This window comes from Camelina sativa, chromosome 12 (genome assembly GCF_030686135.1).
Source record: "Camelina sativa cultivar CO46 ecotype springtype chromosome 12, ASM3068613v1".
Classification (NCBI taxonomy): domain Eukaryota; kingdom Viridiplantae; phylum Streptophyta; class Magnoliopsida; order Brassicales; family Brassicaceae; genus Camelina; species Camelina sativa.
The window spans coordinates 11605816-11846832 of NC_141891.1; the positions used below are offsets into that span (position 1 = coordinate 11605816).

Genomic DNA, 241017 nt, shown 5'->3' on the forward strand with positions numbered 1-241017 from the left:
GATTGATCTCATATATTAGTACTCTTATCTTGTAATAGTAGAGTAGTTGATTTTTTTGTATTAGATTTGGTTTGGATTAATCTTTGTAAGACTTATATAGGTTTTTATGGATTTTATATGAAATAAAAATATATTTAAATATATTTTTTGACCAAATTTTATATATATATATATAATAATACATATAAATCATATTAATGCAATATTATTTAGCTACAGATGATAAAACGATGGTACAAATATTTCGCTAATATTAATTATAACATGGCAAATAAATAACGCTACTTATAATATTAATATAGCAATATTATGACGTTATTATAGGCAGAGAATTAATAGCACAGAGAAAAAATGCTATTGTATGTGGCCCCTTTAAGATGGCACCAGCAAAGATAGCGTTTACGAAATCGCCATCGAAACGATATAATAGCGTTTTTCGTGTGCTAATAATACGCATATTTCTTGTAGTGAATTCATCGGATTCATTTATTTAGGTTTTGTTTTTTCTTATGTTTTCAGCTGAAGAAATAATTTATCTAAGTTCTGATTCAATTGACCCTCAAGATAAACGTGCAATTAAAAATAAGGTTTACTCACCAGATTTTCTTAATACCATTAAGGTTTCGGGTATACCTTATCATAGGCTTCGTTTGAAAATAGGTTGTCCAATTATGTTAATGAGAAATATTGATCCGCATGGTGGTTTAATGAATGGTACAAGACTGCAGATCACCCAAATGGCGGACCATGTTTTGCAAGCTCGGATTTTAACTGGTACGCGAGTTGGTAAGATAGTTCTCATACCTAGGATGTTGATATCACCATCAGATGCTAGGTTGCCTTTCAAAATGCGTCGAAGACAGTTCCCAGTATCAGTTGCTTTTGCAATGACTATCAATAAGAGTCAAGGGCAATCTCTTGAAAATGTTGGTATACTTGCCTAGACCCGTTTTCTCACATGATCAGTTATATGTAGCAATATCAAGGGTTAAATCAAAGTCTGGATTGAAGATGCTGATAACAGATAGTGAGGGAAAACCTCAAACAAAGACAACCAATGTTGTTTTTAAAGAAGTTTTCCAAAATCTTCATTAGAAAATGGAATGGTAAGTAATCCCTAATTTTTTGGTATATTATAATTTCGTTTGACTAATATATATGCTACTAACTCTATATTTATTCTAATTTGGTCTACAGGTTAAATACAATAAGTGGTTGAATGGGTTAAGGAAGGAATATGATACTTTCATGACTATATGAGTCATTTCTACTGTTACTATTCTTTTTTTTTTCTTATTGTTTACTTTGGATATTAAACATTCATAAACACAAATTATTATTATTGCTTAGAACACAAACCAACAAAACTATAGTCCAATATTGTTGTGTGTGTAATCTCTTACGAACCTACTATACGATATTGTCGAATATATATCCTCTTATATAGCTACTATTCAATATTGATGTGTGTCTGATTTTGTAAGCAGCTATATTATGTAAAGAATGAGATTATATAAAGAGACTGAATTAGTGTATAACCACAAATATTTATTTTTAAATACTATATAAACTTCGAAAATAAGTTAAAATATCTAACTCAGACAAGAAAAAGGAAAATTAAAAAAACAAATTAGTAAAAAAAATATAATCTCGTGCTGTAGCACGAGTTATCCCCTAGTTACTAATATATAACTACTATATATTAATATTGTTGATATATTTGGGTATTCGTTTAGATTCAAATTCAAGTTCAGATTTTTGGATTTAAAGATTTAGAAGCATTTGGAGATTTTAAATTTCGGATACGGGTTCAGGTCGGGTTTTTTGGATCAGTTTTATATTAGATTTTTGGATCTGGGTATTTTACGCAGACCTTCTGGAGATTATTGAGACCACCAGCCTTTTGTCAAAAAAAAAAAAAGAATGAGACCAGCAGCCTATGGAAAAGTCAGTAAACGTTTTACTATCAGGTAATTTTTTGAACTTAAATAAAACAAACTTGAAATGGTTTTGAAATAATTTTTTTAAAATGGAATTCGGGTATCTTAACCAGTTTTCACTTTGATATTTTGGACATCATACTATTAGAATTAGACTTTAGTTAAAGTTGGTTAACTAATAAATCTTCTTAGATTATGACCGCATCTTAAGGATAGATTCGTATATCCTATAGTAGCTCAGATACTACTAGATTGTAGATAACAGTTCATTTGTTTCTATATATGTACTCGTTTCATTGAATAATAGACACACAATTTCATCGACTCTGCTATCTTTTCATGGTATCAGAGCCTAAAATTTTTCTTTAAACAAATCTCGTTTTTTTAGGCATTTAAGAGATGTCAACGATCCCAACCCCAAACCCGACCCATGCTTCAGCAACGAACACGACTGTAGAGATGAGAAGAACCATCTCACCTTGCCACTTGACCTCGGCAGATAACCCTGGTGCGGTGATCTCTCACCCACTTCTGAAAGGTATCAACTACGATGAATGGGCTTGCGGGATGAAGACGGTATTGACTTCACGCAAGAAGTTTGGCAATCGTTCTGCTGCTGGTTTGGCAATCGTTCCGTCCAAGAAACCAAACTTCTTGCGTGAAGTCAATACCGTCTTCAATTGCCTCTGCAATCGCTTTGGTCATGTTGCAGAGAATTGCTATGCCGTGATAGGTTATCCAGAATGGTGGGAAGATAGACCACAAAATCGAACAATTCAAGGGAGGGGACGTGGTGATTCTAGCTCAAGCGGAGGTTCGACTAGTGGCAAAGGTCGTGGTTCGATGACTTATGCTAATCGAGTGTATGTCCCTAATGTGGACGAGGAAGGTCATGAGCAAGCTAATCACGTGATCACAGATCACGATCGTGATGGAGTGAGTGGAATTACCGACCAATAGTGGCGCTCCATCAAGATCATCCTCAATGCCGGCAAAGAAAACACCACAGAGAAAGTAACGGGTACGTTTTCTTTACCATCTTGGATAATGGATACATCGGTTTCACACCATCTTACAGGAAAGTTTGAACTGATGTCTGATGTGCGTTATATGGCACCGGTTTTAGTGATTATGGCAGATGGCAGAGAGAGGGTCTCTCGTAATGAAGGGACAATACAACTTGGTCCTAACCTTGTTCTGAAATCAGTATACTTTGTGGAAGATTTCAAGTCTGACTTGATCTCTATGGGCCAGTTGATGGATGAAAACAGTTGTGTTGTTCATATGGCTGACACTTTTCTTGAGGTTCAGGGCCGCAATTTGAGGACGGTGATTGGAGCTGGTAAGAGGAACATTTCACTTCTGCAGTATTATGGAGACCGCAGCCGCAGACACAATAAAGGAGGATCAGTCATTTGAGATGTGGCACAAGAGGATGGGTCATCCATCAGCTGCGGTTGTAGGCTTGCTTCCATTTTTTCTTGTTCAGTTTCTGTTGCTCATCTAAATAATGCGTGTGATGTTTGTCTCCGCGCCAAGCAGACTAGAGATTGTTTTCCAATCAGTATGAATAAAACATCTTTTATTTTTAAATTGATTCATGTTGATCTTTGGGGTCCTTATCGGACACCATCTCATTTTGGGGCAAGATACTTCTTGACAATAGTGGATGACTATTCGCGAGGAGTTTGGATACATTTGTTGAAGGATAAAACAGAGGCTCCAAACTGTTTGAAATTTTTTTTTGCTCTGACTGAAAGGCAGTTTAATACACGCATCAAAACAATTCGAAGCAATAACGGTTCAAAATTTATGACGTTAACGGGTTTCTTTCAAGCGAATGGGATACATCATGAAACTTCCTGTGTGGGAACACCACAGCAAAAGTGAAGATTCGAACGAAAGCAGAGACATATACTCAATGTAGCAAGACCATTATGGTTCCAAGCTAATTTTGCCCATCGATTTTTGGGGCGACTATGTTCTCACAGCAGGGTACTTAATCAATCGCACACCATCCGCTGTGTTGGGTAACATCACTTCTTTCGAGCGCTTGTTTAAGAAACCACCAACTTATGGTCATTTGCGGGTCTTTGCCAGTCTCTGCTATGCACAATCAATCCACTGGTGGAGATAAGTTTGAATCTAGAAGTCGTAGATGCGTGTTCATGGGATATCCCCATGGTAAGAAAGGTTGGCAGGTTTTTGACTTTGAAAAATCGGAATTTTTGGTGTCTCGGGATGTTGTGTTTTCCGAATTGAAGTTCCCATACGATCGCGAAGCTGCTTGTCCTTTCGTTGATGAAGAAGACAATGGTGAAGTGTTGTGGGCTCTGATTTCCGAATGTATTATTGATGACCACGTGGTTTCGTCACTTAGGCCCAATATACAAACGTGTACACTCGACTCAGGATCCACTAGCCAACCAGTTGGGCCTGTTCACAATACTTCGGCCCACACAGAAGATGAAGTCAATCCTGAGTCTGAAGAGTTTCCGTCAACGTCTTCTCTTCAGATTGCATCAGTGGAGTTTTATCCGGCTCCGGCTGATGAACAACTGGGCAAAGGTCACCGACGGAAAACACCTTCCGTCCGTTTAAAAGTCTTCGTAGTCAAAACAGTCACACCAACGACGGAAGAGGAGGTAAACAATGTTATTGTTTATCCGCTCTCAAACTATGATTCCGACCATCGTTTTTCAGAAAAACACACGGCTTTTGTGGCGGCTGTCATCTCAGAAATTGAACCTCGCTCCTTCAAACAAGCAATGTAGGATGAACGGTGGCGCAATGCCATGGGTACTGAATATGGTTCTTTGAAGGAAAATGAGACTTGGAAAAATGAGAATTTACCTCCGGGAAAGAAGGCAATCGGATGTCAGTGGGTCTTTATAGTAAAGTTTAGATCCGATGGTTCCATTGAAAGGTACAAAGCGAGATTGGTTGCTTTGGGTAAAAAACACATAGAGGGAGAAGACTATGGAGAAACGTTTTCACCGGTTGCTAGAATGGGTACGGTCAGATTGTTTTTAGATACAGCTTCCAAGAACAATTGGCGAGTTCATCAGATGGATGTCCACAACGCCTTCCTCCATGGTGATTTGAAAGAGGAGGTGTATATGCGTAGAGCTGTCAAAATGGGCGGGCTGTCCATGGGCAGACCACGTCCAATTCATTATGGACCGGGCATGGACAAGCCCATAATTGAAACGGACTTATGTGGGCTTGGACAACAAAGCCCACGGACAAAATGGGCGTGGACAACCTGGACATTGGGCGGCCCATTGGACAAACAATTCTAGGTCAAAATTGATTTGGGGGAAATCGTAAAACACATTTCATTTCTCATTTTCTTCTAACTTTGTCGGCGATTTTCTCTGGCGATTTCTCCGGCGATACCATCGTCTTCCCTTCAATCTCCGTCGAATTCAGGTACGAAACTAAGAACTTTGTAGTCTTTGAGAGACCCATCTGCTTCTCTTCTTCTCTTTCGATTTTGAGATCTAGGTTTAGCCGTTTAGGTTTAGATTTAGGTTTCTTCCTTCCTTCTCTTCTTCTCTTTCGATTTTGCGAGATACCCATTTTAGATTTAGGTTTCTTCCTTCCTTCTCTTCTTTTCTTTCGATTTTGCGAGATACCCATTTGAGATTTAGGTTTCTTAAGTGAAATATGTTCGACTTTTTTCTAATTCATGTGTGTGCTCTGTTGTTTTCTGCAGAAGAAGAGAAGTGTGTGCAAGTTAAGCTCATTGGTGGAGAAGGGTGTGCAAGTTAAGCTCATTGGTGGTAGACAAGGTAAGCTCATTGATCCATTCGAAGAAGGCAAAGAAGGACAAGGAGAAGGAGTTTGAAATATGTGTGTCATTGTGTTTGCTTTATTGCTTTTGGATATTGATCATTGTGTTTGGATGTTTATCATTGTGTTTTGGATGTTTATCATTGTGTTTTGGATGTTTATCATTGTGTTTGGATGTTTATCATTGTGTTTGGATGTTTATCATTGCTTTTGGATCCATTTTTTATGTTTTATGTTTATGTTCTAAGCTAATTATTCAATTTTTTTCTCATTTTACAAAATCTGTTATATTTTTGTCCAATGGATACCCATGGAAAGCCCATAAAAAAATGGGCATAAGTGGGCATGGTCGTTAATGGACCGGACGTTAATGGACACGGACACCTATTTGTCCAAAATAAAAGTGGACAATATTGGACGGGTCAAAATGGATGTGGACGTCCATTTTGACAGTTCTAACTGCGTCAATGCACACCTTGTTTCCATTGTTACCACAAAATCCAGTGAAAGTTTGGTTAATGATGCACAGCTGCGCCTTCTGAATTTCCACGTCTATTAATCAGTTTATGCCAAAAAAAAAAAGGGGCTCAATTTTGTTAAAAGTTATACAAACGAAGTAAGGATGGAGTTCTAAATGAACCTATTTTAGAATTCTCTCTTACTTCTTTTCATCACAACACTGTTTTTGTCGATTAGTTACAATCAGTGTTATTGAACAATAAATAAATAAAAGGATGTTGGTGTATTATACCTTGGGCATGACTTAAAACAATGAATATGAAACATAATAAAATATAGGTACCACACTTCATGATTCAAGAAAAAATGATAAAAGATTATCTCTTCTACTTGCAAAAACTTGCTGTTTGTCTTACTTTTAGAAGTTAGAACAACTGTGTACGTTTTCTTTCTCAGTTATCGTAATAAATAAATTCACCTCATGCTAAAAATAGACTGTTTAAGAAGATTAATAGAAATAAATTATGGTTCAGCCAAGTCAACGATATTAATGGAATCTTACTTCAATGAAGTTTTCTTGTTATCAATAATTTGTTGTTTCCTATTTTGTTAATTATGGTTATGTTAAAATCTTAGTTGAACTAGCAATTTTTAAAAGAAGAAGAGAACTTTATTGAAGTACGATTCCATTAATTTCGTTGACTTGGCTCAGCCATAATTTAATTCTATGAATCTTCTAACATAGTCTATCTTTAGCATGTGGTGAACATATTTATTTGAATGCAACAAAAGATATGGCTTTACAAATAACATTTTAACGAATTAGTCAACAAAAATAAAATCAGAATAATAATTAGTCACAAAAAAGGATATGCAAAAAACAAAAAATGTTCTAAATAATCCTCAAATGTATCTCTAAAAAAATTCTTAATATCACATGACCCAAAAAAAAAAGTCTTAATATCTTGGAGAATGAAGTCTTGGAGAATGTGATATTAAGAATTTTTTAGAGATACATTTGAGGATTATTTATAAGATTTTTTTTTGTAATATTAATTTTGTAACAAATTTTCTTGGAGAATGTGAGACATCATATGTGAGAGTCTTAAGCTTATAAGTATTAGTATTTGTAATATAATTTCTATATATTTTTTTAAAAACTAAAGAAATGAACCAATTATATGCCGATACATGTAGATCAAGTTTCTTAAGAGCGTCTACAATGTCTCGGTAGAGACACTCAATTCATTATCTCTCCAGTCTCCAATACTTTATTAATTTTACTATTTTTAATTATAAGACACCCATAAAAAACTGTCCAATACTCCAATGTATGTAGGTGGTTTGAAGTGTCTTCCTTGAGACACTATTATTGAGTTTGTTCTTCTTTTTAAGACACACATTATAAAATATTAACATTTTATAAATGAACTTATGTTTAAGAAACCTACAAAAATTATGCAATGGAGATGGTCTATGATATATAGTCACCCATAATTATTTTTTACTACTCTCTCCATTTTACAAAGAGTATTATTGACATTTCAAACAAATTAAAAAATATATAATTATACATATACGCCACCCTGATTAATAAGTAGTTAATGGTTAACTAGTTTTGGGTTAAGGGTAGTGTACAAACATATTAGAAATATAGAATGATATTTTTTAAAAAGCAATAATAAAACTCTAAAATGACATTCTTTGTGAAACAGAGAAAATATATTTTATTTATTTAATTCTACAATTTTTTTTCAAACACTTTTGACTCTACTATCTTTTTCCTAAACAGATTTTCACTATACTTCGTTTCAAACAATTTCTATTTTAGTATAATATTTATTCTTCTTACTCAAATAGTAATTGCCAAATTTATCTATAAACTTACCAAAATTAAACATTGCCAAAAGATTTAATTTATAATAAATATTTTTAAACTGGAATCTGAGCAATATAAACATATATTAATTTTTTTGAAGACAAAATATTTCTTTCATTTATTACAGATATAAGCTTCAATTGGTAACCACAATTTAAGAAAATAATAGGGAGGAATGTGATATTATTATTTATTCCACAAAGTTTTTACCATTTGAAAATAATATTTTTTCCTCTACATTCTACATACTTCAGAAAATAAAGAACAATAGAACAAATATGTTTTTCACTAAAATGAGGAACAAATGGAACAAAAAAAAGAACAAATATTAAAATTCTTTTTTAAAAAAAAAAATATATGTTTATTAATAATATTTCAATTTTTTACTATAATAATATTCATATTTTCAAAATGTATTGACAGAAAAATCATTTTTGATATGAATTTACAAATTTTATTTTAAAATTAAATGTAAAATTCATTATATATACATTAAAAATAGTATTAGTATTTTCTCCTATTCTAAAAATCGGTCAACGCGGCTGATTCTTCGCTAGAAAGACGTTCGACAGTGCCCGGCCGTCAGGATTTTGTTCTAACCGGAAGTTGGAAAAAAAATTTTTGCTTTTTAAACTTAAGAAATCAACTGCATTTGATAAAAGAAAAAAAAAAAGAAAAGTGAACAAAAAAAAAAAAATTTCGGTCACCAGCTAAGGTTGCAGAAAAAGAAGGAAGAAGATGATAGTAAAATGACCTTTATACCCTCTATTAAAACTTAAGATAAAAACCTAACCGAATATGTATAGCTTGGGCTCGAACTCGTGACCTTAAGAGTCATATCAACAGTCAGAACCACTGGACCAACTCTGATTTACGTAATTTATTTCTAAATAACTTATATATAACATAAAATTGAGAAAACCTCTAAAACTAGTTCTGATTTTCTCATTAGTCGCTAGGCCCATCCCGACCGTCTGACTAGCGCCTAGCGATTTCTAAAACAGGGATATTATCACTGAAATTTGATTTATTTAATATTAAATATATTTTAAAAGATATTTTATTTTATTTTATTTTATTATTTTTTTTTTGCTAAATCTGTAAATATCATATAAATGAAGTTTAGAGGCTAATACAAAAGAGGAGCTTCTACCGCAAAAGTAGCCAAGGCAAAAAAAATAAAACAAGGCTACAATAAAGTTACAGGTAAGATAGGGGTGAATTAGCGGATCCAACTGGCCATCAAAGTTTGCCACCGTCGCCTGGAGGCTCTTGATGTGAAGATGTTCCTTAGTTCTCCATCAACAAGCTTGAAAATGAGCTGCGGAGCGAGTCTGGTAGAGTTGTGCAAAAAATTGTTTCGTTGTCTCCATAAGTTGTATACGACTACATGAGCTGAAAGATTCCTTAGGAGGGAGGGGGCACCCAGAGAGGATCGTCTAGTCCACGATAGAAGTTCTGCCCAAGAACAAAACAGCCTCTGACGCGGACATAATCTGTTAAAGACCAGATTCCATACCTGAGCAGAATAATCACAAAACAAGAGCAAATGATCCCGGGATTCGGTAGCAAAGGAGCACAGGCAACATGTATCCACCTGAATCCGACCCCACGACCTTAATCTTTCACGGGTAGGGAGACGGTTCAGGTGGCTTAACCACATGTTGAAAGCAAAATTTGGCACAGCTCCTTTGAACCAGAAGGAAGTTGACCAAACTTTCACGGTATTTCGGGGTCTTAACACCTCCCACGTCATTTGTGTTGAGAATCCATGACAAGTAACATTATTATTATTGACAAGTAACATCAATAATAATCATCCTCTTCCAACCCGTTTGGGACTGGGATGGTGCAGAGATGATCGTAAATGATCCGAGACGGGGTTGAGCGAGTTAGTGGGGGTCGCCAACCAACTGCGTCCGTAGCGTCTGCAACTTTTGCGGTGAGTGGGAAACGCAGGTGTCGAGAGCCATAGTCACCAAGGCACTTTATTAAAGGGCCTAAGGTAGATTTTGATTGTTTGGTTACCATTTACTAATTTTTGTTCATTCTCTGCAGATTTTTTTTTCATTCCTTAAAATCTGTTTATTTTGTTCCGTATTGTTCTTTTTAATAATTTTATTTTTTTTCTTCTTATAATTACCAGTATAATCCATAAATCTTATTTTACATTTCCATTTGCAAGAATAGATAGGTAACAAATGCAAGCAGATGAAAAAGCAACAGTTCTATAGGAACAAGAAGTTGAGTAGGTTGTTCATGTTGGTGGATACAAATCAAAATAAATTGCTTTCACAATTCCACGTCAAGTGATTGGCCTTTCTTGAGACATTGAAATAGCTGACATTGTCTATCAAAATTGCTACCTCAAATGCAAGTGATATATCATAGTTTTTAATCATGATATAAGTGTGTTTTTTTGAGTCTTTTAATTTGCTTTTTAAGTTGTTTTTGAGTCTTTGTAGAATTAGGTACCTACTGGCAATGAATGTAGCATAATGGAGCACAATAGGGAAAAATAGGAGGATTTGGAGCATATTCGAGCATTGAAACTAAGCTGTGAAGTTTATATACGAGTTTAGAGAGATGCATCGACCGATGCAGGTGTTTTCGTCGATCGATGCATGATTCACAACAAGACAAGTCTGAGTCTCCCAAGTTCTGAAGTTTTGCAAAGCTACCCCAAAGTTTTCCCTAATTGTAATATTAAGTCCCTGACGTGTTGAAGAGATATAAAAAGGACTTTAGGGTCTTAGAAACCCTTAAGCTTTATTTTTTGCAAACTTTTGAGAGAGAGATCCAGAGATCTTTTGGAGAGACAAGTCCGAACTCAACCCTGTTTCTCTATTATATTTCTTCATGCAATTTATTTAGATTTTGATTTGTGTCTTTTCAATGATGTCTGAGTAATTATCTTGTTTGGTTTGCGTATTTTTATTAAGGTTTTTATGGTTTATTAGAGCTGTTATTTTCTTGGGATTCATTTTATTCTGTGTTCTTCATCTTTGGTTGTTCTTCATATTAATTCTTGATTGATCACTAGAATTAATAACCTAGGAAAATAAATTGATATGAGAATATAATTGATTTTCCTGATAAAAACTTTTAAAAAACAAAATTGCTTTTTACAAAGAAATTTGATTCTGCAATTTTGTGAACAAACTAAGCTGGTTTTTTACTTGAATTTTACAAAGAGATTTGGATTTTCTGGTTTTAAACTTAGATAATATTTGCAGTGAGAACTGATTTACCTTACAATCGAGTTTAGAGTTCAAGAATGGTTTTTAATTGATTGAATCTCGTTTGATTGACTGATTTGATATTCCATAATTTTCTGAGATCATTCCCGAGGTCTAGCTAATATTCCATCTGAGTTTCTAAAACATTAATTCTGTTTTCGCACTGCTAATTAAATTGAAAGATTATTAAGTCTATTGTGTGGATTTAGAGTCTCTGTGGATTTGACCCCTAAAGTATTACAACTGCCAGACTGTTAGTACCATTAGGGTAATACAATTTGAGCATATCAAATTTTGTCGTCGTTGTCGGAGACTCTTTTGATTCACCATTAGATTAACATCTTGAATTTTGTCTAAAATTTTCTTTTTATTTGTTACTAACATGCTTTTTGTTTATCTTCTCTTGTGTGTTTCAGGTCTATGCCTCCTAAGCCTAGCACCAGAAACAATAAGACCAGTCCACCATTGAATCTTACAAACTAAGAGTTGGGAAAGCTTGAGCATGAGAACATAAAAGCAGCTAAATCAGCAAAGATGGTTAAGACTATTATCCTAAGAGTTGATGATGGTGGAGTTTTGAGGGATCAACAGGGCCACTTCCGCAATGAGCAAGACCAAAAGATTGATGCAGAAGGCAAAGTGATTGAGGAAGAAATCGTCGCTGTCGACGACACTGCAGGTTGCATTGATCAACGCCAACCTGGCATCGATCGATGCAACCCCAATGATGGTAAGGATGGAACTGCGATGAATGGAAACAATCTGCGGAACTTTTAGGGACGACAGAACCGGGAGTTAATCAGGACTACTGCAAACTTCAAGAGAGCTAATTTGGTTTATGAGAACCACTTTGCCATTGTTCCTCCTTCATTCCATAGGAATGACTATGAACTGAAGCCTACGTACTTCACCTTAGTTGGACAGAGAACTTTCTCAAACCTGCCACATGAGAAGCCTCTGGATCACATTGAGCACTTCGACGATATTGTCACTAGTATCAAGTCCAATGGAGTTACTGAAGACTACATATACTACAAGCTTTTCCCATATTCTCTTGTAGGAGAAGCATCTCAATGGTTGAAGCAGTTGAACCCTGATATTTGACAACTTGGCAAGAAATCAAGGTGGCTTTCCTCAACTATTTCTATGATGATGAAATGTATGATGAGCTGAGAGTCAAGCTATCCGCGTTTAAGCAAAGACCAAATGAAGCTTTCAAGGCAGCTTGGGTTAGATTCAAGGTTTATGAGAGAGACTGTCCGCATTGTGGCTTCTCTATGGTGCAATTGTTGAGTATTTTATTCAGAGGACTAGACTGAGAGTATCAACTAGCTTTGGATACTGCTAGTCATGGGAATTTCAAGACAAGGTTTCCAGATGAGGCTAAGAATTTGATTGAGAATCTCACTTTGTAACATCCACGAACCAAAATCCCAGTTTAAGGGATGCATCGGTTGACGTAAGGTTGGTTTTGTGCGGTTTGACTTAAGTTAAACGTGTGTTTAGCTGCGTTTTGGTTAAGGGAAAACCCTTAAGTCGAGTGGAATGTCGTGTTTAGTGGTTTTTGTCTTCTTTCGAGAGTAAAGAAAGAGAGAAAAGAAGTTTTGTGCTGTTCTTGAGTTTTTGGTGAAATTGTTGGAGTTTGGTGGCTGTTCTTGGTGAGATCTGGAGCTAGGATCGTTGTAGGAGCTTCCTAGGAGCGTTGTTTTGCTTGTTTGAGGTTCAGAATCTTCTTGGCAAAGATGAGTGCATGACCATTGCTTATCTAAGCTTGAGATTTTTCTGATTTGCTTGTTTATGTGTTGTTTAGCTTGTTAGAACGTTGTTTAAGGCTTTGTGAGGCTTTCTTATGGCTTGGGATCAAGTTTGGTGGTTGTAGGAACAAAGATCCAGCGAGAAGTCTTGGAGAAAAAACGATGCTCGGCATGTGTATCGGTCGATGTACTTTGTGCGTCGGTCGATGCAACGCAAAGACGGTGCGACTCAACCTAGGAGCATCAGTCGATGCCATGTGGAGGCGTCGGTCGATGCAATTAGGGATTTCGTGAAATGTCGAGCATGCGTTGGTCAATACAATGTTAGTGTCGGTTGGTGCAGACTAGTCCTGTATCGGTCGATGCAAGCTTATGTTGGTCGATGCAACCCCTATTGGTATCAGTCGATGCATGGATGGTGTCGGTCGATGCAGTTCCTAGTTTGTATGTTGATTTTTGATTGATGGTTAGAGTATATCAATTGCTTGTGTGTATAGCCCAGTAGATGGGAGGATTGTCTCACTGAGAGTTTATAAAATATTCATGCATCTCAATTTTTGTTTGTGGTGCAGATGAAGGAAAATTGTGATCGTGGAATCAAGGCGATGAAAAGGAGGGTGTTCTAGTGTGACAACCCGTCCCACGGACCCCACTAGCCCACCGCTAGCCACCCCAACGGACCCCAAGCTGGCCCTACAGGGCATCGATCCTAACCCCTCACCGTGGCAAATGGAACTATTCATCCAAATCCACAGTAGGTTATTGGTGCGCCAGGCGTTCCTCGAACCCTAGTCCTCACCCTTTAACAACCTTCCCACAGGACAAGCTGTCACTAATTGATCTGCAGGTCGGAAAGCAAGGGCGGAAAGCCTGCGTAGGGAACCAAGAGGAAGTGGGAGGCTACGCAAAGGCCGAGTGGTGTCGGTGTTTTGGATGTGGTAGTATGGACCACAAGGTAGCTAGCTGTCCCCAGATGAGTGATTCGACGGCAGCGGTTCATGTATACTATCATTGCAGGGAGCCTGGGCACATCAAGCCCAAGTGTCCTAAGTTGCAGCAGATGGCAGTAGCAGTGGTGCAGCATGTGGTGCAACCGGGAATGCATCAGGTGGCATGGATTGAGCAGGCGCCACGGGTGTACACGACTGTGTAGACTGGTAGAACCAGTGCTGGGGCGATCACATGTATAATTTTTGGTACCCAAATATTGTGAATTTAAGTAGGTTCAGATTTTATGTATTGCATGTGTTAAAGTGTTAGGTTCTCAAGACATGAGGTTTGAGTAGGGATCTTGTTGGTGGGCGGGTTAAGTCCCACGTCATGTTTGATTCTGGAGCTACTCATAGCTTCATTACTCTAGAGTGCGCAGAGGTGGCTGATATCAGAGAAGATCCCGGAGACCCAGCGGAAGTTGTCAGGGTTGCAGGAGGCAAGTTTATGAGAGTCATTAGACGGGCGAGAGGAGTTGATATTCAGATCGCAGGAGTGTCGTGGCCAGCAGATTTGCTGATCAATCCAATGGAGTTGTATGATGTTATCTTGGGGATGGACTGGTTGCATCGGCATATGGTTCATCTGGATTTCCATCAGGGTAGAGTGGAATTTGAGCGTCCACGAGAGAAGTTGGTTTTTGAGGGAGTTAGACCGAGTTCGGGAAGTCTCGTGATCTCGGCCATGCAGGCTGGGAAGATGATCGAGAAAGGCCGTGAGGCTTATTTGGTTATTATTTCGATGTCGGAGTCAGTGGGGTAGTCTACGGTTAGCGGTATTCAGGTTGTGGAGGAGTTTGAGGACGTGTTCCAGTCGTTGCAGGGGTTACCACCATCTCGATCTGATCCTTTCACGATTGAAGTGGAACCAGGGACGACGCCGTTATCCAAGGCTCTTACAAGATGGCTCCAACAGAGATGGCAGAGCTGAAGAAGCAGTTGGAGGATCTCTTGAACAAGGGATTCATCCGTCCTAGTGTATCACCTTGGTGAGCGCCGATATTATTCGTTAAGAAAAAGGATGAAAGTTTCCGCTTGTGTATTTATTACCGAGGTTTGAACCGGGTCACTGTGAAGACCCTCTTCCGAGGATTGTTGAGTTGTTAGATCAGTTGAGAGGTGCTGCTTGGTTCTCCAAGATAGATCTGGCATCGAGTTATCATTAGATTCCGATAGATGAGGCAGATGTGAGGAAGACTGCATTCAAAACGAGGTATGGTCATTATGAGTTTGTGGTGATGCCATTTGGATTGACTAACGCGCCAGCAGCGTTTATGAGGTTGATGAAGAGCGTGTTTCAGGAGTTTCTAGACGTGCCTGTCATCATTTTCATCGATGACATCCTGGTATATTCTACGAGTCCTGAGGAGCATGCAGTGCATTTGAGGGCAGTTCTGGGAAGTTGCAGGAGCATAAGTTATGCTAAGTTGAGCAGGTGTAGTTTCTAGCAGCGAGAGATGGGATTTTTGGGTCATATTGTTTATGCAAAGGGACTTTCTATAGATCCAGAGAAGATTGAGGCTATTAGAGATTGACCTAGACCGTAAAATGCAACATAGATCAGGAGTTTCCTTTGGTTGGCAGGGTATTATAGGAGATCTGTGCAGAGTTTTGCGAGCAGAGCACGTCCGACTACTAAGTTGACAGGGAAGGATGTTCCTTTTGTTTGGTCACAGGAGTGCGAGGAGGGTTTTGCAAGCCTGAAGGTGATGCTGACTACTACGCTAGTATTGACATTGCCGGAGGAGGGAGAACCCTATGTGGTTTATACAGATACATCCAGAGTTGTTTTGGGGTGTGTGTTGATGCAGCATGGGAAGGTGTTTGTCTACGCTACGCTGCAGTTGCGGAGGCATGAGGGCAACTATCCTACTCATGATTTGGAGATGGCTGATGTAGTTTTTGCCCTGAAGATTTGGAGATCTTATCTATATGGTGCAAAAATGCATATGTTTTTAGATCATAAGAGCCCGAAGTATATATTCACTTAGCCTAAGCTGAATTTGAGGCAGAGGCGGTGGATGGAGCTTGTGACAAATTATGATTTGGAGATAGCCTATCACCTTGGTAAGGCTAACTTGGTTGCAGATGATCTGAGTTGGAAGAGGGCAGCTTCGGCTCTGGAGCAGGACATGGAGTCTCTTTTTGGAGAGATTAGTGCGTTGAAGTTGTGTGCTGTTTCTTTGGAGCCGTTGGGGTTAGAGGCGGCTGATTGAGTAGATCTGCTGAGTAGAGTGCGGTTAGCTCAGGAGAAGGATTTGGAGTTGGTGAATGCCTATAAGGATGTTGATTCAGAGTATCAGGTCTCAGCTAATGGTACTATATTGGTGCGCGGGTGGATTTGTGTGCCTAAGGATGAGGAGTTGAGGCAGGAGATCCTGAGAGAGGCTCATGCGAGCATGTTCTCTATTCATCCAGGAGCGACTAAGATGTACCATGATTTCAAGAGGTACTATCACTGGGTCGAGATGAAGAAGGATGTAGCTAGTTGGGTCGCAAGGTGCGATGTGTTTCAGCTAGTGAAGGCTGGGCATCAGGTTCCAGGCGGGTTGCTAAAGAGCCTTCCTATTCCAGAGTGGAAGTGGGATACGATCACGATGGACTTCGTGGTAGGATTGCCAGTGTCTCGGACCTTTGATGCTATTTGGGTCATTGTGGATCGGTTGACTAAGTCAGCATATTTTCTGGCCATTAAGAAGACTGATGGAGCAGCAGTCTTAGCTAAGAAGTATGTGAAGGAGATAATCATATTGCATGGGGTGCCATCGTGTATTGTGTCTGATAGAAATTCCAAGTTCACTTTGGTGTTAAGGAGGGCATTTCAGGCAGAGATGGACACTAAGGTGCATATAAGTACAATTTATCATCCCCAGACAGATAGAGTCTGCCTGAAATGCCCTCCATGGCCATTGAGTAGATCACGTGAACCTGTTAGAGTTTGCTTACAACAACAGTTATCAGGCGAGTATTAAGATGGCTCCTTATGAGGCTTTGTATGGGAGGCTATGTCGTACACCATTATGCTGGACTCAGGTGGAGGAAAGGAGCATGTTTGGTGCTAGTTTTGTTCTGGAGACTTCAGAGAAGATTCAGGTTCTCAAGCTGGACATGAAGGAAGCTCAGGATAGGCAGAGGAGTTATGCCGATAAGAGGAGTAGAGATCTTGAATTTCAGGTGGGAGACAGACTGTACCTCAAGATGGCCATGTTGCGGGGTCCGAACAGGTCATTGACAGAGACTAAGTTGAGTCCGAGGTATATGGATCCGTTCAGAGTGATTGAGCGGGTGGGGCTGGTAGCATATAGGTTGGAGTTGCATGTGGTTATGCGTGCGTTCCATAAGGTATTTCATGTGTCGATGTTGCGGAAGTGTCTCCGCGAGGATGATCAGTTGTTGGCTAAGATTCCTGAGGATCTTCAGCCTAACATGACTTTGGAGGCGAGACCAGTGAGGGTTCTCGAGAGAAGGATCAATGAACTTCAGAAGAAGAAGATTCCTTTGATGAGAGTCCTTTGGGACTGTGATGGTGTTGACAAGCAGACTTGGAAGCCAGAGGCGAGGATGAAGGCAAGGTTTAAAAAGTGGTTTGAGAAATAGGCCACAACTTTAGCTTGTCTAGCCTGGTCCCAGCTGTAGTCCGTGTCTGGAGCGGGAATGGAATATTCCAACCTATCTCTCTTGTTACTTGTTTGCTTAGGGGTGGTTGGTTGTGCAACTAAGTAACAATATGAGGTGGTGTTCGGAGTATGAAATTTCCCTGAGGTAGTAGTTAAAGAGGGAAAGTTTCCTGAAATAGAAGTTTCTAAAAGTGGAAAGTTTCCATAAGTGGAAATTTCTAAAAATGGAAAGTTTTATGGGAGTTAGAGTTTCTCCATTTTTAGTGGTTGTGAGCATGGGAGGGGCTTGTGTGGCCTATGTGGCGGATGTTTGAGTCATTGTGTGCCCATGTGTGGCGGTCTTTTGAGACATTGTGTGGCATTCGTGGCAGGCTGTTTAGCCAATTATGCGGCCTTCGTGGCAGGCTGTTTAGCCAATGTTGCCTGTTTAGGCGGTCCTTCGGGATGTGGGTCTTCGTGGTGGTCCTTCGGGACGTGTGGCCTGTTTAGGCGATCCTTTAAGATGTATGGTCTTCGTGACGGTCCTACGGGATGTATGGTCTTCGTGATGGTCCTTCGGACGAGTGGTCTTCGTGACGGTTCTTCGGGACAAGTGGTCTTTGTGACGGTCCTGTTTAAGACATTTGTTTGGTCTTTATGACGGTCCTGTTTAGGACATTTGGTTGGCCTTGGTGGCAATCCTGTTTAGGAAATTTGTTTGGCCTTGGTGGCGGTCCTGTTTAGGACATTTGTTGACCTTGGTGGCGGCCCTTGTGGTAGGTTGATGATCATTGTGTGGTCATGAGGTGTCCCAGTGAGGGGATATGTGGTTGGTAGGACATTGTGTTGTCTTACGTGAGCCACGGGAAGGAAACCTGGTTAGGGATAGGCTCAGACGTGTTCAGAATTGTTTGCTCACGACTCTTGGGGGACTTTGGTTCTCCTAGTACCGCCGTATTCTGAGACTTTGTGGCTTGAGAGTATGGTTGGTATATCGACTTGGGATGACGATCCGGTGGCGTGCTGTAGGGTGGCAACCCGAGAGACGAATATTGGACTTCCTTATATATTATGGCATGCGGGCTTGGGCCCGATGAGGAGCCGATAATATGGCATGCAGGTTTCCCTAGAGGTGACCTTTCGTAGATCGGTCGGAGGAGTGCGGGCCACGGAGACGGTTGCACAGGAGTCCGTGGCTGATGGTTGTTCGAGATTCGAGGATGAATCTAAGTTGGTGGGGGAGAATTGTAACCGAAATCCCAGTTTAAGGGATGCATCGGTCGATGCACTAGGTGCATCGATCGATGCAAGCTTGGTTTTATGTGGTTCGACTTAAGTTAAACGCGTATTTAGCTGCATTTTGGTTCAGGGAAAACCCTTAAGTCGAGTGGATTGTCGTGTTTAGTGGTTTTTGTCCCCTCTTGAGAGAAAAGAAAGAGAGAAAAGAAGGTTTGTGCTGTTCTTGAGTTCTTGGTGAAATTGTTGGAGTTTGGTGGTTGTTCTTGGTGAGATCTGAAGCTAAGATCGTTGTAGGAGCTTCCTAGGAGCGTTGTTTTGCTTGTTTGAGGTTTAGATTCTTCTTGGCAAAGGTGAGTGCATGACCATGGCTTATCTAAGCTTGAGCTTTCTCTGATTTGCTTGTTTATTTGTTGTTTGGCTTGTTAAAACGTTGTTAAAGGCTTTGTGAGGCTTTCTTGTGGCTTGGGATCGTGTTTGGTGGTTATAGGAACGAAGATCCGGCAAGAAGTCTCGGGAAAAAATGATGCTCGGCATGTGTATCGGTCGATGCACTTTGTTCATTGGTCGATGCAATGCGAGGACGGCGCGACTTGACCTAGGAGCATCGGTCGATGCCATGTGGAGGCATCGGTCGATGCAATTAGGGATTTCGTGAAATGTCGAGCATGCATCGGTCGATGCAATGTTAGTTTCGATCGATGCAGACTAGTCTTGTATCAGTCGATGCAAGCTTATGTCGGCCGGCGCAACCCCTGTTGGCATCGGTCGATGCATGGATGGTGTCGGTCAACGCAGTTCCTGGTTTGTCTGTTTATTGTTGATTGATGGTTAGAGTATTTCAATTGCTTGTGTGTATTGCCTAGTAGATGGGAGGATTGCCTCACTGAGTGTTTATCAATTTGTGTTTGTGGTGTAGGTAAAGGCAAAATGTGATCGTAGAATCAAATCGATGAAGAGGAGGGTGTTCTAGTGACTTGATTGGTTGTTGTATGGCCTTGCTAGATTGCTAGAGTTGGATCATTAGAATGTGGTTTAGGTTGCTGGTTCTGTTTTTTTTAGTGCTATTGCTCGAAGTGTGCTATTGCTCGAAGTGTGCTATTGCAGATTTAGTCATTAGAATGCTATTTTTTTAATGTGGTTTAGGTCTTAGTGTGGTGATTAGTGCTATTGCTTGAAGTGTGCTATTGCAGATTCTGAAAGAAAGGGGTGAATGCTATTTTTTGTATACAGTGCACAATTTTCTTTTTGGTAAGAAGTCTGTCCATTTTGCTACCGAAGTTGAGACATTTGAGCCTGAGCCTGAGCCAGAGAATGTGGAAGAGGATGCCAACTTTGTGTATGGAAATCAGCAAGGCAAACATGCCTTACAGTGGGAACAGCCAGCGTAACAACTACCAAGGGAACTCTACAGGCTACACTCCCAAGCCAGAGTATCAGAAACAGCAGAACAATGATTATACCAGGACCTATGGGAATTCATCCTATCAGTCTCCTCCTCCAAAGACAGCTGAGAGTCGAATAGAGGCCATGCTTGAGCAGATTCTTCAGGGACAGGAAAAGTTGACAGTGGACATTAATGGGAAGATCGATAGTGTCTACACTGAGCTTACTGGAAAGTTTGATGCATAGAATGTTCATGTTAAGAAGCTGGAGAGTCAAGTTACACAGATAAAACCCTAAGCATTCCTGCAATGCTGTGACATTGAGGAATGGTAAGCAGTTATCGACTGAAGCTGTGAAGATGCTTAGAGCTAAAGAGTTGCAAGAATTGATCGATGAAGATGATGAATCTGAAACAAGGGAGTGAAACTCCCATGATTTATTAATAAGATGGAACTTAAATACAAACATGTCGTGGGATTGCATGACCACAAGTATCTTACCACACAAGCTCAGCAACACAAGACGGACTAGACTCATATAAATGAAAACCTAGCTAGTTGTAAAGAGAATGCATTGTTTGTTAATCCATTGACAAGACGAATAGCCTCTTTATGCACATGCACAATTCGGACCTCCCTATCCCTTGATATAAAGTCATGACCCACCATACTAGGAAGGAAAACGGATGAGCCTTGCTTATCCTTGTTCATAAAAAACCCACCACTATTTCAAAATTCACCTCCAATTCTAACTGTGCTATCCTCCTCTCTCAAGCGATACACAACCCATATTAGACTCCCCACAATTCTGCCATAGTAGCCGAGCAAATGCTAATATGTAAAGAAGAACCTGCTTGCCACCCTCCTATCTCATCACGCAAAACACCCCCTGTAGCTACCATCCCCTGATTCCCTCTCGACGCAAAATCCGTATTCATCTTCCACCACCCCCTCTGCGGGCAGGACCAACTTATTAACTGTTCCTCTCTAACTGTTGCCTTTGTTAACTTTTGTTGGGCCCTATGCGCTAACTCTACCTTTGTAGCAAACTCCTTAAGAAATTTTACTTTATCCCAAGCATTTACCCCGCACCGGAAACACATTACCACACCTCCATTTCCAATCCAACCAAACTAGAGACAAAATTCCCAAATTGATGGAGGAATCTTATTAGGATTCAAAACTGTGTAAATCCCACTTCATAATTTCTTCATTCGAACATAAATAACATCAATCATACGCAAGAGAGAGTCATTGAGAATTGTGTTGTGGGCTTCGTTCTCGTGGCTTTGGCTTGTTAGGTTTGGAGGTGACAAAGCGGTGACTTTCAATTAAATCGTTGAGCTTTTGTTTTAGAATCATCGCCACCACTCTTCCCTGGTTTGTTTGGCCCGACAAAGCTATGGTGTTTAACCTTTTTATGCTTTCAAATCGTGACGTTAGAAAGAAAAAGCTGGGATCGAGATTAGGGTTTCTGACGACAATTTTTTTAATGCTCCAGCTTGGTAATATTTTAGCTGAGCTGTATTAATTTCTATAATTTGATTGGTTAGCTATTTTAAATGATGTGCCAACTCCAAGTTTTTCAAAATGTTTAGGTGTCATCTGATTGCTAATTACTAGATACACTTAATTGTGAGATAGCATATGAGGGGTCGAATCCACAAAGACCAATTATGACACCCCGGTTTACGGAGAGATTTAGAAAATTTGATTTGATCATCTATGTCACCAAAGTGCACTTATCTTTCCAGGAAGTGATTGTCGAAACTGTGTGACTAAAGAGAAAACACAGGGAAATATCTTGTGGTGATTTGTAGGGATGGTAACAAATCTTTAAAGCCTCCCGGATGTAGCAAAGATGTTACTTTGTTGCTTTGTTGTATCAAATTAGTACTAATTAATATGGTTTGTTTATTTACCACATTAATTTGTTTAACCTTCTGTGGTGAAAAAGAAACACATAGCAGAGATGTTATCTACCACACTGACAATTCTCTAAAATTCCATTAGTGTGCTGCAATTAAACAAACCTCAACTTACCCAACAACTAAGATCTTAATAGAAACAAATGATGTACTGATTAAGATTAGAAACACATTTAAGATGTCATCAAACCTTGATTCTTGATACTGTTAATTAGAAAAAAGAATACAAAGCAAAAAAATCTGATGAAAGAGAGTATACAAAAAAATGATTATTCAAATGAAGGTTAAACTTGTCTCTTATGACGCTTGTCCTCTATGTATGCGTAGTGCACAAACTCGTATAGTTTTCCCGTGATGTTTGAATAATTTCTTTAGACGTTGTTGTGTTAAATCTTTTCAAAATCTCTTTCATGTACAATGCCTTGACCTGCATTCATTCTACACAGCACAAGTTGAAATGAGTGAGAACAATAGATCAAAGTGAAGATTATAAAATATGAATCATTGAAAGGATCACAGAAAACACATATTAAATAACAAAAAGCTGAAAACTCACTCTTGGTTTCTTGTCAATCTTATTATGAGTCTTCCACTCTAAACACTCGACCAATTGTAAAACTTTCATTAGTTTATCCTTGAAAACCCAAAAAGGCTTATATAAGAAAACAAAGGTTCATTGAACCGTTTTTTAAACTCCTTTAGTTATAAGCTTAAACACAAACAGATTTTCAGGAGGATGTACTTCAAATGGATAATATTATATGTAAGTCATGTTTATGAGAATGAAGCGGTGGTGTCTTACCTTTTATGAGTTCATGATCAGTAACTTGAAGAGCTTGTTCTTCATGTTTCTTATGTTTATTCTCTTCTTTATTTCACCTGCTTTCACACCCAAAATAGCTTCAGCTTCCCACCAATTATATTATCATATACCATATATACACAACACAGTTTGTCTCTATATTAACTTAAACTTATATGGATTTATTAGGAATAACAAACCTTGAATTATTTTAACAAACACGGATTAGTATCTTGTCCCGTGTCTCTATATTAACTTAAACTTACTCTGTTGTATCTAAATCCGTTCAAAGTTAGTTTGTTAAACGGCTTTTCTTTTAATAGTAGAGATATTTTAGGAATATGATGTTAAATGTAAAAATTGTATAAATATAAACCAAAAATAATTTAAGAAATCAGAAATTAATTTAGTAGAGATATTTTAAGAATCATTGATTTTATAATTATATTAATTTATTATTCAGGTTTCAATTTTGCGATTTTATAGCTATATTTTAGTAAATTTTATTTAATTATTTTGATAGAACTAATTAGTTTCTATAAAAATATTTCAAATTTTTATATCCCTACTATTAAAAGAAAAATGTTGCCTGAAAAAAACCTTAGTTTTGTAAGAATTTATAATACAATGCCATTGCAATTATGACCAAATAATCGATTTTTTAAAAGGGTAAAATGGTCGTTTAATTGTCAGCCAGTCGGATAAACGCGCGGATCCATTTTCGGGTCGGATCTTATTAACTTTTCTGTTATAATCTCAGCCATCAAGTGTTTTTTTGAGCAAAAATCCTAGCCGTTCATTTACATACATTTTACTAAACCTAAAAAAAGCTTTCTCTTTCGGCCTCTGCTTTGGAGTCTGGATCTTCGTCTCTCTTAATTCGTTTTGATTTTAGGAGATGTAACAGCTATTTAATAGGAGTCGGATCATTCCCAAACCCTAGAAAAGGCCAAATTACCAGCCACTTCTTTGTGTTCCTCTCTCTCAAACCTCTTTCAATTTTTATTAGTCTATTTTCAAAACTCTCGATGCATTGAACGCCTACAGATATAGAAATCTAAAGAACAGTTTTGAAGAAGTTGGCTAGAATGGATTTATCGGCAACAACAAGGTAATTCGATTTCCACCTAAAACCAAATTGTTCTCAGTCTGCTCTATGTATTACTTTGATTTTTGATATTTGGGGGTTTTCAACTTTTTTTTTTTTCATGGTTTTTCAAGAATAGAAATGAATTCTTCGTCTTTGTGTGTCGCTGGAATCAACAATTGAATCAGAATTCCAATAACTTAAGTGACTTTCTTTTTGTCTCTATAGGATCAGAGAGGTGATGATTGTAAAGAAAGAGAGGCGAAGATGGTATGAGTAGAAAAGAGATCTAAGATGATTCGGTGATCAATTTGAAGAAGAAGAAGCACCAGATCGACTCTGAACATGAGTCCAACCCTTAGCCTAATTACGCTTTTGTAAATCTCTCTCTCTCTCTTCTAGGTCAGTCCTTTGACTACTCATCATTCATTTTCTACGACGATTTTGGAATATCAATTAAAAGTCGAAATGTATAGAGGGAAATGATCATCTACCAGCATAAGTTCAATTCATATTGTTTATATATACAGCTTTATTCTACCACAATAGCCCATGGAACTGTGGTAAATGATTAAACCACAGTAGCATATTGTCGACGATTTCTGTTTTTTCATAAATGATTAAACCAACTCTCATGAAGCTAAAAATGACGTAACTTTTTTATAATGGAATAATAGACATTAGCTCATTCATATTGTTCATCCATCGATTAAGCACACTCTTATGGTGTTACCTCTTTGCCAAAATCCCTTTTTATTTGCAGTGATTAGTGATTTGTGGATTGATGTATCTTTTGGACTTATGAACTAACCACAAATGACTATATTACAATATAAAAAAAAAAAAAAAAAAAAGAGGAGAGATTCACTTTTGTTCTTTCAATCAATCTGAAACTGTTGGCTTTGCTGCGCAGGTGAAGCAACGGGGTCTGGAGAGTGAACTAGACCTATCGTATTCACCGGGGCAGAATATTTTGATGTGAGTGACGTGTTGGAACAAAAAGCCATCTTCTCACAACTCTCTGTTTTATATGTTATACTAAAAGCAGAGCTTCTTATGTTTTTGTGGGCGACTATATCTACGTATGGTTTCCAATTTTTCAGAATAGGTTTAATATAATAACAAAAACAATTTGCAAGAGTTCACAGGCTCCAATGATAGTGACACGTTTGAAGCAAAGAACAAGATGAATGAGCAAGGTTAGTCAAATTTCAGAAAATTATCTGCACAAGTATATATGAAATGTTTTATGTGTTCAGTTTTTTTAAGAGTTTCAATTGTTTTTGTTGTTTCGGTTCTTAAACCATTTTTATTATGTTGTATAGTTTTTTTTTAGGTTTTTTGTTGTCTAAGCTGTAGGGTTTTGATTAATTAATTTGCAGATTTTTATTGTCTAAGTTGTAGGTTTGGTTTGTCTAAGCTATAAACTACAGATTTTAGTGAATTAATTTGCATAATTTGATTGTCTAAGTTACAGGTTTTTGTCTAAATTATGGGCTCAAGTATATGAACACATATGACTACTCTAGATGCTAAATTATGTTAATCTCTATTGAGAGTCAATGGATATGTTTGCTATCGGCCAAATATAAACAATTTCATGGGAGAGTGAAAGGTTGATTTTGTATTTTTAACGATTTATAGTGTTTTTAGGGTGTTGAGTTTATAGAATGTATGGTTTCTTAGATATCCTGCCAGGGTAAGAACTGACTCCTTTAACATAAAGCTGTAATTTATATCTCAGGTTAAGATTTTCATCCTCCATTAACACCATTTTGTCTCAGGCCATCTTAATTTACTCTCAAGCCCTTGAAAAATTTGTTCCGCATATTCAACAGGTATGAGAACTGGGTTTCCCTTTTGTCTTCTTAATCTTGGCTCTCTCATATATACTTAAAAAAAAAAAATTGCTGGGATATTAACAGAACAATTGTTTTATCTCAGGTTAGTATGGAGAGACTTTGTTCAAAAAAAAAAGGGTTAGTATGGAGAGTAGTGGAAAGGGAGTCTCAAGTGATGGTCTGCCTCTCCCGTATGAGAGTAGTGATGAGGTTGATTTTTGTCATGCTGTAGTAGAATGCTTGGCCTTTATTATGAATCTATGCGTGGGCGCATCGGTGTTGATTACTTTGGTCGATAGGTGTTTATTAAGATTCTTCCTGTTGGCATCCATATGGGCAGGCTGGAATCACTTTTGAATCTTCCGTTGGCTGCAACGAAGATGAAAGCTAGCCACAATTTACAATTAACATCTGCCAAGTGCCAACGTTTAAGCCGTCAAACTCTTATGAGTTTAATACCAGTAGAAAACATGACATTGAGTTCAAGCTTACAGGTATAGAGTAATTCAAAAAGGTGAAAAGCATTATGAGACTGCTTTGGATTTTATATTACAGGAAATTGTATCTAATGAGAAGGAAGATAAGAGGAATGAATAAGTTTTCGCAGGACTTCACTTTGTAAAATAATCAAAGGTTTTGCATTTATAATTGGTTTTGTAATTTAAAAGAGAATGTCTTTTAATTATGGAAATGATTTTTTTAATTTGAAATTGTATTATTCTTTTTGTGGGTGTTTTAACTAGGTTTTAAAACTATATCCAAACTATTATTCAGGATAGCTAAAGTAGCTCCTTATGACACAATTGTAGATTGATTTAGTCTGAATCGGTTTAAATTTTTAGATTTCAACAACTCCTTACTATTGTGTGTTTTTAAAAAAATTTAACAACATTTGTTAAAAAAAATTAGCACGGGTCATTATAAACATTTTGAAGTATGAAGTGAATAATAAAAGTGTACCATTTGGCCAAAAAATTCCTAACAATATTTTATGTTTGCAAACTCATTATGTATTCGGATTTAGTTTTAATTGATTATTTTAAAGCTATATTGTAGTATTTATATTTATATATTTATAAATATAAATAATTTTAGCTCATGACGTCAAAAACAATTTTAGCTTCTGATTTTATAAAAGAAAAACTCAGAACATTATATCATATTTATACTATTTTCTGAATATATATTTACATTCATAATAGTTACATGTATTAATTTGGCCTGGGTAAATTCAAAACTCATTTATCTTTTCAAAATAAACAAACAATATTAATTTGTACTACAACTTCATAACAAAACAAAACTTCTAATTTATGTTACAAAATCATTCTAAATCACTTTAAGTGTAGAAAATAGATATTTACAGGTAATTGATCCAAAAATGGGTTAGGTAATGGGACGGGTATTAAATAAATGAATATTCGATTCTCTACCTTTACCCACAAGTAATATAATTATAATACTCTTTATTTGATCCTAAAATCACAAATACCTTATTAGAGTCTATCCTTATACAACAAAAAATTATAACAATCAATTTAAGAACTTTAAGGATATCAATGGTGACAGCGGTCAACGCAGACAAATCAGTCAACAGTTTAGTCAGCCCTGAAAATAACAACATATAGTTCCCAAAATATATGCAACATATAGTTTCCAAAATATAAAATTACAAACTTCAAAACTATTGGAAAGTTATTCTTTATTTATAATACAATGGTAATATAATAAACATTTAAAAATGGATATTTACGGATCAAGTAATGAATCTAACTAGATTTTAACCCGCGGTACACCGCGGACATATAATTTATATTTATGTTTATCTATTTGTTAAATATTGGATGTTTTGTAATTAGAGAAATAACTAAATTTTCCGATTGTTATGCGGATAAATGTTAATATTATTTTTTTAACCCGCAATACACCTCATGACCATTTGTTTGTTATATTTACTTTGTTTTGTTTAGAGTTTGAGATTCTATTTTGATTTTTAGTTATTATAACAAAAAATAAGGGATCTAAATACATAATAAGTTATTTATATGTTGTGATTAAGTCACATTTTTTCTAATGATTTAATTATTTTACACAATCTTAGTTAAATTTACTTGATTTTATGTCAAATATTATAATATTAGTAGTGTTGATAAATAATTAAATGAGGATTTAACCCGTGTTAACACAAATTTAATAATATTTTATTAATTCCAACATGTCCTCTTTATAACTCATCTACTATATAACCACATTATATATTATTTTAAATTTTTTAAATTTTACATAATCATAATAACTAAAAATTTTATTAAGTTTATATATGTTAATTATAATATTTAAATAAATGACAATCGAGGTTATTCTTACGTTAAGAATCAAAGCTCACAGGTTTTGAAAAACAAAATGGGAATCAAATTGTTGTTTTTTTTGTTTGCGAAGGATTCAGATATAGAATATTTTCAAAATACAACAGAATGGGGTATATATATGATAATTTATATTTCCATATTGATTGCTGTTATTTATTTAGTTGGAATGAAATGTAAAATATTTAGGAAACAAAATCTGTAGTAATGTTAGTTTTGAAAATCTTTTAGGGGTTAATGTTGTAAATAAATTTTTAAATAAACAAAACTAAAAGGGCATAACATAAAATGTACTTAAAAAATGTTAATATAGATAAAGGATCAGATAATATGATAAATATTAGAAAATAAATACTTTATATTTGACCTTTACCTACAGGTAATAGAATTATAATTTTTTTTACTCGATCCTAAGATTGAGGGTACTTTTTTTTTTGAGAGATGGGATGAATACGGGTAACGAGTATTAGTGGATATCTTTATACAACTAAAACTTATAACCCTAAATCAATTTATGAACTTGATGAATAAACTTAAACATTATTATAAACTATTATTTTCATAATTTTTTATCCTAATTTTGTTAATATCAAGGATTTAATAGTTACTTGGTTTACAATTTTTGTTGAGCTTGGTTTTATTCCAACTCTTATAAGTTATTAAATAATTGTTTCCAGAATATTTGGATCCTACTTTTTGATAATGCAGCTATTCTCAATGTTAATTTATCTGTTACTCAATGTTATCGATTGTCAAATAAATTATCTGTTACTCAATGTCACCATTCCCTATATAAACAACACAATTATCAATTGTTAAATAAACTATAAACTATACACCAAAATATTTGAGTATTTTTAAAAATATTTTGAGATATTTTTGAGAATCATAATTTTTACTAACAAAATGTAAATTAAATATTCAAATTGGAGAATTCAAATTTTTAAAGCCTCTCGGACGTAGCAAATCGGCCATCAGATATGCATGGGCCCACTGGCCAGAAATAGATGTTGGTCCACTAAGCGAAGTGGAACCATGGACCGGGAGTGGACATGGGTGAGTCCACTAAGTAAGGTGATGATTGGAGCGTTACAACAAGACTGAAAAATTCTGATGGATATGAGACGAGAGGAGATGGAACGGGACATGATAAAACAGGACAGAGACGTATTTTCCGTTCTAATGTAGATACTTCTAGGTTATATACGTGTAATAATCCAAAGTAAAACAAAACTTAAATTCTATATTTAAAATAAAATAATTATATAAAAATATTATGCCCGTGCTATAGCACGGGTTACTACCTAGTAACAATTAAAACGAAATTTATGGCATATGCTCCTCCAACAATTAACCCGGACTTATGTATAACAATTAGTTTTAATTAAAAAAAATCAAATTTAACAAAATATTTAATGTCAATGGCATGCTTGTAAATAAAAGTTCTAACTATAAGATTTATTTGCTAACTGTATCAGAAGATGTATATATAGATAAAAACCCTGAAACATTAAAGTGGTACTGAGGAGTGTTAAAAATATACCGTATGTAATAATATCTAAATTTATATTATAAATGAATCATTGAATTTAATTAATTATTTAAAAAAATCACAACGAAATTTAAACGAAAAAAAATACTTTAATGTAGTTTCGTTATTGTAATTAATAAAAAGCAAATCAAGTTTTATTATTTAAAATAAAATCTAACGGTGATAAATCATAACCACATCGATTTGCAGACCATATATCTTTGTTATACTATTGGATCATGAAGACATAATCTTTTCACACTCCAACGTTTAACCAATCAACTCGTAAGTCGTAACACTATTTATTATAATTAGTAACAAACAGTGATTTCAAAATTTTACGAGTAACCAACCAAAGCTAAAAGAAAATTGATGTAATTTATCTTGAACAGGATTTCATATCTTAAGCGTATCAACTTCCTTTTGGTTTTGATCGGTTACTTGCAAAATCTAAAATGGCTGCTTATTATTAACGTTCAAAAAAGTATAACGATAACATTACATGAGGAAACTATAATTTATGAATCTCAAAATTTAAAAGCAACTCGCTCACTAAGATTGCTTTTAGTGGAAGGTGTTTCATCCCATACTATGAAAAAATTAAAAAAACTAGGAAATCGGAGAAGTTAACTCCATGTCAAAAAAAAAAAAAAAAACCAACATTCCATCAGAATGAGTTTTTTTTGTTTGTTTTTTAATTTATTTTTAACCAGCTAGCTATAACGGAACCTTCCACCAATAATAATTTGGTTATATATATATACATATTAAAACATAAAGGGTGAGTAAAACGTGAAAACTATTAATGAACACACAAAAGCTGTGACGATAATAAACACATAGATGTCGTGAAGAAAATTAATACACATATAAGGTGTGTGCTATTTCTTTACGTGCGAAAGAGAGACAACTAGATAATTAATACCTTGATATGCATGTTAAATACTAACACATAGTTTACATGCATGTATGTACAATATTTTTTTTATTTTCCTCTTTTTTTTATTGATAATGCCCGATTCATACCCAATCTTTATTATGTTGGGTAACGTAGTTTAGCAAAGTCAAATTCTGGTGAAGAAAATAAAACCAAATATAACTAACTAAGAGAGTTTCCCGCACTTTTACGCGGGCAAAAACTTTTTTAAAACAATTATTATCTATTTTTTATAGTCAAATATATCAATAATTTAATTCTTTTATACGCTTCTATGGGCAGATATACTTTTAAATAATAATTCAACTAATTTAAGAAACCAAAAAGTAAATTAATTATAAGACTAAAAAGGATTCCAACAAAAATGTAAATGGAAAAGAATTAACCAAAAGAGAAGCTATAATTTAATGTTCAATAATAAGGAATTGCAGTAATTTTTCTAATATAAATATAAAGTAACATAGTTAGGGGAGTTATCAGTGAGCATACGCGACCAAATGTTTAACCCTAACAAACCTAACTTCTACTGTTGTGATTGAGCGCTTCTATATTGATAGCTTAGTATCCAAGTCAAACCTTCATAATTACCTATAAATATTTAACATTTCGAAAAATAGAATTTTCTCGAAAAAAAATATTTACAAAAAATTGTGGTATTTATTTTCCATGTTTTAATAATTTAAATGGGATACGATTATTTTATTCATAATTTTTCTAATTTTCGTTTAAAAAAAGAAATAATTCGTTTTCTTAAAAAAAATTATTTTTAAAAGTGAAAGAAAAAATATTCTTTAAAATTACTCGTTTTTATTTTCAATATATATACAATTTTAATTGTTTTATTTGTTCATCCACCTAATTATAATTGTCAGGACCTTTTGTCTTATTTAGAGTATTTGTTCTTTCTTTTGGTGACAGAGTATCCAACCGGAAAAACATGGTTTTTTCTGGATATTTGCAACAACTCTATGAAATTTTGTCGGGATCACAAAAGATTGTGTCATATCTTCAAAATTAAATGAATTTTTGTAGTATATCCTCTCGAGATTTTCAGTTCAAACCGTCATAATTATCTATAGAAATTTAACATTTTAGAAAATAGAAGTTTTCTTGAAACAAATATTTACAATAGATTCTAGTATTTATTTTCTATTTAAAAAAAAGAATAGGATATGAATATTTGATTTCCTTTAAAAAAAAGTGAAACAAATAGTCTGTAGAAATTTAATATTTTTAAAAACAGGGATATTATCAAAGAAATATTTGCAATATATTCTAGTATTTATCTTCTACTAATTTTAAAATTTAAATGAGATATAAAATTTAGATTTCTGATTTTTCTTTTTTTATTAAACAAAATGAGAAATTTGCAATGTATTATATATTATTTATCCATCTAAAGCAATTTCAAATAAACAATAATTATAAATTGTTAAAAAAAAAACTCTTCCTAATCTTCCTTAATCTCTTTCTTTCTTGAAAAACCTCTGAGATATGAAGTCCTGAATTTAATTCATATTCCTTTCTTCTTCTTTCAAACAATTTAATAGATAAAAATATCAGTCACAATTTTCTATTATTTTTTAAACAATAAGCAGAATTATAATTGAAATTCCATCTTCTTTCTATTTATTCAAGAGGGTAAATAATTTATTAGGCACAAAGATTATATTATTATTATTCAAAAAACATAATTATAATTTAAATCTATTTGTAAATAGAAAGAAATCCAATTTTTTAGAAAATTACCATAAATTTTCCATAAATAGAATCCAATATAATTTTTCTGCAACTATAACATTAGAAATAAAAAACATTAGCATCAATATTACTTTTAAAAATTAAGGATTCGAGTTAACAAAGTTTAATACCTGAATTTCATTATATTCAGTTTTATAGATCTACAATTATGATAATCCATGAATTTACCTAAAAAAAATATTATGAGTTTATTTCAAATTACCAAAGAATAAAATAAAATACAGAGAACAACAAAACATACATGTATTAAAAGATGGAGAAATTGTTTGATCTTGATTTCCAAACAACCACTACAAAAAGAGGGAATGAAAAATTAGAATCCGAGGAATCATATAAAAGACCAAGATTATAATTCAAAATAAATTGGGCACACATATTATATTATAAAAAACAGAATTATAATTTATTAGGCACACATATTATATTATTTAAAAAAAAACAGAATTACAATTTAAATCTGTTTGTAAATAGAAAGAAATCCAAGTTTTTAGAAAATCTCCATAAAATTTCCATGAATATAATCCACCATATTTTTTTCTGCAACTATCTATACTAGTATTTTTGCAGCAGTTTTTGCTCAAAAATACTAATAAGGAAAGTTTTTGCAATTAATGCTATTAATGCAATTAATTCTGTCCCTCTAGCAATTTTATATGGACCTCTTAGTATTTTATGGGCCTCTTGATAATTTATAATTTAAGGGCCTCCATTAATTTAGGTTGTAGACAAAACGATGTCCAAAATTTCATAGGACCCACGAAAATATACTCTTTTGTTAATAATCTAGACAAAATTTCTGGAAAATTACATTGAAATAACTATGACAATAATGATATTCTCAATTGCCAAAATGTGTCTGAATACAAATGAGTAGACCCTTGATTTATCAGACATTCAAACTTTAAAAACTTTTATTTGGTTTATTCCGGTTCTTTATTTTAAAGATTTTTAAAATGTTAAATATGAAAAATATTTAAAACTTTTAAAAAGTTAAATATGATAAATATTATACCGTAGATACACAATAAATATTAAAAGTTAAGATGATATAGTGTGAGTTAAAATATATCCGGACGGGGTTATATAGCGGGACAGGTTTTATCGATATTTATATAAATAAAAAAATATCAGTAATTCGGTGTTACACGGGTAAAACATCATTTTATTATTTTGTTAACACTGTCAGTATCAGAGAAAAGACATATGTAATTATAGTTAAATAAATTTTATATAAAAAATAATTTCTATTGCGGTATTATATGGTTTATTTAACAATTATTATATAATTATAACATATTTAACTAACAAATACAATTTATAATTTTAATATTTTGATTATAAATAATTTTGCCACGCGGTGTACCGCGGGTCCTAATCTAGTAACATTAGATAAAAAAACATTAGCATCAATTTTATTTTTAAAAATTAAGGATTCGGGTTAACAAAGATTGAAACAACCTGACCCGTTTTTTTAATAATAATAAACCAACAACAAATCAACATGCACAGCGGAAGACAAACCAAGCCAACACTAATTTAATATAAATACAATATCAATCATAACTAATATAAACCAGTAACCTAGCATGCTACTAAACCAAGTTCCATCATTAACAAACATAACCAAGACCAACAACACATAACCAAGACCCTAGATCTGTAACATCCGTGTTCCAAAATTATATTTTGGGTTGTGTTGCATAAATCAAAGGAATAGATTTTAATTAATTTTGGTTTAATTATTAGTTTAATTAGATTAAACCAAAAGCTCTAGACATTTTTAAAAAAGTGTCGCCTCTTTTGTTTTGAAGGAGTGTCGACGTTGGGAGTCTCAGAGAAAGAGAGAGAGAGCTTTGGTCGATTTGGTATAAAGGAGAAGGAGAAAGAGATCAACAAAGCTTTGTCTTAGAGAGAAAGAGAAGGAACAGAATCGTTAGAGTTTGGGTGGAAACAGTTTCAATATATCAAATCGTTGTCAAATTTAACGAAATTTGGTAGAGTTAGTATCAAGCCTTTCATAGTCATTCTTCTTTTTACAGAAGTGGATTTAGATTTAAACTCGATGAGTTATTGGCAGTATCGTGAAACACGTTTTCTCATACGCAAGTTTGGACCATCGAGGATTGTAACTAAGATCGTGGTCGCTTCTGATTTCCGATCGGCACGAGATTTTGTGGGAAGCTTTGTGACATCTAGGGCTAGCCTTTCACTGGAGAGATTTGATAGTGAATGGTTGGTTTTTATTTTAGGGTTTCGTTTTAAAGACTGTTTTTCTGATGTTTTTGTCCAGTTTTGCTATAAAGTCGTTTTTGGTTGTGTGGATTGTTGTAGGATGTTTTTGGAATGTTTCAGATGCGAGGAGAGTCTCTCGTAGTTATATTTGTTGTTAGAATCAGCTTGTTAAGGTGAGTGCGTGATCATGAGCTTATCTGAGCGATTGGGTTGTATGACTTGTTTTGTGTGATGATATGTAGGTGTGGTGAATGTGTTATTGGGGGACATGTTCAATGACTGGTTTGTTATGTTTTATTTTTGGTTGTACTCTTGATTTGCTTGTGTGTATAGCTCATAGACGGGAGGATCGCCTCACTGGGTATTTCTGGTAATACTCACGCATCTCATTGTGTTTGTGGTGCAGGTAATGAATGTGTAGCGATGAGAAGGAGAATGATCTAGGGTCTCGGTTATGTGTTGTTGGTCTTGGTTATGTTTATTAATGTTGGAACCTAGTTTAGTAGCATGCTAGTATGGTTACTGGTTTATATTGGTTATGACTGATATTGTATTTATATTAAATTGGAGTTGGTTTGGTTTGTCTTCCGCTGTGCATGTTGATTTGTTGTTGGTTTATTATTTGGGTTATAATTATATATTATGGGGTATTTCATTATATTATTATTATTAAAAAAATGGGTCGGGTTGTTTCAAGATCATCCTCCTCCTCATCGCCATGATTCCACGCTACACATTAGCACCACAAACACAATGAGATGCGTGAGTATTACCAGAAATACCCAGTGAGACGATCCTCCCATTTACAAGCTATACACACAAGAAAATCAAGAGTACAACCACAAATAAAACATAACAAACCAGTCATTGAACAGGTCACGCAATAACACATTCACCACACCTACATATCATCACACAAAACAAGTCATACAACCCAATCGCTCAGATAAGCTCATGGTCACGCACTCACCTTAACAAGCTGATTCTAACAACAACTACAACCAGTTAAGACTCTCCTAACGTCTGCAACAGTCCAGCAACGCCCTACAACAAGCCATATAAACAAAAACATCAGAAAAGAACAATCTCACAAGTGAAACCATGAAATCAAAACGAACCGTTAACTATAAAATCCCTCTTGTGAAAATCTAACTATCAACGTCACGAAGCTTCCAACCAAATCTCGTACCGATCAGAAACCTGACAAGACCACGATCTCAGTTAAAATCCTGGATTGTCCGAACTCGCGTCTGAGAAAACGTGTCGCACGAAATTGCCAATAACTCATCGAGTCTAAATCCAAATCTACTTCTGTAAAAAGTAGAATGACGATGAAAGGCTTAGGAATAACTCTACCAAATTTCGTTAGCTTTGAGTATGATTTGATATGTCGAAACCGTTTGCTCCCAAACCCTAACGATTCTGCTCCTTTGCCTAACACACCAAAATCGAACCTCCTCTTCCTCACACCTCTTCTTCACAAACAAGCTCTCTTATTTCTCTCGACAAGAACGACCACAACCCCAAAAGAGAGTAGAGAAGCGTGAGTTATAGAGAAAACTAGGATTCTTTGGTTTAATTAAATTAAACCAGAATTTATCTAAACTGGTACTAAACTAATACTAAACCAATACTAAACCGATTTCACCAAATTTCTGATATAAACTCCAATATTTCATTAATTTCTGGGACACGGACATTATAATTTCCCCCTCTAACAATATTTTTGTCCTCGAATCTCGCAACACCATCCATCCGCCAAGGACCTCTGTGCAACCGTCACCACGGCCCGCACATCCTCCGACCAGACTGAAAACCGTCAACCAAGGCTTACCGTGCAACTGCTGCCACAACCCGCACACCCATGTGACCTAATGTCCATAACACCCTGACCCCCACTGGTCAGCCCATCATGACTCCACCGGTCAGTCCATCCTGACCCCACCGGTCCACACAATCCTGACTCCACCGGTCAACAAAGTTCTGACCCCCCTGGTCAACACTAAACCCGGGATTGAACCACCATCAACCCCGACATCTACATTCGGTCACTATGCTTATTCACACGTCGTAGACATTATTTGCTCCCAACTCATCCACTCTCAGGTCAAAACCTTTGAGCCATACCAATCTCACTCTAAGACAAACGTCCTCGAGCCATATCGTCTTACTCTTGGGTCGTCACCCTCAAGATATCGGTACCAGGGGAACCACCATCCTCTCCAGAGAACCACCGTCTCCCAGGAGAACCACCATCTCCTCTGCCGCTCTCAGGGCCCACCACCCCTCAAGCTATCGGTATACAGGGGAACCACCATCCCCTCAGGAGAACCACCATCTCATTATAAGTTGTTCAGAACCCACCTTCTCTAGACCAAACAAGTCTTGACCTTTCTAAGCACCTCCCGACGAGAATTACCTCTCGTGGTTCGCGTAAAACATCGCAATGTCTTAACGAGCACCATATACTCCTTCCCGAATACCATCATGACCACCACCAGGTCGTACCGGAAACATCCCCCACATCTCAAAATAGTTTCCATACACTTTCCAAATATAACAAAGTTCTAAATCCCATAAATTTTCCATTTTTAGAAACTCTCTATAGAAACTTTCCATTTTTAGAAACCCCGAGTTATTTCCTTTTTTCCACATGACACACGAGTCATAATCTATACTAAATAAAAGTATGAGCTATAAGCTTCAAGACTGTCCACATAGGATTTAAAACTACCAATAGGGATTAGCCATCTCACTAATTAACATTTTTTAAAAACACAAAACTTTCTATATTATTAAGACTTTTTAAAAAAAAAAAAGTTTAATCGATGGAAATAAAATCTATATAATAAAATATTTGTAAATTAGAGTTTTTGTTTCCAAAATAAATAAATGATATAAAATTAATCAAAATATAAATATTTATATTTAGTAAAAAATGTTAAATTGATAAACAAAAATATTTAAAATAAGATTATTTATAATAAAGTTAAAAGATAATAAGTAAAATATATGGAAATAAAATCTATATAATAAAATCTATATAATAAAATATTTGTAAATTTAAGTTTGAAAAAGTTTAGTCTATGGAAATAAAATAAATAGAAGAAAATATTTGATAACTAAAATCTATGGAAATAAAATCTATATAATAAAATATTTGTAAATTTAAGTTTGAAAAAGTTTAATCTATGGAAATAAAATAAATATAAGAAAATATTTGTAAATTTAGGAACAAACATATAAATGTTAAATCGTTCATATATGCTAAATCATTCAAATAAAATTTTCAAAATTTACAAAAACTCCTTCTAGCTTAAAACAAAAAGGGAAGAATTCTACTTAGCAGCAAAAAAATAAAATAGGAAACCTTACAAATTCTAAATTAGGTGTATTTGTGTAAATAGGCATGCATCTAAAACAGAGAATGAAACAACCTCAATATAATTGAAAACAATAGCTCTACCAAAACTTCTTCAATCGTCAAGCACATCGTCCTCTTTTTTTCTTTTCTTTTTGACGAACAAACCCCATATATTAAGTTATCGGAAGATGGCTTTCTTTGGGAGAGAGCCACGACGGAACCGACGAGCTTACATGGGAAAAACAGAAACCTCGTGCTCTTGCACATTTTGCAAGTTTATCGGCACGGATATTTTCCTCTCGGGAATAAATCTAATACTAAAACTAGCAAATCTATCCCTGAAATGAATAAAGTCCTTCAATTCTAATGAAAAGGTTGGCCAATCTTCGATATTAGACGTCATCAATAGGAGGTCTGAGCAATCCATAGCAAAAAGAGCTTTATCCAATTCTAAGGCCAATAAGCATCTCATAGCCCAAACAAGTGTGTCCAACTCTGCATGTAAAGGTGATAGGCTATGTTGCGATCCTTTTAGCCCCATGTGTATGATTCTATCACCAATAGGCATGTCGTCCTCTTCAAGCTCATTGAATTACAAAATATGGCACCTGCAACTTCTCCTCTTTCAGCTTCATTACTTCCTTGACTTATGGGGTTCGAACTGCTGCTCATAGACCAGAAGGTACAACTATTTGTTTGATTATTGATATATTGCGAAGTGGACAGTCCGCTAACATTATGAACGCTGTTGGAAATCAATCGGTGAAGACATGCCTTACAAACAACGCAAGATTTTCAACTTTCAAAGGCTACACCTAGAAAAGCCTGATCTTCAAAAGTATACTTTGATTGAGATAGAGAAGATAATGCACCAGTATGAATGATAAGATTATCCATGGCAAAATCATTTTTTGACCAGCGTGGCAAAATACTTTGATTTTGTGTTGGTGGTTGAACGTGAAGCAAGATTCCGACGTTAATACGAAAGAAGCATAGATGGATGAACAACTAACTTAACCAAAAGACATAACCAATACTATCAAACTCTCCGACAGACGGTAATCAGACTAATTCCCAATTCATTTGATCAAAAGGGAAGAAGAAGAAGAAGGAAAAGAAGCTTACAGTGCTGTCAAACGAATTCCCAATTCCCAATTCATCTGATCATTTATCTAATCCTCGGCCTTTTTGGTAGCGTCGGCAGCCAACTTCCCTAATTTCCCTAGCGTGTCCTTAATCGAATCCATCGTGTTTGCCACCAAACCAATATCAATCACAGGATTAGGATGCAAAAATCGGATATAGAATAAGAAGAAAAAAATAGAGACAGGAGAAACGTAAGGATTTAATTCAGTCTTGAGAATCGTCGTAGGTGAGCCGTGAAGAGACGATGTTAATAACTCTCTGTATTTGACTTATGCAACACCACCCATCTGGTTTGTTAATAATTTTTAATATCCATTTATAATTTCTTATCTAGACATCACCCAAGAAAAAAAAAAGGAAGACAATACACACATGTACTTATATTGGTAGTTTAGTAGTTTTTTTTTGGTATAAAGTATGTATAGTAGTTATTTCTAATGTTTTGTCAAAATATTTTTATAACTGCTTTACTAATAGGCTAATAACAAAATCTAACATTTTTAAATTTGATATTTCTAATCGCAAGCAAGAGAAAATGACACATCATATTTTTATAATGTTTTTCTACAATTCTACTATTCTAAAATTACATAAATAATGTTAATAAATTTTTATTTAAAAATATGTTAAATTGAATTTAAAAAAATTATAGTAATTTGTTTTATTATTAGATATCAAGTATAGCTATTAAACAAAATAAGCTTAAAAATATTTAAAAAAAATTATATAAATATACCCGCGCGTAGCGCGGATTCAAAACCTAGTTCTATAAAAGAAATTCATCTTAACTTCTCAGAAATCCATTTGCAACATCGACTTTCACACATCACCCATAATGCTATTTCCTGATCCACCTCTTTCCAACACTTTCAATAGCCCACTGCACTTTCCGCACAGAACTAAAACACACACAACTAACAGCACAGAAAACAACTTACCGTAGAATCTCGTTGAAGGCTCGAAGAGGATGATACTAGGACTCCATACCACAAACAAATTGACTAACTACTCATAATCAATTCCATCACATATCATTATGCATCCAGCAACAGGAAAATAATTCCACCAATTAATTCTCTAGACCGCTCTAACACCAATCCACTTAACTGCCCTAGAACCATAAGGGCTCTGATACCAAACTGAAACAACCCGATCGTTTTTTTTTATAATAATAATATAATTAAATACCCTATAATATTTAATTACAACCCAATCAATAAACCAACAACAAATCAATATGCACAGCGGAAGACAAACCAAACCAACTCTAATTTAAAATAAATACAATATCAATCATAACCAATATAAACCAGTAACCTAGCATGCTACTAAACCAAGTTCCATCATTAATAAACATAACCAAGACCAACAACACATAACCAAGACCCTTAATCATCCTCTTCCTCATCGCTTTGATTCTACGCTACACATTACCTGCACCACAAACACAATGAGATGCGTGAGTATTACCACAAATACCCAGTGAGACGATCCTCCCATCTACGAGCTATACACACAAGCAAATCAAGAGTACAACTACAAATAAAACATAACAAACCAGTCATTGAACATGTCACTGTGAGAACTGAGAACGAGCTTCTCCTTCCGAAGTGATTTAAATTGTGGAGGAGCTTATCGCCGTAAAACAGTTCCGAACTGAATTGAGAGAATTTGAGAATTAGAACTTGTATTGCTATTGCTGGAAAAAATATTTGATCCCTTACAACTGACACCCCCCTTACATATTTATACCGACCAATTTATTACTAAATTAATGCACCATTAATAGGACGCGATTTGCGCGGTCTAATTAATCATCTTGAATGCGGGAATCTTTGACCGGGACCGAGCTGCGAACTGGCCAGCACGAAGCATCTCCGCGCTCTCTTCCTTTCTCCGGGCTTGATGGGCCGATCACTAATTCGCTCTTGGCCCAGTAGACGAACCCGGCCTAGGCCCACTCACCTATTGTCCGAGATGGCAGATCGTGGGTACAACAGTTGCCCCCCAAGTCTCCCGAGCTGAACAGTTCGGGGGACTTTTAACCTTCAAGCGATCAATTTCGGGAAACTGAATATTTCCCATATCTCCACGATTTGATCGTGGTAATGATGGGATTTGCCTTCCCGAACAAGACTCGGGGCCCACTAGGTGGCGTGTTAACTATAAGAGAGAGAGAAAACGGTGCGAGACCTTTCACTTCCCCAGGTAATCATTGCTCCCTGGTTCCGTGTATAAAGGTAAACTCGGCTTCTTTCTCTTTTACTTTTAATCCCCAATTGTGCTTGTATTTTCTGCTCTCCAATTTTCTTTCTTTTCCTCTGTAAACTTCTTCACTCTTGCCGGAAAACCCTTCACTCTTCCTGTATTTCCTTGCTATCTTTACCGGAAAAGCATGTCTCCACCGAAATCCTCATCGGGAAAAACCGCAAAACCCTTGATTCCGGGCGTTTTCGGCCCCCACCAACCGTCGAATCTTTCTGCGGAGAACATAGCCGAGATTAGAGGATCCACCGGGATTCCGTCGGAGGTGGAAATCAGATTCCCGGAGGCGCATGAGTCTCCGGAGAACCCCCCTCCAGGGTACTGCTGCGCGTTCGAGATTTTCTTCTCTGCGTGCGGTCTGTCATTCCCCCTTCCCGAACTCATCGTGAAGATGATGTTCGAACTGGGCTTCGCTCTTCCTCAGATGTGCCCTAACTTTGTTCGGACTGTCTTGTGCCTGCAAACTCTAGGGGAGGAGTTCAACTACCAGCTGTCATTGGCCGACTTCCTCCAGGTGTACACGGTGAAGACTGGTCGTACCAAGGGCATGCTTTACGTAAGCCCGCTTTCCGGGCTAAAGGTCTTTGACGATCTGCACGAGAAGGATGAAAAGTGGCGGAAGTCCTACTTCTTTTTCCCGGTTAACGAGCTCACTTTCGGCCACCGCGTGAGTTCGCACGTATCGAAGTGGACTTCGGAAATCGGTAGAACGAAGTTCCTTGCTAGGTCCAGGTTAGGTGTTGCTTGTTGTCAAATCTCACCTTTTTGCTGTTTCTTTTTCAGATCACTTTGAGCGCGGATTGCTTTGCCCCACATTCGCGGAGTTCTTCTCGAGGTTCTGCAGCCAGGGACAGATTGCTTGGGACTCTTTCTCTTGCGAAAGAATCAGAGAGTCCACGGCGAGGCTCGGAAGGCGTTCTCTCGTCTGTTCCACTCCCTTAAGCGTTTCGGAGATGAATTACAGAGAAGAAAGGGCGTGCCGAGCTGCCGAAAAAGAGGCAAAGAAACAGATGGCGATGGCCCTCGCCGAAGGCAAAGCTCGCATTTCTAACAGGAATTCTGCCGTTCCCGAGGTGAGCGGGACTTCCGTGCCTCCAGCTGGCTCTCCCGAGCTTGGCACAGAATCAACAAGGGCTCCTGCTGGCCCATTGATTCCTTCTGTGATTGTCATTGCTGATTCTAGCGATGAGCCACGGGAGATCGCTGCTTCCCCCCCAGCACTGAAGAAAACCTCTGCTGAGGCCTCCTGTCAGCAAACTGACTCATCAAAGAAGAGGAAGGAGCCTGAGACCGCCTCCTCTTCTCGCGAAAAGGGGCGAGCCCGCACCGGCCCATCAGGGGATGAGCGAAGTAGATCCAGCTCGAAAGACAGGGGTCCCTCCTCGGAGAGGAGATCTAAGGAGGCCCCACCGCCAAAAGACTCTGGAGATTCCTCTGGAAGAAACCCTCTGAGGGAACGTCATTCCGCCCGAGGTAAAATTTTTTTTTTTTTTTTTTTTGACTGTTCGACAGTTGATGATTGAAATGATTTTGCTCGAAAATCTTTCAGTCCCCCCTGCATCCCCAGCCGATCTAATGAGGAGCTACATTCGACCCGGAGTTCGAATTCCAGGATTTGCTGACATGACCGAGGTCAACCGTGCGAATTTCTTTTGCTTCGCGGATAAAATCGGCGAGGTAAGTATATATATATATATTTTTTTTTTTACTAAGCTGCCATTTTCAGCTAATGATCGAGTTTAACTCCTCGGTGGCTTCCTATGAGGAGCAACTGTTCGCTTTCCCGTCATCTTCCGAAGTGCATCTCCTTCAAGAAAGGATTGCCGACCTAGAAGCTCAGGTAAAGGAATATGCCCGTCTGGAAGCCGAAAATGCTGACACCATAGCGAAAGCTGAGCGGATCCGAGCTCGGATGAAGAAGGCTGAGGTAGAGGTGCTCGACCTCGGGGTTGCTAATGAAGACCTCCGCGACAAGCTGAAGAAGGCGGGGGACCTTTACTTTGAGGCGGCGGAAGATGCCAAGGCAGCAAAAAACAGACTGCACGAGATCGAGCTCTGCAATCAGTTACTCGAAGCTGGCAACAGCTGCGAGATTGAAAGGGTACGGAGGGAAGAAAGGCAGGCGATGAGGCGAACTCTCCGCCCCTTGGTTGAGGAGGTAAAGGTCACTTTCGAGGAAAGGGAGAAACTAGCCCCGCTCCAGATCCGAGCTGCCGAGATCAGGGCTAACCGAATGCTGGTCGAGGAGATCTCCAGGGGCGAGATCCAAGATATGGAGGCCGAGCTCGGGCTCCTGAAAACTGACGAGGAGGAAGCCGACGAAAAGGTTTAAAAGGTAACTCCCCGTAATCTCGACCTCGCTGTATTCTCAGACCTCTTGGCGGATACGCCCGATCTCTTGTGTAACGAGAATCCGCTAAGCGTCACGATCGATGAGTCTGGTACTAACCTCGGGCAGATCTCGAATCAGGGGGTGGACGACTATCTAGCGAACACCAGGTCGGAAGGGGAGCTCGCAGAAATGGGCCTGGCCTTATCCGAAGCGGCATCAGATCCTCCTCTCCCTAATCCTTAGTTTTTACTTTGGGGTTGTTTTGGCACGAGTTGCCCCCCGTTTGTAATTTTTATTTTCAGACTTCTCTGGAGTGTTTTGGTCGTGGTGACCACTCCATAAAAAATTTTTATTATGCCATGCGAACTAAATTTCCACAACCTTTGGTTTTGAAAAGATGACGAGCAGAAATGAACTCGAAGTGAGAACTTCGGTTAAATAGTTCGAAAATGGCACCCAACCCTAATAAGTAGAGCTAGGTACAAAGTGAATACTTCGGTTTAAAAAGAAATTTGCGAAACCAAGCTTTGATTTTAAAGCGGAATACGAAGTGAGAACTTCGGTTTAGAGTTTTCGCAACATTAAGCTTTTAAAGTAAAGCTGAGAGTACGAAGTGAATACTTCGGTTTAAAAAGAAATTTGCGAAACTAAGCTTTGATTTTAAAGCAGAATACGAAGTGAGAACTTCGGTTTAGAGTTTTCGCAACAGTAAGCTTTTAAAGTAAAGCTGAGTACGAAGTGAGTACTTCGGTTTAGGTTTTGCGAGGTTAACCTCGGCTTTGATGGATACGAAGTCAGACTTCGGTTGTTTGTTTTTTTTTTTGCGTACCATTATTAACAAAAAAGTTTAAGAAAACTTTAAGTTTTATTAATATGGATAGCTGGACCCGAACTGGGCCGCCTACGTACCCTTATCGGGATCAAGCTGAATCGTAGTTCGATACAAATAAATTAGCTGTAAAAAAGTTTAAGGTGTAGAGAATTCCAAGACCTCGGGACTGGTTTTCCCTCTGGATCCTCGAGCTGATAAACTCCATTTCGGACTTCGCGAGTAATTCTGTATGGTCCTTCCCAATTAATTCCCAGTTTTCCTGCATTGAGCTCCTCGGTATTTTCATAGACTTTCCGGAGGACAAGGTCGCCCACTGCCAAGGGCCTGCCTCGGACTTTGGAGTTATAGTATCGACCTACCGCGTTCTGGTAATTCTGGATCCAAGCTAACGCCTGGTCCCGACGCTCGTTGATTGTATCGAGAGTATCCTGTAGGAACTCCTCATTTTCCTCAGCTCGGAGTGGGTTCAGTGAGGTACGGACTCCGGGGACCTCTATGTCAACTGGGACTACGGCATCAACTCCGTAGACCAGGGAGAAAGGTGTTTCACTAGTGGCCCGGCGAGGTGTTGTTCGGATTGCCCAAAGAACACCCTGCAGCTCGTCTGGCCAGCGCCCTTTGCGAGAGTCGAGCCGTTTTTTCAAATTAGCAAGAATAACCTTATTCATCGCCTCGGCCTGCCCATTACCTTGCGGGTAACGCGGAGTTGACTTATTGAGTCGAATCTTCCACTTCGCGCAGAACTCTTCGAACTTCGAGGAGATGAACTGCGGACCATTGTCCGTGATGATTTCGTGAGGGACCCCGTAGCGATAGATTATATTTTTTAGCACGAACTGTTCCACTTCGTCGCTTGTTACTTTCGCGTAGGCTGCTGCTTCCACCCACTTGGAGAAATAGTCAGTAAGAGCGAGCACGTACTGAACTCCTCCTGGTCCCCGATGTAAAGGACCGATGATATCCATCGACCACCTCATAAATGGGTAAGGCGCGGACACTGAAGACAGGAGCTCGGTAGGTTGATGAATTGACGGGGCGTGCTTCTGACACTTCTCACAAGTCTGAGAATATTTTTCGCAGTCCGTGACCATGGTAGGCCAGAAGTAACCTTGCCGTTTGATTTTGAAAGCCAGAGTCCGCCCTCCGGAGTGATTTCCATTGGGACCATCGTGGACAGCTCGCATCAGCATCGTGGGCTCTCTACCAGCTACACAAGTTAAATAAGGACCAGCTACACTTCGGCGTAGAAGTATTTCGTTGTGAACGCAGTACCGCGCACTAACGATCTTGGGCTTCCTAGCTGCCCATTTGTCAGCTGGGAGTTCCCCTTTTTCCAGGTAAGCCCAGATCAGGCTCCGCCAGTCATCTGTCCCCCAGCTGTTAGAATTCGTGCCGCTAGGAGCAGCATGTGGGATAATAGCTCGATTGTCGACCGGTGAGCTTGATTGGTCCAGAGTTGAATTCGCGTCTACCTCAGCTTGAGGTGGATGAACTTCCATCGGAGTGGGCATAACGGGAGCCGGATCTTCTGATGGTAAGGAGTCCGCAGCCGCCTTACGAGCTGCTTCCTCAGCTGCCAACTGTTTTTTAATCGCCTTAGTGACGACGTTTGAACTCTCTAGACGGATACTTGGGAACTGGATGACTTCGATGGGGATAATCCTTGTCATCGCGGGATCGGAGGTTGATGCCAGAGATGCTAAAGCGTCCGCGGTGGAGTTCTCACTTCGTGGGATCTTAGTGATTTCGAACTCCTCGAACTTAGTGACTAACTCCCGGGCTGCGGACAAATGGGCTTCCATACGACCATCCTTTGTCTCGTACTCCCCCAAAAACTGGTTGGTGACCAGCTGCGAATCGCAAAAGGCTCGAAGTCTTCGGACACCAATCCCCACTGCGAGGCGTAAGCCAGCTAGGAAGGATTCGTATTCGGCTTCATTGTTGGACGCGCTGAAAGCCAAGTGAAATGACTGCTCGATCACTTCACCTGTAGGAGAAGTAAGGCGGACCCCAATTCCTGCTCCCGTCTTGGAAGAAGCACCATCAACGTACAATGTCCACGGGGCTTCGCAATCGCCGCTAACCAAAGAGGCTAGTGGGAGTTCGATCAAGAAATCAGCCAACACCTGCGCCTTAGCACAGGTTCGAGTCCGGAACTCGATGTCATATTCACTCAACTCGACAGCCCATTTGGTTAGCCGCCCAGATTGGCTCGGGCTATGTAACACCGTTCGAAGTGGCTGAGTCGTGAGGATTACGATCGTATGGGACTGGAAATAAGGCCGCAGCTTTCTTGCCGAAGTGACCACTGCTAAGGCCAATTTCTCCATCATATGGTACCTGGACTCTGCTCCAGTGAAAGACTTGCTGATATAAAAAAATTGGTCTCTGCTCCCCCCTTTCCTCACGAACTAAGACTCCGCTGACTGCACTGTCCGATACGGCTACGTAAAGGAAGAGCGGCTCGCCGAACTCGGGCTTAGCAAAGACCGGCGGTTCAGACAGGTAGGCTTTGAGGTGAGCGAAGGCCTCCTCGCACTTCGCATCCCACAAGAAGTTTTTTCCCCCTTTCCGTAATAGCTGGTAGAAAGGGAGGCATTTGTCCGTAGATCGAGAAATGAAGCGGTTGAGAGCTGCGATCCGTCCGTTAAGGCGTTGCACTTCGCGCAAGGTTCTAGGAGAACTCATAGATAGGAAAGCATTAATCTGCCTTGGGTTTGCTTCAATTCCTCTTTCTGTGACGATGTACCCCAGAAATTCCCCTGATGGGACTGCAAAGGTGCACTTCGTGGGGTTAAGCTTCATCCCGAACTGATCAAGGTTATCGAAGCAAACTTTCATATCAGCGAGGTGCGAGCCAGCTTCCATTGATTTTACAAGCATGTCGTCAATATAGACTTCCATGGTCTTCTCGAGCTGATGCTCGAACATTCTATTCACCAATCTCTGGTAAGTTGCTCCCGCGTTCTTTAACCCAAAAGGCATCACTTTGTAGCAGAAAATCCTGCGGTCCGTAATGAATGCAGTCTTCTCCTGGTCATCCGGGTTCATTAGGATTTGGTTGTAGCCAGAGAAAGCATCTATAAAAGACATCAGCTCATGACCCGAAGTGGACTCAACTAAGCGGTCAATATGCGGAAGTGGAAAGCTGTCTTTGGGGCACGCCTTATTCAGGTCGGTAAAGTCGACACAGACTCGCGACTTTCCATTCTTCTTTTTGACTACCACCGTGTTTGCGAGCCACTCAGGCTATTTCACTTCGCGTATCTCTCCCGCCTTCAGCAAACGTTCGACCTCTTTGTTAACGATTTCAGCTCGCTCAGGGCCCAACTTCCTTTGCTTCTGCTTCACAGGTCGGAACGTAGGGTCCGCATTCTGCTCGTGGGAAATAACTTCCGGACTGATGCCGGGCATCTCGTCTACGGACCACGCGAAGGTGGCCATTCTTTCTTTTAGGAAGGTTACCAGACTGGCCCGGAGCTCGCTATCCAATCTAACTCCGATCTTGATTTCCTGGTCCGGAAACTTATCATTGATGAAAATGGACTCAATGAGGTCACCTTTTAGCTGTTTCCGAACTGGATTCTTGGAGACCTCGAGCTGTGGTTGCTATTGGATCAGGAGCTTGTGACTTGCAAGGTAACAGCTCCTTGCCGTCCTTTGACTTCCTAGGACCTCCCGGACTCCTTGCGGGGTCGGAAATTTGACGCACTGATGGTACGTCGAGGCCACTGCCTTCATCTGATAAAGCCAGGGAGTTCCCAAAATAACATTATAGGCCGCAGGCCGGTTGAAAACCGTGAACTCCACCATTTTAACCACTCCTTGAGTGGACACCGGCAATGTGATTGTGCCCAAAGACATTGACGTTTCGCTAGTGAACGAGACCAAAGGTGAGGGCGGTCCGACGATGTGCTCTTTCCCGATACCCATTCTGGTGAGCGTCTCAAGGAATATCAAGTCTACCGAACTCCCAGTGTCAATTAGGATTCGGCAGACTTCGTGATTCGCCACGTCAAGCGAGATGACGAGCGCGTCATCGTGCGGAGTGTCCAACCCCTCAGTTTCTTTCTCGGAGAAAGAAATTTCAGGTAGATCACTTGCTACTACCTTAGCTCGCTTCGGCTGGGGACCAGTGAGCTTCCGCTGATGGTCTTTGATCGCAGTGGTGGAGTTCCGAAAAAGACGCGATCCTCCCATTATCACGTCGATTCTTTTTTTAGGAGCTTCATTTCCATCAGACTGCTTCGGTTTCTTTGAAGGTGGAGCATCCTCATCCACTTCGGGAACCGTTTTTTGCTCCAATTCCTCGATCGTGACGTTTGGCATTTCTCCCGCCACATATTTTTCTGCGAGGAGGTGCATCAGCTTCTTACAGTCACGAGTAGAATGACTGTTGGTTTTGTGGAGCTCGCAGTACGTGTCCTCATCCCAGACCCACATGTTACTTGGGAGTACACCACTCTTGGAGCGCGGTGAAAATGGAGGTTTGGATGGTGAATTCTTTGGAGAATTCTTTTTGGGAGATTGAGTGACTGCGAACGTGCTCGGCCTGGATTTCGGAGTCGTAGGCGGAGTCTTTTTGGCGGGCGCTTCGAACCGTGGTTTTCCTATCGACAGAGGGTTTTGTTTTTGTGCGGCAGCGATTTTTCTTCCTCCGCGATAATCCAGTTCGAAGCCCGGTGTAATGCGTCCTGAATGGTTGGGAACCGATTCACGGACAGCTCTTCACGGAAGCGAGATTCGTGCCAGAGGCCGTTCTTAAGCGCGGCCAGGGGAGAGATTCTCCTTGAACTTTGTTATGTAAGACCGGAGAGATTCTCCAGCCTTTTGGCTTAAGTTCCAAAGCTGAGCGTCCGTCACCGCAGTTTCGATTAGCCTAAAATACTGCTTGACGAACGAAGTCGACAGCTCGGTAAAGTTTGTTATGGAGCCAGCTGCTAAAGATGCGAACCAAAGCAGTACCGGTCCATTAAATGTTTCTGCGAAAAGCTTGCAGTACCCAGCGTCTGCTTCGTGGGGCTCGAGGTCCACCCGGCTAGCTGTCAGCAGGAAAGTCTTGAGATGATTGGTCGGATCTCCTTTTCCCTCGTAGCTCGAGAACTTAATTTTGCCAGTATCCTTGATGCGGACCCGGGCTATTTGATCGGAAAAAGGAGTTCACCTCGACTCCTCGATCACTCGAAATATGTCTGGAGCAGAAGTGGTTGCACTTTGCATTACAGACCGCATGTCCCGGATCTCACTCTGCATGCGGAAGATCTCGGGATTGGTAGCATACCCCGAAGTGGAAATGTTTCCTTCGACGGGGAGAGGAAGGCGGACCGGGACCTCGGAAGGTCGAACGACGCCGGGCTGCAGCGGAGTGTGGCCACTACCAACCAACGGCGGCGCTGCTTGCATGTTGGTCTGAGGTGGAAAAGAATCTCCCGGAGTGGCATCCGTTGCTGCCACCTGCGAGGTAGAAGGTGGAGTCACACCGGAGAAATCCAAAGCGCGTCGACGTGGGTTTTGGTCAGTGGACAGGAGATCGACCCGATCGGCGTACGCGCGGTGGGAGGCTGAGAGGTCTGCTACGGACGTCGTAACTTCCTCCAGACGAGTGGAGATTTGACCCTCCAAGTTGTCGAATCGTTCAGTGAGAGCGGCGGAGGCGGCTTGCTGACGGTCGAATTTTTTGGACAAGTCCTGCAGGAGCTTCTGGATCACCTCTAAGGATGCCTCATTGGGAGAGCTGGTTGCCATAGCGGTGGTTGTGTGAAACGTACTTGCGTGTGAAGTCGGAACTGACGAGAGTCAGGCGATAAATGCCCTCCTTCTAGCGCCAAATGTGATAACTGAGAACGAGCTTCTCCTTCCGAAGTGATTTAAATTGTGGAGGAGCTTATCGCCGTAAAACAGTTCCGAACTGAATTGAGAGAATTTGAGAATTAGAACTTGTATTGCTATTGCTGGAAAAAATATTCGATCCCTTACAACTGACACCCCCCTTACATATTTATACCGACCAATTTATTACTAAATTAATGCACCATTAATAGGACGCGATTTGCGCGGTCTAATTAATCATCTTGAATGCGGGAATCTTTGACCGGGACCGAGCTGCGAACTGGCCAGCACGAAGCATCTCCGCGCTCTCTTCCTTTCTCCGGGCTTGATGGGCCGATCACTAATTCGCTCTTGGCCCAGTAGACGAACCCGGCCTAGGCCCACTCACCTATTGTCCGAGATGGCAGATCGTGGGTACAACAGTCACCCACTAACACATTCACCACACCTACATATCATCATACAAAACAAGTCATACAACCCTCTGATTTTTTATAAATATTTTAAAATCAGTGAATGAATAACAACTTATTTTTATTTGAATTTTCAAATCAATGAAAATCATAAACTAATTAATAACTCCCTCGTAGTTTAGAAGATGATAACAAAGTGGGTTTAGTCGCTGATGGAGTGATAAGACGGAAAATAGTTGAACTAATTTTAAAAAATAATATCTCTCCGTACAAGCTTGCGGGAAACTGGCTTGTACATACTAAAACTAAAACTAACAACACCCCGTTAGATCTCTGTATCGAAGTCCGAAGAGATACAAAAGTTGAACGTTTTTAAAGATTACAACGGATGTAAAAACAACCAAAATAAGAGTAAAGTAGAGATGGCGAAGTAAGCGGATCTTTAGAGGAAAGGATAGACGTCGACACGTCAGCCCTGCATAGAGCGGTTAATAGATGCTTTGACAAAGGTAGCAGAAGATGAACCCATTTTGAAAATCCTGGCATTCCTCTCCTTCCAAATCATGTAGGCCAGAACTTGGAGAAGTAACTTTGGATTATAAATAAGTGATGAAGCTTTAGGAGGGGTCGTAATCTGAGCAATCCAGGTGGATATAGAGATCAGGTCAAGAGGAGGATTAGGCCATAGTCTTGAAGACAAACCAACTCAATGATCTGCTAAACTCACTAGCAAATCCCTCATATATCAAAAGAGAAGCATTCTCGAATAAAAGCTTACGTGTCGTCGCCAGAGTTCTGTGCCCAATTTATTATTTGCCTTTAATATTCTATAATATTACATAAAATCATTGCTATTCAATTTATTTATAATTTTATATACATAATGTTTTGTTCCTATAAATTCTAAAATTGGCAAATATTATTTAAATATAAATAAATATTATCCCCTACATGTTTTTGAAATTATTTTCAAAACCTATATATTATAATATAGTAAAAACTTATAACATGAGATGTAAAAAATATATATTTATCTCATATTTTCAAAAATATAAATAATATTATTTTTTATTGTTTAAAATTTTTTGACAAAAAAATTTGAAATTAATTTTGAATAACAGATATTAAAAAATCTTTAAAAAACAATTTGATGGCATCTTAAATTTATTTTAAATTATAAAATATTTAAACTTAAGCAAATCCTAATTTTCAGTTTTTCATATAGAATATTTCTGATATATAAGCCTAACGTATATTAAAGATTCCTTAATTTCAAAATTAACATATTAAAATATATATATATATATATATATAATATTATACCTCTTATGGAGTATGGCTATCGGGACGGGTTTGACCCGCTTAAGAATTTAGGTCATTCATTTTGAGAAGTTTTAATCTTTTTGATGGTTTTTATCTGTTTCATAATTTACAAGTTTTATACAATTATGATTAATCACCAATTCGGTAAATGTTAGATTCGGGCATGTTGTTTTGTGAATCTTAATTTTATACTGAAACCTTTATTATGTCAAAAATCACAAACTGAATGATACCAAACTAATATAAATTTGAACTGTAAATGATTTAACAAATTATTCTATCTATAAATGTAACTCTATGTGTGCATAATATTACAAACCTTATAGTAAAATCAGTCACGCATGTACGTGTAGATCCATACCTAGTAAGAGATACTCGTGGGATTCTTCACCTGAAGAGCAGAGAACAACCATTCCTAAACTGCAAAATGTGTCCCTAGTAGGGAGTCGATCAAGGAATATTTTCTTTTAAATTTTAAACTTTATTACTGCAAAAAAAAAATCTGATACCGAATCTTATTTAATATATTTAAGATTAATTAAAATGGATGTAAGATTAAAATTTAAGATAAGTATGAGACACTAAATCCAAAATATAATTTTCTTTTAATATAGTTTAAGATAAGTATTTCTAACAAGTTCTCTTTAATTATTTGGTTAATTTTGAGGTAAAACATATATAATTTATTTATATGACTAAAAACAACTAGGATATATTTTTTTGAAAATTAATTAAGTAATCAAAATAATTATATATATATATATATATATATGCGGTATTAGCTTTAAATATAAATATACCCAAAAATCATTTAGTACACTACTATTTTTCATGATTATATAGTGTTTGAAATCCTGGAAACTGATATTACCTTGAACATCGTTTAAAGGAGAATTAAACATGAGAACACAAAAAAATATAGACAAACTAAGTGTGTTTATGTGTTTATGTGTTTACGTGTTATGATGCAACTTGTGTTTATGTCATTACGCATGTTTACACATGAAAGTGTACATATACACAATGACATAAATACAATTTGTATCATAACACGTAAACACATAAACACATCACATTCTGTTATGTTTAATTGTTTATGTGTTGAGAAAGTTGTGTTTATGTCGTAATATATATACACACATGAGAATTGTGTAGTTTCAAAGAAAACAAAACACATGAGAATTGTGTGTTATTTGTTAACGCCCTAAATACCGACAAAATTAAGCATTGATTGCATGTGTGCAGTGCCAGATCGAGACGTAAGGAGGTAGTTAATTACTTTGAGCCACTAAAATATATTAATTTTTATTTTAGATAATAGATTGAAAGGGCACAGATGATCGTTTGGTTGCTGTGAAACAGTACTTCACTTCTTTCGATTAGCAAACGGTTTAAGGCTAAATATCTTATCGTTATTATGGTTTTTTTCTTTGGAAAATTCTTGAGTTGGCCTCTACTATTGGTGTTACAGTACTGGTGAACTCTATTTATTTCATGTTTTTCTAACCAATCATAATTTGTTACCTAATAAAAATTTAATCAGAAAGTTAACATAAGTCACTAAAATAAATGTATCATTGATGTATTATAATTATAAACGAAGTTACATTTGGCTTGGGTATATAAGAAAATGACTAGAGTTTAAATTTTACAATCAAACGAGATTGATGTTCTATTCAGTTTATGAAGAATAGTTCGGATTTTGATGTTACGACTAAATGAGTTTATATGTCGATTTGAGTAAATAAAAAACGGTATAGGTTTAGATTTTACAACTAAACGAGCTTATATGTTGGTTTGTATTTATAAAGAAGAATTATGATTTAAATTTTAAAATAAAAATAATTATATATTGGTTTAGGTTTAACTAAATTAGTATTTTCTTTTAATTTTTTTTGTTAAATGTAATATTACATGACACATTATTATGAACCAAAACTTGTTCTTCTCTTTTCCAAAACACGTTTTCATTACTTGGCTAGTGGCAAGACACAGGTTGAGCAAGAGAGACAGGCTCATTAGATGGGGAGAGGCGGTTCCCTCGGTGTGCCTTTTATGTGGGCTGCATGATGAGACCAAACAACATTTATTCTTTGACTGTAGGTTCATGGCGGAGGTGTGGAAATATTTTTACTCAAAGTCAAGGGCAAGGGTTATATATCCCTCCCTCCGCTATTGTTTCAGGATGGACTGAGGTGGATGAGGAACCCGTCTAGAGACATCAATGTGGCAATCATACTAATACTCGCTTATCAAGCCTCGATTTATATACTCTGAAAAGAAAGGAACTCACGACTGCATACTACAACTTTGAGGATCCCGAGTGTCGTCATTGATGGAGCCTTTCTCAAGAAGTCAGAGAGCGGGAAGCGTTTTGAGTCCCCAAGGAGACTCCCTTCTCATGACTTGGTTTGGTACTTTTCACAACTAATGCGCTCTGGGGTGTAAGGTGTTGGTTTGGTTTGTTGGCCGGACCGAATATATTTGCTGCCTAAAGCAAAACTGCCCATTAACAAACCGAAATAGAATTAAATTTGGCTAAAGTCTGCTTGAGGACTCGAACCCGACACCCATGATGCTTTTAACATAGACTTAGCCACTGTATCAAAGGAATTTTTTGTTACATGATGCCCTTAAATTGTTCATATATTTTTGATGCCTAAAGCATCTGCTTGTTGGGCTTTAGCCCCGGCCCTGTTGTGTAGGTGTGCGTGCGTTTAGAACTACTGCGTTGTAGCTGCCTAGCTGGTAATATGAAGTAAGGTTTTTTGTTCTTTTGCAAGCAGGAGAAAGTTTGTTTCTTACTATTGGGCCTGTGACCGGATTGGGCTTATGTCTTGTAATATTTTCTTTTAACTGGAAATTTGTTTCATAGTGTTACCAAAAAAAATGTAACTTTTTCACATGGCATTTTAGCTGAAGCTTACATATATAATCAAATCATTAAGATGGTTTAACTGATATGCTTGGCGAAAGTCTGTCCAAACCTACTATTAAGAGACGTGAAACATGTGATGCGCCTAAATTCTTCTAATCTTCAGTGAAAAATAACTTAAAAAGTTTCTAGAAACAGTTGATAGATATCCTCTATACCCAAAATACCCTTGTCCGGACATCCACGAAACTAAAGGGGTATTATCATCATTCTCGAAACAATAGCCATTTCTGCAAAAAAGCTTCACCGTCCACGGAGCCCATCTCTCTCTGAGTTTTAATTTTCAAAGACGGAGAAAAAGCAAGCGTCTTTCCTTTTTTAGGGTTCTCTGCTCTGTTCCTGCAAGAATCTTAAATAAACCCTTCTCTCACTCTCTCTCTCTCTTCCTCTCTCTCAGTCTCAAATCTTATCTCTTTTCTCATTCCAAACCTCGAAAGAGCTAAAACTGTTAGATGGCCTTTGAGTTACCAAACGACTTCAGGTGCCCGATCTCCCTCGAGATTATGTCCGACCCAGTTATCCTCCAATCGGGTCATACCTTCGATCGGGTCTCAATCCAACGCTGGATTGACTCAGGCAACCGAACTTGTCCAATCACCAAGCTCCCGTTATCAGAAACCCCTTCTCTAATTCCTAATCACGCACTTCGTAGCTTAATCTCAAACTTTGCTCATGTGAGTCCTCGGACTCAACAAGAACACTCTCACCAGTCTCAATCCCAAGCTTTAATCTCAACCCTCGTCTCTCGATCGTCTTCTAATGCATCAAAGCTCGAGTCTTTGAGCCGCCTTGTTCGTCTCACGAAGCGAGACTCGTTAATCCGAAGAAAAGTTACTGAATCAGGCGCGGTCCGTGCGGTTCTGGATTGTGTTGACTCTGGTAACCATGTTTTACAGGAAAAGTCTCTGTCTTTGCTTTTGAATCTTAGTTTAGAAGATGATAACAAAGTTGGTTTAGTCGCTGATGGAGTGATAAGAAGGATCGTTGCTGTGTTACGTGAAGGTTCACTTGATTGTAAAGCCATTGCTGCTACTCTGTTAACGAGTTTAGCTGTTGTTGAAGTGAACAAAGCTACTATTGGATCGTACCCTGATGCAATCTCTGCTCTTGTTTCTCTTCTCCGGTTAGGGAATGATAGGGAGAGAAAGGAATCTGCCACGGCTCTTTACGCTCTTTGCTCGTTTACTGATAATAGAAAACGTGTTGTGGATTGTGGGTCGGTGCCTATTTTGGTTGAAGCGGCTGATTCAGGGCTGGAGAGAGCAGTGGAAGTGTTGGGGCTTTTGGTTAAGTGTAGAGAAGGAAGAGAAGAGATGAGTAGAGTGAGTGGGTTTGTTGAGGTTTTGGTTAACGTTTTGAGGAATGGGGGTTTGAAAGGGATTCAGTATTCTCTGTTTATACTCAATTGCTTGTGTTGTTGTAGTCGAGAAATCGTTGATAAGGTTATGAGAGAAGGAGTTGTAGAGATATGCTTTGGTTTGGAGGATAATGAGAGTGAGAAAATCAGAAGGAATGCTACTAACTTAGTCCATACTTTACTTGGGAATCCAATGACTTCATGACCTTTGGGAGTGTGATTTGGTGTCGAAAATGGAAGTTGAAAGGATCGGTTTTTGTTATTCCACGGCGGTTTTGGGGGTTATAGTTGTCTGGTTTTGGTTATCTGGTTTGGATATGGAGGTAAGTTTGGGGTTCTCTGTGTTGGATTTTCCCACTTGTAGTTCATGTACAAAAAGAAAGGAAGAACAAAACAAAGGTTCAAAGTTTTCAACAAAGCAATATGCAAAGGCTTTTGTTGTTTTTTTGTTTGTCTGTACATTAAAGAAATAAAAGGATCATACATAGTAGTTTTTACTTCATGTGCTTCAAAATGTTCATCATCAATAGTTTTGTAATCTTTTTCGATGTTTTGATCATCGAGCATTTCATTTTCAAGAAGTTTAATCTATTCTCTGTTGAATCTGAACCCTTTGTTGCAAGTATTCTTACATGTAATGATGCGACGATGTACAGAATGCCATTAAACAGTCAAGTTCAGGTACACGTAATTTCTCATCCGCAATCATCTTAAATCGTCAAGCCTAACATTTTTCCCCATGATTTTACGTGAAAAGCATTAGTAGTAGCACTTTGGTTGGTTATAAATTCACTCTATGTACACATAGATACTTTTTGCTAGTTGAATCACTGTGTCGGTAGATGCATAAACAGTAAGAATCATTGTTTCTTCAAGTCGATTCAGAACAGTAAGAATTTGATTGATATCTAGTTGGTTTAAAGGCTTTAAGCATTCATGGATCCAAGAAAATAAATTCCCGGATCTTTTTTTGCTTTATTCGCCTAAGAACTGTGATGATTCCATAAGACAAACCTGTCTTTTTAACTACAATAGTCACTGGGACAAACCAGTCAGTGTACTATATGATTCCATGTCTACTCCATTTAGGTTTTGTTTTCTTATAATTCAATTGTGGCGTGCTAGTAGCAAAAGCATATGGTCTCTGTTTAATTCGCCACAATGATTTTAATTTTCCTTCAATAAAAGATGGGTTATGTTTTTCTTTTTCTGACTCGTGCTTTTTTTTTTAGAAAACAGTGCTGAGATACTGCTTTTTGTTTTCTTATTCAATCATATGCCTTGATTTGAGGACACACAAACAAAAACAAAACAGAGTAGTGTCGTTTGAGACCATGAAAAGGAGCTGCTTTTATTAAAGTAATTGTTTTTCTAATAAAGATCTACTTAGGTGTCGACTGGTTCTCTCGTGGTAGCGGTTGCTAGCGATTGGTGTCAATCACACAAACCGCTTCCAATCGCTCACAGCCGCTCCCAATCGCTCCCAACCACTGAATTCCAAAAGCTGCTTCCCGCAAGCGTTTGCAGTTGCGGGCGTTTGTGTTTGGATTTTTTTTTTTTGAAAAAACTTGAAACAAATCAATGATAATGAAATATTTTTTATATATATCTTTTACCTAACTATTTTATTCATTAAGGATGGGAGAAAATGAACTACGGATACGATTGAGAATATTAAAAAATAAACATTTGGAAGAAAATAAGATTTCAATTAACAATAACCCAGAAAACTTAATGTAAATTAATGGCACATTGCACATAAGTTCAAAAAAATCTAAATAAATATAACATTTCATCAGAAATTTAAGAAAATAAGATTATTTGTGAAAATTATAAAAACAAATCACGAGTGACTCTTCTCAACTCTCGCTTGATCATTACTACTGATGCAAATACTGCCTCACAGAACTTATTGAGTGTGTGAGATTTAAGAAAGAAGATCTACGATCTAAAACATATGTTTAGTCATTTATCAAATTACTTGATTAAAGTTTTGGTAAAAAGTCAAATGCATAAAGTAATAAGTATTTCACTATGAAATTTATTTGTTTTTTAAATAATTATTTTAGTATTTTTAATGAATTTTAATTATAAATCAAGTTTAGTAAAGTTTTTGATATTTTAAAACATTTATATAATAATATATCACACTTATTTATGTTCCAACCGCTATTGCACCCGCTGCTCAACCAGTCGTAAACCTCCCGCAAACGCACCAATTTTAGACCGCTAAACCAGTTGTTCAAAACGCTTAATAACACTTGAAACCGCAATCGCCCGATTCCGCAATCTCCCGTAACCGCAACCGCAACCGCAGCGTTTGAACCAGTCAAGCCCTTAATTGAGATTTTAATTACCTAATTTATAGTGACAAAAAACATCATCTAATTTGTCTCTCTAATCCTTTTTGGATTTAAAAATCGTCTAATTTGTCTTTCCCTAATCTTTTTTTTTTCTTGAAACTCCATAAAATTCTATCTAATTTGTCTCTAATCCTTTTTGGATTAAAAAATCATCTAATTTGTCTTTCCCTAATCTTTTTTTTCTTGAAACTCCATAAAATTCTACACCATTTTTAGGATTCTGACTGTATTATTACAGAGTGTGAAAAAGAATATATGTGGAATCACGAAAATGTGAGAAAAAAAAATCGCAATTTAAAATCACGAAATTTTGTTTGTCTTTAATATGACAGAATAAGTGAACATAATGGCCATTCTTACCAAACAAAAATAGTGACCATAGTACCATAAAATTGTATGATTTGGTAAAAGCAGCAAAAAAACACAAAATTATATAATCTTTCCACGGGATAGCTCTAAATTTGTAGGAAGTAACGAAACGAGACATCACGTTTTTATGAACAACTCAACATCGGACTTTACAGTTCTTAATTTTAGAACAAAGCTTATCTATGTGTTCATGTGTAATGTTATATTTTTGTTTCGTTATAACAGTCTAATTCCAGAAACTAGATGTGTCCAAATGCTGTGGAGGGTTGGAGAAAGTACTTGAGATCGGCATCAGACAAAGACCACGGCTTCGAAGATCTTGTCTTGGACTACAACCTTGATCATGAGTACTATTGCTTGATTTGCCTGACCACTAGAATTTGAAAGAATCTTATTATGATCGTAAGCAAAAGAACAAAAATCAAACTACTAATTTGATTTTGGATTATAGAGTTGTTTAACCGTAAACTAATTTAAGTACCTGCTTCTGTTCACCAGATCCTCTAGAGTTCAGGTGTGGATCACTCGAGACCTTTTCCTATATTAAAAAAATATATATAATTTATATAACAGTTAATTAAACTCAAAAAAAAACAAAAAAAAAACTCAACAATTAGTAATATTTTATATATGTGAGATTCTCATGCTTACAATGATTTGTTCTTGTAGAAACTTGATGTACTCTATAGCATCTTGGAGGACAGAAGCAGTGTCTGTCTGCATAAACGTAACCATCAGAAAATAATAATTAGTAGAAAAAAAAACGGAAGTAAATAAGTTTCCTAATTAAGTATGGCTAATTAGTTGAGATATTATTAAGATAACAGATCATAAAGAAGACAAACCTTGCCAAAGGGTGAAGCTAACTGCTGAAGCGCGGTGATTCGATCTCCAAGTTTCTCTTTACGAACCTTATCAATCAAAATAGTTTAATGAAATTAGAAATAGTTTTGTGCATGGCCATGGATATAGGGTTTTTTTCACTTTTAAGGTACTTTGAGTTATAATTTCTGAAGAGTGAAATAAGATATTTTGTTATACTAACTTTGAAGCTCGGAAAATGAGATGGTGTCTCAAGTCTTGGCCTTTTTAATGGCTGTGATGACTCAATATCTTCGTGTTCTTCAGTTTTCTCACTTGCTCTCTAAAATTAATTGGTCACAACAACATCAAAATCTACCGAAAGGAACCTCGTATAAAATTATACAATAAAAGAAAATAGATTGATTAACGTACCTTGCAAGTAACCAGACTCTTGCAGGATTGCATGTTGTCGTCCTTTGGTTTGTCTTTGGTCTCGTGATCGAAAACTGATACCATTCTTGATTCGTCCAAGAAAACGTCATCAAAGAAGTGAAAGCTTTCGAATAGTTCTGGCTTCGGGCAGTTAGGAACCAATAATTGTTCATTAGAATCAAACAATCCTTCTAGAAAACTATTTATCGGATTGAATCTTTCTTCTTCATGACTGGAAACGATAATAAGAAAAAGAAGGTCAGGAATCAAGATCATGATTTACGTACGTCACATAAGATATACATGGACTTACATATTATATTGACTCGAAACGTAGGTTTGTGAGGTGGAATCGGTAATTGCGTTGCCTAAAAATGTGGAAGTATCAAGATAGTTCTCGTTGTAGGTTTTGGCATCGAGGGTATCAATGTTTTGCCATTCATATCGGCCGCTATCGACGAAAATCTCTGCGGAACGAGGTAGAGAACAGCCGGGGAAGATGCTGTTGGAGGAGCTCCACCATGCTCCGGTACAAAATCTCGCGGTGTCAAATTCTTCTGTCATGTCTTCTTAGCTACGTAAGCTGTTTGGTTTAGGTTTGTGTATTCTTTTAATTTCTTCCGAATTATTTGGGAGTTTGCATTAGACAATGATGTTGATGATGGTTTGTATTTATATGTGGCGATGAGCTTTAAGTCAACGACTTAAAAGATGTCGCGAGAGTTTCTATTTTTATCGGTAGTTCCTTAACTAACTATTAATTATTTGATCATATGATGGGATAAAGATAATGTATGTTATCAGAGTAGTCGATAGGAAGTTAGGTCATAAGCAAATTACGTTAAAAGATGTCATTTTTTTACTAACGGTACGTAAATTGTAATTTGAGTTTTGATTTAATCACTCATCATAATACTACGTCTGTAACCCTATTTTCTCAAACATTATATATAAACCGAATTTACATTCAACTGTTATCCTTCTTATTATCTTTATTATATGGTATAGTACTAACTATTCCTTCTGTCTCTCAAAGATTAATGTTTAAAGGTTTTCACGTAAATTAAGAAATAATGATTATTAACTTTAGATATTATTGTTTAACTAAAAATATTCTATATTTATAAACCAATAATTTTCAAATTTTCTTAAATAATTATTCTTAAAGTTTACAAAAGTTTAATATTAATTAACTTAAATTTTACAAAAATTTAATATTAATTAACTAAAAGTGGTAAAACATCAATTTTTGTGGATCAAAAGAAAATCACTAGAACATTAATTTTTAAGGGACAGAGAAAGTACTAAATTTTAATAGCTACTGAGTTGGAGATATTTGAAACTATATATGTTTTAATATGTTGAAGTATATGTCTAGCTAAGGTAAAATAGTAGGTTATCAAATTTTGATTTGAAGAGAAAATGTTTATATTTATTAGTGACTCATCGTATGGATATAGTATTTATTTCAAACATTATAGAGAAAATGCATACGAGATAACTACTGTTTTGGTGTTTTATTGATTTAATTTATAAATATTTAAAGGGTCCTTTCATTTATTAGTACATCATGAATGTTAACAAAATTGACGTCACTTTTACTTTTTGCATATCAAATCAATATCGATATAATTTTTTGTCGTCCACTTAATATTCATTTTTTGTGATGCTCGATGAATACGTACAAGAAAAAGGAAGTCAACGTTACCAAATCCATCGCAAAAGGGTTGGTTGGCTCTGGCCTCGTTTATTCCCTATACGACCAGTCGACCACTCATACGGATATCTATTATACACACGTACGTACGTGCGCATACCTGTCGACTTTTTCTACTTTTTTTGCATAAATAAGATAACTTCAAACAAATATATACCACACAAAAAATAAATACTAGAATTAATTATCTGAATTTGATCAACATCTTTACATAAATACAACTATTTACATATTAATAGTTAGGACGTAACCATATACTGTATGTACATGTACCACATCTTTTGGATGGCTAGTTGCTAATTCAAACAATAAGAATGTAGTTTTAATCAAAATAAATTGTTGATATTCGAATACGATCGCTAACAAACAATTATGTGTACATATATGGATTAAGTCATACCGTCTACTCCGATCCACTTGGATTATTTTAGGGTTTGATCTCCTATATATTAATTCTAGAAAGATATCCAAAATACGCTCATGTCATATAGTTTGACTCAACAAATCATTTTAATATTTTTAGTCAATACATAAATATATTAATAATTGTAGACCTCTAGTATTGGTGACTTAGGTTACACACCAACTTCAATAGAAAGAATTGAACCAACTAAAATTATTATTGAACCAACCTTTACTGGATTTTGTCTTCATATGTCAATCAAATTGAACTTCGTTTTTTACACGATTTGAGTTCAACAGAATTTTAAGACCAACATTCTTAAGATCTCGAGATTGTTGATAGTAATTAATGATCTTAACAAAATAATGTGATGATTTACCTGTGTTATATTACCGAGTTAATAATTTTTTAATTTATTTAAATATTCACCCAAATCCGTCCATTATATCATTCTATCATGTGATATTTTAAAAATTTTAAAACAGAAGTGGAAACTTCTATGGATGTTTCTAAAAAACTTATTTTGAAAACTCATTAGAAACTTATGATTATATTTTTAAAGTTCGCAATTCCATCTTTAAAGTTTAATGTCCCAAGTAAATTAAAACATGAAACTATGTATTGTTTACTTATATAAAAAACTCGAACTAATTTTACAATTTTGAAATTTTGAATACTAAACGTCTTAGTTTTCTAGTTTTTTTTTTTTAAACCATGCTTAGAAAAATGATAAAGGCATGAAACACACTAACACTAACTCCAAGCATTCGACCAAACATTAACCATTTTGGAGTTATTGGATTACCAATTTGATTAGTTTAGATAGCCCGTTAATTAGGATTTATAAATGAGATATGAACAAAGTCCCACCTAGGTTTTAGCAAACTTATTAGGCAGCGGGTTAAATCCTAGATATGTTATCCAAAAATATATTTAGTTTAATATTTTTTTATATTTACTTTTGTCAACATGATCTTGATATAGTAAAAACCAATTAAGGGAATAAATATTAGCAAGTAGTCGTCAATATGTATTAATATTTATTGCTGAAAGCTAATTACAAGACTACTTAAAAGTAATTAATTTCACATGTTATTCAAATATATATTTAGTTTAGTCCATTTTATATTTACTTTTGTCAACATGATTTTGATATGGTAAAAATCAATTAAGGATATAAATATTAGCATGTAGTCGTCAAGATGTTTTAATATTTATTGCTGAAAACTAATTACACGACTACTTAAAAGTAAATAATTTCATGTATAATCTTCATATATACACATATGATATATGTATGTGTGTGTGTGTTTGGTATAACATTTTTTTTTTGTTAAAGTATACAGTTTTTTTTGTCTCATGCAAGTATATACTGTTTAATTCATGATGATTTTCATATTCCTTAACAGTTAACGTTATATGTACACAATATCCAAATAAAATCAATAAATGAAAACTAAATAGACACTTTCCTACAAAATATTTTTTTCCAAATTTCTTTGAATGGCTACTAAATGCTAATAACTGCAACCGAGCAGGAAGACTAATCAACACTTTAGAAAAGTAAAAGTAAACAAAAAGCAAAAATATATTGTGAAGAAATCTCATGCATGTTGACCAACAAAAAAAAGGAACATCATATACCATGTTTTTGGGTTTATGCAAAATTGTATGCATCTTCCCTATATACTAAATTTAACCCACAGTATACCGCATGCATATAAGTTTTATTATTATTTATATTTTGTATTGTATTTATTTATTAAATATTGAATATTTTCCAAATAGAGGAATAACTAAATTTTCCGATCGTTTGTGCGGCTAAATATTTATATTAATTTTTTAACCCGCAATATATACTTCATAACCATTTGTTTTTTATATTTAGATTATTTTGTTTAGTGTTGAGATTCTATTTTGATTTTTAAGTATTATAACAAAAAAATAAGAGATCTAAATACATAGTAAGTCATTTATACGCTATGATTAAGTCACATTTTTTCTAATGATTTAATTATTTTATACAATATTAGTTAAATCAACTTAATTTGTATATGTCAAATATTCTAATATTAATAGTGTGAACACATAATAAAATGAGAATTTTACCCGTATTAATACAAATTTAATAATATTTTATTAATTCCAACATATCGTCTTTATAACTCATCTACTTCGTATATCTACATTCATTTTTAGTACTAAACAGATTTTTTAATAACTTAGCTTCCAAATTTCTAATTTCCAACCTTACACAAATGAAATGATGAAACGTCGTCAACGTAAGAATTGGCCCATTGAAGAGCTGATTCATTTTAAGCCCATTTATGATAAAATAACGTGCCGGGTCGGACCCTAAAGAAAGATTTAATGATTTTTTCTTTAACCTCAACAAATGGCGGAATTTACTTTTGTTTCCACATCTTTTGTAAAGACGCTCCAAAGCCCCCAAATTTTGCTACTTAATGTCCAATATCCATCTACTGAGTCTGAGTTTGCTAAGTTATGATTCAGCCTCCAATCAAATTTCAGACTCTTTAAGCTGAACTAGATTTAGATCCATAAACCCTAAATCACATTCACATTCTTGTAGATCACTACAAATTTCTTAGAAACTAAACCAATCTCTGTTTTCTCACATTAATAATATCACATGATATGGAAGGCAAGAAGAATCTCATTGGCTTGTAACATAAACTCTGTTTCATCTGAATCAAATCACATAGTCTTAAACTGGAACAACAACAATGTAATAAGATCAATGAAAATCTTATTTGATCTAGAAATTTTCCAAGATGTAAAAAAACTTATGGATTGCTTCTCATAACTTCCAACAGAAAATCTTTGGTCTCTTCAACATCACAGAGCTCCTCGTGTATCTGAACTGAGGAAGAAATAAGAATTGCTCCACTTGATGTTGTTAGACTAATGTCGATGATCTCGAATCCGAGAAACCTCATAACCTCCATGTATTTAGTAAAGATCCCTGCTTTCTTCTCTGTTATGATCTTTAACCAAAACCTCCTCTCCCCAATCTTACACAGCTGCACATTCTCCTGTCCAAAAGAAACCAATTAGAGAACAGAACCGATCAAGAAATTGTATTGAGGAAACTAATTTAAAACCTCGATTCCAAGCTTCTTCATCTCTTCTTTTAGATGAATTGTTTCAAGTTCAGGTTTAATCATCGTCTGATCAGTTTGCTCTTCATCATCAATCTCAGGAGGAGCTTCTTCCATTTCAAAAAGCTTCTCTGAAAGACTCTGAACATTCTTCTGAAGCTCTCCTATGTAAGTAATCGCATCTTCAACAATACTCGCTTTAGTCATCTGAAAACAACAACAAAACACAAAAATCATCATAACCAAAAAACACACAAACACACAAAATCTGAGATATCGGAATTACGTACGTTGGTGACAATAGGGACATGAGATCTTAGAGCCATAAGCCGAACGTGTAGCTTCTGTCTTCTACGTCTCTCTGCTTCAAGATTTGGAGATTTGAAGCTCTCATCTTCTCCCTTATTCTCTTCCGTTACTTGTCTCCTACGGTTCATCCTGACTGGTTCTTGAAATATGCTTCCTCCACCCATTTTTATATTTTCTTCGTCTTCTCCTCTGATAAATATTTTTCAGACAAAAGTGTTTCTTTTTGTTTTTTTCTTCCTTATGTGATGGTGGTAAAAGACATGAGTTATATAGTTGTTTCTCATGTAGAGAGAAGTCTGTTGGTGGAGAGAGAAGAGAAAGAGAGAGAGAGAGAGAGAGAGAATCTCAGTCTCAGTTTGTTATATTATTGATGTGATTTCAGTTAGAGTCAAACATATATAATGAAATTACAAATTTATATTATATGTTTTTGTTTTCATTATACAGAAAAAGAGAGAGAAAAAAAAAAACAATTTATGACGAATTGAGGAATCTTCTTATTCAAGGGCTCAAAACACGAGTCCTCACAGACAAAGGAATGGTAACATTTCGAGTCCCATCAGTCCAAGTGAAACTACCAAAGAAATAACCAGTGTTACTCTTATGACTTGACGAAACCCTAACTTTAAACCCAAGTTTCTTCGTGTTCGAATCGAAAACTAGAGCCTCCGGTTCAACAACAATCTTTACACCTTCAGGAGGCTCCACCACGGCTCTATAAACCGAATCAACAGGTCCAACGTTAGTCACCGTTCTCGTGATGGTCACTTCTTCTTTAAGGTCTGGAATCGTGATAGCCGGGTAGTTAAAATCGAGTATAGACGGTAACGGAGACGAGCATCTCGTGGGTTTTCCGACGAGTATAGTGATTGCTGTCTCGTTGTAACCAGAGGCGCAGAAAAAGTGAATGTAATCGTCGACATTCATGTCATAGACAAGTCCCGGATCTTTGGCTCTTTCCATGTTCACGAGTCCTGCACCGTAGTCAAATGGATCAGCCAGTTTCCGTGGTTGTCCCTCCGCAAAGATTGGATCCCCGGATGGATCGGTCTTCCATGCTATAATAACAACATAACAGCTAATGTCAGATTAGATTAGCGAATGAATGGTGGTTGAGGAGAAATTAAAGACGTTTTTGATGATTTCAAGAACCTGAAGTCATAATAGCGGATTTAAGCGCGGCAGGTGACCAGTCAGGGTGTAAAGCTTTTAGTAGTACGACGAGCCCCGAAACAACGGGAGTGGCAAAGGATGTCCCTACGCCTAGGATATATCCTCCGTAAAAATCGGGGAAGGATTCAGAGGTAGCTCCTAAAATCGTCACACCCGGGGCTGCTATATCAGGCTGCATCATTTATTAATTTTCCAAAAAGAATTAACAGAAATCCTTGGATACGAAAGACAAGAAATTTCAAAACATTTGTTTAGAGAAAGAACCTTGAGAATGGCTGGAGAGATTGGATTAGGCCCTCTAGATGAGAATCCGCAAACTTGAGTCGCAATAGGACGTCCCACAAGCGTTTTACCTTTACTAATTTTTATTGTGGGAGAACTGAAGAGACCCCAAGCCATACGAGAAAATGATCAGTTTAACAGACTACTACTATGTGACTTGCAAGGATCAATCACTAAAAATACAAAACAAAGGATAATATGTACCTTGCCGAGCGGATGTATCGTAGAATCTTAGCTCCGACTTCATGGTCTACGTAGATGTATGGTTCTTTATACACAGCAGCACTTTGTTGATCAGTACTGCGTGCCACGATCATCCCCGAGGCTTTGTTGTTAGTTCCAGCCACCAATGCGCTTGTCATTTCCCAATCTTCTTTCACAAAAGTTAGGAAAACTTTTCCCGGTATGGGAGAGGTGTCGTTTTGATAGTCTTCGAGGTAAACTAAACCAGCAGATAATTCCTTACCTGTATGTTGAGCTTGACCCTGAAACAGTTTTACAGGAAAAGAGTTAAGTTTCCAAGACTGTTGGAACCCGGTGAAAAGACCTGAAAAAAAAAAAAACACATTTTACGTACTATCATGGTGATGTTATTTCCAAAAGTCATGTCTACATAAAAGGTACGGTCAATGTTAGTTGCAGCGACTGTGATCAACCACGGAGCTACATTAGACACAGTGGAAGCAGCGGGGCCTGTATTAGCAGCGCCAGCTACAACCGGAATGCCCTTCATCACTGCATGGAAGGATCCAAGCGCCATATCGTCCTCTTGGTATGGGCCAGAAGGAAGGATTCCGCCGATTGAAATCGACAATACATCAACGCCATCGTTTATGGCCTCATCGACTGCCTTGACCATATGCACAATGGACGAACCAAAAGATTCTCTATCCCAAACAACTTTGTACATAGCTATACGAGCCTTTGGAGCACCGCCTCTCATGACTCCAGGTGCAAGACCACCATATGAGACATTAGGCACGAATGAAGATGCTGCAATTGAAGCGACGGTAGTCCCATGTCCACTAAGACCTCTAGGGGACATATAATATTCTTCCTCGCTGATTCGTTCCCCAGGAAACATCTCATCCCAGCCATCAGTGAAGTACTTTGCTCCTACTAACTTTTTGTTGCAATGCTTTGCTGGGTCAAACTCCTCTCCAGCTACACACTTGCCCTTCCAATGTTTCGGTATCGGTCCAAGCCCTTCATCGTTAAAAGCCGGAGACTCTGGCCATATTCCAGAGTCAAGAAAACCAATGACAAGATCACTTCCCATGTTGGTCTCATGGAGAATTCCTTTGGGGAAAGTTGGCGAAAGGCCCAAATAATCATAAACTCTAGTGGTCTGCAACTGAACCATTCGATTTGGTGAGACACTGAAAACATCAGGACGGTCTGGATATGACATGAAACAAAACCAGAAAATGTGTCAGAAGCTTGTTTAAACAAATTCATCACTAGTTTCATATACTCTCAAAAACAAAACCTGAAAGTTGTTTAGCTTGTGAGTCTGTAAGCCTGGCTGAAAACCCGGAAAATCCATGGTGATAGTTGTAGATGATGGACTTTCGAGCAGCTTCCGGGCTTCATCATCATCAGTACACAAAATCATTAGCTCGAAAATTCATGAGACATCATCATCAGGAAAGCGAAATCAAGAACTCTGTTTCTATATAATATATACCTTTCGAAAACCGACTCCAACATCCTCTGGTGTGATTCAGAGACCAACTCAGGATCATCGTGTTGCCTCGCACCTAAATGAACTATATATATCTACCTCAATCCGAAACAAACAAACAAACAAACGTTTCATCCATCAATCACAATTTGACCAAATATAAGGACGACGAAACAAAAAGAAGAAACCTAGAGGACCATTTTACACATACCTTTCTCTTCTCATTGCTGCTTTCTTGAGAAAACACGCAAAACCCACAATTGAGAATGAACAAGAATACAACAAAGAGACAAGCTTTGGACCTTCCCTTCACAATTCCCATGTTTCTTGTGGGGAAGAATCGCTTCTTCTTTCTTTGTTGGTTTAATCCTCAAAGTCTACATTTTTCATTCTTCTTTAATAGTCTTCTTCGAAAACTTACAGAACAGCAAAACAGACATGAATAGCTAGCAGCAGGTAGTTTTTGCTCACAAAACCCAAAATGTCCAATTTTGACATAAGACAGTTTTATCAGTTTTTAGATGTAATAGTTCCCTGTTAATTTGGGGCTGTTTTTCTATTTATGGGATTAGATTATAATGATGACATACAATAGATTGGAAAAATCATTTTTTATTTTCTTAATAGATGATGTAGAAATCAAATTCGAATGAATAGGGTACTAGCAATTACACAATTAGGGTTTACAACTACGAACAATGAACACGATCGCAAATCCTATTCTATCATAGCAATTACACAATTAGGGTTTACAATTATCGCAAATCCTATTATATCATAGCAATTACACAATTAGGGCTTACTAAATATGAAGTATGAACAATGAACAATGAACAATGAACAATAATATTTCAAACTAGGTTAGGTTCGCAATTACTTCAATCAAAAAAAAAAAGGAGAGGATAGAGAGGATAGAGAGAAAAGCTTAGGTTAGTGATGATCAACGAGGAAGACAATTAGCATTTGCAGTATCGATCTCTTTCGTCTCTATTAGCTTCTTCATCAACTCGCAGTAAATTTCTTCAATTAGAAAACAATCTCACTCACATCTCTCCTTCTTTTTTTTCCCCTAATCACAGTGTAAGAAGAATAAAGGGAATTTTATTAAAAATTATCATTTATGCCATGAACAGTGACATACTTCATTAAAAATGTCACTTTTTCTAAAACTTTTTCCCGGGTGCCACAGAACTTTCGTTAATTGACAAATTTGTCCCTAAAAATACTGAACAATAAAAAATAATTAATATTATTTTTGTTGTTTTTCTTTTGGAATTTTCATTCTCTCACATTCGATCATTCATCTTCTTCCATCTCTTTCTCTCTATCTCTTTCTCTCTCTTCTTTCCTCTCTAGAAACCTCCATATCCCTTCTTCTATCTCTAATTAATTTTGGTGGTCTTATCTAATGGAGAAAAAACAGAACCAACATCTGCCGTGGATGCCTCTGTCCTGAATTGTACTTCCAATTCTCATTATTAGGGTTTTGTTCAATTATTCAATTTTGTCCTTCAACAGTCTTAAAAATCTATTATACATGCAACAGAAGACAAAAGACCTGGGATCGAAATGCAAACAAGGACTCTCTTCTCGGAACCCACCATGTAAGTTTTTGATGGACCAGATCTACTACGTACCAACTCGTCTACCGTTATTTTGTCCATCACTTGAATAACTGAACCTTTAAAAAACCGAGTCTGATGTTCCTCCCCATTGCAGGCCTCATGAAGACTCATCTAGTAATCTGCCCTACGCGGAGGAAATGAATCAACAACGAAGGTAGTTATGTCCATCATTCTCCTTTTGCATTCAATTTACATGTCTACCCAAACATGTTGTCTATCAATTCTGCATTCAATGATGGACCAGATATGTCCACCCAAATATTTGTCTCTCACCGTTTTTTGGGTTCATAACTAAGACCATACAACATTCTCCCCATTGCAGTTCGGGCGAGGTCGCAGTGGCTTCTAATGTTCAGCCATCTTCTTATTGCAATTCCCCTAACAAAGCAGCCCCTTCTGGTATCGGTGGTCCATTGATGGACAACACTCCGACTTCAGTGTATATGTCTACCCATCCTTGTCTATCAAACCGTATTTAGATACATTGTCTTTGATACCATACAACTTTCTGCCCATTCAAGGTCGGCCGAGGACGCAGCCGATGTTGATGTTCAGCGATCGATCGACAACATAGAAATGTCAAGGTATATGTCTATATAATAGTGGACTTTCTTCTATTCATTGTGGACAAGAAACTAAAATTTATTCTCCACTAATCTTCTTTCTTCTATTCACTATTTGAGCTTGGTGTTATTTTGTCTACTGTTTTCGCCCTTATTGCTTTCCTCCTCGCAATCGGCATGTCCATCAACAACTTCAGAGGGTGATGTAATCTGCTGGACTTTCCACCCAAGTGTAGTAGACTTTTCATGTTGTCTATCTACTTTTGGTTTACTTTTGTCATGTTCTCTATCTTCTTTTGACTAGGCACCTATATGCACTCTCAACCTTTTGTCCACCTACCTTTTGTTGTGTCTATCAATCTATTTTATGTCTACCTTCATTGTTTTTTTTCTATCCTTCAGTTGTCTCAAGTGATCTTTTCTTTCAAGACCCAATGTACTATGTAGACTTGAAAGACATGTTGCACTATGTAGACTTGATGGACATGTTGCCAACTTTGTTTACCAATATGTTAGATACTTCATTTTTACACAACAAAAGGTCTAAAGCCAACCAATGGCTTACATATTAACTGAAGGACCTTATTAACAATTTGAATCCCCTTTTGTTGTGTCCATCAATCTTTCTAGATGTCTACCTTCAGTGTTATTTGTCTAAAACCTATCTGTGATGTCTTCTTTTTTTCTGTTTCAAGCCTATCTACCTTCAGTGTTAATTGGGCATATCTGCAGTCATTTCCGATTCTCTACAAACTTTACTGATGGACAATTTGCACCCTTTAGACTTGATGGACATATTGCAAGTTTTGTCTACCAATATGTTAGAGACTCCATTTTACACAATGGTAGTTCAAAAGCAAACCATTGGCAGACATATTAACTGAACCACCTTAATAATAACTGTTTTTATAGTTGTTACAAAAGACAACTGGAGGTAATTGGGTTCCTCATATCTTACATATCCAAAAAAAACACAAAAAACTAGTCATGTTTAATATCTACCATCTATGTAGACAGTAAGTCCAAAAAAAATACAAAAGGACTAGTCCCATCGTCCTTAATGTCGACCAACCCTTCAAAATTTTATTTCTTTTTAAATTCTCCAGCGTGCAAATTTCTTAAACAATAGGCTAAGGCTATTTTAGTCTTCTCCCACCTCCCCCTCATGTGCCAAAATGGCATTTCTCATAAGAAAAAACAAAAATGGCATTATTGAGAATTTTTTTGGGAGATATGGTATTTCTGGCCAAAATCCCTTTTTAAAACAAAAGTTGTGTAAAATGCCACTTTCAAAAATGCCATTTTTCAATTCTATGCCATATATGAAAAAGACAAAAATATCCTTAAAATAAAGAGAGTAAAAAAGGGTGTAGACTATTTTGTGCAATACCCAAAACATTATCAATGAACGTTTATGAAATATGTTGTTCATGATTCTGCAGACAAGTAAATGTGGTGGACAAAACTTTGATTGTTGTATCTGGTCCATCAGATCTTCATTAGCATTTAATTTGGACACTTGCAAATTTCATTGCATTAATTGTGTTACAACATAGTTTCCATGTTTCTGCAGATGTTCGGGAACATGTGCGTCCTGGTGGGTGAATAGACACAAACAACAAGAATACATGTCTATCGACTAGGATAAAGATAGAATACAAGAAATGGTAGACAAAAACTTATGAGTAACAATTTCCACCAAAAAGGACAGATGAGGAGGTAGACAAAAACAACAGAAAGACATATCCATCGGCATTAGATAGTCTATCGCCAATAGATTGTGTATGGACAAGTTTCATTAAATTGGCTATGGTCATATTGTAATAGAGAGATGACAATAAGGTAGACCAAAAACAATGCATTAGTTGTACAACCATATTAAAGGTAGACATAAACAAAAGGAATACATGTCCATCGACTAGGATAGTGGTAGAAGAAAGGGTAGACAAAAACAGCAGAAATACAATATCCACCGCATAGGACAGACATATGCTTGGCGGTGGACAAAAAATAACAGAAACACATGTCCATCATGTGTGATTTGCCTATCAGTATCCAAATTTCATAATGCAAAACCCAAGTGCAAGGAGAAGACGTAGGAGGCTAATAAAGGTGTATAATACGCCTACTATGTGACTTACGAATGCTCCATCAGAGAGTGAACATCTATCTTGTCTTTCATCTGATCCACCATGGCCACATCATTGTCAGTGAGTACCCCAGTAACATTACTACAGTAACGAGAAATGAATATATTAGTTAATCGATAGACAAACGGGTTTTGAATAACAATTTTCACAATAAAAAATGGATGACCAAACAGATATAAATATGTAAATGGATACATGGTTGTGATGGACATGAATCATGCCTATTTAGTCTAGTCCACCCAAAACAAAGACATAAATAGGCATAAATGGGGGTAGACATACCTTGGCTGCTGTAACTGGTCCACCTGATGTATTACAGCTCCTGCGCTTTCATATCAGTAGACCTGCATAACATGTCAACAGTGGACACCTACTGTATCCATTGAATGTTGAAACTGAGGAAACTACAGTTTGACAGACCTTGACTGTTGAAACTGGTCCTGCGGAGGGAGAACATACCCAGTTCTTGTGTGGTCATCAGACCTGCATTGGAGACAGAATAATGGGAAAAATAAACATTTCCTGCATTGAATTTGGTCTACTAAGACATAATAATGAGCGACATAAATAAATTCGGTGGACAAGTACATAAGGTTAATATTGTGGTCCATCTGCTGAGATAACCTAAACAGTGGACAAGTATATATGTTAGACATAGAAAGGTAAATATAATCGGTTTTATTTGAAGAAAATTAATGGTAGAAAAGAACCTCTCTTGGTGGATGTCGTCCACCTCCCCAACTAACCTGCACAGTAGGTAACTTGTAAGTTACCAAAGGCGGAGTGACCAAAAAAGTAACGGTAGACCAAAACCTTTCCTGAAGGATGTCTATCAGAGAATAAGTGTTCTATCGTCATATAAAAAATATTGTGTGGACAAAAATTTCAGATTTTGTAACTGGTCTATCGAGAAAAAGTTATCTATCAGATAACATTTGGTCTATCCTCATATAAAAAAACGATGGACAAAGATCTTGGATCTATTAACTGGTCTATCAGATCGGTTTTCCTGTTCCGTTTAACAACTATTTTCGTTAGAAACAGACAAAAAATCTTAACACGAAGACGATTTAAGCAGTTTTGAAGCTAGTTCGAAACAAATAAAACTGATTCACCTAGGATAGGTGGTAGCGGCCTTTGGCTTTCCCTCACTTAGAATCTCCACATCTGACTCTACACAGAAACGAGAAAGACGAAAGGATAGGATTTTCAGATTTCTTCAAAAAACATGAAAGAACGAGAAGAAGAAACAAAGAAGTTGGACTGTTCAGGCGGATGTGCGGCAAAGAAGAAGAAACAAAGAAGAAGATGATAAGACAAGAAAGAGAAGAAGAAACGAAGATTTTTGAGGAGAAAAGAAAGTAACAATTTGTGGTTTATGATGCAATTAAATGGTTTTACAATTATATTTTAATTAAAACTCTTTAATTTAGAAGATAGATTGATGAAGGGCATAAGGATCTTTATATAACTGTGTGTGGCAGGCGGGAGAAAAAGATTTTAAAAATGGCATTTCTTAGAAAGTTTGTCACTGTACATGGCAGAATCAACAACTTTCTCAAGAATAAACCCCAAGACAGTATATTAAATCCTAGAGCTTTTTTTTCCTTTTCTTTTTTGCAAACATATACTAGAGCTAATATTATTATATCATCGATTTGCCGTGTTAAAAGAATATATATATATTAGAGCTAATTTAGTAAATTTGAGAAAATGACAGCCGAACAATTGTTATTACTTTTTTCATCACAAAATTTACGACTAATTAAGCCATTTTAATGCTATTTTGGATTATGTTTTACATTTCACGTTGAAAAAATAAGTAAATTTTATTTTGATATATGTTGTAAATGTCGTTCACAACAATCACCATTTGAAAATTTTCACGGCATGGGAGTGAAAAAATACAATGATAAGTTAAAAGTCTTTTAAACCGATTGTGATATATTCTTTCCTCACCAATTACAATGGACTCGGTGAAAACATTTTAACTTTTATGAAAACAATTTACAGGAAAAAATCAGGGATGAAACGTGTCCTCAGAGAGATTGGGATTGTGACATTGTGAACTCCATCACTCCAAGTCAAACTCCCAAAGTAAAACGCAGTGTTAACTCTGTGCGAACCCGGAGACACACTCACTTTAAACGCGATCTTGTTGCTTCCTTTGTTAAACACCAACTTCTCCGGCGAAACCTTTACGCTGAATCCGAATGGAGCCTCCATCACAGGCGTATAAACCGAATCCACAGGTCCAACGTTGGTCACGGTTCTGGTCACTGTGATTTCTCCCTTGACGTCTGGGATTGTAATGGACGGTACGTTGACGTCAAGAATCGATGAACCTGAGCTTGGGCATTTTTTAGTGACGTTTCCGGCTAGAGCAGAAACCTTCTTGTCTGTGTAAAGAGCCTGGGAACACAAGTAATGTATGTAATCATTGATGTCCATGTCGTATACAAGACCGGGATCTGTGGCTTTCTCCGGATTCACAAGACCTCCTCCGTAATCGAATGCATCGGCTGCCTTGTAGTTACCTCCATCTACAGCCACACGCTCGCCATATGGATCGGTTTTTATGGCTAAAAGAACCACATAAGGTATAAGAGTTTTTGTTTAAAATGCAGAGTTCTTAATGAGAAAAGAGTTTTGAAGAGATATTAATTACTATACCTGTTGTGACAAGAGCTGATTTTATTGCAGCAGGAGACCAATTAGGATGCGAAGTCTTGAGGAGTGCTACGATTCCTGCAATCACCGGAGTTGCCATCGATGTTCCTGAGTAAGCGAATTCACTGGTGTCTTCATCTGTTGGTATTCTAGGTGTTAGTAAGCTCACACCAGGGGCTGCTATATCCGGCTGCATTACACAGAAATATTAACTTGATTAACAAAACCTAGATTTAGTGATCCACAGAATATGAGATGAAGTAAACAGAACCTTAAGAATGGCAGGTGAAAATGCACTAGGCCCTCTCGCTGATGACTTTGCAACTTTACTTGCTACACTTTCGCCAACTATTGTCTTGTATGGGCTTATCTTAATTTTCAGTGATCTGCAAGAAAAGCAACAATTTTGATTCTCATATGTAAGAAGATGAGATATTAATTTGACTGAGCAATGTTTGTGAAGATAGATAACCTCGTAGTATGGATGTCGAAAAATAACTCGGATCCAACTTCCAAATCCACGTAGATACAGGGAAAGTTTACGGGACATTCAAGTCTATCATCACTCGGATTTCTCATATCAATTAGAGCGATACCACCGTTTTTTTGAATAACGTCCGGCGCCAGCGGACCAGTGGCAACCTCCGAGAAGTGCAATAGAATTTTACCCTTTGTAACTTGGTCAAGATTAGTACTATGATCATCAGTACTAATCACTTCAGTGAAGCCAATTTCTGGTCCTGTGTACAGACTCTGACCCTGAAAGACAGGCAATGAAAAGGCAACTTTACTTTCAATCACAAGCGTTGCATTGTTAGAGATTGAGAAGTTTAAAATGTACCAGAATCGTTTTATTGTTCTCGAGTGTGATCAATGTGGGGAAAGACCGGTCGAGGGTAGTCGCAGCCACAGTTAAAATCCATGGAGAAACGTTAATAACCGATGAAACGCGGGATCCTTCGTTACCAGCTGGAGAAACGACAGGAATACCTCTATTCACTGCGTGTAGTGCTGGAATTGCGATGTCAATTTCAGCGTCAAGAGATTTCAGGGCTGAGTCACCAAGAGAAACTGACAAAACATCAACACCATCGTGAATGGCATCGTCAAAAGCTTTCCAAACATCAGCAACTGAACACATCCCTCCTTCCACACCCCAACATGCTTTATACATTGCTATATGCGCCTTTGGAGCGCCGCCTCTCATGATTGACCCAGATGAGATACCAGGAAAAGTCACGTTAGAAATGAAAGAACCAGCTACCGTTGAGGATACTTGAGTTCCGTGCCCAATACGATCTCGAGGAGACAGATATTCTGTAGTACTATTGATTCTTGTTTCGAGATCTGCATCAAGACCATTACTATAGTATCTAGCTCCAATAAGCTTTCTGTTGCAATCTGCAGGACTGAACTGGTCTGCAGATACGCATTTTCCTCTCCAGTGTTTTGGTATTGGGCCATATCCATAATCGTCAAAGGCACCTGATTCCGACCATATCCCTGCTCATATAATGTCAGCATTTGTTAACGCTCTGCTTAGAAAAGTTGAGATCGAAACAAATTGCTAGAGAGATTGATATAATACCAGAGTCGATAACGCCAATAATAGCACCACTGCCCATGTTGGTCTCATGTAGAAGACTTCTAGAAGAAGTTGGAGTTGAAAATTGGCCTAAGTAATCCCATGTCCGTGTCGTTTGCATCACAAGTTTTCGGTTTTCCAGAAGAAGAATGACTTCCGGATGATCTAGTAGAAATACAGAGAATGATTTAGTAAAAAAGCATTCTGAGTTTTGGAATATTAAGAACTCATGAACAAGCGAGAAATATGTAATAATAAAGAACAATACTTTTCAAATTTTCTGCCTCCGCTGGTTTGAGCTTGGCTGCAAAGCCAGAAAATCCATGGTGGTAACTGTAGACCATTGACTTATTGGCTGCTTGTTCGCTGTAACACAAGATTCAAACCAAAAGATTAGTTCTGTTATAACCACCTCAGAAGCTGAGTTATACACCCAAAAATCTTCAATGCAACCACTCTTTTACCTTCCAAGAACCGATTTCAGTATTTCAAAATGTGACTGTTTCACCAACTTAGCATCATTATGTTTCCTTTCCCCCAAGTAAATTATATAAACCTATTATTATAAGAAAGACAATGTATACATGAGAAATTACAACAACAAAAAAAAGTTCCTCATGTATCTAAAACAATTTGACTACATACGGGGAACTCGGGGACAAATGGTGGCACAGGTTTATTTGCAATATAATCATCGCCCTCTAGAGGAGCAGCCTCTGGAGAGAAGGCGAAAATTGATGCCTGAGGAGGATCAGCCTCGTGGGGTGTTGTTCCAGAGCTAAGCTTTCCATTTGTTATAAACACAAACCCAAATGCTATAGCAGCAAAACACAATCTAAAAGAACTATCCATTTTCAAAGTTCTCTTCATTTTCCAACGAGAGTTTTTATTCTCCCGGATTTCCCTTGTGTTTTTATAGATAGATCCCCATTGTTTTAAACTAAACTGTTAAACAAAATTTGGCTCCATAAATTAACAGAATAACCAATTAACACACATACTGATTGTATCCTGCAGTAAATAAACGTTGTAACTACTAACAAGCACAATGAAAATGGGTGTTATTGGCATATGACAGTTAGGCACAAGCTAAATTTAGAGTATAATTATGATAACTACGGGTACAATAGATTCAGAAAATATACATTGAAATGTAATTATGATATATGCGTTGGAGTCGCAGACAGGAAGAGAGAGAACATCAGAACACAATTTTCTATTTTGGTGAAATGAAAAATTAAATGTTGATAGATAAGAATGGCACCTAGTTAAATTAGGCAACTGGTTATGGTTGGTGGAACTTTTATGATTCTATATATCAAAGATATTACAGAGAAGTTTTAACGAAAATAGTAAAACGCATGGTTAAAAATTGATGTTTTGGATTCACAGCTTAAAGGATACTGAACTGCTTATTTTATTGCTCAAGACAAACAAGAACAAAAAACCCTTGTGCATTACTTTACTCGGTAGTATACATTATAAGAGACTTAACCTAGGAGATCGACCAAGACATTATAAAATCAGTGATCACATTATTCTCATAAACATTTGCTTTCTTACAGCATTAAAGAAGCACAAAACATCAGACACATACGACATAATTCATAAGAATTCACACAGCTTTAGACGTAATGAAAGAGCTACTGCTTTAAAACAAGAAGTAGGAGGAACCGAGAACAGATTGGTGATCTTTACCCAGATGACGACCACGGAGACACTCGAGATCCATAATCTGAGAATGATCCACGTAGAGATTCACCTGAAAAACAAAGACGAAGAGACAGGAATCTTGTGAGGGTAACCACTCAAACAGAAGGTAAAATTTAAAAAATTAATAGAGAGGAGTATCAGCAAATACATTTGGACCATAACGTTTGATGAACCATTCAGCCAACTTCGCATCAGATGCTTCAAACATAGTCTTCTCTATACCTAAACGCCCTATGACTTTAGCAATTATGTCTGCTCGAAGAGAATCTGCGTATTTGCAGACATCATCTGCATCAATCATAATCGTGTCTGCCCCGGCTTCTAAACACCTTTCAGCCTTTCTGATCAAGAGATCTATATCCTCAACAAACTCTGTGAAAACAAAATACTTCTCTCAGTAAGCATGCAAATCTAAAACTCTCAGTCTCTCACTGCTCATCCAACGAGTTTCTTACCAGTTGATCGAGGTTCTGGAACAACATAAGAGCCAAATGCTCTACTCCTACCAGGGATATCAGACTTGTTGAATTTCACAGCAAACATTGGTTTAGCTCTGAGACCACCACTCTTAATCAGACGTACATATCGTAGAAGAGTTTCTTCAGGAACCTCGAGCAAATTTGCATTCAGCTCTATAGTGTCAAACCCCAACTGCTTACACTCCTACTCCAAAAAAAAAAAAACACAATTAACCTCACAAAAACCTAATTCTTCTCTAATCCCAAACATGTCATCTTCCACAAACATCTTTACCTCCACATAGTCTTTGAAAGCTGAAGGACCACCACTCCGAAGCATATGTTCAGCCCAATCACCAGTACTAACATACACACCGTGTTCATGAGCCGTTTCAATAGCTTGTTTGATGAATGATTTTGGAATTAAACTGTTGGATCCTCCCGAGAACTTTAATCCATCAACAAATTGTCCCATCGATTCAAATATTTCCTAAATCAACACGATTATAACCAACCGTAAGAGCCTAATCAAGCTAAATCGTAAAATCATGACCGGAATAATTAAAACGGTAAGGTACCTGAAGAAGGTTCTGGCTGAGAACGGAGTAACGAGGACCTCGAATCTCCGTTACACCGTAACGGCGAGGCTTCTCCGGACGATCTTCGTTCTCTTCGAAACTCTTCCATCTGTAGTACGCCGCCATTTTCTCTGTTCACTTCTTCTTCTTCTTCCTGAGAATTCGAACTCTCGAAGTATCCAACATTAGTCAGAATTTTTTTTATAAAAAGACACTAAAAATAAGCAAGTCGAAGTATGGAGCTGCTTCTAGAGAGATTTGCCACGTCAGCACCACCTCTCCACGTCACTCTTCTTAACCTTGCCACGTCATTAACGAAACAAAGAATGGAAAACGCAAATTTTGGGAAAATTGAAACTTTTGTTATATTACAGCGTTTCAAACCGCGAACGTTTCTCATCTTGCTTGGCTGCTCTGTCCAAGAATACGAATATTAGAAAGGTTATATAACATGCACGGGGAAGAATAAAGTATACTACTATACAAATTAAGCAATTAGCTAAAAATAGAAAAAGTGCCCGTTGATATTTATCTTTAATTCCACTGATATACAGTGTGATTTTGCTAATGTATAATATTAAGTTTGATTATTGCATTATTTGTCCTTCAAAATGTTGTAAAAGTTAAATGTCTCTGATGAAAAAAAGAGAGCTTTGCATGAAGGATCACAGCTAACTTATATCTTTAACTTTATTCCTATTCCATCCAACGAAGAGAGTCTCTCTCTTAAAGCTTACAATTCCAATTGCCTATAAAAAGATACAAGAACAAGTTATTACTTAAACAAATAGTCATTGCTGCTTTCTTTGTTTGCTGGTAAGAACTTGTTTCATTGACAATGGCAAGGAATGTAGGGTTCTTCATCTGTATCTTGATCCTAGCCATGGATGTTTCAGCTGGAATTCTCGGCATTGAAGCCGAAATAGCTCAGAACAAGGTACATTACACACACATCAACAAGTCTGATCAGAGTTGCGGATTTCACTAACTTGTTTGGTTTTGAGGTGCAGGTGAAGCATTTGAAGATGTGGATTTTCGAGTGTAGAGACCCGAGTTACACAGCCTTCAAGTATGGTTTAGCTGCGTGCATCCTTTTGGCGTTAGCCCATGTAACTGCTAATTTGCTCGGTGGGTGTCTATGTGTTGTCTCAAGACAGGACCTTGAAAAGTCCTCTGCCAATAAACAGCTCGCCGTGGCTTCTCTGATATTCTCCTGGTAAGTCAAAAACACCACATAAACAGGAAAATGTGTAAACTCTTGTGACGAAGTGGACTTGCAGAGAGAGTTGTTTGACGATCCTTTTTTTTTTTGTGTTTTCTCAGGATTATATTAGCGATTGCGTTCTCGATGTTGATCGTAGGGACAATGGCAAACTCAAGATCAAGAAAGAATTGTGGGATATCGCACCATCGGGTTCTGTCCATAGGAGGGGTCCTCTGTTTCATTCATGGTCTCTTCGCCGTTGCTTATTACATCTCTGCAACTGCTTCAACACGAGAACAGACAAGCGCCATCCATGCTTGAAAATTTTTCTTTCTATAAATTTAACACAATGTTTTAATTTGACTTAAAGATATATATACCTGGTTTTTTATACTTTGTCTTTCTCAATGAATCTTCAACCCGGGTTTAGTTTTCTTGTTGACTCTGAGTGCAATGGAAGATAAGGCTGTGGTATGTATCCTTCTAGCTTCAGCTCTTCGAGAAGCAAATTTAGCAACGAATAGATATGTGAAGACTTGGGATGAGTTACATCGCCAGAAACAAACAAATGAGTTACTTTGTTGATTTCGATCCAACTATAACCTGGAATTTTCTGAACTCCTTTCTCTTTCATTAAGCTCCGTACTTTAGTCACTCCACCCCATTCCTCAGCATTAGCATGTGCATTCGAAATCAAAACATAGTAACCAGAATTCCGAGGATCCAAATCCATTAACCTGCTTGAAGCAACTTTAGCAAGGTCGACGTTCTTGTGAAGCCTACAGGCTCCAAGTAACGTTCCCCAAACTCCTGCATCTGGAGGAAACGGCATGCTCTTAACAGTTTCATAAGCTTCATTAAGTCGACCTGCTCGTCCAAACAGATCCACAACGCACGCGTAATGCTCTTGCTGTGGTTGGATTCCGTGATCCTCAGTCATGGATCTGAAGAAGTGGACTCCTTCATCAACATCTCCAACGTGACAACATGAAGATATTATCTCAAGAAACGTGATTTCATCAGGACGAATTCCGCTTTTCTCAACCATGTCACGGAATAAACAGAGGGAATCTTGTAGCTTCCCGTGGTTCCCATATGCAGCAATGATGCTATTCCACGACACAATGTTCCTTTCTTTCATCCTCTCAAAAACATTCATCGCAGATTTTAGATTTCCACTCTTAGCATACATGTCTATCAATGTACTTTCGCTATATACATCAGAAGCAATTGAATGCTTTATCATGAAACCATGAATAGCTTTCCCATAACATTCAGAAGGTAAGTTTGCACAAGCAGAAAGAGCAGCTGAAATACTAACACAATCAAACCTGATTCCCGAAACTCCCATTTGACGGAAAATATCAATAGCCGCACTCGGATCATCGCTCTGTGAACAACGTGTGATCATGGAATTCCACGAAACGATATCTTTCTTAGAGAGTCTCCCAAATATATCATAAGCAACATCCATTCTTCCACACTTAGCATACATGTCGATAACAGCGGATTCAATATTGCACCTGTTACTGAAACCTTTCTTGATAATGAAACCATGGAGTTCCTTCCCGATTTTCAATGCAGCCAAACCACAAATTACCGGTAAAATAGACACCAAAGTTATCTCATTTGGACTCATTTTTACCTTAACCAGCCACCTAAACACCTCTAAAGCATCAATATACAAACCATTATGCAAATACCCAGAGATCATTGCTGTGATCACTACAACATCAACTGAGTTGCACTGACTGAAAATCTTGTGTGCCATAGAAACACCTCTACACTTAAAATAAGCATCAATAAGAGCACTTGTTAAGAAGATATCCAGCGGTATGCTATGTCTCATAATATAGCAATGAATTTGCCTACAATGCTCAAGGTTTTCAAACCTTGAAACTGATGGAAGCAAACTAGAAAATGTGATAGCATCAGGTAAGACACCTGAAGATATCATCTCACAGAAAAAAGTTAAGCTTTCTTCCATTAGTCCACTCTGAACATATCCAGATATCATGCAATTCCAAGTCACCGTATCAGCACGAGACATCATCCGAAACAACTTAGATGCATCATCAAAACGACCACATTTGGAATACAAAGATAAAAGCGAGTTTTTGATAGAACCTTCAAAATCCAATCCAGAAACAACCGCCAGACCATGAAGCTGAAGTCCGAGATCAATCAATGACTTAGAGGCACACACCGATAAAACACAATCAAACGTGACAGCATTAGGACTAATCTGATCCATCCTCATAGCACTAAACCCTTTTATAACACTATCCGAAGCTCCACACTTTGCATACCCATTAAGCATCACATTCCATATAACACAATCTTTCAGACGAACTCTACCAAACAACTCACCCGCCACATCGATCTTTCCATACTCAAGATAAGCTTTAATCAAAGAACTCGCCACAAACTCATTACAATCCATCCCAAGAGAAGAAACAGTACCGCTAAGAAACTCAATCCCTTTAAAATTCTTCAAAGCAACACAAGCCTTAACGAGGCAAGGAAACGTAGATACATCAGGACTAACTCCACAACACAACATCTTGAAGTAAAACGACAAAGCCTGATTCAATAAACCATTTCGAACAAAACTGCTGATAATTGAATTCCATGGTCTGATACTACTACGTCTTAAATCAAGTCTGTAAAACATTTTACCACAATCTGCAAAGCTACCACACATTGCGTACATCCCTAAGACCCTCTCATTGATATAGCTATCACCGGAGACTCTGTTTACGATTAGAAAGGCGTGAACTTGCTTACCTTGCCGAAGCAGAGTTGGGTTAGAGCAAGCTTGCAAGAGTAATGTAAGCCGACGAGGGAGAGACTCTCCGACGACGAAGCGCTTAGCGACTGTGGAGATACTCATAGCCTCTTTATAAAAAGATAGAGGCAAAGAGAAATAAGAAGAAAAAAAAATAAAGACTAGTTGGCTTCGTCATCGAGGACTCACTGAATCAGCGAGTTGCCGACGACGACGATGATCGGTGAAAGTAGCCGGAGAAAGGGCGCCGGGAATTAGGGCAGACGTAGAACAACACGTGCAAATAAAACTTTAATATGGGCCTCGAGTCATCATTGAGGCCCAATTCAAGTTAAATCGCTGCCACATCGAACCGGTTGTTTCCGGTTAGCATAATTTCTTTTCGATTTTGTAATTGATTTTTACCAAATTACTGGTAAATGTTGAATCCAATTAAAGCTTGATTCGGTTTTGGACCTTGTGTACAATGTACACCATATGTGGAGTGAAGATCTCCAACGTACTTAATGAGAATCGATATGTAGAAGCATTTAAATAAACACAATCAAACGTGACAGCATTAGGACTAATCTGATCTATCCTCATTGCACTAAACCCTTTTACAACACCATATGTAGAAGCATTTAAATAAACCAATGAGCTTCCATGAATTGATTTCTTTTAGGTAATGATATGGTTTGGTAAATCACCATGCAAGCAAAGTTAATGCATATTCAAGAAATTACCATTCATTCTGGTAAAAACGTGAAACATAAATTCAGATTCACGAATTTGATTTGAGTCTAAAGTAACTCAGGAACAAAAATCATGAGATGATAATTTACAAGAAAAAAAAATACAGAAATTAAAATGCTTAATTAACCAAGCTTGGCAAGAACTTCGTTCAAAGCAGAGACAGTCTCAGCATAGTACTTCTCAGCCTGCGAGGGACTCTTTTTCTTCGCCGCATAATCCAGCTGCACAAGAGAATCAATCATAAACAAACTTTTGATCAGACAAATAAGAAACATTTACAGAATCATTGATAATTGAAGTTAGATGGAGGAAACTTACATTGTCAATGGTATCGAAGAGCTTCTGAGTGAGTTCCTTAAGGGGCTTCTTCTCATCCTTGGGTTTGGAAGAGATGATTGTGTTAAGATCATAACGAAGATAAGAAGCCTTGGAACGGAGATCGTTCTGAACATATGGCCAAGCTTTCTTTTCGATCAATGACTTCACATTTATGATATCCTGAGCTGATTCTTTGGCTCTAGCTGCAGCTTCTGTTGGTGGCAATGGCTGTAAATAAAATCTGTTTTTCAATGCCAATGAAAAGTCTCTTGCTTGGTCTGAGTTATCTGTCCCAGCTACTCAACAAAAACAATACACAATGTTGTCACCGTAGAAACTAAAACAATCTTAATTAAGTGTTATCTACTGTCTGTGACTCTATGTCATATGCTTATATTCCAATTAATCTAAGCTATAAGTACCAAACCAATCTCAAATCCAGATTAAACATTCTTCTTCTTCTTTATTCCCACTCAGAACAAATGCTTGATTAATATTATGAACTCTTATCAATTCTTATATAAAAAAATGATTAAGCAGCCACATTGTAACCTTACAACAATGTATCTAGATAGCTTAACCTAAATTACGTTTCCTAATCTCATAATAAAAATGTTAATGGTAATCTTTTTGAAAGATTAAATAGTTAAACTTACGAAGACCACCGGAAAGAGGTGGAGGAGGACCAACTTTGATAGGATTAGCATCAGCAAGGACAGCCTGAACAAACGATCCACCAGCTAAACCAGCAGCCACGAGCCCAATCACAGACCTTCGAGAAGTCTCCTCACTCTGCTGAGCTCTCACCACAAGTCTAGACCTTTGAGCTACCGACACTCTTCCGGGGACGTTCAGACGGCTTCCTTCAAGAACCGCCGGAGATGCGCCACGTAATCCACCCATCGAAGCCATTTTTTTAATTATCTTTTTTTTCTCAAAGACGAAAACTGAAGCGATGATGATTGGTTTATGCTTATATGGTTGGTTAGCTTCAGTCTCGGACACACAAGCGCCTTATCTGCACTTTAGATAACTTGGATATGGTTTTAACCACTCATGTAAAGCCACGTGTTCCTTTTGGTTCTTTTGTCCGGCCTAAATTCACGTGGCAAGAATGACATGTAAATATATTGGGCCGACTTTTTTACTTTATAGGCCCAAAGTTAGCCCATATTTTTAATATATTTTTTTTCCTTTTTATGGACAAAAACAACGAAAGGAAAGAAATGAGAAGTAATTCCAAAAGTCCGCCACGTCTAATTTGAAATTAGTTCGAATTTCAAAAATACAGTACAGGCTCCTTCAGTCTCTCTAACACATACACAAAATCCCCAAATTAGGAAAAGGTAAGAACCCTAGGTTCTCTTCTTCGATTGAGAAGTTCGCGGTGAGAATTAATCGGAGACGGCTTCTAGAGGATACTGCGTCAGTAACTCGAATTTTGGAAGAAGACTCCGATTTGGAATTTTGTACGCGATTGAAAGAGAGAAAGGAGACGAGATCTGTAAGAAACTTTGATTCTAGAAGATGGCTTCTCGTAACCAGAATCGTCCTCCTCGTAGTCCTAACTCTGTAAGCCTCTTTTCCTCCGTTCGTTGCTACTTAGTTTCGCTGTCACTTTTATGTGTTCTGGGTTGGTAAAAAAAAAAAAACAAAACCCTAGAAATTGGGTTGGTTGGTTGGTTGAATTACTAATTTCGCGTTTAGGTCTTATTCTCATCGGCTTTGACATTTCTTATTCTTATCGAGAAATTTAGAGTAATTCTGGGTTCTGGGATTCTATTTTTTCTTGTAGCTGGATATGGTCTCGTTACAAAATTGATGAAAAAATCTGTGGCTTTACTTGATCTGTATATGAATTATGTTTGATGATTTGATTCAATTTCAGAAAAAGGAGGGTTTCGGTAACATTCCATTTGACAAGAGAAGGAAAGTGGAAACGCAAGGGACTGGGAGAAGACAAGCGTTCTCTGCTGTGAACAAACAAGATATCACGACGACCAGTGATGTGGGCAGTATAGAAGAGTGTGGGAAAGTAGATTTTACTAAAGATGAAGTATTGGCATTGCTTAGTGAGAGAGCAAAAGCTGGGAAGTTTGATACAAAGGTTTGTTAACTGAGTTAAAAACTTGCTCTATGCTCTTAAACATTGTGGATGTTTTCTTCTGTGGTTTTACTTAGAAGTTCTTTTTTTTCCTCTGTCCCTACAGGCTAAGATTGAGCAGATGACGGATATTATCAAGAGACTGAAGGTTTGTGTTAGATGGTTCCAACAAGTTGATGAAACCCATGTCCAAGAGAAGGATAATTTGAAGGTTTCTCTAGAATCTGCGGAACAAAAATACAACCACAAAGGTAATTTTCTTTCTTGTGATTCCTTTACATGAAACAAGTTGTTCACGGATTTGGTTATAGTCCCTGACTTTAAAACTTTTATAGAGTTGGAGGCTAAGACAAAAGAGGAAGAGCTACAAGCCATTATATCGAATTTGGAAGAGAATGTAGTGTCACTACATGATAAGCTTGCAAAGGAGGAGTTTAGTAAACAGGCAAGGCATCTTTTTCCTCCCTGCGAATGCTATCTCTTAATACAAATCTTTAACTGAGTTTGATTTCTTACTTTTTGGACACTAGGATGCCATTGAATGTCATAGAAGAGAGAAAGAATCTAGAGTTGCAGCTGAGAAAGTGCAGGCTTCTCTCGGAGAAGAACTTGATAAAGTTAAAGAAGAGAAATTGACTGCTAATCAGAAGGTATATATCATGTTTCTGTTATCTTCTTTAGGTGTTTCGTTTCTATATTCCCGTGTTAGTTCTACAGGATCTGTTAGGTACTAAGGAAAATTAACTGTTTTATATTTATAGGTGGCATCGCTTGAGGATATGTACAAAAGGCTGCAAGAGTATAACACAAGTTTGCAACAATATAACAGCAAACTCCAGACTGATCTTGAAACAGTTCGAGCTGCACTCACACGTGCTGAAAAAGAGAAGTCAAGCATCGTGGAGAATCTTAGTACACTAAGGGGTCACAGCAAGTCTCTGCAGGATCAATTGGCTTCAAGCAGAGTAAGTTTCTTTTCTCTACCATTGGTCTTATAGTCTCGTGCCTACTTCATTGGTCTCATTTCTCCTTAATTTGTTCCTCCTCCTTTTTTGCATTCAAGATTTTGCAAGATGACGCTATAAAACAGAAGGATTCATTGCTTTCGGAAGTTACTAATCTTCGGAATGAGCTCCAACAAGTAAGGGATGATCGTGATCGCCAAGTTGAACAGTCACGGAAGCTAACTGAGGAGATCGGGAAGTACCAGGAGCATGTTGGGAAATCATCGCAAGAGCTAGGCAGCTTGATAGCAAAATCAGGATCGTTAGAGGTTGGTACTTTTTTTGAAGTATTGGATGTCAGTTCAATGTTGCATTTTCTGAATTCCTGCCTCATATTTGGTTAGCTGACATCGCAAGTTTTACACTGCAGGAAACATGTTCGTTGCAAAAGAAGCGAATATGTATGTTAGAGCAGCAATTAGCAATCGCCGATGAAAAGCAAAAGGTACTGGGATGATCAAGTTTATTTTGGAAGTTAAAGAAGTGCATTACCAATTTACCATCAGATGCTATTGATTTCAAATAGCTTCTTTGATAGATATTTGTAACTGTGAATACAGATTGCAGATGCATCAGTATCTCTTACTAGGACAGAGTTTGAGGAGCAGAAGCATCGACTCTGTGAATTACAAGACCGCCTTGCGGACATGGAGCATCAGCTCTGTGAGGGAGAGTTATTGCGGAAAAAGCTTCATAACACTATTCTTGTAAGAAAATATTGTTTTTTGGTAGGATTATATATGTGGCTGTCTTGATATGAGCTAAGAGAAGTTCTAAATTCAGGAACTAAAAGGAAATATACGGGTCTTCTGCCGAGTGCGTCCCTTGTTACCAGATGATGGAGGACGACATGAAGCAACTGTGATAGCCTATCCTACTTCAACAGAAGCTCAAGGAAGAAGTGTTGATCTGGTCCAGAGTGGTATGACTATTGCCTGACTTGAACTAGTTTTAGCTATGGATGACTAATCCCGCATAAAATCCCTTTTTTCTGACTCGTGTTCACACATGTCATCAGGAAACAAACATCCTTTCACATTTGACAAAGTTTTTAATCACGACGCATCCCAGGAGGAAGTATTCTTTGAAATATCTCAACTTGTACAGAGTGCATTGGATGGCTATAAGGTATGTACTCTTCATTAGTTTATGCATTACGGATATTCCTGCTATGAAAATAATTTTCCTAAAGGAACTCGCTTGAAGTAATGTTGGAATATGTTGTATGTGTATCGCAGAGTGCCTTTGTAGATGTAACTCGTTTTTTCAGTGTCAAGTTTAAAGACAGATTCTATTACTGATGCATCTATCTTAAATACTTTGTGGATACAGGTTTGTATCTTTGCGTATGGTCAGACAGGTTCTGGAAAGACCTACACCATGATGGGCAGGCCTGAGAGGCCAGAACAGAAAGGACTGATCCCTCGATCACTTGAACAGATATTCCAAGCCAGTCAAGCACTCGGTGCACAAGGCTGGAAGTTCAAAATGCAGGTTTACATTTCATCCCATATTGCTGATTGATTTTCTTTGCATCACCTTTTCCCTAACTTAATTTTGGATTACAAACTTTTCTTTAAAATATAGGTATCGATGTTGGAGATATATAATGAGACCATCAGAGATTTGCTCTCTTCCAATCGAACAACTTCTATGGAGTTGGTGCGAGCAGACAGTGGCACCTCAGGAAAGCAATATACAATCACCCATGATGTAAATGGACACACCCATGTCAGCGACTTGACCATATTTGATGTATCCAGCATTGGCAAGATATCCTCACTCTTACAGCAGGCTGCTCAGAGCAGGTATTGCCTTTGAACTTTATAATGATTTCTACCCTGTTTTGCTAGCCATGGATTATGAGAATATAGTGACATTCTTATTCTTGTATGCATACATGGTAATTGAAACTGGATTTGAATGCATAACATAACAAAAAAAATAACTCTCTCTCAATTAACCCAACATGTAAAATCTCTTTTTGCAGGTCAGTAGGTAAGACTCAAATGAATGAGCAATCATCTAGAAGTCACTTTGTGTTTACTATGCGGATTTCAGGTGTTAATGAGGTAATAATGTCTTTGCCATCTGGAGTTGGTTCTTGCATTATAGACTTTCGTTCCTACTTTGAAATCCTTTATTTATCAACACATCTCTCCTTTTTCAGAGCACTGAACAGCAGGTACAAGGTGTTCTCAACCTTATCGATCTTGCTGGAAGCGAGAGGCTGTCAAAGAGTGGGGCAACTGGAGATCGATTAAAGGAGACGCAGGTTTGTTGCTACTTCAAACATAAGACTTTCCAAGGTTATTAGCTTCAACATATCCTTACTGATCTTTGTTCTGCACTACCACAGGCTATAAACAAAAGTTTATCAGCTTTGAGTGATGTTATCTTCGCACTGGCTAAGAAAGAAGATCATGTACCTTTCAGAAACTCGAAGCTTACTTATCTGCTACAGGTTTGTTCTCGTTGTTTATTATTTTGTGTCTGCAGGAATGTTTACAATGCTGTTGTAGATTAAGTAACAATGGTATATCTTTGAACAGCCTTGCTTAGGTGGAGATTCAAAGACCTTGATGTTCGTAAACATTTCCCCTGACCCGTCTTCTGCTGGAGAGTCTCTTTGTTCTCTTCGGTTTGCTGCAAGGGTGAACGCATGTGAAATTGGTATACCTAGGAGACAAACTTCACAGAAGCTCCTTGACTCTCGCTTAAGCTATGGCTAAAAATGTTCAGAAAATTCTGCCAAATAGTAATTCACAGCTCTTCTCTTGTGGGTTTTTGACACATCTATCTCTTGTAACCTCTCAAACGCATTACTAACATTTAGTTCGGGATCTTTATGATTGTGGAGCAGCTTGCTGTCTTAGCAACGTGGCTTTCTCCATGTTGTATGAGAAACATGATCATCTGCTATTGATTGTTTAATGTAATGCTTTCAGAAATCTGAGTTACTCTTGTTCATTTTCTTACAAAACATTAGACTTATCACATAACATTAGCAGCTACTTAACTGCGACACATAAACTGTTGTTTCCAGTGAAGGTCTTAGCTATAGTTACATCCCCAAAGTTATTAACTTTTACAAAAAACATTTAAACATTACAATGCCATTTTGCTCCAAATTTACCTCTTACATATAAGTGTCAATTCAGAGCCTCTGTAGTGAAAACAAGAAAAAGAAGACGAAAAAAGAAACTGGTGATCTTGTTTAGATATCTGTTGTTTGTTGATGATCCACATGTCTTAACATGGCAGCTTGAAACCCATGTCCTTGCCTGCCACATAATCAGTCCAAACATCAAGAGCTCCAAAACTTGTCATAAGGACTGTGCTCAGAGACATCACTGTCCCAACCGAGAACACTATAATGGAAGCTCTTCCAAACTGAGCTACAGCTTTCTGAACCAAAACAAGTCCCAGAAGTGAAGCAAAGAAGCAAATCAAGGAAAACACGTAAGCTGTGTCTGTGTTTTGCATTCCTAACAATAAGTATTGAACTGCAGACATTGTTGCTGAGAAGAACACCATGAAAGAAGTAGTTGCTGCTGTTATCTGAATCATTCATCAAATACTCGATTAAAACACTTAAGAAGAATCAGAAAGATGGTGAGACAATATGTTTTTTTTCAATTTATGTACCTGTGGTGGTGTCCCAGCTTGAAGAAGAAGAGGGCTTATAAGCATTCCACCTCCAATACCGAATATACCTCCCAATAAACCAGCTAAAAATGACATTACCGGGAACATTAACCGCGTGGACTGGTCCAGTCTTGTATCTTCTTGATTTTTCTGCTCATGTAAGATGTTAATATTTAGTACCTGATATGTTGTTGTTTGAATTCAATGTTGTTTGTAGCTTAGTGTTGTATTTACCTGATTACTTGGGGAACATTCTGGGCGACTTTCTGTTCTCGAGAGAGCCAGCTTTGTGAAAATCAAAGCAAGAGGTATCTGAAGTGAAAGCAGAATCCAATACTCCACACCACAAGGCTTTATCGTTATGATTCCCTGCACACAAAACATATACAGAATCAGTCTATTCTTTTCGCTATAGCAAAACCAATATATAAAGCCTATTAGATATCATTACCTTGCCATCTTTATTCCCACGGAGAAGATAAATAACAAAGAAAGACGCCCAAACAATAACCAAGACACCAAGTTTTGTCCATGGAAGCTTTGATTTGTTTTTATTAACCTGAGCTTCAAGTAAAGGTGCTTTAAGGTTCTTTGTATCCTCCTCTATTTCACCTCGTCCTTTCTCGGGCCTCTCATGTCCTTTTCCTCTCGCAATCTCAGACTCAATTTTCCAGAACTTGACTCCATTTCTACAAGTCTTCAAGCTAGACCAAGCCAGAAACACCGCGAAAAGAATAGTGATGAGCCACTCAGGAAGAACTCTGTTGCAGATAACACCAATACTCACTCCTAGAAGCATACAAGGCTCAAGAAGTAAAGCTAAGTCATAATCAAGCAAGGCTTTTCCACCAAAGAGATTGCTGATTACGTTAGCAATGGAACCACCGGTTACCATAAAAGCAGAGAAGCTTGAAGCTGTTTTCAAGTCTAGCCCTGCAACTATAGTCATGATTGGAATGAATAAACCTCCACCGCCGATTCCACCCGCGCTAGAGATTAAGGAAGCAAAGAAACATAACACTCCAGCCACAATGATCGCTGAAGATAGCTTGAGTTCTGCAGCACTTGATTCTTTTAAAGATGTTCTCCATTGTTGGACCTTGTATAGCAGCTTTTGATGATATATTGTTGGTGGACTCTCTTGATTGATCTCTTCTTGTTGATTCGCATTGATTGCCAAAACACAGAGAAGAAGAAGAAAAAGGACAAAAAGGGCCGTCTTCATTGTTTTGGTCTGAAAGCGTGGAACTTTTTCTTTTTGTTTGCTTGTGATCTAATTAAACTTTGTTGAGTTCTTTATATTGAAGGTTTCAAAGAGTGGTATGCACATTACATTTGCAAGTTGCTTTCGGATGAGTAGGCTGCAAGTAATCTCATTGACCTACGTACTAGACAATGATATTTTAAGATAGATTCATTGATTTACCTGCGATTTGTGGCACAATACAGACGAAGAACAGTTCTAAGAAGGTGAAGAAACAGTTATTGTCTGACACTGTGGAATGTGTCGTCTTAGATAAGGAGAAAAAAACAGTTATTAAATGGTTTTGGATTTGACATTGTGAATGATTGTGTAATGTGTTTGATCCTTGACAAGTTTCTCTTTGCAATTGTTTATGTATTAAAAGACAGCTTTCAATCTGTTTTAAAGAAGGGGACAAATAAGGGAGCGTCTCCTCTGAACTTCATGGAACATGAAAGATCCAGGTTAATTAGTCAAATATTAATTTAGAATAAAATAAAATAAAAGATATCTGTTCCATAGCTAAATTTTAGAGCAAACTAAGTCAATGACAAGAGAATCTTTCTAGAGGCGAACATGAGTTTAAAGAAATGACATTATGAGCAAAAGATTGAGATTACAACTAAGTGACATAATGGACGAAAACAAGAAGAGGGTGGTTGCGGTGTTCAAAACCAATAGATGAAGAAGACTATGAAGATCAGTATGTTTTGTTTTGGAGCAGGGGTGACGTAAATAATATACATTAATTAATCAAATATATACTCGTTCTTCGATCTTAACTTCTCTTTTCGCTTATGCTCAGCAAAACGTCACTGTTCACACCATTTGCTACTACGGAGGAGGCAACTTCACATCCAACACTTCATATTCCCGTAATCTCAATCGTCTGATCTCCTCTCTACCTGATCTAACTCTAAACATCAATGGCTTCTACAACATCTCCGCCAATAAAGAAGTCAACGCCATAGCTTTATGGCTTTATGCAGAGGAGATGACCAAATTTGGATTGCATCAGTTGCATCACAACCGCAGCAAAACAGCTTCTAAGCAACTGTCCAATCATCATTGAAGCCTATATATGGCTCGAAAATTGCATGTTTCGTTACACGAGTCGAACCAGTTTAGGTCAAATGGAGCCAAGTCCTTTTGATCACACATCAAGTAGCGTGACGGACAAGGAAGGTTTCAGCAAGGATTTGGGTGAGCTATTGGATTCATTAGAAGCTAAAATCGAGGCTGAGTATGAGACCCAAGAGATTAATTTTGCAGCAGGAGTGAAAGGGTCGATCTACGCTTTGGCTCAGTGTACACCAGATTTGTCTGAATCAGATTGTAGAATCTGTCTTGCTCAGATCTTTGCTGGAGTTCCCACTTGCTGTGATGGCAAGACAGGTGGATAGTGGATGAATCCAAGTTGATATTTCAGGTTTGAAGACTATCCGTTTTTCGATCTCTCGGTTATTTCAGAACAGAATCAACCTCTATCTCCACATAACAATAACACCATAAGAAGTGATCAAGGTATTACAAGTTATGCCAATGTCACAAATGGATGAGAAATTCAGATTTTACCTTTTTATCCTCTGTTGTTGCTTGCAGTAAACGGTAAAAAAGGGTCTAAAGCTCTCTTCTTTGCGGTGGTTACCATTGTGACAATTGTCTTAGTTCTTATCTTTCTCTCAATCTACTTAATGAGGAGGAAGAGGAACAAGAAGAGTACCCAAAAGGAAAAAGCTGAAAGTAAGTTTTGAAGCTGATTTAGTGATTATTAATGATTCAATGATGCTAAAACCCTGTTCTCGTCTCCTTCCTTAACAAGCATGCAAATTTCAAGCTGCAGATGAATTTGAGAGTGCAGACGCATAACATTTTGATTTCGAGACCATAAGAGTAGCAACAGATGACTTCTCCTTAGCGAATAAGATCGGTGAAGGTGGTTTCGGGGTTGTCTACAAGGTAACCTCATCTAATAATATACTCCAAATTAACTTTACTAATTCAATCAAGGGTCGTCTTCGAGATGGGAAAGGGATAGCCGTGAAAAGGTTATCGATACAATCAGGACAAGGCAATGCAGAGTTTAAAACAGAAGTACTCTTAATGACTAAGCTGCAACACAAGAACCTTGTTAAACTCTTTGGTTTCTCCATCAAAAAATCTGAAAGACTACTTGTCTATGAGTTTATCCCAAATACAAGTCTTGATCGGTTCTTGTTCGGTAAATATATAGTCTCTCATTACATCTTTTCTCCTTTCGAAAACTAGCGTTTCTCTGTTTCAGTTTTCTTTCCCCTATGCTAGTGAATGTAGATCCTATCAAGCAGAAGCAACTAGACTGGGAGAAACGGTACAGTATCATCATAGGAATCTCCCGAGGATTTCTTTACCTACACGAGTTTCCAATCATCTACCGTGATCTCAAATCCTCCAATGTGCTTTTTGATGAACAAATGCAACCAAAGATATCAGATTTTGGAATGGCAAGACAATTCGATTTCGATATAACTCAAGCAATAACAAGAAGAGTTGCTGGAACTTAGTAAGTCTTAGCTAACAACAACAAAAGAAACGGAACCACAAAGAATCAAATCTCAATCTCTCTCATCTTTAGTGGATATATGGCTCCAGAGTATGCTATGCATGGAAGATTCTCAGTGAAAACAGATGTGTACAGCTTTGGAGTTCTTGTTCTTGAGATCATTACTGGTAAAAGGAACAGTGTATTAGGGCTTGATGAAGGCAGTCACATAATGTTTCTGATCCAATTCAATATCAAAACCCTAAATTGACATTTGTTTATATAGAAATATTCTGTCAAAGTTTTGAACTTTTTTCAGTTGGGGAAAATTAAAGTTTGGGGCTTTTAAATACACGAACCTTGTCCCTTAGATTCTTCTTCTTCTTCTTCGTTTCTGTGACTATGGCAGCTACTCTTCGGAGATTATACCCTAATTCTATACGCAATTCTCTTCAAGGAATCTACTTGAACAAACCCTTTATCCGAAATCAGCTTCTTCGTCTTTCGAGTTCTCAAAGTTCATATTTTTCCTCAGATCATCAGTTGGGTTCTGCGTCTGCTGAGGTTTCTTCAAATGCAGGTGAGTTTAGTTTCGGATTTCTAGCTTTATATTCGAGTGCCACTCAGTTCGATAAAATTATTGGGGACACCAACTGTTTGTGGAAATGCGTCTGAGAACATGCGTTTTTTTATCTGTATCAGTGAAAGTCTTCTCTGTTTGCTCTATGGTCTATAGAAATAACCCAGCAGAAGCCGTATATTGCACTTGATATAGCTCTGCTTCATATGTTAAAAATTTTAAGATTTACAGAACCATGATGAGACAAAGCTAGCTAATACTTATAGTTGGTGATGAAGTTGAGCTTTTACTGAGATTGAATGTGTATAAAACTTAACTGATGCTTCTTACTCTTTAAGATGCTATAATGTTGGATATTTTCGGATCCTTGTATCTAGATGTTGAAACTGATATGTGAGTCTTGTGAGTGATTATTATCAAGGAACAGCGACCAGTGGTGGTATCATAAGTGAAGGGTTCCTAAGATGGAGAAATGGAGGAGGGACATGTCACAGCTCGGCTGTAATTGATTCCTCGGCTTTGGTTGAGGTTGGTGCTGTAGTTCATGAAAAAGCGGTCTTAGGTGCAGAGGTTCATGTAGGATCTGGTACTGTGGTTGGACCATCAGTTAAAATCGGCCCTTCCACAAGAATCGGGTAATATCTCTTGTACAATGTCTCTGAATAGACCATTGTTGTATTCAGCACCTTTAAAAGATTCTGTTTGCTGAGTTTCTTTTGTTCTATCCAGATATAATGTTTCAATTAGCAACTGTAGTATTGGTGATTCATGTGTGATCCACAATGGGGTCTGCATAGGTCAAGATGGTATGAACCAAACTCACATGGTTTATCAGAGATCATAGGATTGAAGAGGTTATGGTTTGAGATTAAGTCTTTTAATTGCTCGTTTATCTTTCTTTCAGGCTTTGGTTTTTATGTTGATGAACATGGAATCATGGTCAAGAAGCCTCAAGTAATAATCCCTAATTGCATTTCTCTAATCTGAATCAATCAACAAATAGCGGGTCATTACTCATTCTCTTTTCTTTCTTTCTTTGTCATCTTTAGACTTTAAACGTGAAGATAGGGAATCGTGTAGATATAGGAGCAAATACTTGCATTGATCGAGGCAGGTAAGAGATCTGCATCTATTGACTAACTTCCTTCAGTGCACTATGCGCAGTTTCATTAGCTCTGTATAACAACAAATTATGCAGCTGGAGAGATACAGTAATTGAAGATGACACTAAGATAGACAACTTAGTGCAGGTTTGGTCTCTTTTTGTTTTTTGGCCTTTATAAATTGATTAAACAGTATCCATCATATGCTTACTTTCTTTCTTGTTTTTTTGGGCAGATTGGTCATAATGTGATCATAGGAAAATGTTGCTTGCTTTGTGGTCAAGTAGGCATCGCTGGTTCAGTAACGTACAAATCTGAACCCTTTTTGTTTCCATTGAAAGAAACAATTATTTGAAGTTTTTCAAGACTCAAAAAGTCAAAAAACAAATCTGCAGAATTGGTGACTATGTGGCTTTAGGGGGACGAGCTGCTGTTCGAGATCATGTCTCCATTGTATCCAAGGTATAATAATAGGCTTCAACCGGTTTCAAAAAAGCGGTTTTCTTGATGCGTTTTGGTTCACAAAAACTTCTTTTTGTGTGTGTTTAATGTTTAGGTTCGACTCGCGGCTAATAGTTGTGTTACTAAAAACATCAATGAGGCAGGGGATTTTGGAGGCTTTCCTGCTGTAAGTTAGATCTGTTTATCTTTTTTCAAGATCTTTAATTATTGTTTCGACATTTCATCAAGAATCAGTAACAATAACCTGAACTTATCGATAGTTGACCTCGACTAAAACAGAGTTGAAAAAATGGTTTCCAAGAAATTGAATATCAAAATTTATGTTTGGACTTCAGGTTCCAATTCACGAATGGAGAAAGCAGATTGTTCGAGCTCAGATTTCGAACAAGAGAAGAGCCTAAATTTATGTACTACTCAAATGTATTCGCATAATGTCATTTGTTAGACTCATGTTACAGTAAGAACACAATCAAACCAGTAACTGAGATGTTTTGCTCAACTAGTTAACAAATTTGTTTTACCTTTGACCGGACAAATCACTAAACAACGATTTAGAACTCAAACTAAAAAGCAATAATTTCTACATTATAAAATGCATAAAGTATTTGAGTTTCCTTTCTCGTGCCACATTAAGAGAACTTTGTAACGAAAATCCAAATAAAAACCAAAAAATTACCCGAGATTTGAGGACACAATCCAACGGTCTCTATTCTGAATTGCTTTTGCCATATTAACAAAAACAAAGAAGGAAAAGAAAAAGGACAGTGAAAAGAGAAGACAGAGATTAGTTTTGTTTAAAATGTCTAGGGTGATGATGGACTTGTTTTGTATTTTACGTCAAGACCAAGTAACTGGTTTTAAAACTTCAAAGTTAATAGTACAACAAAGTGTGAATTATTAAGGCTACACAATATAATTTGTCTCTCTCTATATGTGTATTATATGAAGTTGGATATTTATTTATTTATTTTATTTGGTGGTATTATTAGCATGGGACTATGTGTGGGTTGCATTATTCAGAAATTTCAAATGTATTTTTGTGAGACAGCTTCTCTGGCTACAATTCATTGGTATGAGTCACCTCTCTTAAGCAATCAAAATGGTTTTTTCTTATATATTCTCTAATCTCTTTCATGTATTGCTTGTCCACCATGTTTATGTTTTCCTTTTATTGCATGGTTTTATGGTAGCCACTAGTATTATGCTTTCTGATAGTCTAGTACACTAAACAGATGTTTAATTTTTATTCAGGTACTATAAGAATACGATATTATAACTGAATGAAGAATCTTATGAATGTAAATAATTCAACCCTTCGGTAAATAATATATCACATCTTAATTGTTATAAGAATATCGGGACTTAATATATATTTTTGTATTTTATTTCAGTCAAGTCTGGATTTACGGTGTAAGGTTACTGTCAACCGTCAGGTCTATCTTAACTTTGATTAAAGCTTGGTACGTACAACAAGCTTGACTGTATCAGTTTGCATCCTAGATTTTCTTTTGACATAATAAGACAAAATCAATAAATCATAACAATCAATGTTATAAACTTATAATATAAATAGAGGAGGCTCTTTTGCAAGTGAAATATGAACATCACATACTAAATTGTTATAGGTTTAGTGATTTATACTAAATTGTTATTGGTTTAGTGATATTTCATAGAGCTTGAATATAATAGATTTCATGCGACTTAATCCTTTATTTAAAATATCGTTTATCAAAACATATAGTGTACTAGGTTTTGATGTCTAGCTCCCTTTACACCTTGTAAATTGTAATTAGAATAATTTGATTGTTTAATGACAATTACTTAATTATAGTGTAGTATAATTAGATATTTTGATTAATTTATTGCTGATAGCCTGATATAATGCAAAATATATTTAAGCTTCGACTCAAACTCCTCAGTAAGAGACTAAGAGGGATACTAATGAATCTGATCGAACAACCAAATCTCAAGCCACGCAGAATCTGTTCTTGACAACCTTGCAAACAAAGTATAATTTATACGATGAGATAACGTTTACCAGCACAATAATTTTTTTTTAGTTTTCACAATTCTTTCTGAAAATATCTAACGTACAAATACCTTCTAGATAATATAAATTAATTACACTGGTCTCAGTTCTTTGACAATATTCAATTTGTTTACATCCCAAGAAATTGTAATAAAACAGCTCATATATTAGCAAAATTTGGATGTAGTTTTGAACCTTTTTATTCAGCTTGTTTCCATCCTCCCGTTTGGCTAACGGAAACTCTTTGTAACGATTATCATTTATCATCTATATAAATTCTTTTTTGACGAAAAAAAAAAAAAAAAAAGATAATATAAATTAATTATTTTAGATTATTCTTCTTCAATTCTCATCAACACTCGATAACATATTTCATTATTTGTGATTTTTAAAAATATTTTTGGCATATATAGCTCGAGACCTCTCGCTGTCGCCTATGTCTCTCATTTTTGTTTTTGGCACATAAGACCCCAAAATGAACGAAGAAAATATCTTCAAGATTGGTAAAACTATTTACAGATTTTGACGGCAAAAAAATATTATTAAACAAACAATACACGATTTACAGACTTCGGTAATTCGTTTTCTCAGTTGCGTTTTGTAAATGTGATAATAATTCTTAGGCGTAAAGTAAGACTGTGAATTAAGATTGAAAGAATAATATATATATATATATATATATATATATATGCTTATAATTTCCTATTCTGGAAACAAAATTATTCCTTTTTTGGAAAACGAACGTATTAGGCTGCAAACAGATGATATATGTATTAGACAACATGTTAAAATGATTTTTTTGCAATTATTGATGATGCGCTGGTTCCTAGCTATATACTAGTTTAAAGGGCAATTAGGTATGTAGTCTATTTTGATAATTCCAAAATAAATAAATAAAATCATCTTCCATTTAATAATTAGCACTTTCAAAAATTGCAGATAGTTTCGTTCTTAAACTGATGGAAATTTAAGTGGGGTTTTTAACATAAATGTAATCACAATTTTGCTAATGAATTGACGCAAACTTAACTTTGTTAGCATTGACCACAATCTTAATTTTCTTTGTTAACATCTCTGTGAATATTAAACTTTGTGGATGCTCATTAATTCCATGATAAGTTTCATAACCGTTGATAGATCTTCTTGCGCCGTGTCACGAACCAGATCTCAACCGTTTAAAAGAAGATAAAAAAAAAAAACATATGAAACAGACAACAAAAAGAATGGATTTATGGAGTAAAGAGTAAAAAATGAAAAGATATGTCATCTCCAAATTTCTCAATTTTCTACATTTAAAAATAAAATAATTGTGATTGACTTGGTATTAATTTTAGTTTTGCATAATTAAACACATACGAAACTCATCAAATGAATTGACAATTTTGAAATTACAACATGAAAATATTATAAAGGGAAGAAAATTTGGAGTCAAATGAAAAGAAAGAAAGAGTGCATTCAGAAGCAAGCAGATCATAAAATAGGGCAGTTAGTTGCACACCTTAATGATTTATATTCATCGCATATTCCTCAAATGATAACCCACACCAAAAATTATGATGTCATATTATTATATTAAGGTTCATTTTAGTAAATCCTAAACACTGATTAGATTCTAAACAATAATTTTGTTCGTAGAATAAAACAAACAAAATTCTCTCTATACTTGGATAGTTCAATCCACAGCATATATGAGAAATTATGATGAAATTATGATGAAATTTTTCGTTTGATTAAATTGATATATATTGATTTATATTTCGAGAATAAAAAACATTAAACCAAAAAATTTGAAAATTTTTTATAATAAATCATATAATTTTTCTAAAATTATCAAAATCATTTAAAATCTCATAAAAATCAAATCATTTGAAATATTAGATGGAATACATCTCCCTCAAACTCATCCTAAAACCAACTTTAAATCAAATCAAGGGATTTCAAATGATAACAATAAATAACATATTCTTCCATCTTCGATTCCACTAATTTAAAATCTTAAACAACACATTAATTAGAATCATGATTACGAATAAGTAATCACTCATTAGTCTATCTCTTATCTCTCGTGCGTGTTGAGTTGTGAGTTGTGTGACTTATCTTATGTGTAACATAGTTGCCCAAAAAAAAAAAAAAAAAAAAAATCTTATGTGTAACATATATATATATATATATATAAAGAAAGGGGCACCAACCCATTTAGAAAAAAATCGTCACATTTCATAAATAAAAGTGAAAAATAAAAAGCCTCTCTCCTTTCTTTCAGTTTCGACATTCCCCAGAATCTCTCTACCCTTTTTGTCTCCAACCCCCCCCCCCCCCCCCCCCCCCCCCAAAAAAAAAAAAAAAACAGAGCGCACAACAGAGACGTTCCCACTCTGTCTTAATCTCTCCTCTGTTTCAATTCCACAGTATGTTTCTTTATATCTCCTCTAATCATTACACGTTTTTTTGTATTAACAGTTTTTTAATATGATTTTTTTTGATATGGCCTCTGTTTCTTCATGAACATCATGATCATCTCTCTGTTTCTCTTCTATAGTTTTGTTCCAATCAAAGATCGATGGAAACTGGTGGTGGAGCAGTTCCGGGTCAAGAAACCGGATCCGTAAACCCAGATGGGTTTGTAACGATCGATGTGGAGAGTTTCTCTCATGTCATGCACAAAGACTTCTCTTCTTCTAGTCCTAGAATTACTGTATGTTTTCTTTACAACTTTCATACTTTTTTTTGGTTTAATCATCAGAAAATTCATAAACACACCTTTTGTGTTTATCATAATTTGTTTTTTTTCTATTTTCTTCTCTGTTTTCGTTTTTTTTTTCCTTGGCTTTTGGGGTATTTATTAATTTTGGTGAATGGTGAGAATTATGGAAGAATCGCCCATAACTCTACTATAGTCGTCGTTTTAATTTCTCTGCTCAGTTTTTTTCGTCTCATTTAATATTTTTTTTTTTCAAGTAAAGAAATTAAAGTAAACCCTAATAAAAAGTTGACTTTTATGTGTCAGTTTTTTTTTTTTTCCTTAATGTTTTCACTGCTTTGAAACTATTATTTATCAATCATCTCACGGATTTCTTCTCTGTTTCCTTTCTGATATTTTGGCATTTGGCATGAAGCTTCTTTTCGATATTTTAATTTCTCTTTTGGAGTCTTTCTAAGGGGTGAAAACACTCAATTATTGAGATTTTTTTATTACGATATTGAATTACAAAACTGAAAAAGAAAAATGAACTGATTAATAAATAAATAATAAAAGTTGCAGAGAAATGTATCGAGGAAAGGGTCTCCGAGAAGCAACAATAACGAGAGGAAACTCCAATTTGACGCAAATGGTAATGACAAGGAGACCTCATTCCCTCAGTCCCCACTTAGAGGTAAAAAATTTATACTATCATTCTTCTATATCATCATTATAACAGTTTAGAAAAATTTAATACATGTCATATTCTTGGTTAATTATAGTATCATCTTCTTTAATACAGTCTCTATCAAAAATTACGATATATGGATACATTGAAGTAACGTTTTTTACAAATTCATTTTTTTCTAGAGCCCATGAGTGTACATTTTGTTTCTTTGCTTATTTTCTGGTACCATATAATAGTATCTAATGGCCCTAGCAGATTCTTGAAATAAATTCGGTTTGGGCTTATCTGCAACTCTGTTTAATATTAAAAAAATCTTAAACTTTACAAAAATAATATGGGTGTTTACGATGGAAACAAATAAGTATCTTTTAGATTTTTTCATATTGCATTTCGAATTATTATTGTTTTTTATTGAGGTTAGATATTCTCTTTTGGATAGGTTAATCTCTTCATGAGTTGCTTTTGAGTATTTTTATCTTTAATGCAAGAAGGTTTGGTTTGCCTAATCTAAGTTAAGTAGAATATTATTATTAATAGTATATTTTAGTTTCAGTGATTTAATTTCTTCTTTGAAAGGTATGCATTAGACAGTGTTAGGTAGGATTTAGTTTATGTGACCAACCCATGCGTTTTTAGCTGTAAACCTTAACGTTAGGTTGATACATTGGTTTATATAAAGTTGAAAGTCTCCATTTATCTTCTACTAACTAACTTTTCACGTCATGCTTGCAATCTATGCACGTCGACACGTTACATGTGTACATACATATTTACAAGTTCAACAACTAGGAAAAACTCTAGTGTTTATCTCTTTGTTGACTATTATTTTGAATATGTGTGTATATATATATATATATATATAAGTAGTTATTTGTGTGAGCAACATATATAGCTTTATGCATACCACAAACTAACCAATATTCCAACTTTTGATTCTCCTGCACCAGTGCAACGCATGCACTCATACTATTATTAAATTTGGCAAACAATAACTAATGACTACGTTATGATTCGATTTTATTTGTCTAGCCAAATAAAGAAAAAGGAATCATTATTCATTTTGTTAAAAATTAAAGCTTTGTGGTATGGCATTTTGATGAGTTGTAGGTTCAAGCACGCCGGAAAAGCCGAACACCGTGGGGACCATAGATCATGCAGGCACGGCCACAACCGCAGCCACTGCTGCTGTTTCAGCCTCGCCGCTTCATCAAATCACCATAACTACGGCTGCCACTGCCGCGGGAAATATGATCACCGACCAAAATAGGGAAAGAAGGTTCGGTTTCTCGAGGAAATCGAGTTTTAAACGCTCTCACACGTCTTGGATGCTTGATCCGAAGAAAATCGTCCTCTTGTTTGCAACTTTGTAAGTATACTTACAACACTTCCTTTAATCTCATCATGATTTACTTATTTATAATTAACTTACGAAAACTAAAGAGTTAAAAAATATAAGGCTCAAAAATGCATATATAGATCTATAACTAATTACTTGAAAATAAACCCATATTTTATTTTGCTGTCAACCCCCCCCCCCCCCCCCATCTTTTATACTAGTATAATTATCTTGTTAAATTTAATTTAGGTTTGCATATGTAGATCAATACTTGAGTCAGTATTGGTGTTCTTACATCATCATTAAGATCTTACCATATTACAAGTACTAATTTTATATATTATTAGCAAATAGAACCTACACTAGCGTGCGGGAATAAATGTAACCACATGCTATTCACCTAAGCTATTACCATATTTAGGTCTCACAAGTGTTTGTATCATAAAGTACATCACCACACTATCATCGGCTAAATTGCAGAATGTATGACGTGCCATGCCAATATTCATTATAATTATATAACTCGTTTTGAATTTTGCTGCTATATATCAACCAAAGTTGACACATGGTTTTTAAAAAGTTTGATGTTGAAATATTGCCAAACAAGTCCAAAACTCCCATAACAAGTCCAAAACTCCCATAAAAGCATGTGGTGTAGATTCTAGAGTATGAATTGTGGTATGCATTTGGGGAATAGATCATTGAAGACTTGCAGCTGTTGATCACAATATAGGTGGTACAAAAATCAGAGTTGTTTTTAGAAGAAATTTTATTTATATATAGTACGATTTAGTCGCTTTGTTGTTGTCTCTTTAAGTTTTAACTATGAAGTCTATAATCGTTATCATTGGTCAAACCACACCTAGCTACATAGTATTCTTTACTAACCAGCAGACTGCTCAAACTAGGCTGTTGCAATTGCTACTAGTATTCATATCCTCTAATATTAATCTCTAGCATTCATATAATCCAGTGCGTCACATGTCATGTAGCGGCCAGTGAGAACCTTAGGCATGCTTTTTGATAATTTATATGCGGGAAAAAAAAATCACACAATTCTCTCCAACTTGGGCTAGCATATAAATTCAATATTTGTATGGATTTTAGCTTTGACCCAATAATATGGTCATTGTAAAAACTAAAAAGGTGCTGATTATATTGGGCTTATATAACAAAAGAGTTTTGATCAATTTATATTTGCTCTATATATTCATCATCCGCATTAATTTAAATCATCTTCCAATAAATAATTTAGTAGCTTTTAGAGATGCGAGGCATTGCTCGATTGCTTTGTCTCTCGTCGTAAAGCCTCAAAATCACTGCCGCAGTTTCCTCAATCGCACTCTCTGTCACTTCTGCAAAACAAAACAACTCACAAAATTTCAAAAAATATTTTATCAAAATGTTATTAACTTTTCATCATATATAATAATCGTCTTACCAATCACTGGCCATGTAGGATTCTCTGCGAAAATTCTCTTGGCAAGCTCAAGCTCTTCTTTAACAGAACCCAACTCAGAATACTTAGTCTTATAACTCGAACCAAGTCCAAGACTCTTGGCTCTAGCCTCTCTTATCCCTTGCAACACGACCGGATTAATCATCAGACCAAAAACTTTTCTAGGGTCGATCTCAAACAGAGTCTTGGGAAGTTCCACACCGTTAACGATCGGTACATTAGACACTTTGTAACCCTTTTGAGCTAAGTAAGTAGAGAGCGGTGTCTTCCCTGTTCTAGAGACACCAACAAGAACAATGTCTGCTTTCTCAAGATTCTCAGGCAAGGCACCGTCGTCGTGTTTGATCGTGAATTCGATTGCTTCGATTCTTTTGAAGTAGTCTTCGTTGAGAGATGAGTGTGCCACGCTACGTGAGATACCGGAAGGGTTAGTGCCTAAGTGAGATGAGATTGAGTCTGTGATTGGTCCGAGGATGTCTAGTGATGGGATACACCATAGCTTACAAGCTCTCATTGCTGCTTCTGCCATTGATGGATCAGCTAAAGTGTATATTACCATTGCTCCTTCACTTGCTGCTTGCTTTATGATCTCCATTAACTTCTCTCCATCTTCAATCTTCAAAAAAAAAAAATTACAAATAGAATTCAATATCGGTTTACAGAAAACCGAATCATTGAGGTTCGGTTAAGATAAAAACCGAATTAATTTATGTAAGTACCACTAAAATTCCAACATCTTCAGCTAGAATTAGGAGATCGTACCATTTAATTCGATCGGTTTAAAATTCGGTTTTTAAAATTGAGGGAATTTAAAAAGTGTTAACCGGATGGATTTCGGTTCGGTTTAGCTGAAAACGGAATTATTAAGACAAGAAAGAGGTGAGAAGTCGAGAATACCCCTGAGAAGAGATGTGTGTTAACGGGACAGCCACGGTCGACCAAGCAGTAATCGAATTGGCCCAAAGCAGCGTTAACGGCGTGTTCCGCCGTCCATCCAGTTCCGTCAGAGACTATGTAAATCGACTTTGCCGCCGTCATATCCGTCTCGTTATCTCCGTTACTTGATGAAAATGATGATGACACGTCACTGTCCACTTGTGTCGAAACATCAGACCGATTCGAACTTTCGATCGGACGCATCGGACCGGTCGTGGTATTTGAACCATTGTTAATCGTACGGTCCAGCTTCGCGCCGCCCGACCTTAAGGTTCGTGCTCTGTTCCAGCGATTCAGCTGGGAGCTGAACTTTCGAGGCTTCCGTTCCGAGCCAGGTTCGGAGGTGTTTAAAGAAACGGAATCCGAACCTGCAGGTTTGGAATTTGAGTTGAGACTGGACGAGATGATCGGTGGTGGACGTCCCTGCAACTTCATCGCCGAGAGAAGTGCCATTTCTTTATTTTATTTATTTTAATTTATTTTTTTTCTAACAATTTATCGTGACCCTTCCTTCACTTAATAATATCTTGTCAAATTTATTGGAAATTTGGTAACATATAGTTTTTGTAGAATATTATTTTAGTTTCTTTTTTTTTTTTTCTTACTTTGTGTTTTTTACGCGAAGCTCGAATTGGTTAAACCAACTTTTTACAAATTCTCGGTTTAATCTTTAGATTATAAAGATTTGGTATATATTTTCTTAATCGGATTGAATAGTACTGTCTAATGTACACAATACAACTTTGATTTCATAATTCAGATTTCAGTTTTATCGCATATAAAAATTACTCAACCGAATTAAGCTCCGGTTTAATTTTTAAAAAATCGGTTTACATATCGATTTTGAGTGAATTGATAATCAGGTAGGAACAAAATATTCTTTTAAGAAATAAAAATCAAAACAAAAAAAATTACTAAATAAATCATAAAAGCTAAAATAAAATTTGGATATCTATTATTAATAGAGAGGATTAAGGAACCTAGGGAGACCAACTTTAAAACCAAGCTTCTTAACATCTTCTTGAACTTGTTGTCTGAATTCTCTGAAGCTGAAGTTTCTGTAAGTAGGGTAATCACTTGAACAACACTCTATAACGGAGTCGTATGATGGACATAAAAAATACGCCGTTGAAAATCTCTCCACCGTCGGATTCGTCATCACACGGTGTTCCACACTTTTGTACATGCCATTGCTCCATGCCTAATTAAAACATATATACAATTAGAGATTTTGAAAGAAAACTAAGTTGTAAGATCAGGGGTAACTCTTATAGCTAGATTTAGTTACCTGAAATAAGTCACCAATATTGATGATAAGAGCTCTAGGGTTCGGTTTAACGGCGATCCATTTATCGTCTTTAATGAGTTGGAGTCCACCGACTTGATCTTGATACAAGATTGTGAGGAAATCACTGTCCGTGTGTGGCATTAACCCGTACACCTCCGATGGTTTCGGACAAGGTGGATAACGGTTCATCCTTAGATAACATGTATTCCTCACACAGTTTTCTTTGAAGTAATTTGATTTTCGTCCTGATTTCTCTGCAAGAACCTCTGCCAATAGATATGCTAGAGCCTCCGATTCCGAAGCAAATTTCTCCATTATTGAGCTGTGATACCAAAGGTAACAAAAATTATTATGACATGATCCATAAAGGTGGAATGTATAATGGGTTCACAGAAAAGTCATTCTCTTGAACTAGAATACTTACAATTTTATACGAAAAAAAGTAAACCATAAAAACTTATGTAAGTAATAGTATTTTTTGAAGATGTTATATTATGTTATCTAATGGTAGAAAATAGTTGAGTCCACAACTGATAATTGTTAGCTATCTTTCAAAAATCTCGTGTAAAGGATGTACGTTCAGGTGCATCTTACATGACACAAACAGAGACCGGTGAAGAAGAAAACGGGGTGAAGTTCATATGTAAAGAGGTAAAATGGCATGGTTTGTGAGACATGTGATGTGAGTTATAATGGACAATGGTCCCAAGAGACTAAAACAAGAGGAGAAGAGAAGGAAAAATAATGGGTTTGTATGCACCAGGTTGGGAGGAGAGGTACGTGTACGTGTCCGAATCCATTGCTTCTCTCTATGATAGAGATATCTCCTACCTGTTAGGAACATGGGACCCTTTTCTAATTTTGAATCTTCTATATCATTTCTCTTTTTGGACACTGTGGGTATATGTATCCTGTATCCATGTTTATATCATCTTTGATCATTTGAAATTTAAATGATGAATTCTAATTCATTTGTCCTGTGGGATTAGATCGGTCGAGAAAGTATTGGATGACTAGACCACAGTCCAGAGGTTTTGAGTATATATAGGTTTTGAATATAAAATACCGGACGGTATTGATATATATATATATATATATATATATATATATATTCTGTTTTGCTTTGTTTTGTTTTAAGAGATTATAAATCCAAAGTTCATCTCTTTTTTTTAATAAAATAAAAAAAAATCATATATGGAGGTTCCAAAGTATATTATTAGGAGCTCTAAATGAAGAAAACTGAAGTTTATTTCTCTTTTTGAAAATAAGTATTAGACTCTCTTATTGTCAACTGATCATGTGGGTGTTTTAGCTTACATTTTGCATTTAATTAGCAATCAAATGGCTATAAAGGTTCTTTTTTTTTTTTGTGCAACCGGCTATAAAGGTTCTAAACCAATTATTTGTATAGTTTATGGATCATTGTGATTATGAGAAATAAACTTCAGTTTTCATATATTAAAAAGAAATTCTGATCCATATAATAGCTCGTGGGATATACTTTCCTAATATATTTTCTTAAATGTGGTTATGTACAGTATAAATACTTACACACACATATATATTGAATTGGGGTGTTATAATTAATAAAATTTTAGATTTTATTGTCAAATTGCCCCTAATAGTGACTTATCAAGAGACGCCAACTATGAAAAGTAGCAACGGTATGTGGTCACACATAGACTCACACACACAAGCTGAAACGATATAATGCATCAGATGTGTTGTAACTTGTAAGACAACCACATGCATGCAAAATTGCAAAATACATGTACTGATGTACATATGTAAGAATGTGTACAGATTCCAGCACACATTAGTACACACTGATCACAAGATTATTTATATACGTGTGTATATATCTATAGATCTAGCCTGGCATGTTCGAGTACTTCTTCTTCCCTTCCATTATCTCTCTTTGCTAAACAGACAGTTTTCTCGTGACTCTTCCTTTCTTTTCTCATCATATAGTACTGTAATATTGTATTATACACAAGTCTGTACTATATGTGTTTCTAGATCGTACCTTACGTTTCTAAAGGTTTTGACTATCCACATTTTTAAAAAAAATATATAAAAATTAAAATCTTAATTGAACACACTTAAGGAAAAAAATAAGGATGTTAATTACCAAATCAACATCGACGGAAAAGAGAAAATAATTTCACTGGACAGAGAAAAACGTTATAACTAAGATATTGCAAAAGTAAAATGGTAGTTGATTTCAGTTATATATATAGACGTGTTGAAAATTGAAATCTTTTGAAGTGTAATGTTTGTAGTATTATTTTAGAATAAACTTATGTCTTCTAATGAGTTGGTTGATGATTCTTTTCTTTTTTTGGAACCATGATGTTGGTTAATGGTTTTCGATTATTTCTCCCGACAAAAACCGACCAAAATCAGTTGGTCTGAATCCCGTTTTTAATTGATAAAAATCTGACAACAATTTGTAAATAAAAGTAAAATATATTTAATATATATAGCAATAAAAATAAAAAGGGTTTAGTGTCTTAAATCACCCCCAGCCGAATAATCTTAAAATTCCGTTTTCTAGTATGTTAAAGAATTTGAAGTTGACATTAGAGCTAGCTAGAGTTGATTTAAGTAACTATGTTAGATCATTCTTTAGCAAAAAGAATTTATGTTAAGATTATTTATAATTCAAATACATAATACTTTTTCCAGGAAGTCTTAATACATAATATTTTATTCATTGTATTTCACATGCCAACTTGCTATCTAGAAATTTAGACTTATTCAGAAATAGTATAAAAATTGGAAAACATAGAAACGCATGAGAGAAGGAGAATAAAGCTTTGACCCAATGGCCAACAACTTTATTTTCCTGTAATTTTTATTATTGTTTTTGAATTTTTATTCATTATAAGTATCCCAAAACTATTATTTAAATATAGATGACGACACTCTATTATATGCTTCAAAACTACCATATTCTAAATTAAAAACTGTGTCTGTCTCCCATGTTCCTAATCTTTGACTATTTAATGTCTGCAAATTGTGTTACTTATAGTCAAAACACTTGACATTAATTAAGATTATCAATATAATTCATCATTTATCCTCGAAACAGTAGGTTAGTATAATCTAACTGAAATAGAACTTAAAACAAAAAGGTTAAGTTGCATTCTAATTTCCATCTTGTTATTGGGATTATTCTGCAATTAATCTGCACATATCTTTTCAATAATTTACATATAAAAAATTATAAATAATAATTAAATTAATTCCAAGTAAAAGTTTAAACTGATGACAAAATTTGTGTACCTGAGAATAGTGAGGTCCTTGTTGTCTGAAATATCTGTCATGGGAACATGAAAAGCTTCTGACCAAGAAAGCTGCCGGAGACAAGTGGCTGACGGTGTTCCCCACCGGTAACTCCCGGCGGAGAATTTCTCCGACTTACTTTTCTTGCCAAAAGGCTCTCTAAAAACCCTAACTTGCTCTTGTCTCATCTTCTCTAACACGTCCATTGACATTCCATGGTTTATCACTTGAAAAAATCCCCACTCCCTTGAAGCTCTCGCAATATCTTCCTTACATTTCTCTCTATCCTTCTCGGCTCCATCGATGAGACGGCTGACGTCAATCACCGGAAGCTCCACCTCTTCGACGACGGCCGTGACAGAGAAGCTCATGGGTGTATCGGGAACATTCTGTTCTGTGTTTGTGATCTGATTATACAAAAGGGTGTTGTATATTTCGTTGAGTGGTGGATCCATGAGAATTACTTAGAGAGATCAATGAAGAAGAAGAAGAAGAAAAGGAAGAAGCAGAATTAAGAAGAAGAGTGACTTTGAGAAAATTATGGGAAGTGAAGGTTATCAAAATACGTGTTGTGATGAGAGACACAATTCTTACATTTATATAGACGTCCACCGATATGCATATGCATATAAACAGTCGAGTGCAATTTGTTTACAATTTGATTTTTAGTATACCATGTTGATGCTAAATATATATAAAAAAAGAAATATTGTTTGCCGCCCGTCGACATTGCTAATTACTCACCACTAATTATATTCATTTAGTGAGTAATTACCATTTGTATATTCACCACAGTCTTTTGCAACGTCTAAATGAGTAAAATTTTGGGTTAGAAAAATATATTTTGAGTAGCCATAATAGTTGGAAAGTGGATAGTTTACTAATCCAAATAAAAAATAAACTTTTAAGATCGTAATCTAGTTTTACTTTTCCAGTACGTATCATATATTACTAGATGAATATCCGTGCTATGCGCGGGCTTATGGTTTACTGTTTTCTAAACAATTTTGCTATTAATTTGGTTTTTTTATGTAGAGTTTATCTATTTTTTAATTATGGAAATCTTGAAAAATATAATTTTGACTTTGATTTTTTTAATACTTCAAATAAGTTTTTTCATTTTGCAATTGAATTATTAGATACATGCATGACCAACTTTGTTTTGAGAGCTTAAATATTCTACAATTCTTGTCTAAAACTTCTTAAAAATTATTCCAAATGAAAGCTTGATCTAAGGATGCATATTTTGTAATAAAGAGTTTTTTAGCTTCTCAGTTATATACTATGAAATACTAACATTTTAATTTTTCAAGATTGCAGCTTGGTTAGCTCTTTAATAGATATAATTAAGATAGACATCTTCCTTTCATGTCATCTCTTCAATTTCTTGAATATAACTCTAGAAATTTTTTTTATAAGAATTTCATTTAATTTTTTTTGACAACTTCTAAATATTAGAATATAAAAACCCCTTCCTCTTTGTCTCTGTATTTTGCTAAACCAACATTCTACAATTTTATTCAATTATCTTCCATTTGATAGTGAACAAAACTCCAATCTTCTTCAAAAAAAATTTAGGGACAAACTTTAATGAATTTCTTTACATTATTAACAAATATCTCTATTACTGCTGCAACTCTTCAAACTATTGACAAATTGTAACTCCTAAACCATATATCCATAGATTTATGGTTTACGTCAAGAGGAAGAAGTGACTTTTTGATTCAATCCAGATGTCATTTTTGTCTTTTGGCGATGCATCTACTTTCTTTGGACATGTTATGAGCCTCTCTAAATTTTTTATGTAAATATTGAAACTGTTTTTGTGATATATAAAAAAATAAAATACATGAATAGGTCTTTTTCCTTTTAATGAAGATAGACATGTGACATTCTTTCCACTACTAATATGTCACTCAGATGGAAAGAGTTCATAATCTTTCATAATATAGATATGTCATATATTTGTAACAGAGATGTAGAATTTTTAATACGAAAACCTAGGAAAAATACGATATGGGTAATGTGTATATATGTGTATATATATGGTGGACAAGATACCATAATGGGGATTAATGAATTTGGTATTATTAGAATAAATTAAGTTGGGGCTGTCTTGGAGAACATGATGTTGTTTCATATTCAAAGGTTTGCATATTTGCTTGTCTGGACACCGTCCTTTGTTTCTCATGTTTTTTCACTTTCTTCTATGTTGTACTGTTTTGTTTACTATATACATTTATTTTAATTATTTCTTAATCATTGTTATCAATTACTATTAAAGTATTAATCAGAAAACTAATCAGTGATTTCTGCTTCGTTGGATAAGAACCAGTTATATAAAAAACATTATGTTGCGTTTGCGTTAATTAGTACGTCATGTATTATTTTAAAGGCGGTAGTAAAATAAGAGAACTTATTATGGAAGCAAAGAGAAGCTTGGGGCCCAAGATAAAGAAACACGACGACTTTTACTTTCCTTTCTCATCTATACCGCACTGTAATAAATTAATTGCAACGGACTACAGCTTTACTTACACCCACATAATTATTTATTTATTTCACTGAGAAGTCTGAGATAATTAGTTCTTTATGAGTATAAAATATTTATCTTGGGCCCCAAGCTTCACACCATAATAATTTATTCTATACAAACCAGAATCCAAAACAACATTCACTAAAAGTTGTAAACAGTTTACTTTTTTTGCGTATCTTTGACAAACACAGTAAATGCATGCAATTATAATATTATATACAAAATGGATGTGTCACTATAAATATAAAAATATGTTGCATTTCCTTTTTCCGATTTTGATATCTTTAAGAAAAGTTACATTGGCTTTTAAAACTTTTAACAAAAAAAAAATTAAAAATCGAAAAAAACTCATCGGCTTTTGGATAAAGATATATAGGGTGCACCGACCAAGCGTATATATATAGTAAAGAAGTGTAAATAATCTACTAAAATAGTAATGGATAACTCAAAGCGTTTTACAGATCATATAATATTTTCTTTGTCAATGCGTTTACAGATATCATATTGCCGTAAATGTTGCTTTGCTAACATAGTACTAACATTTATCCCCAAAAAATGTGTGTTTCAAGTTCAACTACACTAAGAGAAGGTAAAAGAGATAAGATCGTGCGTGGAACATATCAACAATCCGGCTCTGCTCCAAATGCTGAGACACAAAGTTGAATTTATTTTCACTTGTTTTTCCTTTTGAGTTCTATTGTCACCAATATTTATTCAAAATTATATTGTAATCAATATTTTTGTACATTTGTACTGCATATATGCATTTTTTCAACTCGTACTTTTAACAATTTATTTACCAACAACACCATCTCATTTTTCCTATTCTGCAACTTGTGGCTAACATAGACATTTAAACTGTACTAATGATATCAGAATTTTTATAGATAGCCTTCAAATATTAATTTGAGTTCTTATCCAAAAAAACTTCTGGCCGGTCATAAAAAGAGTCTTGAACAATTCGCTCGCTGCTCAGTGCGCTTGCCATCCATTCGCAGCCAAAACGAAACGCGCCTAAGGGATTACCGACGCTTCTTTTTTGTCCTCGCCGCTTTGTTTATTATTCAAGTTTGAAAGAAAACGTGGATAATTCAAGAAAGTGATGATTTAACTAAGCCTAGGAAGGCACTTTACTGATTAGTCCACATATCATACTCAGTATTATTACTTTATGACTTTTTTGTGTGTGTTTTCTTGTGGGTTCTTTTCTCTCGCTTTATCCTAATCCTAGCATATTCCTTTTTGTGAACTTTATATTATACGTATAGTATGACGTATAGAGCTACGTAACAAACACTATATTATGTGTAATTTTTATTTGTTGTCGATAACTCTATTAGGTGTAAATTATACATCGCTTGAGATAATTAAGGGTGTCAAATATGACCAAATCCGCTCACCTAAACTCAATCTATCAGGATTCAGGAGTTTGTGCATCTTATGAATAAATTTATTATATAAATTTATATTTATTAACTCACACTCATATAATCTAAATCATGAGCTAATACTATATATTAGTTTGCGAGTTAATATAAATCTAAACATAATCTAAAATATTAACTTAACGAGTTAAATAAATAAGAAGGATTGTTAGATTCACCTGCTTTAAGTTTTACCAATTAGGTATCAAGTTTTACCAATTACAACTAATTTGTTTTTAATCAAAAGTTACCACAAATGCTTTTAATTTTTTCCTTTGAACTTTACGAATCACGATCATAAATAACCTCATTATTTTTTCAGCGAATGAACTTGCTTGAATGAAAGAAGGCTAGATATCATCTTTTACTTAAAATTAAATTCCAAAATTTTCTGAGTTCGATAAAAAAAAATCTAGTTCTAATTGCCACATTTTTTAAGTGATATATTAAATTTTTTTAACACAGTGGTGTCGAGGAATTACCCAAATTTTAAAAGCACCACTTGATATTATTTTTAATTGACAACTCTAGAGGGTCAACAGTAGGCCATCCGAATCGATCTCGCGACTTCTCAACTGGGCCTCCAATTAAATAATGTGATGTGTTTTTTGCTCTAGTTTAATGTTTAAATTTATCGATATGTTCTGTACAATTAATTATATGTATGTTCTTAATGACTATCAGAAACATGATCGCAATGATCAATTACAGCTATTAATTAGTAGTATCAACTTAAAAAGAACACAAGTAGATTATAATTATAATTATTTTTTTGTTTGTAGTAATTTTTTGGTGACCTCACCGTATATTATCATTTACCAATGTTACGTTATATAGTTTGACTTTCGATGGTAATAATATTAGCATAATATATCATACTAAGCATCGCTATATACCTTAACAAGTAATAACCAACCGAAGTTTATATATTTTTGGAAGTATTTGAACGTTGAACGTTGACCGTTAGGTCGTCAAACCTACATGCCAACAATATGATACTCCATCCGTTTTAAAATATAGAATATTTTAAGTAAAACACACAGATTAAGAAGTTTTTACTTTTAGCAAGTTCAACTAATCAGAAACAATATTGCATAATATAATATACTAAACTAATCTAAAAGTTGTATTGAAATTTGAAAACATTTTATATTTTGAAACGGAAGGAGTACATATTAATTCTTCATAAAAAATGATATATAGAGTAAGAACTAAGAAATTGATAAAATTGACAAACGATTCTTTTTAACAATTTTTTTTTTTATTTTTTAAAAATGTTTTGGAGGTAATGAACACTGACCGTTTTCCATTGTATAAAACATGCTTGGCAAAAATGGACCTTGCGAAATATAAATACGTTGACCACCGTGTAATCAATTATAATTGACCCTTACAACTTGTTACTATCACAAAGGTTGGACCATAAATCTCTATTCATCCCTTTTTCCTATTAGATGAAATTTTATATATCCTGGTTTTCACACGTGTATTCATTTGTTTAGCATTTAGTTTTTGCTGTGAGTAAGTTCGTTTTTAATATAATACTATACAGTAATAAGAAATATATAAGTATATATAAGAAATACGTACGTATATATAACAGTTAGTTAAGAAAAATTATATGCAAATTTGACTAATTGTCACTATGATTTTGATTATGTTTTGATTTTGTGGATACCTTAATTAATAAAATATGTATATTTCATAAATCATGAAAAATACTTTGGATTTTGGTCCAAGATTGTTAACTTATCAATAAAAAAACAAAAAAAATCTCTCTATGGTAAAAAAGATTGTTTTACTTTTACTTTGATATTATGATGAAAAGTTTGAAAGATTTACTCAGCTTGCTTGTAATTATAGAGCCTAACAACATTGCATAAGTAAACTGCAAACTTCGATCAACAACAATACGGTAAACTAAGTCTTCACATCTAAAGACGTACGCAAGAAAAGCAACATGACCTTGTTCTAGTAAAAATCAATCTTTAATTTTAGAATACCAAAAAACTGTTGACTCTGCAACTACTTTTTCTCAATATATATATATATATATATATATATATATTTTTTTTTTTTTTTTTCTGTTAAATTTATATAAATGTGGTTGAAGGAAAATGAGTTGTCGGAAATCTAATTGATAAACCAGTCCAATCGTTCGCAATGATAATGTTGATGTAACGCAAAGAATCTTGCATGTAGGCTCTACCACTTTTAATATTAAATAAGTATATATTTGCATGGTAGCTCAACTATTCATCACTCATCTCTAAAAATATCATCCTTAATACAGATAATTGTTTTCAGATACGATCATACGACGCATACTTTCCCGGCGCAGAAATTTACATTTATTTTTTTGAATATTTCCACCAAGAATATTAGAACTGACGGAGTGTTGGTGGAAATTGTGACACTCAAATTGTGGAAAATATTATTCCATTATAACTAAGTAGTTTTTTTTTTCCTGTTTATATAGCAGTTAGGATTTAAGAAACATTAAAAAAAAAATCGATTGCTAACATGAAAAAATATAGGGATCTAGACACAGAACCTCTTAATTATTCAAAAAATTATACTCTCTATCAATACAATAAAAGAAGGATGTGTTGCTCTCCTCTTCTAACACATCAATCTTAACATTGAAGTATGGTTTGACACATCAATTAAAATTAATAGCTAAGAAAAACATTTGAATTAATATAGCTAAGATTTTTAAACCAATTAAAAAACTATGTGCGACATCATGTTGTCTTTCACTTATTAAGTTGATTTTTACTGGGAAATCTGGAAATAGATTCTTGAATTGCAATTGCTTCAACTTTTGACTCCGGCTATTGTACCTTCTCTTTTTTTAGGGGTGAAATATGTCATGTTGCACTAAGATTCTTACGGTTGATGTTTATTTTTTTATGCAAAGCTTCATTGGAAGAATTGTAGATGACCGTATTAAAACTTTCACAGCAAAAGTCACAAAACAAATTATATTAACCAATGTCTATGAACTGTTTTAGCATATTTAATTGAATATAAATACTCATTTCATAGACCTATGTAAAAAGTCCATCTATTTCGATTTCTATACTTCCATTTAGGTTTCTTTACTTGTGTTCAATAAATTTTATCCAAGAAGTTTTATTAAAACCATATTTTCTCAGCTAATTGCAATTTAAATAAAAGATAAAAATATAAATTTGTTGTATCTACATAATGTGTGTGTAAAGGCATAATATATTCTATGAAATGAAAAAAAGAAGTCAAATTCTAAAAAAAAAATATATGTTTGAAAATTATTTTGATACTAAAAAAATATTCGAAATAGTATCTCGCTGTTAGTCATATTTTTTACACGTGACAATGAGTAAATTTGATTTATTTTTCTAATTTTTCTTTAAGATTGTGCTAGATTAACATATATAGCTTGAAGAACTTAATCATAAACTTGTCAAGTGAATGATAAGCTTCCAACTTGATCGTAAGCTTATCAAGTGATTAAATGGGTTTGTTTAGTTTAGGTGTTAGGGTAAGATAAGAACAAGTATAAATATGTTGTAATGTTGTAAGAGATAAATTATGTGAGATTTAGGAGAAAGTTTGAAGTGCCTAAATCTAAAGTACTCTAAGAGATCCATCAAAAACATTTACAATGTAAACATTAAAGAGTAATATGTTTTACTATTCTAGAGGGTTTGTGAGTGAGAAACAAATCAAGAACTAATGGTTTGTAATCTCTCAACTTATTTGGTAATAAAACTTAAAATATTTTCATAAACTAAATTTATGAAATAAAAAACTCAAGTATCATATGATGATGTAAATAATAATAATAATAATAAATTACTATTGAAATTATCAAAAACTTATATGAATTGATTCCAAATAACATATATTAAATTATGAAATCGAAAAAACAAAATAGAAAAATATGGTAAAAATAAAATAAAAAACAAATCCCGCGGCATAGCACGGTATCAACCTAGTATATTATAAAAGATGATGTTTTACAATTTTCACTAAAATTAAGAAAATAATAAATGATGTATTATTATTAATTAATTTTGTTTTCTTCTCCTTTTGGCTGTGCTTTTTCTACACTTGTCATTCAATTACATATATACATTAAATTATGTATTGTAAAAATAAAAAAATTAAATATTTATTTAGTTTTGAAAATAAAAATGTATTAAATACACTAAAGAAAATCATTTTTATGATACAACAAAAATTCTAAAACATCATCTATTCTAATACAGAGGGAGTATAATTCAAATTTTCTACATAATTTTTTTAAAGTATATGATTTTATATCAAACTATCACTATACTGTATCGGTATTTTTATTTTATTTTTTTATGATGTGTATATACTATATACACAATTTTATTTTATCATTTATAACTCTCATACACCTTTTTTAATAGGAACTCAGACTGATACAACGGTGATACGAGTATGAATCATTAGTTTATCCATGTCTATATTTAGTGATATCCGACGTTAAGAAAAACTATAGTCACAATTTCTTGAAATAACGATAGACTGAAAAATGGAGTTGTTCCTTAAAGATTACCATTCTAACCTTTCTTTTATATTTATTATATAAATGTTGTGAGCACATTGAGGACTAGAATGAAGAGACTTGGAGGAACGAGAACCAAATGGACAAATCAAAGCATTTTCTTAACATAAATTTCTAATCAAAAAGTTGGTGGTTTCAACTATAATTACGTCTTTTTTTCTCTGATTAATAACCCATGATTTCCTTGTCAACTACATTTATTTTTGTCGCCTTAACCCATGATTTGGTTTTGAGTTTGAAGAAAAAAAAATCCGATGATTTGATATAAAATCAATCTAATCAAATATAATACTCCAAATGGAAAAAAATAGCACTAGTAATGGAACTCATTACCATATCCTTAGAAATGGAAAATAGCACTAGTAATTAATTATCTATGTTTAACTGTTCAAGTATAAATGGAATCTGCCAGTTGTGCGTTTCTTGTCACGTCGTTCACAATATATAACCAGCTTCTAAATCATATCACCACCAAGACTGTAGAGAACATCCTACGATATCGTAATTGTTAGTAAAATGTAGCCTTTACTACTATTCGATGGTTTTGGCAAATTCGGTGTGAACTTAAAAAAAAAAAAAAACTGAAAGAAATAAGAAGTGACCCATACACATCGGAAACGTGCCTTGGTCATAAGGGGGATACTTGGTTCATTAATATACACAGATTGATGCTCTCCATATATAATCTTATAAGTATGAATATAATATATGAATAGTAAGAACAATGTTAATATCATGGCCGCACACGTAGTTTTACACGAAATATCCAATTAAAACTTGAAACATAAAAAAACTTGATATCAGGAGATATCCACAAGATAGCATTTTGGTGGTTAGATTGTAAACTCTTGGTATTTTCAAGATTCAATTATCCACTCCACTATTATGGTACGACATGACGAGTTAGCGTCTAGTGATTATCATTAAAATTCTAGCTAGCAAAATTCAAAGAAAAAAAGAAAAGTCATGGATTATGTCTTCTTCTTTTTTTTTTTTTTTGGTTTAAGGGTTTAAGTCATGGATTATGTCTTCTTCTTTTTTTTTTTTTTTGTTTGGTTTAAGGGTTTAAGTCATGGATTTTGTCCATAGAAATTACGATATTTGCAGGTAAGTTAACTGAACCCGCAAGAACAAACAAAAAGATCAAGAAAAGAAAAAAAAGATATATGCATTGAAAATATGACATCTAACTTCAATCATTTGAACAAGGCCTGTCAAAATAAGTTGGTCCATCCATTATAAATATTTTTGTTATCTATGAGATGTTCATATCTAATATGGTAAATAGACGATTGGCGATTGGAAGTGTTTCTCTAGCCGGGACCATGCATACTTACGCATAATTTATTACTAATCATACAAAATATTCTGAAAAATTAGCAGTATATATCTTGGAAGTGGTTCTGGTCTTACCAATCCGAAAGTAAGCAAAGTCTACCGAAATTGTAATTTGATTTAAGGGGAACTCTTGATTTTAAACCGAAAAATCTGCTTCTCTTAACTTTGAACTCATTGGTTCATTATAATTTTGTGAATACATTCATTGACGTAAGGTGAGAATGAGATTGTGGAGGTGGTTCTGGTCTTGAACTGGTCCAACAAATCATAGACAATAAATAGAGAAAAGAAAAAACAAAGCATGTGATGATTAGAATTAAGATCCAGCAGAATAACCGTTACCCTGAAACCTTGTCGGCTCATACGTGGTGACTTCCTCTATCACATGCAAATTTATTCCCGATGCAAATATTTGCATCAAACAATGTTCCATTGTTGTTTTTTTTTCCTATTACTATTATTGAAATAAAAACCATTTGTTTCTTGGTACTTGTGAAATAATTTGATCAGTCAAATGGTTGGCTCCTTCTTCTGATGACTTCTGGAAGAAAAAAATTCTCTGAATTGTTCGAGACCACGTGCCACCAAACAGAGTGGATTGAATCATGAGCGATCTTTTGTATTTTATATATACTAATTTACTTGCATTCCCAAAAGGAAAGCAAAACTGCAAAACATGTGTTCTTTTTTTTTTTCTTGTTTGTATAACCTTTCAAGACTTTTACAAGAGCTTTTGCAATCAAATTTCGATGAACTCAAACCTTCCATTCCGTGGTTATTTCTTTTTCGCTATTTCTTGCATAGCAAGTAAACGGAAGGTGAAAGTTTGAGTCTCAGAAGACAATTTTTCAGTTTAGACATGTGTTATACCAGACGCAACAATCCCTGAACAGAATGATTGAAAACTGAAAAGTACCCGTTGCAAAACCCAATGTTGGGGAACTTTAGAAGTTGAACATACAACTATTTCGTAGCCACAATGACATGTAATTGTGTAGCTTACTTGTAATCCATAAATAAAGTAAACTGAACATGTTTGTTGCAGACCAAGCTAATAAGAGTCTTATACTCCAATAATAATGGCCTTATTTCAAACGCTAAATCCTAATCAATACATGTATAGTACCATGTTATTCACTCATCTACGAGATATAAGTGTATCAAACTCCTCTTCATCGATCAATTTTTTAGAGACGTATTCTTTCGAAATAGACAAGCAATTTATCGGATAAGTATCAAGCAAGCAATGCTCAAGTCTCTGCAGTTTCTTCTTTCCTAATAGCTTTCAGTCTCTCTTGAAGTTTCTTGCTTTGTTCAAAGTTTACCTTTCGCTTTACAGCTTTCTGCAAAAGTATTGTAAAGATATATCACTAGTTAAGACAATGTAATCAACCCAAAGGAAAAGTGGAAAACTTTGAGTTGAAACGTTTGTCTTGTTGGCTATTAGAAAAATTACCTCTTGGCGAAAACATCGATCAAGCTTTACTTTAAGCTGTGTACAATCTCCGAAGAACTTCCCAATCGGATGATCTGTATGACACTTTTGAAACTCCTCAATTATCTGCCAACCATGTGAGTGACATACAAAAGAATTAGTCAGAACAAACAACAAAAAAGAGATCAAACTTTTGAAAGGTTTGATCTTTGCCAAATGCAGTTATGTAAGCTTGACTCCATTCAATTTGGCAAAGATTTACTAAACCTAGAGATATGAGGAGAGTTTATCACCAACATTGCATTTATTTACAGAACCTCTCTTTTGCATTCTAATACACAAACTAGAACATTTCTCAAAGACGCAATCACATAGAGGTAAGGTAAGCTAATTCACAACGAACACGATTCAGAAATCTAGTAAATGTACAAAGTAAATAGAAATTGAAAGTGAAAGAACAAATGCTGTAAAACTCACCTCCAGACACATTGGATGTCTATGTGGTGTAAGCGGAGGATGCATCTTCTGTAATAAAAACACAAGAAATTAAAACTCTGAAGGAATCGCTTGTAAAAATCAGATCTTTCACCTCTATGCTAAAAACACAGAACGAAATAACAGCAGAACCGAGCAAAATCCTCGATTTCATAAACCCTTTTATGTTGAAGGAGAAAGAGAATGGAACTAACAACAAAGTCACAAAGTCATTGTAATCTGAAACTACGGATCTCAATTAGCGTCAGGAATTAAAGAAGATGATCAATTCCTCCCAATTTAACATGACAGGAGGAGAACCCCTTAACCCCTAATCGAAGAACAAAAAGATTAAAAATTACCTTTGATTTGAGCAAATCACCACCTGAGAGGGAGAGAGATAGACCTCAGAATCACCGAAATGGGAAAATAGAGAGAACGAACAAATCAAAAACGAAGTTATTAGGAAGTTAATGGGCCTATATAAACTTTTTGGGTTAACGGGCCTTGTTAAGTCTTTGTAAACGCAGCGTTTTGAATGTTTTGGATGAGAGAATGAGAAAGGAAGGAACTTGGAGGAGGACAGAGAGAAGCGCAAATATCAGAGTGAGTAAGAGAAGAAGAAGAAGAAGAATAAAAATCTTACCTTTTTGCCTAACTGTGAAGAATCCACAGGTAAGCTGAACAGTACGTGTTCCGATTATCAGAGTAAACATACCCAATTGGAATTTGACTTCACAATTTTTCTTTTCTGGTGTAAAAATTGCAGTGTTTATGAATTGTAAACTGAACAGGACGAAGCTTTAAGATTTGATTCCTCAGGATGCTTTGTTTGAGATATTCATTACCTTATCTACTTCAAACAAAGGAATCAACTAAGCTCTTCTCCAAAAGGCCTAACAATATTGTGGTTCGTATTTGTTTTTCAAGAGTTATGTTCTTAAAAGCTTCTTTTATCATACATTTCTCAGTTCCATTTTATTGTTGAAATTGAATAAATCTTCAGGTTTGTGCGGCGAGAGGTCCAAGACCTCGGTCTCCTCGAGTATGGAAAACAAGGAAGAGGATTGGAAGTATCTCCAAGGCTGCTAAAATGATTGATTGTGTAATGCTTTCTCTCTTTTTGACCCTTTCTCTCATCCTCTTCATATGTTTAATGGATATGTAGTTAATACGTTATCCTTCTCTCATAGCTGTTACTGAGATGATGTATTGTATCTTATTATCTTATAGATAAAAGGATTGTCGAATGTTAAAGAAGAAGTGTATGGCGCTCTTGATTCCTTCATTGCTTGGGAACTAGAGTTCCCTCTTGTTATAGTTAAGAAGGCGTTAGTGATACTTGAAGATGAAAAAGAGTGGAAGAAGATTATTCAGGTAATTTTAATCTAGCAAGAGGAGCTGATACTTTCTTTCTTGGTGAGATGAATGTAGAATAAGTTTTTGGATTTTGTTAGGTGACGAAATGGATGCTGAGTAAAGGCCAAGGAAGAACAATGGGAACGTACTTCTCATTACTAAATGCATTAGCAGAAGATAATCGGCTTGACGAAGCTGAGGAGTTGTGGAACAAATTGTTTATGGAACATTTAGAAGGAACTCCAAGAAAGTTCTTCAACAAAATGATCTCTATATATTACAAGAGAGATATGCACCAAAAGCTCTTCGAGGTAAAGTAACAATCCTTCTTCTTAACTTAGTATTGGCAGCCAGTAGAGATATTCTTTTCGTACAAGTTGATTTCTGAAACTTATTGAGTGTTTCTTAGGTCTTTGCTGACATGGAGGAGCTTGGAGTGAAACCAAACGTTGCGATTGTGTCTATGGTTGGAAAAGTGTTTGTAAAGTTAGGGATGGATGATAAGTACGAGAAACTGATGAAGAAATATCCTCCACCACAATGGGAGTTCAGATACATCAAAGGAAGACGTGTTAAGGTCAAGGCAAAACAGCTAAATGAGCTAAGTGAAGGTGAAGGCGGCTTAAGCAGCGACGAAGATAAGGTTGATAATTTGATTGAGAGCAAATCCAAAATGCTGTCAGATAAGGAAGCAAACGAGGATCTCAGTGAAGAGGAGGAAGAAGATGAAGAAGAAGAAGAAGAAGAAGAAGAACTTCCGGGTATGGATCAAGGGCAGATTGAAACTTCTAGGGAACCCTCTCTAGATCATTTAGACTCTTCTTGACTTAAAAGTGTTTGCGTCATGAGCTTTTGAGATCGTATCCACCGTTGGATCATGTAAGGAAAAGAGATCGACGGCCAAAGTTCTTCTAAAAAGCATTCTGGGACTGAGCTACGGTTTCTTATCAGAAAGATTTTGAACTTTTGAGGTTAAAGAGCTTTGAAGAGTGAAAGATAAATTTAAGAGTCAACTAAAAAGAGTATAAAACTCAGCAAAAGAACAAATACTGTAAAAGTCTTTTGAATTGAGTATGACTGTAAGCATTGAAGACAAAAACTATTGTATTTCAAAATCATAATTAACTCCTTAATTGTATTCTCACTCTTCATCTGATCCTGACTCTTCAGAACTCGATTCCTTCTTGTTTACTTTCTTCTTTGACCCTCTCTTCTTATCTTCTTCATCCTCACTGTATTCACTTTCGTAATCCTCTTCCTCGATCTCATCGTCCTCCTCCTCCTCCATGTCTTCTGCATTCTCACCCTCCAAATTACGGGTTCTTTTCAAAACCTCGACTTTCAGTGATGTCTTTTGGTCACAACCGATCCAAGTATCGCTTACGCAGAAGCAAGTCAAGTTATAAGTACCTTCTGCAGGTGCTAAGATTCTCCCCATTACCAATCTTGACCCACTTTTGACCTTCTCAACAGCTTCTTTAACTGCATCATTTATTTCCTTGCCGCTTGCTCCTAATGGTTCCATTGTCTCAGTAATAGCGTTCGAAGCAGCGGCTATAGCTCCAGCTTCATCCATGAAATTAACCTTCTGAAAGAACCAGACATTGTTTGCGTCCGCAACAAGAACCCAAAAGTTTTCCTCTTTGTGGAAAGGAAAGTAAGGCGAGTGAGGAATAGTTCCTATGAGTCCATTGGGACGTTTTAGAGTGATCCAAGCTTGAACTGTCATAATGTCGCCTTCCTGAATACCTTCTTCGCCTTCTGTTTTGCAAATGACGTTGATTTTGAGAGACGGTATCATTTCTAACACTTTCTCGATGTCTTGAACATCAGTCTCTGACAAGCCCCCAACCTCTCTGAATAGTTTAGAACGTTCTTCCAAGCTGAGTTCTTGAAACTCTTGGAATGATTTAACCTGCAACGCTATTGATTTAGCGATAGAGTCGTTGACATGAGGGAGTTGCAAGAAAGGAGCAATGCCTTCTGAAGATGACTTCCTTGCACTAAGAGGAACAGCCTGCAATCAAACAACATTGAGTGAGCTACAAACTCTTAATTATTTTGGCAAGAATAATGTTGGAAAAAACTTAAAACCTGAACAATGCATTGAGATAGCTCCATTACTCCGAGTGCAGGACTTAACCATCCACGCCCTTGTTCATTGCGGGGTATAACCGCCATCTGCAAGAAACTCACAATATCATAAATTTCTGCATTTTAAAATTTCCTAAGTTAAGAACAGCAAACAAAAGCTTCTTAGCTTCTTATGTGAAAGGATTGATATAAGTGTTTCAAGTCATCATCAACTTGGTACTAAGCTTTAATTTATCAGTTACAATGTGCTAAGCAAAAATAGGGAATATAAGCAAGACCTTCATTAAATCTTCAAGTAGGCGAGGCGCAAACTCTAGCACACGCCTGAAATCATTTTGCAGAGTAAGAGACAGAACAGTTGATTCACGAGTTAACTGTTTCTGTATCAAAAGCTCAGTCTGTTACAGAGAAGAAAACAAAAGGAAAAAAAAGTTAGCATTTTTTTCAAAATGTGTTCAATACTTAGCTTTATAATGTATTAAAAGAACCAACCTTGACAGTTGCAGGATTCTGTTTCCAAAACTTAGCTTCATCTTGCTTCATCTTCTTAGGATCAAGATTTAGCTCGCTTTTGACAGACGTAAAGAGTTTCTGCAGAGGTTCATCATCCGTTTTACGAACAGGAATCTCTGCATACTCAGCTGCTTTGATGAAAACTTCCAAAACTTTTCTTGGAGTTAAAGAGGATTTCAAAGACTCGAAATATGCTTGACGAGTTTGAAGCTTAACGTGACTCCCAGTATACTTTGATGATCTCCAGAGATAGATTGAGGCGATCACCAGTGGCAAGAGAATACATAAACCAACTGTACACAGCAACAATACCCCACCAGATTCTCCATTCATGTTTAAAATAAATTCAGGTAGAGCCATTCCCATTGTATAACCCTGCATCAAACAAAAACCATATTCTCCATTCATGCTTATAATTAGAATATTAGAAGTTGTGGTTTCGTTTGAGGAAAACACACTATTTCATCATCTAAATAGTGAAAAGAAACGCAATGGAGGTTATATATAATCATTACCTGTCTACCATCCGGATGGCCATACTTCTCAAAGTTTTCACGGGATAACGGATCAGTTAAAGCTTGGTAAGCTTTAGCTATGGACTCAACAAAATATTTATTGGCCTCTGTACAATTACAACACACATGTAAGCAACAAGCACACAGAACAATGAATCAAAAGGGAATAAATAAAGGACGAGGACCAGTAAGCGTTTTTCAACCTGGATCTGGATTTTTATCAGGATGGTATTGAATAGAGAGTCTTCTATATGCTTTCTTGATTGCTGAATCAGAAGCACCAGGTTCCAAGCCGAGTATACCGAATGGCTCAAAGAGTTGACTCTGTAATATTTACACAAGATAAGCAAATGAAATTCTCAACCACAAGCAATATATGATTAAGCTTGAAGAGAGAACTATTAGTTATTATTACCTCACGGCTCATGTTTTTAGTGTAAAAGATCAAGAAGATCATTACAATCCAGAGTAGCACAACTGTCAAGTTGCTACATGAAGTGAAGCTAGAGATCTACATAAGATAAAACCAACAAGTTAAAAGAGGTTTACTAAGAACATAGTTACACTAATCATAAGTTAGTAGGGAGAAAAAAAAAAAAAGAAAAACTAACCCTTTGAGACATGGATCTCTTGTACTTCCCTGAACGGTCACACTCAAGGCATTGACAATGTATGCTTCTTTGTTTCTTCGAAAAAGCACGGCTCAGCTTCACAAATGTATAAGGCACCAATGGAATTGCCATCATTGTCAAAATGAAAATGGGAAATAAAACACTATTCTCTTCTGATTCCGCCATCTTTGGACTCTTCTTGTTTAAATCAGAGATTCTGCAGAAACAGAACTGCTCTGTTATGTTTGTTTGGAATCTTAGAAGTTGTGGTTTTGTTTATACTATAAAATTTCCGGACCAACATGATTAAACAATAGTAAAATTTGACAATCGATCTCAAATCGTGTCCAACAAAATATGAAGAAAGAGACATTTGCATAATTCCCAAAATTTTTGTCTGATTTACAAATTCAAGGAAAAAGAATATGGATTTGAATTGCATGCGATTAAAAACGAGAAAGGAATCAAGAAAGTTTTTACCTTTGATGATAAAGTTTTGGTTGAGAAGAAACTGAATAAACAAAGCAGCTGACTTTAGAATTAGATTGCGAAGCCGAAGAAGAAGAAGAAGTGAGGTTTTTGATGGGAGAAGTGATGATGAATCATTACAGCCAATGAAGACAAGACACGTGACATGAAATTGAGACTTATACGCAGCGTTTGGTTACTCTTTTAGGAAACTGATGGCGACGTTGACTAATTTTGAGAAGAAGATCTAAGAACAATGAAAGAGCATGCGGCACACCTGAGTCCCTGTGCACTTACCAGCAGAGGATCAGGACTCACAAACCCTCAACGTCATACTCATGGAGAAGATTCAGGCAAGTTTTAATCTTTTCACAGTTAGTCAAGAACAGAACAACAAAAGGCCAAGGCTTTGTTAAACCCTTTGAGATTTGAGTTTAAAGATTAGATTTTGGGGTTCGTTAAGAAAAAAGACTGAGTTTTTGATTTGGTACAAACGACAGTGAAGCACTTAAATGGTTCTTCTCCACACAAGTGTTGGATTCATCAAACGGTTCTCAACGACTCCATCGACGTCCTCGGCTTTAGATTGGAAAACTCAACTGAATCTGTCCCGAGTAGCCACCGAGATCTCTTCAATTCTCTTACAACGTCGTAACTGGATCACTCATCTTCAATATGTTAAATCAAAGCTTCCAAGGTCAACACTTACACCGCCGATATTTCTCCAGATCCTCCGTGAAACTCGAAAATGCCCTATAACCACTCTTGATTTCTTCGATTTTGCCAAAACCCATCTCCGGTTTGAACCGGATCTTAGGTCACAGTGTCGAGTAATCGAAGTTGCTACCGAGTCAGGTCTCTTGGAACGAGCAGGAACGCTTCTGCGTCCTCTGGTTGAAACCAATTCTGTGTCTTTAGTTGTTGGATCGATGCAACGGTGGTTTGAAGGTGAAGTTTCACTCTCTGTCTCGCTTAGTTTAGTTCTTGAGTGTTATGCCTTGAAGGGTTGTTACCAAAATGGCTTGGAAGTGTTTAGTTTTATGAGAAGATTGAGACTTTCACCTTGTCAAAGTGCTTATAACTCTCTTCTTGATTCTCTGGTTAAAGAAGGTCAGTTTAGAGTGGCTTTGTGTTTGTATAGTGCCATGGTTCGAAACCGGGTTGTCTCAGATGGGTTAACTTGGGATTTGGTTACTCAGATTTTGTGTGAACAAGGGAGATCCAAGTGCGTTGTTAAGTTGATGGAAACAGGTGTTGAAAGCTGCAAGATTTACACCAATCTTGTGGAATGTTATAGCAGGAATGGAGAGTTTGATGCGGTGTTTAATGTGATTCATGAGATGGATGATAAGAAACTAGAGTTGAGTTTCTCTTCTTACTGTTGCGTATTGGATGATGTTTGTAGATTGGGAGATGCTGAGTTGATCAATAAGGTTCTTGGATTTATGGTGGAGAAAAAGTTTCTTGCTTTAGATGATGCGGCTGTGAATGATCAAATCATTGAGAGACTTTGCGATATGGGGAAAACGTTTGCCTCTGAGATGCTGTTCCGTAAAGCCTGCAGTGGTGAAAGAGTGAGGTTGCGAGATGGGACATACGGTTGTATGTTAAAGGCACTGTCTAGAAAAGGGAGAACAAAAGAAGCTGTTGATGTATACCGATTGATTTGTCGGAAAGGTATTACAGTACTTGATGAGAGTTGTTATAACGAATTCGCTAATGCTCTTTGCCGAGATGATCATATGTCAGAGGAAGAACAGGAATTGCTTGTAGATGTTATAAAGCGCGGTTTCATTCCTTGTACGCACAAGTTATCAGAAGTTTTAGCATCTCTATGTCAGAAAAGAAGATGGAAACACGCAGAGAAGCTTCTTGATTCCGTTCTTGAAATGGAGGTTTATTTCGATTCCTTTTCATGCGGGATTTTGATGGATCGTTACTGCAGAAGTGGAAACTTAGAGAAAGCCATGGTACTTCATGAAAAGATAAAGAAGATGAAAGGAAGTTTGGATGTAAATGCTTATAATGCGGTTCTTGATCGGCTTATGATGAGACAAAGAGAGATGGTGGAAGAAGCAGTTGGTGTGTTTGAGTACATGAAAGAGATGAATTCAGTGAACAGCAAGAGTTTTACGATTATGATTCAAGGGTTGTGTCGTGTGAAGGAAATGAAGAAAGCTATGAGATGTCATGATGAAATGTTGAAATTGGGTATGAAACCTGATTTAGTAACCTACAAGCGTATTATCTTAGGTTTCAAATGAAAACTTTTAGTTTAGTTGTAGATTTTAAGATCTTAGTGAATCAAAACACATGTAATCAATCCATTTGAGAGTTATACAAAAAAGTCTAATCTGTAAACAGAAAATTACAACAAAATATCAAAGAGTTTTGAAGATCAAAGTGTCAAAATTTCAAACAAGAACAAAGGGGGTGAAAAGTTGTAATGAATGAATACAATAATAAGAGTTTGTTTAATATATATAATGATGACCCTATTACATGGTTGATTATTTATTGGTCAAGAGGCAGCCATTCCAGTTCTAGTTCTAAGTCACCAGATTCAACATTCTGAAGCTTGATTTGAACCTCTTGTTTCACTTTCCCATCTGCAATGTTAATGATGCTATCTTCTATAAGAGCATTGTCGTGCGATTTCAGCCATTTTCCAATCTGCATATCTCCAAACATCTCAGGGTCTCCGAAAGCCATTGCAGAAGTAATCAGAGGTTGGATATCAATCTCAGCTTCTCCCATTATGTCATCAGCAGAAAATGTGTCATAATCAAACACTTGCTGCAAATGTCAGAAAGTAAGACAGAAAGGACAGTAAGGGAAAACCTTCTGTTTACAGATTCATCAAGAGTAGAAACTGATTCAATAGAAAGTTTAGACCAAGCTTGTACCAATTTCACTGAGCCATAGTTATGAGGAACAGAGAGCATGAGTTCCTCATTCCAGACCGGGTTTAAGTTGCTCTTCACTACAGTAGATTGAGCCTTCTGGTAATATGATGATAAAGATCAGAGAAATGAGTTGACAATAATGTATCACATAATCAATGGTAAGAACATATAAAATATGTAAAGCATTCAGTTAATTACCTGTTGTCCTAGAGTCAACACAACGTAGGGATCACTTGACATCATATCTCGGATGGCTAAATTGGTACCCTTTTTAATAGTCACTTTCAACAATCCAATAAACTCAACCATGCCTTCAAGTTGCTGTCATTGTTTAAATTTACAACAGAGAGACGAAATGTGTTTAGACACCATGAGATCAGAAGACTTAGCAATATCCATGTTCAAAGAGTTTGCTCCACTTGATTCTAACAGTAAGATGGGGAAAAATATAGAAAAATAAAGAAGCTTTACCGGCTGTTGCGATGATGAATTTGAACGAAAGCTATCAACAATCTTTTTAGATAGACTTGATGAAAGATATGCTGAACTCTTTGTACTAGAGGTCTTCCCGGATGTGATCCGCAAGCTTGGTTTTAGAAACTCTTGGTGCTCATATTTCGACCTGAAATAAAGACTTGAAGATGAATATTTCACAATGAAGTGGTCATGACTAGCGTTTATACACATTATTTATCGGGTCTTCACAACCTACCTAATGAACCTCATACGTTGGTCATGACTAGCATCAGGTCCAGGTTTAGAGCTTCCTTCGGGTATAAACGCCTCGTAAATTGAGTTTGCAGAGGCGTTTCCTCCAATTTCAATCATAGAATCGACTTCTTCATCTGACCATTCATCCAATGTCACGGATAAGACCTGGAAAGATGAAAACTATCACTACACTACTTGCAAAAGATTCTGTCAAGAAGAAGTGGTGAAGCAATCCACATCTTAATGCAATCCAATGGCAAATGCATAAAACAAAAAGTAGAAAGAGAGAAGCAAAGAATCATAACCTTTGAGATATGAGTGCCAAGGCTTCTATGCACACCACAACATTTTAAGCATATAAACACTCCTATATTAGCTGACCTGTAATAAGCCACCAAATACATTGATTAAACAACCAAAAGGGACACAAGTAGAGAAACAAGAAAAGCTATGGCAGGAAAACAAAACATAACAGTAATCAAACTGCAAGAGAATCATACAATGTTTAGTAAACATTAGAATGGCAAAAACTTACGCCCACTTAGGATCAGGAGCGCCACAATCAGCGCATACTCGGTTATCAGATTGAGTTAAAAGATCCCTTATTCTCCTTTTACCTGTGAACCAACAAGGTGGAATATAATTCAGTCACATCACAAACTCATTTGTGAATTCCACACCAGAAGTAGAAAGCCTAAAGACTAGATATTCCTTCGCAAAAAATGGTTTACCTGAGCCAGGCTTTCCGAGTCCGGCTCCAGAATAACTCATTGCTCTTATAAAAAGCTAGCAATCATCAAACAGAATCCTACAAAACAGAACAAAGAAAACCCAGAATAACGTTAGGGAAAATAAAAACTTTCATCATTCAAATGTAAAAAGCCTAAAGAGATCAAAACTCTGCTTTGCAAATTCCAAAACCAAACATTTTGGGAAAGCCAGGACCACAGAAATACCAATTGTAGATCATCAGCAACGATTCATGTTCCCATAAATCGAAAATTCAAAATTAAGGAGACCAAATCCAAATCTTAATCCATTGCTGCAAATACCATTTCAACGACGAAAACATGACCGACAGGGAAAAAGTCGACTTACACAGAGAATGAAACTCAAACTTGATTGGATACAGAAGAGCGTTAAAGAACGATCAGAAACGAAAAAAAAAAAAAAAAAGAAGAAACATGTATTTGGAAGAAGAAGATATATAGAGATTAGATTGGATTGGACGTTCTTACCAAGGGAGAGAGAGAGGACAGGAGAGAGACAGATATGTTCTTCTTCTTTACAAAAATTTCAGACGAACTAATATAATTATTATTGTCTTACAAATATGACAACTACGTCTACGTGCTTTTTCTTTTCTCTTTTTTTTCTTTTTCTTTTTCCTTTTTCCAAAATTTTAATTTTCCTCATTTCTCATTTAATTGTAAAAGTTATGTAAGGTCAATTACCAATTACATTTCCTTGTCGTTGACTAGTTTCTTTTCTTCAGAAATGAGAAAATATATAGTATAATATATAGTATAAATCATTATTAGCTTTATTATTTATTTTGTAACAGTTTTGACTAAAATGAAATGAAAATCCGTAACGTTTCAATATTTCAGCCTAATACAATTTCTTTAATTTTGTAAAAGACTTTTTAACTTTCCAACTAACAGTAATAGAGTGTTAATGATTACGAAACTCAATTGATCTAATGATGAGTTAATAATGATCTCAGTTGATTTGGTTCAACGAAAAGGCTACGGAAAGAGACTCTCTTGATAACTTTATAAGACTAAACTGAGAGAGAGAGTTCAAGTAAACTCTGAAATTCTTTCGAATTGTCTAATCACCATTCCCATAATCTATTATAAGCAATACTACAAAACTGAAAACGCAGAACCCAAAAAAGAAGATCCGTCATATATAGTGCATTCTTCAAATTCTTCAAGCAGATTTCAACTTGTTCGATGCTGCTGCGAGCTGGGAGAGTGTTCTGTGTCCAACGAACAGCAGAAACACTCCCAACAAGGAAACTCCCTTTAGTGTCGTGAACAGATCCAACTGTAGAAATGCAACAAAACAAAACAAATTGTGATATGAGTACTTTGATGCAATGGTCCTTATAGTCTTAAACAAGAATCGGGCGGGGGTTATGAACACTTGCCTTCCACCAGAACAGTACATAGAGAAGCAGAACAGCTGCAATTCCGCCATGGAAAAGTAAAGCGGGTATTGCAGAACCAGCCGAAGATGGGAAGCTCTTTATATTCGCTCCCAACTGTGTAAGCTGAAACATAAAAGGTTTATATGAGTAGTGAAAAAAATGTGATGATTTTCTTCGTATACTGTTTACAAGCAAAGGGAGACTAACCCCAATCAGGAAACCGATGAATGGGAGGACTATAAGACCCAAGAAAACTAGTGAGAGCTGTTTTGCTGGAAGCTTTTCAGGAATCCTGAAGATGTGTGATATTTCAGCTTTTGGTCCATATCTTGAGAGAGGCTCAGTAGATTGTACAGGAGGACGAGGCGCCTTCTCTGGACGCTCTGGTAGGTCTAGTTCGATGTGCCCAATATTACTTAATAAAGAGTTCTCCTGGAAAAACAGAAAGGAAGATAATAACATTGTTCAAATTCCTGAAACATAAATCAACTGCAATGGAACTGAAAGAACAGTACTTACCATCGAAGCATCTCCAATGGTTAGTTGGATCTCATATTTACCAGAGAGGTAGTAGAGCTTCTCAACCAATCCAAGAAAATCCTGAAAAATACAAACATTAATCGTTAATATTGTATTTGGGCGTCAAAAATGAAGATGAGACAGAACAAAAAAAAACAAGAAGATAAGTTTCTCTGCAAAAGAAATTCAAAATGTAGTAGTATAAGGAACTTAACTAGAACTAATTCAGACTTCTTTGCAGAAGTTTTCACGAGAAAGATATGCTCGACCTGTGACTCATGTTTCAGCTTGAAAAATGCCTGCATGGAAGTAAGTAAGTCAAGTTTGACAAAAAAAAAAAAAAGAAGTAAGTCAAGAAAGCGAACAGTGCAAAACCATTAAGAAAGCGGATTCAGGAATCAACAAACCTGGTGTGGCTTAAATACATGGCCAAGTGGAGAAGTTAACTGAAATGACAGGCGTAGCTTTTGGAGGTGGTTTGCTGATAATGCTACCGCTCCGTCTTTAGTTAAATCTAGCCTACAAATTTTGCAAAGAGGACCAAGAAACAAAATGAAGACGCTAAGCACGAGAAAAAAAGATGAAAAATATTTATTTTGTAACCAATAAAATGGTAAAAATTTCCTAACAAAAATGATTAAGCAAGCAATCACAGTAGGCGAAAAGGAAGTTTTTTAACAATGATGCAGGTGACATACTTTTTCTGAGATTCAACGCTCCCAATATCACTGTCAAGTACAGCAATTTCAGCATTCTCAATGCTAATAACTCCTGTGGCAGCTATAGGCACTTTTGTTTGAGCTTCGGTTATGTATACTTTTTCATTTGCTGAATCATCTAAAACAATCTGCAGAAGACGAAGCTTAGCATGTTATTAATATACATTTATATGAAGTCTTTGGGTGTAATAAAAAAACTACCAAGAGCAATACCTCAAATATAAATGTATACTTTCCAACATCAAAGTTTTTGGGAAAAGAGTCCAGGAAGTATGTTGCACTGTCAGCGTCAAACTTAAGCTCCTGCACTCCCAAAATGTCATGGAAACATGTAAACCAGCCCAACGCAGAGAAAACCAAACATTTACAAATGCGAGCTCAAACAGTCAGAGAAGCTACATTATTTTACCTGGTTGTTAATTACAGAAGAATCCTTTGTTCTAGAACTTATAGCTTGTGCGAGCTTCACACTAAGAGCTGGTGCCGTAGAACCGAGTACAGTGCTAACTTTAACCTAGTATAAGATAAAGATTACAATATTAGAATATAAAATAAATGAGAGACCTCTACTAAGAATATGCACTTCCATGAGACTGAGCAATCTCTAAACCAAATATCAGCTAATCGCCGTAATCATAGCCAGAAAATCTAAAGTTATGACTTTTAATACTAAGCTACCACTAATCAGCAGGGAGCCGTAATCATAGCCAGTAAATCCAAAATTATGACTTTCCCTACTAAACTACCACTAATCAACAGGGACAAGTACCAGAGAGGTCAAAGTTAAGACTTCCCTACTAAAAGTACAGCACCCAGAACTCTGAAGAGAGTTGTGTTAACCCAAGAGGGGAAAAAAAAAGATTACGGAAAGAGAAAAAGAAAATCCAAACCATGCCAGTCACATCTTGATGCAAGTTAATGATAAGGTACCTTCAAAGGCTCTTTCTTTGACAATGAAATGACAGTAGATGGAAGAGACAAGATGAGTGGAACGGAAAACCTGAAATGATGAGAATGAACATAGAACATATTATTCTTCAAATAGAATGACGAAATTACAGCGAGAGCATAAGAGATGAAAATTCACGAGTGTTGGAACGTTTAAACTTCTATTCGTCCTTACAGATATCTTTTCTGCAGTATTTATTTTGTTAAAAAATCTAGGATGGAATACTACAAGACATGCAAAACAATTTGACAATGTAAAGCGAAACAGTTTCCCTCTATCAAAAGCAACTGTTAAACACAGAAGAACAGGAGTCACAGTTAACCCTTGCAAATCTATGGCTTTCACTCACTCAATTCAAGGTTACTGAAATCTGCTCTTCCATGTGTACTGAAATCAACTGAAACGAAAATGCAGAAAATGGCATGAAAGTAGCATTACCGGTTGTCTTCCAAACAAGCTAGTGCATCTATTTGGTTGAAGAAGTCCTTGGCATCACCAGGAATTCCAACACCAAGAAGGAATTTGGCAAGACCAACTATCTTATCACCTGGAAGCTGCATGAGAGAATGGGAACACGAATGTGAATTATCAACACATCTGGCAGAATAGGATAAACAGAAATATGAGTATTACATACGTTCAGTCCTGTAGATTCTGAAGCTGCAAATGACGTAATCCCTTTAATTACTGATGCAGTAGTTGAGATTGGGCCTTGACTTGCATCGACAGACTTCTCATCGAAATAAAATGTCCCATCGTCTAAAATGCCAAAAAAACAATCAAACCCCATAAACGCAAAAACCAAACAGGTGAAAAAATGAAGCGATTGAAGAGAATTTCTTATGCATATAGCCATATACATAAGATAGCAAGTCGTTTATTGTATACCATATTTTTGGATACCGTCAAATAACTTCAGGATACCAGTCTTCAATGTCTGGATCTACAAGATGACAAACATGAATGAAGATATCATCACATAACCAAGATTAATCACCCAAACTACCAGATAAAATAGCAGAAAAGAATTCAAAGAAACCACCAGCATAATCCAATAAGAACTCAGGCAGACATGCATGACATGCATAATTAATTATCAAAACACAATTCTTTAAACAAAATTGTAGAACACAATTCCCTGTAGCTAGGACTTGGAAATTATAATAATCAGAACACAATTCTATATTTTAGTTACTAAAAGAGTTCGAGACCAAAAGTAGATCAACACTAAACCAAGATATTGTAGTGATGTCTCATAAAATATATTCTCAGGAAATCAGTATTATAGTGGTTCAAAGATCTCACTTACCAATGATTGATCAATCTCTGAAGGTGCTAATGAAATCACTCCAGCAAGCGTTTCGAAGGCTAAGCCTGAGGAAAACAAAATCTTATGTTCAGAATAATGAACGATATAACAATGGAGCAAAGATAGTGAACAAGATGAAGCAAGAATGGATGAGATGCATAATCTAAAAGGTTGGCATTAACGTTTGAGCATTGTGAAGTACAAAGTGCTAATCCAATTTGTACTACTTACCAGCAGCAAAGGTGCTTGATTCAGGATTGTTGGAGCTGTAGCGCCATCTTCCATCAGTCTGGCTAAGAGTCTGACACAAATGCACTATATCAGCCAAATTTTACTCGGAAAACAATCTAAGTAGAATAATACAGTAACATATCCACATTATATACACTTCTACCAGAGTCTAAAATTGATAGTTCAAAATGTACAATGTGACATCTGATAGTTCAACAACAAAATAAAAGGTGAGCTAGATAGAAATGTTCAAACCTTGATGGAACGGAAAACGGCTTCGGCATCTCCAATACTTAGAACAGTTCCAGGAAATTGCTCCTGTATTTACGGAAAGGCGAGGTCAAACCCTGAAGCCAGTAATAAGGAAAAGCAGAAAGCCAAAGCTATGGAGTTGAATAAAACAAACTCTTCCCAAAACTATTTTTACACTTGCAAGTAATGAGCCAAAAACTAACAAAACTCTCTTAAAATTACTCTTTGGAAATAGTACTCAATCCCACTCAAGACGCCCATCAAAAGACTAATTCGTATTTACCTTAACAAGCACCAAACCTCTGACAGAATAGTAGAAGTCAAGCAATGACTTTGCACCTTTAACACCAGCTTGAAGTTGAGAAACAATGTCCTTCAAAAGAGGGGAAAAAAAATGAACATACTTTAACCACTTAAGGTAAACAACTTTTGTGATACTGAGAGGGAGACAATTGTTTACCTTAAGAAGAACAGCTTCACCAGTTTTACATTTTAGAATCCCATTAACGCTTAAAGCATAGAATGCATCCTTTAGAGTAGAAGAAGACGATCCTAGAACTTTAACCACATTCTCACAAGTCGCTGAGCTAAGATCAGACTTTTTATCAATTCCAAGAATCTCCAAAGTCTTTAATGCTTCATACGCCTCCCCTAAGCTGATTAAAGAAAAAAAAACACTCAAACTTTTAGATAGGTACACACACAAAACAATTCATGAACTACGTAGTAATCAGTGAAATGTCATTAAAAACACCTAAATCAAAACAATGCTAACTAAGTAAATAGAGAAACAAACCTTTTGTAGGATCCATCGACTGGTAAGAAGACATCCACAGCCGCAGATCGGTGAGAGTCTGAGATCGGCTGGAAAACAGAAGCAGCACCGCAAATTGCTACGGCGAGTATCAGAACCAGAAACCGTAAGCCACTTCCAGCCATCATCACTGCATAAGAAGAAAAAAACAGATAAACTCATCAAAATCAAAACACAATTACGCATCTACGACGAATGGATCCAGAAAAAAAAACAATCGGAGATTTAAGCTTCTTACAGATCGGAAGTAGATCCGTACAAGGCAAAGAAGAGGATCAGAGGTCGACGAGTCTCAGTAGTCAACGGAGACTGAGGTTTGTGGAAAGCGTAGGATCGATCTATTAGCTTTTGAACCCCAGAGGACGAAACCAGAGAAAGAGAGCACAAAAGGCTAAAAAAAATATGAGTGTGAGTTTGATGACAGTAACTGAATTGACTATTTTACCCTCGCTTCCAGCTAATTTTACACTCAAGTGACATTGTGGTTAGTCCTGAAACGACGACGTATCAAAAAAAAACCCTAAAACCTTAACAGTTCAACCGGAGAGCTCCGCTCTGAGGAGAAGATCAGAATCACAGAATGATCCGATTCGCGAGATCGAAACCTAAAATCGAGCTACTGGGTTACGATTTTCTTCAGAAATGCTACGCTAGTGGAACCCCTAAAGGAAAAGCTAAGCTGAAGACGGGCCAACCATTGAAGCGCAACAAACTCACAATCAAGAAAGGCGGCGGAAGCAGCGGCGGAGGAGGTGGTGAGGAAGCAGGTAAGGGAAAAGGAAGAATCTCAGATGAGAAGCAGAAGCTATACGATCAATGCATAAACGCTCCTTGCCCTGTTCGTTACCTTCGACCCAAAGATATAGAAAGAGAGGCGAAACGAGAGAAGCTAGGGTTGATCAGTAAAGCGAGACAACGAGAGATTGAGATTCAGAAGAAAAGTGGATACAAAATGGGAGTTACTATTACTACTACCACAGAGCCGATGAGGATTGGGACTCCGGGATTGGATTACATTTCGTTAGGGATTTTTATGGAAGATGAGTTGCCTAAGTATAAAGTTACGGTAGAGGATGGGAAGAGACTTGCTAAAGAGTATAGTAGAGTGCTTATGAGAGAGCATAGGGCGAAACGTGTGGCGGAGACTAATTTGTTGAAGTTGAGGAAAGCTGCTGTTGAGGCATTGCCTGAGCATTTGAAGAAGTCTGCTTTAGTGCGTGATTTGACTCCGTTTCCGGCGATTCGAGGTATTGCTACGCTTACTCCTCCTATTGAAGGGTATCTTGAGAAGATTATGAATGCAGCTAATAAGAGGAACTCAGGTAAAGAGAAGCTGAGATGATGAGGTTAGTGGAATTTGTCTTTCCGCTGTTAGTTTGTTTCACTCTTTGTGTTGGAGATGAGTTGTGTTGATTGGATTTCGATCAAAGGAAACAACTTTGAGACATTTTACTACTTTGTGATGATCTTCCTGAAATAAAATTTGGCCATATTGGCTATTACCACTCTATGGTCCTTTTTTTACTTTCTTCTGTTTGAGGTTAAGTTATATCATATCGAGTTGTGAATGGTGAATTTTTCTAGGATGTAAAATGGAACCATCCTCTTGTTTGAGGCTTTATCTGTGTACATACAGTAGATTTGAAAGAAGGAATATGCAAACAGGATCAAGGAACAGCCTTCATTAGACCCAAATCTACATGTCTCAGTTGGATCACGCTTTTGTATCTCTTTTCTCATCTGGTCTCTTGGGTTTACACACATTTAGGATGTCTGCTGGACCTTTGTGAAGGCCACTGGGTCATGTGATCAAATTGAAAAGTTAGGAGTGATCAGCTTCAAACTTGGTGCATCTTTTAATCCTCACCAGAATCATACTCCTAGATAGTAATTAGCAAATAGTAATAAACAACTCCAGAGTAACTTGGAATCTACAACAAAATGACACTTGTCTAATCCGTACGAGAATTGAGTTTTTGTGCTTTGAGCTGCGTGTTGGATGTATTTAATTATATTATGATAAATGTAAAACTGAAGTTCTGTAGAGCGTTTTCTAGGAGATGATGTTCTGCTTCTGCTTGTGGCTTCTTCCTTCATTCAAATATGCATTGTTTTTTGGTATTATTTCCTTCAGGCTCGCCAAAATTCATTTTCTGCAATTTCTTACCCGGTTGAGTGCAATGGCAAGAGTCCTAAGCTACAAGACCACCAGGATTCTCTAAGGAACATCATAATTTAAAAGCCGTAGAAGTCTAGTCTTAAAGAGAATTCTCTTTCTTCTCTGTACTAGTTGTAGTGGTACCTCTAATATAACTTGAGTTCTAAACAAAAAAAAATCAATATAAAAGTGAGACACTTTTTGTTTGTAGATTTTTATACAGCCCCATGTTCCAGGCCGCGGTTCCTGCCATATATGGAAAATTGCCGAACACAACACAATCAATATTGGCATTCACACAAAAGATAGATATATGACAGCTTTATAAAGTATTTAATTTCTAATTTCATAAAGTCTCTCTCTCTCTCACACATCATCATTATCGTGGTCGTCAAGAAATAGCCTCTCTCATCGGCAGCGTCTCATAGTATTTTCTCGAAAACTCGATGGGATCCCTGTTACCCCCAGCCAACAAACCAGAAGTAAGATCTATCCCTTGCTATATTTTTTGTTGTTGTTGTTGTTGTTGTTGTTGTCTAACTTAATTATTTGCATTGACGATCTGATTTTTTTCCGTAATTGTTTGATTCGTTTTCCGTTTTCCGTTTTCCGTTTTGTTAGGGCGTAAAACATGTGTGATACTGGACATGGAGGATTACACCATCCCTGATGGTCTCTCTCTTGATTTGATCTATCTGAAAATCCAGAATGCATTGTTTGACTCGGGTTATCGTAGGACGGTTGTCTGGGCTTGGGTTAATACATGGTCCGATGAAATGTGGGACGAATTTATGGGCACCGGATTTCGTGTCTTTCCACAAACCAAAGGTGAAGAAGAACCCTCTCTTTCTCTCATTTTTATTTTTTAAATAATCTATCAATTTCTCTTTCTTATCGTCTCTATTGATTATTATAGTAAGACTATTCTCATTCTTTCAGTGGTTCAAGAGAAGAGACTGGAAATGATTATGGTGGACCTTCTTTTCTGGTTATCGGAAAGTTCAAATGTGCTCATACTCTCTAAAAACCACGAAAGCATCGAGCAAAACCCCTTGTTCTCCCGTTTTCGTAAAGTTTTGGAAGACAGAGATTGCTATTTGGCCGTAGCAAAGCCTGAGGTATTCATAAACGATAGCACAATTGTAGAGAGATCATACTACTTATTCAGCTGATCCCAGAGTTGAGTTTTTCGAATCAACTTGGAAGCCTCAAATATGGTGGTGGTGATCTTTTACTTGAAGGTAGTGAATCAAAGAAATTACTTCTAGTCTTGAGTGGCTTAGTGGGTAGAATACTTCTGATTGCCTCTCGGCTTCTTTTGTTTCCCTTAGTCCAGTATCTCTTTTTGTAGACCTATGGAAACCTCCGAATCTTGTGGTAAAATAGTCAACATTTTTGTGTATCTTTATGTCCCAGGATCACAAATCTTATAAATCCTAGTATTCTACAGGATCTTTTGAATACCACTAACTCCCACTAATGAACATGGCAATCACCGCTAGTGTTAGGGATTGTTTGCTATGCCTTCCATTCCAAGATTTTTCGAATTTTAACCCGTGGGACCTCAAACCTTCATCGCTTGGCCATTTGTACTATTCGCTTTTACGGTTTTACCAGAAGATACATCCCAATGCAGGATAGTACCGTCTTTTGAAACTGAGAACCCTCGTGAATCGTCATCTGATAGAGCTACTGCTGTAACAGACTCTTGTTGTTTGACTTTATATAACACGAAACTCATTACTACTCCGTGCTTCTTGAAAACTGTATTGGTAAAGTTGTGAATATGTTTGCAATATTGTGGATTTTTTGTCCACCACAATATATTTTCCGAGCTTTTTGCAAGAGAGAGATTGGAAGATGGAGGAGAGCAAGAGATAAAAATAAATAGGGAGGGATAAGAATTTAAGTACTTGGTATGCTCATGCAAATGTTGGTAGCCTCCTTTTTTGACGGATTTTGCAAGTCTTTGTAAAAAAAATTATTTAAAAATCATTTGATTGTTTTTGTTAGGATTTAATATGATCCCAATACACTAAAAAGACATCGAATCCTCTCACTTAAATCAAGAAAGAAAAGTTTGTTTTCTTCGAGAAGTTATGGTTATTTTGATGATTTCCTACATTTATGCTCTTCATTGAATTTCTATGTAGCTTTAGTAGCTTACAAAGGAAAAATGAAGACTGCAGAATCCTATAAACTTAAGCACCGGTTCATGATCTAAGCTACGGTCCAAACTTAGTTTTAATTATTTTACGTTTTAAGAAAAGTCATATGAGTTATTCATATTCCATTATAGAAGAACTTGGAGAATGTATTTAATTGTGGGCGAGAAGTGGGTAAGTGATCCTTGATTTGTTTTTAAGTCCGTATGTGAACTCGAAGACATATAAAATGATAACATAGTCTTGCATATGCATTTCAATTACAATATAAATCATATTTAACTATTTTAAAAAATTGTTTTTAATGTTTACACGGTTAACTAATAATATTGTTGATATGTATGTAGGGATTGCTTGAAAAAAGTTAATTTTTTTATTTCAACCACTACTTGTTCATATTTAATTTACTTTTGCTCAAAAGAACAGCTTAATTAAGAAGGTGAACCCATAGAACACGAATGTTTATCAGAAATAAATGATCGAGGGTGTATAAACTAGACTTTAGTTGTCATGCATGCATGTTTTGGATGATGTATTTAGGTATTTATATATTTTTATTAATTTATGATTATAGTAGAAACATATATATATATATATATATATATATCAACATTTTATTTTCTATTTACTTAAAAACTTTTTTATTATACCTAATGTAAAACTGTCTAACATCATAAACCTAAAGTAGTATTTTTTTTTTACTCAAACCTAAAGTAGTATTACATATAATTAAGTATTTTTAACTAATTTCACCGATAAGATTTTTTGTTTACGTAACATATTACATATATTATTTAATATGAAAAAATAAATTAACAAAAAAATAAGCAAAACATATATAAAAAATAAGCAAAACCTATGTAAAATATAAGTAAAACATATGTAAAATATTTTTATGTATGTGTTTTTTTTTACAATAAAAAATAAAATAGACTCTCATATATCATATCATCTCTTTATTTCTTGTCACATTAGCATTTTGTTAGTCAGAAATAAATTTGTCATGCATGTGTTGATGCAAACATGAAAAATCTATTAACATACTGAAAATTTTAAACAAGCCAAAAGATATTACTATATGTGAGAGAACCCTAATTAACCAAATGAAGAATCTGATAAACTAAAATAAAAATGGAAAGCCAATGCCAATATCTTTTTAAAAAACAACTAGTGATCTAAAACTGTAGAACCAGAATTATCAGCAACAACACCACCTTCCTCAGCTTCCTGCAACGCCATCTTCTCCTTCAACGTCGCCTTAGCTGTATCATACGTTGCGTGCAACCCAAACAAGATGTAATATACAAGCAGAACACCTGTCCAAATTGCAAACCTAATGAAAGATTTGACATCGATCGAACCAAGAAGAAATATATTAATAGCGATCGAAGCTGAAGGCAACCACGGGACCAAAGGAACACCCCAAACTTTCGGAGCCCTAGCTTGCGGTACAAGAAATTTCATTCCAGCTGTAGACAAAAACCATATCGGAGCCGAAACGCAATATCCAATCCAATCTTCTTTTTCCAAGGCCCAATATACAGCAGTCGCGGTTGAGGACGCAAGAATCAAACCTAAGAACACTAAAAACTTGTTACGGTCACGAGAAGATGTTTCTCCGGTGACGTAATATCTTCTGACGAGAAGAGCCACAGCAACGACCATGAAGATAAAAAGTGTCGAAACAGACAAAAGATCGGCTAAAATTTTCAGTTTCGTAAAGAATGCTATGAGAGCTGTCGCGGCGAGCATTACCACGGTAGCGTTAATTGGTGTTCCAGTCTTTGCGTTGACTTGAGCTAGCCATGGAGGCATCATATGGGTCCGTGCAATGTGCGTCATGTACCTAGCTTGACCAATGGCTCCAACTAACAATACCGTAGTCATACCTGCACATTTCAAAGGTTAGTTTCAATGTGGCATAAACCAATATTTTTTTGCTTAAAATAATGCTTAGGAATGTGAGTTTATATAAAAATCAAATGTAAACATATTTACATAAACACAAACGCAAATACATAGTCAAGGCCAAAATCGTTGTTATACCTTTAAGGGCACCAAAAGCGACAATGTACTTAGCCCAATCCCATCCAACATCCGAAAAAGCAACCGAGAATGGCGCATCCGGATCAATCTGGCTATACGGTTGCATAAGACACAACGTAACCGCCATGAGACAATAACAAACCGTAGTAACCACCATCGATCCAACAAAACCAATAGAAATACTTTTTGGAATGTTTTTACATTTAATGCACTGACTTTAATATTAGTTACTAAAACTTCAAAATTAATTATAGATTAGACTTTAAAAAATAAAGAAATCTTTCTACCTCATTCAAACATAAATATATGATTTCTTTTCATTTTTATTTGAATTTTTATTTAAATTATCTTGAATTATTCTATAATATATTTAGTTAATAAAAATTGTGATTTTTTCCTGCATATGATGTAATACAAAAAAATTAAAACGGACATATATTACTCAATAGATGAATAAATATATGGGTACAATATCCCACGTCGTCTAAAAAAATTGGACAATGGTTTAGAGTCATACTACAAAAGAGACCAAAATGATTCTGAATACAAATGAGTAGAAACCTTGATTTATCAGGCATTCAAACATTAAAAAAATTTATTTGGTTTATTCCGGTTCTTTATTTTAAAGATTTTTAAAAGGTTAAATATAAAAAATATTTAAAACTTTTAAAAAGTTAAATATGATAAATATTATACCGTAGATACACGATAAATATTAAAAATTAAGATGATATAATGTGAGTTAAAATATCTCAGGACGGGGTTATATAGCGGGACGGGTTTTATCGATATTTATATAAATTAAAAAAATATCATTAGTTCGGTGTTACACGGGTAAAACATTATTTTATTATTTTGTTAACAATGTTAATATCAGAGAATAGACATATCTAATTAAATTGATTAAATAATTATTATGTAAAAAATAAATTATATTGCGGTATTATATGGTTTATTAAACAATTATTATATAATTATAACATATTTAACCAACAAATATAACTTATAATTTAAATATTTTAGTTATAAATAATTTTGTCTTGCGGTGTACCGTGGGTCCTAATATAGTATATATGTATATCACTTACATTTTATTTACTTAAAAGTTTTTTTATTTACTTAAAGTTTATTCTATCTAATGTAAAACTTTCTAACATCATAAACTAAAAAGGTATTACATAGAATTAAGTATTTTTCAACTAATTTCACCGTTAAGTTTTTTTGTTTACGTGACATATTATAAATAATGTTTAATATGAGAAATTTAAATAAGAAAAAAATAAGCAAAACATATGTAAATATAAGCAAAACATAAGTAAAATATTTCTATGTATGTAATAGAAAAAAATTGACTCTCATATCATATCATCTCTTCATTTCTTATCACATTAGCATTTTGTTAGTCGGAAATAAATTTGTCATGCATATTTTTGATGCAAACATGAAAAATCTATTAACATGTTGAAATTTTTTAACAAAGCCAAAAGACATTACAATTTGTGAGAGAACCATACTTAACCAAATGAAGAATATGATAGCTATATTAAAAATGGAAAGCAAAAGCCGATATCTTTAAAAGCCAAACCACACTATGATCTAAAGTTGTAGAACCAGAATTATCAGCAACAACACCACCTTCCTCAGCTTTCTGCAACATCATCTTCTCCTTCAGTGTCGCCTTAGCTGTATCATACGTTATGTGCAACCCAAACAAGAAATAATATAAGTAGGATACCTGTCCAGATTGCAAACCTAACGAAAGATTTGACATCGATGGAGATGGAGCCCAGAAGAAAGATATTAATAGCGATCGAAGCTGTAAGGCAACCACGGGACCAAAGACCCCAAACTTTTGGAGCCCTAGCTTGCGGTACAAGAAATTTCATCCTAACTGTAGACAAACCATATCGGAACTGAAACGCAATACCCAATCCAATTTTTCTTTTCCAAGGCCCAATATACAGCAATTGCGGTTGAGGATGCAAGAATCAAAGCTAAGAACACTAAAAACTTGTTAAGATCACAGATACCTAAATATAAGCAAAACATAAGTAAAATATTTTTATGTATGTGTTTTTTATAATAAGAAATAAAATAGACTTTCATATATCATATCATCTCTTTATTTTTTTATCACATTAGCATTTTGTTAGTCGGAAATAAATTTGTCATGCATGATTTGTTGCAAACATGAAAAATCTATTAACATATTGAGAAATTTAAACAAGCCAAAGACATTATAATCTATGAGAGAAGCCTAATTAACCAAATGAAGAATCTGACAACTAATAAAACTGAAAGCCAAAGCCAATATCTTTTAAAAAACAACTAGTGATCTAAAGCTGTAGAAGCTGAATTATCAGCAACAACACCACCTTCCTCAGCTTCCTGCAAAGCCATCTTCTCCTTCAACGTCGCCTTAGCTGTATCATACGTTGCGTGCAACCCAAACAAGACATAATATACAAGCAGAACACCTGTCCAGATTGCAAACCTAATGAAAGATTTGACATCGATCGAACCAAGAAGAAATATATTAATAGCGATCGAAGCTGAAGGCAACCACGGGACCAAAGGAACACCCCAAACTTTCGGAGCCCTAGCTTGCGGTACAAGAAATTTCATTCCAGCTGTAGACAAAAACCATATCGGAGCCGAAACGCAATATCCAATCCAATCTTCTTTTTCCAAGGCCCAATATACAGCAGTCGCGGTTGAGGACGCAAGAATCAAACCTAAGAACACTAAAAACTTGTTACGGTCACGAGAAGATGTTTCTCCGGTGACGTAATATCTTCTGACGAGAAGAGCCACAGCAACGACCATGAAGATAAAAAGTGTCGAAACAGACAAAAGATCGGCTAAAATTTTCAATTTCGTAAAGAATGCTATGAGAGCTGTCGCGGCGAGCATTACCACGGTAGCGTTAATTGGTGTTCCAGTCTTTGCGTTGACTTGAGCTAGCCATGGAGGCATCATATGGGTCCGGGCAATGTGCGTCATGTACCTAGCTTGACCAATGGCTCCAACTAACAAAACCGTCGTCATACCTGCACATTCCAAAGATTAGTTTCGATGTGGCATAAACCAATATTGTTTTGCTTAAAATAATGCTTAGGAATGTGAGTTTATAAGAAATCAAATGTAAACATAAACACAAACGCAATATTTTTAATCAAGGCCAAAATTGTTGTTATACCTTTAAGGGCACCAAACGCGACAATGTACTTAGCCCAATCCCATCCAACGTCCGAAAAAGCAACCGAGAATGGCGCATCGGGATCAATCTGGCTATACGGTTGCATAAGACACAGCGTAACCGCCATGAGACAATAACAAACCGTGGTAACAACCATCGATCCAACAAGACCAATCGGGATATCTCTCCCTGGATTCTTGGTCTCCTCAGCCATCGTCGAAACAGCATCAAATCCGATATACGCAAAGAAAAGAACCGCTGCGGATTTAAACACTCCTCTAACGCCATAGGGAGTGAAGTCGCTGTAGTTTTTTAGGTCGCCTTTAGTCAAACCGGCGATGACAACAAAGAGAATCACGACCATGTGGATTATAGAAGCGATGTAATTGAATCTTGAGGAGCCTTTTGTGCCAAGGACTGCTAAAACGCAAATGATCACGCAAACTCCGACGGCGATTGGATCTAAGTGGCTATAGTCTTCGCCAAGACGGGGAACTATGACGCGGAAGTCGTCAGGTTTATGGTTCAAAAGAGTGGCGAAGTAAGAGGTCCATGATCGAGCAACGGCAGCTCCGCCGACTACGTATTCGAGGATTATGTTTCCGGCGGCGATGAATGCCATGAAGTCCCCTAGCTCCACTCTTAAGTAAGCGAAAGAACCGCCTAAACATACATTTGACGAAAATGGTTATGTAACGTCGGTCGTCGGTAGTAAATACGTTAGCGTTTTTGGTTGAATTTTAAACCCGTATATAGACAGAAAAAAAAACAACAAATTTTAAACTGTTGTAATGAATGTGGAGATAATATTATATATTCGTGTGTATGTTAAGTCTTACTAGGAGACCTCGGCCAGAAATAAAATTGCGATAAAAATTGATATAATATTACCGACCAAAAACTATTATTACTTTTAAAGCCAAAACGAAAATCTAATTACATGGCGACAAATTTGCCCCTTTTTGTGAACAATGTAAGTTAGCTTAGACTGTCTTGATTAGTTTTTTTAGAGAATGTCTAAAATGTTTTTTTTTTATAATTAATTTTAAGGTTATTTAATTATGAATATCTCTAAAATGTGTAAAAGAGTTTCTAATTAGACACTTCAAAACATTTTTGCACACACTACACTTATAATTAAATAGTGTTAAATTAATTCTAAAAAGAATGTTTAAACATTCACCAAAAATAAGCAATAAACATGGTCTTAACTATCAACTCAAATATGATAATCAATCATCCGATTGGACAATTTTGTGATTTTTTTGTCAACAAGAAGATAAATATTTTTGGCTACTATATATCAAATTTATAGTAATAAGATTATACGATAGATAGATAAGTGCAGCACGTGTGTATGTGAACGACCCTCTGAAGTCAACTAATTACTTGACCCCCGAGATTCCGTCAGGCCACGATAGTTGAAAACTCAATACAGGATAATATACTGTTTATGTTCTTATAAGAATACAAGCATGGTAGGTGTGAGCAGTCCTTATCATCTAAAAGTTTGTACCTATTTTATTACAGTAAGACAAACGAAACAAAGTAACTACTACTATATTCTTATGCGTTTAAAAGTATTCAAGAGCATAGTGTATGGTTGACTCTATGTACATAAATAGTATACTTTTATCGGTCTACGGTGAATGAAAGTGACTGTCTAACTGATACAGAAAAAGGATTTTTGAAATTGTTGTATTAAAAACGTCTCTTTCGTTACTAAACCACTACAATATAGAGTTAGAGACATCCCAGAACACATGGGACAAAATTAAACTTAATTTATGCCGAACCAAAAAAGAAAAAGATTTATCTTGCCGGGAAAATGATTGAATCAAGATTGTAGTAATATTTTTTTTATCGACGAAGTTCGTCAAAAATGGTACGTCTGCAATGCATATATTAACCAGATCATACGCAACATTTTTATATTCCCTGATTACGATTCGCAAATTTATGACCGACGATATACAAAAACATAGATCTGTTAATATGCGTTATGTTCTTATCCTAAATATTCAAAATTTTATATCTAAATCAAAAACTTGAACAAGAATATATAAAATAAGATAGTATTTTTTAATTACCAGCGACGGGAATCTCAACGGCGAACTCGGTGTAACAAAAGACGGAAAGCATGGCGGAGACACCGGAGACGGCATAAGACACCACAACGGCAGGACCGGAAAATTCACGTGCTTCAAGTCCGGTGAGAACGAATATACCGGAGCCAATGACTGCACCGATACCAAACCACATCAGATCCCACCACGTCAACGTTTTCTTCATCTCGTGACCACTACGAGCCTTTATCTCGTTGATCTCGTCGGTGTCGAGTGAACGAGTGGTAATACGATCCAAGAACCGACTCGGTGTTTCTTTAAGTGCCTTAAAGTAATTCCCCATGCTTTGGAACGATTCCTCCGGTAAGAAATCATCTTTTGTGCATGAACAGCCTCGCCTACGTAGGCTAGCGTCACCACCTTGTTCCGATGCCATTCTTTTTTTTAAACTTTTTTTTTGGTTTGGACAAACAAGAAATTATTACGATCCAGATTCTGATTGAGATTCAGAATCTGAGATCGGTTTTGTAATACAAGTCAAAATGAATGGAGACAAGAAACTTGGGAAAATACAGAGAGAGAGGTATATGAAACTGAAAAGTGAAAAGCGTATGATTTTGTTTTAATTTTTTTTTTGTGTAAGTAACAGATAAACAGAGAAATTTGGGATCTTAAAGTCTGCCTTACTTATAGTAATAGTAGGTATCCTTTGACGTTTCTGTAAACATTATCTTTGTGTAATTAGCTGATTACGAACTATACCGAGAAATTAAATATGGAATTAGAAACCTTAAATGATAGAATCAATCCATGATATTTTTGTGTGTTATGAGGTGACTAGCTAGTTGGTCAGTAGTTGCATTCTTTAAAAATACATATATACAAAAAAAAAAAGCTGTAAATCGAATTTTGTCAAAAAAATAAGAAAAGAAAACTAGTTTGGTTCGAATTTCACACACCAAAAACTTATCGCAATTGCTCCTCTTTGCCTCAAGAAAGACATTAGATTCATCTGTTTTTTTTAATGTTTATTTTGTTTTAATACTGATTTTCTCTATTTCATATTAAACGATGTCAGTCCAAGAACTGTGATACTTATTTGGGTTATCTTTTTACCTCCAATAAACCATGAAAAAAAAACAAAATAACAGAACGAAAAGATCATGCCTCTTGTGTGTGTTATGTGAATTTAAAGAGCATTAAGTTATTGGAACTGAAAATAATTGGGGGAAGTGGGAGCTAAAGAAGAACTTAGTCTTTGCAAAAGTTTTACATAAGACGATTATATATATATAATATTACTATTATAACAAGATATTATATTCGAATCAAATTTAGGAAACAATATAATTCATATGAGAATCATACCATTAGATCAACATATTATATTTGAAACCAAAGTTTAGGAAATAGAGACTTCTTAAAATATATAGAGACTAGAGAGAAAACTCAGTGGATGTTAATATTCTTCTCTTTTTTTTTTTTTAACCTTAATTAGTTTTTCATGGTGGAAAGTGGAAACTTTTGGTTGTCATCATTTTAACCCTAAATATTTTTCTCCCACGATAAAAAAAAACGAAGATTGAGAGTATTGTGACTAGTCACTAAGGCTCAATGGCTCTATTATGGTTCGATTTGAAGTTCTCTTATTTCATTTGCGTCAGCTCCTACACACGTATCAATGATTCCTTTTGTGTGTGTGTGTGTGTCAACGCACATGCATAACACATATGTGTTAGTATATATATCCGAGAAGACATTAATTAAACATTAATAATCCTTGTCATCCATACGTATCTTGATTCGCTTACATACATATGGACAGTTTACTGTTTCAGGTCAACCGTAGTAGTGACCAGTAATATAATTAGAAACAGTGGCGGACTCAGGAATTTATTTTACCCCAGATCAAAACATAAAAAAAAGTTACAATTAATATAAATATAATACATTTTACAATGGTATAAAAAAGTCTTACAAAAGTTTTATCACATTTTCATTTGTAATAATTTTAAATACATCTTTGTCTCAGAACTATTTTGAGCATCATATCTTTTACTGTTTTTTTAGTAGAATATGGTTTAGTTTAAGCCTAAAACTAAATATAATTTTATAAAATAATAATTTTAGAAAAATTGATGATTTTTGTGTTTCTTTAAAAGATGACTTTTGTGTTTCTTTAAAATTTGTAGAATGTAAAAGATGATTTTTGTGTTTCTTTAAAATGATAACTTGTATTGGAATTCTACTTTGATTGTTAAAGATGACTTTTGTGTTTCTTTATAATCATAACTTGTATTGGAATTCTAATTTCTAAGCATAATTAACAAAATTATTAATTTGATTGTAAAATAAAATCTAGTTTTGAACCTAATATATATACATATATATATATATAAAATTACTTGATTTTGAAGAATCTGTTGTACGTGAAGAAGAGAATCCGAAAAACACGTAAGAGATATTTTTCTTATTTTTTTTTGTCAACCACTGGGCCACAACAGACCGGTTCATTAGCCTAATCGCTACTTTCGTAGGGAGTAAGACTCGATCCCGGGTGTGACGGTGCCTTGTGCATTAAGGACTTACCTTTGGTCACTGCACTAAGATCTTCTTTCTTATTTAATTTAGTGCAAAGAATAAATTATTAGGTTAAAAATTGGGTTATGGACTTTTTTTTTATAACTTTTAACAAATAAACAAAACTCCTTCTTTTTGTTGTGGGTAAATGGAGTTTGTGTTTTTATAATTAAATTAAAGGAGGTCATGTTAAAGTAAATTAGGCTAGACTCATAAAACTAGATAAAAAAAATCTAAAACTTGTGAAGAAAATATGTTTTTCACACAATTTGGACAGGTTAGCTGACTTCCCATCACTACATGTAGGTCCGCCAAATTAGAAGTTATTTCACTACCAATATAATTTTCTTATTAAAGTCATAAGATTAATTTACATGAAATTTCTTTATCAAATATATATTTTCCCCTTATATATAATTATATTGTAATAATATGAATTATTATACATTAAACACAAAAATCTTACTACAATAAAGACTATTATCTTTTATTTTTAAAACAATTTTTATTGTTTGTTCCAACTTGTTCACCATAAAAAAAAAAAACTTATTCACCATAATCTATATATATAAAGTTACTTTTTCCTTTGCAGCCACGTCAGCAGTTCTCTGTTTAATAAACCCAAATTTCGGCACAGCCCAGATTGTATGGATTTGTTTCTTATCTCTTTGAAAGCCCAGTTTTTTTGTTTTTTTCAGGATCCAATATATTATTATTCGATATATAGTATGTTCTGCAAATAAAACTCTTTTTCACGAAGGTCAACGCCACCGTCCGCTTTGTGCGACCTCAACCGCCCCGCCTCTTCGGCGTTCCTCACTTCCATCTCTATCGTTTCGTTTTCTTTTGAAACTGTAATTCCAGTCTTGCATGTCAATCGTTTCGTTTTCCTTTGAAACTGTAATTCCATTATTTCAATGTTGTCTCTTTCAATTGAAGTCCCACTACTTTCCCGTGTTACTTGAATTCCTATATAATTGTTTCCACTTGATCTCTCTTCTGTATCGTAAATCTCAAATCTCTCTCTTTTACTATTTCTTTTTTCTTTCTAAGTTTTTAGTTTTAGTGTCGGGAAAAAACAAACCCTTTGTTACAGTCATGGCGGTGATAAACGGCTGTAGGGCGGCGAAGCGAGCGAGGCGTTGCAACAGAATCTCTGCCAATCTCTACAATTTCTCTACTTTCCCCTCCGATCACACCAACGGCAGCGATTCCACCACCACCTTGCGGCCGTTCCGCGACCTTGTCAGAACTTTCCTCGCTACCCACGCATGTGTCACTTTCCCTCCTCGACGTGGCAGATCATGCTCAGGCCTGGGGATTCGCCGGACGGTGCTTCAGATCTCTCTTCTAGGGTCGTCTCTCTCGACGTTGTGGAGGAGGATGTCACGAGATCCTCTAGATCTGTCTACTGTGACCACTGCCGAGTTGTTGGTGAATCCACGTCCTTCCAGATTCCTCAGATCTCTTTTCAAAATAAAGTTTTTTACCTGTTATCATGGTGTGTGCATGCATTAGACCAAGTGCATCGGTCCGTCCTTGGATCGTCTCACATAATTAATCCTTTTAATTTAAATCGAAATACATTTAATTTCAAAGAAACGTATCTACACACAGGACGTTTTTCGTCCGTCCTTCAAGTCACGTGGCGTGGTCTTATTGGTTTGTGTCATTAGGGCGAGGGTGAACCAAAAAAAATTGTTGGGTCGAGACTTTTTTTCTCTCCGTCTCTCTTCTTTACGCTCTCTCTCTCTCTCTCTCGAAGGCGATTTGATTCAGAAGGGGGATTTCTCTGAAAATTGGCTGAAGCAAAGGCAAATCTGCCGTCAATCGGTTGCAATAGGAAGAGGTTTGTGTTCTTCCCTCGTTTCCTTGGATGATTTTCTTTTTTTTGATGTATTATCCGTCAATCTACCGTCAATCCGATTTTGATGTATTCTCGATTTAGGGTTTTTATGATGTATTCTCGATTTAGGGTTAAGGGAAATTGTTTGGGGGATTCGATAGATTAGGGACCTCTCCGATAGATCTTTGTTGAGTTCCTTGAACGGTCTTGTACTGCTGAGTTCTCTGGTTTCCTTCTTTACAAGGAGTTTGGTAGAAGACTCAAGGTATATATATATGTTTAAATTGTTATGAGTTTTCTAGAGTTGTTCTTGGTTTGTTGTTTCTTGTCTATGTTATGCTGATTAGATGGAAGTTAGAGCACATATGAGACTTGATATGATGTTGTTTCATTGGTTCATTATATTGGTTTGATGTGTGATTACATTGCAGAAAACAAACCCTGTTTGACTCCCTGATTCTTGGACCTGAGTCACCTAATTAACCGCTCAATAATGTCGTTATGATACCCCGTGTGTCTAAAAGGTAGTATTAAGGAATGCTTAATAGGGAGTAGTTGTGTTTGCAGTTTTATTTATTGTTGTGTTTGCATTCCAATTTCTTGCTAAGAGAGCTTTAGGCTCAAGATTAGATGCAACAACTAAGCAATAACGAAACAGCCTTTCTTGTTCTTTTTAACTGTCCCAGTGTCATCTTTTGCGAAGCTGTAGCTATATATGGCGTTATTGTTGCAATCATTCTGCAAACAAAGTTGGAGAGTGTGCCATCTTCAAAGATGTATGACGCTGAGTCTCTAAGAGCTGGATATGCAATCTTTGCATCTGGAATCATCATTGGATGCGGGTCTGTATCTTCCCCTCTTTCTCTTTCCTTACAGTTTCGGTTTATGGATTTCATCCTCAGATATGCAAACCGAGGTCACATTTCTCTTTGCAGGTTATGTGTAGGAATCATTGGGAGCAGTTGTGCATTGTCTGATGCCCAAAACTCTACACTCTTTGTAAAGATTCTTGTGATCGAGATCTTTGGGAGTGCTCTTGGGTTGTTTGGAGTTATTGTGGGGATCATTATGTCTGCACAAGCAACATGGCCAACCAAATAGATATATCCATCCGGTCTGTATGTGTTGTGGTCTACTTGCAAATCTGGAAAGAACATGGCTTCTTGATTATCTTCATTGTTGTATGGATACTGATGTCTAGAAGAAAAAAAGTTATGTGTGAAAACTGAGATCCACTTTTGGATCCTTAATATTTTTTGTATTTGTTTAAAGCTTTGGAATAAGTCACTTTGGAGTACATCTTCATGTTTATGTTTGTATTCATTCTCTTTGGTTTCTCTGATAATCAAAGACAAGAGTTTTTGTATATGATTCGTTTATCAATCTGTTTCTCCACATGCTTATGTTTATAAGATCTCCTGCAAGTATATGTTGTTGATACAATGTGTGATTACATTGCAGATAATATTATTTTTTACAGGGGACCAACTATTGAGGGACACCAATGCTCATACCAAAATTAAGAAACTTTGAAAATAAGATTAATATATTTGAGGGACCAAATTTTTGTCCCAACCAATGCACATGCTCTTAGATTGAAAGCAAATACTCAGCTAAACTTCTTTGTTTTAAGGCTTGCTCGAGGTGTGGTAATACTCAGAATTTCTCTGAAGGCAGCAACTGCAAGTGGTGCAGCTTGGCTCTGGATATTGAAGATTGGGTTTACTCTCAGTTTGAAGACAACACTCACCTCCTTCACGGTATCATCCATTCCAACGGCTTTGCTCATCTCTTGTCTCTCAACGGGAGGGAAGGTGGCTCTGTTTTTTTGACTGGTCATTCCATTATGGACTTTTGGGACAGGATTACATAGATAAGCAAAAAACAAAACATACAAGGTTGATGTATGATCTTTATTAGACCCTGTAGTAGAGTGGATTAGGGAGCTTAAAAGTCCTTCTCCCAGGGCTGTCCTTAGCCAAATCAGCCCATTGGTCTCCAATGTTCCCAATGATAGTGTGGCCATTCCTCTCCAGATTCTTCCTCTCCTCTGACTTGAAGTTTGCTACCTCCTTGCTTGAGCATGTTGGCCTACGTTTCCCCACATATACATATATCGTTGTACACTTATATTATATATATTTAAGTACTGTATATATGATTAAAGTTACTTTAACTATTCTTACTTGAAAAAGACATGCCTCCAGTAGGGGAAGCCAGCAGCTTTGAGATTCTTTAGAGTGACTTCCTCCAAATCTTGGAATCGTTCAGTGAGTAAGACGGGGCTAATCCCAAGTTCAAGGATGTTTTGGTAAAGATGCAAGGTCTCTGGGAGGACAGGAGCTTCTCCGGCCTCCAACCACTTCCTGAACGTCTCCGGTTCATGCTTCTCTGTTCTAAGAAACCAAACGAACAAAACGTATTGCTCTACTATATGTTGACATCTAAGAATTAATAGAATATATGGACATGATGAGTACTACTACAGAAGTTTAACTAAAACATTCTATGCATGGTTGTGGTAGGACTAATTTTAGTAATATGTATATTACCCATATCCATATTTGGCGTAAAAGGGAACATTAGAGAGGAGGGTCTCGTCTAAGTCAAAGATCCAAACATTGTAGGTGTCATTCTTTAGGACAAGGCCTTTAGCGTAGAAATGAGCCTCTTTGCACACCGTTTTAGAGTCGTAACGGTACTGTTGGGAAGTTGTCAATTAGTCTTCAACATAGTCTTTGCGATTTGCGGGCACCGTCTTGAAGTTTATGATGTTAGAGGTCTCAACACCAAGGTGCCAGCTTCTGCAGTTGGGGTAGCTGATGGAGAGTCGTTGTTTCTCTAAGAACTCGGCTTCATTCTCAACGATTTTTGTTGATGTGAGGAGCTCGATGAGCCTAGGAACGGGTTCTGAAGGCCGGCTGTGGGAGACCGTAGCGACCAAGAACAAGGGAAGTGAGAGTAAGAGAATTTTCATTTTGTTTTTTTTTGTATGGTTATTTTTTTAATTTATAATGTTTATCTGTGGCATATACAAAGGTTGATATTTATAACAGCGTGAGGTTTGTTTTGCGTTATGGTTACTTATGATACGATGTGCCATATGGGAAGATAAGTTTACGTGTCTACCTTCGTGTGATGCAAATTAAATGATTGCTTATCCCATCAATATTAAGAGAATAAATGAGATTTTTTCACTTGCACCACTCGATTTTAGAGGACGTTTTTGATCGCTAATCTTTTTTTTTTTGGGCAAACTATAGATGTTTGTAGATGTTTGTAGAAGAGATGATTTGTTATTAACAGAGACTATGACACTAATCATTTTCTAGAAGAGATAATTTGTTATTAAATCATGCTTGTGCTAATAACAAAATAATGAGCAAACATAAAGAATGTCAGATATGCACAGACCATTAGTTCAAGGGAAAGATACAAGAAAAACGTTCAACATTAAGTTCACGTAGAAGTCATCTTCCGACCTTATTATTTAGTTCTACAACTATGTTCGTAAGATACAACTTCTCTTGCTGCGCCGGTGGAACAATCAAAGTGAAGATAGATTTAATTAAAAACCCGAGTCAATAATAGCAGTAGATTTTACTCCTACTCCGAACTTTACCTGAAACAAAATCGAGTTGATAAAGCCACTCGCAGTGACACCGATGTTGGAGTAATATGGTCCGTCGCCAAAAAAAATCGGGCCTTCAAAAAAATTCCAATAACTTCTGATAATTAACTAAAGAATCTAGATCGGCATCTAAGTACTGATTTCGGCAAAAATTGGCAAAAGCAAATGATTTGCATTTCAACAATTCTATGAATATTTTATTTGTTTGTAAACCATTGTTGGGTTCTTCTCAAAAAACAACTCAAACAATTCCAAAGCTCAAAGTCTACTCTACATCGGAGAAATGGCTTATCTGCTAACCGTTCACTAGACCAGATATCTGCAAAACGGACCAGAGCCATTCACAAATCAATAAACAAACCACAAAAGCCCCAAAAAAACAAACTGGATTTTAAAGCCAACAGCTTAAATAAAAAAAAACCACATAGCGAACACAAAAAAAATTAACAACTGTTACTTTGATACATTTTACAAATAAACTCAACTACCTAACCAATCCAAACTCACAAATACATAAGAAAATAATTAAACGATATCCTACAACCACATAATTTAAAAGCAAATAACAATACAACCACAAAATAACAACTAATTTTCATCAACCAGAACTACAGACATAATCAACCATAACTACTCCAATAAAACTATACTTCTAATTCTATATTTTAAAGAAAACAAAACTAATAAACAACATGGTTTACCTTTATTATGTATGAAAATAGAAGTAAATAATACTAACACATAAACCATAAGAGAGAAAAAAAAAACAAATTAAAAAATACATACAACTTAAGCAGACCCAAAATTTAATAAACACATTACAAAAAAAAAAAATACCAAAACAATACAAAAAAACCCACAATATAACTCCCGCACTACGCGGGTCAATTACTAGTGAGTAATATAAAAACCCTCGTTACCAAAAAAAGATGAATAATATAAACCGTAATTTCATTAAGTCTCTCATCATCCACCGCCATAAAAACTGAGCGTCTGTCAACAAAATAGCTTTTCATCTTTTTGATAACTCGACAGAAGCCATGTCCGGATTGTTCCCATTGTCAACCAGAAAATCCCGAGGTAAGATCTCTATCCCTTTGCCCGAAATTGTTTCATCTATAAATCATCTATCTGTCTTATATACTTTTTTGTCGACGATCTGGTTTGATTCGTTTTTTACAAACTAAACCTTGCAGGGCGTAAAATATGTGTGATATTGGACATGGAGGATTACACCATCCCTGATGGTCTCTCTCAGTGGTTCAAGAGAAGAGACTGGAAATGATTATGGTGGACCTTCTTTTCTGGTTATCGGAAAGTTCAAATGTGCTCATACTCTAAAAAAAAACCACGAAAGCATCGAGCAAAACCCCTTGTTCTCCCGTTTTCGTAAAGTTTTGGAAGACAGAGATTGCTGTGTTGTCTTAGCAAAGCCTGAGGTATTCATAAACCTAAGCATAATTGAAGAGGAAAAAAGCGGCACACTCAGAGTCTACTCCTACTGATCTGATCCCAGTGAATGAATCTTTACTTTGTTTGTTACAATGCGTAAATATTATACTATTATTGTCTTGCCTGTAGTATTATTGTTCACTCAACGCCCATCTTCACCTCCTAATAAGAAAGAGTAAATGCATTAGACAAGTTGATGATGATGATATCTAAGTGCTCATGAGTCACCTGCTGTCAGTTTACACAAATATTAAATATGTTGGAACGAAATTGATGTGAATATTATCATCTTTTTATAAATTTTACAAAGAGCAGAAACATATACAATCTCAAGTCATGCAAGTAGCATGCATCCTCCACTGTGATTGTTGTTGAACGAATGACGCATGTGATCCTTATGAGAACATCTTCTGCTTCTTATTGTCAAGACGTTGTGAGGTTCCGCTAGGGCCATCGAATAGGCTAGTCAAAAACCATGTTGAGACTTCACTAGGAAGAAGGTCCCATTCTGGATCAGATTGAGATAAGAGAATACGATGACCACTGCCATACAAACCTCCGAGACGATAATCCATGTCGTCACCGATGTTTTTTGCCAGAACAATTATATTTGTCAGTTTAGGATTTTCAAATGCCCACAACATCTCAATTCCACAAACATGGTACAAATTCTCGCATCTTTACCATCTGGAGAAAATAAAAATAAAAAAAAAGTATATATATCAACGGAGATCAAGATTACATATATGTGTAAGAGGAGATTAAAAAAAAAAGGGTTAAAGGCAGTGAAGATTAATCCACCATGGGGATCGGATTTGATGATGAAGCCAGCATCCTCATATTTACGTCGCAATTCATCATCATCCGGAACGTAAGCCTGGATTGACACCTCTTCATGACAACCCAGCTTCTTGATAGCTTCTTTGATATTCAGATAAAACGAAGCAGGATCAACACCATCTGGGATTGGGTAATCCTCTAAATCCCAAAACACACATGTCTTACGACCTGCGAGGTGTTTCACAAACAGATAGACAACGAATAAATTAGATGCGGTATCAACATAGGTAGTAGTAACAATTGCAATCAAAAGATATATAGAGAGAAAGATCTTTACCAGCGTGAAGTATCACCTGTGTATTGTAGATAGCACTCATATTGTTTCGTCGGAGAACTGCTTGCGGATGAGAGACTTTGTGGGATTTTTAGGGTTACAACTCTCTCTACTCTGCCTCGCGTCTTTCTTTCTTTTTTTGTTTTTAAGCAGACTTAACCTTATATTTTAGATACGTGGAGAAATCACGATGTAACTTGTTTGACTAAAGTAACTTTTCCTCTTTTCTTTTGTTCTTTTAAACTTGATTAACTTTTGCCTATCCGGTTCACACGTTTTAGGTAGAGAGTTTCTTCATGAATAAGCTTTCTTGGCTTGAGGATGGGTGAATTAAGAAGTTTCTCGAAGCATTGGTTTGGATGAGATACTCTTCCAACGAGGCCACTGAAAATGCTGGTCTTTGACTTGTACAAGTGCAACGGTTTGTTATGATGGTATTATCTTTTGTTTACCAACGGTTAATTATCTTATGCTCGAACCAAATGATCTTATGTCATACAACAGGTATTTTCCTTTACAGTTTCAGTTTTTAAAGCTAATTTTTTTTTCTTAAACATGCTAAATAATTGAGCACAGCGTTAGTAGTAAACTGATGTGTGTAAAAAGGTTATGGTAGAGGCTTTGCAAGTTGGTTTATTTAGTCAGGGTTTTTAGCCTTTAATAGGGTACACAGAATCCAGATTTAACAAGTCATACATAGAATTGTAGCAAACCTTCAGGGATTATGCAGAAAGCCGTAGAACTTAATCGCCACTGGCACATCCTTGACAACCGCAGTGAACGCATTCAACCACTTTCTCTTCACGCAAGTTCTTCGGTACACGACAGACACATGTTGTTCCATAGTTGTGGTCTCTTGGCTGTATACACCGCAGGCAGCATAATCGTTCGTATCCCGACTGCAATTCACAAAACAGAGAGTTCAAAAAGAGTCAGTAACAAACAGAGAAACATAACAACGAAACTATATCTGTGTTCACTGAAAGACTACAAAAGTTAAATCAATGTCCAAATACGAGAATCTACAAACAGGATATGCATCTGAAGTATAAACTGAAAGCATGGGTACAAAGATCCAAGAGAAACCATTATCAAGAAGCAACACTTTCAGAATTCAGATGATGTTTAAGAGGCAATGTTAGAGTTATTCAGGATTCAGCAAAGCGACGAAATTGGTCAATCTAAGTGACAAACAGAGAAAACATATTGTTTTGGACCCTACCAAACAAAAAAAGAATCTCAAGTCTAGAACCTATTGTTTAGTTAAGATCATTCCACGAAAATGCATATACTAGGACACTGATTTCAGTGAAATAGCTTCGAGATCCATTGTGCACCAGGACAGAATTAGGTCCCCTAAACTAATTTAACGATAAATTTACACATCCTCAATTACATGTACTATGCAAAGCAACTACAGAGACTCCAACCGCTTATCAATTTGGCATCAGACAACTAACTAACACAGGCAAAAGTTCAACCAAGAATGACATAAGAAACGCACCTTTTTCCACTTTGCAATCAGGCTACGATCAGCATAGCCTTGATCCAAGCAAAACTCATACAGCTCTTTAGAAATTTCTTCCCTTCGGTAGTAAAGGTCATATACATAGCGACTCCTCTGATGAGAAACTTTGAAAATTGGCCATAAAGTTTCACACTTTCTCTTGCCATCATGTGTATCCATCTCAGCTGCACAAGGAACCAAAAAAATAGTTAGAACACTAACATAAGAAGAAAACAAAAAACACATAGTGAAGCATCTGAGATTGGAAATTGAACACTACTAACCTTCTCTCATCTTAGCATCAAGCTCTCGAAGAGTAGGCTCGATCAACTCCCATCCTTCTGGGTACTTGATTCGGTTAGTCTTGATCTTTGGCATATTCTACACAAGGCAAAATTCACAATGTTAAACAAAGGAACACGATTAAGCTAAGCGGGTAACAAAAACGAATTGCATATTATCGTTCTACAAGCGAGATTCTAAGAATTTCAAGGTTCGTAAGAAAGTCCCAAATTAAGTATATGAAACTTAGGGTTCCTCAAAATTAGGGTTTCTACATCAAGGCTATTATCATCAACTCGACCCAGAACAGTCTAGGTGAGGATTGAGTGATATAACGGGGGTAATTAGGGTTTATCAATCTATGTGATATGAGCTCGACGCAAAACTCAGAAAAGGGAGGACGTGTAGGGTTCAGAAGCGAATCGATATGATTACAGAGGGGGTGCGAAGCAAGATTGGTCTAAGAGGGAAATTGAAGAAAGCGTACCTTTGGAGTTAGACGACGGGACGAGCAAGTTGGAGAAAGAGAGAGATCGCGGCGCGGGGACGAGGAAGAAGAAGAAGAACCAACGCAACGTCGTAGAAGCTCTTTACTCTTTAGGGTTGGGTACTTGGGTTCAGTATATTAATAAACGAGTGTTTTTAATTTTTTTTCTTATCACCTATGCCGGTCTGAGGAATAAAATATATGTTTTTGTGTATTTTCTATTTCATTATATCAACTAACAAGTTAAAAGGTTTTAAAAATTTATAGATATGCTCTTTTAGATTTTTTTTTTTTTTTGACGATAGATATGCTCTTTTAGATTTAGATTTTTATATGCTCTTTTTTTTTCATTAACATGCATTCTGGATCCTGAAACAGAATCATATTTTGGAAATAAAAATTCCAAATTTACAAGATAAGAAAAGTGGAACAAATTCGAAGTTATGTTTGTAGCAGGACCATTCTTTTTATTTCCATTTTACTTCTTTCTTTGTTTTTGGTTATACGACACAACCAGATTATATATAGTGGGTCAAATTCCTCACTATATATAGTTGAACTGGTCTTTGTATTTTTATTTTGCTTCCTCCTTTGTTTACATAACCACATTCACCAGGGTTGTATTCAAATGCGTTCACATTCATATCAGTATTATCATGTGAATGAGACCACATGCATACAAAGTTTAGAAGAAAGGAAAAAAAAACAAACACAAAGGATTCATTGGAACTTTATAACATCAAATATCTTCAGCCTTCGACATTGTCTGTGACTAAGCAATTATTTGGCAAAACGCAATAAACAGCTTCAAGATAAAGACCAGTGTAAACTTTAGTCTGCTACTGCATATGGCAGCCACTGATACATCGAGGAACCAAAAAGCATAAAATAGGAACAGGAAAAAAGAAGAAGAAGAAGCTGCTTATTCCTTTTTGCCAATTCCATTTGACATGTTGTAGATCCCTGTTCCCTGTAGCAGCCAAAACACAGAGTAGAGTTTCATAGTTAGATGATGAACATGATTTTAAAAACTGAGGCAATTATCAATAACATATAGTAGAAAACCATGGAACTAGAGCATTTGGGATTTCGCAAAAACAATCTAGTGGAAGTATCAACTTCTAAACAAGGATAGATTCAAAGATATATATAGTTGTGAAAACCAGAAGGAGATGTACATATGAACGAAACTTACAATCATGTAGAGAGAGCTAGCAGCCAAGGCAAGGGGAATAGCAACGGAGGTGATCTTGTCCATTGGTCCTTTCAAGTAAGTGTGCCTTTGGATGCTCTGGAACAATCTCTGCTTCTCAAGAAGCTTCTCTCGTGGCCTAAATGGACTTTCAGTCAACATGATCTGCAGTATCCATAGATAGCCACACACAAAAAACCATCAACGCCATGACCAATACATGAGATCATTAATATCGCATATACATAGAAGAAGGACCAAACAGATTAAACAAAAGCATTTGACCATTTGATAATAACTAGTATTCAAATCAAGATACGAAATTGTGCTTGTCGACATCATTATGTTCAAAAAAATGTTTCACGCCCTATATAAAAAAGGGGGCCATGGCTGGATCTGAGTGTGTGTAAAACAGTCGAATTGGAGAGTTTACAACATCGCGGAGATATAAAAAAAACAACGAAATTAGAACACTTCTAAAGGTTAAATCGAATTAGAGACTACACATCGCAGAGAGCAAATCAACGAAATTTGAGACGGACACAAACCTTTAAGAAACGAAGAAATGTTAACGATTAGAAATGAAACACACCGATGGGCTATACAAAATCTTAATCGATCTAACAGGAAAACAAATCTCAGAAGCTTACCTTACCTGAGAGAAAATAAGAATCAAGGAGATGAGGTGATTTTGACGGAGATAGAGATAATCGCAGGCGCAGATCGATGACGAATGAAGCAGCAACAAGAAATGGTGTTGTTGAAGTCTTCTTCTTAGGGTTGGGTTTAAACGTGTCATCAATTGGGCCGGGCCCAACTTAACATTTAATTTCGGTTATATATCAAACCGGATCGTACCGTCCTTTTAATTTCCTATTTTGTGTTCTGAACCGGCCGTTCTTCTTAAGGCGTATCTTTCTTCTCCGCCTCCTCTCTCTCTCTCTCTTTGCATCGTCGTGTCTCTCTCTCTTGCTTTTTTCGTTTGAATCCCAGAAGAGAGAATATACAGAAGCTTCTTATAAAAAGAAGCGGGAAATTTCTCAAGCAAAGCGTAAACCCTAGCTTCTGGGCGGAGAAGAAGAAGATGAGCGTATGGAATTACGTCGTTACGGCTCAAAAGCCGACCTGTATCACTCACTCTTGCGTCGGGAACTTCACCAGTCCTCAAGAACTCAATCTTATTGTTGCGTATGGAACTGTTCTCTCTCTTCTCCCTTTTTGTGTTCTTCAGATGTTAATTTGGGGGTTTAGGGTTTTTATAGGAAGCTTGTTTTCTTTAACGTTTCGAGTTCTGTGATTTTTACTCTCATTGCCTCTAATCTGAGAGCTGAATATTGGATTTTGTATAATCTCTTCGGGTTTCTTTGATGTCGTGGAAGGTTCGTTTATGTGGGAGATGTACTCAAATTGATTCATCAGCTGATCTACTCACTGATGGCTCTGGACTTGATTTCATTGTTTAAGAATGGGAATTTACTTAATTCTGGGGAATTGAAATTGTGTATATGGTTTCGGAAGCTATCTAATTTTCTCTTTACAATCTATTATCTTCTTCTGGAGATGGTTCTTTTGCTGTTAGTTGATCAGTCACTGTGTTAAACTTTTCTTTCAGGAAATCCACTCGGATTGAGATCCATCTGCTTAGTCCACAGGGGCTTCAGGTACTCCTTTATTTATTCTTCTAGTGATTCTTTTTTTTTTTTTTTTGCTTTTTTCGTCTCAGTGTTGTTAAAGATAAGTCATAAGTTCATTTCACTTCTGAAATATTAATTTCCTTGGATTTGGAGTGGATATGTGAAAAGCTATTGTTACTTATAGTATTCTTATTCCGGGATATGCTGAGTGATTTAGTCTTTTGCAGACTATATTGGATGTTCCTCTATATGGTAGGATCGCAACTATGGAATTGTTCCGTCCCCATGTGAGTATAATTTTCTTATTGCATACTTTCCCCAGTGTGAGGTAATAAGTGATTGTCATTGTTAATTGATAGTACTTTATCTTTTGCAGGGTGAAGCACAAGATTTTTTGTTCATTGCAACTGAGAGATATAAATTCTGTGTACTTCAATGGGATTATGAGTCATCTGAGCTTATTACAAGGTATAGTTTGCCAAAAGATATAAACTTTATATTCTATCAGATGACGTTTAACCATTCGGATGTGTTATATGTCTTTTGATATGCTCTTGTAATGTTATTATTTGAATTTAGTGTTAGAAAGGGATCACAGTTTAGTAACGATGTGTATAGTAGTGCACGGGACCAAGTTGTGTCATTTAGATAGAAGTTCATCACGTCAGTTTAGTAACTATGCGCATAGTATAGCATGTGATCAGGTTGTGTCTTAATAGTTCATCACGTGTCTTATCTGTTCCGAATGTTTTCTAGGATCCCAGTTACTTTGCGGTCATTTATCTATCTGTACTTTGTAGTATATCCAAGTCCTGCAAAAAACTTCTCTGGCGCTAACATAGTTGTTGCTTACTGTTAGTTAAGTTAGTCAATATACCAACTGATTGTTATTCCCTTTACCGCTGAATTTAAATATCGTTTGAACATTTTATAGGGCAATGGGGGATGTTTCTGACCGGATAGGCCGACCGACCGACAATGGTCAGGTATTGAGTCCACTAGTACTGCACTGTATCTTTCATAGTGGCTAGATTTTGATTTTCGTTCTTCAGTTGTATATGTGCTATAATTTAATGGTTATGTTATGTGGTATGTTTGAAGCTGAGTTCTCACTTGACACTGGTTTTGCAGATTGGTATAATTGATCCTGATTGCAGAGTAATTGGTCTCCATCTGTATGACGGCTTGTTCAAGGTATGGTTTTGTCTTTTAGAATAAATTGGAACTTATGCTAATTTACTGCCCATATCATATTACTGAACTTCCATTGATCATTGTCTAATTCTATATCTTGGGTTCCTCACTTCCTCGGTTAGGTTATTCCGTTTGACAATAAAGGACAGCTCAAGGAAGCTTTTAACATAAGGTACTGTTTTTCAGTTAACATGCTGCAATTTGGAGACTATCAAGCTTATTTTTTGCTCTGTTTTTTGTTGGTTAGTCGTATACATTGTGTGTGCTCTAGTGCATCAGCTTCTGTTATAAACTCTCAGTTGACTCGGTCGATATCTTGGTTTCTTGCAGATGTGGTTATTTTAAGGAACACAAAAATGAATGTAATATTGACCATGTTGCTTAATTTCAGGCTGGAGGAGTTGCAGGTCCTAGATATCAAGTTTTTGTATGGATGCGTGAAGCCAACAATTGCAGTACTTTATCAGGTTAGCATACACATTTAAATTGCTATGGGAATTATATCTGGTAATTATATATATTTGTTTCTTCCATGTATGAACCTAGTTCTGTAAGCAATATTGTTCAAAGGAGTCCTATTTTTTCTTAGTATCTACTCTGTTGGTAAGCTGGTGGAAATTGAGCAAATTAGCTCTGATGTATAATACAGCCTGTATTCTTTTAAACGAATTGTATCTTTTCACTTAATTTGGTTAACTTTGCTAATGCAATGTGATGCACTCAATGATATTTGTTGGGTGACTCTAATTAATACTTGGGATTTCAGGACAACAAAGATGCTCGTCATCTCAAAACATATGAAATTTCTCTTAAAGATAAGGAATTTTTTGAAGGGCCATGGTCACAGAACAATCTCGACAATGGTGCTGACTTATTAATCCCTGTACCTTCTCCTCTGTGTGGCGTCCTTATCATTGGAGAAGAAACCATTGTCTATTGTAGTGCCAATGCATTCAAAGCAATACCAATACGACCTGTAAGTTTTTTTTTGGCATTGTCATATGGTCCTATAATTGCATAACCTTTCAGTAAGTACCCCTTTGATTTTTAAGTTTGGCACGTGACTTCAATTTGTATCTACAGTCCATCACAAAAGCATATGGAAGAGTTGATCTTGATGGTTCTAGGTATCTTCTTGGTGACCATGCTGGACTGATTCACCTGCTTGTTATAACCCACGAGAAAGAAAAGTGAGTTGATATTACAAAGCTCCGTTGAAATAAATGATAATGTGGATAGTCTGACTTTTATTTATCTCAAGGGTCACTGGCCTCAAAATTGAGCTTTTGGGTGAAACATCTATAGCATCTTCCATCTCGTATCTTGACAATGCTGTTGTCTTTGTCGGTTCAAGTTATGGAGATTCACAGGTACGTTAGAATTGAATATTAATGAGGTCTTTGAAACATAATTTTTTGAAGAATGTAAACTTATATAGTTCTTTGGTTACCACTATCCTAGTTATTTGTGTTTCAATTGTTATTTTCTTTTATTTCTTATTGCAGCTTATTAAGCTAAACTTGCAACCGGATGCAAAAGGTTCATATGTTGAAATTTTAGAAAAGTATGTCAACTTGGGGCCTATTGTCGACTTTTGTGTAGTTGATCTTGAGAGACAAGGGCAAGGTCAGGTTGTAACATGCTCTGGAGCATATAAGGATGGTTCTCTTCGCATAGTCCGCAATGGGATAGGAATAAATGAACAGGTTTGATGTATATTAGGAATTTCATTTTTCCTGTCATGTAAGCATCTCATCTAATGTTATAATAAAATTTTCTGTATAACAGGCGTCCGTGGAACTTCAAGGCATCAAAGGAATGTGGTCGTTGAAATCGTCAATTGATGAAGCATTTGATACATTTCTTGTAGTTAGTTTTATCAGCGAAACTCGAATATTAGCCATGAATATAGAGGATGAACTGGAAGAAACAGAGATTGAGGGTTTCTTGTCTGAAGTGCAGACTTTATTTTGCCATGATGCTGTCTACAACCAACTTGTACAGGTATGTTTGCCAGAGCTCATACGTTGGTTTCTATGCATTTTCTTGTAATATGATGTCACAAGGCCTGGAAAATTTCGTCGAAATCCATTTTATAGGTGACAAGTCTATTCCATATTAAGAACTCAGTCTGTTTTCTCTGGGTTTCCCTGTACTATAGTGTTTTATTGGTTTTAGGGTTAATCAGTTTTTTAATAGGTATTTGAATCTTTCAAAGCAAATCAAATGTAGGAGTGCTTTTGTATCTCATCGTTGTTGCGTTTCTTCGGACATAGTTTCTTGTCTGCTATATTGTTCTATCCTATCCTTTTCCCTAGCACTAACTGTTCTATATTTTTCTTAATCAGGTTACCTCAAATTCTGTCAGATTAGTCAGTTCTACAACTAGAGAATTGCGAAATAAATGGGATGCCCCAGCTGGATTCGCTGTTAATGTTGCAACTGCAAATGCGAGCCAGGTTTGGCTTTCTTTCTTAAGGGTTTCCATAGTATATTTTTTCAATGATTCACATTTATCTGATTTGAAATGATATACTTGTTAGGTTCTTTTGGCCACTGGAGGTGGGCATTTGGTCTACCTAGAAATTGGAGACGGGACATTGACGGAAGTCAAACATGTCCTGTTGGAGTACGAGGTTTCTTGTCTTGACATAAACCCGATTGGCGATAATCCTAATCACAGTCAGCTAGCTGCAGTCGGGATGTGGACAGATATAAGTGTGAGGATTTTTGTGCTGCCAGACTTGACTCTTGTTACTCAGGAGCAACTAGGAGGAGAGATAATTCCCCGATCTGTTCTTCTTTGTTCATTTGAAGGGGTATAATTTTCTTCAGATTTTTGTGGAAGGGCCATCGTTCTTGTTAATGCAGCCTTTCGTTGCCATATAAATAACAGTGGTATTTCATTTGTTACAGATGTCTTACTTGCTCTGTGCTCTTGGAGATGGTCATCTCTTAAATTTTCAGTTGGATACGAGTAGCGGGAAATTAAGGGATCGAAAAAAAGTATCACTGGGGACTCAGCCTATAACTTTGCGTACTTTTTCATCTAAAAGTGCAACACATGTGTTTGCTGCATCAGATAGACCAGCGGTTATATATAGCAACAACAAGAAGCTGTTATACAGCAACGTGAATCTGAAAGAAGTTAGTCATATGTGTCCCTTCAACTCTGCTGCTTTTCCAGACAGGTAAACTTATTTCGATCCTCTGTTATTGTCCTTTGGGATCGAAGTACATAGTGGTGAAATCTGGTTCTGCTTCTCTTCCATGTGCAGTCTAGCAATTGCCAGGGAAGGCGAACTTACAATTGGCACCATCGATGCCATTCAGAAGCTTCACATACGCACTATTCCCATTGGAGAGCATGCTCGTCGCATCTGCCATCAGGAACAAACACGAACATTTGCTATCTGCTGTTTGAGAAACCAACCAAGTGCGGAAGAATCTGAAATGCATTTTGTCCGTCTGCTGGATGCCCAGAGTTTTGAGTTCTTGTCAACTTACCCATTGGATGCCTTTGAATACGGTTGCTCCATATTGAGCTGCTCGTTTACAGACGACAAAAATGTCTATTATTGTGTTGGTACGGCATATGTTTTGCCTGAGGAAAATGAACCAACTAAGGTACCATTTCAGTGAAACACGCTACTTTTTATTTTGTATGTGTTAAAACTTTTGTTTTCTTATTTTCATGTTGTTTTGTGAATGTAGGGAAGGATACTTGTCTTTATAGTTGAAGAAGGAAGATTGCAGCTTATCACAGAGAAGGAAACCAAGGGAGCTGTTTATTCTCTCAATGCCTTCAATGGAAAACTTCTTGCTGCTATTAATCAAAAAATTCAGTTGTATAAGTGGATGCTGCGGGATGATGGCACTCGCGAGCTGCAGTCTGAATGTGGACATCACGGTCACATACTAGCTCTCTACGTGCAGACCCGTGGAGACTTCATCGTTGTTGGTGACCTCATGAAATCAATCTCTTTATTAATTTACAAGGTAAAACGTTTTGACACAAAAATTGGTTTCCATCTTCTTGTGAACACATGTCAAATGTTAGATTGTTAATTTCATAAGAACTGACCGGGACTCTTGAATATTTGTGTTTGTTTTAAAGCACGAGGAAGGTGCAATCGAGGAAAGAGCTCGTGATTATAATGCAAACTGGATGTCGGCAGTTGAGATACTCGATGATGATATCTACCTTGGTGCTGATAATTGCTTCAACCTATTCACAGTAAAGAAGAACAATGAAGGTGCTACGGATGAAGAAAGGGCTCGTATGGAGGTGGTAGGTGAGTATCACATTGGGGAATTTGTGAACCGATTCCGCCATGGGTCGCTTGTTATGAGGCTGCCTGATTCAGAGATTGGTCAGATACAGACTGTCATATTTGGCACAGTGAGTGGAATGATCGGAGTGCTAGCTTCTCTGCCTCAAGAACAGTATGCGTGTCTAGAGAAACTGCAGACAAGTCTGAGGAAAGTGATTAAAGGAGTTGGTGGTCTAAGCCACGAGCAATGGAGATCATTCAACAACGAGAAAAGAACTGCGGAAGCGAAAAATTACTTGGATGGAGATCTCATTGAATCCTTCTTGGATCTGAGCAGGGGTAAGATGGAGGAGATCTCTAAAAGTATGGATGTTCAAGTGGAAGAGTTGTGCAAGAGAGTTGAGGAGCTTACTAGGCTTCACTGAGCAAACCCCATATCTTTTCTCCCTCTCTTTGGTTTATTTCTCTACAATCTTTTTTTGTTTGTTTGAAAGAGTTGTTGTCTCTGTTGTTTCATTTTCGTTTTGGTGCTTCAAACGATGATTAGACATAAATTGCATTTTTTCTTTTCACTTTTTAATAAAAAGAATTGTATAATCATTGCAGTTTTGTGGATTATTATTATCATCATCATTAATAAGAGTTCCATTGTGATGGAAATTTTATGTTTTCTACTTGCATAAAAAATACAATCACATGGGGATCGGTTTAATCCGGTTTGGTACGGGTTTGAAAATTTATCGGGAAGTCAAAGAATAAACCAGAAGGGTTTAGTTTAGAATTCTAATGGAAGAGAGAGAGAAATGAGCTGAGATTTTGCGACGGAGGAGGTTTGTCTTTGAGCCACGTAGTACGAACCCTAAATCCTCTTTTAGCTCTGTCCTCCATCTTCAAGCTCTCCGAAAAATCTCAGCTTTCGTCGAATCTTTCTCAAAGTAATCACCTTTTTCCTTCTTTCTACTATGGATTGGTCTTATCGTTCTTCGAATCAGTTCCCAGATGTTTAGATTCTTGGCATTTTTTTTTTTGTTTTTGGCACCCAATTAGGTGAAATTTTGAATTGCGTAGCGGCTCCAAAATCATGCTGTTCAATAGGCTATCAAGATTAGGTTCTCGCATTGTTAAAGAGCTCCCAAGAGGTATATTTTGAAAATTTTTGAAATTGAATTTGTTGTTTTGCTTTTGGTGGTCTGGTGAAAGCAGAGCTCATGTATTATGCTTTTGGGCAGAGAGGCATTTCTCAATGCGTGGAATGAGGATTCTACAAAGGTCTTATGGCCAATATCTGCAATCTTCGGTTAGTCTGAGAGTTTTGTTCTCTGTTTTGAAAATTGTTTGTTGCATTGGTCTAAGTTGAGTATTTTTCATATGAATCTTATTCTGTTTATTTATTAGACATTGGCACTTCCCGTTATGCGTTCAAGCTTTAAGATATGTTCTGTGATTTCTTAATTTTAGTTTTCTCTGAGTGAATTGTGGATAGAAGCTTGTTGATACTAAGTTTGGTTTTTGTTAGGAATCTGAACACCACCCTTGTCAGTATCATGAAATGGTTTAGCTAGTTATAGGATATGTGATGCTTAATGATGATAATATAAGTTCAGCAATCAATAGAGAGAGAGAGACAAAAAACGATTTGGCTTTGGCTCAAACTAATGTGGTGACTTGTGTAAGTTAATTAGCTATGAAGCTTGGGTTTTTGGGAGAGTGGCATGTTCTCTTAACTTGATTTAGTATGTGATGCTCTTTTTTTTCTTCTCGACAGCCAATGCCACAAAGGCAAACTAGGAGTTTCCATGAAGCATTTTTCTCGAATAATCATATGTTTTCTGCATCATATAGCACAGCCACTGAAAAAGGTGGCGAAGAAACAGAAAAGTAAGTTCGTATATATCTCAGAACCACATTCAACTCGTTTACAACAACAAATGTAGACACGGTCATTTATGCACAAGTATTGTTTGCCTGTTCTTTTCAGGATAAACGTTATCTTTGTTGATAAAGATGGAGAGGAAATTCATGTTAAGGTCCCCATTGGAATGAACATCCTTGAAGCTGCTCATGAAAATGATATTGAACTCGAAGGCACAATCTTCTTCCATTTCTTCTATTTCTTCTTTTTTTTTTTTTTTTTTTAAATTTGTTCGATGATGCTTTTTTGCTTAAACCAAGATAGATAGTAACTAATGTCTCAGATTGGTCCTTTCATTGGAAATTTACGGGTTGCTTTTTCTAAATTTTTAGGGGCGTGTGAAGGTTCTCTAGCATGTTCGACGTGCCATGTCATTGTTATGGTAAAACCATCTCTCCCGTACAATCACTCTCATCTATATAGATGATTATGAATTGTGTTTTACCAATTAGTTGAAACTGTAATTGTGATAGGAAACCGAATACTACAACAAACTCGAAGAACCAACAGATGAAGAGAATGATATGCTAGATCTTGCTTTTGGGTTAACAGAAACGTGAGTTATCTCTCTCTCTTACGTTTTAGATGGTTTCAATCGGGGTTCAATACAAGCAAATATTGACAAATGTTCCATTGAAAATGTTCTATAGGTCGCGATTGGGATGTCAAGTCATTGCCAAACCAGAGCTAGATGGAGTACGCTTAGCCATTCCTTCAGCTACCAGAAATTTTGCGGTTGATGGGTTTGTTCCAAAACCTCACTAGTCACACTAAAGCCTCGGAGCTGAGGGGTTATTTTGAGTTTACACTGGTTTACTATCCGAAAATAAACTCATTACATATAATTGCCCTTAGGGAGTTATACAAATGTATTTCAGACGGTGAGCTTTCAATTGCAGCATTGTCTTATTGTTTCTTGAGTTTGATTTAGTTTTTTTGACAAAGCTAAAGATATAGATGAACAGATCAATATACATATGATCAGAAATTCGAAAGCGCTTTGATCATGTTGAGCATTTAATCTCAATATACCCACAGTAGGAAGCCAGGAACGGTCTAAAGGGCTTGTAGTCTTAAACGTTGAGTTAGTTGGGCCACTGTAGGACCGTTGAATTACTTTTAGAGCAAGCAATTAAAACAAGTAACTTTATATTTGCCTAAACTAGTGACGTTAAGACAAAACTTTGTTGTTAGTTCCATCTCTTCAATTTAATAGACAATATACAACTTTAACTCTTTCTATTTTCACCAATTGTATTTAACTCAACATATATAAGTTTCTATTAATAACTTTTATAATAATTAATTTGTCAATCTTTAGAACAAACTTTTACAATAATATTTTTTGATGCGCCAATAAGATCATGCGTGAATCGCGCACTCGCTCACACGTGTTATATTTTCTCTATAAACAAATCACTATTAAATATCTACTAAAGTTAATTACTTAGATGCATTGTCATTTAGAAAATTAGGCAATTAACAACTCTTTCTACCATGTGTAAACTATTTTACATATTTCTCTATAAAAAAAATTATCAAGATAGAGCCTGAGTACACGCGGCACTTACAATTACTCTATCTCTTATAGTAAATGTATGCAATCTATATTTGATTTGCCTTAAATTGTCATTACACTCTCAATAGATTTTGTATGTGTTTATAAGACTGAATCATTTAATTATAAATATCTTGATTCTCCATTTTTCATATACAAACAAGAGTTAGAAATTAATAAATCTTTAGTTTTTGACTAAACTTAGCCTAAGGTTTATGGTGTATAGATAGATCTTCAGATTTTATTAATACACAATCTTTGACACGTTGCGCTCTCAATCTCACTTTCTTAACTCTCAACCCTATCTCTTCTTATATAAGAAGGGACATCCTCCCAACACCAAATATCATAGCAACAACAAAGTCTTATAGTCTAAACCCAAAAAATCAAGTGCTTCATGAGAGAAATGGATAACTTGATTGTTTTCGCAGATGAAGACGACAACCAACAACTGAATGGAGTGAAGCCCCCACCGCGAGTGTGTGCAAGGTGTAGCTCCAACAACACCAAGTTCTGCTACTTTAACAACTATCGTGTGTCCCAGCCACGCTACTTTTGCAGGAACTGTCGTAGATACTGGACTCATGGTGGGGCTTTAAGGAACGTACCAATTGGTGGAGGCTGCCGTAAAGCCAAGCAGGCTAGAAAAGATAAGTCTCCTGTTTCTCGTATGGTTTCTCCTGACATCCAACAGGTTACCCCTGACATCGAACAGGTTAATCATCAACCTTTCTCGTATGTTCAAGAAAGCAATGAGTTTGTTGGATCTTTTGGTGCTTCTTCTTCTTCTGTTGCTGCTGCTACTGTTGGAAACCATTTTGGTTCTTTGTCTGATATTCGTGGTAATATGGTACCAAATGTGCCTCCTCCATCTCAAAGTTTCCAACCAAATCATCGCCTGGATTTCCAAGATGGATCATTTGAACATGATTATTACAATGTTGGATCCAGTACTAATCCTTTCATAAACCAATCAATTGGTGGTGGTTATGTTGATAATTACAACGGTTATGGCATGGAGCAATACAAGTGGAACCAGAGCTTCAACAACACTCTAACCATGAATCATGACGCCAGCACTAGTGGAAGCAGAGGATCTGACATGACCATGATGCACAACGACAACAAAAACAAGATCAGATACAACAGTGTGATCAAGCATCCTTGTCATCTAGAGAAGCATGGTCCTTAAGACTCTTAACCGTATTAACTGTTTTCTATTTATAATAAAATAAAAGTCAAATGTTTCTCTTTTATGTTTTCTATTGGGTTTTTTTTTCTTTTAAGTTTCCATCTTTTGTTTCTTAAAAGATTCAGAAATAAGTTGCTTCTCTGATCTTTTTTTTCCTTTGTATAATAATATTAATTATCTATTTTATTTTTAAAGTATAATGTATAAATATCTTTTAATCACCAGTTCGTTTCAATTTTTTGCAATCTGCATATATCTTTCTTGGTTATGTTATATGGTTATAATTAGGTGTCTTGAGCCTAATCACAAACTAATTTTCAGAGTATTTTAAAAACATGATTGGAGCGGAAACAAATTACGTCCAACATAAACCGTTATGTAATCAAGAGAGACTTAGACAATCTAAGTTAACCTCAGTCCTCATCAATGGCACTTGATAATTAACTTCTTGAACACTTAAGTAACTTCCTTTTTACCAAATTTATTTTTATATTAATCTATAAATGACTTTTTTGTTTAATGATTCGATTGAAATTGGGGTTCTTTTTACTAAATATTATCTGTTTGACATAATTAATTATATATTTAATGCAATAATAGATAGTTAATAAAGAGATATATAAATTATAATTATAAAATATACATTTATTATATTATCATTTATTTGGTCAAAGTCAATTATTAATTGATATATAATACTAATAACTTTAAAACACATTCCTAAAATGTCAATTTAGTAGTTGTTAAATAATAAAGTAGATAGATAATCTAAATAAAGTGAGCTTACATATCTCTTAATTATGACCAATCAATAATGATGTAAAACATAGAAACTAATTGAAATATATTGCCTTTAAATCTAATATTTATAGTCTTATTTGGGTGAAAATGAATGACTCTCATTTTCTTTTGTCAACAACTTAATGATCTCTATGTTTTAAATAAAAAATAATTGATTTTTGAGAAAGAAAATAAAAAGTGACTAGTTTCCTAATTTTATGTATTTCTAGGTAACTATAAATATATGGGAAGAACCATATAAAAATCATATACATAAAAGTAAAGTTTCACTCTCTCCTTATTGGTCCATTTGACGTTTAATTTTTTAAAATTTAATATTTATTTTTAATTAAACAACACATTTAATCATATATATTAATGCATACTTTAAATTAATTCTTTACTACTAAGTTGTAACTGAAATTACATAAATTGTGAATTGATTTTTTCTCTTCCATTCCTTTTCATTTAAACACATATTAATTATAATTGTAACTCTTCTAATTTAATTATTTTAGAAATGTAACTTCAACCACTTTTTATCCTATAAATAACCATTCTCACATCCTCCTCCACCATATCCCAAATTCTAAATATTTTCATTGTTTTTTATAATGTTCTTGCATAGGTTGAAAACCCAATTAAGAGTTTGATTATATTTTTTGTTTACTATATTCTCAAAATCTAAATATTTTTGATTTGTTTTGTTTATGTTCTTGTGTGGGTTCAAAACTCATGGTAAGAGCGTGATTATATATTTTGTTAGATTTATCTTATATTTTGTTCAATTTTATTCTTTGTCTTTATGCATTTCTTCCTTCCTTCTTTGTCTTATTATTATTTTTAATTTTCAATTACATATGTATAATAAAATTTTGGTGACTGTAAAAAACAATTATCGATGTAGATTCAACAATACTAATTTCTATCAAAACCCAATGAAGGAATCAAGCTAGAGAAATCATCTTCACTCAAGTATATTTATATATATTTTACATTGTTTTGAATTTTATTGTTCCTTTGTTTTATGTACTTCTTCTTTTCTTCTTTGTTTTCTTATATTATTTTGATTTAAAATACATATGTGGTGACTTGTGTAAGTTAATTAGCTATGAAGCTTGGGTTTTATTGGGTGACTGGCATGTTTTCTTAAATTGATTTAGTATGTGATGCTCTTTTTTTTCTTCTCGACAGCCAATTCCACAAAGGCAAACTAGGAATTTCCATGAAGCATTTTTCTCGTATAATCATATGTTTTCTGCATCATATAGCACAGCCTCTGAAAAAGGTGGCAAAGAAACAGAAAAGTAAGTTCATATTTATCTCAGAACCACATTCAACTCGTTTACAACAACAAATGTAGACACGATCACTAATGCACAAGTATTGTTGCCTAAATGTTAGAACATACATGCATTTTCATGTTCTTAAGGTCCCCATTGGAATGAACATCCTTGAAGCTGCTCATGAAAATGATAAGGTCCCCTGACATCCAACAGGTTAATCATCAACCTTTCTCGTATGTTCAAGAAAGCAATGAGTTTGTTGGATCTTTTGATGCTTCTTCTTCTTCTATTGCTGCTGCTACTATTGGAAACCATTTTGGTTCTTTGTCTGATATTCGTGGTAATATGGTACCAAATGTGCCTCCTCTATCTCAAAGTTTCCAACCAAATCATCGCCTGGATTTCCAAGATGGATCATTTGAACATGATTATTACAATGTTGGATCCAGTACAAATCCTTTCATAAACCAATCAATTGGTGGTGGTTATGTTGATAATTACAACGGTTATGGCATGGAGCAATACAAGTGGAACCATAGCTTCAACAACACTCTGACCATGAATCATGACGTACGCCAGCACTAATGGAAGCAGAAGATCTGACATGACCATGATGTATAACGACAACAAAAACAAGATCAGATACAACAGTGTGATTAAGCATCCGTGTCATCTAGAGAAGCATGGTCCTTAAGACTCTTAACCGTATTAACTGTTTTCTATTTATAATAAAATAAAAGTCAAATGTTTCTCTTTTATGTTTTCTATTGGTTTTTGTATTTTATTATAAAGTTTGCATCTTTTGTTTCTTAAAATTCAGAAATAAATTGCTTCTCTAATCTTTTGTATCTTTCCTTTGTAAAATAATATTAATTATTTATTGTTCCTTCTAGTAATCCCCAGTTCGTTTCATTGTTTTGCAATCTGCATATATCTTTCTTGGTTATGTTATATGGTTACAAACTTATAATTAGGTGTCTTGAGCCAAATCACAAACTAATTTTCAGAGTATTTTAAAAACATGATTGGAGCGGAAACAAATTACGTCCAACATAAATCGTTATGTAATCAATAGAGATTTAGACAATCTAAGTTAACCTCATTCCTCATCAATGGCACTTGATACTTAACTTCTTGAACACTTAAGTAACTTTCTTTTTACCAAATTTATTTTTATATTAATCTATAAATGACTTTTTTTGTTTAATGATTCAATTGAAATTGGGGTTCTTTTTGCTAAATAGTATATGTTTGACATAATTAATTATATATTTATTGCAATCATAGATAGTTAATAAAGAGAAATATAAATTAATATTTATAAAATATACATTTTTATATTATCATTTATTGGGTCAAAATCAATTATTAATAGATATATAAAACTAATAAGTTTTAAAAAAATTCCTAAAATGTCAATTTAGTAGTTGTTAAATAATAAAGTAGATAGATAATCCAAATAAAGTGAGCTTACATATCTGTTATGACCAATCAATAAGGATTTAAAACTTAGAAATTAATTGATATATATTGCCTTTAAATATAATATTTATAGTCCTATTTGGGTGAAAATGAATGACTCTCAGTTTCCTTTGTCAACAATTTAAAGAATTTCTATGTTTTTAATAAAAAATAATTGATTTTTGACAAAGAAAAAAAAAGTGACTAGTTTACTAATTTTATGTATTTCTAGGTAACTATGAATATATGGGAAGAACCTAGGGGTGGGGCGGTGGGCGTTCGGTTTTTCGGTTTGGTTTTGGTCGGTTTTTTTGGTTTACGGTTTTTTTAGTTTTATAAAATTGAAACCATATAGAAACCATATCTATTTTGGTTTGGTTACGGTTTGGTTTTCTCGGTTTACGGTTTTTTGGTTTTATAAAAATAAAACCATATAAAAACCATATGTATCTTGGTTCGGTTTCAGTTTAGTTTCGGTTTAGTTTCGGTTTGGTTACGGTTTTATTAGGTTATTCTATATTTTGCAAAAAAAAAATTATGTTTACTGCATAAAATAAACAAACAATAGAAATAATATATCAGTCAATAAGATATACATAACTTAAAAAAACATAATCTAAATCTAGTTTCGTAAACCCAAAGCTTCCAAATATTTTAAAAAGTAAAATCCAAAGAAAATAATTTAAATAACTATAAATCCAATAAAAATATTCTTAAAGACATTATTAAATATATTATAAACTGCACACATATACTTATATATAAGTATTCCAAATTTTTATTAAAAATCAAAAAAGCCATTCGGTTTTACGGTTTTTAACCAAACCAAACCTAAACCATTTGGTTAATAAATATGACAACCAAATGGTTTTTTAGACTAAACCATAACCAAACCAAACCATTTATTTCGGTTTGGTTTGGTTCGGTTTTTTGCATTACGGTTTTTTTGCACCCCTAGAAGAACCATATAGAAAAATATTATAAATAGGAAGCTGTTGGCATGACAAAAATGTGGTGTTGAAAATTATTAAAATTAGGTTATTTTCAATAACCTATTTATAATTGTTTTGAAGCTGTTGAAGTTGTTGGCACGACAAAAACATCTTATTGTTTTGTTAACACTATCAATTTTAGAATATTAGACATATCTAATTAAGTTGATTTATTATGATTATGTAACAACAAATTGCACCATTCGTGAAATTCTAGAATTGATAATCAAAATAAAATTTTACAATCTTAAACCCTAAAAAAAACAAATAATATTAACAAAAAAACAAATGTAATTTAAAATTTAAAAGTTTTAGCTATACAAAATTATCCCGCGGTGTACCGCGAGTTAAAATCTAGTTTTCACTTAAGTAACTGTATCTTTTTACCAAATATATTAATATTTATATTAATCTATAATTGACTTCTTTTTTTAATGATTCGGTTGAAATTGGATACTATTATCTTTATTTTTGCTAAATATATGTTTGACATAAACAATTATATATATAATTATTGCAATAATAGATAGTTAGTAAAGAGAAATATAAATTAATAATTATAAATATACATTTATTATTATAATTATATCAATTGTTTAGTCAAAATCATTTATAAATTTATTTCTGAAAGTATCAAAATCACATATTAATATGATATATGGAATAATAAATTATTATTTTTACAAAACAAATTTCTAAGTAATTGTTAAATAATAACTTGTGAAGATGGTGAGATTGATTCGGAGGGTGTGGATGAGGGTGAATCTCACTCTGAGGATACACATGACATGAGGGTGGCTCCCAAAAGATTTTCCCTTCTTCTAGTCAACTCAAATCACAGCGTGGGAGATCTCGCCCACGTTCTAAGCTGATAGTGACACGCAAAGACCAGCTTATGGCTACTTCCACACAACCATCCAAGAAGGCTTTCCTTGGGAAGCACTAATGATTATGTCGTCTCTTTTTTCGTGGAATCTACAAAATGCGTAAACATAATGTAGTTGGATAATGGTGTAAATCAGCTTAGCCGTTTTTTGGTTGTCTACTTGAGACTCGTGTTCAAGAGGACAATTTTCCGTCTATTTTTGACTTTGTTCTTCCTGGTTGGAAAGCAGAAACAAATTATGATTATCACAGACTAGGCAGGATTTGGGTATGTTGGCGTGACTCGTGAGGATGTCATGGTTCAAATCCTCTACAAAAGTTCTCAGATTATTACATGTTGGGTTATGTCAAAGACGGGGTCTCAGTTTGTGGTCTCTTGTGTGTAAGCGTTTAATTCTCAAGCCGTCAGATTGTTGCTTTTGGGAGGATATACAAGAGAATCACAATCGTTTTGCTCAAGGCAGGTTCCCTTGGGTTATTATGGGCGACTTTAATGAAACTTTGGCTTCCTCGGAACATTCTCGTGGTACTACTCCTGTGAACGTTTCCGGTGTTACTAGTTTTTCAATCTCTGATATCAGGATGTGAGTTGGCGGATCTGGCCTATGTTGGTCCTCAGTTTACTTGGTGGAATAATCAGGCTGACAATCCCATTGGTAAGAAGCTGGATCGTGCTCTTGTGAATGATGTTTGGGAACAGGTTTTCCCTGATAACAGAACAACACCAAAATCAGAATTTTTGGTTTCTGCTCAAAATGGTGTCGATCTGGGAAAGGAAGCTATGGGCCTAAACAAGTTAACAAAGCCCAATCGAGTTAACCAAAGCCAGTCCAAGAGTTTAATATCTCCTGCAACGGTAATGTCACAAGAAGACAAGAAACGAGGCAAAGCAAAACTCGTTGAGGACAGTACGGAGACAGTCAAGCTGTCAAACCGTTTTGCAGCCCTTGATCCGTCCTGCTCAAGAAGATCATGACAGCTGGCGGAAGACTCTAGAATCATCGAGAAAACATCTAGGGTTTATGTTTCTAAGATATAAATAAGCTTGTAAACTCTCTCTTGTAATCTAAGCAGAAATGAGAAATTGAAAGCTTCAACCTAAAAACAACTTTTACTTTCATGGTATCAGAGCACATGGCTTTAGCATCCATGGCCTCTTATTCAGTTCCGTCTTTAAACATTTCCAACTGTGTTACGGTTACGCTTACGCAAAAGAACTACATCCTGTGGAAAAGTCAGTTCGAGTCATTCTTGGCGGGTCAAGGCTTGCTGGGATTTGTTACTGGTTCTATCTCTGCTCCAAGCACCACAGCGGTTGCAACAAGTCTTGATGGCACCAGAACAGAGGCAACAAATCCAGAGTACTCGACTTGGCACCGTACAGATCAGGTTGTCAAGTCTTGGCTTTTGGGATCTTTCTCGGAGGACATACTGAGTGTGGTGACTAGCTGTTCTACTTCACACCAGGTATGGATGTGTCTAGCTAATCATTTTAACAGAGTATCCTCATCTAGGCTGTTTGAGCTTCAAAGGCGTTTACAGACTCTAGATAAGAAGGATAGAACTATGGAATCTTACCTTAGGGATCTTAAGGGAATCTGTGACCAGCTAGCTTCAGTTGATAGTCCTGTGACTGAGAAAATGAAAATCTTTGCTGCAATGAATGGTCTAGGAAGAGAATATGAGCCAATCAAAACCACTATTGAAACTCTTGTTGATAGCTCTCCAAATCTTACCTTAGATGATGTAATCCCAAAGTTAACTGGATATGATGATCGACTTGTGGGATATCTATCTGAGACTGCTGCGTTGGTTACGCCTCATGTTGCCTTTCATGTCTCTCAACCAACAAGCGAGTACTATCACCAGAACAACTCTAGGGGGAGAGGCAATGGCAACCGATACGGTCGGGGAAGAGGCTCCTTCTCGACAAGAGGACGCGGCTTTCATCAACAGATCTCCTCTGATGGTTCTCAGACGACTCGCAGCTCAGTGGTGTGTCAGATATGTGGTAAAACAGGACATCCTGCACTCAAATGTTGGCACAGATTCGACAATGGATATCAGTATGAGGATGTTCCACGCGCTCTAGCTGCAATGAGGATCACAGAGGTAACAGATCAACATGGTGCAGATTGGCTTCCGGACTCAGGCTCCTCTGCCCATGTTACCAACACAGTTCAAAACCTGCAACAGGCACAACCATATCACGGTAATGATTCGGTAATGGTAGGTGATGGTTCATTTCCTCCAATAACTCACACAGGCTCAACCAGTATTGCTTCAACTTCAGGTAAAATGCCTCTTAAAGACGTCCTTGTTTGTCCCGACATTGCTAAGTCATTACTGTCTGTCTCGAAACTTACCACAGATTATCCATGTTTTGTTGCTTTTGATTGTGATGGGGTGTGTATAAATGATAAGGTCTCAAAGAAGCTGTTGGTAATGGGAAGCCTGCATAACGATCAGTACCGGCTGGAGGAACCAAAACCTCATGTCTTCTACTCCACGCAGAAGCACTCAACCAGTGATGAAGTCTGGCATAGAAGACTGGGGCATCCTAACTCTCAAGTCCTTCAGCAGCTCGAGAAAAGTGGTTCTATTTCTATCAACAAGTTTATCAAGTCAGTGTGTGAAGCATGTCAGCTGGGAAAAAGCTCAAGGCTTCCATTTTCTGCTTCTTCTTTTACTGCAACAAAACCTCTTGAGAGGGTTCACTGTGATCTGTGGGGGCCCTCTCCAATAATTTCTTTTCAAGGTTTTCGATATTATGTAGTGTTTGTGGACAACTTTTCACGGTTCAGTTGGCTCTTTCCACTGAAAATGAAATCAGACTTCTTTCAAATATTTGTTCTATTTCAAAAGATGGTGGAAAATCAGTTTGAGTGCAGAATCAAAGGCTTCCAGTGTGATGGAGGTGGAGAGTTCATCAGTACACAGTTTCTGAAACATTTGCAAGAACATGGGATCCAACAGTTTCTCTCTTGTCCTCATACACCACAACAGAATGACTTAGCTGAGCGCAAGCATAGACATGTCACTGAATTAGGCATGTCAATGTTATTTCAAGGCAAACTTCCTCTAAAATACTGGGTGGAAGCTTTTTACACAGCCAATTTCTTGATTAATCTTCTACCAACATCAGCATTGGTAGATTCAATCTCTCCATATGAAAAACTACACAGAAAGAAACCTGTCTAGGATATCGATGTTTGTATCCTCCCACGGGAAGAGTCTACATAAGCAGACATGTGATCTTCGATGAGGCTACTTACCCTTTCTCCACAATTTATAAAGCCCTGCATCCAGAAACAGTGACTCTGTTACTCTCTGCCTGGCATAAAAGCTTCATTCCGGTCAATGTAGACTCTGTGGTGTCTACTCCTGCAACGGTTCCAGCTGTTTCATCATTGCCAAACTCCTCTCAATTCCATGATGTCGTTGCTGCGCCTGTGAGTGAGGAATGTTCTGAGCGTACGACAGGCTCCAAACCTGCTTCTATTGGCGACAATGTTTTTCATTCACAGGAAAACGCCTCAACGGTGTCTTCAGATGAACTTTCTTCTAGTGATGATGACAACCAACCTTCTCCCAGTCAGAACTCACACCCAATGATCACGAGGGGAAAGGATGGCATTCGTAAGCCCAATCCACGGTATGCACTTATGACACACAAGGTCTCCTATCCAGAACCAAAGACTGTCTCAGCAGCTTTAAAAGGTCCTGGCTCGACAGGAGCAATGGGAGAGGAGATGTCTACATGCAAAGAGGTTATGACTTGGACTCTAGTGCCTCCGGAGCCAGAAATGCATGTTCTAGGAAGCAAGTGGGTGTTTCGTACTAAACTGAATGCTGATGGAACTCTCAATAAGCTCAAAGCACGGTTGGTGGCAAAGGGCTTTGATCAAGAGGAAGGGATAGACTACTTGGAAACTTACAGCCCTGTGGTCAGAACACCAACAGTAAGGATGGTGTTTCATGTTGCAGTCTGCAATAACTGGGAATTAAAACAAATGGATGTTAAAAATGCATTTCTCCATGGAGACCTTGAAGAAACAGTTTATATGAAACAACCAGCAGGATTTGTTGATCAAGATAAGCCAGACTATGTGTGTCTCCTTCACAAGTCTTTATATGGCCTGAAGCAGTCTCCTAGAGCATGGTATGACAAATTTAGTACCTTTCTCTTGGAATTTGGTTTTATATGCAGCTTGTGGGATCCTTCACTCTTTGTCTACTCACGCAACAACGACCTGATCTTTCTGCTGCTCTATGTTGACGACATGATAGTCACTGGTAGCAACTCAAAAACCCTCACTTATCTGCTAGATGAACTCAATAAACAGTTCAGAATGAAGGATTTGGGCAGAGCTCATTATTTCCTTGGTATACAGCTTCAATATTTTCCTGATGGTATGTTCATGTCTCAGCAAAAATATGCAGAGGATCTCCTAGTCACTGCTCAGATGGAGAACTGCGCTCCCATGCCAAAACCACTACCCCTAGAGCTTGATAAAGTACTAGATCAAGATAAAGAGTTCATGGAGCCAACATATTTTCGCAGTTTGGCTGGTAAACTTCAATATCTCATATTGACTCGACCGGATATTCAATTTGCTGCTAATTATGTGTGTCAGAAGATGCACAAACCCACCATGTCCGATTTCCATCTGCTCAAACGCATACTGAGATATGTCAAGGGAACAATTACAATGGGCATAACCTACACGAGGAATGGTGACTATACAATTAGCGCCTACAGTGATTGTGATTACGAGGATGACAATGCTCTCACGACTTACAGTGACAGTGATTATGCAAACTGTAAAGCCACAAGAAGATCTGTAGGTGGCTATTGTACGTTTATGGGTCCAAATCTTATCTCTTGGTCGTCTAAGAAACAGCCTACTGTCTCGAAAAGCTCCACTGAAGCAGAGTACAGAAGCATGTCAGAAACAGCTTCAGAAATCAAGTGGATGAGCTCTGTTCTGCGAGACTTGAATGTTCCTCTACACACCACTCCAGAGCTCTACTGTGACAATCTCTCGGCGGTTTACTTAATGGCCAATCCCGCGTTCCACTCCCGCACAAAACATTTTGATGTTGATCATCACTACGTTCGCGAACGTGTGGCCCTGAAGACGTTGACAGTGAAACAGAACAACACCAAAATCAGAATTTTTGGTTTCTGCTCAAAACGGTGTCGATCTGGGAAAGGAAGCTATGGGCCTAAACAAGTTAACAAAGCCCAATCGAGTTAACCAAAGCCAGTCCAAGAGTTTAATATCTCCTGCAACGGTAATGTCACAAGAAGACAAGAAACGAGGCAAAGCAAAACTCGTTGAGGACAGTACGGAGACAGTCAAGCTGTCAAACCGTTTTGCAGCCCTTGATCCGTCCTGCTCAAGAAGAACATGACAGCTGGCAGAAGACTCTAGAATCATCGAGAAAGCATCTAGGGTTTATGTTTCTAAGATATAAATAAGCTTGTAAACTCTCTCTTGTAATCTAAGCAGAAATGAGAAATTGAAAGCTTCAACCTAAAAACAACTTTTACTTTCATTCCCAACCTCCTATGCTAGCTTCGAGACTTGTGGAGTTTCAGACCACTGTCGTTGCAGTGTGCATCTGTCTACTCACTCTCAACAGACCCGCCAACCTCCTATATGTTTGGTACTCACTCTCAACAGTTCCTCTCTTCTGTCCAGCAGGTTTGGGATTCGTTTGAGCCCCTTTATTTCTCCCGTTCAGCACTCTTCCTGTTTCATCGGAAACTTAAGAAACTCAAGTTCAGTATGCGAGCTCTCAATAAGGAAAAGTATGGAGACATTCCTCAAAAAACAAAGGAGGCTTTTGAGGAGCTTTGTGCTTGTCAAAACATAGCACTCGCATCGCCAAACACCGAAACATTTGAGGCGGTGTCTGTGGCAACTGATACGTGGAACCATCTGGCTGGGATTGAAGAACAGTTTTATTACCAAAAATCTATACTGAGCTGGATGAAGTTTGGTGATCATAGCACTGCATTCTTTCATCGCACTACGCAAGCTCATGCGTCAAAAAATGCGATACGTCGGCTAATCACGGCAACAGAGGAAGAGCTCAAGGAATTACCAGCCATTAAACAAGAAGCAGCAGGCCATTTCCAGAGGTTCCTCCAAACGAGACCGGATAATATAGAGGAGGTCCAAGAGAGTTTTTTAACAGAGCTTATTGATTACCGTTGTGATGATCATACGGCCAGTGCTTTAGTTCGTGACATTACCGCAGAGGAAATCCGTAATGTATTGTTCTCTATGCCATCGAATAAGGCTTCTGGACCCGATGGCTATCTATTGGAGTTTTATCGATCTGCATGGCCTATTGTTGGGAAGGACTTTGTAACCGCAGTTCAATCTTATTTTCTCTACGGTTTCATCCCTCGGGGGTCAATGCCACCATCCTTTCCTTGATCCCCAAGACAACAGCTCCTACCACGATCAAAAGACTATTGCTCCTCGCAGCGTTCTCAAGCTGGACATATGAAAAGCTTTTGACACTGTTGAGTGGCCTTTCATAACTGCGGTTTTAAAAGCAATAAGACTACCAGATCAGTTTGTTCACTGGGTTTATATATGCCTCTGCACTGCATCGTTCTCTGTGGCCATGAATGGTGAGCTTGAGGGTTTCTTTCCGAGTTCACGCGGGCTTCAACAAGGTTGTTCCTTATCTCCCTACCTGTATGTCATTGTGAACAATGATTTCTCTCGTTTGTTAAACAAGGCAACGTTACAGGGTCAGTTTGGATTTCATCCTCGTTGTAAAGACATGGGTCTCACACATCTCAGTTTTGCGGATAATATCTTAAGAGTTCATTGATGGTGATGCTTCTTCCCTTCAAGGCTTAATGTCTGTTCTAGATGCTTTTGGCAAGCTCTCCGGTCTGTTTATCAATGCTTCCAAATCTGCAATTTTTGTTGCAGGCCGAAATTCGTAGAGTATTGTAAGTGAAGCAGAGCGGTTAGGCATTCCTAAAGAAAGTCTACCAATTAAATGCCTTGGCCTCCCCCTCACAACCAAGACATAGCAAGTATCATAGCAAACTTATATTCGGGACAGCTATTCAGTCTCCAACTTATTCAGTCTGTCATAGCAAGTATCGCAAACTTTTGGTGTTCCGTGTTGTGGCTCCCAAAGGGCTGTTTTGATGTGATTGGTAGCTTGTGTAACTCCTTTCTATGGCCCAGTTCTCCTCTGAATCACTCACAAGCAAAGGTCGCATGGGAGGATGTTTGTAAACCAAAGGCAGAGGGCGGTCTGGGTATTAGATTGTTGCGTGATTTCCTCGCTTGTTTTTGTTCTCAGCGTAAATTGGCGTTTATTTACTGCTTTTGGATCTCTATTGGTTGCTTGGTCACACCGCTATCTTCTACCTAATGCATCGTTTTGGAGTGTTCGTGTTTGGAACGTTGGGTTTTTGGATTTGGAAAAAAATCTTAAAGTTGCGACCACTTTGCTTTCTCTCTTATACGTATGGAGGTCAAGGATGGTCACTCTACTAGTTTTTGGTGGGATAACTGGACCGGTGCTGGCCATTTAATAGATGTTGTTGGGGATATTGGCCCTCAACACATTGGTATTCCCGCCACGCTATTGGAGCTGAGATTGGTCATGATCAAAGTTGGTCTATCCGCATAGCAAGAGGTCCCATCTATCGGGCTGTTGCATATATCATCAATCACATCTCTGATCTCTCCTCCCATTGCTACCGCTGGACGAGATAAGGTGCTCTGGATGTATCAGCAGGGTGAGTATCGCTCCTCTTTTTCTTCTAAATGCATGTGGAATCTCATACGTGATACCTCACCGAAGGTTTCTTGGTCTACACTCATATGGTTTCCCCAAGCCATCCCTATATTTTTTTTTCATTGCTTGGCTTGCCGTCAAGGATCGACTTTCTGCGGGACAACGAATGGGTTATGGGGTCAAGCTCTGCGGTTTCCTCTGTGCGGTGAACGAGATGAAACTCGTGATCACCTATTTTCTGCATGTTTGTACTTCTTCTCCATCTGGGCTGATCTGTGTACTCCTCTCTTGCGACGCCGTACAACTCCGGATTGGAATGCCACGCTCGCTGCACTCCTGGGCAAGACATCACTAGCGACTGATGCAGCTCTTGCTCGTTTGCTGTTCCAAGCTGTAATCTACCATGTTTGGCGAGAGAGAAATAGACGGAACCACCGTGCGGGTTACCTATCTGTTCCGCAACTGACAAGGTTGATTGAGAAAGACGTCACGGTTCGTATAATGAGCCTCAACTACTTGCCTCCAAGAAAATATAGCGGTCTCTTGACGCGTTGGACCTCGCTCTGTGCGCCCTCCTTGTGACTGTTTTTGTTTTGAATTCTTTGTCTGAGTCTTTGTTTAGACTCACCTCCATCATTTTCTATTCTTTCCAAACTTTACCAAACCTTCGTAATTATATTCTTTTTTTTGTTGGTAAATAAATTTAACATTTCAACCAAAAAAAAAAAAAGTCATTGTTAAATAATAAAGTAGACAGATAATCTAAATAAAATGAGTTTACATCTATGTCATGACCAATCAGTAATGATCTAAAACTTATAAATTAATTGAAATATATCTTCTTTCAAATGTATAATATTTGTAGTCTTATCTAGGTGAAAATTAATTACTTTCTTTTGTCAAAAAATTAAACGAACTTCTATTTAATTAAAAAAAATAACTGATATTTTTGAAGAAAAAAATAGTAACTAAATTACTACGTTTTATGTATTTCTAGGAAGTACATAAACGTAGTAATTTTCTTTATTTTAAAGATTTTTAAAAGGTTAAATATGAAAAATATTTAAAACTTTTAAAATATTATAATTTGGTACAAGTTGTTGGCTAGAAAATATTTTTCATATTTAACTTTTTAAAAGTTTTAAATATTTTTCATATTTAACCTTTTAAAAATCTTTAAAATAAAGAATCGGAATATACCAAATAAAAGTTTTTAAAGTTTGAATGACTGATAAATCAAGCTTTCTACTCATTTATATTTGGAATCATTTTGGTATCTTTTATAGTTGACTCTGAAACATTGCCCAATTTTTTTAGACTATGTGGGATATTGTACCCGTATTTTTTTATTCATCTATTGAGTAATATATGTCCGTTTTAAAAAATTTGTATTACATCATATGCAGAAAAAATTACAATTTTATTAACTAAATGTATTATAGAATAATTCAAAATAATTTAAATATAAATTCAAATAAAAATGAAAGGGAATTATATATTTATGTTTAAATGAGGTAGAAAGATTTCCTTATTTTTAAAAATCTTACCTATAATTAACTTTAAAATTTTGGTAACTAATATTAACGTCGATGCATTAAATGTAAAAACTTTCCAAAAAGTATTTTTGAGCAAAAACTGCTGCAAAAATATTAGTATAGATTCTTTCTTGGTTCCACTCTCTAACATTCTCATTCTTAATTAAAGCTGTGGTGCAAATACATACGATGTCAAAGCATGCATGGACAGACCTCGCGCACGTGGAGGAGCCAAATTCAACAATCTCAAAAGCATCTATGATCATTCTACTCACTCTCATGTGCAAGCAAAGAAGCACCAGAAGAAGTACCAAGAAGAAAAAGAAGAAGAAGGAGGTAAAAGCGATCTTCCTTTTCCTAAGCAGAGGAGAGTAGTCATAACAGGATTTACAGGGAAGGAGTTGGTTGATGCTCTACCACCAATTCAGTTTGAAAGCCACGGAAGCATTTGTACACTTCCAGCTGCTTGGGATTGTGATAAAGCGGAAGAATCCATTTAACATTTCAACCAAAAAAAAATATATATATAGTCATTGTTAAATAATAAAGTAGACAGATAATCTAAATAAAATGAGTTTACATCTATGTCATGACCAATCAATAATGATCTAAAACTTGTAAATTAATTGAAATATATCTTCTTTCAAATGTATAATATTTGTAGTCTTATTTAGGTGAAAATGAATGACTTTCTTTTGTCAAAAATTTAACAAACTTCTATTTAATTAAAAAAAATAACTGATTTGTTTGAAGAAAAAAAGTAACTGAATTACTACGTTTATGTATTTCTAGGAAGAACTATAAAAAACTATTATAATTTGGTACAAGTTGTTGGCTAGAAAACAAATGTTATCTCCGATTTTCCTAAACCCAAAACTGCCACTTTCTTAAATGATATTGGAAATATAAGGCAGTTGAGATTGAAAATATAGTTTTTATAATAATAGAAGTTGGTGTTATACTGTCATATAAATTAATTGTTAGAACATTAATATTAACTTTGTTCATAGATATAGCTGCCTTTGTACTGAAGATGAACAGTATTGATCACAAGGATATTAGACCATGTCCAATGGAGCAACCCATATGGATTGCTCAAAAATAAACTAATCATTTCATTAATATTAAATTAATCAAAGCAACTCTCTAAGTACTTCAATCAAAATCATCCTTCCAATAGAGAAACCCTATCAAAGTTGCTTAATCATCATAATTCAAATTTTTAAAACAATTGCAAGTTTCTTAATTATATGTAATCTTTAGTTGAATCAAATTGTATATAAACCTTTTAATTGAATCAAAAACAGATCCCCTAAAGAGAAGCCTGAAACCTTTAGCAAAGATAATATCTTGACAAGAAATGTAGAATTTGAACAAGCTGCAATATTCAGTATCTAGCCTGCCAATCTATTCTTGAAACAATAGAGTATAAAAATCTCTTGACATTTACACTTGGAGATGTTGTTGTGTGTGTCTCATCCAAACAAAAACAAATTTAAACATAGGTATCGATCAATGTGAGATCACTGCAGGCAATGCAGTTTCCAAGAGCAGACGTTCATCAATTCGCTGGACCACAAAAGAAGAGATGAGAACAGACCTGAGTTTTATTGAGAAAGCACAACAGGAGCTTCAAAAGAAGAGATGAGAACAGACCTACGATATTCTCCGTTTGTAATCAGCCAATGTCTATGCGTTTCTTCACTTGCCAGCTTTTTCCTTTGCACTTATATATGTCTTCACTATATCTTTGGCTTTCTCTTCTCTTCAAACCGTTTCTCTTCTCTTCTCTTCTGATTTCTGAAGCTTCTTAATCTCTGCTTTATACCTCTCAATCTAATAAAAAATTACAGAAATTGAAAACAACCAAACCTATATCATTGGCTACCCAACCCAACTACATTTTTAATGTAATTATGAGCAAATAACTCATTCACTAGTGGAGCTTAGCATCAAATGTGATTCTCTTAACACATCTAGAGACTACAAACAGTACAAAGAACACCAATATCAAGTGTAAGCGTTTATGCAGTGATGAAATTCCAGTTATCAACACACAGATGAAGATACTTAAAAAACTAGCAAGCCTCTGAAATATTACAAGCTAACAAACTTAAAACAGGCAGAACAAGGAACAAGATTATCAGGGATGAGACGGGCACATGTACTAACATCATATTACCAGCACAGCAAGCTGCCAATGCGTATTTCTCTCTTAGTTCCCATTTAACATCAAAGCAACGGAAATGATGAACACAGAAAACATAGTTTCTCCACACCAACTGTTATTAGAATCTAGTGTGTACCCTGAATGTTGAACCCATCTTTGGCACTAGTCTCCATGAACAAAGCACCAAACTCACGAGCTTTATTATCCCCTTCCTCTGTTGTAACTTGCCTGTTTTTGTTGAATCAAATCACATCACACACAATTCCTGCGCATCATCATCAAAAGGAGAGCTGGTCAGTGGAGAATATGCTCCTGAATGAGTCGTCGTTATGTGAATGTGAGGGACAAAATATTTAGCAGACGAAAATCCCCCAATTCTAGCTCAACAATTGAACACAAACCTTCAAATCCCAACCAGATGAATTAATATAACATCCCACCATAGTTTCCAGCATAAGAAGCATGTGAATCCATCCCAGCTGAAGAATGGAGGATCTGAAAACGAGAAATTGTTTATGGGGATTTTGAATTCATTACCCGTTAAACTGATTTGGACATGACCGATCCGAAATTGGTGATGGATAAACCAATAGAGGCGAAGAAACCTCCGCCATTTTTTGGATCGTTAGAAGCCATCAATCATCACCGCTGATTACAGAAACAACTGAGTATTAGATCGATCAGCTATGGAGAAGACAAAGAAGCCGGTTCGTCGAGAGGAGGAAATAGAGAGAGGAAAGAGAGAGAGAAAAAAAAAAATGAGAAAACAAAAAAAAAACTGTGTTTATATTTTATCCAAACCCAACCAGAAATTGACACGTACCGTGTCTTCACCGTTCCTTCCTATACTTCTCAGAGAAATGGTTCTGAGTTTTTGTGGGCCAATTCTTTTAATTTTTCTTTTCTTTTTGCTCTAGAAATTGTATGAGTACCCAAAAAAAACACCACTGGACATGTTCTTAGAGTATCTTTTGCACACACAAAAGGGGATATTAGAGCATCTGTATGTATAAAAGAATTAGCACATATTCTATCATATATATATGATTGTGGACTCAACATAGTTTATATCTTTTTTGGTCGTCAGCTAGTTTATATTGATGACAACAGTTTCCAAATTGTTTCGACCTATTCATCTTGACCGCAAAATTCTGTGTCTCTACGGCTACAGCGTGGCATACTACACACTTAATTCACAAACTCATAAAGTCACCGCTTGACTCGCTTCTTAAACCGAATTAGTTTTATTGTTTAATATAATAAGTATATAAAATCGATAATACTACAGTATTTGCTATACCAGAAAGTTGTCAATATAGAGAAAAATATTAGTGTGTGCATTTATGAGTTTAAGTGTGTAGTATGCCACGGCTACATCGTATGGAGGTGTTTTGTTTGTTGGACCTTGCATTTTAAACTAGAGTCGCGTCTGACAAACAGATCAAAAGTGATAACAACCTGGCTAAAGAAGATCCTTCTTTGAAAAGCAAAATTCTTCTTTTTTAAAATAACTTTAAATAGTTACTACTAGTTACTAGACCTACCAAACCAAAAAAAAAAAAAAAGAAGAAGCTGTCCACCAGATTGAATAATTTTTGTTGGGTTTGGTTTGACTCTAATTTGGTTCACCAAAAGCATGCTATTATGTATCTCAATTTGGACTTCCTTTTATCGAATTACCTAATAATGGCCAAACGCGAGTTATAAGAGGAGCTGAAGACAAATTGTTAGTGCCACTATTAACACAAAAGAGTGAATGTCAGAAAATTGGTGTAACGTAACTAATGATCCGTACAAACAAACTACAAAGTAAATGTAACCTTGTAAAGAAGCTAAGACCTTGTTTATCGGGGGATGATGATAGAGTTCTTAGGTTTTTGGGTAAAAAAAAATAATCAGAATTGGAAAAAAATGTAAGATCTCCCCTTATATAAGAGATCGATTCTTTGTTTAAAAGGCGATACGTGTCGTTTTTGTATTGACTGAAAGAATAAATCAAAAGAGAAAATAAAAACATTTGCTCGATTTTTTTTCCGTCTCTCTCTCTCTCGGTTGCGAGACGAAACGATCGATGAATATGGAATTTGAAGCTTGAAGCTTGAAGGTTTTGAATCGAATGACCTGGAATCAGAGGAAGAGTATGGATTCTTAAGGACTGGGGAGAAAGAGATAAGTAGCAACGGTGATTTGGAAGCCAATCGCGGAAGAAAGAATCGACTAACAGTTGGAGATGGATGCGGGTTGAATATGGCAGCGGCTGTGTTTATGTTTTTAACCGCTGAATTGAAACAACGTTTAAAAATATTAGACGCAGGTCGTCGCAGCGTTTGCCGCAGCGTCATGACGCAGGTACCTGCGGCAAGCAAACAAACAACCATATCTGCGTCTGCCGCAGCCGCAGGTACCTGCGTCTGCCGCAGCCGCAGGTACCTGCGGCAGCCAAACGAACAAGCCCAATATCTTGAGGATCCTTATTGTTTGGTTTATCTCTGTTAATTGAATTTGCAGGCTTCTATGAAAGAATGTGAAGCTTGTCTCGGTTCAGGAATCTGTCCTGAATGCAAAGGTGAAGGCTTTGTACTAAAGAAACTATCAGATGCAACTGCTGAGAAAGCAAGACTCAGCGCAACAAATATGGCCACACGATATACAGCCGGGTAATAATTAACTTCCTCATTGTTGTTTCCTTCAGTCTCATCGAAAGGTTTAGCATAGCTTTCTTGTGTTGTTTAATATATGACGGATTCTCTACTGTTTGAAAACTCTCATCAAACTTAAGTTGTACATTTGCAATGTTTTAGCGTCATACTTGTTTAGTTCTTTCTTACTCTTTCCAGATTCTCTTAACGCGATCTGTTTCTAAGTTGTAAAGATTACCAAAGTCAATTGCTTCTTCTTTGGTCTTTGTTTATATCTCTATGACGTCTCTCCAAGGAAGAAAAGACTCTTTAAGGTATGACTAGTTGCGCCTAAAACACTAGTCTCTTTTTCAATACTTGATCGATTCTTTAAATTAAAAGTTTGATTTTGGAAGACCTTTAAAAGACTCAGCTTGTCCATGAAACAGAGAGAAAAAACTGATGCATAAGCCTTTTAACAAAACGACATTGTACATCACGAGCACCGGGCTCACTGAACCTCACTTATCAAGTCAGGATCTTACTCGGTACATCTCTCATAAGAGGAACATAAAACAAGAAAACATAAAGCTAGCTTTGAGGGTTATTTATATATGGAGAAAAGATGTAATGTGACTATATCCTTCACTAGACATGAGCCGGGGATCCAGTCTCCGGTGTTGGATCATCACTGATGATTCATCAGCCAACATCGCCTTGTGGCCTCTCTCTAAGCGACTCTTTTCAGCAAACTTAATGCTTCCCTCATGTAGACCTAAGCTCTTCTCTTCCTCTGTCCATTCAGCTCCATAGTAATGCTCCTCTTTTGATTTCTCTCCGTCTTGCGATGGCCTCAAGAACATGCTTCCCCACTGTGGGAAATGTATAAACGCAACCGGAAGGGAACACACGACAGCCATAACACCCATTAACGATAGTCCTTCAGCTGTAAACGGATGTGAGAAAAGATAAGAAAAAGAAAAAGAACAAAGATAAGAAATCGAATGTATGTTGTTCATTGATAATTGATAATTGTATGTTGTTTATTTGTTTTTGATTTGATTGTTGTAGATTGAAGAGTGATTAATACACTTGAGCCATTTTAACACTTAAGAAAGAAACCTCAGACAAAGAAACAGAGAGAAGTTCTTTGAACACACAATCTAGGAATTAATCATTTTTCCCATTTATGAATTGCACTTCTATTTATTGTAATATGTATTAATGTTTTTATTATGTTTTGTATGTTTAAAAATTAATTAAATGCAATATTTTCTATTTTTATAAAATCTTAAATGTTTACACATTTATACCACTTCTATTCTATTTAAAATTTTTAAATTTCAAAAAAACAATATTTTCAAAAATAAGAGACCCAAAATTAGAACCTACCAATAAAAGAAAAATTTTTATCTAAGAAATCATGGGTTCTTATATTCCAAACAGTACACAATTAATTCATAAAAAATTTAAGAACTCCTCTTATATGAACCCTCCAATAAACTTGCTCTAAGTTTTTAACAAAAAAAAAAAAAAAAAAAACTTGCTCTAAGCTAGTATAGTCAACTTCCTACGCTATCACAAATATGAATTTAGTCAACGACATGTGGAAGTAAAAAGGCTTCGTAAAGCAATAAAGCATCACCGTCGTCCTTATTAATAATATATTCCACTATTTTCACACAACCATTTTTCCCCTCACATAACGTAACTAATTACGTCAAGCTAGTTTCTATTAAGTTCAATAGTTACATGAAGATGATAGTTATAATTAGGAATCTCCGTAGCGATATCAATAGTTTTGTGGACCTAAGACATCTTGCGGCTTATTCATTCACCTCTGTTAACTACTTAATTGCAATGTTTGGTCTGTTTTATGTGCATTTCAGAGTATTTTCTTTTCACTTTTGAGGAGAGCTTGCTTCAGTACTTTCACTTGAGATTGCTTCTGTAATTTCTTTGTTTCTAATTTGGCTTTTAAGTTTTCTGGTTATGATCATACTGATATTCAGGGGTGGACCTACTAAGGAAGGAGGTGGGTCACCTGACCTGGGTAAAGTAGATAAATAGTTTGTTTTTACATTTAATTACGTAAAATTTTAGTAGCACAGATGGTAAATTTTGCACTATTGACCTCCCCATACCCGAGTTTGAACCCCCATTTTGACAAATTAATATTTTTCCCCTGTAACTGACCTCCCTCAATTTTTATTCTGGGTCCGCCATTGCTGATATTTGGCTTCGAATAAATCAGGAACAAGGTTCGAGAGAAGAAGTTGAGGAAAAATGTCCTGTATGCTGTGGATCATGTAGGTGCAAGGTTTGCTCAGTCACTATGTCTGGAGTCACTTAATGTAAGGTCTGAATTGATAGTTCCTTAGCTTAAAGATTTTACATGGTTTATTATTCTTTCTTCAGATTGACACAAAGTTGTTTATATGGAGTAATTTGTTAATATGGTGCTTTGTTAATATTAATTTTCAGAAAATATTATAATTATAAATATAATCCTCTCTTTATTTATTTTCGATGCTCTTATGATTGGCCGTTTATATGGAGTAATTTTATGAGTTTTTTTCTCTTCTACATATGCCGGAAAATACTTGAATAAGTTCACATGAATGCAAAAATAATCACATGAGATTTATAAAAATGTAACAACTAAAACATTTCATTACACCCAATCTGAGACAAAAGATGTTGGGATGATATAGCTGGAGCGACAGAGAACTAATTCAAAATTAGTCTTTTGGAAAAAAAGTGGCAAACAAAAACTTGTCTCAAAGATTCAGACCTGTCTGAATTAATATTTTGGATCCCTATAGACTAGAGAGTTCTGGAAAGGGGCATTTATTATAATTCCACACTGTAAAAATATGAAGTTATTATAAACAAATCATAGAAAATAATTTATCTATATATACATTTTTCAAGTACTTTTAGCAAATAAATCTTCAAGTTGCCACCTATTTACAAGACTGCCATTAGCATTAATTATTAATTTGTTTTTCATTTAATTAATTAATATTAAGTTTCTATTTTTGAAAACAAGATTTCCCATCCTAAATAAATTTCCAAAACAATTGGAACCACTCCCTTTAACATTAAGTATTAGTTAATATTAAATTTCCAATTTTACAAAACAATATTTTCTCCATACACAAATTTCCTAAACAATCGGTCTAACCAAGAAACGAATTGATTTTCGATCTTGGAGGAGGATCATCCGTGGTCGAGATTTCTGATCTCAACGCATTGATTTCCCCCTAAAATAAATGTTCAAAATCAAATATAAAATATATCATTCAAAAAAAACTAACAGTATGATTTTTAAAGGTATCAAACATATTTACCATTCAATTTGATATCTTATTTAAAGAATAATAATAAAATATAAAAGATATTGCTTGCTCACAGATTTATTTTTATTTTGTATTACGTATTTAAAAATAATTTTTACTTTCACGGGTTTCATATGATGAGTTTTTGCGGATTAAAAATCTTTGAATATGTTGTCTGACCCGCCTAGCATGGCGGGTTTGGAATATAGAACCAACACTAAAACTATTAGTTTATCTCATATATACTATAGATTTGTAATCATAATTTTTAAAAATTAACTTATAAATTATTTAGTATACGAACTACAAAATATTACACATACTATAACACATTATTAATATTCTAAAAAAAATACATATAAAAATATACACTAACATACTATATAGGCATATACCTCTGTTTAATTATAGAAAACAAAACAAATCTAGAATTTTATATTCTATCTAATAACAAATTTAATGTAATTAGGTTATAACCTTTATAAAATGTAAGAAGAAAAAAAATTCTAAATAAATTCTAAATTAATTAGACAAAAATTTAATTAATTAAAAATTTAAAAACTAAATAAATTAAAAATTATTATTTAACATACAATAATTTATAACTTAGTCTCGCGGTTTACTGCGGGTGAAATCCTAGTTGTAATGTATTTTGTTTGTGATTTCACACTGAAATTTTAAACGAAGCCATTATTAAATTAGATAGGCATAGCGAAGTAGTATAATGTTAATGAAAGATAGTAGTTTACAATGATGACTTCGTTTAAAATTATTATGCAAAAAAATGACTTTAAATATCATTGAAACAAAGGAAGTATTAATTTTGTTATATATCTTAAGTATTTCGAAATCCTATACTCTAAATCCTAAACTTTAATAAACCTACTCAATCATGGTTACTTTTTTAATGTTATTATTTTCAATAATTGAATATTGTATTTTCTCCTTTTTTTCTTTAGATATTGTAGTAGCGGTGGCCGAAGAGATTTAGTACAATAATACCTATATATATATATATATATATATATATATATTTTAAGTACAATTTGGATTCTACCATGACCGTTTTTAAAGTAAAAAAACGTCAAAAATATGTGATAATAGATGGGTTTATCTTAAGTAAAAAAACGTCAAAAATACCATGACCAATTAATTATGAAGTCTTTGATCAGATCACTGGGGGCAGGGTGAATCAGATGGGTTTGAAGTTCAAATCTCTTACACAAAAAGAAAAAGTAATACAACGACGTATATATTATTTATATAAATGGGCCAATCTTCCAATTTGAGAGTTCATTAAATATAATAAAATTCAGTCTACAAATGGATTATGTTACTTTACCTGCTAGTACTATTCAAACATGTATGTACTTTGTAACTCTGTTTTAAAAATCGTTAGGCGTTAGTCGGGCGGTCGAAGTGGGTCTAGCGCCTAGCGAGAAAATCGGAGATTAATCGGAAACTAGTTTTAAGGTTATTTTATTAAATTAACAATAAAATAAAAATATATTATACTAAATATATGTATAATTCTGTTTATGTTAAAAGAAAAATATCAAATAAAATATAAAACTATAGTATTGTCTTTAAAATTATGGTAAACACATAAAACATCATTTTAAAAGAAAGTTTTATGATTTTTGTTAAAAGTTATACATTAGTTATTGTAAAACATCATAATCTCTTAATTTAAATGCCTAAATAACAAAAATATTTATGTTTAATTTTTATTTGGTTCTAAAAGAAAATTGGTATACACAAAATTAAGCGGAAAATAATCGGACTAAACATGCATAATCGGATAATCGATGCTAGGCAGGGACTAGTCATTAATCAAGATAGAGAGGATGGGTCTAACGATTTTGCAAGACGTAATCGGTGCTAGGCGGGGATTTTTAAAACATCGCTTGTAATGATGATTAAATTCTTTTTGTGCGGAGATCGAAGGGATATATACCAAAAGGAAGTGAGACCCACAAAACTAAGTAACAAACACATACTATAAAATTGGTCGACACATTTTTACAATTGTTTTTTTTTTTTTGGTTTTGCCAACTGGATCCATGGCCAATTTCACCCCAGTTGCCTTTAAACGATCTATAACATTTCTTTCTTTATTTTTGGGTTTTACCATCAAACATTATTTATTGATCAGTTTTATTGTCGTTTTCTTTTTAAACTGAAAAAACTCTAATTTTGTTCTTTGCCATAACAGAATGAATAAAAACTCTTAATTATTCTTAGTTATTAATAATATCAGATGTTACAAAAAAACGCTAAATCTTTTTTTGACTGACATAAAATGAGTGTAATCCTTTTTCTCTTAAAAAAATATCTATAAATATATATTATTATGGGTGAATTTGCTCACTGACCAAACTAATAAAACTATAGAAGAAAATAACCATATATTTGAAAAAATTAGGAAATTAGAATTAGGGGTAGTGAAAATTACCAATTTAGTGTTGATAGGTGGTGGTTGATGGTGGTGATGGTGGCCGGCGGAGGTGGTCGGAGTAGGTGGCCGGTGGATGTGGCCGGAGTAAGTGACCGGCGGAGGTGGCCGGCGGAGTTGTCCGCCGGAGAAGATTGCCGGAGTTGGTCGTCGGAGGAGGTCACCGGAAGAGGTCACCGGAGTTGGTCACTGGAGAAGGTCACCGGAGTTGGTCGCCAGAAAAAGTTGCCGGAGATGGTGGCCAAAGGGGGTGATTGTGGTGGCTGGAGGTGGTGATTGTGGTGGCAGGGGTGGTGGTTGTGATGGTAGAGGGTGGTGATGGTGGTTGAAGTGGTAAAGGTAAAATATGTAATTAATATAGAAAATATAGAGTATATAATGTTTATATAGTTAGTATGGTTAGGTTATCCCCAACGGGGGGATTTAGAGAGGAGTTTTAGTGGAAAAGTAAAAAAATTTAAATCAAAAAGGAAGAAAAAGAAGAAGAGCTCCTCTTAATTAGTATACTCAATTTTAGATAAGAGGCGGTGACGTGTCAGCGTAAGGTTGGGCGAAAAGTTTTATTGAGAGCAATTTTTTTTTTTGGCCCGATTGTGTTGTGTTCTTTCGCTTTCTCTCTCTCTCGCTCTCTGTCGCGAATCTCTCAATTATTTTTTTTGGCCCGATTGAACTTGGACGAGATTGTATCTGAGGAGATTGAATTCGGAGTCGAATCGATCAGAGGAGATTGAATCGACTGAAATCGGAGGAGCTTGAACCTATTGATGCTAGAGCCATCAAAGAGGCTGTTTCTTGTGGCGATGATGTGTTTGGGAGCAAATCCCAGAAGTTTCTTAGGCAATTTAGAGAGAAACTGAGTGAGAGCTTGGTGATTGAAGTGTTGCTTTTGATACAAAGACCTTCTGATGTTATCAGCTTCTTCGTTTGGGCAGGTAGGCAGATTGGTTATAAGCATACTCCTCCTGTGTATACCGCTTTGGTTGACCTGATTGTACGTGATGATGACGAAAATATTCCGGAAGAACTCTTGCAACAGATTAGAGATGATGATAAGGAAGCGTTTGGGGAAGCTCTATCATTGATGGAAGTGGAGAAAGCTTGCCAGATTTTTAAAAGGATGTGTGGCAGCAAAGATGTTCCAGATGTAGATATGTACTTCAAGCAGTATGATGATGATAGCGAGAGGCCGAATGTAGTTACATATGGAGCTTTACTGGATGGTCTAATGTGATGCTTCGTCAATCTACCAGTCCTAGTGGAATTGTTAAGTTTGAGGTATAACTAAGGGAGCTGAGAATTTAATCTTGTATTGGATGTGTTTGTTGTTGCAGGGCCGATATAAATCATTTCTCTGTCAGGTTCTTTCTTGAATTCTGAGAATAATGGTACTGTGACCAAAAGTGGTAACTTGAGTGTGTCCCTGGCTGGACAAGATGGCTGGATTGTGTTTGCAGTTCAATTGATTTTTGCTATCTGTTGTGTTTGCAGGATATGGGATTTATCCTTAGAGAAGGATGAAGAAGAAGAGGCAGAGTTCAAAGCACAGACCAAGGAGCAAGTGAACACACCTCAAGACTTGCCTTCTCAGCTTCTCTTCGTTCACCAAGTAACATTTTTACTTTAGCATCATTGCCTCGGTTTTGTTTGATCCTTGTGTTTTTCGGTAACAAGTAGGGTTTAGGGTTCTTGCTATATGATTGAGATCCTGCGGTTTTTTGATATATGTGATTGATGATTTGTGTTGTTGTGTTGTCTTAATCCGACAGGTGAGGCGCTTGCTGTGTCTCTTGATGCTTGGTGATGCAGAATGATTGATGCTGCCAGTTCTCGCTCTTTATGTATAACCATGGAGACAAGACTCTCTCTCGGATCCCAGTCTCTGCATCAAATCTCAATCAGGATTTCTCAGCGTTACTTCAAGAATCTCAGTTGAAGAAACAGTTAATGAAGCAGGAGCTCTGTGATTATGATCAGAACATATGCATGAGTGACATCACCAACAACAGTTTCCAACATCCTTGCGTCACAAAAACAGAACATTACTCGGGGGTACAAGAATCCTTTGGGATGAATGAGTTGATGCAGAAGGAGTTTTATGGGTATGATCAGAACATGTGTAGTATGGGTAACATCAATAGCAGCAGCTTTCAACATCCTTGCGTCTCAAACACAGAAGCAGTACAAGAATCTGTGAATAACTATGGGCTGGATCAGTTGATGCAGATGCAGTTTTATGGTTGTGATCAGAACATGTCTAGTATGGGTAACTCCGGGTTGATGCAGCATGAAGTTTATGGTTATGATCAGAACTTGTGTACGAGTGATATTACCGACAGAAACGTTCCAGATCCTAGTCTCTCAAACACAGTCTGAGATTTATCTGAAATCAATCAAACTGTCCAATTATGAAGCTGTCTATGCATTGCATTGGTGTCTATTTGGTAGTACGAGGACAATTAATATGTATATTGCATCAACATATAATTTTCTTTATTTGTACCTTCTTTATGAATAAGAACATTGTGTTTAGTAAGTGTTGTTCTTGGTCTATATTTTATGAAATGCAATAATTTTATAAATTTTATGAAATGTAATAATTTTATAAACATATATCTCAAATGCAATAATTTCATATTCTAATTGATTTTTTTTTTCAAAAAAAAAAAATTAATTAAGAGACTCAAAATAAGAACCCACAATTGGGAGAAAGCTTTTAATTAACAAACCCAAAGTTCTTAATCATCTCAAACTACAAAAATATATGAATAAACAATTTAAGAGCCCCTAAAATATATCCCCCCATTGGGCTTGCCCTTAGTGGGTGAATTATAAATTTTTTTTGAGTTATACAATGCAATTCCTCTATTATACAATGCAATTTTAGCTTACAGTGATGAAGAGAAACACTGGCAACAAAAGAGTCGTAACCAGTGGATGAATGAAGGGGATCGTAACACAGGTTTTTTCACGCTTGTACAAAGACAAGATTTGCTAAAAATTGGATTACCTCAGTTTTAGATGATCAAGGGAATACTTATCGAGGTGACAAGGAGATTGGCGAGCATGCTCAATCATTCTTCACAAATATTTTTTCTACTACGGGACATCATGTTGATCCTTCGGTTTTTGCTGATTTCACACCAATTGTCACTGATGAAATAAACGATGCTTTAACAAACACTTTCAGTGACCAAGAGATTTTTCAGGCCTTATGCACTATTGGTGATGATAGGGCACCTGGGCCAGATGGTTTAACAGCTAGATTTTACAAGAGGTGTTGGGATACAGTCGGACCTTATGTAATCTATGAAGTTAACAACTTCTTTAACACTTCTTGTATGCGACCAACCATCAATCATACAAACATTTGCATGATTCCAAAGATAGAAAACCCTCAGACACTCTCGGACTATCGACCAATAGCTTTATGCAATGTTCTGTATAAAATTATCTCAAAATGGCTGGTACAACGACTTAAACCTCATCTAAATGACATTGTTTCGGATGCACAAGCAGCTTTTATTCCTGGACGTCTCATTCAAGATAATGTGATGATAGCTCATGAAGTTATGCATTCTCTAAAGGTCCGGAAACGGGTTTCTCAAACATATATGGCAGTGAAGACTGATGTAAGCAAAGCATATGATCGTGTGGAATGGAATTTCCTAGAAACAACACTGAAGCTGTTTGGTTTCTGTGATAAGTGGATTAATTGGATCATGGCAACGGTATCTTCAGTTCACTATTCTGTATTGATCAATGGGGCTCCATTTGGTAACATTAAACCAATGAGAGGTATTAGACAAGGTGACCCTTTGTCACCCTACCTATTCATCCTCTGTTCGGACATTTTGAGCCATTTAATAAAATCGAGTGAAAAACAAGGGGATATCCGTGGAATAAGAATTGGTAATGATGCTCCCAGTATCACTCATCTCCAATTCGCTGATGATTCCCTCTTTTTCTGTCAAGCAAATACGCGAAATTGTCAAGCTCTGAAAGATGTTTTTGACATTTACGAATACTACTCTGGCCAAAAAATCAATACTTCTAAGTCGATGATAACTTTTGGTAGTCGAGTGTATGGAGCAACACAAACACGTTTAAAGGCAATCCTAGACATTCCAAATCACGGTGGTGGAGGTAAATATCTCGGCTTACCAGAGCAGTTTGGTAGGAAGAAAAAAGAAATGTTTGAATATATTGTTGACCGAGTTAAAAAACGAACCTCAAGTTGGACAGCAAAGAAACTTTCTCCTGCAGGCAAAGAAATCATGCTCAAATCAGTAGCCCTTTCTATGCCGGTATACGCCATGTCCTGTTTCAAGCTACCGGTAGGGATCACTACTGAAATTGAAACGCTGTTAATGAACTATTGGTGGGAAAGGAACTCAAATAAACGGAGTATTCCATGGATTGCTTGGAAAAAACTTCAAGTTCCAAAATCAGAAGGAGGGTTGGGATTCCGAGACTTAGCTAAATTCAACGACGCTCTTTTAGCAAAACAAGCTTGGCGCCTTATTCAGTTCCCTAACTCCTTGTTTGCCCGTATCATGAAAAGCCGTTACTACAAGGACGATACACTACTAGACGCTCAACCAAGGAAGAACCAATCTTATGGCTGGTCCTCAATTTTGATAGGCTTAGACCTTTTAAAAAAAGGCATTCGCTATATTGTGGGTGATGGAAAATCGATACGTTTAGGTGTTGACAACACTATTGCTGATAATCCTCCTCGTCCGATCCAATGTTTGAATCCGCAATCTACTACAACACTTGACCATTTTATTATTAAATCGGGAAACTCACGAGCGTGGGACAATCAGAAACTTTCCACACAGGTTCCGCAGGCAGAACATACACTAATTCGAGACATCCATCTGTCTCAAACTGAAAAACAGGACAAACTTATCTGGCAATATACCTGCTCTGGTGCATATACAGTTAAATCTGGATATTGGTTCATTACACACTATCCGTTTGATCCTGGTGTACAACTGGATATACCTCATGGCTCAGTGGAACTCAAGAATAAGATATGGAAGTTACAGATTATACCAAAAATTAAACACTTCCTATGGCGTATAGTTTCAAAGGCTTTACCAACAACAACAAGATTGAGAACAAGGGGTATGAATATTGATTCTATCTGTCAAAGATGTCACCAATCTGATGAGACAATAGAACATGCACTTTTCTTATGTCCTTTTGCCCATATGGCATGGAGACTCTCAAACACTTCTTTATTGAATCTAAATCAATTACCATCTACTGCAGAGGAAATCATTTCCCATATGATATTTCAATCATCACAAACCATTAACATTTTTGACTCACTTCTACCCTTCAATCTACTTTGGCGTATATGGAAAGCTAGGAACAATTTGGTTTTCAACAACTTTCGAGAGAGTGCATCTAAAACAGTTTTGCTCGCTAAATCTGAATGCAAGGAATGGATTAGTACTTTCGTAATTACATCACCGAGTCAGTGTCTAACCCAAAGAGTAATCAACGTCTCATGGCGACCACCGACACATCCATTTATCAAGTGTAACTTTGATGCAGGCTTTAATAATCAAACACATCAAACCATTTGTGGTTGGATATTCCGAGACCATCAAGGCGAATCTCTGACATGGGGAGCTTCTAGACTACATAATGCAGGTTCTGCCTTAGAAGCTGAAACCAAAGGACTATTAGCGGCACTACAGCAGGCTTGGTGCAAGGGCTACCAAAATATCATTTTTGAAGGAGATTGTAATGACTTAATTAAATTAGTTAATGGTCAACATTCAAATGCTTCATTGACAAACCTATTGGAAGATATTCATCTCTGGACTTCAAAACTCAAAAATGTATTTTTTACCTTCACAAAGAGAGAATGTAATACTGTAGCTCATGCTCTAGCTAAATATGGCTGTATTGACAAAATTTATTATGCTGATTCTGTATTGAAGCCACCATGGCTAGCCCAAACTCTATGTAACGATCATGTTTAATCAATATATATTTCTTTGAGAAAAAAAAAAAAAAAAATATCCCCTAAAAAAATGGGTACCGTTGCAAAAACGAGTAGTGTACTTTACATTGTTCACGATGCAAATTGTTCGTCCTAGACTCCTAGTTGAGAGATCTTTGTCCTCGCGGCTCTACACTCCACGTGGCTACTACTACTTACTTTTAAAGTTGCATCTTTTATTCTTTTTATTAGGTTTTGAACCCACGCTAGGCGTGGGTTTATTTGATATATTTTGGTGCAAATTATATATGATTGATAACAGTTATGTAATGTTATCTTATAGAAAAATTTAAATTACTATTAAGGCCAAACTTTTATTTCCGATATACCAAAATTTTTGAAAAAGTAAAAATCAGTTGTGCTAAAAAATTAAATCTGATCAAAAAAGTCATGGATTTAACTGGACGTCCAAGAGAGGCGGATCGTACATTCGAACTGGTGACCTTGCATATACTAAACCATTTTTTTTACGGCTAGACAAACGAAACTTTTTTTTAATCATGAATTAATCTTGTTTTCTCATATTTAATTGACAACCACCATCTATGTTTTTGTGTTTTTTTCCATTGTTTTCTTATTTTTCATATTCTTTCTCGTCATTTTTATTGTCAAAATTTCATGATAATTGTCATTATTACTTTTACCATCCGATTCTTTGTTATACTCTTCTTCTTCCTCTTCCTCATCTACTTTCTCACATTCTTCCACTTAATAACTTGTTAACCCATTAAACTCTAAGACCAAAATCATTGCCTATTTTCTCATAAAATTTCATTGAACAGCATAGTCACCACATGCACTCAATTATTGATATTTTCATCTGTATACTTACTCGGTTTTAGATCTACATGTATTGAAACTTCTTAAACCAAAATCTTAATAATATAAAATTACAAATTACTTGCAGAGAAAGTAATATGAACACATGTATAGCTAATAAAAAGTGTGTTCGTCATCGATCCTTTTTCTTTAAACCTAAAAAATTAATTCAAACAACATCAAATCAAGGGTCTTGCAACGTCAATCCTTCAAGCTTGCTGCTCATTCGTAGTAAGAAGCATATTAGTCTTATTTATAGTAGTTCTCAGCCATCGTCTATATATTTGATAGCCAATGTGGGACGTTGTACATACACTTATTTATAAGTTTTTTAATATAAAAATTTTACATAATTTCAAAAATGTTAAATATTGAGATATCTGATTTCGATTGGTCGTTTTAAAAATTATAATATATAAAATCCTGTAGATTTTGAAAATGTTAATCAGTGACATATTGAATCCCGATAGGTTGTTTAAAATCCTAAGTGGACGCCGTAAGGAGCTTATAGCTCCAATTTTTATTAGTATAGATAATTAAAATATCTTAAACTTTTAAAATTTTAAAATTTGGAAGCATGATAAATCAAGTTTCCTGCTCATTCATAGTTGAAAGCATATTAGTCTTATTTATAATTGTTCTCAGCCATTGTCTAAAACATTTCTAGCCATGTGGGACGTTGTACATTCACTTATTTATAAGAATTTTTATATAAAAATTTTACATAATTTCAAAAATGTTAAATATTGAGATGTCTGATCCCGATTGGTTATTAAAAAAATTCTGAATAATTATAATTTTAAACTTTTAAAATTTTAAAATTTGGACGCTTGGTAAATCAAGCTTCCTGCTCATTCATAGTTGAAAGCATATTAGTCTTATTTATAATGGTTCTTAGCCATTGTCTAAAAAAATTCTAGCCGATGTGGGACGTTGTACATTCACTTATTTATAAGTATGTTTATATAAAAATTTTACATAATTTCAAAAATATTTAATATTAAGATGTCTGATCCTGATTGGTTTTAAAAAAAATCTGAATATACAAAATCCTAGAAATTTTTTAAAAAATGTTAATTAACGACATGTCTAATCCCTATTAGTTGTTTTAAATCCCATGTGGACGCCTTAATGAGCTTATAGCTCCTACTTTTTAAAAATTATAATATTTAAAAACTTTTTAAAAGTTAAGAACTTTTAAAAGTTTCAATATTTATAATATTTAAACTTTTAAAAATTTTAAAAATTATAATATTTTTTTGAAACTTTTTAAAGTTTTAGTTTGATCAAATAAAAAACCGGATCCAACCGAATAATTTTTAAACTTGGACGCTTGATAAATCAAGCTTTCCTGCTCATTCGTTATTGGAAACATATTGATCTTATTTATACTGGTTCTGAACCATTGTCTAAAACTTTTCTAGCTGATGTGGGATATTGTGCATAGTTCTTTTATTTCCATAAATTTAAAATTTTCCTTTTTCTAAAAAATTCTAGAAATTTAAAAAAATGTTAATGAATGACATGTCAAATCTTTATAGGTTGTTTTAAAGTAATGCTTAATATAGAAAATTTTAGAAATTTAAAAAAATGTTAATGAGTGATATGTCTTATTACAATTGGAGGTTTTAAATCCTAGTTGGACAGTCTTAGAAGCTTATAGCTTCTACTTTTTATTAGTATAGATTATTATTACTGAAATTGTAAATTCTGTAGAAAAACCAAATGTTTTGTTGCATTAGCATATAGATATATTATAATTTATTTAAATCGAATTCTTGTTATTATAATTTAAAATGAAGTGGCACTAATTAAAAAAACGCTAATTTCTTATCAAGAAGGGCATAAGAATGGAGTTTAATATAAGATTTCGTAAGTTTCTGTTCTTCAGTTTCTCTGACAAGTTAACTGGAAAAACAAATGATGAATTATAGTTTTAATTAATATATCAGTTTTGTAAAAATAATAATTAATACTAATTAATTTTTATATTAACATATCAGCTTTGTCCCAAAAAAGTGCACAAGTTGACATGACATCTCCTTTATATTTCTGTAAACCTTTTTCATATATTTTAATTACTGTTTGCTCTTCATAAATTATCATTATCATTTTAATCTATGTAATAGCAAACCCCCAACTGCATGTACGAAGAGTAACATTTTGCAATTGTCAACATTACTACAAATCTATAGATGTATTTAGAATTCGTCTATGAGGAAGTTATATATTTCATTCAATAAATTGGTTGGAAAATTTTATAGTCAAAGAAAAACCATTAATAGCTGGAGATTTACACTACATTGTCAATACATATGTTTCTTAATTTAAAAACAACTAGGATATATCCCGTGCTTAAAGCACAAGTCAACATTTTAAAAAAGTTTATAATATAATAATAAAAATTATTGTTTTATTTTTTAAAAATTATTTTGTTTGAGATAATATTTATTTTTTATTGTTATGTAAATATATTAGTCTATTTGAATACTAATTATTTTAGAATATTATAGTATTTTATTTTTGACGTATTATTACAGTTTTATATTATTTATTTGTTGTATTTGCATCATATTTTGTGAAATATAAAATAGTAATTTTAATATTATAATTATGAGTAAATAAAAATTATTAATTTATCATCTATATAAATTTAGTTTTACCAACCCGCCAATGTGAAAATTAAAACACACATTCTCATACATTGAGTAATATATCTTCGTTTAAAAAAATTCAAATCACAACATATGCAGAAAATAATATGCATTTATTAAGGGAAATTACCTAGAATATTACATAAAAGTAGGTTTATTACTAGAATAACACGTTGAGATTTTCGACTTACTCAAATAACACATAAAAGTTTGCAAATTACTTCTATACCTGAGTTGTGTGTTTTATTACGTTTTATGCCATTTATAATTAAATTTGGTTGAAAAAAAAATTGAGATTTTATGCTTTTGATCTTGAGATCTGAAACACAACAAACTTGAATGATCGATTTGTGTTTTTTTGGATTCTCTTAAATTTGGGTGGGCAAAAACATCATATTGATTCCTTCTAATTTGATTCACTTTCTCTCTCGAGAACAAAGTTTTAGATCTAGTTTTTATTTTGTCTGAGTTATCGGAGAAGATATTATCGGTGAGTTCGAGAATCGGTGAGTTCACCGGAGAAGAAATTATCGGTGAGTTCGATAATCGTAACTAGCGGTAGATTGAAAAGCCCCGCTGGTACAGTTCCGTTGAGAAGATTCTTGACGATTCTAATTTTGTTTAAGGACTTGTATTTACCAAGCTCTTCTGGGATTGGACCGAAGAAGAAGTTGTTAGAGAGTATCAACATCTCTAGCTTATAGCCTCTGCATAAATCCATGGGGATAAGTCCGGTGAGGTGGTTGTAAGAGATATCAAGCTTTTTCAGATTCCCGTTCCGGCCAAGATTCGTCTCTGTTCTTGAACTGCTCAAGTCTTCTGCTATTGACCGTACGTTATCTCTCTCTTCAAATCCCAAATTTGGAGTTTTTTTCTTTTCCTTTGCTGCCAATTTCTAAATTTTGATGGAATTTGATAAGCTATTCAACATTTTGCCGCTTGGATTCGAATAGTTTACTCGTATACTTTGATGTAAAAGCAATCATCTTTACGATATATTGATCTACTAGCTGATCTCCTTAATTACTCTTAATTTTGATTTTTTTGGAGGAGATTGAATTGTATACTTCTTTGAAGCTAAAAAGTGTCAGTTTTTACTGAACTCCGATTGTTTTCATGGTTTTCAGGATACACAAAGGAAAGAAGTAGTATTGTGGTGATTGGGCTTAGTATTCACACAGCTCCTGTTGAGATGCGTGAGAAGCTTGCTATTCCTGAAGCTGAATGGCCACGAGCTATCGCTGAGTTATGCGGTTTGAATCATATCGAAGAAGCTGCTGTTCTCAGTACTTGCAACCGCATAGAGATTTATGTCTTGGCTCTCTCTCAGCAGCGTGGTGTCAAAGAAGTTACTGAGTGGATGTCTAAGGTCTTTGCCTTTTATTACAATGCTTAAATCTCACTCGGTCATTAAGAATGCACTTTTCATTATCTGTGACAACAACCCCCATCTGATGATTTCTCTGTCATATGTTCTCATCACTATATTACAATCTCAATAGCAAATGCTGACGTTTGTTATGTTTTTTGCAAGACGAGTGGGATCCCAGTTTCGGATATAACAAGGACGTCACACAACATATATTCAAAGTCTCAGCTGGTTTGGACTCTCTTGTACTAGGAGAAGGTCTGAGACTTGCACAGGTTAACCAAGTTGTTAAAATAGGTTGCTCTTGCACAAATGGAATACCAATTACCACGATTAACTAGAATGTGGACTCACCTTGATAAACGTATCTTGCGTACTCAAGTAAGTAAAATATATACTTCTGCAGTTCTAAGTCTCTTTTGCCTCTGCTCCTTGTGTCATTTGTCAAAAATGGTGTGTGGCATGGTTTGTGATGAGTTGATTTCTTAGGTTCTATCTTTGTTTAGGTTTTTCTGTATTGGTCCATTAAGATAAAAGTGTATTTCTCTGAAATTTCAGATGGAGACGGTCGTGTTTCCGGTAATGATGCTACTAAGTTCTTCGCGATGTCAAAGCTTTCTCGCCAGGAACTCAAACAGGTATATTATTACTCATTCGATTAGTTTTCTTAAGATTTCATGAATCGAAAACACTTGTGAGAATATGAATTGGATTCGAAGCGACAGGGATTTCTGGGTTTGGTGGAGTTCATCATTGCGATGAAGGTATGATGATTGTGTGAGATTTATATATCTTACTGAGTCAATTTGAAGTCTAAATTTCTTAATTATTTGACTATTTTGTTGCTCTCAGCTCGTCTCATTGGCACAGGAAGGACATGAAATTACTTCAGATCTTCTCAAAGGCTCAAGTAAGTGGCCAGTTACATCTTGAAAATTTCTGATTAAAGAGGTTCTGATGGTTGAATACAGTATAGTCTTATTAGATATTGCAATTAGGTTGGATTTTTAATCAGAAATTGACTAATCTGAATCTTTTTTTTTTTTTTTTTTGGTTCTAGTTGACATGAAGAGTGTGGATTTTTCAGTGTTGGAAGGACTGGAAAACGTTGTATCTGTGAGACTCCTTGTTTTTAAGATCTTTTCAGGATTTGCTTTTCCTAATCTAAGAATTTGTCTTAACTGTTTTGCTTACAGAAGCAGAAAGCGTCAAAAACAAATGTGGATATTGAAGACAATGGTTAATTAGCATTCTATGTTTTGTTTCATTCAATATGATATATTTTTATTTTGTAAAAAATGTTGATTTTCTGGCTAAACTTGCAGTAGTTACTCAGCCACAAGTCACGGCAAAAGCTCACAAGGCCATTCTAGAGCTTTGGAGGCCAAAGCCCACCGAATTAACTCTCTTCCTTACGAAAGGGGTCGACTCGACTTCTATTAAGGTTCCTCCCACAGCATATCCTTTGACTGGAAGTAGTGATCCTTGCTATATAGAAGCTTACCATTTAGCAGATACAAATGATGGAAGGGTCACTTTGCACTTAAAGGTTGGTATCTATTCTAGTGTGTCATCCTGCATTTTTACTTGATTATAGTTTAGTTAGTAGAGTTTAGCGTTTCAACATATTCTTATGCTTTATGTTACCTTTCAGATAATTAATTTGACAGAACTTGAACTCAATTGTGTGGATATACGGGTTGGATTGTCTGGTGCCCTATACTTCATGGATGGTTCTCCTCAAGCAGTGCGGCAGCTGCGTAATCTTGTCTCACAGGTTGGATTTTAGTATTCATTGCTTATATATTTCCATCTCATTACAGTTCTCTAATATCTAAGGTTTTGCCAGTTTTAAAACAATTTATGTTCTTACAGATCAATCGGTTTAGCTGTCTTATCAACCACTCTGTGCTTTACTCTTGTAGGATCCTGTACAATGCAGTGTCACCGTTGGTGTGTCCCAATTTGAAAGATGTGATTTCTGGGCTCAAGTCCTTTACTATCCATTCTGTGGTGCTAGAGGAGATTATGACGGTGACTACCTAGAGGAGGATCCACAGATTATGAAGCAGAAGAGAGGTTCAAAAGCAGAACTCGGAGAGCCTGTGATCGTAAGATGTCAGCCTTACAAGATTCCACTGACTGAGCTTCTTCTCCCGCACAAAATCTCACCGATCGAGTTCTTTCGTTTGTGGCCTAGCTTGCCAGCTGTTGCAGAGTAAACTGGCACATATATGTATGAAGGAAGCGGCTTCATGGCAACAGCTGCACAACAGTATGGTGCTTCACCATTTTTAAGCGGACTCAAATCATTGTCATGCCATTTCACAGAGTCTGTTCCCACACCATACGCACAGTTGCTGGCTTTTAGGTGATTCATTAGTTTCAGCATGGTCTTATTATCCTTCATGTCCCTTAACTGGATTGATGGTCTAATAAACGCTAACGTGATGTCACTACAACTTTGTTACGCTGCAAAAACGTGGCATGGAGGTTTTGTGGGCATGATGATCTTCGGGGCTAGTGAAGTGAGCAGAAACATGGATCTGGGTGACGAGACAACCACCATGATGTGCAAGTTCGTGGTTAGAGCCTCAAAAGCATCAATCACAAAGCAAATAGAGTCGGATCTCTAGGGATGGTGTGATGATCTAACTGACGGGGGCGTTGAGTACATGCCGGAGGACGAAGTGAAGGCAACCGCGGCCGAGAAGCTGAAGATCTCCATGGAGAGGATAACTTTGTTGATGGCTGCTCAGCCGAAGAAGACTCCGAAGACAGAGGAGGAATCAGAAAACGAAGAAGAAGAAGAAGAAGAAGACGATGATGAAGACGAACAAGAGAAAAAGGAGAAAGAGGAGGGGAAGGACAAAGAAGAGAAGAAGAAAAAAGAGAAGGAAAAAGGAACACTGTCTAAGCTGACAGCAGAAGAAACAGAGCACATGGCAATTCAGGCTGCAGTGCTCCAAGAGTGGCACATCTTGTGTAAAGATAGAAAATATACAAAAGTTAACTGAGAGAGATTACTGTTAAGAGATGATGAAGAAGAGGATTGGTGTGTGAGTGTGTATTTATAGGTGCGGCAACGTTTTGTTGTGTGTCCGTCCGTTAATTTGAATAATTGGGATAATGATGTGACTTTTTTTGACTTGTTAATGATACTATATATGGATTTCGTGATTTTTGCTTCTCAGTTTATATATGTATCTGAAAATGACACAAATCAAAGAATAGTTTATTGTTGTGTCTTCTTACACTCGTTTGGTATCGTTCAGTCTTTGTCCCGACCCATCCACAGATTATTATTAGTCTGTAACGATCATCTTCTTCCTTTTTCTTTTTGGGAGAGTTACTATAATATTACTAGAAAAAAAAAGAGTTGTAACAAGATGGAGGAACTGACATTTGTTTGGTTGTAATTAATAGAATTTTTGGGTGAATGTGAGGTTTTATGTACAACTAGATCCACTTAGGTACAACTGAGAAAATTTCAGTATAACTTGAACTACTTGGTGCAACTGTACTAGAGCTATTAAATAAGTTTAAATATAGATCATGTGAAAACGGAAAAAATATATTTTTGGTGGCGGATATTCATTTAAAATCATCACACGTGTGGTAAAATGAACCAAAGACAACAGGATATTAGTAAAAAATTATTTGGTATACACATAATTATACATAGTTGTCCAGTTGTACTCTCATATTCATAGTTGAACTTTTGCATTTTTTCCGTAATTCCAGTTGGACTATAATATAAATTATTAATTAGCAGTTGGCCACAAGATTTATCACTATTAATTAGCATATACAAGAATTTCATAACACAATGTTCATAAGAACTTGGGTCTAACCTCTTTTGCTTCATTTGAGGTGATCACTTACTAAGTCTTCCTTATACTTTAAAGAGTGTTTTATGTGAAAACGATAGTATATATTAGAAAGTGATAAATTCTTGTATTGTTGATTAAACATGGTTCTTTAATAGTTCAATATGTTTTAGAAATTCTTATAAACCTTAATTATCATTTTCATATTTTAAATATAAATGCAAATCTAAATATATATTTAGTTGTACCTAGTTGAACTGAGTATTATATATTTATGTTATCTAAATATTACCCTCCATAGTTAAAATGTAATTTTGTATGGTTATTGATCATTACCTCTCGAAAATATGATAAATAAACAATTACGAATTACATAGGTTGTTCTAGTAACATCTCTTACTTTTTCTAGTAACATCTCTTACTTGTTCCATTTCCGGTGAACAACAACGACAATATTAGCTAGGGTTATAGAATAAGATATGTTGAAGATGACTACAAAATTACAATAATATTGTTCATTAAAACGGATTTATGGACCTACACTAAGCAAAAGAATGTTATGTACGTACTCTAATCTCAAGAACATTATGTACGTATGCGTTCATATGTACGTACACGTTTATATGTACGTAAACGTTCGATTTTAGGTTTAATGAACCCGAAATTACCAGAATATCCTCGTCTTCTACCTCTAACATACGACTGAAAACCCTAATTTTCCCTGCCTCACTTTATTTTTTCACGACTTATGTCTATTTTTTTGGTTTCACTTGTGGGTTTTTTACTCAACTATTATAGATTTTCATCTCAACATCTGATTTCTAAATTAAAAACCTATAAAAAGTGAGTTATATAGATTTTCGAACAGATATCTAGCTCTTCCATGGATGAACCCAGAGGAAAGATTAACGAAACAGAGTAGGAAAAAGATGTTTGCTCCGGCCGACAAACAGAATACGATTGATGAATCTGCTACAAACGTTATTACATGAACACCATAGATCAGAAGAACAGCAAACGTGTTTAGATCTACCTCCAATAAGTCTATCGCAACGCTAGACTGTCTTTGACAGCTCAAACAAATTCGTGTTATTCTAGTAAGACTTTACAGCTGTCAAAAATGCTTACTAAATCTACCACGGACAAGAAACCTACCATCACACTCCGAAAACTATTTCAAAAAAACAAACAAGTATACCAAAAATATCTGAAACGAGAGAAGGCTGTTGAATAAATCTGTCGCAACAGGCCATTAGTCTACCATAAATATCTTTTGGGTCATATTGACTGTTGAAGGTGTACATCAGATATTTTTGGTACACTTAGTTTTTGATACACATATACGTCCACCGATAAGTGTACCAACACTACAACTAAGTGTACCATCTACGTCGACGGCAAAGTGTACCAGCACTACAACTAAGTGTACCAAAAATATCTGACGTACACCTTTAATCAGTCCACGTGTATAAATCTACCATCAAAGGATCGGTAGACTTAATCCCAACTTCCAATTTTTTTTTTTTTTTCTAATGGCATTAACCCTAATTACGTTTTTTCCCAACACTAGTTTCAGGGGTAGTATAGGTACAATAGGTTAGTCTAGTAATAACAAACAATTGTATGTTACTTTTGTAATAAGGAAGCTTTTATTTAATATTCTAGTAACTCACCCTTTTATTAATTATAAGTATTATATGAAAGTTCTAAACAGTTTGTAAATAAAATAAAAATAAAGATGATAGGAGAATCATAATTTGAAATCTTAACAAAATCTGAATGAATTAAGTTATTTAAAATAATTGTATTGTATACTTGGATATAAAATCTTAGTTTTTTAAATTCTGATTGGTTTATATATATATATATATATATTTTTAAATAATTAGTAATTTCGTCTATAATTTATTAGAGAGAGAAAATATTTTTTTAGATTTTTTAGATTTTTTAATATTTGATATGTGAGTGTTTTTTTATTTTTAATTTAATTATATTTATTTAAATTAGTTAATTAAGCTTAATTAATGTTTTCTAATAGTAATTGAATGTAATTTTTTACACATTTTAAAGTTAGTTTCATATTTGTACTTCTCAATTAATATAGTAGGATTACGAAGTATACAAATCCAGGACTTAAGTTGCTGTTTAAACCTTATTTTGTTCACCGGATGGAGACAACCATGAAAAACGGTTAAACTAATTGTAAACCATGGTTTTCATGCTTTTGCTAAAGAGAGTCAAACGAAACATAATACTAGTGTTGGGTCTTTAATTATAGTAGTCAATAGTATTATTATTATAGTAGTCACGTTTGCATTCACGTTTTTGATATGAATCATATGATATCCATGCCAATTTGTGCTTTCCTTCAGTATATGAATTTAGTTTTTTTTTATTCAGTAAGTAAATTAGTTGAAGCGACGCTAAGTTTGGTTTGGTTCATGATGTGGTACATTTGGATTTTTTTTTTTTTGTCAACCAAACATTAATTTAAAACAAAACTCTAAGATTGGTTGCCCAAACTGGAGGAAACGAGTTTACAAAAGTAATTGCGGAATGTAAAGATCTTGATGATCGAGCAAGGCAGTCTGCCCGAACATTGGTCGTGCGCGGGATCTTCGTTAGCTGGAAGGAAGGATAGGAAGAGCGAAGCAGGTTGAACTCATCCAATAAATTGGAGAAAGCTGGCCAATCATCCGGGCATTGCACCATTGACACTAATTCGGCACAATCTGACTCGAAGGACTGACAATCAATACCTGACTCCGAAAGGGAGGCCATCGCCCATAACAACGCCTGCAACTCCGAATGTAAGGGTGAAGGACCGCGCCGTTGACTTTGTGCTCCTAATAAAAGCGTTTTATCCTCACTATTGCAAAACCACCAACCTAAACCCTCTAAAGGGTCTGATGCCTTCCAAGATCCATCAACCTGACACCGAGGTACCGAAACCGGGATCTCTAAAGGTAAAGAATCCTGAGGGGCCGCATTGAAAGATCTGGCCTCCTCCCATAACAACATATCAACCTGGGCCTGATTAATAACCTCAACCGGCTCAGCCTCACAATCCTGAAAAACTTTTTTATTTCTATCCTTCTAAATTGACCAAACTACCCATGTAAATTTCAATCTTAAATCCGAATCAATCGGCGCCTGCCAAAACAGGAAATCTAAATTCAAATAAATAGAGCCATAGGGGAAACCCTCGCTGTCCGGGGCTAGGGGGAACAAGTCCCAAATGTGACGTGATCGGAAACACTCAAAGAGTGCATGATTAATAGTCTCCGCCTCCAAACCACATCTAATACAGAGAGTAGCACACCGGACCCCCGGTGGGCCAAACATTCCATCACAGGAACATAGCCGGAGGCCAGTTGCCAAAAAAAATGCTGGATCTTCGGGGGAACCTTAAGTTCCCAAGCCTGAGCCTTAAGAGCCGTGCACGTCGGTCCGTACTCCTCCTCCTTAATTAATTCACGTGTAATCGGTAGCCAGATTTGACCGAATACCGTCCTGATCGAGAATAATGCCAAATTAATTTATCTGGTTTACCAGATTTACTTATTTCCATCGAAAGTATGATCTGAATATCCCCGGGATCCATGTATTCTTCTAGAATTGGCAGATGCCACTCCTTCGTGAAAGGATTAATCAGATGGTTGACCATAAGGTTTGGATGTAAAAAACGTCCTCGACCATTAGCCGGTCTCGGCTGGATATCCAGTATCCACGGATCTCGCCACACCGATACGTTACAACCCGACCCTATCGCCCATCGTGCTCCCTGTTCCACTAACCCCTTAGTTGAGAAAATACTCCTCCAAGAAAACGAGGGGGAATACGGCTTCTTAGCCTGAAGGGGATGTTTATTTCGAAAATATCTACCTCGCATGACCCGCGCCATCAGGGATGATGGATAATGAATTAACCGCCAATATTGTTTAGCCAACATTGTGTCATTGAATTGTTCCAGAGCCCGGAAACCCAAACCGCCTTCACCTTTATCCTTACATAACTTGTCCCAAGTGACCCAATGTAAACTTCTCTCCTTATCATTAGATTTCCACCAAAACTTTGAGATGGCACCAGTTAATTTAGACGTTAGGTTTGTTGGCAATTTGTAACAAGACATAACATGGGTGGGGAGTGCCAACGCCACCGATTTAATCATAACTTCCTTTCCACCTTTCGATAAATGCTTTGCAGACCAACTATTCACACGATCATCCAATCGCTCATTAACGTAATTAAAAACCTTGTTTCTCGATCCCTGTAGATTTTCAGGAATACCCTAATACGAACCCATACCACCTTCCTTGGAAATGCCCATAACAGATTGTAATTGAGCCCTAAGCTCTGGGAGTACTTTTTTGCCAAACATAATGGATGATTTATCCAAATTAACCTCCTGTCCCGAAGTTTTTGTTTGGATTTTAATTCTGTATAAATATATATGTATTATAAACAAAAATATATATTTCTAATAAAATATTCGTTTTAATATATTTATATATCTACTGAATATAGAGAACTTGTGTTTAACGGAAATCAAATTATTTTGACTTTTTTAATTGTGAAAATAACAGAAAACATATTTGAAAAGAAATTCAAAAATAAAGGATTGTATTTATACTAGTATTTTTGCAGCAACTTTTGACAAAAATTTCATTTTGGAAACAATTAGCATTCAATGCATTAACTTTAATATTAGTTACCAAATATTACAAAATTAATTATAGGTAAGATTTTTAAAAATAAGGAAATCTTTCTACCTCATTCAAACATAAATATATGATTCTCTTTCATTTTTATTTGAATTTATATTTAAATTATCTTGAATTATTCTATAATACATCTATACATACATTTTTGGAGATATTTAGCAAATAAATCCTGAAGTTAGAACCTATTTACAAGCATGTCATTGTCATTAAATAATTAATTTAATAAACAAATTAATTTTATCTATATTTGATTTTTTTTATAGAAACTAAGTGTTTAAAAGGTAACAAACATAATTGCAAATGTATACAGATTTTATTTCCTTATTTTTTAAGAAGGTGAATGATTTGATAAAAAGTGACTTTTAGCCTTACATACTATATTTTACTTTAATGGGTTTCATATGATGAGTTTTTGTAGATTAAAAAAATCTTTGAACATGTTGCGTGATCCGCCTAGCATGACGGGTTTGGACTATAGAACCAACACTAAAACTATTAGTTTATTTCATATACTATAGATTTGTAGTCATAGTTTGAAAAATTAACTTATAGATTATTTAGTATATGAATTACAAAATATTACACATACTACAACACATTCTAAATATTTCAAAAAAAAAAAAAAATTGTATACACATAAAAATATACACTAACATACAATATATGCATATACCTCTGTTTAATTATAGAAAACAAAACTAAGTATTTTAAAATTTTATATTCTATCTAATAACAAATTTAATGTAATTAGGTTCTAAAATGTATAAAATGTAAGAAGAAGAAAAAACATTCTAAACAAACTTATAAATTAATTAGATAAAATTTCATTAATTTGGGATTTAAAATCTAAATAAATTAAATTTATTATTTAAAGTACAATAATTTATAATTTAGCCCTGCGATGTACCGCGGGTGAAAACCTAGTTTAGTTAATAAAAATTGTGATTTTTTCCTACATATGATGTAATACAAAAATTTAAAAACGGATATTTATTACTCAATAGATGAATAAAAAAATACGGGAACAATATCCCACATCGTCTAAAAAAATTAGGCAATGGTTCAGAGTCATACTATAAAAGAGACCAAAATGATTCTGAATACAAATGAGTAGAAAACTTGATTTATCAGGCATTCAAACTTTAAAAACTTTTATTTGGTTTATTCCGGTTATTTATTTTAAAATTTTTTAAAAGTTAAATATGATAAATATTTAAAACTTTTAAAAAGTTAAATATGATAAATATTATACTGTAGATACATAATAAATATTAAAAATTAAGATGATATAGTGTGAGTTAAAATATCTCGGGACGGGCTTATATAGCAGAACGAGTTTTATTGATATTTATATAAATTAAAAAATATCATTAATTCGGTGTTACACGGGTAAAACATCATTACATTATTTTGTTAACAATGTCGGTATCAGAGAATAGACATATCTAATTAAATTGATTAAATAAATATTATGTAAAAAATAAATTATATTGAGGTATTATATGGTTTAAACCATAAAATTAAAAATTATTATATAATTATAACATATTTAACCAACAAATACAACTTATAATTTAAATATTTTAGTTATGAATAATTTTGTCCCGTGGTGTACCGCAAGTCCTAATCTAGTTGGTAAATATAAATGAAACAAAATTTGTTCCAAATGGTCGTTATAAAAGTGTATAGTCAAACAGCCATCAATATTGTCTATCATATCTTGATTTTTTGTTTTTTTTGTTTATCATATAAAAATTTCTCAAAGATTCAAAAGACCTTAAAACAACAATATGAAACAATAGAAAAACCTAGATTGATACAACATCTTCTTCATACATGGTCCACCAGTAACTACATAGGGTAAGTAATTGATTTTTGGTTTTTTTTTTCCATTTTATGTCACAAATCAATTGTATCCAAAAGAAAATGGATACATTTGTTAGTTTCCTATTAATGTATTAACCAAAAAATTCCAGAAATTAGTATATTAAATATACAGAAATGTATACATGAAAAAGTAACTTAGATTCTTTTTCTTGAGTCCTTGTTCCGGAAATGCTTGGAGGGCCTAAAAGAAGTGAGTCCTTGTTTAAACCTTTCAAGGAAATGCTTGAGGTGTGTGGGATGCATGGTTGAAATGTCCAGTTCCGGAAATACTTTCACTTGGGCTGGTAGGAAATATGATCTATGGATACAGAGTAGATTGGATAGAGCGTTTGGCAACAAAGAGTGGTTTTAAAAGTTTCCGGCTTCCAATCAACATTTCATGGAAATGAGAGGGTCTGACCATCGACTTGTTTTGGTGAATCTGATGGCGTCTCAAGATTCTTATAGAGGTCAATTCCGGTTTGATAAAGGATTTTTACATAAGCCAAGAGTTGAAGAGACGATTTTACAATCATGGAGCTCAGGGGCAGTGGAAGGAAATCTGAATGTCTCAAAACGGCTTAGAGTGTGTAGAAGAGCTCTCAGCAGTTGGAAACAGGAGAATAATATGAATGCAAAAGATAACATTCATAAGACTGAAAGAGCTCTAGAAGTGGAACAATCAACGCTATCTCCGAGATTCCATGAAATATTTTTCCTTAAAAAGGAATTGGCTAAGACGTATTGGGAAGAGGAAGTCTATTGGAGTCAGAGAAGTAGGGAGAAGTGGATGCATTGTGGAGATAGAAACTCCAAGTTTTTTCAGAATTTTGTAAAAAAACAATAGAGCAAAAAAACGCATTGAAAAAAGCTTCTGGATATCAATGGTAATGAACAGTTCTCTGAAGGAGCTAAAGGAGAAGTGGCTTTGGCTTATTTTAATGAGCTTTTCAAATCTTCCAATCCAACCAGTTTCGACCAATGGTTTGAGGACTTTCCATCAAAAAATCTGCGCATATGAATGATTGCTTGATAAGAGAGGTTTCATCTGAAGAAATTAGAGAAGATGTGTTCTCTATTAAACCGGGCAGTGCTCCAGGACCAGGTGGAATGTCGGGTTTATATTTCCAACATTACTGGGAAATTGTGGGTGATCAGGTGATTCTAGAGGTGAAAAAGGTTTTTGATTCAGGTGTTATGCCGGTGGAGTGGAATTACACACACTTGTGTCTTCTGCCAAAGGTTATCCATCCGGTTGTGATGTCTGACTTACGACCGATCAGCCTTTGTTCGGTCTTATATAAGATAGTGTCAAAGGTGCTGGTTAAGAGATTGAAGCCTTTTTTGGATCAGATTGTTTCAGAAAATCAAACAGCCTTTGTTCCTGGTAGGCTAATTTCTAACAAATACTGGTTGCGCATGAAGTTTTTCATAGCCTTCATACTAAAGACAAGTTCGCAAAGGAATTCATGGCGGTGAAAACGGATATGTCCAAAGCGTATGATCGTGTAGAATGGAGTTATCTTCAAACTCTTCTTTTGGCTTTAGGTTTTCATCATAAATGGATTGAATGGATGATGATGTGTGTCTCCTCTGTTACTTATGCGGTTCTCATCAACGATAATCCTTTTGGCATGATCATTCCACAAAGAGGTTTGCATCAAGGAGATCCTTTGTCTCTTTTTCTCTTTGTCATGTGTACTGAAGGTTTGACGCACTTACTGAATAAAGCACAATCCTTGGATTTTCTTGATGGAATGCAGTTTTCAGATCGGGGACCAAACATTCACCACCTCCTATTCGCAGATGATAGCTTATTCATTTGTAAGGCTAATAAGGAGCAAGCTCTGGTTCTGTATAATATCCTTAAAGTCTATGGGAAGGCCACGGGTCAGACAATAAACCTAAACAAGTCTTCAATCTCCTTTGGTTCTAAAGTGAGAGAGTCTGATAAGCTGGAGGTTAAAGCAACACTTGAAATTGTGAATGAAGGAGGGGCAGGGGTCTATTTAGGTTTACCTGAATGTTTCAGTGGATCTAAGGTAGAGATGTTGGATTATATCAAAAGCAGCCTCAAGAGCAAAACATCATCGTGGTTCTCAAGATCGCTCTCGCAAGGAGGAAAAGAAATCATGCTCAAAGCGGTGGTTTTGGCAATGCCGGTTTTTGCCATGTCATGTTTCAAACTTCCTAAAACTACTTGTAGTAATTTGGCAAGTGCAATGGCTGATTTTTGGTGGAATTCTACTGAACACATAAGAAAGATTCATTGGGTGAGTTGGGAGAAGATGTGCTTACCAAAGGATCATGGTGGTCTTGGTTTCAGGGATATAGGAATTTTTAATCAAGCTCTTTTAGCAAAACAGGCTAGGAGGTTGATTCAATTCCCAAACTGTTTTTTCTCCAGAGTTATCAAGAGTAGATATTATCCTGAAACTGACTTTCTTAATGCGGTGCTGGGTTCAAGACCATCCTTCGGTTGGAGGAGCATTCCTCATGGCAGAGATCTGTTGAAACAGGGGTTAGTGAAGAGAGTGGGTAATGGCAAAAGCATTAGAGTGTGGATGGATCCTTGGTTGGATGATAATGGTATGCGAGTGCTAAAAACCCCATAATAAACATTGATTTGTTGGTTAGTGATCTCATTGTTCCAACTAGAAAGGATTGGGATATCGATAAATTAGAGGATCAGTTTTATCCGGGGGATGTGGTGCTGATAAAAGAACATAAACCGGTGGTGGCCATGGAGGAGTTCTGGGTTTGGAAGCATAACCAGAGTGGGGCTTACTCAGTGAAGTCAGGGTATTGGCTAGCAACTCAGATTAATATGAGACCACTATTAGTAGAAGCTTCAATCCAACCGTCGTCAAATGAGCTTTAGATTCAGGTTTGGAAACTTAAAACTGAACCCAAAATCAAAGTTTTTTTTGTGGAAAATCCTGAGTGGGGCGATTCCGGTTATGGAGCTACTATCTTGTAGAGGAATGAAGGTGGATATTCGTTGCCAAACGTGTGGTTTTGAAGGGGAGTCCATTCACCATGTTCTATTTGGTTGTTCTCTTTCGAGACAAATTTGGGCCTTGTCGGACTTTCCTGCGCCTGAGTTTGGTATGGATCAAGGTTTGGTTTTCTCTAATATCTATTACCTCTTGATTAATAGAGACAATAGACGTTGGCCGTTTGAAGTTAGAAGAAGCTTTCCTTGGATTATTTGGAGAATCTGGAAGAACAGGAACCTATTCTTTTTTTTTGAATTACTAAGAGGTTCTCTCCTTTGGAAACTATGCAGAAAGTAAAGAAAGATGTGGAGGATTTGTGTCAGCTCAGGTGGTTGAAGGAGAAATGATACCTACACCTGCAGTAGGGGGATCAAACTCTCGTTCCCCGATGGTCTCTGCAACTGCTACGTGGAAACCTCCGCAAAAAGACTGGGTTAAATGTAATATTGGCTTTTCTTGTTCAAAAAAGAAGCCTCTGGTTGGAGCAGCTTGGGTGTTAAGAGATGAGAAAGGGTTGGTCCTGTTCCATAGTAGGAGATCCTTCTCTAATATCAAAAGCAGTTTGGAAGCTCAGGCGGTTTCTATTGTGTGGGCGGTTGAGAGTATGAGAAGTCACAATTTGAACAAAGTTGTGTTTGCAGTGGATGATATCTTTATGGTTGGAATTATCAACAGGCCGCAAGCTTGGCCTTCTTTCAGATTTCAATCATCAGAAGTTCTGGGGGTTTTGGCACTTATGGTCGACTGGATGTTGGTGTTTGAAGGGGTTGCAGCAAATAGTAGAGCTAATCTCATTGCTCAAAGTGCTTTAAGTCAAGGTTTGGTACAATCCTATGTGGCGACGGGGTTTTCGGTTTGGCTAGAAGATCTCTTTTCTGATGAGAAAGTTTTTCCTCTTTTTGAAGTTTTTGATTCTGCAAGTGATATCCGCTCTTTAAAGGAGTAATTCTTTTTGTAAAGTCCCTGTTCATATGGTATATCTTCAGGGTAGATCAGTTAGGTGGGCCTATTTGTTTGGGGTGCCCTTTAGATCGATTTTTTGTACTTTTCTCAAGTTAGGGGGGTTTTTAACGTCTTAGACCATGATTAATGGCGTTGCTTTCTCCCCAATTCTTTTAATAAAAACAAATAAAAAAATATAAATAGGGGAGAGAAAGTAAAGAATCGTTGCTGCAGTTACTGGCGGAAGAAACGATTCTCAGTGTTTTTTAACACATGTCAATCACTTATTAGTCATATATTAAAATATTAAGTTTTTTTTTCTTTGAATAACGGTGACACCTTCTCACCACTAAAGATGCTCTTATGTAACCTCATCATCATCAGAGAGCTCTTCACGAGAGAACTCTTTCTCTTTTCCCATTAAAGATCTTCTTCATTCACAGTCATGAGTAACCACCCATCAACAACAACCACCACCGATTGAGAGAACCAAGAATCTCGAACCGGAATCTTCCTCGATCTCTTGTCGATCAATAGCTTCGAACCCACAATGAGAAATCCCCGGCATTGTTGGGTCGCTAATGGCAGAAACTGTAACAGAAGCTAAATCTCTCTTCACGCTAGCTTTTCCGATCGCCGTGACGGCTCTAGTGCTCTACGTACGCTCAGCCGTATCAACGTTTTTCTTGGGTCGACTTGGTGACCTCGAATTAGCCGCCGGTTCACTCGCCATCGCCTTTGCTGACATAACCGGTTACTCTGTTTTATCCGGTTTAGCCCTTGGTATGGAACCACTCTGTTCTCAAGCCTTCGGTGCTCACCGCTTCAGACTCCTTCCCCTAACCCTTCATCGAACCGTCGCTTTCCTCTTGCTTTGTTGCGTTCCGATCTCGGTTCTCTGGTTCAACGTCGGCAAAATCTCGGTTTACCTCCTTCACCAAGACTCCGACATGGCTAAATTAGCTCAGACGTATCTCATCTTCTCCCTCCCTGATCTCCTCACAACCACTCTTCTTCATCCAATCAGAATCTACCTTCGTGCTCAAGGCATTATTCACCCCGTAACCCTAGCTTCTCTCTCCGGCGCTCTTTTTCACATCCCGGCTAATCTTTTCTTAGTCTGTTACCTCCGTCTTGGTCTTACCGGCGTAGCCGTCGCCTCCTCCCTCACAAACCTCTTCGTCGTAGCTTTCCTCGTTTGCTACGTCTGGGCGAGTGGTCTCCACGCGCCAACATGGACTGACCCGACCCGTGATTGTTTCCGCGGGTGGGCTCCGTTGCTTCGTCTCGTGGGTCCGAGTTGCGTCTCCGTGTGCTTGGAGTGGTGGTGGTACGAGATCATGATCCTTCTCTGTGGTTTGCTCGTGAACCCAAGATCGACGTACTCCACCTGAGTTCTCTCTCTCTCTCTCTTACGTTTTAGATGGTTTCAATCGAAAGGGTTTGAAAAATTGTCGGGACGTCAAAGAATAAACCAAAAGGGTTTAGTTTAGAATTCTGGTGGAAGAAATGAGCTGAGATTTTGCGACGGAGGAGGTTTGTCTTTGTGCGACGTAGTACGAACCCTAAATCCTCTTTTAGCTCTGCTGCACACCATCTTCAAGCTCTCCCAAAAATCTCAGCTTTCATCGAATCTTTCTCAAAGTAATCACCTTTTTCTTCTTTCTACTGTGGATTGGTCTTATCGTTCCTTGAATCAGTTTCCAGATGTTTAGATTCTCTTGGCGTTTTTTTTTGTTTTTGGCATCGAATTAGGTGAAATTTTGAATTGCGTAGAGCTTCCAAGATTAGGCTATCAAGATTAGGTTCTCGCATTGTTAAAGAGCTTCCAAGAGGTAAATTTTGCAAATTTTTTAAAATTGAATTTGCTGTTTTGCTTTTGGTGGTCTGGTGAAAGCAGAGCTCATGTATCATGCTTTTGGGCAGAGAGGCATTTCTCAATGCGTGGAATGAGGATTCTACAAAGGTCATATGGCGAATATCTGCAATCTTCGGTTAGTCTGAGAGCTTTCTTCTCTATTGTGAAAATTGTTTGTTGCATTGGTCTAGGTTGAGCATTTTTCATATGAATCTTATTCTGTTCATTTATTGGACATAGCACTCCCATTTTGCGATGAGTGGATTTTGGATTAGGTAATAAGCTTGTGGATTTTTGTTAGGAATCTGAACTGAACACCATCCTTGTCAGCAGTATCATGAAATGGTTTAGCTAGTTATAGGATATGTGATGCTTAATGATTATATAAGTTCAATAATCAATAGAGAGAGAGAGAAATAACGATTTGGCTTTAGCTCAAACTAATGTGGTGACTTGTGTAAGTGAATTAGCTATGAAGCTTGGGTTTTTGGGAGAGTGGCATGTTCTCTTAACTTGATTTAGTATGTGATGCTCTTTTTCTTTTCGACAGGCAATGCCACAAAGGCAAACTAGAAGTTTCCATGAAGCATTTTTCTCGATTAATCATATGTTTTCTGCATCATATAGCACAGCCTCTGAAAAAGGTGGCGAAGAAACAGAAAAGTAAGTTCGTATATATCTCAGAACCACATTCAACTCTTGTACAACAACAAATGTAGACACCGTCATTTATGCACAAGTATTGTTTGCCTGAATGTAATGATATACATGCATATTCATGTTCTTTTCAGGATAAACGTTATCTTTGTTGATAAAGATGGAGAGGAAATTCATGTTAAGGTCCCCATTGGAATGAACATCCTTGAAGCTGCTCATGAAAATGATATTGAACTCGAAGGCACAATCTTCTTCCATTTCTTCTATTTCTTCTTTTTTTTTTTTTTTTTTTTTTTAAATTTGTTCGATGATGCTTTTTTGCTTAAACCAAGATAGATAGTAACTAATGTCTCAGATTGGTCCTTTCATTGGAAATTTACGGGTTGCTTTTTTCTAAATTTTCAGGGGCGTGTGAAGGTTCTCTAGCATGTTCGACGTGCCATGTCATTGTTATGGTAAAACCATCTCTCCCGTACAATCACTCATCTATATAGATGATTATGAATTGTGTTTTACCAATTAGTTGAAACTGTAATTGTGATAGGAAACCGAATACTACAACAAACTCGAATATGCTAGATCTTGCTTTTGGGTTAACAGAAACGTGAACTCTCTCTCTTATATTGACAAATATTGACAAATGTTCCATTGAAAATGTTTTATAGGTCGCGATTGGGATGTCAAGTCATTGATGGAGTACGCTTAGCCATTCCTTCAGCTACCAGAAATTTTGTTGTTGATGGGTTTGTTCCAAACTGGTTTACGGATACTAAACTGGTTTACTATCCGTAAAAAAACTCATTACATAAAATTACCCTTAGGGAGTTATACAAATGTATTTCAGACGGTGAGATTTCAATTGCAGCATTGTCTTATTGTTTCTTGAGTTTGATTTAGATTTTTGACAAAGCTAAAGGTACAGATGAACAGATCAATACACGTGATCAGAAATTCGAAAGCGCTTTGATCATGTTGAGCATTTAACCTCAATTGGGCCACTGTAGTCAGTTGGGCCACTGTAGGACCGTTGAATTACTTTTAGAGCAAGCAATTAAAACAAGTAACTTTATACAACTAGTGACGTTAAGACAAAACTTTGTTGTTAGTTCCATCTCTTCAATTTAATACACAATATACAACTTTAACTCTTTCTATTTTCACCAATTGTATTTAACTCAACATATATAAGTTTCTATTAATAACTTTTATAATAAATTTGTCAATCTTTAGAACAAACTTTTACAATAATTTTTTTTGATGCACCAATAAGATCATGCGTGAATCGCGCACTCGCTCACACGTGTTATATTTTCTCTATAAACAAATCACTATTAAATCTCTACTAAAGTTAATTACTTAGATGCTTTGTCATTTAGAAAATTAGGCAATTAAGAACTCTTTCTACCATGTGTAAACTATTTTACATATTTCTCTGTAAAAAAATTATCTAGATAGAGCCAGAGTACACGCGGCGGCGATTACAATTACTCTATCTCTTATAGTAAATGTATGCAATCTATGTTTGATTTGCCTTAAATTGTCATTACACTCTCAATAGATTTTGTATATGTTTATATGACTGAATCATTTAATTATAGATATCTTGATTCTCCATTTTTCATACACAAACAAGAGTTAGACATTAATAAATCCTTAATTTTTGACTAAGCTTAGCCTAAGGTTTATGGTGTATAGATAGACCTTTAGATTTTATTAATACAAAATCTTTGACACGTTGCACTCTCAATCTCACTTTCTTAAACTCTCAACCTTTATCTCTTCTTATATAAGAAGGGACACCATTCCAACACCAAAAATCATAGCAAGAACAAAGTCTTATAGTCTAAACCCAAAAAATCAAGTGCTTCTTGAGAGAAATGGATAACTTGAGTGTTTTTGCAGATGAAGACAACAACCAACAACTGAATGGAGTGAAGCCCCCACCACGAGCTTGTGCAAGGTGTAGCTCCAACAACACCAAGTTCTGCTACTTCAACAACTATCGTATGTCCCAGCCACGCAACTTTTGCAGGAACTGTCGTAGATACTGGACTCATGGTGGGGCTTTAAGGAACATACCAATTGGTGGAGGCTGTCGTAAAGCCAAGCAGGCTAGAAAAGATAAGTCTCATGTTTCTCGTATGGTTTCTCCGGATATCCAACAGGTTATCCCTGACATCCAACAGGTTAATCATCAACCTTTCTCGTATGTTCAAGAAAGCAATGAGTTTGTTGGATCTTTTGGTGCTTCTTCTTCTTCTGTTGATGTTGCTACTGTTGGAAACCATTTTGGTTCTTTGTCTGATATTCGTGGTAACATGGTACCAAATGTGCCTCCTCCATCTCAAAGTTTCCAACCAAATCATCGCTTGGATTTCCAAGATGGATCATTTGAACATGATTGTTACAATGTTGGATCCAGTACTAATCCTTTCATAAACCAATCAATTGGTGGTGGTTATGTTGATAATTACAACGGTTATGGCATGGAGCAGTACAAGTGGAACCAGAGCTTCAACAACACTCTGACCATGAATCATGACGCCAGCACAAGTGGAAGCAGAGGATCTGACATGACCATGATGTACAACGACAACAAAAACAATATCAGATACAACAGTGTGATTAAGCATCCTTGTCATCTAGAGAAGCATGGTCCTTAAGACTCTTAACCATATTAATTGTTTTCTATTTATAATAAAATAAAAGTCAAATGTTTCTCTTTTATATTTTCTATTGGTTTTTGTATTTTATTTTAAAGTTTGCATTTCAGAAATAAATTGCTTCTCGAATCTTTTGTATTTTCCTTTGTAAAATAATATTAATTATCTATTTTTCCTTCTAGTAATCCCCAGTTCGTTTCATTGTTTTGCAATCTGCATATATCTTTCTTGGTTATGTTATATGGTTATAATTAGGTATTTTAAAACATGATTGGAGCGGAAACAAATTATGTCCAACATAAATCGTTATGTAATCAATAGAGACTTAGACAATCTAAGTTAACCTCAGTCCTCATCAATGGCACTTGATACTTAATTTCTTGAACACTTAAGTAACTTTCTTTTTACCAAATTTATTTTTATATTAATCTATAAATTACTTTTTTGTTAAATGGTTTGATTGAAATTGGGGTTCTTTTTACTAAATATTATATGTTTGACATAAATGATTATATATTTATTGCAATAATAGATAGTTAATAAAGAGAAATATGAATTAATAATTATAAAATATACATTTATTATATTATAATTATTTGGTCAAAATCAATTATTAAGTTTAAAACAAATTCCTAAAATGTCAATTTAGTAATTGTTAAATAATAAAGTAGATAGATAATCTAAATAAAGTGAGCCTACATATCTGTTATGACCAATCAATAATGATGTAAAACTTAGAAATTAATTGAAATATATTGCCTTTAAATATAATATTTATAGTCTTATTTGGGTGAAAATGAATGAGTTTCTTTGGTCAACAATTTAATGAATTTCTGTTTGTAATACAAAAAAACTTGCTTTTTGAGAAAGAAAAAAAAAAGTGACTAGTTTACTAATTTATTTATTTCTAGGTAACTATGAATATATGGAAAGAACCATAGAAAAATATTATAAATAGATACAAGCTGTTGGCAAGAAATATATGTTATCTCAGATTTTCCTAGAGCCAAAGCTGCCACTTTCTTAAATGCTGATTAAAACGTTGTTGAGATATGCTATAGTTGTTGAAATAACAAACTTGATGTTATCATAATTACACCACAAGTCACTCAATGGTGTATCTCAGACAATACTAAATTATGTTACTACGATCACTATAGCGTATCTCCCTGCGTTTGCTCTGCAAGAATTGCCATAGATACATGATTCATGCATTTCAGGAGAAGTTAATCGTGTAAAGATAGATAAAATGTTGGTTTCTCATATTATTTTACACAATTTACCATACATATTTGTATTTTTTTAAAAGTTAATTGACATTGCACTGCTAGTACTATTTGTATTCTTATAAAATTTCAGTCTACAAAATAATTATTTTACTTTACCTGCTAGTACTAGTCGAACATACAATACTTGTAATGATAATTAAATTCTTTTTGTGTGGAGTTTCGATAGGATAACTCCCAAAAGGGAGTGAGACGCACCAAACAAGTAACAAAGTACAATGAGTACATATAAAACATATAGAGACTGCAGAAACACCAAAACTGGCTGAACAAAGTACAATGAGAATTAATAAGTTTATTGGGACCACCCAATTCTCTTTTTTTTTTTATCATTTGGATTCCCATACATAAATTAATATAACAAAAGCAGAGCAAACTTAAATCTCTTATTTTTACACTATTCACTACAATCCCAATAAAAAAGTTTTACACTACCTTTTTTATTTCTTTGTTTCTTGACCATTTTTTTTTTGAGTCATTGAAGTATTTTTTATTTTTGTAAGAAGATACCACATCACAAAATTCATAACATATTTCTCATAGCAAGTCAAGTTGAGAGGCATTTAGCTGAGAATATATATTGCTTCTGAAGAAGAAATAAAATATTGGTTATCTTTCTATTCCTTTTTGAACTTTTAGCAAAAAAGTTCCATATAATATATATATATATATATATATATATATATAACAGGAAAAAAAACTATCAAAAATAAGAAACAGAAATTGGAGAAAGGTGTCATATAAATTAATTGTAAGAACATTAATTTAAAATTTGTTCACAGCTGACTTTGTACTGAACAGTATTGATCACAAAGATATCAGAGTACATTTTGTACAAAAAAAAAGATATTGACTTTGTTCTATTAACAAGCACTCAACCAGTAACTGGTAGTCGTGGGTATTTCGGTTTACGTTTGGGTTTGGTTTAGGTTAGGTTTGGTGTGGTTAATTCAGTTTGGTTTGGTTTGGTTTAGTTTTAATTTGGTTTAATTTTATTCGGTTTTAAATTCAATTAATGTAACAAATCAAAATTCTTTGTCCATTGATAATTATATATATAAAGTAAACTACAACTTGTAAGTTAAATAATTCAAAGAATTCATGAAAAAATACCTAAAACTAAAAAATAATATTAATATTAAATGTTTAATAATTAGAAGAAAGAAAAATGAAACAAACTAAACAATGTAAGAAGATAGAAAAGTATAATTTCTTGTAAAGAACTTTTGAGGTCTTTACAATTATACTCTTTAAAACCTATGGTTAAAGTTTTAGAGATAATTAAATAAAATCTAACATAAATGAATTCATAAAGAATATAAGATTTTGATTACGTATCATACAATAATTATGAATATTATTAATTATTTAATTAATAAAAGCACATTGAGTTACCGATTCGGTTTGGGTTTAAACCGAACTATTTGGGTTAAGAAGAAACTTAACCAAATGGTTTGAATGTAGGATTATGTTTGGTTTGGGTCGTATTGAGTTTGGTTGGGCTGGTTTTATTCAGTTTGGTTCTGTTAAAATGCCCACTCCTAGCGACTGCGACTGAAAAAAAAACTCTTTTATGAGATTAAAATAGTTAAAACTTATAGAACATCCTTTATGTAGAAAAGAATTATTTTTATGACATATTTTATCATATACTCCATTGTCTCTAATAGATAGATGTTTTGGAGAATTTTATTTGTCTCTCAAAGATTGATTTTGTAAATATTTTTAATATTAGAAAAATGGGAAAGTGGAAAAGTAGAGAAAATGTCAGAAAAAAATAATCATCACATATACATGAGATGACCATAAAAAAATTATCAAAAGAAGTAAATAATAAATTAATTATATAGTGTTTGTCTTAATATATATGAAAGATCCTAAACATTGTGGGCTCAGCGTGAATATAGGATTGTGGGCTCAACGTGGCTTATGTTGTTTTTGTTCGTCAGCTACTTTATGTAACATTTGGAGCTATTGATCTTGACTGTGTCTAAACGACTCCAGCGTGGCATACTACAACATTCAACTCATATAAATGCATTCACTGATATTTCTCTATATTGACAACTTTCTGATATAGAGCCAAATAGTATTATCGATTTCATATACTTTTTCTATTAAAAGAGTCTAAGCAAGTGGCGTTGGAAGCTTAAATAGTGTAAGGGTTTAGAGGGAACTAGGGACACGCGGACTCGCTATGGTCCGCACACGTTTTCCCTTGACGCGTCTCCACAGACGGTGAACACGTCGCCTTCAATGTGGTTTAAACAAGGCCACACACGTCACACTATTCCAACGTTCACAAGGGAAGGAGTTAGAAAAGGTTCAAAATGCAAAGCTTAAATAAAAAGACAAAATAGGCCACGTCCTTAGGCTGAACGCGGGAACCACGTCATTGGCTTCAAAACGTGGTGTTATGCGTCAGGACTCGTCGCCTCGTTAAAACCTTCTCCGGTAAACCTCATGGGAAAAATCTGAAATAAGGAAAAAGAGTACGAGTCATGATCCTGACGTCTTTGGCGCCCTCATCCTTGGGTAAGGACGAAGGCCGTACGGAAGATCTCGCCGATGGTTGCCTTGGCCGAGTCGATCTCTTGGTCTTCTTGGACGAATGCTTGGACGAAGTGGTTGATCTTGTGTCTTGAAGTTCTGGATGAGCTCTTGGTCCGAGTGGTTGCACCGGGAATGATTATAGCCATGCTTGCTCCAAGTTGTCTCGCGGGTGATATGACGAGAGGTGTCCGGGTCCGGCTCGAGCGTTCCTGGACGTGTGTCCGATCTCGTGCTCACATCAGTTATGATTCCTATTATTTTTATTTTGCATATCTAAGATTTGTTTCCTTTTACATAACAATATAGGAATACTTTTTCCATTTCAGGACCATGGAGAAATCTGGGAAGGAACATTTAATATAATTCTACACTGTAAAAATAATGAAGTTATTATAAACAAACCATAGTATCAGTACATAACAATATAGGAATACTTCTCCGGGTATTGTTGGGAATGCTGGGAGACGTCCGTTCAGGTTTGAGGCTGCATGGCTTAGTCACTCGGGTTTTAAAGAGTTGCTTCTTTCCTCATGGGACCAGAGTATCAGTACTAGTGCAGCACTTAAGAAGTTGCAGGAGGACTTGAGAGTGTGGAATAAGGAGGTGTTTGGTAATGTGCAGAACCGTAAGGAACAGTTGATGAGGGAGATTCAGGTAGTGCAGGGTGAGATCGACCGAGTCCAAACTGACGAGTTGTTGTCCAAGGAGGAAAGGTTGTTACAGGAGTTTGAACTGGTTCTAGAGCAGGAGGAGATGTTATGGTATCAGAAGTCAAGGGAGAAATGGGTTCTCCATGGGGATAGGAACACAAAATTTTTTCACACATCCACTATCATCCGCAGGAGGAGGAATCAGGTAGAAATGTTGAAGAACAATTTGGGGAGATGGGTGACTGATGGAGCTGAATTAGAGGTACTTGCTGTTGAGTACTTTCGAAAGCTGTATTCCTTGGAGGATGTGGATCTGACGGGAGACAAGTTACCATGTGAGGGGTTTATGCCGCTTACACAAGCAGAACAAGATACTCTTGGGATGCCTATCTCAGAGGTAGAGGTGGAACTTGCCCTGAAAGGTATGCGCGGTTATAAAGCACCCGGGCCTGATGGGTTTCAACCTACCTTTTATCAGCAGTGCTGGGAGGTAGTAGGGGAGTCAGTGTTACGCTTTGTCCTGGAGTTTTTCCAGACCGGTCAGCTGCCCCCGGAGCTCAATGATGTTTTGGTTGTACTTATCCCGAAGGTGGGGAGACCTGAGAAGATAACACAATTTAGACCGATAAGCCTGTGTAATGTCTTGTTTAAGACAATTACAAAGACAATGGTGGGAAGGTTGAAACCTGTACTGTCGAAGTTAGTTGGTCCAGCTCAGTCAAGCTTCATACCTAGGCGGCTCAGTTCTGACAACATTGTTGTTGTTCAAGAAGCTGTCCATTCCATGCGGCGAAAGAAAGGTAAAAAGGGATGGATGCTTTTAAAGCTTGATCTGGAAATGGCTTATGATCGCATACGTTGGGATTTTCTAGAGGATACATTGAAGTCCGCAGGATTGAATGATAGATGGGTCAACTGGATTTTGCAGTGTGTTGGAGGAACCTCTATGCAAATATTGTGGAATGGGGAGAAGACAGATGCTTTTAGACCAGAGAGAGGGCTCCGTCAAGGAGATCCATTGTCGCCTTATTTGTTTGTGCTGTGTATGGAACGTCTTTGTCACTTGATTGATCAGGCGATTGCAGGGAAAGAGTGGAAGCCTATTAGCTTGTCTCGAGGTGGTCCTAAGTTGTCTCACATCTGCTTTGCTGACGATTTGATCTTGTTTGCAGAAGCGTCAGTGAGCCAGATCAGAGTTATACGGCGTGTCTTGGAGCAGTTTTGTTTGGCCTCAGGACAGAAAGTGAATCTGGAAAAATCAAAGATTTTCTTTTCAGATAATGTGGCTCGGGAGTTGGGTCAGCGGATAAGTGACGAAAGTGGTATTAATTCAACTAGGAATCTGGGTAAGTATTTGGGAATGCCTATTCTCCAGAAGCGAATTAATAAGAATACCTTTGGGGAGGTGCTTGAGAAGGTTTCTAATCGGTTGAGTGGTTGGAAAGGCCGTATGCTGAGCCTCGCAGGTCGTATTACCCTGACAAAAGCTGTCTTATCTTCCATCCCGGTTCATTCAATGAGTACTATTAAACTTCATGCCTCTGTTTTGAATCGTTTGGATGCTGTATCCCGGGCTTTTCTATGGGGGAGTGATGGAGTGAAGAAAAAGATGCATTTGGTTTCTTGGAAGGTTGTCGCTTAGCCTAAGTGGGACGGTGGTTTAGGTATTAGAAAGGCAGGAGAAATGAATAGAGCTCTCATTGCTAAGTTAGGGTGGAGACTATTGCATAATAAAGATAGTTTGTGGGCGAGAGTTGTAAGGAGTAAGTATAAAGTGGGTGAAGTTAAGGATACCAGCTGGTCAGCGGTGAAGAGTAACTGGTCTTCTACTTGGAGGAGTGTTGGCGTTGGTCTGAGAGAGGTCGTATATAATGGGATACGCTGGGTTGTTGGTGATGGTCGCACAATTCTTTTCTGGACAGACAAATGGTTGACAGACTGCTCCTTATCTGATTTGGCAGTTGTGGAGCTGCCTCGGGGTTTTGAAACATTAACTGTTCGCGAGTTATGGAGGGAAGGGGTTGGTTGGGATCTCCCACGAATTGAGCCGTACATATTCGAGGAGCAGAGGCTTGAACTGGCTGCGGTGGTGGTAGATACAGTTACTGGAGCGCGGGATAGACTTGCTTGGGGAAATACAGCAGATGGTAAGTTTACTGTTGGCCCTGCATATGGGTTACTAACTGTAGATGATTCTCCAAGACAGAATATGAAGCAGTTTTTCTCGTGTATTTGGAGACTGGAGATCCCAGAACGAGTGAGGGTCTTTCTCTGGTTAGTTGGACACCAAGCTATAATGACAAACATGGAGAGGTTTCGTCGTCATCTGAGTGAGACTGAGGTTTGCCAGGTGTGTAAAGGAGGAATGGAATCTGTTATTCACGTTCTTCGCGATTGTCCTGCAATGAAAGGACTATGGGACAAGTTAGTCCCACTGAGTCGGCGACAAGAGTTCTTTGCGTCATCTTTACTTGAATGGTTGTATGGGAATATGTCTTGGATAGGGGGTGGCGAAGATAAGTATTGGGCTATTACCTTTTCCGTGGCTGTTTGGTGGGCTTGGAAGTGGAGGTGTGGAAACGTTTTTGGGGTTAACAAAGTCTGGAGAGACAGGGTGAAGTTTATTAAGGACTCCGCTAAGGAGATTTTGGACACAAAGATGCGTAGTATACAGGCTCGCGCGACAGCTGCAAGGGTAGAACGACTGATCAAGTGGTCAACTCCAGTGGACGGTTGGTATAAGCTGAATACTGATGGTGCATCGCGTGGTAACCCAGGTTTGGCTACTGCTGGAGGAGTGCTTCGGAATGAGAGAGGAGATTGGTGCGGAGGTTTTGTTTTGAATGTGGGGAGATGTTCAGCACCGTTAGCAGAATTATGGGGGGTGTATTATGGTTTGTACATCGCTTGGGAAAGGCGAATAGAGAGGTTGGAGCTGGAGGTGGATTCGACAATGGTGGTGGAGTTTTTACAGACAGGGATTGGTGAGTCACATCCTTTGTCTTTCCTGGTACGTTTGTGCCATGGCTTTATCTCGAGGAACTGGACAGTCCGTGTCACACATGTGTATAGGGAAGCTAACCGCTTTGCGGATGGATTAGCGGCCTATGTGTTCTCTTTGCTTTTAGGATTTCATGAGTTTGTTACGCTCCCACCAGCTGTGAGCTTAATTTTTCAAGAGGATTTAACAGAGCCTGCGTGCTCTCGTCTTGTTTCTTTGTAATTTTTTTTCAGTTTAGTCAATAAATAGCTGGGAGATTTCTCCTAGTGGTTCACAAAAAAAAAAAAAAAACAAACCATAGAAATAATTTATTGTAATATAATTTTATTACTTTCAATGATTAAATATTGTATTTTCTCCTTTTTTTTTAGATATCTCTTTATTAGTGGTGTCACTTGCCAGGACGAGAAGAGATTTAATACAATGATATAATGGTTCATAATTTTTTGTCA

At 35.8% G+C, this 241017-nt stretch overlaps 37 protein-coding genes, 5 long non-coding RNA genes and 12 pseudogenes across 87 annotated transcripts in view; 29 read left to right on the top strand and 25 right to left on the bottom strand.

The window, feature by feature from the left end:
• The window catches only part of LOC104731405 (uncharacterized), a 2004-nt gene extending 1863 nt beyond the window's left edge, over positions 1–141 (top strand). For all 12 annotated transcript variants that reach the window (XR_015573635.1, XR_015573636.1, XR_015573632.1 and 9 more), the window contains one exon: positions 1–141. This exon is cut by the window's left edge. This is a non-coding gene — a long non-coding RNA (uncharacterized LOC104731405).
• Positions 1–1095, top strand: part of LOC147930409 (uncharacterized) — a 7490-nt pseudogene extending 6395 nt beyond the window's left edge.
• A 1153-nt stretch (positions 1096–2248) lies between these two features.
• LOC109128099 (uncharacterized) lies at positions 2249–3533 on the top strand. 3 transcript variants are annotated; one of them, XR_015575392.1, is made up of 3 exons: positions 2250–2516; positions 2605–2961; positions 3067–3533. XR_015575392.1 is itself a non-coding variant. In XM_019233881.2 (2 exons), exon 1 carries the CDS (start codon positions 2340–2342, stop codon positions 2898–2900), a length of 561 nt encoding a protein of 186 aa, XP_019089426.1. In that variant the 5' UTR covers positions 2249–2339; the 3' UTR covers positions 2901–2961; positions 3067–3533. The 3 variants fall into 3 exon arrangements, 1 of the variants encoding a protein (XP_019089426.1); XR_015575393.1 differs by having other exon boundaries at positions 2250–2341; XM_019233881.2 differs by having other exon boundaries at positions 2249–2961.
• Positions 3534–9295: 5762 nt separating this feature from the next.
• On the bottom strand, positions 9296–10083 carry LOC147930410 (uncharacterized). The gene has a single exon (XM_087478023.1). The coding sequence runs from the start codon at positions 9878–9880 to the stop codon at positions 9296–9298; it is 585 nt and encodes a 194-aa protein (XP_087334149.1). The 5' UTR covers positions 9881–10083.
• A 12228-nt stretch (positions 10084–22311) lies between these two features.
• Positions 22312–23176, bottom strand: LOC109128100 (uncharacterized). Its single transcript, XR_002034553.2, has 3 exons — positions 23003–23176; positions 22757–22834; positions 22312–22638 (listed from the first exon to the last, which is right to left on the bottom strand). It is a non-coding gene; the product is annotated as an uncharacterized LOC109128100 (long non-coding RNA).
• A 603-nt stretch (positions 23177–23779) lies between these two features.
• LOC104731407 (uncharacterized) lies at positions 23780–26653 on the top strand. 7 transcript variants are annotated; one of them, XR_015575058.1, is made up of 7 exons: positions 23780–24113; positions 24318–24491; positions 25003–25067; positions 25193–25288; positions 25834–25927; positions 26034–26140; positions 26271–26653. It is a non-coding gene; the product is annotated as an uncharacterized LOC104731407 (long non-coding RNA). The 7 variants fall into 7 exon arrangements; XR_015575054.1 differs by having other exon boundaries at positions 25874–25927; XR_015575055.1 differs by having other exon boundaries at positions 23851–24113; positions 24318–24466; positions 25874–25927.
• Positions 26654–38185: 11532 nt separating this feature from the next.
• LOC104731408 (uncharacterized) lies at positions 38186–39610 on the bottom strand. 3 transcript variants are annotated; one of them, XR_015575062.1, is made up of 2 exons: positions 39247–39610; positions 38186–38785 (listed from the first exon to the last, which is right to left on the bottom strand). It is a non-coding gene; the product is annotated as an uncharacterized LOC104731408 (long non-coding RNA). The 3 variants fall into 3 exon arrangements; XR_758606.3 differs by having other exon boundaries at positions 38186–38866; positions 39247–39556; XR_015575061.1 differs by having other exon boundaries at positions 38186–39129; positions 39247–39556.
• A 2052-nt stretch (positions 39611–41662) lies between these two features.
• Positions 41663–43864, top strand: LOC147930411 (uncharacterized). The gene is made up of 4 exons (XM_087476855.1): positions 41663–42236; positions 42316–43005; positions 43082–43209; positions 43259–43864. The coding sequence occupies exons 1-4, from the start codon at positions 41663–41665 to the stop codon at positions 43862–43864; spliced, it is 1998 nt and encodes a 665-aa protein (XP_087332981.1).
• Positions 43865–48305: 4441 nt separating this feature from the next.
• Positions 48306–49139, bottom strand: LOC147930412 (uncharacterized). Its single transcript, XM_087476856.1, has one exon. It carries the CDS (start codon positions 49137–49139, stop codon positions 48306–48308), a length of 834 nt encoding a protein of 277 aa, XP_087332982.1.
• Positions 49140–55156: 6017 nt separating this feature from the next.
• LOC104731409 (U-box domain-containing protein 8) lies at positions 55157–57162 on the top strand. Its single transcript, XM_010450780.3, has one exon. It carries the CDS (start codon positions 55649–55651, stop codon positions 56756–56758), a length of 1110 nt encoding a protein of 369 aa, XP_010449082.2. The 5' UTR covers positions 55157–55648; the 3' UTR covers positions 56759–57162.
• Positions 57163–59296: 2134 nt separating this feature from the next.
• On the bottom strand, positions 59297–61165 carry LOC104731410 (transcription factor bHLH103-like). Its single transcript, XM_010450782.2, has 7 exons — positions 60835–61165; positions 60522–60753; positions 60331–60429; positions 60131–60196; positions 59937–60002; positions 59767–59823; positions 59297–59658 (listed from the first exon to the last, which is right to left on the bottom strand). Exons 1-7 carry the CDS (start codon positions 61083–61085, stop codon positions 59512–59514), a joined length of 918 nt encoding a protein of 305 aa, XP_010449084.1. The 5' UTR covers positions 61086–61165; the 3' UTR covers positions 59297–59511.
• Positions 61166–65256: 4091 nt separating this feature from the next.
• LOC104731411 (transcription factor DYT1-like) lies at positions 65257–66441 on the bottom strand. Its single transcript, XM_010450783.2, has 3 exons — positions 66054–66441; positions 65767–65970; positions 65257–65697 (listed from the first exon to the last, which is right to left on the bottom strand). The coding sequence occupies exons 1-3, from the start codon at positions 66234–66236 to the stop codon at positions 65449–65451; spliced, it is 636 nt and encodes a 211-aa protein (XP_010449085.2). The 5' UTR covers positions 66237–66441; the 3' UTR covers positions 65257–65448.
• A 28-nt stretch (positions 66442–66469) lies between these two features.
• Positions 66470–70400, bottom strand: LOC104731412 (subtilisin-like protease SBT3.12). Its single transcript, XM_010450784.3, has 8 exons — positions 69423–70400; positions 69215–69306; positions 69017–69114; positions 68105–68925; positions 67732–68012; positions 67510–67624; positions 67225–67417; positions 66470–67130 (listed from the first exon to the last, which is right to left on the bottom strand). Exons 1-8 carry the CDS (start codon positions 69531–69533, stop codon positions 66574–66576), a joined length of 2268 nt encoding a protein of 755 aa, XP_010449086.2. The 5' UTR covers positions 69534–70400; the 3' UTR covers positions 66470–66573.
• A 105-nt stretch (positions 70401–70505) lies between these two features.
• On the top strand, positions 70506–71939 carry LOC147930413 (uncharacterized). Of its 2 annotated transcripts, XM_087478836.1 has the most exons (6): positions 70536–70670; positions 70758–70815; positions 70931–70990; positions 71159–71275; positions 71358–71420; positions 71520–71939. In XM_087478836.1, the coding sequence occupies exons 2-6, from the start codon at positions 70781–70783 to the stop codon at positions 71701–71703; spliced, it is 459 nt and encodes a 152-aa protein (XP_087334962.1). In that variant the 5' UTR covers positions 70536–70670; positions 70758–70780; the 3' UTR covers positions 71704–71939. The 2 variants fall into 2 exon arrangements, with proteins under 2 accessions (XP_087334963.1, XP_087334962.1); XM_087478837.1 differs by having other exon boundaries at positions 70506–70815; positions 71597–71939.
• A 3520-nt stretch (positions 71940–75459) lies between these two features.
• On the bottom strand, positions 75460–78841 carry LOC104731413 (subtilisin-like protease SBT3.1). The gene is made up of 9 exons (XM_010450786.3): positions 78450–78841; positions 78269–78360; positions 78073–78170; positions 77808–77969; positions 77061–77722; positions 76692–76978; positions 76491–76605; positions 76223–76409; positions 75460–76131 (listed from the first exon to the last, which is right to left on the bottom strand). Exons 1-9 carry the CDS (start codon positions 78672–78674, stop codon positions 75557–75559), a joined length of 2403 nt encoding a protein of 800 aa, XP_010449088.2. The 5' UTR covers positions 78675–78841; the 3' UTR covers positions 75460–75556.
• A 362-nt stretch (positions 78842–79203) lies between these two features.
• On the bottom strand, positions 79204–80795 carry LOC104731414 (protein HEAT-STRESS-ASSOCIATED 32). The gene is made up of 5 exons (XM_010450787.3): positions 80554–80795; positions 80271–80465; positions 79973–80180; positions 79666–79889; positions 79204–79566 (listed from the first exon to the last, which is right to left on the bottom strand). The coding sequence occupies exons 1-5, from the start codon at positions 80677–80679 to the stop codon at positions 79456–79458; spliced, it is 864 nt and encodes a 287-aa protein (XP_010449089.1). The 5' UTR covers positions 80680–80795; the 3' UTR covers positions 79204–79455.
• Positions 80796–81205: 410 nt separating this feature from the next.
• On the bottom strand, positions 81206–84850 carry LOC104731417 (pentatricopeptide repeat-containing protein At4g21300 pseudogene; annotated as a pseudogene). Of its 4 annotated transcripts, none has more exons than XR_758607.3 (3): positions 82138–84850; positions 81962–82037; positions 81206–81766 (listed from the first exon to the last, which is right to left on the bottom strand). The product of XR_758607.3 is annotated as a pentatricopeptide repeat-containing protein At4g21300 pseudogene, transcript variant X3 (transcript). The 4 variants fall into 4 exon arrangements; XR_015573827.1 differs by having other exon boundaries at positions 81962–82040; positions 82138–84792; XR_015573825.1 differs by having other exon boundaries at positions 81206–82037.
• LOC104731415 (protein DESIGUAL 2) lies at positions 81351–82150 on the top strand. Its single transcript, XM_010450788.3, has 3 exons — positions 81351–81490; positions 81564–81769; positions 81877–82150. The coding sequence occupies exons 1-3, from the start codon at positions 81392–81394 to the stop codon at positions 82076–82078; spliced, it is 507 nt and encodes a 168-aa protein (XP_010449090.1). The 5' UTR covers positions 81351–81391; the 3' UTR covers positions 82079–82150.
• A 397-nt stretch (positions 84851–85247) lies between the features above and the next one.
• On the bottom strand, positions 85248–86658 carry LOC104731418 (oxygen-evolving enhancer protein 3-1, chloroplastic). Its single transcript, XM_010450791.2, has 3 exons — positions 86255–86658; positions 85599–85894; positions 85248–85501 (listed from the first exon to the last, which is right to left on the bottom strand). The coding sequence occupies exons 1-3, from the start codon at positions 86508–86510 to the stop codon at positions 85403–85405; spliced, it is 651 nt and encodes a 216-aa protein (XP_010449093.1). The 5' UTR covers positions 86511–86658; the 3' UTR covers positions 85248–85402.
• A 151-nt stretch (positions 86659–86809) lies between these two features.
• Positions 86810–91657, top strand: LOC104731419 (kinesin-like protein KIN-14C). The gene is made up of 17 exons (XM_087478839.1): positions 86810–87170; positions 87487–87705; positions 87809–87953; positions 88038–88147; positions 88233–88352; positions 88464–88667; positions 88766–88975; positions 89077–89151; positions 89267–89413; positions 89490–89628; positions 89725–89834; positions 90039–90200; positions 90294–90514; positions 90697–90778; positions 90877–90981; positions 91066–91170; positions 91259–91657. Exons 1-17 carry the CDS (start codon positions 87126–87128, stop codon positions 91436–91438), a joined length of 2379 nt encoding a protein of 792 aa, XP_087334965.1. The 5' UTR covers positions 86810–87125; the 3' UTR covers positions 91439–91657.
• Positions 91658–91676: 19 nt separating this feature from the next.
• Positions 91677–93618, bottom strand: LOC104731420 (sulfite exporter TauE/SafE family protein 5-like). Its single transcript, XM_010450795.3, has 4 exons — positions 92806–93618; positions 92589–92723; positions 92355–92504; positions 91677–92267 (listed from the first exon to the last, which is right to left on the bottom strand). Exons 1-4 carry the CDS (start codon positions 93577–93579, stop codon positions 91959–91961), a joined length of 1368 nt encoding a protein of 455 aa, XP_010449097.2. The 5' UTR covers positions 93580–93618; the 3' UTR covers positions 91677–91958.
• A 730-nt stretch (positions 93619–94348) lies between these two features.
• On the top strand, positions 94349–96389 carry LOC104731421 (cysteine-rich receptor-like protein kinase 27; annotated as a pseudogene). Its single transcript, XR_015573666.1, has 5 exons — positions 94349–95121; positions 95200–95340; positions 95441–95818; positions 95911–96139; positions 96212–96389. The product of XR_015573666.1 is annotated as a cysteine-rich receptor-like protein kinase 27 (transcript).
• Positions 96077–98785, top strand: LOC104731422 (putative UDP-3-O-acylglucosamine N-acyltransferase 2, mitochondrial). Of its 4 annotated transcripts, none has more exons than XM_010450796.2 (10): positions 96077–96698; positions 97120–97333; positions 97428–97504; positions 97603–97652; positions 97748–97812; positions 97897–97948; positions 98037–98107; positions 98197–98263; positions 98358–98429; positions 98599–98785. In XM_010450796.2, the coding sequence occupies exons 1-10, from the start codon at positions 96521–96523 to the stop codon at positions 98662–98664; spliced, it is 912 nt and encodes a 303-aa protein (XP_010449098.1). In that variant the 5' UTR covers positions 96077–96520; the 3' UTR covers positions 98665–98785. The 4 variants fall into 4 exon arrangements, 3 of the variants coding, with proteins under 3 accessions (XP_010449098.1, XP_010449099.1, XP_087334966.1); XM_010450797.2 differs by having other exon boundaries at positions 97126–97333; XM_087478840.1 differs by having other exon boundaries at positions 97153–97333.
• A 3687-nt stretch (positions 98786–102472) lies between these two features.
• On the top strand, positions 102473–109667 carry LOC104727876 (uncharacterized). 3 transcript variants are annotated; one of them, XM_087478841.1, is made up of 5 exons: positions 102473–102700; positions 102832–102987; positions 103549–103666; positions 104768–105026; positions 109250–109667. In XM_087478841.1, the coding sequence occupies exons 2-5, from the start codon at positions 102853–102855 to the stop codon at positions 109275–109277; spliced, it is 540 nt and encodes a 179-aa protein (XP_087334967.1). In that variant the 5' UTR covers positions 102473–102700; positions 102832–102852; the 3' UTR covers positions 109278–109667. The 3 variants fall into 3 exon arrangements, with proteins under 3 accessions (XP_087334967.1, XP_087334969.1, XP_087334968.1); XM_087478843.1 differs by lacking the exon at positions 109250–109667 and adding an exon at positions 105970–106188; XM_087478842.1 differs by having other exon boundaries at positions 102474–102700; positions 103555–103666.
• Positions 106126–108296, bottom strand: LOC104731423 (pyruvate, phosphate dikinase regulatory protein 1, chloroplastic). The gene is made up of 3 exons (XM_010450798.3): positions 107353–108296; positions 106438–107071; positions 106126–106351 (listed from the first exon to the last, which is right to left on the bottom strand). Exons 1-3 carry the CDS (start codon positions 107842–107844, stop codon positions 106248–106250), a joined length of 1230 nt encoding a protein of 409 aa, XP_010449100.1. The 5' UTR covers positions 107845–108296; the 3' UTR covers positions 106126–106247.
• LOC104731425 (gibberellin 2-beta-dioxygenase 8-like) lies at positions 108206–112546 on the bottom strand. Its single transcript, XM_010450800.3, has 3 exons — positions 111968–112546; positions 108680–109001; positions 108206–108592 (listed from the first exon to the last, which is right to left on the bottom strand). Exons 1-3 carry the CDS (start codon positions 112420–112422, stop codon positions 108350–108352), a joined length of 1020 nt encoding a protein of 339 aa, XP_010449102.1. The 5' UTR covers positions 112423–112546; the 3' UTR covers positions 108206–108349.
• A 10217-nt stretch (positions 112547–122763) lies between these two features.
• On the bottom strand, positions 122764–124249 carry LOC104731427 (uncharacterized). Of its 2 annotated transcripts, none has more exons than XM_010450801.3 (4): positions 124116–124249; positions 123757–123804; positions 123301–123405; positions 122764–123187 (listed from the first exon to the last, which is right to left on the bottom strand). In XM_010450801.3, exons 2-4 carry the CDS (start codon positions 123799–123801, stop codon positions 123095–123097), a joined length of 243 nt encoding a protein of 80 aa, XP_010449103.1. In that variant the 5' UTR covers positions 123802–123804; positions 124116–124249; the 3' UTR covers positions 122764–123094. The 2 variants fall into 2 exon arrangements, with proteins under 2 accessions (XP_010449103.1, XP_010449104.1); XM_010450802.3 differs by having other exon boundaries at positions 123757–123801; positions 124116–124188.
• On the top strand, positions 124158–126268 carry LOC104731429 (pentatricopeptide repeat-containing protein At4g21190-like). The gene is made up of 6 exons (XM_010450805.3): positions 124158–124428; positions 124523–124663; positions 124760–124858; positions 124987–125130; positions 125211–125423; positions 125522–126268. The coding sequence occupies exons 2-6, from the start codon at positions 124577–124579 to the stop codon at positions 125936–125938; spliced, it is 960 nt and encodes a 319-aa protein (XP_010449107.1). The 5' UTR covers positions 124158–124428; positions 124523–124576; the 3' UTR covers positions 125939–126268.
• Positions 126160–129449, bottom strand: LOC104731428 (dnaJ protein ERDJ2B). Of its 2 annotated transcripts, none has more exons than XM_087478844.1 (9): positions 129326–129449; positions 128846–129076; positions 128650–128745; positions 128438–128558; positions 128235–128341; positions 127699–128094; positions 127485–127604; positions 127207–127293; positions 126160–127129 (listed from the first exon to the last, which is right to left on the bottom strand). In XM_087478844.1, exons 2-9 carry the CDS (start codon positions 129029–129031, stop codon positions 126254–126256), a joined length of 1989 nt encoding a protein of 662 aa, XP_087334970.1. In that variant the 5' UTR covers positions 129032–129076; positions 129326–129449; the 3' UTR covers positions 126160–126253. The 2 variants fall into 2 exon arrangements, with proteins under 2 accessions (XP_087334970.1, XP_010449105.2); XM_010450803.3 differs by having other exon boundaries at positions 128846–129062; positions 129326–129447.
• Positions 129450–129825: 376 nt separating this feature from the next.
• Positions 129826–131709, top strand: LOC104731430 (pentatricopeptide repeat-containing protein At4g21170 pseudogene; annotated as a pseudogene). The gene has a single exon (XR_015574783.1). The product of XR_015574783.1 is annotated as a pentatricopeptide repeat-containing protein At4g21170 pseudogene (transcript).
• LOC104731431 (ADP-ribosylation factor GTPase-activating protein AGD12) lies at positions 131614–134344 on the bottom strand. 2 transcript variants are annotated; one of them, XM_087478845.1, is made up of 10 exons: positions 134169–134232; positions 134029–134047; positions 133662–133738; positions 133466–133547; positions 133236–133311; positions 132932–133095; positions 132691–132841; positions 132418–132540; positions 132220–132315; positions 131614–132109 (listed from the first exon to the last, which is right to left on the bottom strand). In XM_087478845.1, the coding sequence occupies exons 3-10, from the start codon at positions 133699–133701 to the stop codon at positions 131828–131830; spliced, it is 1014 nt and encodes a 337-aa protein (XP_087334971.1). In that variant the 5' UTR covers positions 133702–133738; positions 134029–134047; positions 134169–134232; the 3' UTR covers positions 131614–131827. The 2 variants fall into 2 exon arrangements, with proteins under 2 accessions (XP_087334971.1, XP_010449110.1); XM_010450808.2 differs by lacking the exon at positions 134029–134047 and having other exon boundaries at positions 134169–134344.
• Positions 134345–134679: 335 nt separating this feature from the next.
• Positions 134680–140382, bottom strand: LOC104731432 (dolichyl-diphosphooligosaccharide--protein glycosyltransferase subunit 2). The gene is made up of 20 exons (XM_010450810.2): positions 140117–140382; positions 139861–140008; positions 139525–139720; positions 139348–139437; positions 139068–139130; positions 138813–138882; positions 138582–138646; positions 138161–138215; positions 137910–138031; positions 137711–137826; positions 137254–137323; positions 136733–136837; positions 136537–136626; positions 136303–136451; positions 136012–136123; positions 135820–135903; positions 135605–135685; positions 135293–135517; positions 135086–135208; positions 134680–134982 (listed from the first exon to the last, which is right to left on the bottom strand). Exons 2-20 carry the CDS (start codon positions 140004–140006, stop codon positions 134866–134868), a joined length of 2079 nt encoding a protein of 692 aa, XP_010449112.2. The 5' UTR covers positions 140007–140008; positions 140117–140382; the 3' UTR covers positions 134680–134865.
• A 76-nt stretch (positions 140383–140458) lies between these two features.
• LOC104731433 (uncharacterized) lies at positions 140459–141386 on the top strand. Its single transcript, XM_010450811.2, has one exon. The coding sequence runs from the start codon at positions 140459–140461 to the stop codon at positions 141218–141220; it is 762 nt and encodes a 253-aa protein (XP_010449113.2). The 3' UTR covers positions 141221–141386.
• A 3982-nt stretch (positions 141387–145368) lies between these two features.
• On the bottom strand, positions 145369–146090 carry LOC104733438 (cationic amino acid transporter 1 pseudogene; annotated as a pseudogene).
• Positions 146091–148425: 2335 nt separating this feature from the next.
• On the bottom strand, positions 148426–152588 carry LOC104731434 (cationic amino acid transporter 1-like). Its single transcript, XM_010450812.3, has 3 exons — positions 151537–152588; positions 149447–150109; positions 148426–149297 (listed from the first exon to the last, which is right to left on the bottom strand). Exons 1-3 carry the CDS (start codon positions 151946–151948, stop codon positions 148576–148578), a joined length of 1797 nt encoding a protein of 598 aa, XP_010449114.2. The 5' UTR covers positions 151949–152588; the 3' UTR covers positions 148426–148575.
• Positions 152589–155795: 3207 nt separating this feature from the next.
• On the top strand, positions 155796–157333 carry LOC104733439 (V-type proton ATPase subunit c''2-like). 2 transcript variants are annotated; one of them, XM_010453018.3, is made up of 4 exons: positions 155804–155941; positions 156370–156462; positions 156625–156780; positions 156874–157333. In XM_010453018.3, exons 2-4 carry the CDS (start codon positions 156440–156442, stop codon positions 157037–157039), a joined length of 345 nt encoding a protein of 114 aa, XP_010451320.2. In that variant the 5' UTR covers positions 155804–155941; positions 156370–156439; the 3' UTR covers positions 157040–157333. The 2 variants fall into 2 exon arrangements, with proteins under 2 accessions (XP_087333777.1, XP_010451320.2); XM_087477651.1 differs by lacking the exon at positions 156370–156462 and having other exon boundaries at positions 155796–155941.
• Positions 157334–157354: 21 nt separating this feature from the next.
• Positions 157355–158935, bottom strand: LOC104731436 (vegetative storage protein 1-like; annotated as a pseudogene). Its single transcript, XR_015573918.1, has 2 exons — positions 158491–158935; positions 157355–158334 (listed from the first exon to the last, which is right to left on the bottom strand). The product of XR_015573918.1 is annotated as a vegetative storage protein 1-like (transcript).
• Positions 158936–161287: 2352 nt separating this feature from the next.
• On the bottom strand, positions 161288–162614 carry LOC109127880 (uncharacterized). The gene is made up of 3 exons (XM_019233416.2): positions 162139–162614; positions 161823–162029; positions 161288–161708 (listed from the first exon to the last, which is right to left on the bottom strand). The coding sequence occupies exons 1-3, from the start codon at positions 162176–162178 to the stop codon at positions 161635–161637; spliced, it is 321 nt and encodes a 106-aa protein (XP_019088961.1). The 5' UTR covers positions 162179–162614; the 3' UTR covers positions 161288–161634.
• A 136-nt stretch (positions 162615–162750) lies between these two features.
• On the bottom strand, positions 162751–164709 carry LOC104731437 (protein BUD31 homolog 1). Its single transcript, XM_010450813.3, has 4 exons — positions 164412–164709; positions 163927–164023; positions 163640–163827; positions 162751–163034 (listed from the first exon to the last, which is right to left on the bottom strand). Exons 2-4 carry the CDS (start codon positions 164018–164020, stop codon positions 162879–162881), a joined length of 438 nt encoding a protein of 145 aa, XP_010449115.1. The 5' UTR covers positions 164021–164023; positions 164412–164709; the 3' UTR covers positions 162751–162878.
• Positions 164710–165029: 320 nt separating this feature from the next.
• On the bottom strand, positions 165030–166394 carry LOC109128184 (uncharacterized). Of its 2 annotated transcripts, none has more exons than XM_019234071.2 (3): positions 166259–166394; positions 165607–165768; positions 165030–165381 (listed from the first exon to the last, which is right to left on the bottom strand). In XM_019234071.2, exons 2-3 carry the CDS (start codon positions 165763–165765, stop codon positions 165334–165336), a joined length of 207 nt encoding a protein of 68 aa, XP_019089616.1. In that variant the 5' UTR covers positions 165766–165768; positions 166259–166394; the 3' UTR covers positions 165030–165333. The 2 variants fall into 2 exon arrangements, with proteins under 2 accessions (XP_019089616.1, XP_019089617.1); XM_019234072.2 differs by having other exon boundaries at positions 166254–166389.
• A 65-nt stretch (positions 166395–166459) lies between these two features.
• Positions 166460–173365, top strand: LOC104731438 (DNA damage-binding protein 1b). The gene is made up of 19 exons (XM_087478846.1): positions 166460–166791; positions 167216–167264; positions 167465–167524; positions 167614–167705; positions 168172–168223; positions 168369–168431; positions 168554–168603; positions 168823–168898; positions 169198–169407; positions 169515–169621; positions 169693–169801; positions 169937–170137; positions 170220–170435; positions 170780–170890; positions 170975–171250; positions 171348–171622; positions 171710–172058; positions 172146–172430; positions 172549–173365. The coding sequence occupies exons 1-19, from the start codon at positions 166688–166690 to the stop codon at positions 173128–173130; spliced, it is 3267 nt and encodes a 1088-aa protein (XP_087334972.1). The 5' UTR covers positions 166460–166687; the 3' UTR covers positions 173131–173365.
• Positions 173366–173467: 102 nt separating this feature from the next.
• Positions 173468–175624, top strand: LOC104731439 (adrenodoxin-like protein 2, mitochondrial). 2 transcript variants are annotated; one of them, XM_087478847.1, is made up of 8 exons: positions 173468–173640; positions 173753–173844; positions 173935–174002; positions 174471–174583; positions 174684–174790; positions 174950–174999; positions 175091–175173; positions 175268–175624. In XM_087478847.1, the coding sequence occupies exons 2-8, from the start codon at positions 173787–173789 to the stop codon at positions 175380–175382; spliced, it is 594 nt and encodes a 197-aa protein (XP_087334973.1). In that variant the 5' UTR covers positions 173468–173640; positions 173753–173786; the 3' UTR covers positions 175383–175624. The 2 variants fall into 2 exon arrangements, with proteins under 2 accessions (XP_087334973.1, XP_087334974.1); XM_087478848.1 differs by lacking the exon at positions 173753–173844 and having other exon boundaries at positions 173491–173640; positions 173909–174002.
• Positions 175625–176336: 712 nt separating this feature from the next.
• On the top strand, positions 176337–177588 carry LOC109125008 (dof zinc finger protein DOF4.5 pseudogene; annotated as a pseudogene). Its single transcript, XR_015574784.1, has one exon. The product of XR_015574784.1 is annotated as a dof zinc finger protein DOF4.5 pseudogene (transcript).
• A 1394-nt stretch (positions 177589–178982) lies between these two features.
• Positions 178983–180272, top strand: LOC147930414 (dof zinc finger protein DOF4.5 pseudogene; annotated as a pseudogene). The gene is made up of 3 exons (XR_015574352.1): positions 178983–179122; positions 179342–179454; positions 179580–180272. The product of XR_015574352.1 is annotated as a dof zinc finger protein DOF4.5 pseudogene (transcript).
• Positions 180273–190283: 10011 nt separating this feature from the next.
• LOC147930415 (uncharacterized) lies at positions 190284–191138 on the top strand. The gene is made up of 2 exons (XM_087476857.1): positions 190284–190434; positions 190699–191138. Exons 1-2 carry the CDS (start codon positions 190284–190286, stop codon positions 191136–191138), a joined length of 591 nt encoding a protein of 196 aa, XP_087332983.1.
• A 2266-nt stretch (positions 191139–193404) lies between these two features.
• On the bottom strand, positions 193405–195268 carry LOC104731442 (uncharacterized). Its single transcript, XR_758612.3, has 4 exons — positions 194663–195268; positions 194398–194526; positions 193748–193927; positions 193405–193660 (listed from the first exon to the last, which is right to left on the bottom strand). It is a non-coding gene; the product is annotated as an uncharacterized LOC104731442 (long non-coding RNA).
• Positions 195269–205609: 10341 nt separating this feature from the next.
• Positions 205610–213563, top strand: LOC147930416 (uncharacterized). The gene is made up of 4 exons (XM_087476858.1): positions 205610–205634; positions 205688–208143; positions 212649–212700; positions 213295–213563. The coding sequence occupies exons 1-4, from the start codon at positions 205610–205612 to the stop codon at positions 213561–213563; spliced, it is 2802 nt and encodes a 933-aa protein (XP_087332984.1).
• Positions 213564–213935: 372 nt separating this feature from the next.
• Positions 213936–216716, top strand: LOC147930417 (protein TPLATE-like). The gene is made up of 9 exons (XM_087479431.1): positions 213936–214001; positions 214095–214174; positions 214262–214300; positions 214389–214446; positions 214597–214652; positions 214733–214775; positions 214862–215085; positions 215191–215313; positions 215462–216716. The coding sequence occupies exons 2-9, from the start codon at positions 214142–214144 to the stop codon at positions 215756–215758; spliced, it is 873 nt and encodes a 290-aa protein (XP_087335557.1). The 5' UTR covers positions 213936–214001; positions 214095–214141; the 3' UTR covers positions 215759–216716.
• On the top strand, positions 215927–216716 carry LOC147930418 (protein TPLATE pseudogene; annotated as a pseudogene). The gene has a single exon (XR_015575147.1). The product of XR_015575147.1 is annotated as a protein TPLATE pseudogene (transcript).
• Positions 216717–224362: 7646 nt separating this feature from the next.
• Positions 224363–224803, top strand: LOC147930419 (uncharacterized). The gene has a single exon (XM_087476859.1). The coding sequence runs from the start codon at positions 224363–224365 to the stop codon at positions 224801–224803; it is 441 nt and encodes a 146-aa protein (XP_087332985.1).
• A 1800-nt stretch (positions 224804–226603) lies between these two features.
• Positions 226604–227985, top strand: LOC104731447 (uncharacterized). Its single transcript, XM_087479808.1, has 2 exons — positions 226604–227076; positions 227246–227985. The coding sequence occupies exons 1-2, from the start codon at positions 226827–226829 to the stop codon at positions 227899–227901; spliced, it is 906 nt and encodes a 301-aa protein (XP_087335934.1). The 5' UTR covers positions 226604–226826; the 3' UTR covers positions 227902–227985.
• A 351-nt stretch (positions 227986–228336) lies between these two features.
• Positions 228337–231294, top strand: LOC104731444 (adrenodoxin-like protein 2, mitochondrial; annotated as a pseudogene). The gene is made up of 8 exons (XR_015574108.1): positions 228337–229541; positions 229653–229732; positions 229824–229891; positions 230306–230418; positions 230547–230653; positions 230818–230867; positions 230957–231016; positions 231078–231294. The product of XR_015574108.1 is annotated as an adrenodoxin-like protein 2, mitochondrial (transcript).
• On the top strand, positions 228343–229291 carry LOC104731446 (protein DETOXIFICATION 51 pseudogene; annotated as a pseudogene).
• A 745-nt stretch (positions 231295–232039) lies between the features above and the next one.
• On the top strand, positions 232040–233260 carry LOC104731448 (dof zinc finger protein DOF4.5 pseudogene; annotated as a pseudogene). The gene has a single exon (XR_015574158.1). The product of XR_015574158.1 is annotated as a dof zinc finger protein DOF4.5 pseudogene (transcript).
• The last annotated feature ends 7757 nt before the right edge of the window (positions 233261–241017 follow it).

Coding starts and splice junctions, on each gene's coding strand:
- LOC104731437 (XM_010450813.3), bottom strand. CDS start 164,020: ATGCCAAAGATCAAGACTAACCGAATCAAGTACCCAGAAGGATGGGAG. Junction 163,828..163,926: donor TGATGCTAAGATGAGAGAAG/GTTAGTAGTGTT, acceptor TTCCTTGTGCAG/CTGAGATGGATACACATGAT. Junction 163,035..163,639: donor TGATTGCAAAGTGGAAAAAG/GTGCGTTTCTTA, acceptor TGTGAATTGCAG/TCGGGATACGAACGATTATG.
- LOC104733439 (XM_010453018.3), top strand. CDS start 156,440: ATGATACCCCGTGTGTCTAAAAG. Junction 156,463..156,624: donor ATACCCCGTGTGTCTAAAAG/GTAGTATTAAGG, acceptor TAACTGTCCCAG/TGTCATCTTTTGCGAAGCTG. Junction 156,781..156,873: donor GGAATCATCATTGGATGCGG/GTCTGTATCTTC, acceptor TTCTCTTTGCAG/GTTATGTGTAGGAATCATTG.
- LOC104731418 (XM_010450791.2), bottom strand. CDS start 86,510: ATGGCTTCGATGGGTGGATTACGTGGCGCATCTCCGGCGGTTCTTGAA. Junction 85,895..86,254: donor ACCTCTTTCCGGTGGTCTTC/GTAAGTTTAACT, acceptor TTTGTTGAGTAG/CTGGGACAGATAACTCAGAC. Junction 85,502..85,598: donor TCTTCGATACCATTGACAAT/GTAAGTTTCCTC, acceptor TCTCTTGTGCAG/CTGGATTATGCGGCGAAGAA.
- LOC104731433 (XM_010450811.2), top strand. CDS start 140,459: ATGATCCGATTCGCGAGATCGAAACCTAAAATCGAGCTACTGGGTTAC.
- LOC147930419 (XM_087476859.1), top strand. CDS start 224,363: ATGAGAGGGTCTGACCATCGACTTGTTTTGGTGAATCTGATGGCGTCT.
- LOC147930410 (XM_087478023.1), bottom strand. CDS start 9,880: ATGTTACTTGTCAATAATAATAATGTTACTTGTCATGGATTCTCAACA.
- LOC104731412 (XM_010450784.3), bottom strand. CDS start 69,533: ATGGGAATTGTGAAGGGAAGGTCCAAAGCTTGTCTCTTTGTTGTATTC. Junction 69,307..69,422: donor GCAGCAATGAGAAGAGAAAG/GTATGTGTAAAA, acceptor GGATTGAGGTAG/ATATATATAGTTCATTTAGG. Junction 67,418..67,509: donor TCTCTCCAGCCATTCTCAAG/GTTCTTTCTCTA, acceptor TAAATGATGCAG/CCTGATATAGCAGCCCCGGG.
- LOC109128099 (XM_019233881.2), top strand. CDS start 2,340: ATGTCAACGATCCCAACCCCAAACCCGACCCATGCTTCAGCAACGAAC.
- LOC104731422 (XM_010450796.2), top strand. CDS start 96,521: ATGGCAGCTACTCTTCGGAGATTATACCCTAATTCTATACGCAATTCT. Junction 98,264..98,357: donor ATGTCTCCATTGTATCCAAG/GTATAATAATAG, acceptor TTTAATGTTTAG/GTTCGACTCGCGGCTAATAG. Junction 98,430..98,598: donor ATTTTGGAGGCTTTCCTGCT/GTAAGTTAGATC, acceptor TTTGGACTTCAG/GTTCCAATTCACGAATGGAG.
- LOC104731434 (XM_010450812.3), bottom strand. CDS start 151,948: ATGGCATCGGAACAAGGTGGTGACGCTAGCCTACGTAGGCGAGGCTGT. Junction 150,110..151,536: donor CGTTGAGATTCCCGTCGCTG/GTAATTAAAAAA, acceptor ATGTATGTTTAG/GCGGTTCTTTCGCTTACTTA. Junction 149,298..149,446: donor CGCGTTTGGTGCCCTTAAAG/GTATAACAACAA, acceptor TGGAATGTGCAG/GTATGACGACGGTTTTGTTA.
- LOC104731415 (XM_010450788.3), top strand. CDS start 81,392: ATGGCAAGGAATGTAGGGTTCTTCATCTGTATCTTGATCCTAGCCATG. Junction 81,491..81,563: donor CCGAAATAGCTCAGAACAAG/GTACATTACACA, acceptor TTTGAGGTGCAG/GTGAAGCATTTGAAGATGTG. Junction 81,770..81,876: donor GCTTCTCTGATATTCTCCTG/GTAAGTCAAAAA, acceptor GTGTTTTCTCAG/GATTATATTAGCGATTGCGT.
- LOC147930415 (XM_087476857.1), top strand. CDS start 190,284: ATGGAGGTCAAGGATGGTCACTCTACTAGTTTTTGGTGGGATAACTGG. Junction 190,435..190,698: donor ATTGGTCATGATCAAAGTTG/GTCTATCCGCAT, acceptor CTTGCCGTCAAG/GATCGACTTTCTGCGGGACA.
- LOC147930412 (XM_087476856.1), bottom strand. CDS start 49,139: ATGTGGGTCTGGGATGAGGACACGTACTGCGAGCTCCACAAAACCAAC.
- LOC104731411 (XM_010450783.2), bottom strand. CDS start 66,236: ATGGGTGGAGGAAGCATATTTCAAGAACCAGTCAGGATGAACCGTAGG. Junction 65,971..66,053: donor ATGTCCCTATTGTCACCAAC/GTACGTAATTCC, acceptor TGTTGTTTTCAG/ATGACTAAAGCGAGTATTGT. Junction 65,698..65,766: donor TGAAGAAGCTTGGAATCGAG/GTTTTAAATTAG, acceptor TCTTTTGGACAG/GAGAATGTGCAGCTGTGTAA.
- LOC147930416 (XM_087476858.1), top strand. CDS start 205,610: ATGAATGAAGGGGATCGTAACACAG. Junction 208,144..212,648: donor AGGAATGGATTAGTACTTTC/GTAATTACATCA, acceptor TTATCGGAGAAG/ATATTATCGGTGAGTTCGAG. Junction 212,701..213,294: donor CACCGGAGAAGAAATTATCG/GTGAGTTCGATA, acceptor CATGGTTTTCAG/GATACACAAAGGAAAGAAGT.
- LOC104731431 (XM_010450808.2), bottom strand. CDS start 133,701: ATGAGTTATTCTGGAGCCGGACTCGGAAAGCCTGGCTCAG. Junction 133,312..133,465: donor GCTCCTGATCCTAAGTGGGC/GTAAGTTTTTGC, acceptor GGCTTATTACAG/GTCAGCTAATATAGGAGTGT. Junction 132,842..132,931: donor CAACGTATGAGGTTCATTAG/GTAGGTTGTGAA, acceptor TCTTTATTTCAG/GTCGAAATATGAGCACCAAG.
- LOC104731447 (XM_087479808.1), top strand. CDS start 226,827: ATGAGCTTTAGATTCAGGTTTGGAAACTTAAAACTGAACCCAAAATCA. Junction 227,077..227,245: donor TGAGTTTGGTATGGATCAAG/GTTTGGTTTTCT, acceptor GAAACTATGCAG/AAAGTAAAGAAAGATGTGGA.
- LOC104731413 (XM_010450786.3), bottom strand. CDS start 78,674: ATGAAGAGAACTTTGAAAATGGATAGTTCTTTTAGATTGTGTTTTGCT. Junction 78,171..78,268: donor CTGAAATCGGTTCTTGGAAG/GTAAAAGAGTGG, acceptor CTTGTGTTACAG/CGAACAAGCAGCCAATAAGT. Junction 76,606..76,691: donor TTCGACATCCATACTACGAG/GTTATCTATCTT, acceptor CTTTTCTTGCAG/ATCACTGAAAATTAAGATAA.
- LOC104727876 (XM_087478841.1), top strand. CDS start 102,853: ATGGAAACTGGTGGTGGAGCAGTTCCGGGTCAAGAAACCGGATCCGTA. Junction 102,988..103,548: donor CTTCTAGTCCTAGAATTACT/GTATGTTTTCTT, acceptor AAATAATAAAAG/TTGCAGAGAAATGTATCGAG. Junction 105,027..109,249: donor GTCCTCTTGTTTGCAACTTT/GTAAGTATACTT, acceptor TCTCGTGTAAAG/GATGTACGTTCAGGTGCATC.
- LOC109128184 (XM_019234071.2), bottom strand. CDS start 165,765: ATGTTGACTGAAAGTCCATTTAGGCCACGAGAGAAGCTTCTTGAGAAG. Junction 165,382..165,606: donor CTAGCTCTCTCTACATGATT/GTAAGTTTCGTT, acceptor TGGCTGCTACAG/GGAACAGGGATCTACAACAT.
- LOC104731427 (XM_010450801.3), bottom strand. CDS start 123,801: ATGCATCCTCCGCTTACACCACATAGACATCCAATGTGTCTGGAG. Junction 123,406..123,756: donor GACATCCAATGTGTCTGGAG/GTGAGTTTTACA, acceptor CATGGTTGGCAG/ATAATTGAGGAGTTTCAAAA. Junction 123,188..123,300: donor ATCGATGTTTTCGCCAAGAG/GTAATTTTTCTA, acceptor ATACTTTTGCAG/AAAGCTGTAAAGCGAAAGGT.
- LOC147930411 (XM_087476855.1), top strand. CDS start 41,663: ATGTCTCCACCGAAATCCTCATCGGGAAAAACCGCAAAACCCTTGATT. Junction 42,237..42,315: donor GAAGTGGACTTCGGAAATCG/GTAGAACGAAGT, acceptor TTTCTTTTTCAG/ATCACTTTGAGCGCGGATTG. Junction 43,210..43,258: donor TCGCGGATAAAATCGGCGAG/GTAAGTATATAT, acceptor TGCCATTTTCAG/CTAATGATCGAGTTTAACTC.
- LOC104731425 (XM_010450800.3), bottom strand. CDS start 112,422: ATGGATCCACCACTCAACGAAATATACAACACCCTTTTGTATAATCAG. Junction 109,002..111,967: donor AAGGACCTCACTATTCTCAG/GTACACAAATTT, acceptor TTGGTATCACAG/CTCAATAATGGAGAAATTTG. Junction 108,593..108,679: donor ATATTGGTGACTTATTTCAG/GTAACTAAATCT, acceptor TGTTTTAATTAG/GCATGGAGCAATGGCATGTA.
- LOC104731438 (XM_087478846.1), top strand. CDS start 166,688: ATGAGCGTATGGAATTACGTCGTTACGGCTCAAAAGCCGACCTGTATC. Junction 167,706..168,171: donor TCATCTGAGCTTATTACAAG/GTATAGTTTGCC, acceptor AACATTTTATAG/GGCAATGGGGGATGTTTCTG. Junction 171,623..171,709: donor TCTGCTGCTTTTCCAGACAG/GTAAACTTATTT, acceptor TTCCATGTGCAG/TCTAGCAATTGCCAGGGAAG.
- LOC147930413 (XM_087478836.1), top strand. CDS start 70,781: ATGCAAACAAGGACTCTCTTCTCGGAACCCACCAT. Junction 71,276..71,357: donor GACAACACTCCGACTTCAGT/GTATATGTCTAC, acceptor TGCCCATTCAAG/GTCGGCCGAGGACGCAGCCG. Junction 71,421..71,519: donor GACAACATAGAAATGTCAAG/GTATATGTCTAT, acceptor TCACTATTTGAG/CTTGGTGTTATTTTGTCTAC.
- LOC104731428 (XM_087478844.1), bottom strand. CDS start 129,031: ATGGCGGAATCAGAAGAGAATAGTGTTTTATTTCCCATTTTCATTTTG. Junction 128,559..128,649: donor CTAAAAACATGAGCCGTGAG/GTAATAATAACT, acceptor TAAATATTACAG/AGTCAACTCTTTGAGCCATT. Junction 128,095..128,234: donor GCCATCCGGATGGTAGACAG/GTAATGATTATA, acceptor TGTTTGATGCAG/GGTTATACAATGGGAATGGC.
- LOC104731439 (XM_087478847.1), top strand. CDS start 173,787: ATGCTGTTCAATAGGCTATCAAGATTAGGTTCTCGCATTGTTAAAGAG. Junction 174,003..174,470: donor GCCAATATCTGCAATCTTCG/GTTAGTCTGAGA, acceptor TCTTCTCGACAG/CCAATGCCACAAAGGCAAAC. Junction 174,791..174,949: donor AAATGATATTGAACTCGAAG/GCACAATCTTCT, acceptor CTAAATTTTTAG/GGGCGTGTGAAGGTTCTCTA.
- LOC147930417 (XM_087479431.1), top strand. CDS start 214,142: ATGTCAAAGCTTTCTCGCCAGGAACTCAAACAG. Junction 214,447..214,596: donor AGATCTTCTCAAAGGCTCAA/GTAAGTGGCCAG, acceptor TTTTGGTTCTAG/TTGACATGAAGAGTGTGGAT. Junction 215,314..215,461: donor TGCGTAATCTTGTCTCACAG/GTTGGATTTTAG, acceptor TTACTCTTGTAG/GATCCTGTACAATGCAGTGT.
- LOC104731419 (XM_087478839.1), top strand. CDS start 87,126: ATGGCTTCTCGTAACCAGAATCGTCCTCCTCGTAGTCCTAACTCT. Junction 90,779..90,876: donor GGATTTCAGGTGTTAATGAG/GTAATAATGTCT, acceptor CTCCTTTTTCAG/AGCACTGAACAGCAGGTACA. Junction 90,982..91,065: donor ATCGATTAAAGGAGACGCAG/GTTTGTTGCTAC, acceptor GCACTACCACAG/GCTATAAACAAAAGTTTATC.
- LOC104731432 (XM_010450810.2), bottom strand. CDS start 140,006: ATGATGGCTGGAAGTGGCTTACGGTTTCTGGTTCTGATACTCGCCGTA. Junction 138,883..139,067: donor CCGTTTTCCGTTCCATCAAG/GTTTGAACATTT, acceptor CATTTGTGTCAG/ACTCTTAGCCAGACTGATGG. Junction 136,838..137,253: donor CAAAGAAAGAGCCTTTGAAG/GTACCTTATCAT, acceptor ATCTTATACTAG/GTTAAAGTTAGCACTGTACT.
- LOC104731414 (XM_010450787.3), bottom strand. CDS start 80,679: ATGGCGGCGTACTACAGATGGAAGAGTTTCGAAGAGAACGAAGATCGT. Junction 80,466..80,553: donor TCAGCCAGAACCTTCTTCAG/GTACCTTACCGT, acceptor GTGTTGATTTAG/GAAATATTTGAATCGATGGG. Junction 80,181..80,270: donor CTTTCAAAGACTATGTGGAG/GTAAAGATGTTT, acceptor TTTTTGGAGTAG/GAGTGTAAGCAGTTGGGGTT.
- LOC104731420 (XM_010450795.3), bottom strand. CDS start 93,579: ATGAAGACGGCCCTTTTTGTCCTTTTTCTTCTTCTTCTCTGTGTTTTG. Junction 92,505..92,588: donor AATGTTCCCCAAGTAATCAG/GTAAATACAACA, acceptor TTACATGAGCAG/AAAAATCAAGAAGATACAAG. Junction 92,268..92,354: donor AAGCTGGGACACCACCACAG/GTACATAAATTG, acceptor TGAATGATTCAG/ATAACAGCAGCAACTACTTC.
- LOC104731410 (XM_010450782.2), bottom strand. CDS start 61,085: ATGACAGAAGAATTTGACACCGCGAGATTTTGTACCGGAGCATGGTGG. Junction 60,197..60,330: donor CTCATTTTCCGAGCTTCAAA/GTTAGTATAACA, acceptor TTGATTGATAAG/GTTCGTAAAGAGAAACTTGG. Junction 60,003..60,130: donor TAGCTTCACCCTTTGGCAAG/GTTTGTCTTCTT, acceptor ACGTTTATGCAG/ACAGACACTGCTTCTGTCCT.
- LOC104731409 (XM_010450780.3), top strand. CDS start 55,649: ATGGCCTTTGAGTTACCAAACGACTTCAGGTGCCCGATCTCCCTCGAG.
- LOC109127880 (XM_019233416.2), bottom strand. CDS start 162,178: ATGAGTGCTATCTACAATACACAGGTGATACTTCACGCTG. Junction 162,030..162,138: donor ACAGGTGATACTTCACGCTG/GTAAAGATCTTT, acceptor AACACCTCGCAG/GTCGTAAGACATGTGTGTTT. Junction 161,709..161,822: donor CATCAAATCCGATCCCCATG/GTGGATTAATCT, acceptor TATTTTCTCCAG/ATGGTAAAGATGCGAGAATT.
- LOC104731423 (XM_010450798.3), bottom strand. CDS start 107,844: ATGGCACTTCTCTCGGCGATGAAGTTGCAGGGACGTCCACCACCGATC. Junction 107,072..107,352: donor ACACACATCTCTTCTCAGGG/GTATTCTCGACT, acceptor TTTTTTTTGAAG/ATTGAAGATGGAGAGAAGTT. Junction 106,352..106,437: donor TCCTACATGGCCAGTGATTG/GTAAGACGATTA, acceptor TTTGTTTTGCAG/AAGTGACAGAGAGTGCGATT.
- LOC104731429 (XM_010450805.3), top strand. CDS start 124,577: ATGCTTTGTTTGAGATATTCATTACCTTATCTACTTCAAACAAAGGAA. Junction 124,664..124,759: donor AAAGGCCTAACAATATTGTG/GTTCGTATTTGT, acceptor ATAAATCTTCAG/GTTTGTGCGGCGAGAGGTCC. Junction 124,859..124,986: donor CTGCTAAAATGATTGATTGT/GTAATGCTTTCT, acceptor ATTATCTTATAG/ATAAAAGGATTGTCGAATGT.